General features: G+C 44.2%; 4 protein-coding genes across 9 annotated transcripts; 3 read left to right on the top strand and 1 right to left on the bottom strand.

Annotated features, from left to right (window-relative positions):
* The first annotated feature begins 2989 nt into the window (after positions 1-2989).
* Positions 2990-31020, top strand: SYNM (synemin). 3 transcript variants are annotated; one of them, XM_080914232.1, is made up of 5 exons: positions 2990-3907; positions 10273-10397; positions 21596-21666; positions 24235-26681; positions 27585-31002. In XM_080914232.1, exons 1-5 carry the CDS (start codon positions 3098-3100, stop codon positions 27906-27908), a joined length of 3777 nt encoding a protein of 1258 aa, XP_080770358.1. In that variant the 5' UTR covers positions 2990-3097; the 3' UTR covers positions 27909-31002. The 3 variants fall into 3 exon arrangements, with proteins under 3 accessions (XP_080770358.1, XP_080770357.1, XP_080770359.1); XM_080914231.1 differs by having other exon boundaries at positions 24235-31020; XM_080914233.1 differs by lacking the exon at positions 24235-26681 and having other exon boundaries at positions 27585-27832.
* A 3929-nt stretch (positions 31021-34949) lies between these two features.
* Positions 34950-115478, bottom strand: TTC23 (tetratricopeptide repeat domain 23). 2 transcript variants are annotated; one of them, XM_080915061.1, is made up of 11 exons: positions 115071-115478; positions 98582-98781; positions 95339-95462; positions 92888-93038; positions 92587-92712; positions 83442-83619; positions 63864-63969; positions 52655-52782; positions 48748-48897; positions 36284-36366; positions 34950-35491 (listed from the first exon to the last, which is right to left on the bottom strand). In XM_080915061.1, exons 2-11 carry the CDS (start codon positions 98759-98761, stop codon positions 35377-35379), a joined length of 1341 nt encoding a protein of 446 aa, XP_080771187.1. In that variant the 5' UTR covers positions 98762-98781; positions 115071-115478; the 3' UTR covers positions 34950-35376. The 2 variants fall into 2 exon arrangements, with proteins under 2 accessions (XP_080771187.1, XP_080771188.1); XM_080915062.1 differs by lacking the exon at positions 115071-115478 and adding an exon at positions 106936-107044.
* A 2399-nt stretch (positions 115479-117877) lies between these two features.
* Positions 117878-242371, top strand: LRRC28 (leucine rich repeat containing 28). 3 transcript variants are annotated; one of them, XM_080914949.1, is made up of 10 exons: positions 117878-117931; positions 121340-121567; positions 139872-139912; positions 148814-148851; positions 149693-149830; positions 197011-197217; positions 209973-210075; positions 222346-222521; positions 224442-224601; positions 240776-242371. In XM_080914949.1, exons 2-10 carry the CDS (start codon positions 121400-121402, stop codon positions 240846-240848), a joined length of 1104 nt encoding a protein of 367 aa, XP_080771075.1. In that variant the 5' UTR covers positions 117878-117931; positions 121340-121399; the 3' UTR covers positions 240849-242371. The 3 variants fall into 3 exon arrangements, with proteins under 3 accessions (XP_080771075.1, XP_080771077.1, XP_080771076.1); XM_080914950.1 differs by lacking the exon at positions 117878-117931 and adding an exon at positions 118048-118096; XM_080914951.1 differs by lacking the exon at positions 197011-197217.
* LOC308419190 (chromobox protein homolog 1-like) lies at positions 232730-233185 on the top strand (the record flags this gene model as incomplete). Its single annotated transcript, XM_080914811.1, has 1 exon — positions 232730-233185. One exon carries the CDS (start codon positions 232730-232732, stop codon positions 233183-233185), a length of 456 nt encoding a protein of 151 aa, XP_080770937.1.
* Positions 242372-244447: the final 2076 nt, after the last annotated feature.

Genomic DNA, 244447 nt, shown 5'->3' with positions numbered 1-244447 from the left:
GAACTCACAGAGATCAACCTGCCTCTGCTTTCCCAGTGCTGGGACTTAAAGGTGTGCACTGCTGCAGCCACCACCTGGCTAGCCTGCAGTCTTAACAGATGTACACAAAAGGTAAGACTTAGGCTAGACACTCCAACAAAGCAAGGTCCCAGCCAAAGATAATAAATCACTGATTTCTAGAGTGCAAATATTCAACACCCCAACATAATGTTGAGTGCACTCAAATGCAGTTGAGTGATTAGAACTTGTTAAACTTTGTGTATTTATCTTCCTCTTGTTGCATTGTGAATTATGAACTCGTATAGTTACTTTACACAGTAGTTGTGTTGACCCCAGGATTCAAATGTAACAGTCCCACACAGCAGGAGACCTTTCCCATACACCACTGCCAGGCTTTAGCAAAAAAGCTGAAAAGAGAGGGTAGGCTCTCCTTCTCCGTTCTAGGGCATATTCTGCAACTCTCCTCAGTCCAGAGGCCATCTCCCAGAACTCCAGGCTCACCCAGTCCTCCTAAAGACTCTCAGTTTGCTACTCCATAAACCACTGGTGCATCTCCACTCTCACAGTCCTTTGCAAATAGCCCTCTCCTTCCTCCCACTTGGTTATTCTCCTGTTTGAATGTGAGCAGGCTTTGCCTGCTCTGGATGGCTTTCTGGTCACCTCTTTTATTCTTGCTTCTCCCCACACTTTACAGTCACGTACTAAGGACATTAGCCCTTTCCTCTGAATCTCTGATCTGAGGACTGGGTCTGATCAGTGGGATATTGTTTCGCAATATTAATCAGTTTTTGTTTTCTTCTGCTGAGCTATGCCCCAGGGTAGTCATTTCCCTAGAGATGGGTTTACAGCAGAATTAAGGAGAAGTTTTGAGCTTTATAATCCAATACTCTGGGGGAATGGGGCAAGAAAAACCTAAGGAGTCAGAGCAAAACTTATGGCCACTGATATGGGATGGCTCCCGACCCTCAGCCAGAACTCCTGAAAGTGTGGACATTCCAGCTGAGTCCATGTGGTTCTACAGCTGCCCCTCGAGGGTCTGCCATTGTGGTGGCGTGGCCAAGAACAGGATGCTCAGAATGGGTGAGCAGGAAGGTCTAGTGATGATTATCAAAGATCAGTGTTGAGGTGCCCCCGTGAATGGGAGAACAGATAAGAACAGGGGTCCAGGGCTCCCAGCCCAATGTCTTGGTGCTGAGTAACCCTCCTCCACTTAGCGTCAGCAGAAGAAGAGAGGGAATTCAGACCTGGGTAACGCATACGTGTGGCACATTTATTTCTATCTCTTGAAGAATGGCACCTTGGAAACGGAGAAGTAAAGGCCCTCAGATTTTTGATGACAGACTCTTGTCATTTACAAGGAGAGCCCAAAAGCTCCAAGTGACCTTGAAACTTCTACCTTCCCAAGCCCCTGCAAATACCACTGACAGGTGGCCTTGCTGAGAAGAGTTTTGTGGCCATTGGGTGACTTCTCCAGACCTCCTCAGTGCTCTTGTCCCATGCAGCCACAGGGCCAGCTGACGTATCCCTCGGCTCGGCAATGCTATTGACTCTGGTTACTGTCCTTTGTAACTTAAATAACTGTCATGTAATGCAATGAAATGCAATTATGCAAACACACACACACACACACACACACACACACAGAGAGAGAGAGAAAGAGAGAGAGAGAGAGAGAGAGAGAGAGAGAGAGAGAGAGAGAGAGAGGAGGGCAAGCAGCCCCTTTTATAGTGTCAGGTAACTGGGGTAGAGCATACCTGGCTGTTGACAGGTAACTGTGGGGTGGGGTTTACAGAATCCCACACTGTTGAAAGAAAAGACAGCGCCCCCTCCTAGGCTGTCACAATGGGGGTATGTATAAAGCACTTGCAAAAGTCTAGGTGTCTAGAATTTTCTGTGCTTAGAGTACTTCAAAGTCTTTCTAGGTTCTTTCTCTACCAGAATAATGCTGATATTGCAAAAGCATGATGTAGATTGTCCTGAAGCCGTTCCTATTTTAATGCTAATTCCACTTCCCCAAGAAGTGCTGCCTAGTCACTTACTCAGGACTACATCAGAACCTTCCTGTTTTAATCAGTAAAATAAAGGTGAGAGCCGGCGATTGGGCAGAGAAGGGAGGTGGAGAGAGGGACAGAGGTCAGAGGACCGGAGAGGACCTCGAGAGGGTTCCAAGATGGAGGTCGAGAAAGATAAATTGGATCCAGGTGGGCTTAATTGGCGTTAAATAGCTATGAACATTTAAGGATTTTGTAGGTCTTTTATCTCATACAGAAGGGCAGTTTGTATCTTTGTCTATTTAATGTAATCTTGTTGAGTAGAGGGTTTGTGGATTGAGAGTTTGCTATATAAACTTGTATGAAAAGCTATCAGGCCTTAGAGTTGTGTTTGTGTTGGGATTTCGGGTAAAGAAACACCCCAGTACGGAGTCAGTAGGGCAGGCAGTATAAACCACCAGGGAAGGATGGAGTGAGACGGTGGGGGCGGCTCAGACCAAGCGACAGAGTCTGTGCGCACGGCTCCGTACTAGAAGCGGCGCCCGCCGAGTGAGACTGCGGGGCAGTTAAAGAGATAAGTACTTACATTTTAAAATATTTACTGCAACAGCATACACTCCCTCCACCCCCATCTCTAGAGCAACCAATTAGAAGCATCCTCTGTGTAAAGAATCTCTCACTTAATGGCAACTTATCTTTCATTAAGGAAAGCTGGGACTAATGGGTGCCTTAGATGCGCCCTAGGAGTAGCAACAGGGTGCCTCATAAAGTGTCCCAGATAGCCAGCACGCAGTAACCCACGTGGGATTACCCTGGGCCACCAGGGGGCCAGTGCTGGGCAGCCTCGTCATGCCGCGATCTTTCCGGCAGGGGGCGCTGTCCGGCCGTAGTGGCCGAGCGGGCCGCGTCCTGATTGGCTGGAGGCGGTGGCCCAAGTCCACGGCCGCGCGACCGGGCCACTAAGTGGGGAAGCTCGCCAGTCGGTGCGCCAGTCCGAGGGCGAGGGCTTCCGAGGCAGCGGTGTGGCGGGCGCGGCGGGGCGGAGGGGACAAGATCAGGGCAGGAGGCAAGCGGTTAATAGAAAGCGGCCCCGCACACCCAGCAAGATGCTGTCCTGGCGGCTGCAGACGGGCTCGGAAAAGGCCGAGCTCCAGGAGCTCAATGACCGACTTTACGACTACGTGTGCCGGGTACGAGAGCTGGAGCGCGAGAACCTGCTGCTGGAGGAGGAGTTGCGCAGCCGGCTGAGCCGGGAAGACCGCTGGGCCGAGGACCAGGCGCTCTATGCCGAGGAGGCGCGCAGCCTGCGACAGCAGCTGGACGAACTGAGCTGGTCCACAGCCCTGGCGGAGGGCGAGCGCGACGCGCTGCGGAGGGAGTTGCTGGAGCTGCAGCGGGAGGGTGTGGAAGCCGGCGCTGCCCGCAGCCGCCTGGATGCCGAGCTGGGAGCGCAGCGGCGGGAACTGGAGGAGGCGCTGGGCGCCCGCGCCGCCCTCGAGGCGCTGCTGGGCCGGCTGGAGGCTGAGCGCCGCGACCTGGACGCGGCCCACGAGCGCCAAGTGCGGGATCTCCGCGCCCGTGCCACCAGCCTCACTATGCACTTCCGAGCCCGCGCCACCGGCCCCGCCGCGCCCCCGCCGCGCCTGCGGGACGTGCACGACAGCTACGCCCTGCTGGTGGCCGAGTCGTGGAGGGAGAGCGTGCAGCTGTACGAGGACGAGGTGCGTGAGCTGGAGCAGGCGCTGCGCCGGGGACAAGAGAGCCGGCTCCAGGCCGAGGACGAGGCGCGGCTGTGCGCGCGGGAGGCGGACGCTCTGCGGAACCAGGCGCTGGAGTTGGAGCAGCTGCGCGCGCGGCTGGAGGATGAGCTGCTGCGGATGCGCGAGGAGTACGGGATGCAGGCGGAGGAGCGACAGGTCCGTGGCCAGGGACCGCGCCCCTTCCCTATAGGCTGTTCTTGCACCCCTGCGCACCCAGTGGGCGAGCGGCGGGGGGTTCCCGGGACACGCAGCCGGCTCAACCCCACCCAGGGAAGAGTATGCTGTCAGCAGCTTTGCTATTTATGAGGCCACGGGATTCTGGCGTATAGCTAGTCTAAGAATAAGGGGTTGGGGCTGACACCATGTGACAAGTCCCGGTGCCCATCATCTAGTTAGTGTCACCTTTAGATCCAGACATGCCTAAGCACATCCCGATCAACGATCTGGCTAGTTCTGTTTTTTGCTCTCTCTGTTTCTCTGTCTCTCTATCTCTCTGTCTCTCTTTCCCCCCTCCCTCCCTGCCTGCTTCCCTCCCTCTCTCTCCCTCCCTCCCTCTTTTTCTCTAACTTCTCTCCTCCCCTCCCTTCCACTTCCCTCCCCTTCCCTCCTCTTCCCTCCCCTCCTCTTTTTCCTGAGCTTTGCAGAGTTGGTAGCTTGAAATCCAAAACTCAGCCCAGACTTTAGTCCCAGATAGGCAACAAATTGGGAGGTTGTAAGGCACAGCCAAGTCCTTACCTGGAGGCCGGCCATCCTTAAATAGGGCTCCAAGCATCGTTTTTTATTTTGCCAGAATTATTTCCCACCTGGAGGCAGCTGCTTGTAGCTCTTCGGGCAGCTGTCATATTTTTCTGGGGTTTTTTTTTTTTTTTTTTTTTTGTTTGTTCCCTTGGGAGGACTAAGTAACTGTCATACAGCAAAAGGGTCAGAGCTGTTTCGCTCACAGTATGAGCAGAGGGCAGAACTCTGGGTTGTGTCAAAACCAGGTCCCCGTGGTGAGATGTTATTACAACTACAGACTAATACAAACGGTTCTTATTTCAGAGCAGCTGAGCTCTAACCCTCTGATGATGCATGCGTAGACCTGTGGCTGATTTATTGTCTGTACAACCCAGGTTAGCCCTAGTGTTTGGCTCCCAACTTAGCCCAGCCCCAGCCAGAACCGCAAGTGCTCCCAAATCACACTATTAGGGCTTCTCAGGAAGTTGGTTTGCAGTAAGACCAGCACGACTTCAGAAATATTTTAGGAAAAAAGTTCGAAGCTAGGAGCTGAAGGTTGGAGATGTTGTGACATCACTTTCTTAAAAGTCAAAAGTGACCATGAGATCCATGGGATGGGTGATGGGGTTGATGGGACAGGTATCAGGAAATCACCATCTCTTGATTTCTTCTGGGTCCTCAGCGATGGGCTAGGATTTTGGTAGCCTAAGCGCTGGAGAATGCGTGGGAGATTGTGGACCTCAAAGTTCTGGTTTCAAGATTCTTATAACAGCCCAATCCTTTCCCACTAATAAGATGTTCAGGGGCAAACCTGAGGCAGGCAGAAGCAAAGTTCCCCAAATGGAGGAAAGACTGGGAATAGGAAGCGGGTATAAAATCACCGTCCAGCCCTTCCACAAGGACTCCAGCCCGCTAGTGAAGTCACACCAGGGGCCACATCTGACTTGAAATAGGACCCCACCCTGAAATCTCTCTGCTTCAGAATTGGCTTCCCCACCCCCAACCCCACTGGGCCATGTTTCTTTTCTTCTGTCGGTTTTATTTCAGAGAAACCTTTAACTCTGTGTAGGTGGAGTAATAAGGGCCAGCCCAGAGGTAGCCTGCCATCATGGACCCCAAGGATGCTTTCAGACTTTTCTTTTTGGTGTATTCTAACTCCCCCTCACCCCCCTCTGGCTTTTATCTGTATCCTGGTGGTAGGGGATATTAGAAGACCTGCAAGGGGTCTTACCCTAGAAATACTGATTTTTTTTTTTTCTGTGATAAGGACTCTTTGCTGCCAGCTCCAACTGTTTGTGAAAAATTCCAAAATACAAGAGACATTCCTTTTGAAAAGAAAGGCAGACAGGATTAGCTGTGTAGTTAAGGCTCAGTGGTCTTGTAGTCTTCCTGTTTGGGGCTGGATTCTGACTCTATCTCAGATGATAAGATTTCCTCAAGATTAGGTTCATTAGTCCTTGTGTGGTCCTGTTTCCTCCTCTGTAAACATGAAAAGCAGCTCACAGGTTGCTATCAGTTCGCTGTCTGTAATTGATTTATCCAGCTAATGGTGGTTGGGCTCTCAGGTGCCAGTGTCCTTTGTAGCTAGGGATGAAGCAGTGAAAAATAACAAAAAGAAATAGGGCAAGCCATGAAGTCTTGACTTGGCACAGGTGAGTGCCACTCTCATATGCCACTCCTTGAGAATCTGGGAAGCCAGTAGACTAGGACAGTGAAGCAGAGGGTGACTGTTTTTGTTTGTTTGTTTGTTTGCTTATTAAGTACATTGTTGCTGTCATCAGACACACCAGAACAGGGCATCAGATCTTATTACAGATGTTTGTGAGCCACCCTGTGGTTGCTGAGAACTGAACTCAGGACCTCCGGAAGAGCAGTCATTGCTCTTAACCTCTGAGCCACCTCTGTAGCCCCAAGGCACTCTTTTTAAATATAAGTTCCACTGACTGCCACCAGGGAGTCCTGAGCAGGGTGAACGGGGTAATGGGCCATTCTTTGCTGTGTTGAGCTTGGTCTTCGTTGGACCAATGTAGGATCCGTGCTACAACAATGAGGCCACGGGAGGCTTGGCCAGGGTGCCGAATGGTAAATTGAGGGAGGGCTCTTCTTTCAAGTTAAAGCTATATCAAGGTTGGCTCTCAGGTTGGATAGTAGTAAGGGGCACAGGGTAGGCTTGGGGCAGCGTGTCAGAGTTGACACCAGGGCTGTGAGTGAGCAACCAGAGGGAGGGCACTCCTTGCAGAAGGGATGTCTGAGTCCAGTTTACACATAGTCAGTTTGCGACGCCTCTGAAACACCCTGGAGTGTGCTGTGCTGCCTGGTACAGCTGTAAACACACAGAGGGCACACAGTTCCTGCTGCTGCTCCTCCTCCTCTTCATCCTCCTCCTCTTCCATTTCCTCCTCCTTCTCCCCCTTGTTTTACGATAAAGTCTCTCTGGTCTATATAGTCCTGGCTGTCCTAGAACTTATTATGTAGACCAGCCTGGCCTTGAACTTACAAAGATCCTTCTACCTCTGCCTTCCAGTTGCCAGGAGGAAAGGTACACACTACCACGCCCGACTCGATTCATGCTTCTTCTTAGTATTTTTAATGTGGGGTGTGAATCCCTTGAGCTCTAGGCCATGAGCAAGCTCTGCCCATTCTGTCTGATATGCTCAGCCAGGGAGGGCTCAAGCCCCTTCAAGAGAGAGCAGCAGCTCACTGCTCCTGACGTAGAGCTAGAGCTTAGCATTGCCGATGTGGCTGGAACCTGCTCTGCATAGCAGCTAAGAGGCTGGGCTTTCCCCTGCGTTTTTTACAGCCTTGGATAAAACTGCTTCTGTGTGGGTTGGATGTACTGCCCTGTGTGGGAGGCTCCAGCACTCCTGGCCTGGCCCATGGCATGAAAAATTTTGGCAAGGCAGGGCAGAGCAGAACAGAGCCGGGAGTCTGAAGTTATCTCCCATTGGCAGGCTTGGTTGTTATTTCTTTCCTGCCTCTAAAAGTCAACGGCTTTTCCTTTCACCATTTGGGGAGAATTGACTCACATGGAAATTTGCTTGGAACTATATTTGTTTGGACTCAAGAGCAGTTTTATTTTCCTGTTCATATTCTCTGGGGTGGGGTACAGAAACCTTAGTATGGGGGGGGGGAGCGTCTTCCTGGACAGTGTGGTGGCGCACCTCCACAGATCTGAACTGTGCGTGGACAATGAGTTTATCTGGTACTTTTTTCTCAGCAGTTTAACATCTTTAAACTTCTTTGTGAAGCATAACTGATAAATCCCCAAGTTTTAATAACGACTGGGTCAAACTTCTTGCAGTAGAAGGTATGGTAGAGTGCATCTGCAATGCCCACACTCTGGAGGCAGAGAGTTGTGAGTTACAGATTACCCCAGGCTGTAGTGAGACTCTCTCTTAAAAAGGTTCAACATGTGCATGCGGGTGTGTGTGCATGTGTGCATGAAGTCTCTCTCTCTCTCTCTCTCTCTATCTATCTCTATCTATCTATCTATCTATCTATCTATCTATCTATCTATCTTTCTTTCTTTCTTTCTCTCTATCTATCTATCTATCTATCTATCTTTCTCTCTCTATCTTTCTTTCTCTCTCTCTCTCTATCTATCTTTCTCTCTGTCTCTCTCTGTCTCTCTGTCTCTGTCTCTGTCTCTCTCTCTCTCTCTCTCTCTCTCTCTCTCTCTCTCTCTCTCTCTCACACACACACACACACACACACACTCATAGGGAGAGAGAGAGAGCATTTTAGATTCTGACTTTGCATCTGAATTTCTATTCCCTCTAAAGCAGGGGAACAGAGGTCTTTAACAGGGAGACTTAACTCTGAAAGGAATACATATTATTGCCAAATCTTAAGACTGGCAGGTGGCCTGCCTTGGTGAACTGCTTTATCTGCCTGTAATGGCAGCTTTGGACTCTGTTACTGTGACACGCACTGGGATGTTACTGGTTCTTTCTTAAAACTGTTTTAATTTATGTACTTATGTGCCAGATGTTTGCTTCTCAGAGGTCAGAAAGGGCCATTGGAACCCCTGGAACTAGAATTACAGATGTTGTGAGCCACCAAGTAGGTGCTGGGAATAGCACCGAAGTCCTCTGCAGAAGATCAGATGCGCTTACCTCTGAACCATCTTCCTAGCCCCCACATTAATGTTTCTTAAACATATTTCTTTGCTTTCAAACAAAATCAATTTTGCTTTAAAATTATTTTTAACTGAGAAAGGAGGCTGGCTCACAGGTTAAGTGTGTGTACTGCTCTTACGGAGGTTGTGAGTTCAGTTCTCAGGACCCATGTCAGTAACTCATTTCCGGCCTCTGTGAGCACTTGCACTCTCATGTGCACACACACACACACACACACGAACGCATAATTTAAAATAAAATAAATCTTTTAGAAAAAAATGTAAAAACTTGGCACCCTTTGTAAACAGAAAACTTAACCATTGGCTTTATCTGCATAATAATCTTTTAAAAAATGATTAATCCAGCTGGACATGGTGCACACCTTCAATCCCAGCACTCAAGAGACAGAGGCAGGGGATCTCTATGAATCTGAGGTCAGCCTGGTCTACATATAGAGTTCCAAGACAGTCAGGGCTACATAGGAAGACCCTGTCTCAGATAAAATAATTGTAAAACATATATTAATTAAAAGATAGTATTGGCTTGAAATGGACATTCTGAAGAGGGTAAAGTTGTCTTGATCATTAAATTCAGTTTACCTGTATGTATCATGTGACTGGTCTGTGTCGGTTTCTGGTCAAGAGCCTGACTGCAGGGTTAACATGTCTCCCTATTTGAGAAACATAGATCCAGTGGAGGGAACCAAGCAGGTGTGCGGAGGCTTATTAACTACAGTCCAAAAGGAATATTTATATATGGGTCTGTGTTGGGAACTGGTTCTAATGCCAATGACTGGGCAGGAAGCAAGGGACTGAAGGATGGGATGGGTGGGGGATGGGGGAGAGGAAGAAGAAAAAGAATTGCCATACCTGGGAAGCAGAAAGATGAAATTTATAGGCCCATCACCATGTAAGAATCTGGGATCATGGCCCTAGGGGTCACTTCTTAATTGGGTCTGGGGAAGCAGAGATGAAATACAGATTTTAAAAAGATGTTAACCCAGGAATACCGGAGGTGGTGTTTGCTAGCTTCAGGGTGGTTTAAAAGTGCCCAGTCATTGAGCTAGTAGTCAAGGCATATCAAAATCAGCTGGTGTGCACGTGTGTGTGTATGCATTGTGTGATTCTCGAATCCAAAACTCTTGGGCAGATGTAGCAATGAGTGTGACCCACCCAGGAGCCAAAGTGGTTTAACTAATTGCCTGCTACATATCTGAGTTTGTTCATTTATGCCTGGAATATATTTCTTCCCAGATTATTTTGAAATATCATTCCTAGGTAAAATAAAGGTATCTCTGTTCACCTGTCTGCTGCTATTGGAACAATGAAGAGTTTAGGAGACATTGTAGTTCACATGAGAGTGACTTCTGTTTTAAGTATTATAAAAGATTTCTTGCCATGGCTACCATTTAAATAGCATCTGAGTTACCTGGTTGGATGTCTTTGGCTCTCCTATGTGTCCTGACATCTGATTTTAGTAAACTGTGCCTTCATTTTGTGAGAAACTCTAAAGAGAAAAGCAGCTGTTCTATAAAAATCCTCCACATGCAGTTAAGGAAGGACCTTCTACCTGCAAGAGATTCATTATTTGAAACCGTCCTTACCCAGGTTACATCTGTTTTTAAGCCCCACCACTGTTGGTGTGTTTAGTTCTGCTAATGCAGCTAAGGTTCTCTGTTCTCTTCAGAGACAGATTGACAGCCTGGAGGATGAGAAGGAAGCCCTTACCTTGGCCATGGCCCACAGGCTTCGGGACTACCAGGAGCTCCTGCAGGTGAAGACCGGCCTCAGCTTGGAGGTAGCCACCTACAGGTGAGAATCTGTCTCCATGAAGCCAGTGAGGTAAGGTTTCTGTGGCCTTTGAGGAACCCTGTGGCTCTGTGACAAGGAGAGAACAGCCCCTGGCATGGTGGAGGGAGGGAGGGAGGGAGGGAGCGAGGACTACAGAGTCAAAGGGAAGAGGGGGGAAGGGAGAAGTCAGGCTTGCCCGAGGTCCCCGGTGACTGCAGGTAGCTGTGCCACTGTATCCTGGACGTAGTTTAAGGACTTGGCCTAAATCTACTTTGGTCCCGGGAATTAGGTGTTCTGCTTACAGAAGAGCAAGCTAAGATCAAAAAAGTTAAAAGTAGATGCTAGGCGTCTTGACCCACCCACACGGTTGCTTCGAAATCTCAGGGAACTGACCTTCTGGGACTCTTGGGTTTGGTCTTGAAAAACAGCATCTGCGTTCTGAGAGCAGCATGAGACTCCAGGGCAGGTTTTTCTTTACTAAGATGTCACCTGTACATGACCAATCCAGACATAAAGGGCATGGTGTATTTGGGGGTAGGCTGTTGGGCAGCTCAGGTGTAGAAGGTTGCTAAGAGACAGTCTTCCCAGGGGTATGGCTGCCCTTGGAAGAACCTGAGCTGAAATGAGGCTACATCTTGGGGCTATACCTTTCTACCCTCCATGCAGAGGGTACCTACATCCAGTGCTCAGAGATGGGGATGGTAGGGCACCTCCACCCCATTCCTCCCCTAGGCCCTCCTCTGGCATTCTTGAAACTTTCATGGAATTAGCAGTTGCAAAATTAAGCTGGCTGGGGTATTCACATGGATGCTGTTCGAGAGTTCTGAGTTTCACTGGTAAGGGGAGGTATCAAGGGGTGGGTTCTGCTGGGAAGAAAGAGAATATTAACGCAGAATGTTCTTCAGGTGTGAGAGATAGGCACCCTTCTTCAGACCCGTTTGAGTCAAAGAAGGAACACGTTACTTGTACAACTTCCAGCCTCGTGCTCCTGAGCCAGACCTCTGGTTTTGTGAGTTTCTTAGCCAGGGGAGTATGCTCCAGAGTGGGGTGGGGCCAGCCTCTGGTGAGGTATGTAAACTGGGGCTGGGCCTTTGGAGGAAGGAGCCCAAACTAGGCACTGTTATAAGACACATGCCAGGTAGCCCCCCGAATCTGACTCCTTAGCTCTCACCTGATGGGGGTGGGGCAGGCAGACCTTCCTGTTTCATGTCCATATTAGTTCATAGAAGGAAGCTTCACTTTCATGGGTTGCTTCTCTGGGATTTTGAGTCTCTTTCTCCTTTGCTTGCCGTGCCTCTGCTTCACAGCTGCCAAAAGGGCGCTCGTGAACAGGCAGGCAGTGTGCCCAAGCCTCCGGAGTCTGCCTCTCGGCTACAGTGTTCCCGGTTTCACTTTGCCGAGCACAGTGATTATGAGCCATTTCTGCTTCAGCAGCCCGACCATCAACAGGGACAAAACTAAAGTGCCTCTAAACCCATTATGGGTAAACCTGGCCATCTCTTAGACGCTTGAAAGCCTCAGGCCTTCCAGGGAGTGGGTGACTGACGGGTTTCACTGGACCCCTTTCTGCTGTCCAAGTTTGCCCAGGGGAAATCAGAAGCCTAGGCTGCCTCGCTCTGCCCAGCAGTGGTTGGCTGGCCTGGGTGGTCAAGCATGGCTGCACTTCCCACATTCCCCATCTAGGTTTAGTCTAGTAGAGACCCATGGACATTAAAGACACACAGACTGCTAACACAACCATTTCTTCATGTAAGTCAAAAGCCTGGGGTTTTTTTTTTTACTTCCCTTTCTTTTCTTTATTAGCAATGTGGACTGAAGCAAGTTCATACCCTGCACTCAGATCTTTCCCAGGAAGCTATGTGGGGCAGGCGCCAGTGTCCTGTGCCTGTTAGCACCTTGCCATCTGCTGACCTGGGCCCTTTGTTGCACCCCATGACCTTTACAAACCCATCTGCCTGCTGACACAGAGTGGACTCTTCAGCTGCCCTCCTTTCTGAAGGCTATGGGATAGAACCTTTGGCCCCATGGGGTAGGAGGGTGACAGTATCTGACACTGAGACAAGAATTACCCCCCTTCTGGGACCCATGTGACCTGTCACAAGCTTTCCCTGAGGGGGCCATTGCTCCCAACCACTCACTGATTGTCTTTGTCCTGGGTTCCTCTGACTGCACAGGTTACAGGGAAGGGAAGGACCTGAGCCTCTTTCAAGCTCCAGGCACATTTCCCTGCAGTTTATCTGCTGACCAAAGCCAGCTCTCCCAGGGCCCTGAGTACTTTCTAAGATATTTAGCCCCCTTCTGGAGCCCTCACGGGTGAAGGAGCAATGGAAGTGATCACAAAGTAGGGTTGCATGTTTACAGACTGCCCCAAGTGCTGGCTCATTTATACAGACTCTGCTTTAAAAGTGTTTTAAAAGTAAATGAAAGATAGCTTCTTGTGAGAAGAAGGCCTCAGGCACTAGAGGATAGTCAACCCTGGCCTCCTGCAGTGCAGTTTGCTGTTGACAGTGGCTATAGGCCTGGGCTTCTCTGTGGATACAGGAGAAGGGACAAGGCTCACACAAACTAGGGCTGGGCTGGAGTCTGCCTCTGGGGCTGGGAGGGTTTATTACTCTGCTTCACCAGCACCAGATTTTCCCAGCAGCCAAGTGCAGAAAGGAAGGATGATTGGATGCAGAACAGAAAAATCCTCCAGAGCTCCTGGAGGCCCCAGGGGTCCTAACCCCAGAGAGTCTGGTAAACCTGCAAATCGCAAGATCATCCAATTAAAGCAAGCTTTATTAAATCCTGGCCAGGAAGATGGACACGGGCCCAGTCTGTGCCCAGGATTTCCAGGAAAAGGCACTAAATTGGGTTAGTCAGATGTTTATAAAGACAGAACCCACAGGGCTATGGTACTTTCCACCTCCGTCCAGTAGGGGCAAGCATATACCCTGATGTATTTCCTGCTTATATTCCTCCTACCTATGTCTGATCAAGTGCACCCTGTGTAGTTGGTGCAGCCAACCTTCATCACTGAACAGCCCCCAGCCTTTCAGGGAGTTGCCTGTCCTTGGGCCTGTTGAAGCTTACAGGTTAACTTTAAACTTACAGTTCCACTGGATCGGCACAGGGTGCGACCAGGTGTGGTGGCTTTAACCTCTGTCCAGGTGATTGTCAGGTGCCACCAGCATGGAGAACTTTTGGCCCAGGACATCTTGGGGTATGCACCCAGCAGCTCCTTTAGCACAGAACATCACAAGCTCATTGGAAATGTGGAATCTCAGGCCTGTACCCAACCTTACTACATCTAAGTGGCCTTGTATTAAGATCCAAGGCAATTTGTGTGCTCACTGAGCTTAGAAGCAGCCAAGCATCACTGTCTGGCTTACGGCTGCCTGGGCAGTAGCAGCATGGAGGAGAGCCCAAGGATAGAGCATTATACACCAGAGGGTCAGTAGGATGTTTTTGCAGACTCTTACTTGGTCCTGTTCACCAGCCTGGACAGTTTGAGCTGATGTGGCCGTCTCCGTGAGGCCAGAGTGGATCTGTGTGAGGTCACAGAGCCCTGTGGACCCTCCTGGTAGAGACCCGATTTGGATGGGATGTGAAGCTATGGACATTTTGGATGAACAATGTAACACATCTTCGGAAGCCTTACTTTTGCAGATTTGGGTTTCATCTTCTCCACCGTGTGTCATAAAGATTTCAAACAGAAAGTTAACATAATTGCTAGTTCTCTTGTGTGCCTCGTAGGTATATTTGCTAAATTAACTTGCTCCGTCTTTTGATTGGCTCCCCGTCTGCCCATGTATCATCATACATTCCTTTTTTAAAGCATCCTTAAGCAACCTGCTTGGCCTTCTGATGGACAACGCATGACAGGTTGTGAGAGCTGCCTCCTGTTTTTAGTATTTACCACCTTCTGAGTGCTGAGTCACAGTATCCCCAAGTTCATACGAAAGAGGTATATGTTGATGAAACTCAAGTTCAGGGGGAGCAATTGTTTAAAACATCACATTGTTACTAAGTTGGGAGCCCAAGATTTGAACTTCGGGACTTTTTGTCTGTGGAACTGGGAATTGGGATGCCATGGGCAGTAGATGGAGAGGGATTTCTGGAGGTGTCGTCCTTGAGTCTTGTGGGAAGGGGAGGGAGGTCCAAGCAGAATGAGTGGCTGGCATTATGACAGAGGCCACTGACATTTGTGACAATGCCAGTCACTGGAGGACCTCACCTGGAGAACAGCAGGTCAGTTATACATGAGCCAGACCTCACCTGTGGGGCTGTGTCTTGTGATGGAGGGTCTGTGCCTTCAGTCCTCCCCAGAGACACTGGCACATAGTGTGCCATACTCAGAGACACTGGCACATAGTATGCCATGCTCAGAGACACTGGCACATAGTGTGCCATGCTCAGAGACACTGGCACATAGTGTGCCATGCTCAGGGTGGCCTCCATGTTAGGGAATGCAAGCTGTAGTTAAGGTGGCATAAACCCTGGTAGCCTTCTTCATGGTAAGAAAGAAGATGTCCTAGAAGTTCAAGTGTAAGGTTTCTGGAGCTCATAGCTGAAGTGTGTGTGTGTGTGTGTGTGTGTGTGTGTGTGTGTACACAAAGGATTCAGAAGGAAATGAGATTGGTCAGAATCTGGGAAGGTAGGAGCATTTGAACAGACATTTTGGGACCTGGACTGCAGGAGAAGTCTGAGGTGATGGACACAGCATTTTATTGTTACAAAATGCAGTGTTTGGAGAAAATGCTTGAGATGGCTTGCTGCCAGTTGACAAGTAGCAGGGGTCGGGGAGAGGCTTTCGAAGGTACAGGCATTGAGCATAGTCCTGCTGGTGTGTATGTGGGGCTAAGAGGCAGACCATCAGAGAGGGACCGGGAAGGCACTCCGAGTGTGTGGAAGGAGAAAAGGTGGAGATGAGTGAGCAGGGCTCTGGAAAGAACTCTTCTCCAAGTTGCCTCCCCTAGGCTCTGCACCCTAGCACCTCCCCAAACTCCCCCAAAACCACATGCAGTTATGTCAGAACTGCATACAAATGGTTGGAATGAGCTGCTAGAATCTCAAGCGAGGGTCCAGGGACCTTCCAACCCCACTGTCTTAGGGTTTTTATTGCTGCGTAGTGATACCATGACCAAGGCAACTCTTATATAAAGGCAAGCCTTTCACTGGGGCTGGCTTACAGTTTCAGAGACTCAGTCCATTATAATCATGACATGAAACATGGCAGCCTGCAGGCATACATGGTGCTGGAGAGTTCAACGCCTTGATCTGTGGGCAGCCAAAGGGGACTGTGTTCCACAGGCAGCCAGGAAGAGGTTCTCATTCTACACTGGGCAGACCTTCCGCATAGGAGGCCTCAAAGCCTGCCTACACAGTATGTACTTAAGGCCACACCTACTCCAATGAGGCCACACCTCCTAAGTGCCATTCCCTATGGCCAAGCATTGAAACACAGGAATCCATGAGGGCCAAACCTAGTATTAACAGCCAACTAACTAGCCTACATCTGATGGATGCTTGCAAGTGGCAGAGCTTATCTGATAGTGATAGCTGCTGTTCTGTGTGGAGGATGGTTTTCTGTACACATGGGATTCTGGTCCAGCCGCTGTGGATGGAGAACGAGTAGGAAGCACAATTGTAAAATGAGTCTCCTCTTCACAGAACAGCAACATAGCTGTCACAGCCACAATCTGCTAGAAAGGACAGTGGGGGAAAGGAGTCTGAAATCCATCATGGGAGGAAGGCTCAGCTTGTCAGCCTGATTATTCTGATCAGAATGACCACTCGTGTAGCCTGGGTCCAAATTCAAAAGGGGACTTTGCTTTCTATGTTCTGGGCATGTGATGGTTTGCATGTGAATGACCCCAATTGGCTCTTGTGGTAGGCTACTTGGTTCCCATTTGGTGAAATGGTTTAAGATGGATCAGGGGGTGTGGCCTTGTTGGAAGAGGTGTGTCACCAGGGATGGACTTTGAGTTTTCAGAAACCCTCACAAATCCCAGTTAGTTCTCTCTCTGCCTGGTGCTATGAGGGGTGAAGGATTTACGGTGGTTCTGTGTCTCATCTGGGTTGTGGTGTGGAAGGATGACCAAGAAGGCTCAGGTGTTTATAAAGGTATGGTTGTCTGCCAGCTGGTAGCTTCTGGAAGTGATTGGTTCCTTGGGGCTCTGACCCCATCTGTGGATTAACCCACCAGGCTTACAGTAGACAGCACTATTGGGAGGTGGGACCTGGAAGGAGGAAGGAGGCTGCTTTTGTCCCTGGTCCCCTCTCCACTCTTCCTCTTGCTTTGCCCCACCATGGTCTTTCAGCCTCAAGGCAGTTGCATAGAAACAGGGTGAACAGAAATTCGTGAAACTTAGCCACAAAGAAACTTTTCTCCCCCTGTAAACCATTCCTCTCACAGTGAACACAATCCAGGAAAATAGCAATGGCTCATCTCCCTAGCTGCAGTTACATAATAACATGGAAGTGGACTGGCCAGTCTTTGGAGCAAACGTCCTTTGACAAGGTAAAGTTAGGGCTGGTGAGGGTGTCTCACTGGGTAAATGTGCTTGCTCTCAATCCTGAGTTTGATTTCCTGGAACCAATATAGTAATAGGAAAGAAGTGACTCCCAGAGGCTGTCTGATCACACACATGATGTGGCACATGTATGTTCACATGCATGTGCAAAAAATAAAAATAAAAACAACAAACCAACCATCTAGAAGAGACAATTTGGAAATAGTCACATTTGGGCTGGGAAGATGGCCCAGTAGGTCAGAGAGAACTTGGCATGCAAACATGAGGGTGTGAGTTCTTATCCCAGGAGCTACATAAAAATCTATGCAACCAGTGTTGTGCGGGAGTGTTCAGAGACTGGAGGGTCATGGGAACGTGCTGGCTTAGCTTTAGTTTCAGTGAGAGATCCCAATTCAAGGGAAAATAGCACAGTCTGGCTTCTATGCAGGCACATACCTGTACACACGTGTGTACAACTGCCCCACCCCCACACTAAACAAACAAACCCCCAGTCATATAATAATGGCTGACAAAAGTTCCCCGTTTGTACTTTTTGATGACAATGGATGAAGGCAAGGCTTTTTTTTTTTTTTTTTTTTTTTTTTTTTTTAAGTGGAGAATGAGAGGGTGTGGTCTCTAGCCTGCTAATGAAGCACTCCTGGTGGTTACTGCCTCATGAGAACGGTATTTCTGGTCGTTCTTTTGCTTTTCAGGACACCTGTACCTTGTCACATGTATTCAAAGAAAATATTTCTCAGCACTTTTATAGGATTCCAGCAAAGTACATTTCGCTTGTTTTTAAAGTTAAACCCTACCTTTGGGGAGTGAACTTCAGGAATCTGTATTTCATGCTAAGAGTTGGTTACTAGGCAAAATGAATGGACAGAATCTTGCCATTTCAGAGTAAATAGTTTAGAAGAGCTGGGTATGTGCCTGTAATCCTAGTGCTTGGAGAACTAAAGCCAGAGGGTCTCAAGTTCAAAGCTACCCTGAGCTACATTGTGAGGCTCCTTCAGGGAAACAAAGCAGAGGGGGCGAATATACAACAATCCTCCCCCCCTCCCCTTGACTGACTTCATTAGTTGAAGATCCCTTTGCTTCAAGGCCATAGGAGGAGGAGGAGGTGACGGTGACTGCCAGGATAATATTTATCAAGCATTTAGTGACAGCCATTCTTCTACAAACGATCTACTGCTTACTTAACTGCCACCGCAAACCTAAGCGTTCTTCCCACTTCACAAGTGGGGACAGTAAGTCACACCTGGTCACGATGGCCTCTGGGGGCTTATGGAACTCCGTAGTGTCATGCCCAGGGTTTGAGTCAAGGCCACCTGCCTCCAGCACTGTCAGTGGCCCTGTTCTGTTCTATCAGCAGCCTTTGCTTGATTGCTAATTATAGCACCTTTTTTTTTTTTTTTTTCTTTCAGTCTCTGGTATTGGTCTCAAGTTGGCCTTTGGGATACAATTTAGAAGTGGTCATGAGAAGAATGACCTCAGGAGGCTAGCACTGTCTCTTCCCCGTTACCTTCACCCCCTTTCCACATCCCAGACTCGTACATTTGTGTAACAATGTGCCTCCTGTGAGCCTGGCTATGAATCAGTGTGCGGGGACCCATGTTGCCCTCCCGTGGAGCTCAGCTCCGTTCCATAGACCGGAAGGAGCATCTTAGAGGGTCTGTGGCTCTGCTTTCTTCTTTCCGAGTTCCACACCTGCTTGGAAGCACACAATGTGACCCACCCAAAGGTCATGGCAGGTTCTTCCCAGGTGTCACTCCTGGAAGTGTCCCCTTCCTTCCCCGTCCCTAAGTCTTGTCTTTGGTTATAGAAAATGCACTGTTCATCAGCATTGTGCTCGAAGTGCTGAGCATTAGTGGATACGTCCCGAAGGTCCATTTGCATCATCGATCCCAGACAGGCACCCCCATCTCTGGCTGCTTGGAATGCTGGGTGGCCCATTAGAGCCTGGAGTGGGGCCAGGGACCACGTTACAGCTCGCTCCCACGTCATGGAGTTGTGTGAAGCTCCTAATGAGGCCAGGGACTGGTCTCCCTCTTGTTTGCCTATTTTCCTGTTAGAGAGCTGGATGAAGTGCTCTCTAATAGCCAGTGACTCAGTGGGTTGGCATTTCCACAGTCTTGGTGGCCTGGAGGCAGCTTTTCTACCCTGCTCTTAAAATAACCAGGTTTGGTGGAAGCCTCAAAGAGCTTGCTCTCTGTTTCTTAAAGCTGTACAGCCTTGTCCTTCAAGCTGCTCTTTGAAGGGGGCACAGGAAATCTCTTTAGCAGTTTAGTCGCCTCCTCTGCCACATTAGTCCCCGGAACTGTGACAGGGCGGGGCTCAGTGCTGTCACTGAAGGGCTTATGCTCTAATGGCATGAATTGAGAACCCTGGGGTCAGCTCTCCACCTCAGGCCCTGTGTTAGGTGCTCAGGTTGTGCAAGATGGCGTGTGCCCCTGCCTTCTAGGATCCAGCCAGTGCCTGGGGCACAGATGAGGAATTCCTACAGGAGGGCACAAATGGGGGAAGTTGGGATGAAACTACTCAGGTTGAATTCGCTTTCATGTATATTACATAGAGACCCTCGTGTGTGTTCTGACATTTGCATGTAATGTCACCATCCCTGTCTCATGGGGAAGCCTAGTGACTGGACAGTGAGGGTCTGACAGAGGGCCATTTGGGTTCGGGGTTCTGTCTTTGGGTATTCTGTGGGCTTCTTACTGAGACCCCGTTTTCACCCTGGCCTGTGCCGTGCTCTGGGCCACATGAGTAAGTGGTTACAGGAGGCGAAACTGTTGTGTTCTGTGCTGGCCTGACTACAGGAAAACTGAATAAGGTTTTGGCTTTCCCCTGGAAGAGAGACAAAACCATTTTCCTTTGAGGGGTGGAGAAAGGCATAGGTTTTTTTTTTCCCCAGTCATTGGTCCCCTGGGCCCATCCACAACATTTTCTGCTGACCTGAACTCCCAAAGGTTCCTTCTGTCCTGAGTCCGGCCGCCTGAGTCTAAGTCCGGCCCTATGGCATGCAAGGTCTAAACTTGGCCTTATCCCCAGGCCTGCTCTGGCTCTCAGCTTTAGAACGCTGCTCTGTTTCACAAACTCCGGGGATAGACCTGAAGTCTATTTGCTCCGGCACATTCCCCAGGGCTTTTTTTTTTTTTTTTTTTTTTTTTGATGATGGAAGCTGTTTGTGTTCCTGGAAGCTAAACTGCTTGGTCATGAGGGTGTGGGATTAATGGATTGGTGTCCTGTTTCCTGGCCTTCAGCTCTGGCCTTGGTCTTCTTGTATCTCCATGCATGTGTATTTCAGTGGCTGCTTCTGTGGCCGGGCCACCAGTGTGTGCCTGGGCCGAGTCACTTGTGCACCCTTTATTTCCTTCCTGTTGACAGAGGGCTCGCATTGCCGCATTTAACCGAGCGGACATGAGCCTTACTGTAGTTCCCCCAAACTGCCAAGCCCAGCTTGGGACCTGCACTCCCTGCTCTGTTTCCCTGCTGGCCCAAGGTCCTGACATCAGCAATTCCAAGTGGCCTATAGTTCTCATCAGCCTTTGCCATGTATGCTGTCTCTCTGGGAGTTGGGGTTAGTGACTTCACATGTTGCTCTAGCAACCACACAACTGTTACATCTGCAGTCTCTAGTAGTCCTGTAAGTCTTTGGAAGTGACCAGCTGATTGGCACTTCACTGATAACCCTTACCCCCAGCATGTTGTTCTGTTCCCCCCCCCCAGTGCCTGTCTGAAGTAGCAGATGCAAGTGACAACTTAATGAAGATGACAATTTTAGAAATTTGGAGCTAAACCTAGCAGAGTGCTTTCCACCCTCCCTGTGCTAGTAAGAGGGCAAAGGATGCCATCTAGGTGAAGTGGTATGCCCTCAAGGGTGCTGGCCATCATGCTCGCCTTCATCTCTGAGAAGTTCACATAGGTCTGCAGACATATCTGTGACAAAGAAGTCACCTGGCATACACATGACCCTAGGTTTGATCCTCAACATTATATATCTATATCTATATCTCTATATCTATATCATCTATATCTATCTATATCTATATTTCTATCTCTATATCTATATCTATCTATATCATCTATATCTATATCTATATCTCTATCTCTATATTTATATCTATCTATATCATCTATATCTATATCTATCTATCTATATCTATATCTATATCATCTATATCTATATCTATCTATATATCTAGTAGATATAGATAGAAATTAGAGACAGAGACAGAAAGATACTGGGGCCCTATAGCTTGAGTGAAATACTGGCCCAGGCCTCTCTCTGCTGCCCAAGAAGCTAGGTCCTGACCAGCCTTTCTCTGCCAAACTCCCCAATATTACTTGGTGTGTGCCCCTTTCTGCCCAAGACAGGAAAGGTTTTCTTTTTTTTTATGGGGTATGGGGGACTCCCTAGAAAGGCTTAACTCCGGTACTCCTAAAGCCTGGCCCACACATTTTCTTCACTCATCTGGTATCACTTGAGCGCCTGTCATGTAGCAGATGCTATGCTGGGTATCAGGGGCACGGCAGTGAGCAGAACTGTGGACCATCCTGGTATAGCCCCAACCCGAGCCACATCTCCAGGGGCGCAGGTCTTAAAATGCACGGCCCTGTGATGGTGTGGTCACTGACAAAATGTCACCCAGCATAGTTGATGAGAAGCACTCTCCCCCCTTTCATACTATAATAAACTCTTTTTAAAAAAAATAACTTTCACAGGGCCTTGCTGGAAGGAGAAAGCAATCCGGAGATATTGATCTGGACCGAGAACATTGAAAACATGCCACAAGGTAAATACAAGAGCTTGTACTTAAAATTGTATTGCTAAAACGCTTTCTTTCGGAGCTGCCCACTCCACAGACAGAGGAGGGCGCAACTTATCTGGAAGGACAGGGTTTGGCCATGCCCCACCCACAGATGATAATAGTTTGTCTTTCTTTCAACTACCAAATAGATCTTAGTTAAATGGGATGGAAGTTAAATTACGGTGTAAATCAGAATGACCCCAGAAGTCTTCAATGGACTGGTTTGCCCGTGGAGATGGTATTTTGAGGTAGATTCTACCTGAGGAGCAGCCATTACTGCCAGGCCTTCTGAAGGGTGGTATGGATCTGCACTTGCTCATTCCATCCTTTAGAGGGACACAGTTTCTTTTCCCAAACCAAACAGTCATGGCTGTAGCTAACAGACAACATTATTGATTTGGTCAAGAAGCACTCAGCACTCCAGAAACCGTAGTCCTACCGGACAATGACGCTACCATGCCACCTTAAGTTGGGGTGGCAAGTCAGGAAGGTGGAGCCAGGTGCCCTATCTTAGTTTGGGCCCACAGCTTCAGAGCAGGGCTTTCCTTCCCACAGCCATACATAGACACAAAAGAGCTTAATATGCTCATTTGGAAGACCCTAAAAAAAATCTATAAGATAACTTAAATATATTTAAACCTGCTGAATCTTAAAAGAGATTCTGGCTAAGCAATGTCAGCCTCAAAGACATATGGTGTGTTCAGCATAAAGTCTTCCTTGGTGTCTGAGGGAGACCGTCCCCCAGGACATTGATTCATACCCACGTCTGCAGGTTCTCAAGCGACTTATCGAAAATGTTATAGGATTTGCACATCCTTGTACAGACTCCAAATCCTCTCTAGATTACTTATACTTATACTAGAACAAGCCCACTATGTACCTTCCTCAGCGTGAGCAATGAATGTATGCCTTCATTGCTCCCGTTGGTCACCTCTCAGACTTGGCATGATGCTGGGTTCAGCCTCAGAACTTTGGTTCTAATCATTTATGACTGGAAGGATTTTGTCCTTATACCTAGCAAGTTTGTACCCTCAATTTGAGAGTAAATCTGAAAAAGAGAAAGATTCATGCAAGTAGGTGTTGACTGGCCTACCTGATATCATTAGCATCTGATATCTAGAAAACAAGAGTTGTTCACCCACCCGGGAGACCAGACTCCTGGGAGAAGTGGCCTTTCGGGTGCGAGACTTGCTAATGATTTACTAGCTCATAAATTTAGTCAGGAAGAAGGCAGGTAGCTGTCTCAGTTAGTTTGATTTACTCACCCACTGTTCTTTAAGATTCCTAAACAACATATGTGCTTCACATTTATAAACTAAATGTATTTTAACACATAGGTATTAGGGCAAAGGTGACTGGTTGCAAGTTGGCTTTTATTTGTCTTAAGTTTCCTGCACAGTATAAATGCCCATTAACTATTTACGGAATAAACCTGAAGATGATTTCCTAGTAAATGGATCAGTATGGATTGGTGCTCTTCCTTGCCTTTTACAATTTGCACAGACATGATGTTGGATGCTTCCTGTGGTAAAAGAGACCTAAAGGTAGTCTATAACCTTCCCTGTTTCTTACTGACCTCGGGGGTTCATCTTCTGGGGTTTCCAGGTTAGGATCAGTGTTTTAACCTGAAAATGAAATCTTTGTTAAAAAAAAATATATATATATATAAGAATTTCTGCCTGATCTCTCTTCCTGTGTCCTGGGGACCTGTCTCAGTGAGACTTCTAGCTTCTATTGCCACGAGGGAGGAGTAGATAGGTGCCCAGCAGATGGGGTATGGTGAACACTATAAATGATCTCAGAGCAGATGCTGTGGTCATGTTCTAACTCAGTTTCCATTCCAAAGAGCGCTTACCCTGCTGGAGTTTTTGAACCTGTAGAGTGGCTCTCTCAGGGCCATCCTGAGGAAAGCCAGAAGCCCTAAGACTGCTTCTTGACTCCAGGTGGATGCCATTAAGATAGAGGCAGCTCTGACAACTGGCTCGTTTGTGAAACCATGAATTGTCAAGTATAAACATACAAGGAAGCTTAGAAAATCTCAAGATTTTAATAGCTACGGTTCAACACAGGGACTGATAAACCAGGTCCTTAAGATAGAGAGATGTGCTGTCTGGAATCCAGTAATTATACACTTGGGCTCTTCTCTGCTAAAATAAGCAAACCTATCTCAACAAAGCCAAAAAGAAAGATTCTGAAATACCATAATACCGTGAAAATTTAACCAGGAAATCCAGTGCCTCTGACCTCTGTGGCATGCTCTGCACCCTTTACCTCAGACCCTTGACAGTTCTCTGGAGGGAGGGAAGAGTCTGAGATCAGCAGCTTGAGATGAGGACTAGGCTAAGGTGTTTTTGGGGCAGTATTTCACCATGACAGGAGTTCTAAAGCAACCGAAAGCTAATGTGCAGAACAACAGTAGTCTCTCAAAACGATACTTTCTGTCATAACAGTATATTTTATACTAATATGGGATTTGACCTACAGCAGTGCTCTTATGATGGGGAAAAATATGATGGCTGTCACCTAAATGAACTGTTTGTTCCGTTTCTACAGAGTCCAGAAACACATCCTATCGCTATATCAACTCAGAATTGCAGAGGAAAAATGAGAAAAATCTCTTTCCGCAGCGAAAAATACCTTGGACAGCCACAAATCACAGCTCGGCTTTGTTTTCTAAGGGGCCAGGGCGCCTTGACTCACAGACAACCACAGCCATTGGAAGGGCTGCCAGAACAGGGTACCTGACCTCCTGCTATTCTTCCTCAGCTACAACCTCTCAGCAAAAGCCCCTGGAGAAAACCATCAGCAGTCAAACCAGTTTAAGACCGGTCACGACAACCCATGGCTTTCTAAGAAACACTGACGTTCAAGTGAAAACATTCCCCCATAGATCCAAAGTTGAAGGCACGGGGGATACCCCCACACAGCGGGCCACAGAGTCCATTATTGCCAGAGAGTCGTACAGAAGTCATCGGAGCAATGTGGCGGCAGGTGCTGGGAACAGCACTCAGTCAAACGACAGTACCGTCATTCTGGGGAAAAAAATAGAAGTACAAGGCACTAAAGAGCAAGAAAGGGACAGGTCAGGGGTCATCAAATTAAAGCCAGAGGGGAAAATGTTTGATTCTAAAGAGAAGGCTTCCGAGGAGAGAAACTTGAGGTGGGAAGAGCTGACCAAGTTAGATAGAGATGCTAGAAACAGAGAAAGCCAGCATCTGAGGGACGAGGCCAAAGAGAAGGAAGCATGGGAGGAGAGAGGTGTGAAGGGAAGGGACGTGCCTATCCGTTTAGAAGTATCCCGGGGCAGCAGACCAGAGGTGTCCACAGTACACTTGCTATCGCCTGGAAGGAAGGGTGATGGCAATGGTCGGGGAAGAGAGGCAGGGACCAAAGAGACAGAGCTCCAGTTGGACACCCAGGAAACTGCCAGCTCTCTGCAACGTGACTCTATGACAGAGACCATAGCAGAAAACATTGTCACCACCATTCTTCAGCAGTTTACCCAGTCCCCAGGTGCCGAAGAGAATGTCACTACCTTCCCGGACACCAAGGTCACTTATGTGGACAGGAAAGAGTTTCCCGGTGATAGGAGAACCAAGACAGAAATCGTTGTGGAGTCGAAGCTGACAGACGACGTTGATATTTCCAGTGAAGCTGGCCTGGACTACCTTCTAAGCAAGGATGTCAAGGAAGTAGGACTGAAGGCGAAGTCAACGGAGACAATGATAGGAGAGATGATCAACCTCGGTCTGAAAGGAAGGGAGGGGAGAGCCAAAGTGGTAAATGTGGAGATCGTGGAAGAGCCCATGAGCTACGTAGATGGTGGGAAAATAGAGTTTTCTACCCCCTTCCGGGTGGAAGAAGTCGATGATGTGTCTCCCAGCCGCAAGGGGTTTGTGGAGGAAGAGGATGGTGAAGGAGAGACCCACATGACATTCTCAGTGCGTCAACGTCAGAGGACCAACCAGCCCCAGGGGAATGTCCCTCACGTGGAAGAAGTAACAGAGGCGGGCGACTCGGAGGGGGAGCAGAGTTATTTTGTGTCTACCCCAGATGAGTACCCTGCGGGGCACGACAGGGAAGATGATGGCTCGGTGTATGGGCAGATCCACATCGAGGAAGAGTCCACCATCCGCTACTCGTGGCAAGACGAGATTGCGCAGGGGACTTGGAGAAGGAAAGCAAGAGGTGACACGGGGGAAGAGAAGCACATGAAGGTCCTGGAGGTCCCAGCACCTTCCCTGGGCGGTGCCGTTGGTTCTGCTCACTTGAAAGAAGAGGCTAGTGGCGAACTCCACGCCGAACCCACAGTCATTGAGAAAGAGATCAAAATACCGCATGAGTTCCACACCTCCATAAAGGGCGTCTTCTCCAGTGAGCCCCGGCATCAGCTGGCGGAGGTCATCGGGCAGCTAGAGGAAACTCTGCCTGAGCGCATGAAGGAGGAGCTGTCTGCCCTGACCAGACAGAGTCAGGGAGAGCCAGGGAGTGTCTCAGTGGATGTAAAGAAAGTTCAGAGCTCTGTTGGAGGTTCTGTGACCTTAACGGCTGAAGTCAACCTCTCTCAGACTGTAGATGCTGATCGGTTAGACCTGGAGGAGTTGAGTAGGGATGAAGCTGGGGAAATAGAGAGGGCTGTGGAGTCGGTGGTAAGACAGAGCTTGTCCAAGCGCTCCAGCCCAATGCCTAGAAGCCCAGACGGGGAAGATGGAGAGGAGGTGCCTGCCGGTGGCGCTCTCTTCAAACGCTGGGCCACCAGGGAGCTGTATAGCCCGTCTGGTGAGAGGGATGATGCTGGCCAGGTCTCTCACAGCTCGGGCCAGCGTGTTACCCAGGGGCCTGTGTCAGCCACTGTGGAAGTGACCAGCCCAACGGGTTTTGTTCAGTCTCATGTGCTGGAAGATGTAAGCCAGTCCATAAGGCATGTTAAACTAGGTCCCACTGAAATGTGGGGGACAGAACAGGTGTCCTACGGAGGACCCACCGGGCAGGTGGTGGAGGTAAGTGACGACTTCAGCACGGCAGTCACCTCTGAGGGAACCAGCCGCTCTGTGAGGCACATTACACTAGGTCCCCATCAAAACCAAGTGTCCACAGAAGTCATTTTCCGAGGTTCTGTACCTACCTGGGAAACGGGAGACACAGAAGGGCCTGGCCCAGGGGCACTGTCTGTGGAAGGGGACATCTCGGGGAGCAGCAAGACACCTGGCTCTCGGCAGTCTTTCTCTGAAAGGGAAATTCATTTTCAGGGTCCTATTTCTGGGGCAGCCCAGGTTGGTAGTCACTTTGCAATGGAAGAGTTAGCAGGTACCCGGACTTTTGTTAGGCATGTCCAGTTAGGTCCCCAAAAAGGGCTCAGAGAAGAAATCCAGTTCATAGCTCCCATGCTAGACAGTGGAGAATGGGGAGAAGAGGGTTCTGAGCATAATAGAGTGTCTCTAGGGAGGAGCACATCCATCCAGCACATTGACATCATGCCTCAGAGGCCCCAAGCTTCCAAGCTGATGTCTCCACAGACATTGGAATTTAGGGTCTCAGAAGGCATGGTCCTGGTGGAGGGCTCAGCAGATATGACTGAGGCCACTCAGCATTTCACCTCAGATAGAGAAATCCTCAACGACAAAGAGAAAACATTCCGGAGGGTCATTTCTGGGTCTCCTCCAGACAGTGTGGGCGACACAGGAGCAGAGGTGACAGCTAACATCAGCAGATCCTTTAGGCACATTCAAATGGGTTCCATAGAGGAGGAACCGTCCGAATACATTGTCACTGGTGGACCCATGTCTAAAACATTTGTTCTCGATGGTTCTGTGGCATCCCCTGGGCTGGGTGGGGAAGCAGACGGTGGTAGCACGCCATGTCGCATTGCACCGGGGCCCAAAGAAACTTCATTTACTTTTCAGATGGATCTGAGCGGCACAAGAGCGATCCGCAGCTGGACCCGAGACACAGGGTCAGAAGTGGAAGCTCACAGTGTCTCTCACCATGGTGGCTGGAGAATTGCTCACGGTAGCGATGAGCAAGTTGCCAGCACCAGCTCTCAGGCCTCCGCTGGGGATGCACGCCAGACCCGTGGAGAGAGAGACATGGAGCAGGCTGGATTTGACAAGACGGTGCAGCTGCAGAGAATGGTAGACCAAAGGTCGGTGGCTTCAGACGAGAAGAAAGTGGCCCTTCTCTATCTAGACAATGAGGAGGAGGAGGAGGAGGGTGAGGGATGGTTTTGATGAGCGGTCTTGTCCTGAAAGGCACTCTGGAAACATATCAATGTGCAAAGCCTTTAAAACACCCACATACAAGCCCTTCACTAAGTGTAAGGAGGAGGGGGAGGCTGGTCATCAATACCTTTATTTAAAGAGGCCTCAGGCTGAGTTGGTTTGCTTTAGAATTCATCTGGAAAGGTTAGGGATTTTTCATCTGAGTTGGAACTTTCTCAGACTCTTTTCATCTTTTTAGTCTTAAAAAGTTCTTGTCTCTAAACTCTCTCCACGTGTGGAGAAAGTTTATACAAGTTTGCACCAGGCCACAGGTGTGGCTTACATCTGTTCTACTGTTTATTTATAGGCAAGACACTTTAACATTAACCAGATTAAAATGCTATATTTAAGGTAGGTTTTGTTTGCATGCGCTAATATCAAACAGTAAACTTAACATCGGGAAGGAAAATAGTTGGATTTTTCTCTTTCCTAAGTCTTATTAAGAAAGAAATTATATGGGGCTGGAGAGGTGGCTCAGCGGTTAAGAGCACTGACTGCTCTTCCAGAGGTCCTGAGTTCAAATCCCAGCACCCACATGGTGGCTCACAACCATCTGTCATGGGATCTGATGTCCTTTATGGTGTGTCTGAAGACAGCTATGATGTACTTAAATAAATCAATCATTTTAAAAAAAAAAGAAAGAAATTATAGACAGTAAGCAAGACTATGTTTGAAAAAAAAAAAGTCTACTAGGTGACTTTTTCTTTAAGAAAAAGTTACTTATTAGAGATTTAAAATTATTTTCAAATTGAATGAATTGCTTTCTATGTGCAGAACTTTAAAAAAGAGAGGGCTCAAAATTATTTGTGGGAAGACAGCTGCGGTCTGTTGTTGTTGCTTCAGATTCATGTGTCTGTCCTGATCGTTCAGATTTGCTGGCCCTGGCCACAGGCACAGGCAACCAACAGTGAGAGCCGCTCACAGCATCATTTCAAGTCTATAGGAGGCTGCGAGGCAGCAGACACCTTTTTGTCCTGCTCTAAGCTGGAGTATTTAGCCTCCTGCCAAAGCAGTGGTTCTCAACCTGTGGGTTGAAACCCTCTCACAGACATCACCCAAGAAGCACCATCAGAAAATCACCAATCTTCACATTACCACTCATAACAGTGTCAACATGGCTGGGGTCACAACTTGAGAAACTATATCGAAGGGTCGAAGCCATTGGAGGGTTAAGAACAGCTGCTCTAGAAGAATGCCAGAACTCCTAACTACTGAACCATTTCTCCACTCCATACAGACTTCCTTCGTAGGATTTTCTGAACTCCTAGAATTAAGGCCAAAAACAAACAAACAAACGAACAAAGCAATAGCAGTATACAAACCTCACAAACACCTTTTGCACTTTGGATAGAAATGATGGTGGGGGGTGGGGGTATTTAAGTCGAATATGGGTAGTATTTAGAGGGGGAACCAGGTGCTTCCCATGAACCCTGCATCTAGGCCCCCGGGGCCGACTGACAGATGACAAAGGCCCCACCCCTGTGGGCCACAGACAAGGACCTAAAGCTGCGTGCCACGGAACTTAATGGGTGTGCTCATTTGGAATACTCCTTCTACACATGGACATTGTTTTTAAAGCTCCCGTCTCTGAAGATTTGGCATCACATAAGAAGAAAAAAGGCCCCCACCCACAGCGCAGAATAGTAGCTTTCGTGGGTCAGAGCTGTGCTTTTGAACACAGGCCACAAATCTGCCTGTGGGATACTGAAGAAGAAGGATCCTAGGTGAGGTCATCTTCAGGTAGGGGAGGAACATGGTACAGGAGGGCCTTCCTCCCCATGTGTTTCACAGGGCACATCTCCCCCTGTGGCTTCAGCAGGTGGGTGGAGAGCGAGATATTTTTTTGTTGCTAAGTAAAAGAGAAATGCAGAAGGGTTTAAGGCTTTTTAGAAGCCTTGCATCAGGGTACACAAAGGAAGCAGATTTGAATAGAAAGCCCTTGTTACCCAGATGCCAACTGAACTCAGGGTTGTCAGACTGAGAGGGGAGTTACTGCTGCAGCTTGTCCTCTAAAGCCTTCAGAGATGCACTGGTTTATTTTTACCATAAACAGACCTGAGTGATTGGTTAGAATGTGGCCAAGGTGGTACAGCCTTGGTGAAGTAATGCAAGACACAGTGACAATGTTGTGTCTAGTAGGAGTCTAAGAGGGCTTAGCTGGATGCCATTGTCGTAGTTCCTGAACTTGTTTGTGGGTTCTGGTGTGAGCAGGTTGTAAATATCTTGGCACTTTTTCCTTGAAAAATAAATGTCTTAGAGTGAAACATTAATTTTCATTTCTAAGTTGGAATCACCATCAAGGCAATTCCCCAGAAGGAGGTCCTCAGCTGTCACTGGTTACTATGTCTCTAGGTCACTAAGGGTAGGGCTTTTACCCTGACATTGTAGCAGCTCCTTGAGGTTTGTGAAATCAGTCACTCTGGAGTCAAATCAACACTGTGGTAGGGCAGGGAGGGTGGGGGCACACCCAGTCTCTCCCAGTTTGTTATTGTTGAGACTACAAGATACTGAATGTTTCTTAGCTTTCCACTGGTTGTTTTGATAGTTTGCTTTAAAGTGTTTATTTAGAATTATTGAAGAAGCTTATTTTGCTAACCTTCTGTTCCCTACAAAGGGAGCTGCCACTAGGATGTGTAGAAATAAAGATCTGAGGGAAAAGAAAAAAAAAGACTGTATTGTTCTTAAAGAGAATATTTTCTGGCCGGTTTCTGTGTGGTTCCTTCTGACGCTAATGAAAGCAAGCCTGGGTTTCTGTCCGTGTTTTGATGGTAGCCATGAGTTACTGGACGGGTCACAAACATTTCCCAATTCCTCCTGAGATCAGAACTTCACACTATAGGTACATATTAGAAAGCAGGCACAAACGAGCTTATATCCAAGTGGGTAACAGTTGGTGGTAAATGTCATCACAGCCTAGAAGACTGTGACCAGCAGGATGAGACAGCCATTCATTCTTGGCCAAGATGGAGGGGACCAAGGGACAGTTATTCAATGCTGAAACCAGCAGTGTCTTGGGCTGGAATTGGACAACTGGTTACTCAAGGCACAGTTTGTAAGGTTACTCATAACCATATTTCTCTCTCTCTCTTAGATAGAGATAGAGATTTATATGCATGCTTGAAACAAGGAGTGGGTGACTATGGTCTGTCCATAATCTGGCCTTTTAGCAACAAAAATAAAAACATGAAGTGTTGTATTTCTTCTCACTTGTGGGAGTTAACAGCACCAGTAGAAGATATTAATAAGACTCATTGCATTTGTTACTTTTCTGTGGCTGTGATTTAAACAATGACCAAACGGGACCTGTGAGGAAAAGGTTTATTTGGCTTTGCACACAGATCATAATGCATCTCCAAGGGAAGTCAAGGCAGGAACTCAAGCAAGGCAGGAACCTGGCGACAGGAACTGAAGCAGAGACCTGTGCAGGAGTGCAGCTCACCAGCTTGTTCTCTGGCTCCTGTTCAGCTGCCTTCCTTATACCTTCCAGGAAATTCCTTATGGCAAGCTGGGGTGGCACTGCCCACATTAATTATTAATCAAGGAAGTTTTCCTAGAGACATTTGTGCAGATCAACTGACATTTTTCTCAACCGAGAGCCCTTCCTCCAGATAACCCTTCCCTATGCTGAGTTGACAAAAACACAACAAAGCCCAAACTATCCATCGCACCCACTCTGTATGCTGGTCAACTCACTCTTCCTGGGGCAGGAGCTAACGTTTAAAGAGTTTATTTTCTGTGATTCTAAACTTTATTCCCAGAAACTTGAGTGTCTTGGCGTGTGGCAACACAGGTTTATTTCTGGGGTCTGGAGGTCAGAGAATACAAGCCAAGGATGCTTCCAGATTTGCTCCTGGTATGCTTATAGCCAGCCACCTTACTGCTGTTTTCATGGAGTAAAGAGAGATGTTTTCTCTAGGTTCTCTCTATAAGGACACTGATCCCACCGACCAGTGCTCTCCACCCCTGTTCCTGCCTTGTGATCTAATCATCCTTCAAAGAATCTATCTCTATATGTCTTTGGGAGCTGAGGCTTCAGATATAAGATCTCAGAGATGAGGAAGCCTCTGGAAGCTTTGTTTAAGATTTGTTTCCCTCTAGGGATGTTGAGACATGTCTTCAGTTAGACAGCATACTCTACAGTAGGCCACAGGTAATTGTGTACTTTGCTGCCACCCTACAGTCCTGAGTTTGGGAGAAGAGGCATAAGCAAAGATGGCTTGCCTACTGAGCTGCCACACTCTTGGGGAGACAGAGAGCCCTGCCATCACCCTATCATGCTTACTTTCTCCTTCAGTTCTTAGAGGGTCACTCTGAACAAAAAGGTTTTATTGCAGCCCCATGTGCTCTCTGCAATGGTCTGTAGCCTCATTGGCATGAGCCATGGGATAAGAGAAAGGGGAAGAAGGAACAGCCCTGCCTGGACCAGCAGCCACTGCCCAGTGGGTGCTCTATGCATCTTGTCTCTAACACCGATCTCTCTACTGTAGCCAGGAAAAAGAACCCAGGCTTACTGCTTAGCGTTGTCACCCTCGCCCAACTGTGGCGTTCCCTGAGAAAAATGAAGGCCACTCTGGATGTGGCAGTAGAGGGTATGCAGGCTCTAGTAGCAGCTGCCCGTCCTGTCTAGGATAGCAACCACGAGAGACGAAGTGGTGAGCCAGTGTCCCCCCAATCATCTGGTGATGCACTGGAGTACACACACGAGAAGATGGTTATGTGTGGCATTTGCTGCGTCAGCCTCAGTCTAGCTACACAGGCCCAATACTAGGTGCTCAGAAAAATGTAACTGAGTACATTAACAAGAGAGTTGCACCTTCACCAACACACCCTTTCGGGCTCCAGGTCACCCTTGGGGTGGTCTTCGTTTTGTTTGCAGTTCTGGAGGTCAAACTGAGGGATCGAATTAGTCACTTTTTTTGTGGTTGTGATCAAATTTCCTGACAAGAAAGAAGGGCTTGTTCTGGCTCACGGTTTGAGGGGACACAGCCCATCATGGCAGTGAGGGCAGATCCACAGCCATTTGAGGTGTCTGGTCACACTGCTCTGCAGTCAGGGAGCAAAGCACAGATGGGATGTGGGGTGGGACAATGAAACCTCTAGGCCCGCCCACACTGACCCACTTCCTCTAGCTGGGCCTCACTTCAAGGCCCACTCTAACCTGGGACAAAATATCCAAACACACAACTGTGTAGGCAACATTTCACAGTCAAACTGCAGCCTTTTGTCCCTGTCTCCAAAGGCCGGTGGCCATTTCATAATGCAACATGAATTCATTCCAAGGAGGAATTTAGACCTCCAACATCAGGAGCAGAGAGTGAGTGTCCACCCCCAACCCCTGCCCAGTTCCAAAAGAGAGGAACCCGGCCAAAATAAGGGAAAGCCAGACGAAAGTAAGATCAAAATTCAGCAGGGCAATATCAAACCCTTCAAACCCTTCACTTCAGTTCATGTACCCGAGGCACACAATGGGACCATCTGGGCTCTGAAGAACTTGGGTATTTCTATCCTTACAAGTTCTGCAGCCTGAAGTGCACAGTCTCTCATAGAACAGCATGAGTCTGCGGGAGGGACCCTTCAGCTGACGCCTCATGTGTGGTCCTGGTGTCTCCAGCATCCTGAGGTCTCTATCACAACTCAGGCTTCCCCATTACAGCATCACATAATGGCGTCAGTGTCTTTCAGAACCCTGGGGCCAACTTCCATGAGCCACGCCCCCCCCCATGAGTTTTGCATGTTTGCACAATCAGTGCCACATGGATAATGCCTTGTCCCAATGCCACCTTGAGATATAATCTGGCCCACTTGGATCACAGACACGGCTCTCTGTTCCCTGGTATTCCTTTCCAAGCAGGGACCCCTCCATTCTCAGTCCAGGCTCAGCTAATGACTTTCAAGTACATTTGCACTGTCTGGAACTGGAGCCTTCAGTGGTTGGGGTTCTGTCCTCAGGACAGCTCTCCTTTGTCCCAGCGAGGAAGCTAAACTTCTCTTTAACAGCTTTAGGGAGCAGGCTGCTTTTGTACCTACCCTATCTTTTTATTCCTATGATAAGAAAAATAATGCTGGTTGCTCACAGGAGGAAACACAGAGGCAAAGTTTGAAACAGAGACTGAAGCAAAGGCCATCCAGAGACTGCCCCACCTGGGGATACATCTCATATACAGCCACCAAACTCAGACAATATTGCTGATGCCAAGAAGTGCTTGCTGACAGGAGCCTGATGTAGCTGTCTCCTGAGAGGCTCTCCCAGATCATGACAAATACAGAGGTGGATGCTCACAGCCAACCATTCAACTGAGAATGGGGTCCCCAGTGGAGGAATTAGAGAAAGGATTGAAGGAGTTGACTGGGTTTGCAACGCCATAAGAACAATACCAACCGACTAGAGTTCCCAGGGATGAAACCACTATCCAAAGAGTACAAATGGATAGAACATGGCTCCAGCTACACATGTAGCAGAGGATGGCCTTGCTGGGAATCAATGGGAGGAGAAGCCCTTGGTCCTGCCAAGGCTCAATACCCCAGTGTAGGAGAATGTCAGGGCGGGGAGGTGGCAAGGGGGTATGGGATAGGGGGATTGTGGAGGGGAAATAGGGAAAGGGGATAACAAGAAGCAAAGGGTTTATTTTGGCTTTTAGATGGAAGGCAGCGGTGTGTGTGTGTATTTACATACATACACAGATACACACACATACACATAATGGTGGGGAAGGCAGGTGGCAGAGGCACCAGGCAGCTAGTCACACTGAGTCTGCCATCAGGAGGCAGAGAGTAGATAGAAAATGGGACTAAGGCTAAGAAACCTCAAGGCTTACCTCCAGTGACCCAGTTCGTTCGACTGGACTCCTATCTCAAGACCTCTCAGCAATGGGAACCACGTGTTCAAATACATGAGCCTATGAGGGACATTTCACATTTAAACCATAACAGGCTTCATGGAGCCCAGGCAAGCACTCTGTCATAGCGAGTTCCAGTCTTCATTTTAAACACACAGACTGATAGTAGCACAAGTTTTTCTTTATTGGTATGTTCTTCTCAGTTACTATTACCTTTCTATAAGGGGGCTTTGTGCAGAGACTCACTGCCCCAGATATGGCTATGGATGGAACGAGAGCCCTGCCTATCATCAGGTGGGTCTCCCTTCCTGTTAGAGAAGCTCCAACTCCGGAAGAGTGTATCAGCCACAGCAGAGACGATAGAGAAAGTTTGCCTTGGTGAAAGAAAAGAACCAAAGCACCATATCACCCGGAAGGCATTCCCAATTGGGATGTGGAAGAGTCAAGGTACTGCTGCTGCATTCTGAAGCAAACAGCCTTAAAAATCTGCAGTGACTGCGAACTCCGCCGTCTAGCTGGAGAGAGGTTTGGTGAGCATCCTAAAAGCAATGCCAAGTCTTTCTCAGAGCTTATTTGGGGGGGTGGGTCGGTGCATGGGGGCATCAGTCTGCTACATTGTGCCTGGCCTTCCCCGGCATTGAGTACTGGGGAACAGTGGTGCAGAATGCTACTTTGGCTTTCGTCGACTGCTTTGACTTCACGGCAGCCTCGGAGATCCTGTAGACAGAAAGGAGATGGGTGAGTGTGACCCTCTCAGATCATCCCAGTTCCCATCAGCCTTTGCTGCTGGGAAGAAGCCTCAGGAGGGGATGCAGCTGAGAGAAGAACCCTAGTACAGGAACATCAAACACAAGGTACGTGTCTTCTCTTTTAATGCCCCGCAGTCATGCTCACCCAGCTGAGGCAAATCAGGTCTTAGGTAGGTCATCGGTGGGATGAGAGTGGAGAAGACTGTCAGGTTCTGAGGAAGGCTTTGTTGGCCCACCCACGCTGCCCTAAAAAGGTTTAGTACCCTCTCTGGTGGGTCTGTGCCTCCGGTGAAAGCCACTGCTGTAATTTCCTGACCTGGACTTGACCCTCAGTCCATAGGTTCTCAGGGGTTACCCACTCGGTGAAATGGGGGCCCTCCCCAGGTAGTGCCAGGCTTTCTGCTGAGGAAAGACATTAGGGCCAGTCTTCAAGGTACAGTTGTGACACTGACACCCACACACAAGAGGAAAGCCCAAGGCAGAAGCTCTAGGGACAAGGGCTTCTTTCTCCAGCAAGTCTGTTAACCTGCAGGGGATGGTCTATAGGAAGATAAAATAATATTTCAACATTATTAAAGAATAAATACCTCTCTAACACCAGGCCAAGGGCTGTTTATGGCTGGCTTCTCAGAGGACCTATTCTTACATGTAACTATATAAGTTATGGGGCGACTCCCACAGAACCTTTTAATACCAGCCTCAGGTTCAGAACGGTGGAGGGATATGGCATCCAGAGAAAACACAAGGGAAGCTGACTCACTTGGACAGTGTGTCTATGGTGTGCTGGGTGGCCAGGGTCTTCTTGTCCTGTGATCCATACAAGAATGTCTCAATCTGGACACACTGTGGAATACCAATGAATCATCATGAGGTTACAGAAATGTCACAGGCAAACAAACTCTCCTTTGAAGCAGAGACAGAGTGCCTCATTCTTAGAGCCAGGCTGTGCTGGCATCTGTGCCCTCAGGGGTTCTCTAGGGACACTCTGACCTTTAAGTTGAACGTTCTTAGGGATCCAGGACACAAATGTACAATTTGAACACAAGTTCATAAACCCTCTGTGTGCAGGCATGTGTTTAAAAGTAGTGTTTTTAAAAAGTAAAACAAGTGTATTTTTGGCTTTTGCTTACATTTTGGCATTTTATTGTCTATTCCCAGTTAGGACAAAGTTGAGGGAAGGATAAAGATGGAAGAAATATCTAAAATGGGAAAGTAAGTCTAATGAATGAAGAGGAGGATTCTGCTTTGGTGACCATCACCACAGTGATGAAGACAGTGCATCTTTTATCTTGGGGTGTCAAGTCGACCAATGGGAAAGGCAGGGACGCCAGTCGTTGGTTGCCAATGGACTTCCTCGGAGGGCCAGTGATACCCTGCCCAACAGATGGCATTAGGACCACACTTTTGCAAATGAGAGAGGATGGAATTTAGTTCATACAAAACAGAATAAATTAATCCCAAGACACTTGAGGAATTAAATGTGAAACGTAGAACTTGGGGCTCTCCTATGAAAATGTCCCACAACCAGACTGCTGAAGAAATGTAACCAGCTGCGTGAAAGTGACCAACGGCTTGGTAGTGAGGTTTAACCATAAGCAGAGAACACAGAGCGAGGGGAGGCATCTGGGGTGAGAGTTACCACTCAGAGCACATTGTGAACGCTCCAGAGGTAATGAAAAGCTATGGCATCGGCCTCCAGCCTCCAGGAACAAGAGTAGTCAAAAGCAGACAGTCATTCAAAGAGCTGGAAGAAAACTGGTCAGTGAGAGGCTCTGCCTCACCAGTAACAGGAGATGCAAAGACCAAAGAGCACAACCTTGTAAAGCAATGGGAAAATTCTCCTCCGACGCTATTAAGATTATGCCAAAAAGGGAATAAAAACCATTATAGAGTTTCGTCCATTGATGGTGGGTATTTAAGTTGGTGTGAGTCTCTGTAGACACTTCAGCGATATTTAATGAAGCTTAAGTAAGAGTTAGAAGTGATATGCCTGTTTTCTAAAGAGAGGCAGAAAGGGGGTGGATCGGATGTGCGAGGAGGTGGGGGAAACCGGGAGGAATAGGGGAAGAGAAACGTGCAATCAAGATGTATTATGTGAGGGGAAAAATCTAATTTTAATAAAAAGAAAAACTAAAAATAATATTTCTATATACATAGTAAAATAACAAATACACTAAAGTAGAATAACAAAGTATAATTTAAAGAGTTAAAAAATTGCATAAATGCACGATCCTCGGGAGCTTCACGTGAAGCTTGAAATGTGGAAAGCCAAATGTAAGCATGGGGCAACGAGAACTCCAGACGGTTGGAGAGACTTCACCTGTGCGGCTCATCTTCTGTCTCTGATGTTGAATAACGACTTCTAAAGCATTTGTTTCTCGTTACAAACATCTTCCTGCATAGCCGAACTATTTCATATATTTTAAAGCCTGACGTTTTCTCTCTGGTTACGCTGCCTGAGTCAGATTAATGTGTGCCTGGGGCGGGACACACATCATTTGCATCTGCCAACCACTTCTAGGTCGTCAAGAAAATCAAGATGCACACAGCCCACATACTTTGTCTTTAGGAGCCATGGGAGATCTCAGGGCTGCCCAAGTAGGAACTGAGGATGTGACCCTGGTCTTGTGGAGGACAGAAATGATCAGCAAGAGTGTGATGGGATTTTAGTTTTTAAACAACGGAAGCTACTCCCTGTGTCTTGGTTGAATTAACTGCATCAAGAAGTAGCAGGCGCTCTCTCCTACTTCCTTCAGTCCATAATTCAATTCTGCTAACTCAAGGACCTCATCTCCTTCATGCAACAGGCCTTGGCCTTTCTACATCCGCACGAGGGCCTCAGCCTGGCCTTGGCAAGACTTTCTTATCCCAGAGACTTTTCCAGGGTCACTCTAACCCACAGATACACCACATGACCTTACAGCTTCAGAACTTTGAGGAAGAGCCACTGTTTTGAGGGAAGGGATGGGACATGCTCTTGACAGTTGTGATAACAAACACTCTCCCAGTCCTCCGTGTGGTGGGAGGCAGCATACAGAAGACTAAACTGGTCTCAGCCTGCTTACTCCACCCAGCAGGGCACAGAGAGGAAGAGGCAGCGTGCGAGCCAAGGGGGCAAGCATGCCAGACAGCCAGAGGTCTCTCTCCCTTACCATCCCAATCTTCCTACCAAAACCTACTTTCTTTTTCTCCTTCATGAACAGCAGGTCTAATTTTGAACCCACCCAAACTGCCCTGGGCACATACTGATGAGTGAGTGGCCCAATGCATCGCATTTTGACACCAGCTGAAGTCAGCACGGATTGGGGTTAATACATTCGCTGCAGCACTAAAATTTTTCTGACAATATAATGTCTTTGAGGCAGTCTGATGAGGTCTCGGTTCACTCTGCTCAACAGACGGTTTCTAGAAGCCACACAACACGGGCGAGATTTCCATCCTACCTCTTTGGTGACTGAAGTGTCTTCTCCCTGGCCCCTAATTCCCTAGGGAAGAGACAATTGGGTAAATAGTTGCCAATTCCCAGGAAGAATGAGGAGGTAAGTGATAAGATTTAGGCAGATTTCCCCAGGCCCTACTGTGGCCCCTTCCTGCTAGGCTTAGCTCATTTTCTCTGGCAGCATTAAGTTAGTGGGGGGAGGAGAAGTGGGGGAGGTGTGACTCTGTCCAACAAACATGTCCTATAGGTCCCCCCGCCCCGCCCAAGATGCTTCTCTTGTTGATAGAGATGGAAGCTCTCATCCTCACAAAAGACATTTGCTTACAATCCCAGCTGAAGAGATGCAAAGGAGCTGGAACTGGGTGGTGGCTCCGTAGCCTCTGCCTGACCTTAGTGATGGTTCCAGTGCTCAGAGAGGGAGGGCACAAGTCCAGGCAGGAAAAGCTGGTTCATCAATACTCAGATAGTTTTCCTATTTTTAACATCCTAGATTTAACATCCTCTGAATCCTCTCGGTAGAGAGGATGGCCTCGAAAGTCTCACCAGCGTGGATTGGTGACACAGCTCGGCTGGTAGAGTTCTTGCCTGCCATGTATCTAGCCCCCAGGTTCAAGCCTCAGCACCACGTGAACTGAGTGTAGTGGTACTCACCTGCAATCCCAGAACTGCAGGACAACTAGAAATCAGGGTCATCCTTGGCTACACACAAGGTTTGAGGCCAGCCTGGGCTATATGAGGCCACTTCAGAAATAAAAAAGTAAAACGCTACTGAAACAAAATGACCTGACGCATTTGAAAAGAAATAAAAGCATTAATAGAAGAGTAGAGACTGTATTTTTCTTTAAAAAGAATCCATACTTTATATATAGCAGTATAATTTATATATTAAAAAGCATTACAATAGAATTTAAAATAGTTTTAAGTTGAAGAAAAATGGAGAAGCTTCCAGGTTTTCTTCTTATTGTTTTCTATTTTCCAAGTTTTCCCTAATTATAATCTTTTAAAGATTAAAAATCCCCTTTAAATTATATGAGTTCTGAGGTCACAGGGTGGCCCCCACATCCACCTTATGTGGGGATGACAGGCAAGTGTACTAATTGAGCCACATCCCCACTGACAGTCTTAGAGCTGCTGTTAAAGAAGTAAAAAAAAAAAAGAAAGAAAAAATGAAAAGAAAAAGGAAGTGACAGCTCATAGCTCGGGGCGGAGCCCACTGGGGTGACAGGCAGGGGCTTTTTAGAAGAGCGGAGTAACCTATTACTGCTTCTACTAGCAACTGCTTTAATAGCTGTATGTTTGGCTAAGGAATATCAATTGAATTATTCAATGTTCTGCCTCACTTATCGGAATTTGCTTAAACACTGAGAGAGAGAGAGAGAGAGAGAGAGAGAGAGAGAGAGAGAGAGAGAGAGAGAGAACTCAGTGTGGTGTTTTGATTCTTTTGTTAGAAACAGACCCAGTGACAGAGTCAGAGTCAATAAATGTTAACTGAACTGCTGGGAGCACTGGAGACAGCTGGCTGAGCTTCGAAGAGGGCCTTCAAGCCCCAGTCTTAATTCTCCACCAGAATAAAGGTACCCTGTGCTCTACTGTAGCAAGAGAGCAATGGACCCCTCTATAAACCAGCCACCGGAGGCAGTTCTCAGGTTTTAAAGAGTAAGCTGATATTGCAAGTTTCCTGTGGAATTCGAAAGCCGTTGTGTCTCTGCTCTTCTCTAATTTTTCAACGCATGGATAGCAGTTCTTCCTGAAATAATAGCAGATGGAGCTCTTCTTCCCTGGCCAGATGCAGGGAATGCCTGCTTCCCCTACCTATAGCGGTCTCCAAAGGGGCCAAGGCTGTGTTGCTCACCTGCTCATATCGGTCTCTGGCATGCAAGTAAACGAATGGATGACCAAACAACCGAATGAGCAGACAAGTTAGAGAAAGTTCTTAGATGGAGCTCATGTGCATGTATGTGTGCATGCACAAGAGGGTAAAACTATGGGTGTGTAAGTGCATATGTGCACACGTATGAAACACACAGGTTGATGTCACGTGCCTTTCTCTGTCATGCTGAATCACACATTTTTTGAGCCAGGGTCTAGAATATCAGCAAGTTGCAGGATACTCCTGTCTCTGCCTCCTTGGGGCTGGCATCACGGGTGAATACCATCACACCTAGTTTCACATGACTGCTAGGGATCTGGCCTCGGGCTCTCATGCTTACAGAGCAAGCCCTTCACCAACCCAGCCAGCTCTCCTGTCCTTGCTTAAAGAGGTGGTTGGCTCTAGTGACCTGCAGGCGCTGAACCCTTTGCTTAGGAGGAGCTGCAGCTTCCCAGGTGAGTTCAGGGGTAGGACTATGCTTCTCCCAGGAGTGACTCACAGAGAAGAGATAATCTCATGCTTGGACGCTGGCTTTTCTGAGAGCCCAGGAAGCTAATAGATGGAGCCATCAGCCTGTTGCCTGTGTATCTATACCCCAACCTCTGTGATTTTACACTAACACCCTTTCCAGTGAGGACAGGAGGTAGCTTATGGGTATCTGTGATGTAGTGGCTAGCTGATCTACATGCTGGAAAACAAACAGACAAACAAAACCCCTCACATAAGCAAATTCACACACACATACACACACACACACACACACATCTATTTGGGAAGAATCTGCAAACAGGCACATTCTTGCCCCAGTGATGCTGCTGCAGAGGTAGACTGGACAGCCAGCATCCCTGATGTCTCCCATCACCCCTTGCCCTCTGGCGAAGGGTCTGGGAATGACATCATCATTTCTATGGGGAAGTTCAGATAATGAAAGTGCTGATGGAACATGGCCTCTCTATTAACAGAGGCAGAACAGCCAAGGCTCTGACTAAGGAGTCATTTAAATGACAAGTTACATGACCCATCACAGAAAATTGAGAAAGAAAAATCTGTCACTCCTGGCAATGGTCCAAGCCAAGCTTGTCATGCAATTAGCAGTATTTTCCTTGTATGAAAGGAAAAACAGAGTCAGAGTGAAATGTTTTAAACCACTCTAATGCTGAGGACCTGTGGTCACTGTTCCTCATCCTGCATGTATACTATACATGTTTTTTTGTGTGAATGATGGGGTGCACATGTGTTGCATATATGTGTGGAGACCAAATTTCAATGTTGGGTATCTTCCTCAATAGTGGTCCACTTACTTTTTGAGATAGCTTTCTCTCCCAGAATCTGAAGACTGTCTAGAATTGCTGGTTAGAGAGCCCCAAGGGACTCTTAGTTATGGTTTCTAAGGCTATGATAAATACTGAGCAATGTGGGGAGAAAAGGGCTTATCTTATTTTATAGTTTACAGGGAAGTCAGGGCATGAACATGGAGGCAGGAGCTGATGCAGAGGCCATGGAGGAGTGCTGCTTACTGGCTTGCTCACCATGGCTTGCTCAGCCTGCTGTCTTATAGCACCCAGAGTGCTTTTACATGGGTGCTAGGGTCTGACCTCAGCACCCCATGCCCAGACAGGAAGTACTTCACTTTAGAAGTGCGTTTTCCAGTCTGAGCCTAAACAAATACACATTTTATACACATTATCTGATGCCAGATTATCACTTCTATAGAGGATAAATGACTCAAAAACTCAGGAGTTGTACCTGTTTTTATGTCAACACCTAAGCTTAATATATTTAGAGAAAATATTTTAGAAACCTGAATGTGCACAGATATGAAGTGTACTACATGCTTAAAGATAACAGCAACCGATGTTCATTTACAAACGGTTGCCAGGCGGGGAGAAAGATGAACTTGGGAAGTTGGAAACATCAGGAACAGGGTCAGGGATGGGCCTGGTTTTCCTGAGTCAGTCAGAAGCCAGCCTTATCCTGCCTGAACCCACGACTTCCTCCACATCCGATCCTTCCGACAGCCACTGTTTGCAGTACAACAACCCTGTGCCAGCCTCAGAGACAGGGCAGGTTTGAGTAATGCTTTCAGAGCTTCCAGAGACACTGGGAAACCAAACATTAACAAACAGAGGCTGGAGAGATGGTCCAGCAGTTAGGAGCACTTGCTACTCTTGCAGAGATGAGGACTAAGGCTGATTTCCCACCACCCATATGGCAGTTCACAGCTGTCTGTAACTCCATCCAGTTCCAGGGACAGCAGTCTCTTCTGGCCTCAGTGAATATCAGGCATGCAAGAGGTTCACACGTATGCATGCAGGCAAAATACTCACATACAGAAAATAAAGCAACTTAAAAATACAAACACATCATATAATTTAAAAATATACAAACAAACGTGTCTTAATAATTTTCAATATGAACAAAAAAAGAGGAGGAAGAAGTGAAGGAGGGAGAGGGAGAGGAAGGGGAGGAGAAAGGAGAAGGGGAGGGGAAGAGAAAGAACTAGCAGTCCAAGCAGCAGCAACACGGAGCCATGAGAAAGAGTAAGTGTGTGGTGGTGGTGGTGGTTGGGGGGTATATGGCAGAAGGTCTTTGTGCAGAGGTGACAGGATCTGAGGACTGCTGGATGCTGAGACAGCCAGATGAAGGCCACGGGGAAGTGGTCTCAGCGAGAAGGACGCCAGGTGTCTGGGGAAACACGTCCAGTAGTAGTCAGTCCCTTGTCCCTATACATCTGCAGGTCCCACACCACAGAGGCACACAGGCCCACAACCTGAGGACAGCACCCTGATGAGTGGGCAGAGGGCCTGCAGTGGGAACAGCACAGGCAGAGTCAACGGGGGGAAGCTGGGCTGCAGAGAGAAATGGGGATGAAGAAGGCTGGGAGGGAGGAAGCCATCTCTGGTGCTAGCCACAGTGTGGATGCTATCCTTGTTGACAACTCTGGGTTGTCAAGTGCTGTGGGTTCAATGTCTTTGTTGACATCCCTTGACTCCCCCATGACTTTGCTCCACCCCCTGGCCACTCTCTTGGAGATAGCTCCCATCAACTTTCTCCAGGACAACTGTGACACAGATATTTGGACAATACAGTATCAGAAAGACTCACTGCTTGTGTAGATTCAGCTGCAAACCACGCCCCCTACACGTAGGTCAACTGTGTCCAGTTCCAACGTGGAGAGCCAGGCCATGTACACTACTGAGCCTGTGAGCTTTTTTGTTTCTTTCCTGCTGATGTGTGACTCAGAAATCTTGGTGGGTCCTTCTGGACCTTGTGCCATCGGCGTCTGCCACTCCCAGCAACTGCCCTCTCAGCAATTGTCACCCTGTTCAAGGTGACACTCAGTTTGCACGGCTGTGTCTGCTCATCACCTATAAAGCCTAATGTCAATGGAGGGACTGAGGCACTGCACATCTGTGGAGCTGCAGTGAGAGTCCCAGTATCTAGGGAAGGAATGCAGGTAGGTGTGCAGGCAGGCTGGGTCCAGTACATTCTGATTTCTAGGAGACAACAAACACAGAGGCTGGGCTGCCAGGGGTCTGAGGCAGAGTTCTCTCCTGCAGACCTGGAGTTCTCACCTCCTTGAGTCTCCCATAGGCAAAGAGACGCCGTGTTTTGGCCACAGCAAGTTTAGAATGAATGACCTCTATCCCTTAGAACATCAGTTCCTGTTTTCCTTCAAAGAGCTTGTGCTTAAAGGCTCATTCCACATCCATCCTCCACTGGGAGTGGAGCTGAAGGAGAATCAACACCATTATGACCTCCCTCTCTCTTTAAAAGAATTGTGTGTGTGTGTGTGTGTGTGTGTGTGTGTGTGTGTAGAGGGGTGTGTGGGTCTGTGTGTGCACATGCCTAGTGAGTGCAGGCATGAGTGTGCCAGGGTATGTGTGCATAGGTTAGAGACAAACTAAGGAGCTGATTCTCATCCTCCACTGTTTGGAGGCAGAGTCTCTTGCTTATTATGTTTTATGCTCCAGGCTGGCTGACTCAGGAGCCCCCAGGTACTTTCCTATCCCTGACTTCCATCTCCCACAGGAGAGATGGAATTATGTATTCTCAGGCCCAGGTTTACATTAGTTTGGAGATCTGAACTCTGATCCTCCTGCTTTGGGGCAAGCATTTTACCCCTGGGCTATTCTCCCTAACTCAGACCCTCCTCTCTTTATACAAGGTTCACAGCCACATCCCAACAATGACTGAGACAGACACTCAGCAAAGCCAGGAGTACAGAAAAACAGGATCTACACATGGAAATGAGATTTCTGATGTGGAGGCCCCTTGGGAACTCTAAATTTGGTTCTGCATTTCCTGGCACATCCGAGGGCAAGAACGAGAACAAGAAATCCAAATAGCATAAAGGGAAACTAAATTCTGTGGGCCACTGAGGAGCAAACACAGGCAGATCTGTGTAGTGTGGGCACACACGCTGCTCATGAAACAGCATCTAGGAAGGTCTGAGTATCTCTGTCTGTCTGCAGGAAGCCCAGGGACAGCCTGGCTTGCCCTCCGGTGTTGGTGTAGGGCCGTGGGAGACCCTGTGAGCATTGACCTGTCTGTAGCTTATAAAACAAACTATGCTCCAGCTTGTTTCTTAAAAAGACTCATTATATAGTGGGTTTGGGGACTGTTACTATTTTACAAAAATGTTTAAGGCTGACAGCTATGACACAGTGAAATAACCCTCTCAGGGATAGTCCCTAAAAAGGTCAGATTAAGGCTGGACCTCAAGTGAACTTCTTTCTCTACTCAGGCCTGATACGGTCCCAAGATCTTGCTGACCTAGGAGACAGCCATCAGGAACTTTCTGCAGCCTTTCCTCTTGGTAGAGTGTGAGTAATGGCTCTGTTCTAGATCAAAACAGGTCTCTATGCTTTAAGGGCGTGAGCTTGTGCTGTGGAAATTTCCATCTGAAGTCCAGAGTTCTTCAACCTTCCCCTGCAGGCAGAGATGCCTTTAAAAGATCAATAACTTGGTTTTCTTTTTCCAAAATGCAACGGGTTGTCTGCTTTGTTTCCAAAGCCTTCCTGTTTAGCATGACCTTGGGTCCACACCTGGACCATTTAACCTAGGAGGGTACATCTGGAAAAGCCACACTTGTTGGTGTCCATAAGGCTCCTGTGATAAAAACAAGACAAACAGGTAGCTAATCACTCTTAGATAGCTGCTGGCTTCCAAAGCCCAGTGAGAAACTCCAGGTAGCAGACAAGAAAGGCATGCTTAGAGAGCCTGTCTGTGTCCTGCTGTCAACAGGGCAGCCAGTCCTGTCCTCAGATGAAGCAATTGTGGAATGAGAACTGCCCCTACCATAGCATGCACAGCATCCACTCAAGTCCTCACTTGTTTCAGATGCTGGCAGATGGCCAGAGAGCTTCAGCACATCAGAGCTGCTGCTGTCAGGACTGACAGTTAATGAGTCCAAACCAGAGGCAGAAAAAGTCACCTTCCACTCTGTGTTTTGGGATGATGTGACCTGAAATTTTTTTTGAAGCTAAGCTGCAGTGTCAGCCGGGGCGGGACCTGAGGAAAGCACAGACAGATCTCCAGGCCCTGGTCCCACTGCAGAAACGACAAGACAGTGACCACAGTGTAAAAGCATCAAGACCTGTACCTGCCCATCACTGGCACAGAAGAAAGAGCTGAGCTTTGCTGAACAGCAGAGTGTTCTGACACAAGTGACCTAACACTCCAGAGCCTGGGCCTGCCCTGTGGACAATGTAATCTGCAAGTCTGCCAGGAAGACAAGAAATAGCTCATCCAAACCTGGCCACAATAAACTGTCCCAAACCTATGGTGCAAGACAACTACCAAAAATGGAAACTCAAAAAAAAAAAAATTCATGAGGTTATTTTGCAAACTTTATACAAATAAGTAAAAATGTTTAAATCAAGTAGTTAATTACTTAGAAAGTACTATTTTCCAAAATGTTTCAATTACCAATAGAAAGCTTTAATTGCCCACCTTCTGTAGAATAGAGAAGAATTTAAAAGAAAATTTTCTACAACAAAAGTACCAGCCCAAATGGTTTCCGAAGAGATATAAACTTTTAGACACCATGCATTTTAATATATGAAAAATAGAGATAAATTTCCTAATTTTTGAAGCAAATGCAACATTGATGCTTAAATATAACATACAAATGTCAGTGCCAAAACTCTGAAATAAATAATAGCCAATAGATCTAATTGCTACTATGACTTGAGAATCTCCCTTGAGAAGCAACCTATAGAAATTTTAATCCCCAGAGCAACAGGGTTCAGTGCTATTATTTTGGGAGTAAGTTCATTGAAAAGACTGAATTCAGTCTGCATTAGTTTTTCTTTTCCCTTCCTTTCTTCACCTCCTGTGTTTTGCCTTTGAATGAATGAAACAATCAGGCCACCATCAGATGTAAGCCTCTTGACTTTGGATTTCCCAAAGGTCTGAGAAAAGAAATTTCTATTTTTATAAATTCCTCTCTTTCTGGATTCTATTATAATAGTAAAAGTTAGAAAATGACATCTGCGAAAAACAAACAAACAAACAAACAAAAATCCAATGTGATTAAGGGGAGGATTTATTCCAGCAATGCAAGGATAGTTCAGTGACTGTACAACATCCCATATGATGTGACTCTGAGGACTACGTGACCATCCCACTAATGCTGAAAACAAAATCTTTGATGAAAATTGAAGTCTATTTCTAACTCAAAAAGACTCATGAAACCAGAAACCTTAGCGTGATAAAAGTATATAAACCTCAGTATTAAAGTCAGTGTCTCTTGTTTGTTTGTTTCTAGTAAGACTGGGAAGAAGGCAAGGGACCCCATCACCTCTACTGCTCTTCTGTATTGTGCTACACATGTGAGCCAAAACAACTGGATAAAGGAATTGGTCATAGAAATGAGACTATAAGGTAAGATTAAGTCTATTTGCAGATTATGAATAGTATATCTAGAAAAACGAGAGACTCAATGTTCAAATTAACCCAAGCAATAAAAATCTAAGCTAGTTAGAGATTATAAAAGCAGAAATCCCAATAGTCCTTAGACACACAAAAATAAGTAAAAGTACATACCAATGAATAAATCTACACTTACAAAAGTAATAATAAAATGCACAGAAGTACACACAAGTTAGAGATGGAACGCTTTTCGGTGTGTATTAGGAGACATGAGCCCACAGGATGGCTGCCCTTGTCCATGAGTAGAAATACTCAACATCACCAGGATTGTCAGTTTTCCCAGAATTCACTTATAAATACTTTAATAAAAACAACCAAGTATCCAGGAAACCCTGATGTTTCAGGGGAAAAGCCCTGAGAGTTGTCTTGTATTACCTCACATGAAATCATTCAACAGAATCCCTGTAACTGAAAATGTGATACTTTAACACCTAAATAAACAGAGATTAGCAGAATAGAACAGAAGTCCAGTAACAAACTCAAGAGCATGTGGGGATGTAGCATATGACATCTTAAGCCTGTGTCTGGGGCAGTGATGGGCTCTTTGATGAAATCATCCCCAGTCAAGCCTGTGCTCAGTGCATCTCTCTTACAGGTAGGAACTTGGGGAAAAGATAACGTGAGACCTCATACCATCTATGTAAAATAAACTCCAGGTTCATAAGAAGAGCAGAAGAAAACAAGCACAAAAGAATTCCTCTATGAACCGGGCATGCAGGAAGACCACAGTAACAAGTAAGGCTTTGCAAGGCACACTATGAAAAAATTTAAAATATTTGCATGATCAAACATGACTGATAATTCACCTTTTGAACATATTTTAGAGGAACTCTTTTGTCTCCCAAAATGTTAGCTTAATCTAGCACAAAAGTAATTCCATGTTGCCTAAATAAGCCATTATAAATTTTCATAGAAAAGTGTGGGGAGGGAAGAGCGGGGGAGCTGTGCTTCATGTCGGTGCTGGCCAGACTCGACTTACCTTCTTGAGCTTTGTGTACGCTCCGCTGTTGTTTCCCTGTGCCAGGTCTGCCCTGCCCAGGACCCGGTACGTTTCTGCCACCTCAGGACTGAAATCACCAAATGCTCCAACTTTGGCTTCCAGGGACTCTTTCAGGATCATGGTCGCTCTCTGAGAAGAGGACAGAATGCAGTGTGGTTGAAAGTTCAAAGGCTTGCTCAGGGCTTTAGGGCACTTGCTCCTGTTGCCGAGGACTCAGGTTCAGCACCTATACGGTAGCTCACAACCTCTGGAACTCCAGTTCTAGGGGACCCATTGCCCTGCTTGGGCCTCTGCGAGCATCAGGCATGCAAGTGATACACAGATATCCATGAGGCAAAACACTCATCCACATACAAAGATAGCAATAAGGGACTGGAGAGATGGCTCAGCAGTTAAGAGCACTGGCTGCTCTTCTAGGGGACGGGGGTTCAGTTTCCAACCCCTACATGGCAGCTCACAATTGTCTATATTTTCATTCTACGGGATCTGACACCTTCACATAGACTTACATGCAGGCAAAACACTAATGTACACAGAATAAAAATAAATTATTAAAGAAAGAAAGCAATGTTTGTAAAAGTTCAGGGACCGAGGAAGATCTGTACCCCTCTCAAGAAAAGTCGTGAAGCTGACACACATTTAACATTTTAGAGAACGGTTTTCTTAAGACCTGGCCACTGTCCTCTGGTTAGATGGGAGGTAGTAAACAACATACCTGGGGAGAGAAAGTACAAGATATGAAGGAAGGAAGCAGCAAGGACACCATGACAGCTTTCACTAGAACCGGTTCCGCTGAGTGGCAAGAGCAGATCTGGCCTGCGTGGAACCCTTATGTGTCCAGAGCTCACATGTGTGATCTGACTTGTTCTTTAGATACCTACAGCCTTCATCTTCTGACCCAGGAGGAGGCCAAGGTATAGAGCAGCAGTGGACACCCTCCCTGTTCCCGCAGGCCTCATCAACAGTGGGGCTGGGATCTGCTTCCCCCGCCTTTTTAGGTGCATGCGTCTCCTTCTGCATTGTCATTCTCAGATAAGAGAAAACGAGGCTGCAGCTTGTGGGTTATGCTTCTGGACTTTCTGTTCTCGAAGAGAAGGCTTAGGAAGCCAAAAAGTAAACACTCCTCGGGGCATGATAAACCATTTTGTTTACTTTGTCCTATTTATTTATGCCAACATGGAATAGAAAAAAGAATATGTTGGTCACAAAATAGTATTTCCTGATATTAATTTTTGCAAATACCAAGACACACAGCGGGGTAGTCTGTCAACTTCCAACAGATCCTGAAATTTTCCCCAGATCTTGCACATGAAAAGTCTCTAAAGACAAGACAAAACCCCACCACCAACAACATAATTATGATTGTGCAACACTAATGCTGAGTTCAATAGCCAAATTAAGCCTGGACCACAGAAAGGGCTTTCCATAGCATAGCCCAGGGGGCACGTGCTGACCCTGTGCCACTGACAGGCAGAGGTGTGAAGGAAGAACATTGCTCCATTTGTTGGTAGGAATGTGAGTCAGGAACTGAGGCTAGCCCGTTAAATGTGGCAATGAGTGGAAATCAATTTCTGAGGTAAAACAATGGTGTAACTGGCCAAGTATGGCCCGTGAGGGCACATGAGGAACTGGGGTCTCCATACAGACCTGCCTGTGCCCCCCACTCCTGACCCCTTTGTGCAAGGCCTTAGATGGGAGCAGGAGTTGGGGGAGGTGGCATTCCCAAGGGATATGACTGTGGGGCTTTGGGAACCCAGTCAGTGGCAGTGGGAAGGGCTCAAGATTCTTTCCCTGAATGAAGCCTCAGGGCTGTTCCATTCTGACTAGGGAAATTCGAGATGGCTGTGTATCAGAAGGCACGTTCTGATGACAGTGGAAGACAGACAGGAAAAACTTAATGGAGAGAAGTAAGAACTATTAAGACTTAGAAGATAAGAGAGCATGGGCTCAGGAGAGCCCAAGAGAGCCCAGGAGAGCCCAGGAGAAGCACACAGCCTATGTAGGGCTATTGATAAGACAGCAAGGCATGCTGGGAAGAAGAGGGAGACAAGGTTGGTTAGCTTCTGTCTGGAACAAATGTCTGAGTCTTCTCCCAGAATATCTCAGCTTTCAGTAGAATGGCCTTTACTTACTGTTTATTATAAAAACAATTTTCTTCTAGAGGCTACCTGGCTGCTGGTGCGAGCTAGCATATGGATAGGCAGTTATCTCGTCTGGGATGGTTTAGGTGCAACCCCTGCTCATCTGTGTCAGGCTCCTTGGGACCAGCTCTTGTTAGACACTCCTGCAGGCAAGGGTGAGGAGCATGAGGTGATCATGCATGACTGGGCAGTCTGTGCCACTACAGGGGTACCCAACAGGAGGAGAGCTGAACCCCAAGTAATGCTGTGTTCTCTCAGCAAGGTACCGGGGCTTAGCTGCATGCACCTAAGGAAGGGGCAGCCTCTGTATCCTTGCAAGGACACATAAGGGCTGGAAATAATTTTGGAATGAAGGAGTCAGTTTGCTACAGTTTCCAAGGGCAGTCTGAGACAGTGAGGCACATCTTTTAATAGAGACTCCTGATTTGTGTGACTTGGGTAAAGTCAGTGAGGCATGTTATCAATGACAGTGGATATCAGTTGCCTCTAAAGTATGACAGGAGGGATGGGAGCTCATGAGTACGGGAGTTGTGGAAGTCAGAGTCAGCTGGCCAACAACCAAGCATCTGTTCCCAATCTGTTCACTAACTATCATGAGCAGGAAGGTCTTTGCTCTCTCGGAACTTGGTCCTACATTAAGTATCCATATTAATTTACACTACAAATACCTTACTCCATCAATGGGATTCTGTAAGAGAGACTCAGAGTCCAATGCAGGCAAGGGAGGGAAAGCAGAGACTTGAAGGAGAGATTGCACTAGCCTTGAATGAATCATGGATAGCCTCCAGGAGGAAATGCAAGAAGAGACCAGCTGTAAAGATGCCTGTGTGTGTGCGTGTGCGTGTGTGTGTGTTTTAGAAACAGTCAGTATGGGCTGGAGAGATGGCTCAGTCTTTAAAAGTACCTTCAAGCAAAGGGCCTGAGTTTAGCCCCTAGAACCCACATAAACTGTGGGTGTGGCGGCATGCACTTGTAATCGCAGGACTGGGAGGCACAGACTAAAGGATCAGGGGCTTGGTGGTCAGCCAGTCTCACCTCCTTGGCGAGTTGCAAGTCAATAAGATACCCTGTCTTGAAGAATGTGGATGACCTTCACACACACACTCTCTCTCTCTCTCTCTCTCTCTCTCTCTCTCTCTCTCTCTCTCTCTCTCTCTCTCTCTCTCTCTCTCTCCAAACCTCTGAGGCATCTATTGTCTCTTTCTGGAACTGTTTCGGTTTAAGGGGAGCATGCTCCTTGGAGTTACAGTTATGGTGGAGACGAGCTCCGACGAGTGTCTCTAAGCGACGCTGAGCACGCCTTTACAGACCAGCAGTGGAGGGTGAGCCGAAACCAATGAGCTGCGTAGTTTTCATTAGATGTGAAAATCCCACTCAGTGCTCAAAATGAGAAAAGCCGGCTGCACTGAGTGCCGCACGGTGTGCCAGCCGGAAGCACTACAGGCTGTATCGAGGAAGGTTCTGCCCACTGGGCGCTCGTGGTTTTTAAGCCTTGGTAATCGTTTAGGGTTGGATGGGCCTTTTGCTTTCTCACAGTTTCGTTTCTAAGAGAAAGTATCTGGTCGGTGCCCAAGCAGCTCCTTCATTTACTTGGATCCCTCCAAGGCTAGGACATGCCCCGTATACAGTAGGTGCTAGGACATGCCCCGTATACAGTAGGTGCTCAGTAGATGCTGTGGTGGAGTGAGGAAGTCTTTGGCATGACATGTGAATAGCACTGACAGTCGTAACCTAAACGCACTTACTTCTCTTTGTCCAGTGGTTTGCAGAAAACTGCAAAACTCATCTTGAATGGAAAGGAACTTGGCTCTTTCTGCTCCTTCGGAATCCTTGATATAGGTCATGCTTTCCTGAAAATACTTCTCGGCCACATCTGAGAAGAATGGACAACAACAATGTTGAAAATAGCTTAGAGATCTGAGCAGAGATGGAGAAAAGTATGCTGTCAGTGACAGTGAGGCGTTTAAAGGACGAGCATTTGGACAAGAGACCCCAGTTCAGGGGACTCTGCTGTGCCCGCTGACCTGTCTGCGGTAGAAGACATCGTTTAAGTCTCAGAAGGACACTGCGTACTTGCTTTCCTCATTTTTCAGACATTTTAGTGCTCTTAGTGATATTCAAAGCAAAACTAGTGGGCTGAGGAAGGAGGAGGTGCTTGGTCTGAGCACATCAGGGTACTGTCCTGTTGACGGAGAGTACATCGTCTGCATAGGCACCGGTCACTCCTCACAGCTCACGCAGTCTCGTGGACTCTAACTGTAATCTTCTATAGATTTCTACAACACACACACACACTCACACTAAACAAAACAGAACAACAACAACAACAAAAAGGTCTGGTTGATGAGCTACTGAAGAAGAACCCCAACCATTCTAAAACCTTAACCACACTGATTACTAAAACAAAGATGGTGTCAAGTAAACGACAATCATAAAAGCAAGACAGGGAAGACCCCAGGCATGGAAAATGGAAATGAAATTACAAACCGGAACTGTGACTATATCTCTATATACAGCTCTCTTGCTATACCTGAGCTAAAGCAACTTCAAGTGAGGAAGGTCAAGTCCTGCTCACATTGTCAGAGGTGCCGGTCTATGACTCAGTGGCTCTGGGGCTTCTGCCCTGCTGAGGCCAAGGGAGCTGTAATGAGGTGGCAGAGCAGGTCGTGGTAACTAAAAGTGAGGAGGATCAGGAAGGAGCCGGGTTCCCAGCATCCCTGCCTAGAGGTTCTGCGACTGGTCCACAGTAGCACAGGCTGAGGACCAAGCCTTTACTATAGGGGCCTCAGGGGGGCATGCAGCCAAACAAGGGGTAGTGGGTTAGCACTCCAGAGACCTATTGGAAAACAGTGTATCCACTCAGCACTGGGGTTTCCCAGGCCTGATCAGGACAGGGGATGGGCCTGAGTGGTAGGAAGCTGGGTGAAGCTCCCTGGAAGAAGCCAGCATGGTGCTTCAAAGACGACTCCACTGCTACTCGTCCCTGAGGCTCTGGGCCTGAGTATGCTGTGAGATCACAGGTCTCTGTTGGCCTTTAGAAAGTGACATCATCTCTTGGGCCCAACTGAATCACATTGAATTTTTTTTTTTTTTTTTTTTTTTTTTTTTTTTTTTTGAGACAGGGTTTTTCTATGTAGCCCTGGCTGTCCTTGAACTCACAGAGATCAACCTGCCTCTTCATTCTAGAGTGCTGGGATTAAAGGTGTGCACCACTATACCAGACAGCTAGGGGTTTTTTGAACATAGAGGGTTACTCCAGCTCATGATAGAAAAAGTCAGAAACATCAGGAGGTGCTGCAATTTGGGTCTGGATTGTCTCCCATAAGCTAAAGGCTTGGTTTCCAGACTGTGGAGCTATTAGAAGGTAGTGGGACCTTTAAGAGATGGAGTCTAACTGAAGGAAACTACTAAGGGTGTGCACTTGAAGGTAATAATATTGGGACGCCAGCTCCCATCTTTTCTCTCTCTTTTCTTTCTGGCTGCTATGAGGTAAGTAGATTTCTCTGCTATGTGCTTCTGCCGCTGGTATTCAGCCTCCCCCCAGGCCTAAAGCAACACAAATGGAGACTTCTGAACCATGAGCTATAGAATCTCTTGAGTACTATATGGAAGCATCATCTGTCAATACAAAGCTGATGGCCCATTAGGTGAGGAAGGATATAGGAGATGCGGATTCAAGTAGGGAGAGGGGAACTCTGAGGAGACAGACACATGCATGAAGCTGATGAGAGGCAGCCAGCCATGTGGCATTCATGGGACAGGCAGGTTGATTAGGGCACGAGCCCGTCAGGGAGCAAGCCCAAGCGTATGGCTTCGGTGTTTGTAAATAATAAAAGGTCTCAGAGTCATTATTTTGGGAACTGGAGTGTGGGTGGAAAAGCCCACAGTTACAATGAGTCAAATAAACCTTTCCTACCATTAATCTGTTCTCAGGAATTTCTCCCAGAGGAAGACTGACTATCATGGAAGCATCAGAGGTGGAGGTGGAATGACAGAAGGAAGCTCTCCGTTGACAGTACGAACAAGGACCCGAGCAGAGTCACTGACCAACAAGAAAACAAGGGCCTCAGCCCCGTTGCTGTAACACCGGAGCTCTACATGACAGTAGAGCTGGCCGGCTGCTGTGTGCAGCCTAAGCAGAGAAATCAGCCAGGCTGTACCAGACACCGAATCTACAGAACCAGGAGCTGATGAACAGCCCCCTAAATGTCTAGAACAGTTTTGTGTTTATGTGCATGTGTTGTGCACACACGGAGGTATGCACACTCATGTGTACACTGAGGGCAGAGGCTGACACTGGGGTGTCATTATCATTGTTTGCTTTATTGTCACTATGATATCACTATTGTCATTAGGATCCTGCTTGGGTTACAGTTGAAGGCTGCTCCCAGCTCTTATGTCGGTGCTGGAGCGCTCAACCTGGTTGCGTATGCTTCCCAGTGAGCACCTCATCCTCTGCGCGCTCTCTCGTCCCACAGCTATAATTTGTACATAACAACAACAATAAAAAAAACTAATGTGGAAAATATAACTTTTAAGGTTTATAGTGTTTGGATACATATTTTATAATAGTTTGGAATTAAAAAAAATAATCAAGAGAAAATAAAGACAGCCAGAATTATAGTCTAAATAGTGGGCCCCCCCTTAAATTCATGCTCAAACTCTCACCCCAAGGTGATAGTCTTTTAGAGGTAACTGTGTCATGAGGATGGACCCCCCCTGATCAGAAATTGTACTCCTGTGACTGGGGCCCTGGGCAGCTGCCTTGACATGCTCCTATGTGAAGCTGATTATGGGCCAGGAAGCCTGAGACATCGGAACCTGCTCATCTCCAGGGTTTTGAAAAAGAAGCTATCACCTCATTTAATCTATGGTGCTTCCTTGTGGCAGCTCGAGCAGATCACAGAAGTGGAGACGCTCTACAACTAGAGATGAACACACGTGCACACATCTGAGCCCAGGCCTTGGGTCTGTCCACCCACAGACACGGGCTCGCCGAGGTTACGAACAGTGCCACCAAAATGAAGAGTTTCCCTTTATTATGCACTGCATGCCCATCTTCACAGTTGTAGACATGGGCTCCTCTCATGATGGCCAGAACCGGAAACATCAGAATTAGCTGGCAGCCAAGATGGACACTGAGCAGACAGAAGCGCAGTGAAAAACGGGCAGAGTGACCCAAAGACCACGAAGCCCCAGATTGTTTGCTAATAAGCAATCCTGCAAAAGAGCTTCGAGAGCTTGGCTGGAATTCTCAGCAAGAGTCCTGGGTAAGAAGTGATCCAAGCACATGCCTTCCTTCCAGGAGATCTTTAGGAAGGGAAGACATAAACGCACAGGAAAGTGTCTTCCTAATCCGCACGACTGAGGAAAACCCAGGTCGGGGAACAAGTGCTGTTCCTGTGCGAGGTTCCCTCCTGAGCATCTGTGCAGGAGCAGGATTCTTGGCACTTTGTGTCCTGGGCATGTCTCCAGCCCAGGATCTTAAGCTGAATCAATACTAATTGAACTGGATACCCCTCACGCTCTCCCAGACCAGCGGGCACATGTCAATGGTATTATGGTATTACCCACCTTTTATGGAAGCAAGTTCTCATATGGAAACTGTTATATATCTTTACTCATTGCTGAACTGTCAAAACCAAGTACCAACTCTGATTTACTTTGACGGTCTGATGACAGTGTTGGAGGTAGTGTGGCACATATTTTATGGATAAAAGCATAATGTGAACATCAAAGTCTAATATGACTGAGGTATTCTGGAGTGGAGGGTACCTGATATTTTAATTTTCTAGCTAACTGGGAACCAACAAGAGAGTGTGCCCTGGTCCTGGGAGAGCAAAGCGGAACCGGCTGGATCAGGCCAGGTGGTGTGTGACAGTGACCCCAGCACTTCCTGTCTGTTCCCAGAAGACCTCTAGCCAAAGGAGAACAGTGAGGCTAGGGAGCAGAAGTCCCTGATGGTAGGCATCACAGGCAAGCTGACTGTATCTTTAATGTCACATCAGGGACCTTGCCTCACAGAATGTCCTGAATCATAGGAATGGGAGAGAAGGGCCTGAGGTATCAACAGTGGTGTTTTCCCTCTCTGTAAACCTAAAGTAATTTTATCTGTAGCTGAAAAAAAAAATCCTTTTATCACCAGACCCTGAATTCTTTCCCCTCACCTCTCCAGTCCCTAAATGAACTGTGATGGTTGTATGGCAGGTCTCTGTGGAGAGAGCCAAGTGTGTGTGTGCTAGTCCACAACAGAGGAGTCATGTCTGAGAGAGATTGTTTTCTGGGCCTCGGAGAGGTTTTAGGGCTGTGTGTGTGAGGGAGGTTTAGGGTTGGGGGGTTAGTTTTGGCAGCCTAGACTCATTCAGAACAAAGGACAAGAGAATTTGCAGAGTTGGGAAGCCACGGCCTCTGGATAGGAATCATGTCCTGGCATATTCCTATGTTCTGAAGCTGGGTATGAATTCACAGAGCCAGCAAGCAGTTCAGTGTTCTTGCACATGGCTGCCCTCAACTTTAAAAAGCACTTCTAGAATTCTCTGCAACCTGATTCTGATAGCCTGGGCAAAGATGAAGTCATCTCTGAAACGTGGGAGTGTGACTCAGCTGGTAAATCTGAGCCCTGGTGGCAGAGGTAAGCCAGGCCCATAAATCTCTTCCCATCCCTACAGCAGCAGGGAGTTAAGTTGTCTATGGTTCCAGTAGGGGGAGGAAGGGAGTTATCCTGTGGTCAGGTACTTTAACCATCTCTGCAGATGGCTCCAACTGGGGACTTGAAGCCAGATAGATTTGCATGAATAGCTTCATACACAGGCAAAGGAAGCAAAGCTTCATTCAAACAGCTAGAGTAGGGGGCTGCAGGAGCCTCCTGGATGTCAGGAAGCTTAAAAACCCTTCTCCCACCCCGTGTGTGTGTGTGTGTGTGTGTGTGTGTGTGTGTGTGTGCGTGCGTGCTGTGTATCTGTGACAGGAAAGCTTGTAAGAGTTAGTTCTGCCCTTCCACCATTTAGGTCCTTGAGGTCAAACTCAGATAATAAGGCTTGGTGGGAAGCACTCTTACCTTCTGAGCCATCTCTCTGGTCCAGGTCAGGAAGCTTCCAGCTCAAATAAATACTAGTTAACCTGGGGTTCATTTTCCTGAGGCTGTTCTGAGACAGGAGGAGGAATGGTAAAGGACAGCTCCATTACGTGGGAGGGCTCCAAGCACAATGTGATAATCATCCTTTCTAACGGTCTCAAAAATAGTCTTTATACTAACTGCAGATGTTTTAAGGACTCCAGGAAATTTAAAGACAGGAAGTCTCTACTCTAACTTAACCCTCACTGAGCAAAGGCTGAGCCACTGAGACTATGGGTGGGTGCTGCTGTAAGGGCCTTGGGGGAGGACTGGGGGCTCACCCCTTACTTTTCCCACACGCCTGACTCCACACAGTAGGTGGCTGAGCTGTTAAACTTGCTGTAAAATCTGAGGAAGTTCATATGTGTTTCTGAGGGCAGGCATGTAACAGAAAGCATAGTGGCTAAATTGAGCATGAGGCCAGAAGAAGCTTGCAGGGTATAAAGGTGCTGAGCATTCTCATGGGACTTGACAAGGGGCTCAGACACCATGAGATCTGCCCGCCTTGGCATCCTCACTCCCGAGAGCTGTCCAGATTCTCCACTCACACCTCTCTGTTGCTTAGAGTCCCATGCAGGGCCACACGGGCAAAAGATAGGCATCTTGCAACCTTAGCCCTGTAGTCCCCTAGGTTAGCGAAGTACTTATGTTCTCCAAAGAGCTGCCTTAAAAAACCCTTTTCAAACGCATCAGGTATAAATAGCATAGCCTTTCTCAGCAGTTCTGAACACAAATCTTACATGCTGGCATCTAAATAGACAGCCCAGCCCGAGCCTTGTGAAAGTGGCCATCACAGGCTGTTCAATTCATCCTGCCCAGAAATGGCACAAAGGACACACAGGAAAGGCAGCAACTGGCCAGGTAGGGTTCCTGAGGCTACTGCTGTGCCCTGGGTCATTCCCTAGGAAGAGGATCCAGTCACCCAAGCTTTGGTTCTTCTGCTGGCCCCAAGAGCTGCCAAGTGAGCAACTTCTACTTGTGTTCCGGGCTTGTAACTTATGCCACTAGGGATATGACATCCATGGTATGACCATCTTTCTGGGTGGAGGGTACAGGCAGGAGGCAGTTTGTGGTTTCCATTCTAAGGCCTGTGCTGTTTTATTTGCTGAATGACCTTGCACTTCAGTTCCCTAGATGTGAGGACAACTTCCAGAAGTTTCTGAGAGGGTATGATTCTGGTGCTGGCAGAAACAAAATGAACCTCCCTTTCCATCTCACGACCTCGCCCATTTCTCCCTTGCTTCCCAAGGGGCTCAGAGCAGGTGTGGAGAGACATCTGCTGGGGTCCCTCCCAGGTAGGCAGTGCAGGCTAGTGAGGCATTCATATACACAGTGAGTCCTGAGTAGAGGGGTAGGGATGAAGAAGGGTCTCTCAGCACAGGGCACCAGGACATGGGAAGGCTGAGGAGGGAAAGGAGATCAAGAGAGGCAACATGAGGATGGAGGGGCACAGACTGGGTACACCCAGGGATGGTGTGTCTACCAGCAGGCCTATACCTCACCCCAGATCCACCATGGAGGCCACAGGGAAGGAGGAAAGAAAGGGGCAGCTGAGGAAGACCACAGGAAGGTGAGGCTATGGTCAACGAGTGCTCCGGGGTGCCATCTTACCAGCCAGGAGACCCCAGGCTGTAACAGTTATGGCAGCCTGGAGCTGCGTGACTGCTAGTCTTTCAGGACACTAGGGATCTTAGGGGCATTATAACACCACATAGCCACTGTGTGGAGGAGGGGTGGGTGTGGCCAGGCAAACAGAGCTAACAGGGCACAGGGGAAAGGGTTGAGAAAAGGAAGGATTGTGGAAAGTCACGGAGACCAACCCAGACAATTACTTTAAAAAAAAAAGTCTCATAAACATTTTCCACTGTGCCTATGCAAAATATAGGAGAGGCTAGGACTAGTGGGTGCTGGAAAATAGATGTATGTGTGCATATGCAGTTATCTGCTGGGAAACCCAGGTACTGGGAAATCCCTGTTGGGGCCTAGGCTCCAACAGGGAGGCAAATGCATTCCTGCTGCTGTCTTGGGACCCAGAAGACCTCCTTGGTCTGCTGGCACTCAGGACCACATAGGGCCACTTCCAAACAAGGCTGCCTGCTCTGAACGAGCCCTGTAGCACAAAGGTTTACACTGTAATGTACTTGGCTTTGGACCATTTCATTTTAATATCCTTAAGGAGAAGCACTATAAACACAAGGCTGAGGCCCTGACACTTAACAGGGCTGGGAGAGTTGTTAATACCAAGTTTGTCTATGGCTGCTCCGGGAAGCTGGCCAGGCCCAGGTTAGTGACATTCCATGAGCCTGAATTGGGAATCTTCAGGCAAGCACAAGCCTCCCAGACTTCTAGGGAGTTTCGTCTGCATGAGGAATGCAGGACGGCACAGTGCAAAGGCACCAGCTTTAGTGTGGGGCCAGAAGCTCGTCAGGGCCAGCAGCATTACTTGCAGGCAATGCCATCAATGGACATCCAGCAAGGGAACAGGAGCAGACCGGCAACAGAAAAATCCTCACATGGGAACTTACGCTTTTTACAGATTCTATTGTTTTGCTTTGCTTTTTCCACCCCAACCAAAAAACAAAGCCAAAAATCTGTTAGGTACAGACAGGTTTAAACATAAAAGAGCAAAGTTCAGATTGCCCCTTGATACTCTGAAAGACAGGCAGGTTTGCTTCTGGGGGATCTTGGGACGAGAAGTGACTGTAGTCCAGGTCAGAAAGCCATGGGTAGTGACAGCAGGGGTTGGGGTGGGGTGGGGATGCTATCTCCCAGACTCCCCAGTCGTCCTCTTTTCCCTGCAGGGGGCAGTAGAGGCCTGGGTAGGCCTCAGTCCTGGCTGGGTCTCTCACAGCCTTGCCCTGGCTGTTTCTCTGGGTAAACAGAGAGATGGTAGAAAAGATGGGGGAGGTGCTTGCTTGGTCTCCAGCGTTGCCCCTGCCTGGGCGGTTGTCTCCTGCTCCTGCTTCCAGAGGGAAGGTGAATCCCAGCCTCAGCCTGCTCCTGCTCTTCCTGCTCTGCCCACCCCACCCAGCACAGCAGGTACAAGCTGGGACACGTGGGACACATGCTGGCCAGGCCAGCTTACTTTCCAGCCTTGCCTTCACCTGCCACTGGGGGAGCAAGGACTCTGACAACAGGAGCTTTCTTTGGCTGGGATAATTGGGAGCTTCTCCACACGGGCTCTCATTTCTGATTTGCTTGGGCTGTGGGGTGAGGGTTTGTGTGCTTTGCACGGCTGTTCTGGGGTCCACATTACTACTGGACAACTAGCATGGCACATCTTTCTTCCTTATGGGCATCTCTGCCACCATCCTCACTTCGAATGTCCTTACCTAGGCTTCAGTAGCTACAATAAAGTTCCCATCAAATTACCACGATTATTACCAAGGTGAGAGGATATTGTCCTCTGATTGGCAGGTGCTGAATAAGAGAGGCCAATCAAAGAGCAGCCCTCAGGCTGTATAGAACAAAGAGGAAGCAGAGGGGGAAGAGAGGAAGAGAGGAAGAGAGGGAGGGAGGAAGGGAGAGAGAATGGGAAGAGAGGGAAGAGAGGGAGGGGAAGAACAGAGGGAGGGAGGGAGGAAGGGAGGGAGGGAGGGAGGTAGAAGAAGAGAGGGAGAGAGGAGGAGGAAGGGAGGGAAGGAGGAGGAAGGGAAAGAGGAAGGGAGGGAAGGAGGAGGAAGGGAGAGAGAAAGGAGGGAAAGGGAGAGAGGAAGGAAGGAAAGGGGAGAGAGGGAGGGAGGGAGGGAAGGGGAGAGAGGAAAGGAGGGAGAGGAGCTTCTCTAGACTGACAGAACATTCTGGTAGGAAGAACAGGCTGTGGTGTCTGTAAAACTGGAGGTCATGTTCTGCTTCTGAAGATTGTTAAAGGCACTGAGAACCCAAATACATGTCAGTGATGTTGTCGCTGTCATTGCTATTCCGAGACACCTTCTATCTGTGTCCCGTGACACCTCTCTCCTTCCTAGTCTCCAGCCCCAGCCCTCCTGATGCACCTCAGTTCTGACTGGGACGGAAGCTCGGTCAAGAGATGCTCAACACAGCCATGCTGTTGTGGGGCTGAAGGTGGATCTGAGAACTTGTGCAGGCTGCTGAGCCCTGGTCCTTCCACACCCTTGTCTTTAGGCTGCCCTCACTCACCCAAGGTCCCACACCTGCTCCACACTCCACAGACACTTGCACGGGGGTACGGTAGAAAGGCGGGAGGCTCTGGTATTGCTGCAAACTGCTGTTAGACCTTTAACAATCTGCAGAGTCAGGATGTGCCCTCCAGGTTTACAGAGACAACATAGTCAGCTTTTCCTACCACCTGATAAAAGTCTGCAACTCCTCCAGAAGCTAGCTAGAGACCTGGACTTATGGTGACTCACATCTGTAACCCTAGTACTTGGGAGGCTAAGGCAGGAGGACTGTCCCGACTGAGCTTGAAGCCAATCTGGGCTATAGAGTAAAACTTTGTCATATATATATGACATATATGTGTATGTGTGAATGCGTGTATGTGTGTGTAAAAACTATGAAACCATAAATGTAATAAAGATTGAAAAAGAGATTGAAAAATCAAACAGAAAAGAAAAATCAAATAGAATAAGAGAAGCTCTGAATCTCCAATTCCTGACACTAACGATGAGGAAAACCGTGACCCGTGACAACTACAACTTCCTTTTAGAATCTCAAGGCTCCAGAGCTGTGTTCACACTCATCTCAACTCTAAACGTATCTGAGGTAGTTGCCATTGACCAACTCGCCACTGGCCAACAACTGAAGATTTCACATAAAGATCCCGACAACATAAGCCACCTGTCACATGGGACCATGTTGCTAGAGAAACACAGTGGATACAGTCTTCTCTAGTTTGGCCACAACAAAATCACTAGAGTGTGTGTTTCCTGTCACACACAGGGTAGAGATACCCAAATCTCATAATCCCAACTATCCTGCCAAGAACAGGAAATGTATATTGGGTGGTGGCCTCATCTTGAGATCCTGACACTCAATGACACGTTCACCCGGGGTGAAGGCTCTGCCATGCAAGCCGGAAATTCAGAGCTGTTGAACACCTCAATAGCATAATAGTTGCCTTGGAAATAAGAGATGTCCCTCTTGGCCACGGGTGTTTTGGATGGAGAGTGACATTCTGGAGGGGACGGTTAGAGGCAGAGAGAGGAAAGCGCAGGGAGGCCACTGAGCTCTAGTCCAAAGGACCACATCACAGTCTCACCCACCCCATGACACATACCAAGCTGCTTGTGTGTGTGTGTGTGTGTTGGGATTCTATAAACCCCACCCCTCAGTTACCTGGCAGTAGCTCCACCCCAGTGACCTGACACTATAAAAAGGGCTGCTTGCCCCCTCCTCTCTCTCTTGCCTTTCTAGGCCTCCTGGCTCTCTTGCAGCTGTACCCTCCCTCTCTACCCCTCCTCTTCACTTTCCCTTCCCCCCTCTCCCTCCACGTGCTCATGGCCGGCCTCTACTTCTCTATTCCTCTCTCTCTCTCTCTCTCTCTCTCTCTCTCTCTCTCTCACTCTTAACTTCCCCATGACCTGAATAAACTCTATTCTGTACTATACCATTGTGTGGCTGGTCCCTCAGGGGGAAGGGATTCCCAACATGAGCCCCCAAAGGCATCTTCCTTGTCCCCAGGCCTCACCACACCTCCATGGGCCATATCCCCCCACTCTCTTCATCTTTTCCCTAACCTTGGTGCCGAAACCCGGGACGTCATCTTTTCACAACATTGGTGCCCCGTGACTTTTCCCTTCAGTGACTTTTCCTTTCATTGGTGCCCCGTCATCTTTTCCTTACAGTGTGTGTGTATTGGGGGTGGGGAGTGTGCTCACCACGGTGGTCGTGCGTCCCAGAAGCAGCAGCAGCCCGGGCAATAAAGTGTGCAGAGTCTGCAGCCTCCTCTGGGGAGGGATCTTTACTCAGGATGATGAGGTGTGCCTGTCACCAGAGAGAAGAAACAAGCTGTTTACAGGCTTGGCAGCAGCAAGAGGAAAACTTCCTTCAGAGATAAGCAGGAAGCCAAGGAACTTTCCAGCAAGCTGGGAGGGATGATTGATGAAGAAATGCAATTTCTTCTGGGAATGTGAGAAGCACCGGGTGGAGGCCAGGGCTTAGCCTAGATGTTGCATCAACTGGGCCAGAGGGTGTCGCTGGAGCTAACCTTAAAATAAATCCTTTAAAAGCTTCTGGTCATTTGAGTCAGCAGACTATGGACATGGAGGTTGGAGTTGGGGGAGAGGAGGTTTTAAGAAGTGAAAAGTAGGTAGTGTCAAGGAAGCAGGGGAGCCCAGCTCCTGGCCTACTGCTCAGCCCAGAAGTGGCTCCTGCCCTCAGAGAGGGAGCCTGCCAACCCATCACCCAGCCCACCGGCCTGCAGCCTTCACACCCTGGCCGGCAGGGAGAGCTGCTCAGTTTCTTGGTAATGAAGTTCATTTTAAAACTGCTTAACAAAAATGGTGTTCTACAGGTGAAATAATAAATATCTTCTCAAATGAAATCTAAGCTATAAAACCCTTCAAAGAAAATGTTACTAGCCATCTCCCTGTCAGCGTTTTAAATGGGAGAAAACTGGAGCTAGAGAGGCTCAGCGGTGAAGAACACATGCTGTTCTTGCGGAGGGCCCAAGGTGGGTTCCCAGCACAACTGCCTGAAATACTGTGAGTAGTACGTTTACATCCCTCCAACCATCAAAAAACGGCCTACGGCAGAGTGCACGGTCAAGTGTACGGCCATGGGAAACTGGGCTAAGTGTGGTGAACTGAGATGCTATGCTCACTCAAGACGATGGGCTGTTTGGCATTATTGCCAAAGAGTGTGTCTTCCTCACTTTTCTTATTATTATGAAAAAATACTCGACAAGAAGCAGCTTATTTAGCTCACGCGCGGTGACTCGGTGTTTTTAGTTATGAAGGAGGGTACTGCTGCTGCCTGCTGCTGCTGCTCACTAACCCTTTCCCTCTTTCTGTTCTATCTGGACCCTAGTGCGTGGGAGGGAGCCAACCACACTCAGGCACAGTCATGTCCATGTATCTGTTGTCAACAAGGATAAAACCTCACAGTGGCAGGCAGACTGTGCCCACAGCCATGGAGACTCAAGCTGTGCCTTAGTTCTTTTCCGTCTGTGACGTAACACTTAATTTTGAGAATATTTCCTATGATCTTCAATTTATGTGTGAAAACTGGGAGTGCTGAATGGGTCTGGAATGTTCCCCAGAGGTACATGTGCTAAAGGCCAGCTTGGTGTTCCCGAGGGGTGGTGAAACCTTCAAAGGGGTGGGGCTAGCGGAAGGCTTTAGGTCACTAGAAGCAAGCTCTGAGAGGGAACCATGGGACTCCTGCCTCTTCCTCTTTCTGTTTTTCTGGCCACCATGAACTGAGTGACATGAACTTCAACCTTCAAAATGGTGACCCCAAAACACCTCCCCTCTTCTTCAAATGGACGGTCTCAGGTATGTATCACAATAATGGGCAAATGGTCCAGATACGCCACAGTAGAGGATGGAGATCTGCTCTGAACCTGATGCTCGTTTGTTCTACCGTGTCTAGGATGCTGTTCGTCATCAGTCAGCCAATGGTGAGAAACCAGGCCAACCGATGCCAGCACGGTGCAGGGACCGGGACTTAAGAAAGGGCACGGTAGTGGAGCAGTGGAGGTGCATGGCGTTCCATCCTGGCGCTCGGGAGGCAGAGGCAGGCGGATCTCTGTGAGTTCAAGGCCAGCCTGATCTACATAGTGAATTCCAGGATAGCCAGGGCTATACACAGAAAAGCCCTTTCTCAAACTGTGCCAAGGACTCACTGCTCTGAAGGTGTCTAGGGTTATCATCAAGGCAGGGGCAGTACTGCGCTCTTGACGGTGCCACCCGGGGAAACCCCGGCTGCCAGCACAAGGCTTTCTGCGGTAAGGGGAAGCTTGCACTGCCCAAGCCACCGCTGCACTGGAACACCCAGAATTCTTAAGCAGGAAGGCTTGGATTTCATAAAGCCCTCTTTTCTCACTACTGGAGTTCTTCATAAAGAACTAAACAAGGGAGCTGGGGAAGCCTGAGTCGTCACTACCTTCGCTTTGGCATGAAAAAGCCCAATCTTGAACTCTGGTTTGAAATACTACTGAAGTACTAGGCATTTTTCAAATATGGTCTCGTGGTTGCTCAGACTACAAGGGCCGAAGGACAGAGTCAAGCTGTGGAGTGATCGGTGTGTGCAGGAAGAAAAGGAGGAGTAAAAGAACCCCTGAGAAGACTGTGGGTGTTACCCCTGGTCGTCTACCCGCTGGACCCACTGCTGGAGAGACTGCTGCAGGATGCTCAGGAAGGCTTCCCTGGGCTCTTTACAAAGACTCAACACACCAACACGTGCTGATTCTGACTGAATAATACTCAAATGTAAAGACTTTCTGTTTCTTTTCTACTTGCCATCACAACTCAGAGACAGGTAATAAATCTGCCCATCACAATTATTTTCAGACAAATAATTGCATGTTCTGAAAAGATCAGAAGTTGGGTTTTTTTTCCCCCAGTAACAAAACAAAATACCCACTTACAGTATCAAGAAAATAGGTCCCAAAGGCTTAGAGCAGGGTTCTCAGCAGCCTTCCTCATCCTGCAACCTTTTAGCAAGTTTATCGTATGGTAAACCTGTAAAATGATTTTTATTGTCCTTCCTAACTGTAACTTTGCTACTGTCATAAATCATAATGTAAACATCTGATATGTGTGTGATTATGGGAACGGGACCAAGGATAAGGGGTGAGAGGCAGGTGGTGGAGTCACGTGAAAAATCCTGGGACTCAGACTCTGGAGACCAGCACCAGGGTGCAGATCTGAGTTTATTGCTCAGCACACGTAAACTCGCTTACCATGTCTGAGCCAATCCTGACCCCCTAAATCCTCCCCTAGTCGTATCTTGACACACCGTCATTGTGCCCCAGTGAAAGCCCCACTGATGGGGTTACCCAAAAGAAACAGGGAGGGGGCGTCATCACCTATCAGGACTTCCTTGAAGGCTGGGGAAGCAGCCACTGCCCTGGCCGTGGTTCCTTTTGTGTTCTGGGAGCTATCTTAGATCTAATGCCACACAGGACTCTTAGGAGTAGCAGGAACCTGTGGCGCCTGGCTCTTCATCCCCCTTTTTACTTCCCAAGGTTGACTTCCTCATCCCTCACATAATATCTGAATGCTACCACAGGTTGAGAACCACTGGCCTAGGGGGATCTGAATTTATCACACAATTATCCCGACCTCTGTACGCTCCTATGTAAGACACTAATACCATACATGCAAACACAGACTGTTTGCTTCAGAAACTCAGTTTCTGGTCTAATTTATTATTTAATATTTGAGAAGCTTTCTCAAACCTTGTGCTGGAGGGTGGGAGGCCCAACGAGCAGGGTGTTTAAAATGTATCAAATTAGCATCTCATTTATTCAGTGAAATTCCATTCATTTTGGCTTAGTTTAATTTATTCCGATTTGGCTCAGCGTTGTTTTAATTTTGAAGTGCTTTCCACTTGTCAGATAATGTGCGAACACTACGAGTTCACATGCAAAACTATCAAGCTGATTTCAGTTTTAAAGGAGATTACAGATGAGCCACAAAATATGGGGTGGTTGGATTTGTGTACACATACAGATGCTTCTTACTATGTTTCTGCACTCGGCTAACTTCCTCCCTGCTTTCAACTGTTATAATTTTCAGTGGCTACTGAAGGAAGAAAAGGGTTGGCCAATAGAATGGCCCTATGTACTAATGTCCCACCCCATTAGTGGAAGGTCGAGGAAGTGATGCTCTAAGTACATGGGAAGAGAGGGAGAGGAAGGCACAGTAGCTTTCAGCCACGTCAGTGAGCCACAGGGAGGGCCCTTCAGTGGCCAGGCTGTCAGATAACTCTTTGATCCTGGCCTGCATCAGCCTCCTGGGTGCAGAGCAGGACTAAGCAGCAGAGAGGACCAGGATGAAGTGGAAGGGACTCACTGGACCGTCCTGGCTTTTGACAGCCTTAGTTTCTTCTCTGTGCTGTGCTCAGCTGCCCAGGGTTCTGTTTGGCCCCTTGACGTATGGATCGGGAGCTGTGGCTCCGTGTCATCTAGAGAGCTTCTCATGCTCTGCCCAACTGTCCCCACGTGACCTCCCATCTGCTCCCTTCTCTTCAGAGTACAATGTCCACTGTCTATTGAAAATGGGGTCCATCTAAGTACTAGTAGGAAAGCAAAGGTATCAATTACCATAATTTGTCTATGCAGACATATATTAACCTGGTTACGTTTCAGAAACACAGAAAAGGCAGCTTGCAAAGGGATGAAGACACTGTAGCACCAGGGATTTTTCAACCCTATTTTCTTCAAGGACCTCTTATCCCCAGGAAAACCATCCATGGGTCCCTGGCATCCGGGAAAGAGTGACACTTCCCCCACTGACACTGGTGGAGCACCTTGGAAGCCTGCCCAGCTTGTAGTCACCCACTGGACTGCTGTAGAACGGACTCCATGCAACATGAAGGACTGGTGACAAGGACTGAGAGAGACAGCATTTTCGTCCCAGGGGACACAATGGCAAGGTTGGGGATTTTGCAGTCCTTTGCACGCGGCCACAGCTTTAGAGCAATTCTGAGTGGAGAAGTGATTGCACAACCACGCTCCACGTGGCGGAGAGCACCGGGGGGGGGGGGGGGGGCGGAAGCAGAGAGCACAGGGACCTGTGCAGGCTTCCTCGGAGCTCAGGTATCAGTCCCCATCAGCTCTGCAGCAGCATCTCCTGGGGGCGGGGCTTTCCCTCACAGCCCCCCTTTCTAGTTTTTACTTATTTTTATTTTCCAGAGTCCACAGTGATGTCTCAAGAGCTGTCTGTCATTTTACAGTGGAGGAAGAGCTAACTATCCCCAAATTGGACTTTTTTTTTTTTTTTTTAAAACAATTTGCTACTCTTTATGGTTGACACACGTTTGGGTGTCTTCAAGGAATTTCCAGGTTAAAAGAGCCATCCTAAATGCAGGCTGCAGCACCCCATGGGAAGCCCAGACTGCAGGAAAGCCAGGTAGGCACCAGCAGCCTTTACCCTCTGCTTGACAGCCTCAGTCCCCCACCATGCCTTTGCTAGCGCAGACCACACAGCAGTGGAGCTACTGGTTGCCTCTTAGTCATACGGAGAAAAGAACTAACCAGCCAGGGGTGAGGCAGCCGCTGTTCCGTAAGCATGGGGCTCAGACAAGGAGGCAGAGCAGAGCCCGACTCTCGTATCCTTTGCAGAAGAGCAGGAACATGTCTGGACTCTGGTGTGCTAGCTCAGTCATTTCTTCAGATGACTAGCTCTTGTCCTGATGGAGAGGATTTTTGCCTCAAGTCTCCCTTGCAAACAAGACTAAGTATAGACCTCCTATAGGTCCATCTGAATCCCAACCCAAGGACACCCTGCAGGCTACAGAAAACAACACTTCCTGATCTGGATTAGGCTCAGTATCTCCCTGTTCAAGCTTGGAAACTGGACTTTTAAAAGTCTCGGCTAGGTTAAAAAGTAAGAAAATCATCTATAATTACCTTTCTAACCAAGATCATTTATTGAAAAAGAAAATCTCATTCAAGAGAGTAGCCAGGACCAGTTCCCCCCATCTCTGTCAAACAATAGAGCGGGTGTTTGTTCTAATCTCTCAGGTGCATCCTGGAGAAAACCTTGGGTTCCTCTGCTCCGACCCATCTGCCAGTAGAGGCTCCAGAGCCAGGGCTGGCAGACTCTAATCTAACTGGGCCTGCTGCCTTGCATCTATGAAATGTACAATATTCCTTGAGGAGGAAAATCAGTGGTGAGTTAAAGAGATAATGGTATTTCTACATATGCAGAAACACTTGGTGACAGTGCACCTGGGTGGCTGATTTTCCCCCCTCTACCTTGTAACGATTAAGTAAATCGTGGATTCAGAGAGAAACAGTTATTCTATAGCTGAGTGCAGACTAAGTATACAAGTAGCTCAAGGAACCTTTGTGGACTTTGGCACATTTACCTAGACAATGAAAACACACGTGGGGTCAGAAACCAAGTCTCAATTTAGGAATAAACAGCTAAGGTCACTGTCAAGCAGAGGCTAGCATGGCGGGGGGTGGGGGGGTGGGGGGGGTGGGGTGGGGGGCTACAATGAACATGCACTCGTTTTGCCAAGTATGGTGTTATGCAGATTATACACACTATTTTGTTTAACCCAAAGGTCCAGGGACAGATATTGCCAGTCCATCTCACAATGGAGGAGTGAGACATCAAGGTCACATGGTTGGTCAGCACAGGGCAGAGTCAGCCTAAGGCCTACAATATGCGTTTGCATGCTGTCTTAGCCCAAACTGTTATCAAACTAATCAAGCTCACAGAAAGATGATGTTCTTATCAGTATAATAGAAAACTATTTAAGGGTCAGTAAAGGGGCTACTAAGTGTGGACCCTGCCAAAAACCAGAGTAAACTGGCCAGGGAATGGTGAGGATGCCCAGGTTGCCTCTGAGAACTCTGGAAGCCGCAGTGAAGGTGGGAAGAGAGCAGGGGTGGTGGACACGACAGGTAAACCATCACCAAGTCTTCCTCCTCCTGCGTTAGTTCAAGCTCCTGCCTTCACTTATGGGCTCAGGCCCACAGTCACTGCAAGGCATGAACGTTGCTCGGTTGATTTATAGCTGACCATCTCTCCGTTCCTGCTCTGCCACAGACAGCCATTCCATTACAATGCAAGGTGGCCACTTCCTTCCCTCCCTGTCTCTGTGGAGCAGGGAAGCCTTTTCTGAGGGGCTGAGATGGATGGAGAGGCCAGGCCAAGCAAAGGATGGTCCTGGAAATCCCGGGGGCGGGGGCTAGATGAACGGGAGGTCACACCTAAAAATGAACATCCTGGAAGAGGCCTGTTTTTTTTTAATAGTCACACAGAACCCTTAGTGGCTTCCCTCTGGATGCCAGTTGTATCTCCTCCAAGTGGCTCAGGAGAAGTCCCGTTATCTATAAGAATTAGCACCGTTAGATAGATACCACATAGGTACCACCAAACCATCATGCCAAGGGCTAATGTTCTCTTTTGTTTGCAAGTATCGGCTTTCTTAAAACTTAACTAGATTTTAAATGCATAAAATCTTAAGTGGTCGAAAAGAAGCAAACTAAAGCGAAAGAAAACAAAAACTTCCTCCCCTCTCTTTACATTTCATTCTTCCTCCCACTCTGTACTGGAATTCTGAGTCAATCACTCCAAAGGGCTTCCTGTGCAGAGTTCCAGAAATACTGTTATGTGTACACAAACACATATGCGCACACATATGCACACACATTAGAACATACACACATACCCAGACACAAACACCCACTTGTGTGCACTCACATAGACACACGCCCAGGCAAACACTCGCACAAGTGCACACACACTCGTGCGGACACGTATGCACGCACGGTGCAAGCACACCAAGTGCACTTGGCTTCATTCCCCAGGAGACTCCCGCTAGCAGCGGGAGTCAAACAGCCATTCTTTACCAGCAACTGAGGTGAAGGATTCTAATGGACTTTCCCTTTAGATTGTTCTTGTCTTTTGTCCACGTGTCTCCAAGTTACCTTTTTCATCCGGGTTGTGTAAGACTAGATAGCTTCTTTTGACGGGTTTTAACTTTATAAGCAGTCACCCCGTCACCCTTACATTTCTCATGCCATCAAATATCCCTCCCTTCTAATCTCCTTGTCTTCTCCTTTACTGTCTCCCGGTCGATACCCATCTGCAGAGGCACAAAGGAAGATAGATGCTCAACCAGTGCCAACACTGGGCAACTTGGGACTGAAGATGTCAGTATTCTGAGAATGAAGAGATTCTAAAGAGACAATTGAACCCCTCCCTTTGGCTACCACACTATTGAACCCAAGGAACTGTCCTAAGAATCTCATGCTGAAAGAAAGAAGAGGGTAGAGCTTTGGTGTGAGCCAAAGGAGATCTTTTTCCCTTGGAAAGAGATTTGCAAGTTGCCAGACAACCTTGCAGGAGAGACCAGAGCCAAGCCAGTGATGACCTTGACCAGGGCTGCTCGGTGGTGCAGCGGGCTTTCTTTCCAACTAAACCTGACCCTCACTCAAGTACCTTGAAAATGGGCTTCAGGCAGGGCTGTCACTGGAGCTCTCCTTTGCCATATGTAGTCACACAGAAGTCTCTGTTTGCTGTGCACTGTTACCCTTCACTGCACTATTGAGAGCACAGGGGTGGTTGAGCAGGCTCTCTTGCTTGTTCCTTAAGAGCAACAACAATCATCTTTATGGCACCCAGACTGATGTCAGACTTAGAACTGTCTGCAAAGAATAAAGCCAGGGGCTGGAGAGATGGCTCAGTGGTGAAGAGCACTGACTGCTCTTCCAGAGGTCCTGAGTTCAAATCCCAGCAACCACATGGTGGCTCACAACCATCTGTAATGGGATCTGATGCCCTCTTCTGGTGTGTCTGAAGACAGCTACAGTGTACTCATAAAATAAATAAATAAATAAATAAATAAATAAATCTATCTATCTTTTTTTTTTAAAGAAAGCCTTGTAAGCATTTCAGAGATTTGAAAATTTTAGCACGAACTTTATGCAGATATTTTCTAATAAATGAATTGTGGAGCCGCAGCAGATGCTCGGCTGGTGAGAAGTGCCGCCAGCTGTCAGTGAGTGTCCCTGGCTGGTGGGGACTGCAGCCACCTCTTCTGTTCCTAGCACCTTTTTTTTGTAAGGTAGCCGACAAATGCTCCAATTTCATGAAACTTTGCAAACAGAGGCCCCTACTTATATAGCTGAGCTGCCCTGAAAATTGAACAAGAGAAACGCACCATCCACGTGTCAGAGTGACAAGAGCAAGTCAGCCAGCAGAGCCAGGGTTTCCGTGCTCTGCAAACAGACCACAGCGAGGAAATCCTGTGACTTTTTTAGTTTCGGTGATAAGGCGTGATTACTAATATCTCTCAGTGTGAAGTCTCACAAATGGGACTATTTGCCTGGCTTTCCCACAAGCCTGTCACGGATGGCAGGCGGGCAGACGGCATGCCTTTTAAGTTCTTGGAACTGCAACCTTTTCCTGTACAGTGACTCTGCTGGGCTTCCTTTATTTTTTCCATCTAATAGGCTACTTCTTGAAATACTGTGGAACTTTTCTGCATTCTACTAAACTAAAACATTTTTTTCCTCTTTGTGTGTTTTTCTCACTCCAAAGGAATGAGGAAAGAAAACCAACTGTGAAGATAACAAACCCCCTTTGTGTATATTTAATAAATGCCTGTTACCCGCCGTTTCCTTGGAGACCTGTGGCCGCTCTGTTTCCTTCCATACCTCAGGTAAATCCAAGAAAAGGGAACAGTGATAAGTGTTTAATAATTACTATAAATAAGTAAAGGCAGTTTACCCTGGCAATGGGCCTGGGAGTTCACAAAGCACTTAGTGTTTTGGAACCCGGAGGAGTTCTGCTAAGTGGCAAGCACCGTTGTAGATTTATTGTTGTTAAAGGGGCTGGCTGACTAGCCTATAATCAAAGAACTGCTAAACACAGAGTCTGGACTACGGGCCTGATCTTCTGACTTCAAGTTCAATGTTACTTTTGCTTTGCCAAATCTCTCCTTATTTAAAACACTCTTTAATCTTTATTAGCCTTAAGAATAAATAAAAATAATAGTTAACTATCAAAATTGCCAAGTATTCTAAAAACAAGTGGATTTCTCCATAACCCAGGTAGAAACACTTCTAACTTAAATCCAAAATCTAAAATTCAAAATCTAAGTACACAAAAGATAAAAGAATATACGGAGACGAATGAATAAGAAAAAAAAAAAAAAACTCACCAATGAGCTCAGCAAGGTTACAATACGCAGATAATCATTTAAAAGCATTTTAAAAAATATACTATCAGTGAATACTCAGAAAAAGAAGCTAAGGAAAACTCTTCCTCCTACAATAGCATCAAACACAACAAATATTCTAGAAATATGGCTTAGCACATAAAAGCTTTTGCCAAGCAAGTTTTACTTACAAACTGAGTTTGGTCCCAGAAACCCAGAGGGGAAGAAAAGAACCATTTTTTAAAAGTTGACCATCATGTGTGTGGCTGTGTGCACACACACACACACACACACAGGAGCATGAATAAAAATGTAAAACAGATAACACTTGGGGATGAGTTGTCTAAGTAGGCACAAAGCACTCGATACTCTAAGGGCTAGGGTGATGGCTCAGTAAGCAGAAGTACGTGCAGGAAGAAGCATGAACTCGAGTTCAGAACCCCAGCGGCCATGGCAGAAATTGGGCACGGGTACTAGTGAGAGGCACTGCCTCAAAGACATGTGGTAGAGAGCCAAAGAGTAAGACATTCACATGTACACATACATATATCATACACAACACATCCATACAAAACACACACACCAAAACAATAACCAAACAAAACCAAATGCACTCTTAAAGCTACAAAACACTGAAATGTGGGCAGTGTGGAGGTGCACACAAGTAATCCCAGCACTTGGGAGGCAGAGGCAGGTAGATTTCTGAGTTTGAGGCCAGTCTGGTCTACAAAGCAAGTTCCAGGACAGCCAGGACTACACAGAGAAGCCCTATCTCAAAACACCAAAATCAAACAAAAATAAACATATTGAAATAAACAAGAGAAGACCTAAGTAATGAAGAGATATGTCTGTTTATGGACTGAACAAGCTAACGTAGTCAGAATGACCATACTTCACATCCTAACTGCAAATTTAATGCAATGCTGTTCAAAATCCCAGCAGGATTATCATGGGGAACAGGTGCAGAGATTGACAAGCTGATCCTAAAATTCCTACGAGAACACAAAGGACTCAACAAGAGTTAACAAGAGCTAAAATATTCTTGGAAAAGAATAATGAAGTAAGAAGATGAGTTACTAATTTTAAAACTTAGATCAATAGAATAGAGTTGGTAGTCTAGAAATTAACCTTGTTACTAATGGTCACTTGATGGTGACAATCATGCCGAGGTGATTCCATAGTAAATGTATAAATTTCTCAACAAATGATATGCTGAGATAACCGTATAGCCAAGTGCAAAGACTGATGTTGATCTCTTACAACAGACCACACGTAAAATTCAAAGACCCATGTGTCAGAACTAAAAAAATCTATGAACTCTTTTAATAGATCCCATTCTTTGTGAACTTTGATTATTCTGTGGTTTCTTAAATGTGAAGCTAAAAGAAAAAGAGAAAAGTAGACAAATTAGACTTAGTTAAAAGTAAAAGCTTTTGCCCTTGAGAGGACGCCATTAGGAGGGCGACTGGAGGCAGCTGTTTAACTTTATGTATCTGGTGGGCAGTTAGGCTCTGGAGTCAGGATAGAGAAACAAGTCCAGAGAAGACTAAAGAGACAAAGAACTGTCTAAAATGGGCATCCGATTTGAATCAACGTTTTTCAGTAAATGCATAAAAATGGCCAACAAGCATACAAAGATATACACTATTAATGAAAGAAATTAAAACTTAAAATACATTCAAACATCACATTACTCAATAAACCAGCTACAATTAAAAATACAGACAAGACATGTTGGTGAGGGCACAGAGGAGTCACAACCCTAATGTTGGAACACCTCATTGGTAGGAACATGAAGACTGAGATCACCTGGGGAAGCAGCCCAGTGGCTCCTCAAAGCTTACACAGCTAACCATGTCAGTCAGTGGTTACTCCCAGTCTCACATCCAATTGAAACGAGACTGTCCACAGAAAGCCGGAGTATAAACTCTTATATGGCACTGAGTGTAGCAGCTCCAAAGCAGAAACAACCCGAACGTTTATCAAATGGTAAGCTGATTAAACTCTAATACATCTATATAGAGAAATATAGGAAAAGAGCTGAGATAAAAACAAATCCTTAAACTGTGACTGTATTAAGTGAGATACAATACATTGTACATTGTCAGACCCTGTTTATAGGAAGTGTCCAGATACACAACTCCACACAGACAGCAAACTGACAGTTGCTAGGAGAAGGCTATGGGAAATGACTGCTAATGGCTTCACTGTTTTTCAAAAACAACAGAATTAGATAGCAGTTGCAAAAATTTGAAAATATAAATACCACTAAATCATATATACCTTAAGAGAATAGCTTTAATGCTGTATAAATGATCTCAGTAAAGATGAGCAAAATTCAAAAACAAATAACAATTTTGGTGAAAATATTTACAACATATATCATGGATATCAGGATCAATATTGTAATATATAAGAAACCTTTAACAGCTATGAAAAGCTAGATCAAAAATTCTATTTATAAGTTGGCAAGTGATATGAATAAGTCACACAAAGACAATTCACAGAAAGAATTAGAGTGCCTTTAACATATAAAAAGATGTTCAACTACAACTTTAAAAATAGAAATGCAAATTTAAGCTATATTGAAATGTCATTTCTCACCCATCAGATTGGAACTAACTTAAAAGCTTGACAATACACTTTGTTGAAACAGGCTATGGACAAACTGGTGCTCTTATACACATGAGTAGAAATTATAAACAGTGTGTGTCTCTGAAAGGCAACTCAGAAGCATAGAACAACTAAGAATGAGAGAAAAATAGCAACGCATTTTGCAATAATATAAAACTACAAGCACACTGTATTTTACCCAGCAGTCTCACTCTGTGGTGGTTTGAATGCGAATGGTCCCCACAGGCCCATATATTTGAACAGTTGGTTCCCAGCTGGTGGAACTATTTGGGAAGGAACAGGAGACATGGCCTTGCTGGAAGAAGTGTGTTACTAGGAGTGGTTCTGAAGTTTAAAAAGCCCATGCCAATCCTGGTTAGCTCTCAATGCTTCATCTTGTGTATCATATGTATTTGCTACCTACTTGCTGGGAATGGAATGGGAGCTATTCCCAACAGCAGAATGCCAACTGATTAATGCAGTGGGAATGATAAATTAGAAAGCCAGAATTTTACAACTCTCATGGTTAACAATCTGTAAGGAAAGTGTTATCAATAGATATTAGACTTAGAAATATTTGACAGGGAGCAGACTACAGAATGCACAGTAGAGAAACTATGCAGCATTGTGACAGGGTGATGGACGTAATCATTGTAGCACAGAAGATGTGATACCATCCCCCTTGTACTGTTTTTCCTAGGCACGTGTTACTTAGATCTAGCCACAGAAACATCAGACAAACTCAACTGAGAAGCAGTCTACGAAAAGCTGGCACATATGTGTGTATATTCAGAGTTCAATGTCATAAAAGGCAGTCTAGTGAAAAACGATTCCAGATTAAAGATCAGAGTCATGACACTCAAAGCAATACATGATCCTTTACTGGATCTGTATTGGATGGAAAATCGTGAAGAGCAGTTTAGGGACACTCAACAAAGCAGAAGGTGGCCCATGCCCACAGTGAATGTCTATGCTTCAGACACACACTGAAATATCTGGGTATAAAGGGACGTGAACTTTTCCAAATGCTTTAGAACTTTATTATATTTTGATATAACTGTGTGCATGTATGTACAAGTATATGAACACACACACACCATGTGGAAGTCAGAGAAAAAATTGTGGAGGTGGGTTACAGGTATTGTACTCAGGTCTTCATGCTTGGTGGCAGGCACTTTTACTTGCTGAGCCATTCATTTCCCTGATCCCTCTAAAGTATCCTTTTGGATATATATATATATATATATATATATATATATATATATATATATATATATATATCCAATATTCAATATATATATATATTCAGAGAGAGAGATGTATATTAATATAGGTAGATGGTGAATATGGGTCTTACAACAAGAGGCACAAGCTAATTTGTTTTCCACTCACATATGAGAAATGGGTCTCCTGACAATGAGAAACCCTGACTTGCTGGGAGGTTGTATTCATACGTGACTCTCTTTTCTGGTACTTGCTTTTTCACATGTACATCTCTGTAAGCCAATTGTTCCTGTAGTGTGGCCTGCCTAACTCTAGTGCCCCCACAGACTCCTAGGTTCCCTTCTCAAGCAAAAAAGTACACATTGCCATGTCTACCACACTGTAAGCAATGTAAGTTACTCATATCTGGCTTTTATGTAAGAATACATGCCTTTTCTAGAATGACCCAGCCATTCTGGGGATATTCCGACACACTCTGGATCATGGCTGGGGATGTCTCTCTAAACTGAGCTCAGACCTCTACATGCACAATGGCAACACTAGGTCTTGTAGAAGCCACTTTCATCCCAGTGATGACTCGTGGCCCTTGCCGAATTAATCTAATCATGGCATCACCTGATATATTTCTTCCAAGTTTTAGAAATCGGTAAACAAGGGAAAAATCAAAACTTTATGAGTAGACATAGATTTAGTCATGAAAAAAATTTAAGGAATAGCATTTGAAAAGCAACTTATATGTTCTATAACACAAATATGCAAAGAAGAAATATCACATCACAGCACTGTATCAATCAATACACATGAAAAAGCATTAGACAGAATCCAATGCCCATGATTCATGATTAAAAAGGAAACAAAACTCTAAGTAAAGTGGGAAAGGAAGAAGCTTTACAACAGTTGATGCCACAGTCAATGGTGACCACAGCTCTCCTCCTGAGATCAGGAACAAGGATGGCCCTCACCACTGCTTTTTGAATCTTGAGTCCTGGATAATGCAATAGAACAAGAAAAATGAAATAGACAGAGAGTGAAGAAATAAACTACCTTCATTTGCAGATGATACACTAAAATTCTTAAAGAATTTTTGTTTGTTTCAAAAATCCTGGGTCTGAGAAGTAATTATATCAACGCAAAGGCTGACTGTTTCTACACATCCAGCAACAGACAAACAGGAATTTGAAGTTAAAAAAAAATTCACTGCAAATTAAAATAATACAATTTCATGTAACATCTGATTCTGAACTAAACTCTAGCAAAAAGGTGAAGCATCATCATGTGACAAAACTAGAGACCTACAAGAGCAATATAAGGACAGTCTGAAAGCCACAAGGACATTCTGTGTTCAGACAGCAGGATCAGGAGCTGTGTGGAGACTCTTGCTCACAGACAGCAGGATCAGGAGCTGTGTGAAGACTCTTGCTCACAGACAGCAGGATCAGGAGCTGTGTGGAGACTCTTGCTCACAGACAGCAGGATCAGGAGCTGTGTGGAGACTCTTGCTCACAGACAGCAGGGTAAGTCCTAGAGACTGAGCTCCACCGTAATCAAAACATAGACGAGTTATTTTGTGGTGACTGCCCTAGTAGTTCAGAACTCACATGAAGAGCAACAGTTCACACAGCACTAGCCGAGTGATTAGAGGAGCCTAGCACTTCCTCAGGTGGAGACAGGTCGGTAGAACAGAACACAGAGCTCAGAGTCAGACACATGCATACTGATCTTTGATGCAAGCCCTGGTTGACTCAACAGAGAGCACACAGCCTTTCCTATCTACAGTGTAGGAGTCACTGAGCATTCAAACAAAAGAACATGAATCTCAACACAGATCTCACACTGTTTATAAAAACGAACTTACACTAGATCACAGACTTAGTAAAACACAAAACTGTAGGAATGTGTTGGTGACATTGGGTTTGTGTAATTTTTTAGATGAACCACCAAACATGGAATAGTTTGTAGATATCATTAAAATTGTGATTTCTGGGCCAGTGAGATAGTTCAGTGGGCTAAGATGCTTGATGCCATGGCTGAAAACCAGAGTTCATGTCCAGAGCCGACACCGTAGAAGAGATGAGACTCCAGGAAATTGTCCTCTGACCTTTATCTATACACTGTGCGTCTACACATACAAACGTACAAAACGAAAATCCAATGTAAAACAAGTTCTGTCCTGTTAGAGACATGTCAGGAGAATAAGATGGCAAATCTGGGAGAATAGATGCTTTTGATAAAGACATACTCAAAATATAAAAGAAACTCTTAATACTCAGTGAGAAAACCAGAATTAAAAAATAGCAAAGACCATAATAGACACCTCTCTAAAGAAGATAATGGAGAGTGAGCAAAAAATGAAAGTATCCTCTATATCATATCATCATCAGCACCTACTACAGTGGTCACACCCAAGACAATGACATCTCCAAATGTCATTTTGATTCATAGGTACATCCATTATGAAGACTTTGTAAAGATACAAAAGGAACTACAAGGTACCAAAGCAATCTGCATCTTAACTATTTTAGGGTATTACATGCTAACTTGTATGTAAAAGCAATGTGCATCTTAACTATTTTAGGGTATTACATGCTAACTGGTATGTAAAGTTATGTGGGCATGGTTACAGGTAGCACAGTATTTAAAGAAATCTAGACTTTAAATTTGTTACCATACAGCTAATTTAATCTTCTCATGTAATAAATAGAATGCATGAAGTAGAAATATAGTTCCTCCATCCATGTTTCTGCTTTCTGTTTTTCGGAGATCTAAGAGGATGCAGAGGAACATAGATTCTCACCATGGCTGGCAGGAACATAAAACCATGCAGCTGCTCTCCGAAGGCAATGTGGCGGTTTCTTACAAATGGTTTCTTGCCATATGACCCAGCATGTACCCAAGAGTGTGGGAAGCATGTGTCCTTACAACTACCTGAAGGATTTTATAGCAATATCACACAGAATTGGGAAAGATGGATTAACTAAGATGCCCTTTGGTCACTGAATGGCCAAATAAAATAGTCAATGTTTAAAGGAAAGATGCTCTTAAGCCATGAAAACACAGAGAGAAAACACAGAATGTGTGTTGCAAAGTGAAGCCAGTCTGAACTTGAACTATATAATTTCAACTATGTGGCGTTCTGGAAGAGGCAAAACTGTGACCAGTGGTGGCCAGAGGTTCCTGGAGCAAAGGATGGATCAGAAGGACAGGGAGGTCTGTCACTGCAGGTAGGCTATTCCGTTCGTCTCTACACCGGTGGATACACATCTTCACACGTCTACCAGAGCCACAGACTGAGAAGCAGCAAGTGAGCCCTGCTGTAAGCTGGGGGGCTGGGCTCTAACGTGCTTACAGGGTATCGCTGGCACTAAGATGCTACGCTAATGACTAAACAAATCAAAACAACTCTATGGCAGGATGTCAATATGACTCAAGAATTATAAAATATTCATATCCTTCCTCTCAGCCATTTTACTTCTGAAAGTTGATGGAAGCAAATAGATTTTACATAAGAATATCCAAAATTATTGACACTAACACACACACACACACACACACACACACACACACACACACACACATTTTCAGAGATCGTCAACAGTCAACGAACAATGCCACCCACCACACCGTGAACTAAGCCAGATTGCTGGTAAAACTCGAATCTATCCCTTTTGCTCACCCGCGGGCTTCTGCCACCATGCATCCCAGCACGCATTCCTATTGCTCCCACCTCTCAAGTCTTTTCCATGGCTGTCCATTTTCACATGTCTCCTGAATCCAGGCCGCCGTCCCCTCGCGCCTAGACTGCTGTGGTTGCCTGTGAGCCATCTCTACCTCTAATCCTCCCACTATCCCACAGACTGATAATCTGATGTCAGTCAGAAAACCTCCGACTGCTGTCAGGAGGAAGCTGGGGCTCCTTCCTAGGACTTTCAATGTCTTACCGGAATGATGCCCACCTACTATGCTTAGCATCTCTGTAGCCCTGGGCATTTCATCCTACTTGAGTGGCCAATCTTTCTTCCCTTTCATAAAGGTCTCATAGGATCATCTTCCTCACCCTTCGGTACCTTCAAATCTGGCACTAAGTGAGCAAGACAATCACACATGTCCAGGTGGCTATGTCCCTGGGCTCCTGTCCTCAGTCTCCAACTACCTGGTTTGTCTGCTTCACAGACATGTCAGAACCCACTTTTCCCTGTCACTTGTTTACTCTGCCCTTCCACCAGAAATAGCACACGCATCCCCACAGTGGCCTGTGCTCCTAGAGATCCGAGAATCTCACCATCCCTAGTCACTACGTCCTACCTATGCTGCCTCCCAAACCTGCCTCAAATCATGTACTTCGCTTCATCTCCTCATCTGCATCGTACTTCAAGACCCACCTCAAGTTCTGCTTTTGCTATTCCTGCAGCCTCCCAAGTGGTTTCCTCCCCTCCACGCTCGGCACAACCTCCCCAGTCTGCTTCAGTACCAGGGTTTGAATCTGAGAGATGCCTTTTTGGGGGTATGTACTTCTAGGTGTATCACGCAGCCCCTTCCTTATCTATAAGCTGGAAACAATGTTACCCAGTGGTGTTAAAATGATGAAAAGAGATGGTCTAGCCAAAGGGAGACATCCGTGAGTGAAAGCATGGGTTGTCAGACAGAATTTAAAAGACGTGGTGACGATGCTGCATCTTAGTACCACGTCATTACAGTCTCGTTGAAATAACAAGAACGGGTTAATACGCCTTTCAGCTTGCAGGGGAAATGTCAGAAGGTGCTTCGTGGCGATGGGGTGATACGAAGCCATCTGGCTCCCTGTGGTGGTCAGCCCCGGGTGGCATCAATCTGGCACAGGTGTCTAGTTGCTTGGTCAAACACCAGAAAGATGCTGCAAGACTGTATTTACAGGTACAGTGAACACTGTTAGCTTTAAGTTAAGGAGATCACTGTCAATCATATGAATGGGCCTCAGCCAACCAGTTGACCTGAAGAGCAAACACACTAACTTCCCAGAACAAAGCGGCAGAGAAATCCTGTCCACAGTTACAGCCTTTCTAGACTATCCTGGGGACACCAGGCTTGCTAGTGCCCAAGTCAGTTCTGCCCTCCCACCTCTCCTTCTCCCCCTCCCTCCTTTACTTCTATTTGTAACAATTGTACACATTCTGCTTACTTTGGAGAACCCCCGAGTGCCGAGGACTCTCATAATGACAGATTAGAATAACATCTTTAAAGGTGAGAGACTCCTTTAAAGGTCCTCAGCAATGAGTGTAAAATAAAAGGCCTAGTGGTAAGGCTGAAAAGATGACTCAGCCATTGCCTCTTGCAGAGCACCCAAGGTTGGTCCCAGCACCCGTGTCAGGAGGCTCACAACTGCTTGTAACTCCTGCTCCAGGGGAATGTGACACCTCTGGCTTTTGAGGGCACCAACACACATGAGTGTGCATACACACAGACATATATACACATAATTTAAAATGTAAAAGTACAACTTTTAAAAAAAAGTACTAGTCAGCTTAGTAGCGTAAGCTTTACATAAAGCGATAAAGATCAGGAAGCATCTCCGGGGAAGGTACCCAAGTTCTGCATGTGATGTGAGCAATCCAGAGTTTTGGGCTGCCTGCAGTTAGCGGAAGGAACCAGGGTCCAGCACACGAGTAAGATCTTTGCTGGACATCTGTGCCGACCAAGTGTTTAAGTTATCTTCGGCATGCTCAGAGATGCCATGGCTCTTGTATTTATGAAAGCATTAGGTTGAACGCAGCCTTGGTGGCCAGTCCGATGCCCCTTACCCGTGAGAAGTGACCAATGGCGGCTTCGTAGAGTCCCAGGGCTTGCTCCACACCCGCCAGTTCCCTCAGTACTTGTACAACCTCAAGACTTTTTTCATCTTTGGTGAGCTCAGTATATTCCAAAGCCTTTTGATAGTATGGAAGAGCTTCTTTTGATCTCTTCTGGCCTTGATACAACCTTTAAAAAAAGGCAGAAAAACACAATCAGTTAACTGATTGGCCGAGGTTCATTGATATGATTGTCAGAGATCTTCAGTTAAAGCTGAAGATGTTAACTGTGCTTACAGAACAGTCTTGCAACATTTTTATTTTTAAATGAGTTAAAATTGAAAACCTAGTCTTCCCGACCCTGGTGCTCAGGCCTGTTTCCTTGCAAGCTAAGCTTTTCCTCCAAAAGGAAGCAGGCCATGATGGCCAGGAGGTTAAATTCTAGAGCAACCAGCACACGCTAAATACCAGCTTTGTAATTTATCAGATTCATGACTTTCAATTTTTCCATCACCTGTAAACAGGTTCATTGCCTATAAATTAAGAGTAGTAACAGTACCTGCTTCACTGGGTCATTATAAATAATAAACTAATTCATACTCATGAATATACCTAGTATGTCTCTTGGCGTACAGTCAGACCTGGGTCGGTGTTTTAGTTTAAGGAAGTACAGTGATGATGATCATAAAGGATGCATGATATTCTCATAACCAATCTGTTTAGAAATTGTTCAGCATGGTGCCAGGCATGATGGTGCACACCTTTAATCCCCGCACTAGGAAAGCAGAGACAAGAGGGTCTCTGTGAGTTCAAAGCCAACCTGGTTTACATGGTGAGTTCCAGGACAGACGGGGAATCTATAGAGACCTTGTCTCAAAATCCCAGAAAAAAAAAATTGTTCGGTATGGGTGGAGATATGGCTCAGTGGTAAGGACACTTGCTGTGTAAACATGAGGACTTGAGTTTGGATTCTAGCAGCCACATAAAAAGCCAGATACTGCTGAGCGCACCCGTGACCCCAGAGCTGTGATACAGAAACAGAGTACTAGAGACCCTGTGTCTTGGGAATAAGACAGAGAGTGATGCTGCAGTATCCAAAATCCTCCTCCTCCACACACATGCACACACACACACACACACACACACACAGAGAGAGAGAGATATGCAGTGCTGCTGATGTAGAATATTCTTAGTAACTTGGGGGAGATAACTGAATAAAAGCTCCCTACTAATAAAATTACGCACAAAATGGTTGGACATACACTAACACTGCTGTTATCATAGAAGTTTATCTTGAGGAGATACTCGGGCATGGCATTGAGAAACACACAAGAATGTCTACCTTATTACTGCTTGATGATGATGACAGAAAAGCACAGGGCACTTCACACTCAGCATCAGGGAACTGGCCGCAGATCCAGTGAGAGCATCTTTACTGCTCAGTGCCAAAGGGCCACTCAAGTTAATGCTGAACTTCATCATTTAACCCACACACACACAAAACTCCTCAGTGAAACAGTAGGCTTTAGAGCTACTTTGTGCATCAACCCCTGCACGTGAAATCTTTATAGCTAATCTACATGGGCACAAATGCACAGAGATGTCACAAGAGACACCACCAATGTGTCAGTGATCACACTACATGAGAATTCTGAGTGGCTTACTATTCTTGTTCGTGATTTTCTAAGTTTCCCAATATCTCTTCTATATGATATATATATATATATATAGAATGCTAGCTTGACATTAGAAATAAAGTCTTAGCTTCTTAGGACAATAACTTCTCATATTAAAAAATCCCTATAAATTGCACAGGAGACAGAATGACTCACATTTACAATATCAGTCTTCAATGTATGAAGACTATTAAATATGTTTCTCCTGTAGGATAATTTTAGGTCCGAAGTTCTTAATAAAGAGCAGCAATCCTCTGTGCTGCTCTCCACCCAGCAGCTTTAGGACAGAAGATGCTCCAGCCCCCATGCCACGGGTGAACAGACACAAGCCACTTTCATGTCGACGTTAGTTCTACAACAGTAAACTGCTAGGAAGAATGACACTTTTCAGATCTTCGGTCTCAGTGGTAAGATGGGGGACAGTGGCCCAATGGTTAGGGCCATTTGTGCTGTCAGAGGATGAGTTTCCAGCACCCACATTGGAGGATTCACAGTTCAGTTCAGTTCAGTTTTGGGAGATTTGACAGCCTCTTCTGACCTGGGAGGGCACTAGAGCATTTGTGTGTGCATGCACGAGAATGTGTGTGTTTGTGTATGCATGTGCACACACACTAGACATTAACATTTAACAATCTGGACTGAGTAACTTGTGGAGCTTGGATGTTGTCTATAATTGGGAAGAGGCCTAAACACAGGGAGATCAAGGATAGAAACATGCTTGGATCAAGGCTAGAGCTCAGGGCTACTCTGCCTTGGGGAGTAGAAAGATTAGCAGGCAACCCAACCTAGCTTGACCTTTGCACCCTGATGAACTTGAAATACATGTGTAATCATTATCTTCCCACACCATTCCTTACCTTTGCAGAGAAAGCCCACAGAGAGCCTTGGCAATGACAACAGGGTTAAATACAAATTTTATGGAATCACTTAGTCAAATAATTAGATTTAAAAAAAAAAAAAGGCCAACAAACTGATCAAGTCTGCTCACTTGTAAATGAAGGTTTACTTGCATATCACAACTTTGGAATAACAATGGTAAATCTGAATAGTTGTCATAATGACATCTTTACAGGCTAAATTTGTTCGATTTCTCATTTAAAAGGTAGACAAATATTACACACTTTCTACAAGACTTTAGATCCATTTCTATCCAATCTCCCTAAAGAATTCAGGTAAGGCCATCGATGCCTGAGCAAAGGAAAGACTTCAAGACCATTTTCCTTTCTCACAGTCAAAGATGAGTTTGGCAAGGAATGAAAGTGTCCATCCTCTGCTTCCAAGATTACTGTGAAAATCAGAGGACAGAGAACTGCAGGCAGGCTGGGGAGTGCATCTGAGCCAACACTTCCGAAGGAAGCGAGGTATGTCCTGTCATCCCAGGAGCACTTCTTCCTTCCAGAGACAGGTTTGGAATGACGCCAACCAAACAGCTTGCAATGACCTACCAACAGCACATTACCCGAGTTTAGAAAAAGTCATGACATTTTCCAGCATCCAGAGACTTTCCCTCAGGGAAAATGGTTTGGAAAAAGGATACTGGCTGAGGGCAGAGCATCTGAGCAACTCTGTAGGAGCAGAATGTGCACACTTAGCTGGAGTACCCACAAAGCTCCTCATCTGAACCTGTTCAGCCAGGTTGTGGGGAACACGGGCTATTCCCCTGAAGCCTGACACACATACACACACACACACACACACACACACACACACACACAATTTTGACTGTCCTCCCATCAGACACTTCCCACAGAACCTTGCATATGTGTCTGAAGATAAGATGATGATCATGGAGATGATGCTCATAGTAAAGAAGCTGGGAACAGTTCACCTGTCTACTCCACAAGCATTGGTCTAAACCAGGCAAAAATCACCCAAAATGAAGAGATTAGGACAACAGAAGGGGAGACATCTCAAAAATGAATGGGGTGGGGAGCAGCTAGCTATAGAATGAAATTTAAACAAAGTTTGAAACAGAAAAGTATATACACACACACACACACACACACACACACACACACAAACACATGAGGGAGAGGGGGGACAGGGAGAGAGTAGGCAAGCAATATACACATATAAAATAAAGGAATGAAAAATGCTCAGCTTACTATGGTAATTACCTATTACACAGGGAAGAAAACAGGCAGGACGGGGGTGGGGGGAAATGCTAACAGGTTGTAAGAATTTTTCTGTTTTGCAAGCTTGGTCACAAGCACATGAGAATTTGGATAGCATTATCTACAGTTTCACATACTTTAAAGACCTTGTTAAACAAACAAGGACACCATTCTATTGGACACCATGTCACAGAAGCATTTCCTGTCACCCTCTGACGTTGAAGGTACCTGATGTCACTCAGGGCCTTGCCACGCTGGTATAAGGCACAGAGACTTCTGAAAAAGGCAAAATGGAAGACACATTCTCTCTAGGGCTACATGACAGTTGATAAAAAAGGAAGAGGACACGTGTTATATCGAGGACCAAGTAAGTGACAGTCTTCCCTCTATCCCCAAGTCACCCAAGCACCTGTCAGCCTCAGACTCCAGCAGTCCGTAGGGCAGCAGTGCTTCCTATCTGCTGTGGGGGACGTTTGGAGATTCACCATCTAGTGCGCCTGTGGTAGGTACACTTGGTAGCGTGAGGAAACACCAGACAGAGGAGAAGACCGAGAATTCCAAACAGCAGAATGTGATGGTATGCTTGGCAGGGTCACAACTTACACCGTGACATACTTTATTGAATGAAAATACATCAGCAGCCATTCCGCCCATCACGTGACACCTGATACAGGGATGCAGACTCGGGCTACCTGCATGAAACACAGTAGACCCCTCTAGTGTCCTAGACACTCTGGACTTTGGTGAGAACACTCTGGTCTATTGTTGAATGGGAAGGACCACGCAGGGACGCAGCCAAGGATGGCACTCTGGTGAGAACCAAAACCCCAAAGAGGGCAAGCAGGGTTCCCAAGAGTCAGCATTTGAAGAGACTTGTATCTGTGCCTCTCTCCACACATGGTGAAGCTGTGCCTCTATGTGTTACTCTCCGCTGTGCTCAGCAGCCTGGGCACCGATTTGAAAGAGCAGGCTTTAGGGTGGGAGTGGCGTGTCCGCAGTAACTCAGGAGGTGGAGCATGCAGGTGGATCTCTCTGCCTTCCTGTTCAGCCTGGTCCACCTAGTGAGTTCCAGGACAGCCAGAGTTTTAGGAAGAAGAGGAAAAAGGAGGAGAAGGAAGAAGAAAAAGAAGAAGGAAGAAGAGAGAAAGGGAGGGAGACAGGGATGGGGAGGAGAGGGGGGGAGGGGAGAATGTGCAGGCTCTGTCTACTTCCCCATGGTGCTTTTCAGCCTTAGCTTTATCTGCCACTGGGAGTGTAAGAGTGTGCACCTTGCAGTGAGGACTGGGTGAAGGAATAATGTGTTCAGGAGCCTGCCACAGACAGATGGTGATTAGTGATGAGCAGCCAATGTGGTGTTTCCTCTCCTCCCCCTCCCCCGCCTTCGTTCCCCCATCGCCGGACTCAGCTGCTCTACCCCGTACTCAGTTAGTCCTCACAGCTATGCTCTGAGGCCCTGTCCTATCCATGCTGATTACGGAGGACAGTGGACTCACAGCAAGCAGGGGTTTGCCCACATCCTCCCTCTGGGGAGGTCTGACTGAAGCCCCACTTGACCCCAAGGAGCTGCCTCAACCACAGCGTCTCTCACAACATGTCACAGTGCTTGGAAACACTTGGCAGGCGTCCTCTTGATGCTCGAGGGGAAAAAAAAGTTTGCTCATTCCTGGGCTAGTTCTGCACAGCGGGGTGAGGCCAGGTGCTCATGGGGAAAGCTGGGGATGACTCCAAACATGATGTCATACCATCACAGAGAAAGCTGGGGACAGATCACATGCTGTGGAGCAGCAACAGACCGTCAGCATATCACCATCATCAATAGAACGTTGATATGGTGCATGCATGCATGTACACGTGTGTGTGTGTGTGTGTGTGTGTGTGTGTGTGTGTGTGTGTGTGTGTGTGCATGCGCAGGCACATGAGTATGCACCTGTATATATAAAAACACCCAGCCACCTCTGGCTCTACGTGCAAGCTCCCAGGATAGAACCCAAGGATGAGGACTGGGGGAAAGTTTTCCAATTTTTTTGCTGGTGACAATTTAAGAGAGTCAACTCAGGAACGCTTCGACACCCAGCAAAATTAGTAAGTCACTCCTGAATTCAGTGGTACCGTGACAGAGGAGGCCACGGGACATGGCGGGAAGGATCGCCAGGCTTCAACCTGAGCATGGGTCACCGTGCAGCCCTCACTATCTGCGTCAGACCAGCCTGGTGGGCACCATAAAAGGAGAAGCAGGAGGAGAGGACACACTAAAGATGTCCTTTTATGAGGGGCAGAAATCCAAAGGCTGCCTGAGACCTTCGCCTGGCCTTCCATCCCCAAGACAAAAAAAAAAAAAAAAAAAAAAAAAGTTTAAGTATAACTACAGACACATCCAAAATCCAAGCCTCGTTTCTTTGTAAAGCAAGCCAGTTTGGATTAAATACCCCTATTTCTGTGAAAACACAAAGCAAAGAGATGAGATGGAAACCATTCGCTTTAAACCCGTAAGTTCCGTGGAAAACATCAGAGAGAAGAATCAGAGTGGAAGAACGTGGCAACATTGGAAATAACTCTTTTATACCCGAAAGGATCTCCACAGATGTTTACTGGAACTTTAAATTCTTGAAGGTTATCTGACACAGATGTGGACAAAGTTCGCCACCTGCTGTCCAGGTTTGGTATTGCGATTTGGCGAGCACTCTGAAGGTGGCGCCAGATTCTGTCACAGGATACAGGATGGCACAGGATGTTTGGTAGCAACAGAGCTCAACACTAAGGACTGACCCATCATTCAGGTGTCAACAGATGCAAGCACTATCAGATCTGTCTGCCACCTGCACAATGGGACAGAAAAGCATAGTGTTCTGAGCAGGAAGAGACTCCGGGTTAGCCCTCCAGGTTCACCAAAAACTGGTCTTTCCCCTGCAGTCCTATTTATGGAACCAGGCAGTTTGACTATTTGGGGTCTGGCTTCTCCAACTGAATTCTGTGCTTGTGAGAGTTAGACATGATGTTACGTAACAGGCGGCTTGACAGTTGCCTTTTTATATGAACAGATCACAGATTTTTTTTAGCCTCCCTTTGAAGAGATTTGGGCTGTTCTTAGTCCTTGGCTACTAAATAAGGAGTCTGGGAGCATACTTGGATGTGTGTTCTGGTGAACAAGTACACAGATTCCTGCTCAGTGTTCATTATGATGGTACTGTTGGGTCAAAAGGTGTGAGGATGCTCATATTTAGGAGATGGTGCCAAGTGGTTTTCTAAGGAGTCCTACCCAGTGCACCCAAGCAGCTACGAAGGAGAAGGCATCTCTGTGCACCACAGCCTCGCCAGCGCTTAGCACTATCGGTCTTTTGAAAGGTTTTAGGCCCTTTAGTGGGACTACGTTGTCTTACTACTTTAGCTCCCACTTCCCTGATGAAACTGCACCTCTCAGAATTTTCGGTGTCTGGTACATCCCTGTCTCCTCAGCTCTTGACTGCGGATGTGACAGCTCGGGTTTCTGCTTCAACTTTCATGCTGATGGGTTATAAGCCCTACCTACTCCCTGTTGCTGTTGGTCAGGGTAAACATCATCACAGCAACACAAACAAAATTAGGACAGAGACAAGACAGAGACATACCATGGTGACAGGAATGGAAGAGTACGGAGAGACATTGCTTCAGGCTACCTCAAGCCCCACAGCAAAACAACCTGAGACTATATATCAAGACGGAAAAGCCCCATGTACACAGAACACTGACTGCACTTGGGGGTCTGAATGCACTCATCTAAATGCTAACATAGCAACCTGACAAAAGTTTAGAGATCTGCCTGACATGGTGGGGCAGGTTCTTAAATCCCACCACTCAGGCACAGGCAGGCGATCTCTGAGTTCAAGGCCAGCCTGGTCTACAGAGTGGGTTCCAGGATGGCCGATGCTACACAAAGAAACCCTGTCTCAAAAAGCAAAGAACAGGAAAAAAAATTAAGATGTACGTTTGAATATCAGAAATTAATAAATTCACTATAATACAGACTCGCTAGGTCATTAAACACAGAAAATAAGGAACAGTTTCTTCTGCGCCTTTGGGAACACTCATGAAGGCTGAGAGGGGGGAAGCTCACAGAAGAAGACACAGCAGTCACACAGGCACTTGGGCAGATGTGCTTCCACCCAGGATGCCACAGCTGGAATACCAGTCAACGCTGGAACCGCTCGGAGATCACACACATCCACAGATGAAAACCCCTCGTTAGCACTGGCTCTGGACCAGAGTGGTGGTTCTAAGAACGAAGTCAGTGACAAAGCCATGGTTAACACTTGGAGAGGTGGAGAGTGCACCACTGTTCAACACAGGCCTTGCTCCTGCAGAGGGACACACACCAGGTGGATCACAACCACCTTAACTCCAGCACCAGGGACTGACACACCCTTCTGGCCTCCCCAGGATCTGCGCTCATGTGCACAAACTCACACATATGCACACTTTTTTCTTTGTTTTAAATCTTAAGACATATGAGGTAGAAGGAAATTATGGAGACTCTTTGATATTTGGGCAGTAACCAAAATCCCAAAGCATAAATCCAAAGGGGAAAAAATGAATGGCTCTGATGCTGGTAAAATGAAGAATTCCTATGTTATAAAGAACACTATAGACAAAATAAAGGGCAATAGATAAAAGAAAATATAAGCAACATAATTCACATGCAGAACACATAATCTCAATTATTATTAGGAAAAGCACAGAGAACTCCGAAAGAAGAACAAGACAGAACTTAGCACCCAATTTGTAGAAGAAAAATCCCAAATGGCTCAAGTATGCAGAAGTATTCAATTAATTCAATAAGGAAAGTAAATGGAATTTAAAAATAATTAGGTACATACTTCAGAGCGGCTAATTAGAAAGAGTTATGGTGCCCAATATTGTTGGCCATAACACGATAGGACCCCATTTGTCCTGCAGGAGGCAGCAGCTGTGTAGCAATGGTGAGCTTACAGTGTGCTGCTATCCTGTAACCCATCCCAGGGGTGAAACCTCAGCAAAACTCTCCTTCTATATCCGTGAAGCTTCCTGGGATGCATGGCAGTGATGCTGTGGAAGAGGAGGAGAGGGGAAGGAGAAGGATGAAGGGGCAGCAGGGATGGACAGAGCAGGTAGAAAGTTAGTCAGGGGAATGATGTAAGGGTCTCTGGGGCCATGGTGGTGAGGAGTCGGGGGGGGGCAGGGTCATGAGTGTACTCCACATCAAGTGACAAGTGCCACTGTGTTTGTCTTGGTTGGGGCTGCTCTGATATAACTGTGTTGCTCCTCCTTACCAGACAATGGCCTTGGGAGAAGCCAATGGACACATCCTAAGAGCCTCCAGTCACCATGCATATAAGTTCTAAACTGGAGACTTACTGTGCAAACGACAGCTTGATCCGAGATTGGATTTCTATCCACTCTTCCTTTATAATGTTCCCACACTGCAGCAACTCCTTGGAAAGTCTCTCTGCTTTTAGCAAGTTCTCTGAGGCGTCTTTAAATCTGAAGTAGGTTCAGGAAAAGTCCTGTACTAGTCCTGGTTTTGTTTGTTTGTGTTCTGTTTTTTTCTCACATAATACTTCTTAATATCCCTGAATCACATAGCAACTTTTTATTTGGCTTTGAGAATTAACTATAAGAATCAGTGCTTTCTTTGTGACTAGAAGCAAAAGGATACTTTTGAAGGGAGACCAGGGCTCTCCCCATGGTATAGAAAAGCTCCAGGGAGCACTTGAAGATATCTGTTTTGTTGTGATAGGGACTCTCGATGAAGTTGGACAGGATTTCTTTGGCTTTTTCTGCATGTTGCTTTGCTTGTAGCGACAATCCTGTGGATGGAGAAAAAGAAGTGTCAGCTTCTCTTTAATCACAGCTGAACAGGAACATGAGTATCCCTGGCTGGGAAACCTGGCAAAGTTACCATATGTTGTCCAGTAACACAGATTCAGATATGGGAAGTATGGAATAGCACCATGATGGTAACAACCAGTATATCAAGTCTTATACTTGATACAATACTTTTGTATCAAGTATTCAAGATGAGAAACATTTCCCCAAATGGCCTGTCTAGAAATAAAATCAGCAGAATGAGCTAGAACTGAACAGCTTTGAAATACCTCAGTATCAGATGTAAGACATAAACAATTATGAAAACACAAATGGGATGCAAGAACTACAGCATTCTGGGTAGGAAGAAAAGATATTCAGGAACTGTAATCCTGGCTGGGTGACAGCAATCTAAAGAAAAGACAGAAAATGCTGAGTCTTCCGCTCACCCATTTACAGCTGCAATATGAAGGCGTTCTTTAGCACAACACAAACACCGTCTCTATGAAGGCTCTCAGAAGCACAGCCCGGGAGGTCGTGGACTACTGTGGTGTAACCCTCTTGTTCCTGCACAGCTGCAGACTAACATGAGGCAGAGTGATGCTTGCTATTACTGAGAACGGGTTTTCCCCGTGTGTTCGGGTGTTCTTCTAGGGGTTGATGAACCTGTGGGCGGGGTGACGCTGAGACACACCAGCTAGGGAGCCTAGGGTCTGTACCCTCTTCACACCCCCACAGTCACCCCCTAACACCCACAGTCATGCATTTCAAGCCTTATGTTCTGAATTACACTTAATCGTATCTCAGTTCTCTGCACAACCTGTCAAAATATGAAGTTAATTCCATTCCTGTGTCTATAAAACAGAAATAATATACTTTCTAACGGAGAGAGGCAAGCCTGTGTTCTTCGTGTAAGAGCTCCTTCGGAATTCTGTGTGTCTTACATTTTAAAGGCGCAGCCTTAACTAGGCTGTCAGGAATTTATCAGTGTTGCCTGTATGACCTACCTGCAGTGAGGGACTAGGTACACCCTTAGCACTTGAACTTGCTTTACTGGAGACAGCACAGGTTCAGTTCCAAGAACATGGTCTGAGGTGAGACTCTGAGCAGGAATCCTCTGCTCCATCGCTAAGCTGGCCTCGGCTGCCTTGGCTGTGAAGAGGAGGAACAAGAGAACCCTCCCTCATAGGCAGATGGGAAATCTGAATAGGTCTCGCGTGGTAATTAGCGTGGTGGCTGGGCCTCAGTGAGACCTTGCTCAGTGGTGAATGCTGCTTTAATTTGGAATTGAGAGAGGAAGATCCACACAGAAGGCTACGGAAGGAAGCCAGGATGTCACGTCCCAGACGGCATTCGAACCCTAGGTCAGTCTCAGATCAGCAATGTGATTTTGCTGCAAGCTGTTTTGACTCAGATGTCCCCCTCTCTGATGGCCTTTGGCTAGCAGATAGGAATAGTCAGGTTATAAGGCCACTCTCTGGACTGGGGGAGAGGAGCTTCATATCGCTAGCATCCTAGTTTGCTCTTCAGCTGATAGCCTGAGTGTGGAGGGAACTGAGTCAGCATAGTCAGCACACAGGCAACACCACATTCTGAGTATCGGCTTCTGGTTGCTGTCTTTTTAATCCTTCCTGCATCCATCCCTACCTTCTATTTTCCTTCTATGACGCTCGACCCCTCACATCCTAAGCTGGCCAACCAGCTCCTTTCCCAGTACAGGGAGAACTGAAAGCCTTTACTATTTGCTCTAAAAGTGGTGTCTCCAAATCTTGGGATGTTCTTGGTGGGTGGGATATTCTTTTTAAACAAGTTTCTCCTTGGACTTTTAAGTTGTACATGTGAATGCTAGCTTGCTTTAGCCTTTCAGTTTTTGGTCACATACACTCAAAAGTGACTCTCTCTCTCTCTCTCTCTCTCTCTCTCTCTCTCTCTCTCTCTCTGTCCCCCCCCCCCTTTATTTTTGGTTACTTACACTTGAGTAAGTCTTTTCCACCCCACTCCCCTCTCAAAAAAACTGTGGGATCCACACCCCCTCTAAGTCTCCATTCCATGTGTTGGCTTCTTTCTTACAACTTTTTGATATTTTGACCCAATAGATGATGCTCTAAGGAGTCTAATAAGACCACAAAAAACCCACATCACACTCTTCCCTTCTTCCCGTTGACACCTATACATATATACCTGTTTGATTCTTCCTAAAAGGCAGTTGCTTCTTAGAGCCATGAAAACCTGACCCCTCTGGTGTGAATAAGTTCTGGGACAGGGAGAACAGCCGCCCATCAGCTGATGCCGGGAAGCTCACCTTTCAGCTGGAGGTAACCCTGAGCCAGATTGACATGCGCCTCTGCTAGTTTCCAATGCGAGTCACCATAGCAAATTCTCGTTAGTGCCACACAGCGCACAAGCTCCTGGATGGCCTGCTTATACTGTCAGGAAAAGAAAATGAGTTTACCAGGGGACAGCTTAGACCTACTTGTGCATATATCCACTCACTGAGTACTTACTGAGCACTCACTATGAGCTGAGCACTATGTGCTGAGCACTTGGGAAGTGCCAGAGATGCAAACAATGTAAAGTGTTAATCTGGCTGCATGAAGTAAACAACAATTCATTTAGAAGTTAGTGGTGAAAAATGTAGTGGGGTGGAGGACTGGGCAGGTAGGACAGACACTGACCACCTCTTAGGTTTCCAGCTAGACTGCAGTTAAGAGCCCCTGCAGGGAACAGCCCCTGCAGTAAACAGCTCCTGCAGAGAACAGCCCCTGCAGTGAGCAGCCTGCAGTGAACAGCCCCTGCAGCAAGCAGCCCCTGCAGCAAACAGCTCCTGCAGAGAACAGCCCCTGCAGGGAACAGCCCCTGTAGTGAACAGCCCCTGCAGGGAACAGCCCCTGTAGTGAACAGCACCAGCAGTGAACAGCACCTGCAGTGAACAGCACCTGCAGGGAACAGCCCCTGTAGTAAACAACACCTGCAGTGAACAACACCTGCAGTGAACAGCACCTGCAGTGAACAGCACCTGCAGTGAACAGCACCTGCAGTGAACAACACCTGCAGTGAACAGCACCTGCAGTGAACAGCACCTGTAGTGAACAGCACCTGCAGTGAACAGCCCCTGTAGTGAGCAGCCTGCAGCAGCCCCTGCAGTGAACAGCCCCTGCAGGGAACAGCCCCAACAGTGAACAGTCCCTGCAGTGAATAGCCCCTGCAGGAAACAGCCCCTGTAATGAACAACACCTGCAGTGAACAGCACCTGTAGTGAACAGCTCTTGCAGGGCCAGATGTAGCAAGTGGGAAAGGTAGCTCTCAACTCAAAACTCCTCTGCAGCTCTGATGATTAATGTTGTCACTTTGACAGCTACTAGAGTCATCCAGGAAGCACACTGCTGGTAATGTCTTATTGAGGGTGCTTCTGTGAGGTTTAACTTAGTCTTCCCACATTCAGTCCTAGACTGAATGAATACAAAGGACATGGCAAGCTGAATGCCAGTGTTCATCTCTTATTCCTCTTTTCCTCAGGTTTGGATGCAATATCGCCCTCTTCCCTTTGGGTTGCCTTTGGCACAGAAATGAAGAAGTAACTAACTCCTATGACACTAGCAAAGAGGTCTGTAAGCCTGACAGGCAGGAAGCCAGATGAGAGGAATCTTTGTTTTGTTTCCTCTCTGGAGGCTGGGGGTTCTCAATTTGGCTTTTGACCTGGCTCTGTAGCCCAGGCTAGGCTTAAGTTGTAGGGAGTTCATTTGTAATCAGGGTCAGGACAAAAGTGGGAGCCATGTTTTTCCAACAAGGGCAGCATTCAAGGCAAGAAAAGACACATTCAAGCAAAGCTCTAACATTCGTTTGACACATTCTGATGGAGAGGGGGCCTGTGTCTCCTCTTTAAACCCAGGTTTAAAACCAAGAAATGGTTTGTACCATTCTGGACACAGGAGGGCAGTTCATGCGTTGTGCATGAAATATTAATAATTCTCTTGCGAAGCTTTGGTTGAGAAGCTGGCCAGGAGTTTACTCAGCTCAAGTACTGACCCACAATGGGCACAGAGTAAAAATCAGGCGCACAGTGAATGAACACAGGCTTGTTCACTGCACTCCCAAAGGACGGGCGTGCACCTCCAAAACCCAGGCAGATGGAGTCTAACTCAGACCCCCATGCCCCTCCCCTCCCTGCACCTCACTCTCCTAACTCCTATGCTTCCTCCCATGTCAGTCCCACCAGTTTACATTTCCTTCAAAGGAGCCCAGCATCTCTCCTGCCTCTGCCTTACCTACCTCAATCCCTTACACTTCCTCTTCAAGATTGCTGCAAATATCCCCCTAAGCCAACGACTAGCACTCAGACTTGCTCATGGTCCTTTCCTAATGACAGCCTACCCAGTGCCTTAAGAGAATGTTAAAACTCCTTCTGAGCAGTGAGTCATCACTGGGCTCAGCTTCTATGCACAGTGAAGCTCTTACTTGCTCTGTGACACCAGAGCTCCTTATGATTCCACAGAGACTGTTACTCCCCGGGGTTACTTCTGTCCTGAAGGCTTCTGTCCTCTTGCTCGTCATGAGGACTCCAAAGTGCTGTTTCCCATGCCCTTTCCTGTCCTCCCAACCCAGGAGCTCAGCCTGAACTGCTGCTGCCCTCCTCTCACTTGCACGGACACCGAATGAACCTGCTACAGAACTTATCATAGTGGCTGTCACAATTTGATGGCCCTTCTCTCATCTCAATCCAACCGTAAGTCCCCATAAGATGGAGGCTGTGGTCTTTTCTTATGTGCCTCTGGCACTAGGAAAACCTTAGACATATAACAGCTAATTGTGAAACAGATGAAAAGACAAACGGGGCTCAGCACATAAGGATGAATTCGTGAAGGGGATGGGAAGAAAGGTGCAGAGAGCAGAACAGGCACGGGCCTCAGAAGGAAAAGCTGCACATAAGCAAATGTGTGTGCACCGCCATCTGCTGCGGGCCTGGCATGCACCGACACTCAATAAACTCCAACTTGTTACTCCGACCAAAATGCCTGGCAGAAACAACTGAAAGGAGGTGTTTGCTTTAGCTCAGGGTTCTTGAGGGCTCAGTCTGTCATGATGAAGAGAGAGCGGAGCAGGGCAGCACAGCAGTGAGGAAGCAAAGGGAAATGCTGGTCTTCAACAAGGTTCCTTTCTGATTTCAGCAGGGCCTAAGTGCACAGGGATGTATTACAGGTGCACAGTGGGCATGGGCTTTTAGCCCTCTGTTATTCCTCTCTGGAAATGCCTCCACAGACACACTCAGGTATTGATCCCCCTCCACTGTCCCCCACCCCCATCTCCTAATGATTCTGAATCCAGCAAAACTGACAATGGAGACTAACTATCATACTCAATAAGCATTTGCTGTTGGCATGACAACTGTGCCCACCGTAGGAAGGCCTACACTCATGATAGGAGGCAGTTCTCTCTTGAGGACTCTTGCACCTGAGGTTGGAAATGGAGTCTCGACTCCCCTGCTTCTCTTGCTTGGGATGATAACTCAGTTCTCCAGGGAGCAGGTGTGTGACCCCAGACTCCTTACCTCTCGGCTGCTGGAGTAGGACTTGGCTCTTTCTTCACACAGGTGGAGTTTCTCTCGAGGGGGCTGGAACAGTGCGGTCTGAAGCAGCTTATTTGGGGTCCTGTTTTTAGAAGTAACGCTGACAGCAGCAATGACTTCATCTAGGTGGCTGGACATGTGGGTCACCTGGGACTGTTGCATATTCTCATACACATTGTCCTCTAATTGTCAAGTGGAAAACAAAGGTGGGAAAGGACCATTTTCAGAGTCACTTTTAAAAGTTCACATTTTTTTTTTTCCTCCAGAAGTCTAGGTTAACATCTAGGACAAGGCCAACATTATGCCTATGACTTAAGATTTAAAAAAAAAAATTATCTCAAAAGGGTGGTAAGTTCTTTTGAAAGCTTCAGGCTTATTTCCAGTGATAGCTAAACCAAGCATGTATATCCCAACAGAAATTGTGTGAGGCCGCGCAACTCACAATGAACAATATTGAAATGAATACATATTGAGTCAGTTGAACTCTAATTGACCTTGAGGCAGAAAGTAGATGACTATTGTTAATCTTTCAGTCTGGATGGAATACAGTAATCTACCCTATTGCTTAAAACAACAACAATAACATCAAAACAAAACATAACAACTCTGGAGAGACAAAAACAGAATAAAAAGTAAATTAAAAAAAGGTTTAAAAGATAAGAAGATCCTAGCAACACTTGCTGAGAGATGGAAAAAAGTAAATAAGCCATGACCCAACTGGCTCTGTTTATTACTTTGAGTGTTTCAAGGTCAAAGGGCAAGGAACAAAGAAGTTCCTGGTGGGAGAGAACTGAGAGCCAGGAAGAACAGTGTGCCTGGAGTTTGCAGGACAGTTCTCTGAGGAGAATGCTCCACAGGAATGGTGTGGGAGATTAGAGAGTCCCCTCAGATGTTACTCAGTGTGTAAGAAAGATCCTTCTATAGCATCCATAAGAATGTGTCTATCACCCATTCTGGCACGGTCTCCTGAAATTAAACAAGATAATGAGGCATTGGGAAAAGTACTCAGAAAGATGGTTTTTTCCTCAGTAACAGAGAATAACTAATCCTAAACTAAACTGTGCTTGCTATACCAGAATTTGCCAAATTACTAAACCTGACAAAGTAGAGAGATTCAGGAAGTTAAGGCCCATTTTAGTTGCTTGAAAACATCCAACTGAAAAATTGATGCCAAATTACTGTAGATGTTGAATTAACAGAAAAAAAAAAAAAAAAAACCACCAAAACAGTTAGTATAGTTACATTTCTATGAATTTTGTTCAAAAGACTAAAACTGAACTTTGGAGATATGTAATATGTGAGAGGAAAAAATTCTACGTAGGACTCTACATGGGTAAGAGATTAGACATTGTAGAGGAGAGGTGTGGACTTGCAGGCAGGGAAACAGAAACTATTGGAAATAAAACCTCAGCGGCTGAGCTGTGAGGCATAAGCAACTTGTTCTACATGCATGTAATAATTTGGGTCTCCAAAGGCATATGGATGTGTGTGTGTGTGTGTGTGTGTGTGTGTGTGTGTGTGTGTGTGAACAATTCATGGACAATCTTTTCCAAAACTGAGAAAAGTAAAAAGCCAGAGATCCAGGATGTCCCATGAGCACTAAACGCAAAGTAAATGCAGGGAGGCACATCGTGACCCGAAACTGTGAAAGGAAGAATCCTAAGTAATCAGGAGAAAAGAAACACTATGTAACGCCCCCCAAAAAGAAACACTGTGTACCAAAAATAACATTAGCCAAGTGTGGTGGCACATGCCGGAAAACCCAACACTTGAGAGATGCAGGAGTTCAAGGTCATCCTTAGTTACAAAGTGAATTTAGGGCTCTCCTCTGCTACAAGAGATCCTGTATTAGTTTGCTCTGTTGCTATAAGAAACATCTTGACCAGAAGCAAGTTGGGGAGGAAAGGGTTTATTTGGCTTACAACTCCACATCACCGTCCATCACTGAGGAGAGTCCGGGCAGGAACTCCAGCAGGTACTCAGAGATAGGAAACTAAAGCACAGACATGGAGGAGTGCTGCTTACTGGCTTGTTCTCCATCACTTGCTCAACTTGCTTTCTCATACACTTTCCCAGGACCACTTCGCAGGGGTGGCCCTACCCACAGTTATTTGGCCCTACCATACCAATCATTAAGAAAATGCCCTACAGACTTGCAACAGATCAGTCCTACAGACACATTTTCTCAACTGATGTTCCCTCTTCCCCAGTGATCCCAGCTGTGTCAAGATGACAACAACCAGAGAACTAGTCAGCACAGCTCAGTTAGTAAATGGCAAAGCAAACTCTAGTATAGCTGTGAAAAAACAAAACAAAACGAAACAAAAAACTCAACAATGAAAAGGGATCAACTGTGCTTGTGAGTGAATCTCAAAATAGCTATGCAGAGTTGGGGAGCAGAATACATGCTGTGTGATTGTACCCTATAAAGTTTAAGGAAATCTAAACCAATGGCTAACAACCTGAAGCAGGTCAGTGGTGCCCTTGGACTAGAAAGGGGGGTGGTGTTGGTGAGAGGAAAGGAGAGGGCAGGCAGAGAAAGAGGAAGAGCACACAAGCATGTGTGTGTGTGTGCACGTGCGTGTGATTACACGGCAGTATGAGTAGTGTTTGCTGTGATGGCATGTCCACACTACAGGATGTTGGTGTTGGTTTATGGATGTACACATGTCAAATTTTATCAAATGTATACTTCTGTGCCAGGTAACGAAGGTGCTAAAATCTTACACACAAACCAGGCTTTTAGAGACCCTCCCCCATCCCTGCCGGGATTTGTCAAACTCCGATTCTCTTATTTGCTTCAGACAGCAGATTGTTTCACCCGACTGCCAGTCAATTATCAACCCAACAATCATGTATTGAGTTCTGCTATCATCACTGTTTGTGAAGGACAACAGGAGAACAGGAAGGTGAACTCTGGCAGGTAAAAAGACCATGGAGGCCCGGAGGCTGGTCAGACTTCACAGGTGAGAACCACCGCTGTAGGGGGCTTAGCTAGCTTGTAAAGGGTTTTGAGAGGAGACCAGAGAAGAGAAAGCGCTCAAGTAAAGCGACTGAATCATCAGCAAACGTTGGGAGCGAAATGCAAGATGAACACACACGCGGCCAGCTGCTGGCTGGTGGATGTTCAGTGAGAGGTGAACTTGGATCGGATCGTGAGCAGCAGTGGTGCAGAGCCACAGATATTAATGTGCCTTCTACCCGGGGGGCCTCTCAACAAATCTGAAGAAAAGAGTTAGCCAACAGAAATACTGGTTCCACAAACAGAAGACTCTCCAGTCAGATAAACGGGTAGACAGGAAAGAGCCTTTTACTTAGGGCCTCTCTAAGCCTTGGATGTGGTGTAGCACTCACCCATAACTTTCCCACGCTTTTGTCCCACCCCACTCCCTTACATAAATCTAAGTAATAAGCACTTTATAAACAAGGTGCCCCTGTGCCCCATCCCCTACACCACATTTTATAGAAGCAAAGTTGGATGCTTGGTTTCAGGCTGAAAAGGCACTGGCGTCAAGCTAAAGATGCAACTGACTTTATTAGGCAGAACTGGTGGGACATCCTGATAACTTCGGCATATCTGTATTCAGTCCATATTCACATCGGTTAACTTTTTCTTTAAATCTATGTGCTTTAAAAAGCCAAACCCCCGTGGCTGGAGAGATGGCTCAGAGGTAAAGAACACTAGTTGTTCTTCCAAAGGTCCTGAGTTCAATTCCCAGCAACCACATGGTAATTCATAGCCCTCTGTCAGATCTGGTGCCCCCTTTTAGGCATACATGTGGGCAGAACGCTGTATACATAATAAATAAATAAAACCAAAATGCCCACTTTAGATCCAAAACAAATGGTACTGTAGTTTCAGTGTGCTAGCTGCATTCCCACCACACACATTAAAATACCAATAATAATATTTTAGAAGGGTGCCAATGTCTCACCTAAGAACAAAAGTGTAATTACTACATGCATCTGGAAATTCTAAATTCCAAACTGGAGTTTATAGTCAGAGTGACATTTTCTATAAAAACTGATTTATATGGGATAGGTATATAGATACAAAGTGCTAGTCTTGCAAATATGAGGGATTTAGTTTGATTCCCAGAAATCATATAAAAAAATAGGCATGGAGCTGTCAGTTTGTAATCCCACTGTGCAGGAGGCAGGGACAGGTGGATCTCTGAGACTCGATGTCAGTTAGCCTATCCTAAATATCAAATATCAAATCCCAGTGAGAAATCCCATCTCAAAAATATTAAGGTGGATGGCTCCTGAGGAAAGACACCAAGGTATCTGACCTCCATACATGTGCACTCTCATGCACAAACATAATAAAATAAAATAAAATAAAATAAATTGATAATGCTGTTAATACATTTTAAAACTTATCCCAAGAAAGTTTCATATGTTCTTCAGCAAATGCACGTGATCCAACAATCACCTCCTTAACTGAGGCTAACAAAAGTTACTGAATATACGAGTGTGATTAAACAGAAGTAAGCTACTACACGGTAGTAGTTGGAAGGGAGGTGAGGGTGACAGAAGCCACTATGTGTGTGTGTGTGTGTGTAAATGTATGTGTATGTATGTGTGTGTATATGTGTAAGTGTGTGTGTATATGTGTGTGTGTGTGTTACTGAATGGAATTCCCACTGTAACCCTGCTTAGATATAAAACATAAGGAAGATCGTGAGGACAGACCCCAACATGTTCATTCTGGGACTCTATGATTGGTATTCAATTACTCTGAGCCAAATCTTGTAGCTGGTTTATAAGTTTTATTGGAAAATGGCCATGTTCATAGTTCATAATGTCTAAGGCTGCTTCTGTGCTATAACAGAGTCTCTTTATTTATTACATCACCCCTCCCAGAAAAAACACAGGAAGGCCATGAATAGAAGCATCAGGATACACCAGAGAGGCTAGTATAATAAGACGATCCATTTACATTCTGTTGAACTGAATTTGAGGTGGTGGGTGAAATTTACATTAAAATGTTAGAAGTAGATCACTCCTGAGTGATTTTATTTTCTGGTACCAGGGATGGAGCCTTCCTTTTACTAAGGGCATCCTGCTGTCATACTTACTTTTGAACTCAAGACTGGCCAGAGGGCAACTGAAACAGGCTGGAGAAAGTACACTGACTCCTTGATGTTCTAAAACCAAGATCTGGGGCTGGAGAGACAGCTCAAGCTCAAGCACCTCTCAGGCCAGCGTCAGGGATCCCACGCCCTCTTCTGCTCTCAGGAGGCATCTGCACTCACGTACATACCCATGCACCTAGTTCAATTTTTAAAAATCCTCTTAAAAATAAAAATAGAGATTTACATGCACCAGAAAAGATATCACCTAAGGGGAGGTTTTCTTTCCCTCTGCAACAATATGGAATGGAACTGTCACTCAGAGACGGAGAAAGTTCCTAAGGTCCTGTAGATTTATGTTAAGGTGATACATGATTGGACAGGAGAGAGATAGGTGGGGGAAAGGCTGAGGGGCAGAAGTGGAAGGGAGATTCCAAGAGAATCAAGATGGAGCTTGAGAAGGAGGATCTAGATCCAGGTGGCTGTAATTGGTGATGGGTAAATATGAATATTTTTAAGGGTTTCTGTAGACTATTTTATCTCATTAGAAGGGCCATTGTGCAGCTGTGAGAAAGCTGCAGAGGGCAGCCCCTGCAGATATACTATCCAAACTGTACCTAAGCTCCACTATACCAACTCAGGACTATTTTATATCCCAAGTCCTTGGCTGACATTTAAAAACCATCTTTTTGCCTAATACTTCCTCATCCATCCAGCCCCATGTTGGTTAATGAGATGGTTGTTTTAATAGGTGTCATGGTCTAAAGGAACAGCACTGGGAAGCTGAGATTCAAGAACTTGCACCGCCCTGCCTGCCTACGTGATTTGGGCGACACTGACAACCGATACAGTGCAGGAAAGCTTTGTGTTTTCCATCTTTGTCACACAGGTTCTTTTAACTTCTTTATGAGTGTCACACCATACAATCCTATCGTTGAGACTCCTATTTTACTAACGTGGGAAATGAAGCTAGGTAAGCTGGTACTTGAAGAATACAACCCGGCTAGAACCAGGACTCCAAACTTGTAACAATTTGTTGAAATTCTGTATCCTATTGGCTTGCTCTGACCACAATCTACAGCTGTAGGAAGCAAACGCTGCTGCTTTGAAGACCACAGCAGGCATCTTATAAGTAAGCATCAGTTTTTGTGAGCAGGAAAGACAATACCTTAAACAGATTGGAACCTTAAACAGATTGGAACACAGTTTCTCGTTTTTGTGTTGGAAGGGAGACAGGAAAAGAATGTTTGAAATGATTTAAATAACATGTTGCAAATATTTGTAATTTTGGACCTATGAGTCTAAGGTTAAACTTTGAAATAGCTTTCTTTTTGTTTCCTTGATTAAAAGAAAACGTTTTGTTTCATGCTGCCTTGTAGCCTGTCTTTGGCTACTCTGACTTTCCACTCTTCTTCACCTTTCAACCCCCTAACACTACACAGGGGAGAAAAAAGGATAAAGGGGAAGGGGGTGAAGTTATCACTAGACTACTTCCTGCTGATTAGGGGCATCGACTTCCTTGGGGCAAGTTTGATCTTCACCACCAGGATACCTATTTTCTTCTTATTTCTTCTTTGTGCATTACTTAACCAACATCGACCAACCAACACCCCACTCACTCCTTGGGACCCTAGGATTTATATACTCTCAAAAAAAGTCTCCAGAATTCTAAACATCACACAATTGCAGACACTATCTGCAGCTGGCAAAACTGTGTATCTGCATGAGGCAAATCATAGTCAGATGCTGTGGACAACCTGAAGCAGCTCCATCCTCACACCTGGGATGAAAACAAATGCACATTCCTTCTTCTGTGTATTTTAAAGGGACAAAGTGTCTCACTACACTTTCTCTCAATACTGTATCCCATATATATATATATATATATACACACACACACACACACACAAATAAATAAATATTCAATACAGAGTGTTCATGGGTTGTATCTAACATGGATTTTTTTTTTTACTAAAATAATTTTGTCAAAAAGTGAGCCATTATTTTAAGATTAGAAGGCTCTCAAACATCTAAAAACAGAGCTACCATATGAACCAGCCACACAACTCCTAGGCAGGCATATATCCCAAAGGCTCTACATTCTATTTGCAAAAGTGTTTGGACATCCACAATTACTGTTGCTCTGTTCAAAATGGCAAGGGTTGTAAAGGGAATCAGCCTACCTGTGAATCAAAAGATAAATGGATAATTAAAATTTAGTACATATACACTGTGGAATTTTATTCATCCACGAACAAAACTGAAATTATGAAACTTTCAGGAGTATGGGTGGAACTGGAAAATATATTAACTGGGGTAACCTTTGAGGATCCTAGCTTTCAATGGTTAAATACCTATATCTAGAAGTTGGCAAAGCTGGGGGTGGGGAAGAATCTTTGAGGCAGAGAGGAAGGAAGGGAAATAGAACATATGTGATATAAGCTGAATAACGGGGTGAGAGGGTACCTGGTGGGGGAGGGAGATGGGTGTAAGGAGGAATCAACCAAACGTGAGAATGTTTTCGAGGAAACCTGTTACTTCATAAGCTAACTCAAACAAGCAAGCAAACAGAAATTTCACATGAAGATCTAGATTTCTGGGGTTTCTGTCTTCTTTGAAACCTCAGAACATCTATCAACTTTATGGTAAATGGGGTGTGAAGTAGCAGTGTCCCGTAGCCATGCCTGCCTTAGAGGAAACTTTGGAACTGAGTAGCCTGGGTCAGGAAATTCCCATCCCTCTGCCCACTCCATCCCTCTCACTTGGGAAGAGAGAGAAATACAGAAATCCACTCTCACACAGGAAGAAAAACTACCGCACAGGTGACTGCTCTGAGATACCCAGGAGCCAACGGTCTCCAGAGAGTTTGCTCCCTGGCTTGCTGGGAACGCTGCCTCTCTACCCTGCCTGACTATGGCGTGTATTTTCATCTCAGAGCTGTCTAACTGCCGAAGGAAACGTGTGTTTAGGAATGGTGCTACCTGTCTGACTTCCGAAAGGATGTGAACCGCGACCTTGCTCTAAGAGCACACTTTCAGCGTGTGTTCACACCATATAGAAGCACTTTTCCTTTGAAGACTTCTTCTTCAGTTCACTTACTTGGAGCTACACGCTTCTCATCGGCTGCTTTCCTTTTCTTTGTAACAGCCATAGCTGAGGTTTGTCAGAATTTCATGAGAAATCAGCCCACCACACACCACCTCCTCCTTGCTAGCTTCGAAGGCCTCTCAGTCTGCACTCACAACTGCCAGTCAGACTTACCTAATCAATGGATGCTATTCCTTCTTCCAGGCCTGCCTAGTAGAGTGCCGAAAAACATGATGGGCCTTGGCTCACAGTGAAGAGGTCTGAGGTAGAAGACTGTGGTGATATTCACATTTAATAGCTGGAAGATCACAGGGTCCATTTACCTGCTTGCCAAGTAACTATGCAAGAGCAGGGATCTGAAGGTCCCCAGTGTTTCAGCTGGTAGCTTTCTAGTTGACTTGTAGGAAGGCTTAGCAGGCCTAAGGGAAAAGTGCAGACACCCTCAGGCAATGGCTCTTAGGAAATATTGTGATGGTGTCAGAGTATATTAGCTAAATAACCTGGCCCAGATAAAGAGAGGGCATTGGGAAATGCCAGAGAAAATCAGGGAGGACGGAGGCTAAGGATTTGTAATCAAAACCACAATAACTCCAGAAACTAATCTAACAATTTAGAAGATTTACACAAACTTGGGTTTCAGGTCTAGAGCGACTCCAGTGGTGAAGTCTACCAAGACATAAAGAAACAAACAGGAAGCAAAATCAGCTCTACACACTGCAGAGAGCACAAATGGGAGCCGTTTGGAAAGAACTGTGTGAAACCAGTCAGACGCATGAGACACAGCAAATTATTGTTTTTCCGTCAGGATTTACTAGACTCGGATGTAGCAACATAGAGTCAAGGCTATGTACTGCGGCCACAAAGGTCTAGAGAATGGGAAGCTGGGCTGACATATGAGCTATGCAGAGTCACAGAGAAGAAAACCACCTCATCTTGATAGATGCAGGAAAGATATTTCTCTCTCTTTTTTTTAATTCACCTTTATCTATTTAAAAAAAAAAATGTGTGTGTCCATGTGTGTATCTGGCGTCTTCCTGAGTCACTCCCCACCTTAATTTTTGAGACGGGATCTCTCACTGACCTCAGACCTGAGCAGCTGGACCAGCTGATCAATGTTCTCTGGATCGTGTGAGGAACTATCTTGGCCTAGATTCCCTACAGGTGCTGGGGATCCAAGCTCGGAGTCTCTCTCTCTCTCTCTCTCTCTCTCTCTCTCTCTCTCTCTCTCTCTCTCTCTCTCTCTCCTCCCTCCCTTCCCCCCCCCTCTGTCTCTCTCTCTGCCCCACCCTTGATCTTATTCTATAGAGCCCAGTGTGGCCTCAGCAACGTTCAAGCACTTAGCACACAGGCATCTGCCACCACACCTGACAAGCTGATGGTAACCGGCTTGAATGCGTTCCTCTTGTGACAGAAAACAAGAAGAGGGTGCTTCCTCTCAGCACCTGCATCCAAGGTTGCATTCCAAACGGAGTGAGTGGGCATGAGGAATAAAAGCAGAAGGACTGAAAAGGAAGAGAGGAAACTTAACTGTGGCATGATCCTGTATGTAGCATCCTAGGGAGTTCTGGGAGGGAGAATAATAAAACTCCTTCTAGCCCTGAAAAACACGTCCAGTAAGTCCAAAAGGCTATATCAGAAATAAGATGCAGTCCTTCTCTCTCCTGTTCTTTCTATTCTTACTTTTCCTTACTTGGATCATCTGTTTGTTTAAGACATCTCACTACACATCCCTGGCCAGGCTGTCGTGAAGTCCTGTCAGCCAGTCTGAGCTTGAACTCGTATTGCTCCTCGTATCTGCCTCCCAGGCGCTGGACCACCACGCCACTGGCCTGCTTCTGTCCCTTTCTCCATCTTACATGGGGTATGAGCAGCTCTGTGCGCTCCTGGAGCCTAGAGGCCAACCCCAGGCATCACTGTTCAGAGTTATTCACATTGCTTTTCATTGTTTGCTTCGAGACGGGGGTCTTCTCACTGGGAACCGAGTCTTGCCTCAGGTTTCCGAGCCCTATAGGTATGCCCCCCATAATGCCTGGCTTCAGAATTATATTTTATATATGCTAACAATGAATAACCTGAAAATGAGATTAAGGAAATATGGTTACTAACAATAGAAAAACAAACAACCTTTTGGGTAAATGTAGTAGGTGCAAATATTTTTACAAGTATAAGAATATCAGGGGTTGAATCTAAAACGACTTCCATGGGCTCATATTTGAATGCTAGGTCTCCAGGCTATGGAACTATTTTGAAGACTGGAGCTTTCATAAGGTGGGCTGTGGGTGGTGGAAGTGGGCCACCAAGGGGTGGGACTTTAAGGACAACCACCCTGGATTCCAGCCTTTCATCTCTGCTTCCTGTCTGCTGCCACGTGAGGAGTCCCTTCCTGTTCCTGCTTCCTCTGCTACAGTGAGCCCAGCAAATAGACTTCTCTGGTCTTCTTAGTTCTGCCGGGTGTTTAGCTGTTGCCGTGAAAGTAGCTAATACAGGCATGCACTGACTATTAAGGAAGTTAAAGCTTAGGTACATGGAGAAACATCTGTGGATCAGAGGTGTCACAGTATCCTCACAGGGATCAGCATGTCTAAAGGATTCCTACCAAAATATGAATGGTCTTTTTGTCTAGGCAGAAACGGAACATTCTGTGCTTCACTAGGTTAAGCAATCCTTAAATAGGAAGGAAGCTGGGTGATTCATAGTTTGAAATTTTAAAAGTTGCCTTTAACATAAAAAAATCTATAAAAAGTCAGCCAGGCGTGGTATAGCACAAGTCTGTAATAGCAAAACTTGGAAAACTAAGTCAGGAGGACCTAGAGTCCATGCTTGGTCTGACCTTAAAAAAAAAAAAAAAAAAAAAAAAATCCTGCCCCCTAACAGGCAAGCAAACTGACCAGAAAAACCCAAAATAAAACAAAGGAGGCCCTAACCAACACACAGTAATCAGACACTGTTGGAGAAGCAAAATGCCATTTCCAAGTTCTCAAGCCGTCAGAGCCAGCATGGCGACTGCAGAAAGAAACTGCCCTAGATTCCTAGCATTTGCCTGCGTATTGGATCCTGTTATGTTCATATCAGGTAAACAGTGTATAATTATGTCAGATGATTATGTGGGTTGCCCTGACCGTGGTAATCATTACGTAACCTGCACGAACAACAAAACAATTTGTTAAGGAGGACACCAATAAACACGCCAAACTGGAAGGCACCAGTCCCTCTCACAGAACTCAGAAAAGCTGGGAGCAGGACTGCGACGCCTCCACCACAGAGCAAGCACTACAATTGGTGGTCCAGGGCCAGTCAGCCCTGAAAACATATAAATGAGTAACGTATGGACTCAACAGGCTGTATTTAGAAGTGTGTGTGTGTTGTATGTGTGTGTGTGGTGTTTGTATGTATATACATACATATAAGCATTGTGAAAACCATTGATGGAAAAAAAGCCATGCGTCTGAAGGAGAGCAGTGAGGGGTATATGGGAAAGTTTTGGGGGAGGAAAGGCAAGGGAGAAATATTGCAATAAATACAATCTCAAAAAGAAACAACAGAAATTTCTAAAAAGAAAAATACCTTGCACAACTTGTAGGACTTTAGTTTGTCAAACACAGCGCAGTTAAAGGTGGAATAAAACAGAACAAAATGGGGAGGCACTGGTGGACAGGACAAGAAAAGACGTCAGAAAGTAACTGTGACATACTCGGCCACTCTTTTTTTCCTTAGTGTCAATGATCAAATCCAGGACCTTATGTGTCCCCCAGCCCCCAAAGGCGCTAAGATACTTAGACCGCAGAAAGAAGAGTCTTTCCGTGGATGTCAGAAAGCCACACACAAACCTCAAGTCACACCTAAAAATTAACCTCAAGCTGAGCAGAGACCGAAATGTGAGAGCTCAAAGTACAAAGCCCAAACACTGGAGTAAACCCTCATGAGCCTTGATTCCTTGGAAACGGTTCCAAAGTACCAGTGACAGGGAAAGGTGAGTTAACTGGACTTTCCCAACATCAAGTCCTCGGTGCATCAAAGTTAAACGCAAAGTTAAATTTAAAAGACAGCCTAAAGGATGGGGGAATATGTAAAGAGTATCTGCAATTCAATGACAATATGTTAACCCAAATGAAAATTAGACCACTATCTAAATAGATTTTTTTAGGTATTCATTTACTTTATGTGCATTGGTACTTTGCCTGCATGTGTGTCTATATGAGAATGTCAGATCTTGGAGTTACAGACAGTTGTGAGGTACCATGTAGATGCTGGGATTTGAACCGAGTCCTTGGGAAGAGTTCCCTTAACTGCTGAGTCACCTCTCCAGCCCCTAGACAATTTATTTTTTTAAGACAAGGAAAATATATGGATAGCCAAAAAACCATATGGCTAATATCATTAGTATCAATATCACATACTAATTCATGTTCACCAAATTTGGACAACGATAGTAATAACAGCAATAAACCCAAATACAGGAAGCAGTGTTGCGGATGTGGAGAAGCCGGAATTCTCACATGCTCCTGGTGAGTGTGAAGTGGTGCTGAGCTTGCCTTGGAAAACAGCTGTGCTGCTTCCTCAGAGATTGACAGAGTCTGTACATGAGCCATTCATCTGCTGACAGGCAAATACTGAAGAAGCTTAACTAAACACAAACCTGTACATATCCACCCAGTGGTGTTAGCTGAATACTGAAGCATTCTCAATGTCTGTGAGATCTCAAATGGATAAAAAGAATTTCCATATCATGGAGCATCCTGACGGATACAGACTTTTGGAGAGAGAGAGAGAGAGAGAGAGAGAGAGAGTAGGATGGTCCACAGACCTCAAAGTTCACAGATTACACTGTAAATGAGATCTCATGTCGTTTATCCTCTTCTTTGGATATCTATCATCTCATTCTTCGTGAAATGGGAATCAAATGATACATTCAGTAAAAATCGTATCTATAAATTTTGATGCGGAAATACAAATAGTAGAAATGTTGCCATAGCAATTAAACTGCTACTAGGAAATGAAACAAAGGACCTTGTGCATGCTACCACTAAGTAACAATTCTCGCACCTAAAATTGCATTTCGCTTAAAAGCCAAACTTATTGCATAAGTTCCCTTTCATTACTTTTCTCATTTTGCACACACAGAGTGCCAAGATCCTCAGGGGAACAGCTGTGAACAGCTAGAGGAAGCCAGGACCAGGAAGGCCTGAACACCGTAACAAGCAACTCCTTTGGTGCAGATTCACTCGGCTTAAAGCATGAAGCAGATGGGTTGAGATGCCCGCTCCATAGAGGCAAAGGCTGCATATCACAGGAATCAAGGCAGACTCTGAGAAAGCATGAGTGAGCCTTTAACTGTCACTGCCCACAGGTGGCACAAGTCACATTTATTTTGTCACATTTCTTTTGCTTCTCTAACTTCTTGAGGGCTGTACTATTTAAGGGACTTACGAATTGCTAATACTTGGTAAGTATTGGAGACAGTCATGTGAGAAGGGGCCTTGTCTCAGAGCTGTTTCTTTTTCTTTTTCTTTTTTTTATTATGTACTTTAAAAAAAGATTTATTTTATGTTGGTGTGTGCAAGAATGTACAGATACCCGGAAAAGTCAGAAGAGGGTACCAGGTGTCCCAAGCTAAGTTAGAGGCGGCTGTGAGCTGCATGAAGGTGACGTTAGGAACCAAATTCAGGTCCTCTTCAAAAGCAGAAAATGCTCTTTTTTTTAACTTCTGAGCAATCTTTATAGCCCCAATGAGTACGTGTGTGTGTGTGTGTGTGTGTGTGTGTGTGTGTGTGTGTGTTTTACAGAGGGGGGGAGGAGGAGCTTTCATTAATTTGGAAGACAAGAGGGTAGAAATTTGTTTCCTTATTCCTCTTATGTCCAGGATCAAACTCTGTATAGCAAGTGTCCTTACCCACTGAGACATCCTGTAGACCCTACCGCATTCTTTAATTAATTAATTTGCAAAACTTAGGCTTGGTGGCAGGAGCCATCTCACTAGCCCAGGATTTATGTATTTTTCCCCCAACTCCCAATGTTGCATGTAATTATAAAAACGCGCTTGCTCCTTTACCGGAGCAGCGATCTTGGCTTAGCTCAAGAAATCATACTGCCACCAGCCCGAGCTACCTCCTTCCCTAACCTGTGCTCCGACCTCTCCAAGACAGGCTGCTGCCAGCCTCATTTCCAATTTGCCTGTTCCTCCCAGTTAGCTTTGCCAAGCTGCCAACAACCACCCCAGCTGCTCTCTTTTTCCTCCTGCCCACCTTAGCTCCGTGGATGGAAAACACTAGTCAGTTTTCATATTTTAAAACTAGCCAAATAGCACAATTGCTGGGCTTTTATTAGAAGATAACCTATTTCATCCAACTGCCGGTGGCTGAGGCCGATGTTTCCAGACACCCAGATCTTATAGGGTTGTACGTGTCTCCCATTCCAAAACCTGGCCGAAAAGCCCTTCTCTTTCCCTCCATTCTTTCTCCTTCTCCTGGGACCTCAGAGCTGTTTCTAACAGCTAGGGATTTCTCCTTCTTCTCCTTTTGAAATCACAGATGATATGTCAGCTTACCACGGAGACAACCACCATGTACACCAAAGCTGTTGGGCTACAAGAGCCAGGAGGCAGCAAAGGTGTCCATCAAAGTGGACCAATAAGTAAGTGTATGTGTATACAACACAGGTATATTTGGCTATAAAGAATAAAAGTTTTTTTTTCCAATTGCAGGAAAATGGACGGAAACAAAGAACATGCCAAGAGAAGTAACCCAGTCTCAGAAAGGCAAATGTGGAATGTTTTGTCTTCTGTTTAGAAACCAGGAGAGACAGAAGCATGAAAATAAACAAGGAGTTTAGCTATCTGGAGAAGAAAGGGGGTGGGAGGAGCAAACAAGAAAGAGGGGTGAAAATGATCACAGCGTACTATTAGCCTCTGTGGAGATGTAAGGGAATCTCCCTTTAAATGTTTTCTTTTTAATTAAAAGAAAGAAAGAATGGCCTATGGACACTGTAGGATGTGTGAGCTTCAGACTTCAGAGTACGTGTTGGTATAAGGATAAAGATAATGTCCCTGAAGCACTTTGTCTGACTGCAGGAGATGGTTCTTCAGTCTCTTCGCTTTCTCAAGGCTTAGCAGAGATTCTGGGGTGAGCATGTGAAGTACTGAGTTTTGTCCCAGACACAGCTCATGCGGTACTCCATGGAGTGGATCTTCGTGGTTTGGGGTTTGAAATTCCTTTACATCAGCCAAGTGTGATCGTAAAAAAAAAAAAAAAAAAACACACCCAAGGAAAGAACCAATCCAGTGGAAAGGAAAATCACCCTCACTGCTGTAATTCTGCCGCAACCACCACTCCTGACATTATACACTCACAATGCTGAGTTAGGACTGCTTGTCAAAGACCACATGGAAACACATCCGGATTTATGTAAACCAACAATGGTAAATAAAGATACTTAATCAAAATGTCTCAAGAGACTTGGCTCCACATCTGTCCACCAATTCAGATTAAGGGGCTCTGGCCTTTGCCCTTGGCAGAATCCTAAACTACAATGCCAGTTCCCATATTGAAAACCCACAGCGGAACTCCTTAATTCTCCTGACTGGCTCTTCATGGAAATTCCTGTGCCTTATAAACAATGATTTAAGTAAAGCATTATTATCGTTTTAACCGAGGTTCTCAATGACCCTCTTGCTGCAATCAGGAGCAGCCCTGCGGAATGTTATTTCCTTCTCTCCTGCCTACTGCAGATTCAGGGCTCTGAGCTCCGGATGCACTTAGAGCATCTGTCCCAGACACCTACACATCGGAATTATGTAGACTCGTCCATGGAAAATCTCTGAGCCCCATTCGTCCAGAGCCTTAGTATTAACTTTTAGAGTTTTGCTGTTTTTATTTCCTTATAGGTAAACTAAGTGTGACAATGTAAGAGACAGTTGTTCTAATAGATTCCTGAACTTCGTATTTTAATTGAATTAAAATACCTCTTACTGAGAATATGAATATCGGATTTCATTTTTGGGGGAGAATTTATCCACTTGCTGTTTCTGATATAGTATATGCCAAAATTAGGTTTTGCTTGGTCATAGGAAAATAGGTTCCTTAATTTTCAACTTTACAAATATTTGTGCAATTTGAGTTTGAAGTCAACTGTTGTTTTTCTTCTCTACATAGATGGCTTGCATATTAGGTCTGTTCTCATAGTGCGCAGACACGACTAATCCATTTGATTAACGAAACCAATAATATTAAAAGTCTAAATCCACATTAAAGCAAGAAATAACCGCAAAGCACATTTTTTAAAGCAAAATATGATCCACAATTAAGCTTACTTACCTTGCAAAATTCCACCGATAACCTAGGAATTGCGTTTCCAACTTCATTCTAAAGACAAAGGAACTCTGGGGGCTCTTCCCCCAAACACGCTCAGCACGTGTTTCTGTTTACTCCCCGTTTCTTTGGACATTCCTTTAAAACTAGCAAAACGAAACAAAAGAGAACACCTGGAAAGTTTCTTTAACAATCAGTATCTGCAACTTTTTCCTAAAATCCTTTGTGAATTTACCGGGTCGACAGAGAGAGACTCGGTTTCCTTATCACAGTTCTCTTGAAAATCTCAGTTGCCAATTTGGCTCCCTCTGTATCAAGTTAATGATTCTACAGCCTGACAACCACAGACAAATCTAAACAGTGCAGTCTCACCCTAAAAGAGAACCGCACTTTTCGGTAAAGCGACCCGTACTTAACAAAACCCCAGGCCAAAGAATGAATGATGGCGCCTTCACCAATAGCGAGTGGAGAAGAGAAGTTTGCCCAACTTTGTAATCCAATCCCTGGAAGCCAGAGGTGGGAATTTTAGATCGGGGTGGGGGTGGAGTGGGGTAGGGGGTCAGCCTTTTTGGAAGTTTCTTAAAGTGGTATTGCTGACTTGTTGAAGTTAAAAGTAAATACATTTAGAGTTTCCCCGTCTGTTTTAAGACTGATAAGTAAATGGATCCTCCACAAAACAAGTGGATTTCTAACAACGATCATACGATCAATATAGGAATTTCAACATCCATCTGAAGAGGGAGTAAAAGCGATTTTAACATGACTCAGTTTTCATGAGCAAAGTTTGGATGTTAATGTGCCAAAAATGTCGTTTTAAAAAATGAAAGACAAGAAAAAATTAAGAAGCTGACATTACTTCAGAAATGTTTTCTATTATTACTTTTTGTGATTTTGTGATTGTTAATTATTAATAATATATATATTGAAATTATAATTACATCATTTCCCTTTTCTTTTCTTATGACCCAATTTCCTATGTACCCCTCCCTTGCTCTTTTTCACATTCATGACTTTTTTCTTTGTTGTTGTTGTTCTGTGTGTGTGTGTGTGTGTGTGTGAGAGAGAGAGAGAGAGAGAGAGAGAGAGAGAGAGAGAGAGAGAGATAGAGTTTTCAGGGCTGACCATTTGGTATTGGACAATCAGTCGTCGGTGTGCTCACCCTGGGGAATACTGTTTCTCCCAATCCCAGCATTCTTTAGTTGCCTGTGGTGTCATATTATTTTTACTTATAGGTAGATAGATAAAATTAAGGCCGCTTAACAAGAAGCCCCTATGCAAATTAAGACATCATTTTGTTGTTTGTTTCTTTTGTTGAGATGGGGTTTCTTCCCGAAGCCCTGGATGTCCTGAAACTTACTCTGTAGACCAGGCTGGCCTCGAACTCTAGAGATCTGCCTGTCTCTGCCTCTGAGTGCTATGATTAAAGGTGTGGGCTAGGACTGCCCAACTCATTTTTTTTTAAGGACAAAGAATAAGGGTTTTTTTGTCGTTGTTTATTTAAGATTTATTATTTTATGTATGTGAGTACACTGTTGCTCTCTTCAGACGCACCAGAAGGCATTGGATTCCATTACAGATAGTTTTGAGCCACCAAGTGGTTTCTGGGAACTGAACTCAGTACCTCTGGAAGAGCAGCCAGTGCTCTTAACCCCTCAGCCATCTCTCCAGTTCCCAAAGAATAAGTTTTAATGGGGGGGATAAATTTGTTCGGAACACTTCATGTACATATGAGTTTCATCAAACAAGTCTTAGAGGAAACTTTAAAGATAAAAAGTTGTTCCATCAATGTGCACGACATTAAAAAAATTACTTTTCTTCTTCCCTGGTACTGGGTTTTGAACCTAGTGCCTCTACCGAGCTACATACCCTGTCCTCTTTCCTTTTTAAATACTTTTGAGATAGGGTTTCATTAGCTCTCCAGATTGTCCTTCAACTTGTGATCATACTGCCTCAGCCTTAAAGAAGCAGAGGCTGCAAGCTTGCTCCACCAGAACAATCAGTGTTTTAGTCTTAAGAAGGTATTCATCGACTGTCTACTTGGCCACATAGGAACTAACTGCCAGATTATTTCACTAAATTGTGATTACCCTCGGTTATTTCTCACACTAGAGCCTGTGTTTCTTTTTAAATTTTTATTTATGAGACAGTGTCTCATGTAGCTGAGGTGGGCCTTTAACTCCTGTCTCAGGCGTGCACCACTATGCCTAGGTTACTTGTGCCTGAAGCGTAGGCAATATCTTTGGCACCTATCAGTGAGTATTTGGAGACATTAAATCCAGTGCTTAAGTTCTGTTTGTTGACTCCATTTATCCACGTTGCTTGAGCCCGATGGCTTCTGTTTAAAAGTCAGACTGGAGGTGTACCCGTAGTTGCTGTTCGAGCAGATGCAAGACTGTACATAGATCGATTTAATCGCTCGACGTCGAGTTTTATTGCTGTCGGCAGAATGAATATATGACTAACAGAACTGGCTAGTTACTGGCGTCCCTGAGGCTAGCGCCAGCTAAGCAACCCACCAAAACACTAAAGCTTAAGAACACCCAATTTCCTCGACACCCATCTCCAAGCCGGAGCCGGAAGCCAGGACAGAGCTACGTCTGGGACGCTAGAGGAAGTCGCACTCTCAGCCAATAAGCGTCTGGTTCTGAAAACGCATCTCTCATTCCACCTATCGTGAGACAGCGAGAATCGAGACGAACTATCGCGAGGTTTCGTCCTTCTGGGCCCCTTCTTTTCCCCGAACCTTACTCCCGTTAGTCAGGCCCGCCTCTCCGCAGGCTCCGCCCCCGTAGCCCCGCCCTCCCTCTGTTTCTGTACTGCCTTGCAGCGCAGCCTGAGCCACTGAGAGCTGGTCAGCAGGCGCTGAGGTGAGTGTCCAGTTTCCAGGCTCGCAGGTCGAAGCCGCTTGCTCGGCTTCCGGTGGGGACGCTTATCCTGGTCGCCACAGAAGATCCAGGGCCTCTGGGAGAGAGACACTTGGGTTGTCCGGCCTTGGATCCCCACCGCTGCTGCCGTGTCCTCCATGGCCCCTGGTATCAGAGTATCCCGGTATCATCTTCTGAATCCCTGCCCCCGGGCTCCCTGCTGCCGAATTCTTACGACCTTAGACTCGAACTAACTCAGGCAAAACCAGGACGTCTGGTAGTTTTTCTCATGGAGAAAACAGCCGGTTACAGCCGCTTGTAATACAGTTTGTACGCCTCTTATCTCCAGTGTTAGAAAGACTTGTGTATTCTGTCAAATCACTTGGAAAGTCAGTCCGGGACTATTCTTTCGAATACTTGTGCTTAAAATGGGGATGTACTGGTGAGATTGTTTTGCTTCTCCCGAAGAGACTGGTATTGGACTTTCAGAAAACTGAAGGTGCAGCTGTATCTAGTCAGGGCTGATTACATTATTTACAGTAACTGTGGGCTGGGGGTGAAGTTTTGGAAGGGTCAGGAAAACCAAAAAGGCTGCGTTGCCAATGAGTGCGTGTTGGAAAACCAAGAGTATCGTTGATCTTTGGAAGCTTTTGGATTTCATTTGCACACGCGTCATTTCCCAGTTTGTATGAAGATGCATTTTAGCAGAGCCTAATGATGCTTTTGAAGTAACCAGAACCAGGCAGAACATTCTGAAAGAGCCACCTGGTTACAGTGAATGAAGGCTTTGGATATGGTTTTTACTTTGCAAAAAGGAAGCCTTCCATATGTGTAATCTTTGACCGTCTCATAAGGATGACATACTGGCTACATTCTACATTTGTAAAAGGCTGCCTTATAGGAAAGGTGATGCCCAGACTTTGGAGTTAGGACCACCTGCATTTCTAGTGTGGCAAAGTACCTCATCTGTAAAGTGGATTAATTAATGTCTGCTGTGCTGCCTGGCTGTGACGATAAAGATATTTATGGCAGATAGCAAGTTTAAATTGTCTGAGTGATCTCAATGGGTAGATTAAAAAAAAAATCAACCTTGGAACAGCTGCTCTCTGATTTCATCCACTTACTAGCTGTTTGAAAGCCAAAGTATTTTAGATTCTGTATTATGCAGGCATGCAGATATGAAGAAAGCAACATCTCTCTGGACTTAGGGCTTTACAGACTCTTGTCTAAAGTGTCAGTAAACAGGTGTACATCTATCTATCTGTCATCTAAAACAAATAGTAAAAACTGTACAAGTAGCTTTCTCTGAAAGAAAGCCAAGGAGATAATTAGTTTGGGATAGGGAGGCGAGTTTTTATGTTGAAACCTGCAAGGGGAAAGAGGCATTTCTGGGGTCAGAGGAGAGCAGCAACAGCCTGGAGTTTGGTAGCTCCCAGGATTGAGAGGTCAGGAACTTGGTGAATGTTGCAGAGGAGGCAGGACAGGCTGGTTGGGCCCGATGGCCAAGGTCTCAGGAAGCTCTGTAAGACTGCTTTTCTCAATAAGGAGTTGCTAAAGAGTTTGTTTAGTAAGACGTGCCTGAGAGGAAGAGCTGCAATTATGAGTGCATTTTCTGAGGCCCATTGCTGTGATTGACACGCTGGGGGTGATAAAAGTGGACACATGGAGGCCAGGAGGCCAGTTGGCCAAGGCAGGAGATGGCAGTGGCCAGTGGGTTGGCCGGCTGGAGAGAGATGGCTGGAACTGAGATGTGTTTGGAAAGGAAACACTAGCCTTGATTGGAGAAGCTGTGGAGAGGGTGGGACCCTTCCTGACTCCCAGCTGAGCTGCTGCGTGGATAGATGGGTGCTTCCCCTGCATAAGCTGAGACAGGAAAACCTGGGAGGGGATGACATCAGAGATGCTGTAAGACATCTAAACCACCCCCGCTCAGTCAGTGAGCTTCTCTAGCTTTGTCTTCCATACAGAAGTATGGGTGCTGTCAGTGCTAAAGACACGTAAGATGTCCAAAGATCAGGTGCCAGGCAGTAAAGCGAGGGAGGAAGTAGCTGGAATAAGTAGGGGGAAGTATTCGATTCTGAGGTTGACCTGGGGCTGTTAACTGAATTCTGCAGAATACTCTTAAGTAAAATGGCAGCTGCTGGCATCTTGAGCTAAGAAATGAGATTGAAAAATGATAGAAATCAACCCCAAGGGTATAAAACTCTGCTCATTGAAAGTCTTCATATGACAATTCAACAAGAATTCTTTTCTTACAATGAATAAAATAACCGAAACTGCTCTCTTTTCTTCTTCTGTTTCAATAAAGAACTAGAAGGGGTGTCTAGGAACATTGACTTCTTGAGCATTTCCATGTCTTCCGGGATCCTGTGCTTCATGATGAAGAACCTACATTAGACCTGGTGTCAAGTTCTTGCTCTTAATTCCTTATAAACCATTCCACCTTTAACAAGGTCTGGAAGCCCTGAGTCTGTTTCCTCCTGCTACTAAAGAAGCTTGTTCATCTGTCTGCCTAGGAAGATGTCAGATGTAGCTCCACTGTCCATTTAACCAACATATTAACTGCTGCATCTACATGAGTTTACCTGAGGCCCAGAGATTTATAATTGAATCATACAGGAATCTTGTTCCTAGTGCAATAGTATTTTGGATTGGTGACTTTTGATCACTTTCTCTGCTATTTCTGTTCATCTGCAAAGATGTTTTTTAAAAAAGGCTAAAAAGATTAAAGGAGCAAAAGTGTGGAATGGTTGGCACCATTTAGATAGTAGGAAGTAAAGGGATTGAGCTGTTAGTGATGATGATAATATAAAAACAATATATGTTTGAATGTTGGAGGTAAATAAATACAAAATGAGGCAGCCCAAGATGCAAATGGGGCCTGCTGTACTTGGTTCTTTAACACCCCTTCTTTGGTCATGCTGTGCACCTTGTCTTTGGGGTCTGGGGATGCTGAGCAGTTGGTAGAGTGCTTTCCCAGCATGCACAGAGCCCTGAGTTTGGTCTCAGTGCTGCAAAAGTGTGTCATACAACTATAATCCTAGCACTCTTGGAGACACAGACAGGAGGATCAGAAATTTAGAGCCTTTTTTGGCTATTTAGCAAGTTCTAGGCTACCCGAGGGTATGTGAGAAACCTATCTTAAAAAAAAAAAAGCCAGAAATTGGTCTCTGTTCTTATAAAGAATCCTACCTTAGGAACAAAAAAAAATAAGGTCTATTTCTAGTAAGTAGCAAATACTGCTTAGCCAGAGTACTCTACTAATATCCTAAATATGTGCAAAACTTAGTTGTCACGAAAGAAGGTAGAAAGTATTTTTTTAATGTTGTCTTCTAGCTCTGTAGGATGACAGGTTTATATACAGTGTTTGTAAGAAATCTTAATGACTAAAATTTTTTTTCCTCTTTGTAGAAATGGACCAACTTTGACAAGATGTAGTGTGGAAGCACTCCTGGTTGGACATGTTCAGTCATGGCATCTGAACTCTGTAAGACGATCTCTGTGGCCAGGCTTGAAAAGCACAAGAATTTGTTCTTAAATTACAGGAATCTGCACCATTTTCCACTGGAGTTACTGAAAGATGAGGGGCTGCAGCACCTGGAGAGGCTCTATATGAAAAGGAACTCCCTCACAACCTTGGTAGATATCATATTGCATTAATACCATGTATAAGTGTCCGGATCCAGATATGTATCCTACATCCATGCCATTTAGATGAAGGTGCTACATATGCAGGAGTGGAGATATCTGGGGCCTCTTTCTGTAGTTGCACAGTCAGAGTTGAAGTTCCTGTAGTTAGGCTACAGAACAGATATGCAGGAAAGTGAAATTATTCTGATACACCACTGAGAAGATTAGTTTGTCTTCAGTCAGGAAGCAGACCCCTCTGCCTGTGCTTCTGCTGTGTAAAAGCAGCCCAGGTAAAATGGTAAATAAGGAGGAGGAGTTGTAGGCATTAAAAAGAGAATGATTTGATGGCCAGAGTATTAAGAGATATTTGCAAAGTTTAAAGAAGCCTTTGTGTGTTAATAAAACAAAACTTTCTTTATGATTGCCTTGTAGAAAATTAGTGATCTTGCATTGAGATGTCATATGGGTGCTGAAGCAAGATTTGATTATCTTTATGTTCTAAGAGTAAGCACAAATTCATCATTATAGCCTGTTATATGTAAAATAAACTATTTAAATTTGGGAAGAGAATATTCTATTATTCTAGTAAAGCAGAATTTTATTCCCTCTGCTTATTATAAAATGTCCCCATCTTAAGTAAATTGACTTATATGGCTTTCTGTGGTTATCATTTTTACTGGGTTGGCATTTCATGCTTGAATTTGTGACTTATGTTAGCCTGCTCTTTCTTTGTAAACAAACCTTTCTATATTTTAAACTTTCCTAAGAATCTGGAAAGTTTGTCATACTAGTTTTATTATTTATGGCATGTGTTCTTGGGCAATCTGAAACGGGTAGGGGTAGAATGCATTGGAAAGTGCGTATTTGCTTTATCAGGGAACAAATGGTTTGCATCTTTTTAGTGTTTAATATTTTGATACCCATGTGAGGTTGAATACTTAGGTTTTTTTTTTTCTTTTTTTCCTATCTATGTTTTTAACCTCAAAAATGTCTTATCTTTTCTTTCATTAGTCTTTTAAGAGTATATACATGCTACTGTGTGATGTGAGATCATACTTAACCTTAAGTTTTCTAGCCCTTAGGAAGAAGGGGTATAAGAGATATTTTATTAAGGATGACAGCTTCAATTTGCTCCCTTGTATAAAAGAATGTACAGAAGTATCCAGGAGCAGATTACTGCCATTACTGCCTATCAACAGTAGCCTGATAGAACAGACGTTTCAGGGAGATGAACCTTCACTTACAGAAGTTAAGCTGTTGGTCTTCTGTAAATTTCTGTCTGTTTTCAACTTAGAAACTACTTTGGTATCAACTATGTAGGTGGCTCATTGCACATGCCTAGTTGGAAATTGTTTTTAGTTGGTGTACAGAGTAATATATTTCATTAGGACATGTCCATTGCGTATCACAGCCTTGTTCATATTCCTCTCCCTCTTTCCTCCTCTCTGTAGTCCTTTCCACTCCCACCCCCGTCTCCATCCACTGTTCCATAGCATACATTCCACATTCATGTTCTGCCACCCCCTTAGTCGGTGAAGATTAAGTTTTTGCAGGTGTTTGTAGTCAAAGTCGCATCTTGTTTTCTCTTAGCAATTAATGTTTGGTGTGTATCAAATACCTTTATGAGGTTGGTAGTCACCTCTAGTCCCTGGGGTTTAAGTCGGTGGAAGTCGATCAGCAGCCACAAAGCTGCTGTGCTGATGGCCAGCACCGTCGGCCATGGAGGCTGACAAGCACATTACGAATTCATTGGCCTTTTGTCACTTGGAGACCTGCCAGCCATTTGTTTGTGTTTCCTTCTTTCCTGGTACAATTCTTTTCTTTTCATTTTTCTTTTTCCATTGTGTTAAATGTCCTTTTCTACCCTTTTCTACTCCCTCCCCTCACCATGAGAAGCTGCTTCCTGAGAAGTAGTGACCCGTGTGCAACCCCTACCTTTATCCCTGTGTGCCTCCTGTTACTGATTCAGCACAGCGGCTTACAATAGGATGGTAGTGTGTCATGTCTTCAGAATTTGGGGGATGCCAATTTCCTGAATTATTTAATAGGAAAAAGCCTGTGAACTTCATGCAATAGACCTTTTCACTTAAAACCTTTTATTTGCATTTATTTTATGTTGAATTTATTCCTCTGTGCCATACATTCCTTCTGTGGGATGTCTTTCTCTGTGCAGCCTCCCACTCCAGCTTTGGAACAATGCTTTCCTGTTCATTGAGGACCATCTCAGTGAGACAGGGCAGTGGGGGGTGGGGGAGTCCTGTGTGTGTGTGTGTGTGTGTGTGTGTGTGTGTGTTAGAATGGCTTACAGGCTGTGATCCAAATAATTTAACAACTTCTATCTCCCAGGGGAGTCTTAAGACCTGCCAGTTTTCAGTCCATGTTGGATTTTGAAGAAATAGTCTCTACTACCATAGAAGGAATGGCTCAGGGTGGTGGTTCTCAGGCAAGTGAGAGCCAGGGCAAGCAGACAGAAAACACAAGCTTCCTAATGTTCTTTTATGTGGGCTGTCCCCAGAAAGTGTGGCCCAGATTTAGGCTAGATCTTCTGACTTAAATTGAATTGGATTTAGGGTGGGTCTCCCACCTCAAGTAATCCAACCAAGAAAAATCCCTTGTAAGTGCACCTAACTGCTTTTGGTTTTAAACATTTTCAAATGTAGTCAGGTTGACAGCTAAGACTAGCCATCATACATGGGTTAACCTGACCATGAGTTCTGTAAATTTGCAGTGTGTCTTGGGTACGTTGCATCTCTGGATATGTGACTGGATAGTCTACATTTAGCCTTGAATTTCATGTTACTGTCTCCGTTGCTACAAAACTTAAGCACTGTTTTTGGGCCTTTAGCCCTGCATCCATCCCACTGCTTGGGTTGGACACACCTGTAGACTCACCACTGTACCCCAGTGGGGCACACATTCCTATTTTGAAGTGACATCTTTCAGTTACTTGGTGGGTCTTTGCATAATATTGATGACCTGGTCAATTTGAGTGTTCATAAAGTGAACACAAGGATTTGAACCTCTGGATTTGCATGACTTTTGTAGGGTTTTCTGAGATGAGTAGATTGTTAGATGGCCATGGACCACATGCCTCTCTGCCACTGCCTGGTCCTGCTGCTCCATGGACACGCCTCTCGTTGATCGTAGCTGATAGTGGCCTGTCTGGCTTGGGGATCCAGGTTGTAAGTGTTGCCGTGTCCATCTGCACAGGACACTAATATCTCTGGTAAGAACCAGTGACCCTGGAGTGCAGATCCCAGGGCCTGGGTGTACACATTTCTAAGGCCGATGTACCTTATGCAGGCAACGATGGAGAACTGTGTTCTTCAGTTTCCCACCCCTACTCCTCAGAAGCTTGGCCAACTTCTTAATGTCAAATATGATAGCTGGAATGGAGTTAGAAACATTAAGAGACTACTGCTCATGCTCTTAAATATGAAGTCCAGGGTCAAGGTGCTGTGGTGAGGGCCAGCTTGCTTCTGTGTAGATGGTGCCTTCTTACAGTTTCCTCATATAGATGGATGATGAGGGATCATTCTTGGACCTCTTCTAATAAGTGTACTTATTCCATTCATGCTGGCTTTGCTTTCATAACACATCACTTCCCAAAGGCCCTAGGTCATAGTACCATACATGATCTTAGGACTTGAGCAGGATTTTAGATTAGATGCAACATTCAGACTGCAACACTTTCCACTCCCTTGCTTATATTTCTATAACTCTACTGACATTGTTTTTCCTTTTTAAATAATAAAACAGACTCATATTCTACTATTTTGGTTCAAATTCCTTTTTGTTTATAATATCTCTAGGTTAGTAGATAGAAATGTCTTTGTGTATGTATACACTTATGTTTAGGAGGTTCTCAAAGGGATAAAGGGATGAATTCTGGGTCAAAAGGTAGATAATTTTATTTTAAAATGCTTTTTCATTATATAGTACTACCTTTATTTGTATAACTAGGAAATTGCCCAACTTTTTTTTAATGTAATATGACCTACTTTATGTAGGAACCCAATTATGTAATTAAGGAGTGAATACAAGAATAGTTATGGGTGATCATATTAGTACTGTAATATCATTACTTGGGAGGCTGAAGTAGGAGGGTCCAGGCTATATAGAAAGTCCTATTTCAAACGAAACCAATTCAAACCAGACTAAAACCAGAACCATAAAAGACAAAAATAGGTAGGAAACATTATGATACTGGGCCCTAAAATTTACTTTTTAGAAAATATTTTTAAAAACTTTTCTGTAAATGCCATAGTTTCTGGCATTAGAATTCCTGGTCTCCAGTTGGTGGCCCTGGTTGGGAGAGACTTAGGAAGTGGGGCCTTGAGGACTGGGGAAATGTCAGTCAGGACAGTACTTGTTGGACAAGCATGAAGGCCTGAGTTCCTATTGCCAGCACTGATGTAAAAGGTATGGGTTTGTAATTCCAACACTCTGGGGAGGTAATGATCCAGGGCTGCAGGCAACTGCCTGTGCCCTAGACCGTCCCTGACCCTACTTGCCCTTGGGGGTTGGAGGTGAGGTGACATAGGGTCAATGGCACAGACTCTGGGAGCAGGTGAGGAAGCCTCTGACCTCTACACATGTGAGCACACGTGCCACACATGAACATGTATACACATACATATCACACACACAAAAGATTTTTATTATCTCTTTTTAGAGACTGAGAAGAGCTGTAACTCACTATTGGAGTGGAAATTAACTTGACCTTATTTTTGGTGTTGTACCCCCTTCTAGTAAAACCGTATACCCAATAGGAAAAAACCATCAGAAACAAGGATATTCATTACAACGTGGTAATGTGACGAACACTAGTTTTCATAAATGTCCGTTAATATGTTGGTCAAAAGTTAGTTAACTTCTTTTAAGTCTTTACCAAGGCATTTGCCTGACAACAAACGCCAAGCATTGTTCTAAGCAATTTGCATGTGTTATTAGATCCAGAAAACAATGCTTTGATGCAGGCACTGCCATTATCCCACACTTACAGATAGGTAAAGGCACTGAAAAGGACTCTAGTTGTACATGACTGGAGAGAGTGAAGGAGTGGGCGGGAGCTGAACAAAGTTCTCAGGTATTAATAGTGGGAAAGACGGACTAGTATATCTGATTATTATATTTTCTTTTTAAATACTCTAAACGGTAAAGATAGTTGGCATATAGGTTTTAAATATTTTGATTTATAATAGCAGTGACTATACTTATGTACTATTGATGTAAGTGGCTCCTTTGTAGCTGGTTACTAGATTAGGGTGAGAAAAGTCACACTCATTTCTCCTTGTCCCTCACAGGTCATATATTCTTCATCCAAACGCTTGAAACCAGAAGTTTTAGATTTTAGGTATTTTTCCTCAGATTGTGTGTGTGTGTGTGTGTGTGTGTGTGTGTGTGTGTGTGTATAGGTAAGTTTTGGGGTGAGACGTATGTCTAGTTGCATCATTTGTTTGTATTTCACACATCCCTTATGCACCATAGCCTAAAGTTAGTTGTATGCTACGTGCATAGAGTACCCGAGTTTTTACTGTATCCCATCAGAGAGGGCAGCTGTGACTTTCCCACTTGTGGCTTTGTGTTGGCGCTCAAAGGTATTAGGTCAGAGGACTTTTTGGATTAGATGCTCTACCTAGAGTGGAAGTTATGTCAACAGATGTGAGACAGGAGAAATGGGAGAAGAGGAGTTCTTGTGACTCTTCAACCTGTTGGACCCACAAGACTTTACCTGCTGCTCTAGTGCAGGCTCTGTGGCCACCCTGATTATACTGTGTTTGCTCTAGCTGTCTATAAAACCATCTTCATGATTTGGGGGCTGAATGGATGGAAGTAGGTAAGTCAATCACATAGTCAAGTTTTTCAGTGATCTGTTTGTTTTTGAAACAGGATCTTGAAATGTAGTGCAGGCTGGCTTTGAACTTGTACTTTCTTCTTGCTCCAGACTCCCAAGTGCCGGGATTATAGACATTAAGTTGCCACGCACAACCATCTGCTTGCACTTTAGTTTTTATGTAGTATCATAGAAATCAGTCTGTAGAAATGTAAGCAAGGGTACAGTGAGACCACTGAACTGGACTCTGCCCCATGGATGGAAGGAAGGTTTATTTTTAAATGTAAAAGTGCTTCATGGCTGTTTCTCAGGTGGTGGAGATGAATGGCCAGAGGCTTTTGGGAGTGCAAATCTGCCATGGCTACCTGTTAGGGACAGAGAGAATAGCCAAAAAGACAGGAAAAGCCTTACTAGTTATAAAGAGCAGGTTACTTCAGAGCAGAGGAAGCGATAAGCTGGAACAGCCTGGTGTGTGTGTGTGTGTGTGTGTGTGTGTGTGTGTGTGTACCATGCACACATGCAACCCCCCCCCATATTTGTGTAAGACATAGACACATTCACTAGTGTCTAGGTTGTGGAGATTGGCTTGAGCAATTGGGCACACATTTCCAGTAACACAACATCCACCATGCAACAAGGGCAGTCTTATTTGATTAAAGTTCAGTTCTGGTCAGAGGTGCCTCATAAGGCTGCAGCTGTGTGCTGAAGTCAGATCATGGCATCCATGGTTACCAGTTTGTTTATTTTTAATTAAAAACAATATTTTTGAGACAGGGTTTTTCTGCATAGCCCTGACTGTTCTAGAACTCACTCTGTAGATCAGGTTGGTCTTGAACTCAGAATCTGCCTGCCTCTGCCTCCTGAGTGCTGAGATTAATAGTGTGTACCACCACTGCTCAACCTGTGTTAATTTTTAATGTAAGTTTTTTGAGAATTTAAATATGTGTTGTAGAAAATTAATCAGGGGTTTCTTCCCCATCTTGGATCATATAGTTCTCAGATTAAAAGACACAAAACCTTTATATTTATAATAATCCTTAATATCAATAGAGCTAGGAAGATATCGACCCTCTAAGCTACTTTGTTTACTTCCCTGTCAATAACCCCAAGATATGACTTGCCATGTTCCACCTGGGCCTCTCTTACTTAGTTTAGACTGGCCAACCCTCATGGCCAGTTCTCATAGTCTCTTAACCCCATGGTGTCTTTGCTCTCTTCACTCTCTCCTCCTCTTTGTCTCTGCTTCAGACCACAAGCCCTGGGAACCAAAGCCCCACCTACCTCTTTTCTGCCCAGCTAAAGGCTGTAGGTGAGTCTATTTGAAGTTCCCATGAATGAGACTAGAGATCAGGGATCGATGCAAAGGCAAGAGGTTTATCAGGCCTGTGCCCCAGGGTGGCCTACATCCAGAGGAGAGGCAACCCCGAGCACTTAGTATAGTTTTTATACACTTAATAGCTGGTGGGCCACAGCAATGGTGACTAGGCATGCAAGCATTGGTGGTTTTGTTGACTTTTAAATCGATTGGCTGCTGCCAACGTGGGTTGCATCTCAGGACCTATGCCTTCCATTCCAGGGCTGCCCAGATAAGCTTGAAGCACTCCTTCCTGGAGGGTGTGGGACCGCAAAACCCTTAGTGGAGGGGGAAGCGGTAAGGGTGTGGGACTGTAAAAGCCCTTAGGGTCTCTCATTCCCCCCCCCCCCTTTTTGGACAAGATCTAATCTTGGAACTACACTCAGGGGTCTCTGATAACTAACTCATATTTTTCAGGGTCTCATATTGCTAGCACAGCACCATCAGTTGTACTGTAGCTATTTTCTCTTTTATGAAGGCTATAAGCTTGTTCAATATGTAGGGACCAAAGGTCAACAATAACAGAACAGTTAAGGGTCCTAACGTGATGGATATGGGGGAGGTTAGCCAAGGGAAGGGATTAAACCAAGACACACTCTCTCTCTCTCTCTCTCTCTCTCTCTCTCTCTCTCTCCCTCCCTCCCTCCCTCCCTCCCTCCTTCCCTCCCTCCCTCTCTCTCTCTCTCTCTCCTCCCCCCCCCCACCCCCGTCTCACCTTGGTCATCATATCACAATTTGTACAATCTGAGTCCCCAAGTTTTTCTTTTTAGCCATCTTATTGCTTCTTTTGTCTGAGTGAATCTGATTACTATGGGGTTACCAGAGGCGTTCCCAAAGGGGGTGTCCCAAGAGTCAAGTCCTGCCACCAGCTGGTACAGGTCAAAAGTTAGGTCGAGCCACCAGGTGTTGAGGGGTTTGGAGGGCTTCAGGGAGGCGACCTCATCTCCAGTTCCAGTGGAAACCACAGTCCAGGGTTGACAGATTGACACATGAGGGCAGCTGGGGTCCCTGGTGAGTGGGGTGTTTGCAGGTTTCACATGGGACAAGTGTACCCAGGCCACAATACTATCCAACTTGAGGGGTGTATGAGTGGTTAACAGCACCAGGAATTCCCTTTCCACCATCGGACTGTGTCCAATGCCTCCGGACTTAGACCTAGTCAGCAGTCTGGAAACAGGAGTTCCTGGAGAACACAAGGCCAAATCTCATGTTATATTTGCTGAAAGGCTTGGAGCCTCAAGAAGAGATTTCTATTAGTGAGTTGGAATACCTCCAGGGACGGTCCAGTGGACACCGAGGGAGTTGGGGTACCAAATAGGATCTTATAAGGGGTCAGGTTAAAATGGTAGGGGGTGTTCCAGGAGGTTAGGAACAGGGACAGGGGAAGGACCACCACCCAGTCAGCACCAGTCTCCAAGGTGTCTTAGTCAGGGTTTCTATTCCTGCACAAACATCATGACCAAGAAGCAAGTTAGGGAGAAAAGGGTTTATTCAACTTACACTTCCATATTGCTGTTCATCACCAAAGGAAGTCAGGACTGGAACTCAAGCAGGTCAGGAAGCAGGAGCTGATGCAGAGACCATGGAAGGATGTTACTTACTGGCTTGCTCCCCATGGCTTGCTCAGCTTGCTTTCTTATAGAACCCAGATCTACCAGCCCAGGGATGGCACCACCCACAATGGGCTGGGCCCTCCTTGATCACTAGTTGAGAAAATGCCTTACAGCTGGATCTTGTGGAGGCATTTCCTCAACTGAGGCTCTTTTCTCTGTGATAACTCCAGCTTGTGACAAGTTGACACAAAACCAGCCAGTACATCAAGGTCAATTTAGTTAAGGTCTCTTTTTTGGTTTTCTTTACCTACCCTGAGCTCTGGGGATGGTATGCACAATGGAGCTTCCAATTAGTTCCCAATATCTTTGCCAATTCCTGACTTACCTTAGAAACAAAAGCAGGACCATTGTCTGATCTAATTACCTTTGGCCCCCTGAACCTCAGGAAAGTTTCTTTTATTATCTTTTTGGCTACCATAGTAGCTGTGTCGTGCTTGGTGGGGAAAGACTCAATCCAACCATAGAAGGTAGCTACAAACACTAGGAGGTTTTGTAACCATATTTTCCTGACTTGACTTCTGTGAAATTATCCTCCCAATATACCCCAGGTCTCTTGCCCTGTTTGCTCTTGGCTTCATAAGCATTTACTTGTTGACACACCTTACACTGTTCCACTGTCTCTGGCTAAATTCCCAAGGTCCTTTCCATACCCTAGATCCCTTGACTGCTTGGATGAGCTTCTTATCCCCTAAATGAGTTCATTTGTGCATGTCTCTTTATGGGTGTGGGCTGTGGCAAAGGCATATCTGCTATCCGTGCAGATGTTCTTGCTGGCCCCAAGTTCCAAGGCTCTGGTGAAGGAAATCAGCTCTGTGCTGACATGCTGGGGTTTAGAGGTTCAGCCCAGATGATATCTGTGCAATCCACCATGACAGCATCTCTGACCTTCATAGAGAAGAGTGCTTCTGTCTGTAACCAGGTAGTCTCAGTTCCTGGCAAGAGTCGGTTGGAGAGGTCTTTCCTCTATCCATAGGCTTCTGCCAGTATTGACATTTATGCTGTGGTGGCTCGAGGTCAGGATCGGGCAGCAAAGTGGCTAGATTGAGCCCAACCAGTGCAGGATCTATTAAGTCCTGGACTAAGCAATAATTGTCAGTGCTTGGTGGCTTCTTAACTGGCAGGATCAGTGTGTTCCAGCCCTAATGGCACTAAGCAACACCCCAAGCTGGAGGAGCCTGGAGATGTGTGGCTTAATCCCTTCTCATGCCTCCCCTGACATCGGGTACAGGTGCACCAGGCTAGGATCAACCTGGGTCTTAAGTTCCACACGCACAGGGGCCTGCAGACATGCATGACCTAGCCCTGCAGTTTCAGCCGAGCAAGAGGAAACGTTTCCAGCCACTAAGCAATATCCTCCGTCTTTTGGGTGTTGGTCTCAAGCAATTTGTATTTGTGCTCCAGCCTAATAGTAAGGACCAGGACAGGTTCTCCAGCAGGCCCTCTCAACTGAGGGCCCTCAGGAAGGAAGTAGTTCTGAGCCCCCATCTTGGAGAGCAAATCTCGCCCCAATGGAGTGTAGGGACAGTCTGGGATGGCCATATATGATTGGGATACTTGGCCCATTCTTAGGCCCACTGTTCTTTGGGTAATCCATGAATATATTTGGTGTCAGTGGCTCCAAACAGGGCCATCAGCTTGAAGGAAGACCAAGTGTTGAGCCCCTGTGCCCACCAAGAACTGGGTGGGTTTTGTCTCCACTCTCAGAGTTACCCTGTGTTGGTCTGCACCCATTCTCTCTAGCCATTGTCTTCCCCCAGGGCTAACACCTTCCCATTTGGGCTTTTCCCAAGGCCTGGGATTTTCTGCCCCTAGCTTTTATTTGTTAGGGCACTCTTGGGCCCAGTGTCCCCTCTCCTTGCAAAATTCGGACTGGTCCTTTTCAAGGGGTTTTCTGTCTTTGGTTGGAGTCTCTCTTCTCCGCTTTTCCTAACTACTGCAGTCAAGATTCTCTGTAAATTCCTGTCACCTTTCTTTTTAAATTTCTTTTCATCTCTTTCTTTCTCCTTTTCTGCTCCTTCTCCTCTGTCTTCCTGTTATGGTATACTTTCTCAGCAACCTGCACTAAATCTCTCAGCGACTTATCCTGTAGTCCCTCTGGTCTCTGAAGCTTTTTTTTTTTTTTTTTTTTTTTTTTTTTTTTTTTTTTTTTTTTCTGGTATTTTTACTAGCCTGGTCTATAAGGGTCATAGTCACAGTAGCTTTGTGCTCCTTGCTCTTGGGGTCATAGGGAGGAATGCCTCCATGAGCCTCTCTAGAAAGGCTGAGGGCGACTCCTCTGGTCCCTCCTGAGATCCTCTTGAGACTTGCCAATGGTGCCTGGTGTAGACTTCAGGTGCTCCTTACCTTCTGCCGAATTGAAGTCCCAGCCAGGTCTAGTCAGGGGAATCTCGTTGTATTAATAATTACCAGACTTCTGACAAGATTGAGGGGCAGAGAATTGGTTACAGAGCATATCATAACTTAATGATAGTAGCAAAAATCATTATTGAAAGTCTCAAAACGTTGACAGGTTTTTTAAGTAGAGGAGATATGAATAAAGTGAATTAAAAAGCTGTGCTGTAATTTTAGCTTTCTCTCCAGTGCTGCCCCACCCCTCAGTGGGGGGTGGGGGCGGTGCCTGGGAGCAGCTGTAGCTTGCAGATTCCTGGACAGAGAGCTAGCATTTGTGGGATGGGAGGGAGAATGGTCCCACAGAGTCCCTAACAGGAGGCAGGGGGCGTGGCCAGACTAGCTCTTCCCTTGGTCAAGAGAGAGCCCTGGGAATGTGATAGGCACGGGGGCGCAAGCGTGGGCGGAGCCTTCCCCCAGCAGCCGGAAGCCCTGGACCAGCAACGCTGGCCCTGGGCCGGCGCTGCCCCGCCTTTCAGTGGGCGGGGGAAGCACTGGAATCCTCATTCTAAGAGTGGTTCTGTAGTAGACCACAACCGAAGGCAGCAGTGTACCTGGGGTTTCTTTTCCTTCTTTTAAAGCAAGCAGGGCCAAAGCTGCTCTTCCCCAGAGCTGAGCTGAGAAAGCAGACTGGGCCCAGAGTGCATATGTATGAAAGCAAGTCTTACAGACAGAGCCCTCAGGCCAGACCCACTCCTTACACTGCGAACCAGGCTGGGGGTTGTGGCAATGAGGGAAGAAGTAGCAGTAGGAGGAGGGAATGAGCCTACACTACAAGGGAGTGCCAGTTTAGTGACCATATAGTCTACCACTGACAAGTTTTCTCCTCTTTCCCTAACTTTCCCCTAGTGGTTAACTAGGATGTTTAACAGGGTAGACTCAGTCTGTCTCGTGTCCAAAAATAACGTTAAGTCCAAGAACACAGACAAAGACAAACAGCAAACAAACTGGGAGAGCCACCCAGATTACAGATGAACCAGATAATCAAGCAACTCGACCAACTCAGGTTAATATGGAGTCTAACCAAAAGGGGCAGGGGGCTGAATCGTCCCACAGACTCCCTGTGGTCATGACCTTAAAACACATCTGTCAGGCATATTTTGACCACACCAGACCAAAGGCTCTTCAAGCCTTACAGATGCTCATGAGCTACCCAAAACCGAGAACAAGAAAAAGACAGCACAAAACAATCACAGTATTCTGACCTTCAGGCCTGTCTCCTCTCTTCACTGGCTTCACATCTCTTCAGAGAGTCTCACTTCCCACAATGCACCAAATTTAAGGCCCAAATTGAGTCTTATCTAATTGAGGCTCCCATGAATGAGATGAGAAATTGGGGATCGATGCAAAAGCAAGAGGTTTAATAGACCAGTGCACTGGAGTGGCCTACATCCAGAGGAGAGGCAACCCTGAGCCCTTCATCAGTATAGTTTTTATACACTTAGTAACGGGTAGTGATTAGACATGCAAGCATTGGTGGGTTTAGTTGACTTTTCGATTGGCTGCTGCCAATGTGGGTTGCATCTCAGGACCTATGCCCTACATTCCGGGGCTGCCCTGATAAGACACTTCTCCCGGGAAGAAGTACTGCTTGGTACCTGCCTGGGTTAGCATTTGATATTTTCTATTTTGTTGTCAGCATAAGTGTCCTAGTAGTTATGAAGCGATATTTCATTGTGTTTGATTTGCACTTACCGGAGGCTGAAGACATTAAGCAACATTTAGCTAGTGTGTTTGTTGGCTTTCTATTGTTATAACAAAGTCCTGGATAAACAACCTAGAAAAAGTATTTTGGCTTGTGGTTTTAAAGTTCCAGTCCATTATGGGAGTATACCTGTTCCTCTGTGGCCAGGAAGCAACAGTAGAAAGAATGAGAGGAGAGGAAGACAGGGACTCAGATCCCCTCAAATTGACATTCCCTGTGACCTAAAGACTCACTGTCTCCGGATAGCAGCACCCTGGGAGCCAAGCCTTTAAGGAGGTCTGAAATCCATGTCTAGAAGATTGTTTTTAATCATTAGTCCATCTTTCAGTAGCTTTTTAAACTGGGTTACAGTCGTTCTTTTATGTTCTGAGTGCTGGATCCTTATCTGCTGTGTGTTTCGTAAGTATTTCTCTCAGTCTGTACATTGTCTTTTATTTACGATGTCCTTTTATGTACAAAAGATCTTAATTATGAATTTCAACTTACATACGTTTCCCCTGTTGTAGCATTGCTTTTGTATACCATCTATGAAATTCACTGCCAAGTAAGGAGATTTATTCCTTTTCTTTTAAATAATTTGTTTTCATTTTATGCATGTGGGTGTTTTGTCCACTGCTATGTCTCTACACCACATGCATGCAGTGCCTATGGAGGCCTGAAGAGGGCATTGGAGCCCATGAGACAGGAGTCACAGATGGTTGTGAGCCAGCATGCGGGCACCGGGAATTAAACCTGGTCCTCTGGAGAGCAGTCAGTGTGCTCTGTTGCCAGCCATCTCTCTGACACCATCTTAATGTTTTGTATCAGTGATGATTTTAGCTCCTAAACGAAAAGTTCTTAAAATGAGCTAATTCTTGTGTAGTGTGAAATAAGGATACAGACCATTCTTTTTTCTATAACTGCTCTAAGAGCCAAAACTTGTGACTTCCATGAGACGTGTTATTAGATGTTGTAGCAGGTGCTGAACCTTGAGTCCTAGTAGTTTATAGGCACACAGGTATTTCTTATTCCTGATGGATGCAAACAGTTGCAGATTGTTTGAGTACTCGGGCTTGAGTTTTCCCTCAGGAGTGAACCCTAACAAAGCTGTTACCATCTTGAAGTCACTGTGGAGCAGGCAAGATTTTTTTTTTTTTTTTTTTTTTTTGAGAGACTAGGAGTTAGACTTTTGGGAAGTAGACAGAAAAGGAGAGTGAGGGGCCATGGTTAAGGAGACAGGTTTCTGAGATGGCCAGCTTTTCTTTACCTTCCTGGTTTAAGAAAAGAGCCAACAGCTTCAAACACAGCCTTGACTGGCTGAAGACCTGATCAGGTCAAGCTATACAACAGTTGTTGCTAATCATCCACCCTATCTTTCTTCAAACTGACCAACCCTAAGGGAAGAAAATTCTTCAAAGACTTAAACCCCAACCCTTAAAAACAAACTGGTTCTTTGTTTGTTTGTTTGTTTGTTTGTTTTGTTTTGGCTTTGCAAATGCTCTGTCCACTTTCTAGGGGCCTTTTTATCTGTGTGTCTGCTGGAAGCCTGTGTTTCTCCTCATCCTCATTAAATGCCTTTCTTCGACTGCTAATTCTGTCTGCTCCTGTTTGCAGTGTTTGAGATGATTCTACCTGGATCAAGATTTTTCCTGCCATTTAATTCTTTGACAGGAAACAAACAAACACCAAACATTGAGCCTGATGAAAACCCCTAGACTGTATCACGTTTGCCTTAGTTTCTGGAGGAGAGGAGTAGGAAGGCCAGTCTTACTACAGAATCACAGATCTGTTGTGGTTTATAAGTACATGAGATACTTGTCCCAAGTTATAAACATTTAAACGTCTTCACATTTAAGGGGAGTTTGAAAGCAGCATTTCATGCCAGCTATACACGTTCAAAGTTTACTTTTTCATTGGAGATGGAAAAAATTTATTGATGTAAATGTTAATGGAATTTTTATTTTCCATGTACTGAAAATGTGGGATTAGAAAGGAGTGAGTGATACCACAGAACACCAGTAGGGGTCAGTCATGGCCTGCTCAACAGGCACTATTTCCTAGGCTGTTTGAGAGATGGATTTACTTATTTTGTTTTTTCAAAAGGCAGTATTCTCATGGACTGGAGTCTTCTCAAAGTTAGAATATTTAGTTTTAAATATAAATACAATGTATTTAACTTGTCAGTAAGCTCACAGTGATGCCTGTCAGTAGCAGAAGTATGGTTTTGGTGATTTGTATGTAGCTGTAATTCAAAAAGCAAAACAAAAAGCAAAGCAGCTAATCATGGAATGCTGTCTGATAGTCAAGTAAGCAGAGAGTCCTGTAAGCCAGCCAGAAACAATGTTGATACTCCAGCAGATGAAACTCAATTAGGGTCTGAGCATTTCTTCCCTGCCCCGGTCTTTTCTTTAATGGGGGCATTGCTGATTGAGCCCTCTGCCTGCAGGTCTCTGGTTTTGCTAGGTATGACCATAAATGGAAGTGTGTGTTGTTACTAGGAAAGATACCAATACTAAAAGACCATTGCAGGAATTTGGTCAGATCCACTTGTGACATCTGAGAAGTAAGTTTGGACGTATACTCATAGCTCGTACCACTCAGATGTGTAAGTGGTTCTGTCAACAGTTAGCACTCCGAAGTCAGTTGTTTCACCTTGTTCAGTGATTCAGTGATGACAAAGGGCATGGCTGTGTGTGTACAAGCAGTTGGATCTGTGTGCACGTATGAAACTTACTTTCTTATGTAAAATAAAGTCAGTGGATTTCCATTATGTTTAGGGTTTTAAAAAAATCTATGCCTGAGAATAAAATATAAGCCCATGTATTAGTCAGGTCTCTCTTCATGGTGGCCCATCTTTCCCACTTCCCAAACTAGGCCTTGTTTCCTGAGGCTGTACAATCTTCCCTAAAGAGCACCACTATCCAGTTTAAGTATGGGACTGTAGTAATGTTTTACATTAAAACCTAACAGTCCTTGCCATTTTGTGCAAAATCATATCTTTTTAAAAGATTTATTTAATGTATATGAGTACACTGTAGCTGTATTCAGACACACTAGAAAAGGGCATCAGATCTCATTACAGGTGGTTATGAGCCACCATGTGGTTCCTGTGATTTGAACTCAGGACCTCTGGAAGAGCAGTTGGTGCTCTTAACCACCGAGTCACCTCTCCAGCCCTGCAAAATTATCTTTATACTTGATTTTTTAATTGGTTTAGTTTTTAAATTTATGTATACTTGGGGGAGTAAGTATACGTTTGTGTACAGATGTCCAAGGAGTCCAGAAGAGGGCGTCAGAGTTCCTGGAGCTAGAGTTTCAGGTGGCTGTGAGCTGCCAGACATAGGTTCAAGAGCAGAATATGTTTCGTATTTCTGTTGCTGTGATGAGACAGCTGCTGGAGCAGCAGCTGAAGACTCACATCTTGAGCTGCAAGAACCAAGTAGGAATGACAAATGGCTTTGAAACTTTAGCTTTGCCTCCTGTGACATACTTCCTCCAGCAAGGCCTAAACCTACCCAAATAGTGGCACCAACTGTGGAGGAACATCTCATTCAAACCATCACACATTCTTATATAAAACCTAATATGTCCTTAGGACTAATAGTAAGGCATTACTGGCCAATAGATAATTTTCTAAACACACTCTTCCCTTCCCCGGTCACACATGTTACTTCCTATAGTGGTAAATGTTTAACAAAAGTGATTGGTTCCAGGTACCACACCATGCTACCCCTGCTACTCTGTCCACAGTGCAACTCTCTGCCCCTGGTGGTCTCCACTGTGGACCCTGCTCACATTCCCAGTATCCGCCCTCTATGGTTGTCACAGTTCCCAGTAACCTGACAAAATCAAAACTCTTGAAACTTGTAACTTATCAATCAGATTTATATCAATACATTCCCACCCCACAAAACGTCCACACAATAAACTCAGAGCCAATTGATATTGGTATAAACTGCCCACCTAGATAAGACAAACTGTCCTATAATAACCCATTCCTTATAAGATAGATATTCATAGCTACCTGTGGCTATTTAAAGTCATGTGGAGGTATATTGTCATCTTCCTCCTCCATCTTGGCTTCTTCTCTCCTCCCCTATCTCTTCTCTCTTTTCAAAACACTCTCCCCACCTTATATTTTCACTGTCCAGTCACAGGCCTTGCCTTATCTTGTGCCAGTCCTCACCTAGATATCAACCACAACAACTTCCTGTGCCCAGAAGGTGAATCACTACTACACCCCCTTCCACCTCATGCTAATCTCATATTTGTCTTTAAGAATCCATGCCAGACATGTTTTGTTTCTGAAAGCCATTCCTGGTTCTGCTATTGAAGCTAGCTTACCTTTTGGTGTTTGGGGGATATGGAATGAAAAAACATAGCTATGTGTTCCTTCAGTTTTCATAGTGTACCTCTTCATGTATTTGTACATCTGAACCATGTCTGTAGATATATACACAATTACGTACAGGAACAACGCTCCCACAACCCCATTCTTTTCCACCAGTGAGTAGAATTGTATAAGTTTCCTTTTGGAAAAGGGTGCCCCCCACCCCTCACCCCCCACCCCCCACTGCTGCTGCCCATCTCATCTATTTCATCGGTCTGCCATCCCCTCTAAGATGCCACCACAGGTCTGAAAGTGCTTGATCACAGTTCTTGTTTCTATTCATTCTCAACCTTCTCCGGTCTCTACCTGGAAACCCCAGAGATCTGCCTTTCTCTAGCAGCAGGGAGTTAGGGGGATTGGGAGATCGAGGGCAGTCACTGTGAGGCCATCGTAACAAAGCAGTTCCAAAAGCACTACATTGCTCACACTTTGGAGGCAGGCATCCAAAGTTAGGGTGTGGTCATCAGGGTGGGAGTCCCCTTTTGGGGACTGTACAGTCTTTTGTGGGTCCTTCTCCCTGTGTAGGCTGCTGACAGTCCCTGGCATTCTTTGTCCACAGTTACCTCTTTAGCCTCTCAGCCATGGCCACCTTCCTTCTGTCTCCTGAGAGACGCCTGCTTTCTCTAAGGAAGCAGTTCTCAACCTGTAGGTAACAACCCCTTTGGGGTTGAACAACCTTTTCACAGGGGTGACCTAAGACTGTTGGAAAACAGATATTTATGTTTTCATTCATAACAGTAGCAAAATAAGTTATGAAATAGCAACAAAAATAATGTAATTGGTTGGGGGTTCACCACAGTGTGAGGAACTACAGGGTCACAGCATTAAAAAGGTTGAGGACAAATGTCAATAGGGATGCTGATTTTAACTGTTTGACTACACTAAGTGTCTTGTGGTCAGTGTGAGAATGAATCCCAAACATGCTGAGTTCTTATCTTCACATTCTCAAAATTTATATCCCAAGAAGATACTCTGTTATACTTAAGGTCATTAAAAATGTTAATTCTTTTTAAAAGATAAAATTTAATTCTGAGTTTTTGATTTTCAGCCAGAAAACCTTGCTCAGAAGCTTCCAAACCTTGTGGAACTGTGAGTGTGTTTATTTATTTTTTTAAAAAATAAGAATGGGAACTTTAATTTGAAATAGTAGGACATATAATTTTAATATATAAGTTTGTTACTTTGGGTGTGGTTGTGGGTAGATTGGAGGCTTTGCTAACCCCTGTGGTGTGTTAGAGCCTTTAATATGTTGAAATAGCTCAGCTCAGACAATGAAGATGCTCTGGGTACAGCATGTTTGTGTTCTTCTGGGAAGTGCATGCTCCTGGAAGAATCCCTGCCCTTGTTGTTTCTATGTCAAACTGGACATAGGCTCCCTGAGGTCACAGAGTGATGCCTGAAAGCCTCAGCCCATTTCCTTTGTCTCACTAGTTTCAGTCTTTTTGAAGATCACCTTCATACTACAAAACTTACCTTTTGTTTGTTTTTTAAGGTGTTGTGAGCCTTCTGTGTGCATGACAGGGAGAGCAGTGCTTCCCCCTGAGATGCATTCAAGACCTCTCCATGCTTTGTCTATTACTTTCAATGTTTTATGCTTGAGTTTGTACATATGTTTGTAGTGGTGCATATCTAAAAGTCTGCTCTATGCTCTTGGTGAGTGTGCCCATGGCTCTGCACCCACCCAAGGGCTCTGGATTCGTGAATGAAAGACACGCACACCCAACCTTTATTTTCTAATATGCCTTATTTAGCTAAATGGTTGGGCACTTCAACCCTCCTCACGGATAGTGTGCACACCCCTCCAGTATTCCTGAGTTAACACTTTCTAAATCTATATTTTGTCTTTGCTGCCCTATTTCCTTCTGGGTAGTCCTCCCATGGGGCTGTTTTCCCCTTGCACCTGCATTTTGGCTGTCTCACCCCACTGCTCCTACACAATATGGTCCATCCTACACCCCTGTCATGGCGCACTCATTTTCCCTCTCTTGCATTTCTTGCCTAGAAATCTAAAAGTTCTGCCTGTCTCTCTACCCAGCCATTGACCTTTAGCAACTTCATTTTCCAGTCAGAGCCAACTGGGGGCAGGCTTCCATTAGCCTATGTTCAGGACACTGCACCCAGGTTTTGGGGCAACATAATTAGCATGAGAAAACAAGCCACTATGTGGCAGAGTCTTCCCCTAATGAATTGGTTTCAACGGACCAATCACTGGGCAAGAAGGAGGCAGGCTTTCTGGGTCTGAGAGAGGAAGAAGGGAGGCAGGAGGATGGGAGAGAGCATGGAGGCACAATGTAGTTAGTAGAGGCCTGGGTTAGGTGGAGGATCACTTCCAGAGGATTTATAACTTAGAATGGCTTACAAAATTAGGATGCTAATTTCTGTGCCCAGTGATTGTGTTACCTGTTGATTCTAAACTAAGATTGTGTGGTGTTTTCCTTTACTCAGTGACTTAACTGGGTTCCAGAAAAAGGCGCGGTGGCAGGGCACCTGGGCCAGCCTTGGGAATTTGGAAGTGTGAGGCATGTGTGGCAAAGCCCGCCATGGGAACTTCAAGAGTCTGGTGGAGAGATTTCAGAGCTCTGAGTCAGAGAATCTGCCAGGCTGAGAACAAGTCAGCCTGTCTGCTTTGTAGATCAGGATGGCCTCAAACTCAAGAGATCCGCTTGCTTCTGCCTCCTGGGTACTGGGATTAAAGACACTGGCCACCATCACCACAGGCTGGCCACTTTCATTTTTTAATGTGTGGTCTTTTGATTAAGAATGGCTACTATAAGCTCCCATATTTGAATGCTTAACCACCAGGGATTGGCATTATTTGAAAAGATTAGAAGGATCAGGAGTTGGAGCCTTATTGAAGGAAGTGTGTCATGGTGTCATCTTCACAGCAGTAGAATAGCTACTGAGACATAATGATTCATGTATTTGTGTTTAATTTGCCTTCATGGAATATAAAAACTTAGATGGCATATATTTTTCTGTACTGACTTCATAGTATGGAAAAAAACTGTATTTGATTTCATTTTAGAAAGACGTTTATTTCTGTTCCTTGCTCTGTATGTTATTTGGTTTGAGTGTTGGGGAGATAAAGGAAAAGCAAACATCCTGCATCCATCCATCGTTACACTGAGCCTCAGTCACTGTTATTTGTCCCATCCTGTTCTTCTGAAACTCTTCAAACTAACCAAAGATAAAAACAGTGAACACCCACAACCTATCACCAAAATGTAACCACACTGCCGCTGGAGTTTCCTTGTTCTTTTTCCTGATGTGTATTGTGTGCTGAGTGACAGGAAAGTATTGCAGGCTGCTGCCTCTTCCACACCAGGACACAGTCAATCCAGTGCTATCTATCTGATGATTTCCCTCTTATTGAACGGATCTCTGTTTAATTAGAGGAGTCTGAGCCTAGCCTGAATCTCTGTGTGGGTGTTGAGACACATGTTGGCCTCTCCACTGTCAGCCCTATGACTCTGCTCTAGCCTTCACTTCTTGCCTGTATAGGATTTGAGCTCAGCAAGTGTGAGAGCCCAAGGCCTTCTCAAATCTTAAGTTGCTCTTGTCTTGTTAGGGTTTTACTGCTGTGAACAGACACCATGACCAAGTCAACCCCTATAAAGGACAACATTTAATTGGGGTTGGCTTATAGGTTCAGAGGTTCAGTAAATTATCTTCAAGGTAGGAGCATGACAGCATCTAGGCAGGTGTGGTACAGGAATAGCTGAGAGTTGTACATCTTCCTCTGAAGGCTGCTAGCAGAAAACTGGTTTCCAGGCAGTTAGGGTAAGAGTCTTAAAGCACATACCCACAGTGACACACCTACTCCAACGGGGCCACACCTCCTAATAGTGCCAGTCCCTAGGCCGAGTATATATAAACCATCACATTTATTCTCTCAGCTCTGAACCTGCATACATCCTACATGTGCCTGTAGTCTACTGGGTTGCTAAAGCCCCATGGGCACTCCCCACCAGCTTTTCCTTCAGGCTTTCTGCTCTGTGAATTATTTGTTATAGTTGTTTTCTACTGTTTGACAAAGCTGTGAAATTAAACAGTTGTAATTTGTTTCAGTTTAGCACTGGAGATAGGTTTTTTCTTTTTTCTTTTTCTTTTTTCTTTCTTAATTTATACTAGGAATGTTGGACTTAACATTGTCTATCTTATTTGTCTGTGCGTGTGTGTGTGCATGCGTGTCTACACAGGATGTTGGGGGAGGGACAGCTCTGCCAGTAAAGTGTTCCAGTCAGCTCTAGAGCAGGTGGGATGAACTCTGGGAATGTGGCTTGGAAAGCCTGCCTTCTCACCTGCTTTCTTCCAGGTCCTGGCTCTTCAGTTTGGTTGTGTTCCTTAACTCTGAAGAGCCAAGCAGTGGGATATGGGACTAGCAAAGTGAAAACACAGAGCCATGCCCACCTTCTGACAGTCACCAGAGTTCTTCCTTAGAGATCTTCCCTTATCACTGCAGGCCTTGGGCCAGTTTCCATAGTTTTACGTATGCTGCTTCTGAAAAGTTTTTACAGTATTCTCAATGAGTTTTTGGAAAAGAGATTATTATTTTACACGTCCCTGGTGTATTATAATTCTCTCTCTACAACAGGAACTCAAGAAAGCCAAACCTGGCCTCAGACCTGGTGTGCAAGCAAGAATGATCTTCAACTCCTAAACCTCCTGCCTCTACCTGCCAAGTGTTGTGATTACAGGCTTGTACCACCACACACACAGCTTATTAGTTATTGTTGATGCTGCTGTGACGAAGTGCCAGGCAGGAGCAACTTAGGGCTTGGTTCTCAACCTTCCTGATGCTGGCATGGCTCCTTAATACAGTTTCTTGTGTTATGGTGACCCCATCCATAAAATTGTTTTTGTTGCTGCTTTATAACTATATTTTGCTACTGTTAATGACTCCTAGTGTAAATATTTTTGGAGATTTGCCAAGTAGTCATTTGTAATGTAGATATTTTGGAGGTTTGTCAGTGGGGTCGTGACCCACAGGTTGAGAACCACTGACTGAGGGGCAGAGAGACTTACTTTGGTTTCCAGTTTCAGAGGGATTTCAGTGAGCAACTGGGAAGGTGGGAAGGCTAGCTCTGCACTGGAGTAAGTCAAGGCAGCTCGCACAGGGTGCAGGCAGGAGGCAGAGAAAGGGACTACTTACTGCCTTTGTCCAGGCCCCACCCATGAGATGGTGCCGCTCATGCAGGGCCTATCTTTCCCTACAGTTAATTCCTGTTGGAATGCACTCACAGGCACATCAGGAGGCATGCTGCAGTGTCTAGGGATTCTTAGTCCAGTGAAACTGACCTGAAAATTAGCCATCTCACCCAGCGGTGCTTCCCGTGACCATGTGACCATGGTCTCTCAGTGTCTTATGTCAGTCTTTCTACGTAGGTCTTAATGGTTCCCGATGTAGTCTACAGTCTTCCTGTCTGGTGTTACATATACTTCTAGGACACAGCTCATCTCTTCATCCTTGTTCTTCACAGTAAAATTGTCTACTTTGAGGGACTCTAGTGCATCCATTTGCTTTTATGTATGATGCTTTGATCTCATGTAGAAGCCTGAGACTCTGGTTTTCTTTTCCTTCCCTGAAAGTAATGCTTCTGTTGTCTTAGTCCCTCCTACATGCTTGGTGCTTTTCTTCCCGGATTAGGGATCTTGGTTGTCCGTAGCCTGCCTTTCAGCATTTGCAGGTATTCATTCCCTCTGGCCTGCAGTCCATCAGGACTCGTTTCTCCCTCTCCCATTTATTTCTTCATATGTATGGTGAATTTTTTTTGTCCTTTTGATCTAGTTGAGGAGTTTCCTTTTAAAGTTAGCTTATTTTTGTGAGGATGGTCCTGGGGTGGCACTCAGGACTCTGTGCTGAGTGAGTGTCGGCCTTCCATAGAGCTGCTGCTCAGCCCAGGAGCCTCCAGCTTCTTACTCCATTTGTAGGAATTCCAACTCTGGTCTCTTGTTTTCTTGAGCTCTTTCTTTGAGCTTCTGGGGTTAGTTTTTTCTTTGAATAGCCCCGGACATTGTTGCAGCACATGTTTTTATCCTTCTGCTTGGTCTTTGGCCCTGACTTGTGACACTCTTGCCTGCTCATCAGACTGTCCAGTGTGTCCCATAATGGGCGGGGCAGTTCTTTTTCAGTGTCTGTCTTGTTGTGCTTCAGTTCTGAGAAACTGTATCTTCTTCCCTTGAGGTCACTTACTATGTTAATTCCATCAGTGATTTTATATATTGTATATTTTCATTTTATATATAGGTATCTTTGATCTCTAGACATTTTATTTTTCTTTAAATTTTATATTTCTTACAGTGTTCATAATTTTCATCTAATTACCTGACTATGATCATTATAATTATTTAAATGTCCTTATTTGCTAATCATTTGCTTAGTGGGCTTATTTGTATGGATTTTTTTTCTTTCAGTTTGGGGTTGTTTTCCTCATGGGATGGTGAGTTTAATTGAAGCTTCCATAGTAATGTTTTTCCTTTTTTTTTTTTTTTTTTTTTTTTTTGGTTTTGCGGTTTGCTGGCATTTGTGTTTGGTTCTTGTGTGGCTTGCTTAGAATAAGAGGATCTAAGGATAGGTTAGCTCTCTTGCAAAGGCCTCAGCTGTCTAGGGTCTCTGTGGATGCCATGGATAAGAGCAGGGCTTGGCTGTGTGCTTGAATATATGCCTCTCAGTCCAGAGAGCTTTGTATGCTGTTCAGTGGATAGCGTTTCTCCTACTGATTGCTGTTGTTGCTCACAGTTTCTCTACGCATGCGCGTTAGCAAAGAGTTACCAGATCTTTTTAAGTTTTGGAGCTGTTTCCCTGTTGGTGGAGGGGGCGAGTGGGTGGGGTAGTTCCATTGTCTTTTGAAGTCTTTCTCCTTAGCAGCTAGCTGCCTTCGTCCTGATAGAGGCTCTATACCTTAGGAATTCCCCCCTATCCTGTAGTTCCGAATCTCCCTACAGACAGGGGATGCTGTGGTTTGCCTCACTAGTTCCATTTTTTAGGAAACACAGTCCTCGTCACCTGCTGTCACTGTCTGAAAATAGCTGTTTCATAGATCCCATCTGGCTTTCCCTTGTTTGTAGCAGGAAGGTCAGTCTGGTCCTTGTTACTCATTATGTCTAGAAGTGGAAGTCCTGTTCCTTCAATTAAGAAGATAACTGTTCACCATAGAATGTTTCATAGTTACAGGGAAGTTGTAAAGATAGCACAGAATGTTCTGGTATACCCCTCCCCCAGCTCCCCTGTGGTTAGCATGAGTTCCATGGGACATTTGTCAACACTAGAAAATTGACATTAACATATTGAGTAAAACTTTTTCCAGTTTATCAAAAACAAGACAGAAAGACCAAGCCATTTGCCAAAGTGACTGTGCCCTTAAGTGGTATTTGTACTAGTGTGAATTTAATTTCCTGTAGTATTTCAACAAGGTGATGAAAACTAGCTATCTTGAAGCATCAAGATTTCAGTTACTCTGAAATTTAAAAAAAAAAAAAACTTGACTGAAGATCTCGCCTGTGGTCACAGTACCCCATAGCTCCCCAACAGCAGGCATATTCACTGACCTCTCACCACGTCCCCATTACACCGTCTGAGAACTCCACACCATCCGTCCTCTAGTCCCCAGACACAGGCCAACATGCTCTTTTGTGACTATAAATTAGGAGACCGAGGGTGTTGGTAATGCTCTCGTGGTCACGTGACTTTGAAGGTGCAGTGAAGACAGGTAGACCTATCACCCGGTTATCAAGGAGGGACTTGCTGCCGTACCAGGTGGATCCTCACTTGGTTGTGTCCTAAAATTATTTGTGGAATTGGGATTGTGTTGTACTTAGTGTACAAATGGATGATCCTTTGGAAGACTCTGCTAGTTCCAATGTATAGTTAGGATCAGGAGCACTGTAGTGCTATATAGCATCTTTATTATAATACAGATACATTAGTATATTGAAATGTGTTAAGTTTCAGTCATAATAGTGGGTACTCCAGTACTTATTTTGACTTGGACATTTTCGTAGGTAAAACTCCAGACAAGTATTTTATTGAAGTAGTTTTTAAAACTCAGCTCTGCTTTTATTTTTATGTGATGGCATCTGGTTTTTCTGTACACTAAATACCTATTTACATATTGAGTGAGTGTGCCTGCACGTTTATTTACAGTCTCTTGGCACAAATGACCTTTGTCAAGAATGCTTCCCAAAGTATTGAGTTCAAACTATGTTATCAATTCATATATCCAAAGTGAAAAATGAGGTCTGTTTTAGAGTGCACACATGGTTAAATTGTGTCACACAGTTATCAAGTAAAGGCTTGCTGCCTAGGCATCGACTTTTGCCAAAAGAGAAGGATTTGTTGCTCGACTGACCGGCAAAAAGACCAGGAGCTCTAGGTTCAGGTCTCTCTTTGGTCAGTGTTGATGTAGGCACATGGAAGGAAGGAGAGGAAATGCTTGTTGGCCATTATTGGCCAAATGGCCTGGCAAGGGTGCTTGTTTCTCTTCCCTGTTGTGGATGTAACTGTGTTCTCCTGAGGATTTGAACATGTGATCTGGTCAGATAACCTGCTCGGTTCTCTTCACAGCAACCTTAGAAAAACTGGCTTCAAACCTTAGAGTCATTCGTGAAAAGCCCTTAGGTATTTCCTGGAGGAAAGAGTTTCCCATCCGAGTGTGTCTGGTCCTAGCTGATTTCAGAACCACAGGCTAATGTCCTCTGTGCACAACACTGGTTTAATTTGGCGTAGAAAAGGCTTCACAAATCTGTTGTTTTATCATTCTGTACTTACTGACATTTTAACATTCACTAAAGATGCAAAATGCAAAAGAAACCTTCTAAGTTATATTTTAAAATGCTTGGGGATTTATTTTTAACTTACAATAAATTGGCTGGTTTGAAAATCAAGTGTTCTAAAATTGAGTTGTCTTACCTCACAAGAAAATAAGTTCTATTACTGATTTTATTTTTACGGTAGGATCTCTGGCAGACATGACATTTGGCTCTGAATACATGGTTTCAGATGGTACCGGAAGTCTCCACCAGAGGGTGCCAAAGATGCTTTGGTGGGAAAATGTTGATGACTTAGACTAGCCTGGACTTGCAGGTCTTTTTAAAGAAGACTTCTAATGCTGAGAAGTCAAATTTCTGTACCATGTTGGAATCTGAGTATTTCTACAGATATGTTGATAAACATTTAATTTCTATTCTTGGGTTACAGTAAATATGCCAACTTAGAGATAGCTTTAAGAATTTTTTTTTCTTTTTAAAGATTTTGTCTGAGTATTTTCCCTGCAAGTCTGTATGTACTCTATGCATACCTAGTGCCTGGGGAGTGAAGAAAAGAGTGTTTGCTCCTTGCCACTGGGATTACGGATGATTAGGAGCCACCAAGTGGGTGCTGAGACTCTGTAAGAACAAGTTCTCTTAATGGCTGGCTGAGCCAGTTAGAGCTATCTTTGTTGTACTTTTACCCTTTAGAACTGCTATCTCCTTTTTATACAATAGGATTGATTTTTCCTTACACAGTAAATGAATTTCTGAAAACCTAAATAATTTAAATGAACTATAAGTACAGGTAATTTTTAAAAAATTTATTTACTGTGTATACAGTGTTCTGCCTACATGTATGCCTGTACACCAAAAGAGGGCCCTAAATCTAATTAAAGATGGTTATGAGACATCACATGGTGTTGCTGGGAATTGAACTAGGGACCTCTGGAAAAGCAGCCTATGTTCTTAACCTCTGAGCCAACTCTCCAGGCCATAGAACTAGTAATTTTTTAATGAGGGTAAATACCTTATGATTTGTATATATTAATGATTTAAAAATGACTAAATCAGAAGATAGATTTAACATATTACTCTTTATCAGCTGTTAGATATCTGTGTGTTTTGGGTTAGCATTAAGGTATGAAAGGTAGTTTTGCTTATATTTGATAAGTTTTCAAACAGAGCTTATATTAGCTGGTTATATTGAGTAACAACAGCACCTTTTCCTCCCTTTTGTTACAGGTACCTTCACTCAAATAACATAGTTGTGGTTCCAGAAGGTAAGCACACTTAGATTTCTGAGATTGAAATATAGGATAGCGCTGGACCCTTGTCTCTGTATCTGTAGCTCCTTAAACCTATTTTTGGTTGATGAGTTAGGGAATTTTAATCTAATGGATTTTCAGTTTATTTGTTTTAAAATGTAAGTTCAAGTTAAGAAAGAGTAAATGGGGAAGTTTAAAGCCAATAAATGGCCAGAAAAATTACTAGACAAACTGCAATTGGAAAACAGTGAAATAAGTACTAAGTGCAATTAACTAAGGATTTAGTTACATGTAAAATAATATATTCTTTACAGTTTTGTGGGGGTGGGGAGGGAGTGTGTAGGGAGAGGGTGGCAAAGGACTGCAGAGAACCACTTTGTAACTTGTTTCTCAGATGTCTTTTGAGGGAAATCTCCCCTGGGTCTGGAACTTACCAAGTCGGTCAGCCGCAGACCCTGACTCTGCGTCTCTAGCTCCTGGTTACAAGCATGTCCTGCTAGAGCGTTTTAAACCTGGGGTTCTGGGGACTGAGCTCAGGCTTCCTTGCTGGCAAGACAAGCACTTAAACAGCTGAGCCACTTCGCAGGCCCAGCTCTCAGACAGGCTCCTGTGTCTCCCTGCTTGCCTCAGCCTCCCAGGACCAGCCGGGTTAACCTTTGAATTCTTTCTTTACTCACACATTCCCCCATCGCTTTAACATTTTTTACTTAAGTTAATTTTATCTCAAGGTAGAAATACTTTCCACTTTCACAACGTTGTTTTCAAGGCCTGTGCGTGAGACAGAGTCAAGAGTGAAGCTGTCACCTCGGGACACTGAGTCACACTCATTCTGCTTCTCCTCCTTTTCTCTCTGAAGCCATTGGGTCCCTTGTGAAACTGCAGTGTCTGGATCTCAGCGACAATGCCTTAGAGATCGTTTGCCCAGAAATTGGTCGTCTGAGAGCTTTGCGTCATCTTCGATTAGCTAATAACCAGCTACAGTTCCTACCTCCAGGTAACCCCTGTTTGTATAGTTTCTTGTGTGTCAGGAATCCGTTTTTAGCACCGTGTGCACCAGCAGTGGGTGTGTGAATGTATTTACAAGTACCTATTTGTTTAAGGATGAAACAGAGGACTGTAGTTGAAACCTTCTCCTGATGTAAATGTGTCTCAGTTTTGGGGCACATTATGATGGGAGTCCTCTCTCTTGTTACTGCTGGGCAAGGTGTTTGTGTGAAGAGCTGTTAGTTCTGAATTTCTCATCAAAGAATGTGAGTAAATTTGGATCCTTAAGGTGTCTTTTGTGAAAATAGTATTAATTAAGAGGTTAAATAATATTTAACCTCATATAATGAGTCTCTGCTTCCAACTACATTCAATGCAGAAACTTTCAAATCAGTGATGAACACGATTTTCAGGGTTTATCATGTGACTGCCTTTGTGATGTTTGATCATTCCAGCTTTCAAGTTTCTCTTTGTAAACGGCCAGGGAGTTGGGTGCTCTTTGAAGATGTAGCAACCGGGATAGAGGTTTTCATGTTTGATGATAACACATGTGTAATACGATGCTGGGAATGTAGGTCAGTTGGTAGAGTGCTTGCCTAGCATGTATGAAGCCCTGATTTAGTCTCTAGCACTGTACAAACCAAACATGGTAATTCAGGAGGATCAGAAGTTCAAGGTTGGCCTCGGCTACTTACTGGCTAGCCTAAGATATGAGACCCTGTATCAAAATTCAGAACAAAAGAGTGAAATGCATGAATGTAATGCACTGACTGCAGACCCTGCGTACATGCACTTGTGTTCCACATGGGCGTTCTGCTCTTTGTTCTTGGCTGTGTATGACATTTTGTGGTGGAATGTGGTCATTTCCGTCCGGTGCATTCCCAGAAGTTAATGGTGTTTTTTCTAACATCATTTGCCTGCCTCTTAATAACCACTGAAGGTATTTATTTCCTGACTGCTTTCATATAATTTGTTTTATCTCCACGTCTGTTCCCCAACTTTGTTTCTGTTGCATGTACTTGGCTGTCCTTGTTTTGAGTGATATTTTATTCTGTAGCAACTGTGTGTCTTGAATAGGAGCTTTTAGGTGAACCATGTGAGTAGGTTGTTTTATTTTGATTTGAGACAGGGTCTCACTCACTGTGTAGCCCTGGATTTCCTGAAACTCCCATAGCTCTGCCTGTCTCTGCCTCCCCAGCATCGAGAAGACAGGTATGCACCACCAAACCTGGCCAAGAGTAGGTGTCTTTCTCCCTAGACAGCCTGTGTGGCGGACAGGCCCTCTGCTTCCTTCCTTCACATGTCTACATCTCATTGTGAGGTCATTTCAAATATTTGATTGTGTTGGGGACAAGTCTAAACATCACCCTGATGTTTGGCTGTGTTTTGAGACAGTAAAAAGAAAAGAAGGGGAGGGTCCCTAGACACTAGCTGATATGTGCTGATAGCCCCTCCTACGTAGTCTATCCTGTTATATAGCTGATTTGTATGCTGTATTCCATCAAAAGGCTACTCATTTTACTGTGGTGGTTTGTCTTCTTGTGTGTGTAAGCATATGGGCTGCTATGTGCTTGGGTGCCTACGTGTGTGTGTGTGTGTGTGTGTGTGTGTGTGTGTGTGCGCGCGCGGGTGTGTATGCGGGTGCGCACCCCCATGCCCATGCTTCAAAAACCTTTGATAACAACGTCATAGCCATTAATTGAAAAATGAAAAGTATTCAGGATGTAAAATAACACAGGACACATATAAAATACTGCAATAAGGATGGCCAGAGCTCTCAAGGACCGCTGTTAAGAGTGTACACAGTTCATCTTTGCATGTCTAGATTGCTGTGAGGCCCAGTGTTCTATTCGTTCTGAAACTTACCCATGGCTTACAAGATAACTGGAAGGTGGTCTAAGAACTCTTTCTGCCTCTGTTGGATTGCAGAGCACTGCTGTTCTCTGCTATGTGCCTTTGGCCTTTTCTCAACATTCGGCTGCTCCAGTTGCCAGTGCCTGGCAGAAGCAGGAGCAATGTTTTCCTAGGACGTTTGGAAGAGATGGGACAGGAGGGGAAATTGTGAAGGTTGATTTGCCATATTTTCTGGATCATTGCACTGTATTTCGATATCTTCTCAGTTGTTAGGTCAGACAGGGAAGTTAGAGTAAAAGAAAAGGGAACATTAAGCATCCAGTAGGTTGAGGCGTCTTGCTCTCCTTCAGCATCCTGCCTCCTGGCTCTGTCTTGAGTGTCGTAGGCTTTCCACTTGAGCTAAGTTCTAGCTGGGTGGTGTCTGTGAGCTGCAGCCAACTGCTGCACAGTGCCAGTGCCTCCGAGGCTCAGGCTGCTGTGTGAGGTGTCGGAGCTGGAGCCCACTGGTCTGTCACTCAGCTCTGCAGCCTGTTGTGCACCACACTGCCCTGTGTGAGTGGCTGGGGAGTCAGTGATAGCTTATTGCTAGGTCCCTGTAGGGTCTGGGGCATTTTTGTCACCTCTTCACCATTTATAAGATGCCTGCTGCTCCTCTGTGTGATGTCTTTTTGGTCCCACTTGACAGGGTACAGAGCATACCAGACAGACGGCATGAAGGCGCATGAAGGAACTGTGCAAGTCCTCTGGGGCTTACCTGACTATTACTGTACATATGCATATTTCTATGGGTGAAGTCTATTTAAATATTTCATTATTCTTATGTGAGAATATGATATTTGGGTATGTGGAGTGTGCCATGGTGCATGTGTGGAAGTTGGGGCAACTTTGTGGAGTTGGTTCTGTCTGACCTCTTATCTGTTTTGCAGGGATAGACTCCAGGCACCAGGCTTTTTCGGCAACCACTCTCGGTGCTGAGCCATCTCATCAGCCCTATTGCTGTACACTAATTACACAAAACAGTAGACTTTGTTGTGATTTGTTTTTTCTTTTTTTTAGTCAGCCACAGGTTTGATGAAGCATTTTCTTCATATAGATCATATTATTTTCATTGCCCCCACCCTCTGCCTCCCAACTCTGAAAGTTGTTGCTTCACAGGGCAGATGTGTTTAACTTTATAAGACACTTCCTAGCACCTAGCAGCCGCCAGAGTGACCATCTCAGTTCTCCCCTTGGTCAGCATGTGGGAGGCTCCTGGCCCCACCTCCTAGTGTGCTCCTGTCTGCTTCTCCTGCTTAGTTTTAGCAGTGCTACTGGGTATAAAAATAGTCCCTTTATTTTGAATTTAGTTTGTATTTTCCTCTTGCCTGAGAGAGACAAGTACCTTTCTGTGTGCACAGGTAGTGAGAACCTCCCCTTTGGTTCGCAGGAGACTGCTTCCTGTTTTACATGCTGCTGACTGGCTTTTCAGTTGCTGAGAGATTTCCATTACCAGTGCTGCCCCTGGCCACTATCCCATGAGACTTCTTCCTGCCATCCTATGGTGGCCTTATTTGCTTCTCTGTACTCAAAGATTTCTTGCCTCTCAGAAATTTATCTTGGCTTTCTTCTTATCTCCACCCCCCCACCCCCCCCCCCAGTTTTCCCTAGCTGCATGCCTCGAGTACCTTGGGAAAATTGCATCAGCCCATGTTCCCACACACACGTGTGTGCGTGCATGTCTCTCATGGCTGGACTGATTCCTCATTAGCTTTTGTCTAGGGCAGATTTCTTTTCTTCCCTTTCTTTCAGTCAGCACATAGCAACTGGGGATCTCTTTTCTTTTAAAGTATGTTTGTCACTTGCTGAAGTCGTCTTAGGATAGATAATTGTGACCTTGGCCAATGTGTCTCAGAACTATGATCATGTTGAACTATATCTAGCTGTGTTGGTTGTAAAAGGAGAATGATCTCTTATGACTTTAATTTTAAAATCTTTTTTCTTTTTATTACTTTATAAATTCATGTGCATGGGTGTTTTGCCTCCATGTATGTCTATGCACCACAAATATGTCATGACTGCGGAAACCATAAGAAAGCACGGAATCTCCTAGGACTGGAATGATGGCCCTGAGCTTCGATGTGGGTGCTGAGGGTAGAATGCAGGTCCTTTGACGAGCAGCCAGTGAGCATAACTGCTGAGCCATCGCTCCACCCCTTCCTAATTCTGTTTTGCAGTTCAGTGTGCATGTGTGTCTTCGTGTGGGTGTGACCATATGATTGCAGGTACCAATGGAGTCAGAATCCAGAGTCCCTGGTGCTAGAGCTATATAGGTGATTGCATAAGTGTAAACTATAAACATAGTTATGCATGGCAGGAATTGAACTTGGATCTTTGTAAGATCACTACGTGCCTTTAGTTGCTGAGCCATCTCTCTAACTCAAATTTTAAAATTTCTAATTCTCCTTCTCTCGGTGGTCATTAGTTGCCTATAGTTCCTTGTCTGTGGTGAGACCTCATGAACTTTGCCCCATGAACATGTACATCAATATTGCCTTTGTTCAAATCTTGTCTATGCAGCCATTTCTAGGAGAAACTGTTTCACAGCTGACTTTGTGGTATTATGGTTCTTGCAATATTTTTGCTCCCTCTTAGATGCAGCAGTTGTTATGTAGATGCATCTGTTGGGGCTGGAATCCCCATGATCTGCTGATCTCACCAAGGCTGGGATCCCCATGATCTGCTGATCTCACCAAGGCTGGGATCCCCATGATCTGCTGATCTCACCAAGGCTGGGATCCCCATGATCTGCTGATCTCACCAAGGCTGGGATCCCCATGATCTGCTGATCTCACCAAGGCTGGGATCCCCATGATCTGCTGATCTCACCAAGGCATCTGCTTGTGGCTTTCTACTTGCTATAAAGAGAAGCTTCTTTGATAGCAATGTAAGGGTCCACCATTTGCAGAAGAATGATACCCCAGACTCAACTAGTATGTCATGCGAAGAGTGCTTTATTCTGCAGAAGTCCAGGATGCTGGGGTCTCCCATTACCAAGACAGATAACCAAGTGAAGCTTGATTTAAAGCACATTAGGGGACTTCATGGGTAGATGAGCTTTATCTCACTCTATCTCTAGGCATTCAAGAACCATTATTGGGGCATAAAGGCTGGAGCCTCTCTTATTTTATTTTTTTCTAATAGTAATTGACGTGCCTGGGCTTGCCCGACCTTGCCCAGTTCTTAGGCCTGGTCTCCTTATCTGCCAATTTGAAGTCTGTCATGGCATCAGCCAAGCTATACCTACCTGTGGGTATAAGGTCAAGACTTGGGATGTAGTGTACAGGATTATGATAGTCTCACAAAGTGGTGGTAGTAGAGTCTTTCCTAAGGTCCATGACCTCACTAGCTCTGAGAAGCTGACATGATTTCTCTCCTGTCGAATGGGCCTTAGGTCTAGTCAGATAGCCATTGGATGCCACTTTTAAAAAACAAAACAAAAAAAGCCCTCGTAAAAATGGGTGGCCTGTATCAGCCCATCTTTTACTGACTGCTCTCCACAGCCTGCTGCTGTGCATCTCTCCTGTCCATGGAGATGCTAGAGGGAAAACTGCCGTGCTTGATAAGCAGCAAGTTTGTCTCTTGTGACTCTGGAGGCTGTGGAGTCTAAAATCCAAGTGCCACAGATTCAGTGTCTGGGGAAGGCTGCTTCCGAGTCTACAGGCAGAATGGCATCTTCTCAGCACCTTCTCTTGATTGAAGAGCAAGGGTCTCTGAGGTCTGACCCCAGCATGAGGCCCTCGTCCTCCAAAGCTAGGGTCTTCCTAAGGCTCCCTTTCTGGTGCCATTGGTGAATAGGTTTTGACAGGAAATTTGACAGACATGAGCATTGAGACCATGGTCCATTTTCACCTTTTTTTGCAGGTTTTCTTCTTAGACTCCCTTTTCTGCATTTTCCAGGAGTTTTGTTTGTCTGGACTCTGCTCTCTGCCTCTTCAGCTTTGATTCTTGGCTCTTTGTGTTTCACTTGTTCCATGACCTAGAACATGCTTCTTGGGAGAAAGTTGGGCCCACCATGACCTCAGCGCTCCTTTCCGTTGTTTTGGGGATTGTAGTTTAGTGGTACATGGTTTTTGCTTCAAAACAGCTGTTCCCATGGATGCCTTTTGATTGGTCGTATTGATTTTGTTTTTGTGGGAAGTGAGTTCCTTTTCAGTTTCTCCACATAGCTGCCATCAAAATTTCTGCTTGATATTGTTCGATTTCTCATGTTTGCTTACCTTCAATCATGTATTCTTAAGTGAGCAACACTTTAAAAACTATCACTTTTCTATGATCACTGCATCAAAACTGTAACATTACTTTCTTTCTAACAAATCTAAACTAATATCCTCTCGGTGTTTTTTTCTAACTTGATGATACAAAGTCATATATATTATGAAGAGAAATACTACACAACTACAACGAAGAGCCTCCATCAGCGCAGGTGCACTTGGCAGATACTTTATTGTGTAAAGACCACAAAGGCCAATGATATTGGACAAAGAGAAACTAGCTAACCCTCCAGGCAAACATGGTGCGCTACTGTTGTGACCATCGGTTCCCTAGAACTCCCATGGGAGAAGGTTGTAGTGACAAATAACATACAGTGACCAGGAGCCTGAAAAGATGTTGCTCACATCTGGTTTATAAATCAGGCTTTTTTTAATGCTTTAATCCTTGAAAAGCAGTTTTGCAGACCAAAAAAGGAAGGGCTTTTTGGATCAAAGTAAAACCGTGAACGGATTGTACTTTAGTGGCTAAAAGCATATACTAGCACAGAGCTGTGCCCTTCGTGTAACCAGCACACACACAGCCAGCACACACAGCTATGGTTGTCATGTAACCACCATACACAGAGCTGTGTTCCTTATGTAACTGCACACAGCTATGTTTTTCCTTGTAACCAGCACACAGCTGTGCCCTTCAGGTAACCGGTGGAATTTTTTTTTTCTCAAAGTCATCCTTCAAATGTGATTTTTTTTTTTCCCTTAAAGTTATTTTTTTCCAGTTGCTCCGTTGCTTCACAGGGCTGAGGCTTAGTACCACTTCCTAGGGTGATCATGTTGGTACCCAAGCAGCTTCAAACTCTGCTCACTAAGTCTCTGTGGAGGGAGAGGATCAGCCTTTTGCAGAAGGCCTGGTGCTCAACCCTCTGGGCTCCCTGTTGCTTGGTACTCTGTTGAATTTTACTGACTGTGGCACAGGCTGACAGATTGGAGCAAGAGCTGCATTGATTCTTTAGAGGTCTGGTTTCCATCCTGTAGTTGTAGCCCTGGTTGCATGGGCTCTGATTCCCTGCATTAACTTTTCTAAGATTGTTAGGTGGCTGAGGAATGGAACACTGGGTTCCTTCATTACCTATCTCATTGAGCTCACCTTTCAGCTTCTTAGCAATCAACTCAAAGGCAGCTTCTTGAAATCTCGAAACACTGAAGTACTGTATTATGCCTGCTGTGCCCAGTGATCTAGTCTCTCTACCCCATACTACTCTCCCTGTAAAGTACTCCTCCAGTGTCACCAGTACTGTATGTGAGGCTCTCTGTTTCTGTTGCTTGACCAGACATGCGCATTAGATCAGCCCTGCTAGGGAAAGTGGGTGTGACCGCGAAGAATGGAATCTGGACTCGGGCTTAGAGGAGACTGGTAGACAGGAGAGAGGGAATTGGGTATATTAGGATAGCTAGTTGTTATCACAGAGAGTTGGGGAAAAGTTGCTGATTTCGAGGATAGCAGGAGAAGGGGCCAGAGTGACCACCTAACAAGGTGCCTGCCTTAGGTCACACTGAGAGCTTGTGCTTTGAGCGGCCATTATAGACTGACAGTGTGTGGTAGTCAGTACTTCAATAGCAAATACCTCCTATTATAATTGGATAGAAGTAGCTTTTTGCAAATATTTTATTTAGGTGTTTATATAAAATTATCTTAGCATACTGGATTAAATGAAGCGCATAACTTTCTCAGAAAAGCACAAAACTGCAGCTTTTAAATTTATTTATATACTTTTATAAACTTTGACAATTTGGCCAATAGCAGAGGATAAAATGTCCATTAAAATTCTTCTAAGGGAAGAAAAAATGTTTTATTTTCTGGATGGTGATTCTTTCTCAGTGTGGAATACAGAAAAATTTCCTTTTTAGGAAAGGTGTAAAGGAGAATGGAAAACTTGCCAAATGTCTGAACAACAAAAGTTCATTGTATTTTCTTAAATAATTTCAAAACCAAGAGAAGTAAAGCTGCGGCCTGAGACCTGCTGCTGGCCAAGGGACAGAGTTCATGCTCCCTGACCACCTCTGTGAGGTGTCAGGACAGCTAGTGTCATGGAGACATGGACTAAGTGTCACAAGCAGTGCACAAGCAGTTGTTACACCAGACCTTCCCCAGCCTTGACGCTGTGTGGTGAGGGTCAGGGAAGGGAGGTGAAGTCAGGTCCAGTCTCAGGGACCATGCTGGCGGTGTGTGAGTGGTTTGCAGGAGCAGCCCGCCTCCTAGTGTGCACCAGGCAGTGCTTCAGGAGTCCCTCAGACTTGAGGTGTCCTTCATAAAACTGTAAGAGATTGGTTTGCTGTGGTACACATCTGCCCTGGGTTTATAACCATTTTTTAATCTTGAAAACCAACAAGTCAGTATTTTTTAGCAGCCTGATGAATATAGATATGTTCTTAATCTTCTGGGGTGAGCTTTCCTGAGGACTAAGAAAATGTGTTTTCTTAGGTACAGCCTGTTGAAGAGCCCTCAGGCAGGGAATCCTGAGTGTCTGAAATCAGCTTTCAGTATTTCAGAGGTAGTGTGCAGCAGTGTCTACCAGTCTGTTGATGTTTTGGCAGAACTTGTATCATTTTTATTATCATGAACTTTCAGGTATTAAAACAGTTTTTCTGTTAGTATTTATTAACCAAGCTCTGAGAACAAAGCTCATTTTGACGTATAAGCAAGGATTATATTTTCGTATTGTGATAGTTTGTCAACTTGACACAGTCTGCATTACCTTGGAAGGCATTCTTCTTGATTATCTAGATTAAGGTGGTGTGTGGGGCTTATCTTGATCACATTAACGGAGGAGAGAAGCCCCACCCACCGTGACAGTGAGCAGCACTAGCAACAGGCATGCATTGCTGCATTGCTGTTGGGCCTTGACGGCGGATGGAAGGGACTCACTGCTTCAAGTTCCTGCCGCCTTGGCTTCCTGCATTGGTGCACTCTAACTTGGAATTGTGAGCCGGATAAGCCCTTTTCTCTTCACTTACTTTATTTTATCAACAAGGACTAAAACCATCTTCATCAATATTCTTCTGTTAGTGACATCATCAGAAACTGAGAGTTTTGTGTTAATCGTTAGAACTGAAGAACACAGAACTGGTAGCGTGTATGTTAAGTGCAAAATATATCTCTAGAAGAAATGTTTAGTATGTAAAACAATAAGCTTTGTGTTTCATCTGTTTGTCCATATTATTTGAAGCATACGTGTTGCTTTATTTCATCTGCAAATTGGGTCTTAACCTTATTAAAAGTTTTAATTGAAATCTGATTATCTCTTCTGTAAGTGATTTTATGGTTAATGATTGTTTTAATGAATGAAAACCCTTCCCATTTGCCAAGGAGTCGATGTAATGAGAAGCAGTTACAGGAATGCAGTTTGCCATTGCTTGTTAACAGCCTTCCCCACGTGTGTAACAGTTGGTGCTGCCGGTCTCTGTTTAGTCTTTTAGTCACCATTGCCTCCAATGCTTGGGTTTTACAGCAGACTCAGTTTTCTCTGTTCGTTTGCTTGTAGATTAAAAAAATAGCAAAACCCCCAGAAATCATCGGTGAGGAGAGGCTGCAGAGATGAGTGTCCTTCTGTGCAGATGACAGATATGACTTAGTTATGCATTTTCTCTCCTTGCCTGGGTCTGCTGACACCCCTGCTTTTAATATAATTTGGAGAGCGTTAAAGCGACATCTTGCTGTAGTTTGGGTTTGGAATGTTTCCCACAGTTTCATGGGTTGAGGATTTGGCCTTCAGCTGGTGGTATTCTTGGGAGGCAGTAGAAACCTGAGGAGACCTGGCCTACTTGGAGGAAGTAAGTTAGTGAAGACCCGTCTTTGAAGGGTGTATCTTGTCCCCAGCCCCATACCCTCTCTCGTTCGCAGCTGCCATAGGGAATGCTTGGCTGGCCATGGCACAATGCCCATGGATGGAGTAAAGCTTCTAACATGGTGGCTTGAATAAAATAAGTCTGTCTCCTTCATATTGCTTTTCTCCAATGTTATTTCAACAGTGAATGACACAGACCTCTTTTGGTGACATTTTTCTGTGGCTTGAGGAGAGGAGGAGGGCTTGCTCAGGTAGACTGCTGTTCTTCACTGTGAGTGATGGGATTCTGTGCTTTATGAAAGCTATAGTTTACATAGGTTAACTCTTTCAATTATCAACTATCTAGGAATCAGAGATAATAGATAGAAATCTGACTAGCACATATGAAAGGATAGCCTGAGTTCAGTCTCCAGGATCACATTGTACAAAGACAGAACTGGTGCCCTTAAATTGACCTCTGACTGCTGAATGTATGGATGTATGCTGTGGAACATGTACCTACACATATACTCATAGAGAAATACACTTTAAAAAGTTTAAAAGAACCAATACCAAGTGTGTGTGTGTGTGTGTGTGTGTGTGTGTGTGTGTTGGGTAGTAGTTGGTATATGTACCTATAATAGATATATATGGTACTTAGTGAGACGTTAAATATAGACTATAGAGTACTGATTTTATGTGAAAAGAAAAAATGATGTTTTAACCTTTCTTTTGTTCTGTGGCTCTTACTATAAATAAGGCAGTTTCAGGAATCAGTGCTTACTAGTGCTTTTATCTTTCCCGAGTTTAGGATTCTCTGCTAGGTGTCATGGTTGTATTGCTTCATCTGCTGTTGTTGGTTTGCACTGGATCAATGGTTGCATTGTTTTTGAGTTTTATCCACAGAGCTATTTAAGTTTCCCATACTTGGAATTCCATGGAACTTTACTCGAAATGTTAAATAAAATAAATGACCATAAAATTAATGTGACTTGGGGCTGGAAGTGTAGAATGTTGTTTGTCTAGCATGTGGGTTAATTCCTGGCACTTTCCCTCCCTCTGAATTAATGTTTTTTTTTTTCATTTCTGATTTTATTTTTCCTATGTGGTGGGGAGATTTTTAACTCCCACTACAATTCAAAATCCATGACATAAAATGAAATTTGAAAACTTGCTTGTGTTCCTAAAAGATACCATAAGGTATGGTTAAATAAGTTTGTTTCCTGTTCATATTTTAAATTTGAATTACTTCTAAATTAAAAATCACTTTTATTGTAAGTAGCACAACAAGAAATAAAATCCTGATTTTCTATTCTTAGCACAAGATCCATAGCTAATTTAGTCATCTGTACAATTCTTTTCTCTGTACAAGACATTGAATAGTCTTTTTAGTAATATGTTGGTAAACTTTATGACAATACCAGTAATTTTATTCTTTCATGGGTTAGTAATTAAAAATTTTCCTACTTATTTAAAGAATTTGAAGTGTCGTTTATATACTATAAAACACACCATTTTAAACAAGCAGTTGATAAGTTTTTAAAAATATACACAGACTAGGAATTCTCCCCACAGTCCAGTTAAAACATTTCCATCAGTTCCAAGTTCCATAGTGCTTGCTGCCAGGCCCTCTTGCCAGCCGGAGTGGCCACTGGTCATGCATTTTGTCCCTGGAGTTTTGGCTGTTTCACAATTTCACCTGGATGGAGCCATGTGACATTTCTGGGATGCTGATTGACTCTGGACAGTGTTCTTGTGTGTGCACCATCATGAAACCTGAGTTTTACTAGTTTGTTACTGTCTTAGTCAGGGTTTCTATTCCTACACAAACATAATGACCAAGAAGCAAGTTAGGGAGAATAGGGTTTATTCAGCTTACACTTCCCTATTGATGTTCACCACCGAAGGAAGTCAGGACTGGAACCCAAGCAGGTCAGGAAGCAGGAGCTGATGCAGAGGCCAGGAATGGCGCCACCCACAATGGGCTGCCCCCCCCAACGACCAGACCCCACCCCATTGCTAGTTGGGAAAATGCCTTACAGCTGGATCTCCTGGAGGCACTTCCTCAACTGAGGCTTCTTTCTCTGTGATTAACTCCAGCTTGTGTCAAGTTGACACACAACCAGCCAGTACAGTTACCTTTTACTTCAGAGTCTTATTTTTATAGTATGGACAGGCCCTGTTTTGTTTATCCATAAGTTGATTGGTAACTAGATGGTTTCCACTTGGGGCTGTTAGGAATATTGTTGCTGTGAACATTTGTAAACAGGTTTTGTGGACATCTATTTTCTTTTCTCTCCCACAAATACCAGATTAGACTTGCTTGGTTATGTGGCAAATGGACTTTTAACTAGAGGAAAATTCTGAACTATATTTTCAAACTGGCTATGCCATTTGCATGCCTGATAGCAGTGTGGAAGGTTCTGGTTCTGTCTTGTCCTTGTTAACATTTCGTACACTCAGTCTTTTTTATTGTAGTTCCACTGGCCATGTAGTAGCATCTTTTTAAAGCTTTGATTTGCATTTTATTACCTAAAGGTTAATATAGTTTATATGTTTATTTATTTGGTAAAGTATTTCAGATGTTTAACCATACATTGCTTTTTAAAAATATTTTTTCTTCTTTATGTGCATGTGGAGTCTTAATTTTGATATTAGAAGTATTCCTCAGTCATTCTGTCTTATTCTTTGAGGAATAGTCTCTCAGTCAAACCCAGAGCTGGTTGCTGTGGCCAGTCTCACTAGCCAGCTTGCTCCAGATATCTGTCTGCTTAGGATGGCATTGCAAGTGAGGTACCGCGCCCATCTGCATGCATGCCAGCCCTTTATCTGCTGAGCCAGCTCATGGTCCCTAGTTGTTTGTGGTCTTGAGTATTGCATTGTCTTTTTTTTTTTTTTTTTTTTTTTTTTTTGGTGTATTCTGAATGGCTCTATATTCATTTGGGTTTTAGAACATCCTTTTTAGAAAAAAAAAAAGCTAAGCTTGTGGTTCTCACATAGCAAAGGCTTTAAATGTGATGAAACTTTTATTTAACTCATTGACAAGGAAATTGGTAAGATGTAAGTATTTCAAAGGAAAATCCACAAAGTGGGTGAACTACAGATGAATAATATTAAAACAGGTATAAAGCACCAGAGCTGGCTCTCTCCTCAGGACTAAAGGGCCACTTTTCCAGAGGCAACATACATACATGCCTGTAAACAAAGAAGATTGTATATTGTTGTCAGCTAACTGCAGTGTGAAGTTGTAAAATGGCTTTCATAGAATCTAAACAGCCTGGAGGATGAGACCAAATCTGAACTTGTAAGTAAAGTTTTGCTGGAACACAGCCACAGCCGTTCTTATACATACTGTCAGCTGTGTCTGTCTGTGTGCTGAGATACAGTTGTTATGTAGTTTGCAAAAAACTAAAATGCTTATTAAAGAGCCTTTAAGTACGCTGGCCTGTATTTTTGCCTTTGTCAGATGACCTGGAGATGGTTTTTTTTTTTAGTCTGTTGTGGTTTTTGTTTATATTTTAATGATTTTTTTTTAAAGAGCAGACATTTAAAAATGTAATGATGCCAAATTTACCAAGTTTCTATTTTGTAGATTATATTTTTGATGTTATAGTTATATATTTGCCACACTCTGGATCACAAAAGATGATGATACCCTGTAAGTCCTGATGTAGTTTTGCCCCTTAGCCTATGTCTGTGATCCATTTCAAATTAACCACTGTGCATGCTGTAGGTAAAGGTTGAGTTTTTTGGTCTTTGTTTTTCCATATTAATGGCTTTAGCTATTTCAGCTCAATCTGTTGAAAGGGAAGTTGCTCCATTACTCTTTGGTGCCTCGTGCCCTGATGATTATAGCTTTAAAGTAGGGTTTTAAGTGAGGCAGTGAAAGAGTCCAACTTTTTTCTTTTTTGGATTTCTTTTGACATCCTGGACTCTTCTTAGGATTTATTTCTATTTTATGTGTATGAGTGTTTGCTTGTATGTCTGTAGTACACATGTGTGTGCCTGGTCCCTCAGAAGCCAAGAAGGCTTTGGATCTCCTGGAAGATGAATTACAGATGATTGTGAACCAAAACCCTGTCCTCTGGAGGAGCAGCAAATGCTCTTAGCTATTGAGCTGTTTCTGGTCTCACATTTTTCCTTTCCTGACACTGAATTCATTCACTTGGCTCTTCGTGTGCATATGAGTACTCTGAAAGATGAGGCTTAGGACCTATAGGACCTTTGATCAAAGTGGTTAACGGAGACCACTGCACTCTCCCCTGTGATTTTAATATGTAGTCAACTTTTGGTTTTTAGTTACCTAAACATTGGATCCAGTTTCTCTTATTTTCTTGTGCCTGCACAACAGCACAGCTCTCCTCATGAGCACAGGGACACGAGTGGAGTATAGGGGAGGTGACTCAGTCTTACACCTCTAGACTGAGGACAGAACAAATGTGAGATGGAATGGCCCAGCCCCTTCCCATGGGCCTGCCTTGCTTTTTATGCATGGACAGATCGAAGGCCTGGTAGCCGAGTGATGGAACAAGAGGCCCTGGGTTTGGGCGCACGCCGGGTCACCCCAGTCCATTTTGAAGTTCTGTAGATATCATGCTAAAATCAGGCATTGCTGTAGGACTGGCTTTGTGCTAGAAGATGGCTATAAAGTGTTCACAGTGACTAGTCTTCCAGGGCATCTTACCACTTTCAGATCTTGTCGGGCTTCCATAATTTCTAAATCAAGTGTTTACATACATAAACCATGAAAAATGGACTACATAGCAAATACACGCTTGACTTTTTTTTATTTCACAGAACTAAAGTCATAATAAACAGGGCTCTGAAATTTATGAATGTTTAACAGTGTTTATATATATTAAGGGAAATGTTTTTTGGATGTTCTTAGAACTAAAATTCTCCCCAACACCTTCAGAAGTCAGGCATTAGCTTTTGAGAAAATAATATGGGTGACTTTAAAATAGTTTAGGGAATGCTAATTAGCTATGTTCCTTTTTAAAACCTTGTGATACACTGATTAGATCAGTCAGTAAAGGTTGGGATGAGGAAAATTTTATATCTTCCCTTCATATTTTTGTCATAAAGTAACTATTTTCTTGAAATTATTCTGTGTGTTTTTTTAAGCTTCCCTGGCTGAGCGTGTGCGAGCCGTGTGCACGTGCACACACACACACACACACACACACACACACACCTGTCTTTGTAAAGCTGTGATGAGCCTCACCTGTCTCTTCACTGCTTTGGAAACACACTTTAACATCCGCCATTGAGTCTTTGAACCTCTAGTGCTGGTTTATTTCCAACACAGGGATGAAGGTTGTTTCCAAAGAACTCTGTTAAATGCTTGGATGTCTCTCTCTCTCTCTCTCTCTCTCTCTCTCTCTCTCTCTCTATCTATCTATCTATCTATCTATCTTTCTCCCTCTCTCTTTCATTTAATTATTTCTTGTATTGTTCCTTATTAGGCTAAATTACTTTGGTATCTCTAATTAAAAATTAAATATCTTCTAATGATCTGGCTTTTAAGGAGACTTGCAGGCTAATGATGCTGAGCCTTTTTAGTTTGTTGTTGGCCCAGACATTGCCTACTTTAGTTTCCTAATTTAGTAACAGAACTAAAACTATTCAAGACCTGGCAGGTTTGGTATGCGGGCACCCAGCCAGAAAGCGTGGGTTTCTTAAGCAAATGGACGCTTGGGGATTTGAGGAAAACATAGCTTAAGGTACATGAGCTCTGCAGTTCACAAATCCCTGACTATTTAAAGGAACTCAGCTAAGCTGCTACCACACAACCCAAGTCTGTTTTGTTAGAACACATACAAATGATAGTTTCCTTTTCCAAAGTTGTCTTTTGTACTTGGATTTTTTTTAAGTTCTCATAAATAATACAGGGACATTAGTTGTTAGTTTTACTCAGTGGTTGTTGTTGTGTGGTTCTTTAAGACAGGTTTCTCCAAGTATCCCTGGCTGTCCCGGAACTCACTCTGTAGACCAGGCTAGCCTTGAGCTCAGATATCTGCCTGCCTCTGCCTTCAGAGTGCTGGGATTTAAAGGAGTCAATCACCATGTCTCCACAGTGATTAATTCTCATGTCTGATGCCTCTCACAGAGGTTGGGTGATTTTGTATCTATGGTCTGACCTGTACCAGGAATATCACTGGGTTCTAATCATTAACACTTTACTCTAGATGCGTGGTCTTGCTATTCATACTTAGAAGACAGAGGCAGGCTAACCAGGTCTGCATAGTGGGACCTGGGTGGATCTACAGCAGTCAGTTGCCTCTGAGTTTGTGAAAAATCTGAGTTTTGACTTGCTGCTCTTCTCCATTCTGTTCTATTCTTTCTTGTTCTGTGTTAGGGGGCCAGCTGTCTATCTGTTTGTAAACGCCGGAGTTGGATTGTTATAAAGTAAATTTCATAAATGAAGAATTCATCTCGTATAAGGCAGCATTGGTCTCAGTGGGAAATGAATGAAAAAATAATAACAAACGTCTCCTAGGTATGGTGGAGGAGGGAGTTTATTATAGATATGTTTGAGAGCATAGACAGAGGCAGGGACGTCTGGGAGGTGCAGTATAGACATGACCAGACTGAGCTGAGCATGTGTGGAGAGGGGGAGAAGAAGGGAGAAAGGGGAGTGAGGGGAATGAGGTACAGCAGCCAGGATACAAAGGTACCAAAGGCCCACATAACCAAAATGGCTGTAGCATCTGGTGGAAGGGCAGCCCAGCTCCTGCGCTGGAGAGTGGGGGTGGGGTAGAGGGCAGGTATGACAGCTATACCCAGTAACTGGTAGAAACTGAATGATGCAGGGAGAACCTGGAGGCCAGGCCTGCTTTGGTAAGTTAAATAGGTACCTCAAATGTTTGTCATGGGTTTGAAGTAACAGGGAACACAACTGATTTTAATGCATGTTTGATTGGTAGTCACATTCCATCTGCCCCAGGATGGAATTCTTCAATGAAATTCCTCATCCAAAAGAGTAAATAACAATACTAAAAACTGCCATGGCTTTTTTTTTTTTTTTTGAACAACTTTATTTTAAAAACAAAAAACAAAGATAAATGTACAAATTTTAAGCATCTTTGCATAAAAGTATACGAATACATTTTTGTCAGTGCTTGGCTTTTTTTTTTTTTAAGGTTTGATAGTATGCATTAAGATCTTACTAGTTACAATTAGCATAAAGTACATGTAAAACAGGATGTAATCCGGAATTAGTCAAAGTTGTGTAAGGATTAAGCATAATGTTTTTTTCTTTTTTTCTTTTTTTTTTCTTCTTTTCTTGAACTTCACACAGTCTGTGAGTTGTTTCTGGAGTGTTCAGAGCTTTCTGGGGTTAGTATCCAATTATCAGTGACTGTATATTATGTCTATTCTTTTGTGACTGGGTTATCTCACTCAGGATGATATTCTCTAGATCCATCCATTTTCTTAAGAATTTCATAAAGTCATTGTTTCTGATAGCTGAGTAGTACTCCATTGTGTAAATATACCACAATTTTTGTATCCATTCATCTACTGAAGGACATCTGGGTTCTTTCCAACTTCTGGCTATTATAAATAGAGCTGCTATGAACATTGTGGTGCATGTGTCTTTGTTGTATATTGGAGCGTCTCTAAGGTATATGCCCAGAAGTGGAATAGCTGGATCTTCAGGTAGTACTATGTCCAATTTTCTGAGGAATTGCCAGACTGATTTCCAGAGTGGTTGTACCAGTTTACAACCCCACCAACAGTGGAGAAGTGTTCCTCTTTCTCCACATCCTCGCTAGCATCTGCTGTCATCTGAATTTTTGATCTTGGCCAATCTGACTGGTGTGAGGTGGAATCTCAGGGTTGTTTTAATTTGCATTTCCCTGATGGCTAATGGTGTCGAGCACTTCCTTAGAGGCTTCTCAGCCATTCGATATTCCTCAATTGAGAACTTTTTGTTTAGCTCTGTACCCCATTTTTTTAATAGGGTTGTTCCTTTGATTCTCTGGTGTCTAGCTTCTTGAGTTCTTTGTATACCTTGGATATCAGGCCTCTATCTGATGTGGGGTTGGTAAAGATCTTTTCCCACTCTGTTGGCTGCTGTTTTGTTTTCTTGACAGTGTCCTTAGCCTTACAGAAACTTTGCAATCTCATTAAGTTCCATTTGTCAATCTTTGACCTTAAAGCACGAGCCATTGGTGTTCTATTCAGGAAATTTTCTCCTGTGCCTATGTGTTCTAAGGTTTTCCCTACTTTCTCTTCTAATAGTTTCAATGTACCTGGCTTAATGTGGAGATCTTTGATCTACTTGCACTTGAGCTTTGTACAAGGAGATAAGAAAGGGTCTATTTTCATTCTTCTGTATGCTGAGTGCCAGTTGGACCAACACCATTTGTTGAATAGGCTGTCCATTTTCCATTGAATGTTTACAGCTCCTTTGTCAAAAATCAGGTGACCATATATGTGAGGACTCATTTCTGGATCTTCTATTCCATTCTATTGATCCACATGCCTATTTCTGTACCAGTACCATGCAGTTTTTAGCACAATTGCCTTGTAATATAGCTTGAGGTCAGGGATAGTGATTCCCGCAGATGTTTTCTTGTTGTTGAGGATGGATTTCGCTATTCTAGGTCTTTTGATAGTCCAGATGAAATTGCACATTGCTCTTTCCAACTCAATGAAGAATTGGGTTGGTATTTTGATGGGGATTGCATTGAATCTGTAGATTGCTTTTGGTAAGATGGCCATTTTTACAGTGTTGATCCTTCTAATTCATGAGCATGGGAGATCTTTCCATTTTCTGAGGTCTTCCTCGATTTCCTTCTTTAGAGTTTTGAAGTTCTTGTCATACAGGTCCTTCACTTGCTTAGTTAGAGTCACACCAAGGTATTTCATAGTTTTTGTGACTATTGTGATGGGTATCTTTTCCCTAATTTCTTTCCTGCCATGGCTTTCTTAAATTTTTAACTTATTTGTTGATTAATTTTGGAGGGAATGTCACCCGCTTGCCATGGAGCATGCTTGGAAGTCAGAGAACAACTTGGATCCTCTGCCTTTGTGAAAAGTTAAACCAGCTTTGATGGGCCCAACATCACAAATTTCTTGACCAAAATTGCTCAGTTTACTAATTTTCAAAAGAAGAGTCAGTTTGGGGCCAGTGTGTGTGTGGTCAGAAGGACAAAACTAAGTCCTGAGAGTTTTCCTCTGACATCAACTAGTGTGCCATGGAGTTTGTGTCCCCATGTCTATGAATCATACAGATACACACATGGTCTAATGAATAAGTGACATAAACAAGTCAAATGGTTTCAAAGATGCTCTACTTTCCAGCTTTTGTGAACATCTGAATAAGGCAGGTAGATGCTGAAGGGTCACACTGGTAACATCTGCAGGCAGTTAGGAGCTGAGAAGCTCCAGGCTGTCCACACACCAATCTCCATTGGGCTTTATTATGACAAGATTGCAGGGAACAGACTTCCAGATGGAATCTTGTACCCCGCAAAACTTCAGGCTCCGTGGGCTTTGGCAGTCTACACTTAACGCAGAAAGACTGCTGCACTTTGTTGTTCTAATTAAAAGACAGTCTTCATCTGCTGAGGTCAGTCTCTTGTTTCCACGCTGTATTCATCAGCCCCTCTAACAGATGCCCGCCCAGTCGTAGTTCGGGATCAAAACTATGGTTAAACCATGGCAGGGGTTCAGGTCCATGTGAAGACTTGGATGTCTTTCCTTTGGTGCTGCTCTTATTTATTCAGACAGGTTTTCTGTGGCATAGAGTTTACCTTGTAGGCTAAGTTGGCTGGCCAGTCACTCCATCTTCCATTCCTCTGTTTCCTGCACAAGGGCTTTACACAAGTGCTGGAGCTTCAAGCTTAGGTCCCCAGGCTTGTGCAGCAAGCCCTTTACTGGCTGAGATGTCCCCTCTGTTGCACAGAAAAGAGTAAGAAATAAAAGTGTATACTCAGTAAAGTTACCATTTTCCTTACTACATTTTTCTGCCTCCTGGTTTATTCCTGTGCTCCTAAGATCTATTCAGAGGCTGGCTCCTGGTTGCTCTGATACTAACCTTCCCTGCACTTTTCTGAAAGAGGATCCTGCTTCTCTAAGAAGTGATCAGAAAATAAACACCATATCCAAAATAACCAGCAAAAAAGAGATAACACAACTGAAGAGCTGTAAGGTACAATGCTCTGTTCTTATTAATAAGAAAGTCTTAATATATGTGATGTTGGTCATTATAGACTAGATGCAATGGGAAGCCACTGGAGGAATTTTAGCTTGGAACATGATCTCATAAGGTTCAGAAGTAACCACTAAGGCAGCTGTTGTAAAATAGGACCCAAGATGGAACACTGCTGACGACTTAGCAGTCCATAGCACTCACCCTGCCGAGAGATGTTCTTGCCTCCTGCTAGAGCCGAGCAGAATTGCTTTATTTGATTTGATGTTTTAGAATCTTCATGAATCTCCTCATTTTCTCTATCCCAGTGGGAGGCTTTATCCTTGATTATGTGTAATGAATCTCCAGCACTGAGAAGCTGTAAACCTTACATGGGGTGACTCAGATAGAATCAAGAACAAGATCTTCCAATTCTCAGTCCAGGGCCTTCTCCAGACACATGTAGTCTTTGAAAACTGTTTGATATGAGTAGTTTTATAGTATGAAAAGAGTGTTGTACCAGTTTTTAATATTCCCTTAGTTATTGTTTGTGAGTGGTTAAAGACAATAACACAGTTTATTATCTTAGGTCTTGAGGGCATGCAGCCCAAGCACAACTTAACGAGTCTTCTTAGAAGTCTCACAAGGCTGCACTTGAGGGTAGGGTGGCTAGGACTGTGGATCCAACTGAGGCTCAGCTGCAGAAGGAACCAGTATTTATTGTAGATTCTTTAACACTGTGTCTTGTACTTGAGAATGTAACAAAAATAGTTGAACTTATAGAGGGAGCTTGAATATGTTTAACCATGTAATAAAGGAATTTTTGTCTGGTTTTTGCTAATCAGCCATTCTTTTGTTAAAAAATAATGCTCATATCATTTTTTTGAGGTTTGGGAGATGTGGTTCTAAATATTTTTCATCCCATTTTATGCCAATTTGGGGTCCCAGAGGATGTACTGGATGCTGTCATTCCTTAGCTCTCCCAGATCTACATCTTAGTAACCATCTTCCAACCCACTTGCTTGTCTACTATACAGGACCATGCTGGTCTTCTGTAGATCCTTTGCTTGCTGAATTATAAAAATGAATCGTAGAAGGTTCAGAAAACACAGCCACCCTCAGTGGGGCTCCGAATCTGTCCTCATGGTTTTCTAGATTGTTTTCCAGCTTTGTTCATTATTCTGAAGTAATTTTTTTTTTTTTTTTTTTTTTTTTTTGTGATGCTGTAAGGAAGGGCCCATGATTCACTGACAAATGATACGTGGACTCAAATCGTGTGTAAATGCAAAGAGAATCTTACTCTGCGGAAGTCCAACATGCTGGGGTCTCCCATTACCCATGCAGACAAGTGAGGTCAAAGGCCTGACTTAAAGCACATCAGGGGAACTCTGGGGTAGGTAGGCGTTGTCTTACTCTATCTCTAAGGACATTCCATTACTGGGCTGGTGGCTGAAAACTGTTGCAGAGGAATCACCAGTAGGGGTGGGTGGGCTTTTTCTTACTATGCCTAAGGACAATATTCCATTAAGGGGGCTGGCTGGAAACTGCAGACCCTTTCTCCTTGCTTTAGGCTAGGTGGGGGGGGGGGGCTTCTGACTAGCTGCTGGAAGCCTGGACTTTTACTGCCCATTTGAAGCCTGTTATGGAGTCAGCCTGTCTCATCAATGCAACAACTGAAGGAATATGTCTTTGAAAACATTGGGGTTCTCTTCTTCTCCATTCTTTTTCTTATTTGAGAACTTTGTGTTGAGACAGAGGAAAGAGCACTGCTCTTACGGAAGACTCCAGTGTGACTTCCAGTGTTGAGACTGGAGTTAGGAGCCCTGCTCTTACAGAAGGATCCAGTGTGACTTCCAGTGTTGAGACTGGAGTTAGGAGCCCTGCTCTTACAGAAGGATCCAGTGTGACTTCCAGTGTTGAGACTGGAGTTATGAACACTGCTCTTACAGAAGGATCCAGTGTGACTTCCAGTGTTGAGACTGGAGTTATGAACACTGCTCTTACAGAAGGATCCAGTGTGACTTCCAGTGTTGAAACTGGAGTTATGAACACTGCTCTTACAGAAGGATCCAGTGTGACTTCCAGTGTTGAGACTGGAGTTAGGAGCCCTGCTCTTACAGAAGGATCCAGTGTGACTTCCAGAACCTGGTTCAAACTGCTCACTACCACCTGTAACTCCAGATTCAGCTGAATCTGATGTGTCTGACTCCAAGGCCATATGCACATACACATAGCACACATAAACTGCACACATGCAAGCAATTAAAAATGATAAAAACCAGACTTAGTGTCATACACCTTTATTCTCAGCACTTGGGAGACAGAGGCAGTTGGATCTCTTGAGTTCAAGGCCAGCATAGTCTACATAGTAATTCCAGAGCAGTCAGTCCTACACAGAGAAACCTGTCTCAAAAAACCAATCTACTAAAGTAGTTCTGCAAGTGCAGTCATTGGTGAAGGAGTGGGAAGTGGTCCTGACCAATGAGAGTGCAGAGCCCATCAGCAGGGCAGCCATCAGCAGCTGCAGTCGAGATGGTTTATGCTTCCAAGACTTGAACATGAGCAGGCGCATGTCTCTCTGGGAGAGTACAGCTCATGTCTCCACTGTTTACCCAACAGAATACTAACATACTATAGAAAGAAATAGATTCTTTTCAAGCACATAGAACACTTACCAAAATCCACCAAGAAATGAAATTATACTGTCTTCTTTCTACAAGTCAGGTAAGTTGGAGTTAATTTTTCCAAATAGTGCAAATAAGTTTCTTTAGACTTTGGAGTAAGGGAGAAGCGTCTTAAATAGGACACAGTGCACAGATGCAGAAGATTAAGAACATGAACATTAATATTTAGGAAACATGTTTGCTGTAGATCCCCACTTTATAAATGGCAAGGTAGTGCAGGCAACATGGTTATATCGTCGTGGCATGAACTCATGGACAATACAATATATTCTCATAACACTTTCTGAAACTGGTGGTCCAGTTTTGGCACAATGGCTATAGTTGTGGGTTGAGAACTAAATAATGGAAGGTTAAGGATCTCTCTGGGAGAAGATACTTACAATAGGTGTAATTGACAAAGCACTTTATTTATGATGAAATATTACAAATAAAAAGGAGAAAGACCAGCAATTTAGCTTATAAAAAAATAAACAGAGCCCCCAAAAAACAGTCAATAGACTTGGGGAAGCACTTTACCAAAGGGGAAACCCAGATGCCAGTAAGCATATGCTAATATATTGAGCCTCCTTAGTCACCAAGGACATGCAAATGAAAGCCACAATAAGATTCCACTGAGTAACAACAGGGATGACTCACAAGTGTTGGCCAAACAAGACCTGATGAGCCACAGAGCTTGTATCATGGATGGTGACGCTGCCTACACTTGTGACCAAGAGCTTTGCTTCCTTAATGGAATGAAGACTGATTGTGTCCATAAGTTCTTCAAACTAGAAATAAGTATTTTTTTATATTAAAATGGATGGAGTGGTCAATTCATGCATTATGATAGTGGATAGTAACAGGAAACTGAACTGGCAGCTACATTGAGCTACATTTGACTCCCAAGAGACTAGATGGTTCTGACCAAAGGAAGCCAATCACAATGGATACAGAGTATGTGTGGGTGTGAAAGTTCCAAGCCAAGCAAGATCAGCCAGTCTTCACAGGGTGGCAAAAGCAAGGCAGAGAGACAAAGAGGGCGGGACTGGGGGAGGAGACAGACATACAGAGAAAGAATTGTAGAATTCATCTATTAAATGTGTACTTCACATTACCCATCTGTAAATAGTTTATATTACTAAATCACCTTAAACTCTGAGAGTTCCTCTGTCTCTGGTGATATAGTGGGGGTTCAACAATTTCATTTATATTATCTGTTGTATATTTCTTGATATATTTTACTTTTGAAGCCTTTAAAAATATATAGGGCTTGAGAAACTCATCCCTACAACTATAGATTTAGCAGTCTCAAATGAATATTGATTTTCATGTAGAAAGGAGAGTTACTCATCTGGCAGGACAAGTTTATGGGAATCCGACCTATGGATGTACACAGCTAGTATTTCAGGTGTTGTGGAAGCTTAAGTAGAAACATCTGCAGCTGAGAAATGGAGCGTTTTCCAGTTCCATCGGCTTCTGGTAATAGGACGTCTTCATGGCTGAACACCATCCAGTGCCATAGATGTGCCGTGTGCTCCTGTCTGCTCACCTGTTGGTGGATGTCCAGGCCAGTCCCACGTCCTAGCTATTGTGAGTAGTGGAGTTGTACATATGCGTGGACATGTCTCTGTGGGATCCTGACTTTGAGCCTTTGGGCAAGTGGTCGAACTATGTCATGTGGTAGTTCTTTTAAAGAAATTGTACATTGTAGTGTCTTTGTGCAGAGAAAGAGGACAGTGTGTGGAGTCTTTTCCTTCCATAGTATAGATCTTGGGAATTTAATTCAGGTCACTGGGCTTGGCAGCCCTTGATCCACTGAGCTATCCCTCTCAATCTCCTGTGATAGTACCATTTTTAGGTTTTAGGTTTTTGGGGGTTTTTTTTGTTTTTTTTTTTTTTTTTTTTTTTTAGAAATTTAAACCCATTTTCATAGTATTTTAAGAAATGACAAAATACTTAAAGACAAAAATGTTAGGGGGAAAGAACAATCTATAAGATATGTTAGGAAGATGTATCAATTATTAATGTATATGTACTATCAAGATAGGCCCTGTTATGATGGTGAGGTGGTTCCTGGTGGGCCTATGCCAGGGTATGTCCCTGACTAATTATGCCCTGCCACAGATCAGGTATGGAGGGGCTTTACTGGGCGGAGAGAGGGGAGTGGGGACCTGGAGAAGGGGTAGAGGCAGACGGGTGGACATGGACACACAGGTGACAGAGAGGAGCAGAGCCATGAGGGCAGAGGAGGACAGAAAGGGGGTGGGAGAAACTGGCCAGGAACACAGAGAGAGCTGCGGTGTTGGGTAGTCCTTTTCTACACAGTCCACACCTGGTGCACACGTCAGGTCGGCAGGTGATGACATAAGCAATTGCTAGGTCCCCAAGGCCAGGCCAGCAGAAACGCCTGTATGCTAACAGGCCCAGAATATAGGAGGCTGAACATCACGGAACTGAAAGAACTCAGTTATAAATGGAGACTTCGACCCTTCTGTGTTGGCATGACAGATACAGAAAATGTGAATGACATTGTTGTCCACCCTTAACCAATCCTTCACCTCAACAGAAGTAGAACACAAACTATTCAGAATATACATTGTACACCAGTCCATAAGGTAGGGCACAACATACTTTCCCGTTGTTCTGCGTTTTAGCGCTCAGCTACCATGACTTTCAGTCCCTTTAACATCTCTATTTAAAAAAGGACTTCACTCATTTCACTTAGTATGCAGCTGGAGGTCAAAGAAGAACTAGAGTGAGTTCTGCCTACCGTGTGGGACCTGGCGATGGAGTTTGGGTTGGCAGGCTTCATAGTGCCTGCACCCACGGAGCCATCTCACATGCCCCTCGGTATTGGTGGACATAGAATTCCTACTTGACATTTTCTCTTCCTATAAGGTTTGCCACTCTAGCTGGCACAACTGTAGAGCTGTATCTCTGACCAAATGGTGAGGAGTGCCCTCTCTGACAGCTAGCTTTGGCTGCCCAGCGTCCTGTAGAGGAGCTCCTCAAACTGAAATGAGCCAATACTGCTTTCCTTCATGGAGCTTTGCAGGTGCTTAAGCAAACATTCTGCCACTCCCAGCTCCACCTCACCCCTGGGACAGGGTTTCTCTGTGTACCCTTGGCTGTCCTGGAACCCCCTGTCAACCAAGCTGGAGCAGCAACGGGTAAGTCCCTCTCACGGAGTTGCCTTGGCTCAAGTCAGATATTGGTGACTCTTGTGAGCTTTTTTTCCACTGTCCCAGCAGCACATGTTGGCTGGAGGGTCCCTCCTATAGATTCAAGCGGTTGTGGCTGGGTTGGTGTTTTTCTTTCTCCGTTGGAAGTGTACAGAATATCTTCTAGTTCCATGAATACTAGTACATAGGGGTGAAAACTCTAGATAGGCTCCAGCTTTATTTCTCCAGTTTTCAATGAGTTCTGAGTGTCGCCTTCAGCAGTAGGACCTTAGCCTTAGTTTATGGAGAGCCACCAATAGCCTTGGCAATAGTCTGGGTTTGGGGTTCCCACTGAGATTTCTTTGGAAAACAGTTTGATTAGATATGATCCAATCCTGGCTCTGCAAACTTTATTTGGTTATGAGAGAAGTCTAGGTGGGAGACTGTTCCCCTGTTATAAATGGGGAGACACTTCATCTAGTGCATGCATGTGTATTATATATATGTGTATGTATATGTATGTATATAAGTATATGTGTGTATGTATTTTTATAGGAAGGCTCTACTGTATTTATTAGGTTTTCATACAGCCCTCCAAATGGCCCTTAGGTGTTCCTCCATATATTTTCCCCCTTTTTCCTTCCCCTCCCTGTTCATCTATAACGACCTATTCTATTTCTGCTTCCTAAGGGGATCCATACCTGCTCCCAGTCCCTTCTGTCTTCCTAAATTCTGTGGTTATATGAATTATAGCTGTTTATCAATGACATAACAGGTAACATTTCTATATAAGCAAAACCATACCACATTTGTCTTTCTGGATCTGAGTTACTTCAGGATGATTTTTTTTTCTAGTTTTATTATGTTGTTGTTGTTATCCTGTTTTGATTTGGTCTTTTCAAGACAGGATTTCTGTGTGTAGCTCTTGCTCTCCTGATACTTGCTCTATAAGAGCAGGCTAGCCTCACCTGCCTCTGCTTTCTGAGTGCTGGGATTAAAGATGTGGACTACCACTGCCCAGCTTTGATTTTGTTCTGTTTTAATGGCTTAGTAATATTGTATAAATGTACCACATTTTTTAAAATTTATCCATTGACAGGCATCTAGGTGGTTTTCAGCATCTGTAACAGCGTAAATATGGTTGAGCAAGTGTCTTTGTACTCGGATGAAGCATTCTTTGGGCTTAAAAGTGGTGTAACTAGTTCTTGAGGTAGATTGGTAGATTGAGTCCCGTCTTCCTGAGGAGCTACCACACTGATTTCCGTAGTGGCTGTATGGTCTGCAGGCCTCCTAGCAGTGAGGGCTGTTTCCTTACTCCATGTTCTTACCACCATGAGCTTTCCATATTGTTATTGATCTTAACATTCTGAATGTGTAAGATGAAATAGTAGTTAATAAGTAGTTAGGACTTGCATTTCCCTAATGGCTAAGGATATTGAACATTTCTTAAAGTGCTTTCCAACTGTGAGTTTCCTCTGTTGAAAATTCTCTATTATTAGCTGTATTCCATTTTTAATTGGGTTGTTTTCTTGATGTCCAGTTTTTTTGAGTTCTTCATATATTTTGGATATTAGCTCTCGTTCAGAAGTGTGGTTAGTCAGTAAACATCCTTTCCTGTTCTGGAGGCTGTCTCTTTCCGAAAGTTGATGTCCTGTGCCTTGCAGAAGCTTTTCAGTTCCTGAGGTTTACTTAGCAGTAGGTTTTTAGCTTTAGTGACTGTGTCATCAGTGTTTAATCTGAAAGTTTTCTCCTGTGCTAATGCAATCAAAGCTATTTCCCATGTTCTCTTCTAGCAGTCTGTGTGTCTGGCCTGTGTTAAGGTCTTTAATCATTTGGAGTTTCATGCAAGCTGTGAGTCTGTGTGCATTCTCCTCCATGTACTCATCTAGTTTGACCAGCACTATTTGCTGAGGATGTTGTCTTTTTTCTTTCCCAGTGTGTATTTCCAGCTTCTTTATTCAAGCTCAGGGGTGCACAGGTGTGTGGACCAATTTCTGTGTCTTTAATTTGATTCCATTGCTCAGTGTCAATATCATGTTGTTTTATTATAGCTCTGTAGTACAATTTGAAATTAAGCATGGTGATGCCTCCTACAGTTCTGTATTATTCAGGAGTATTTTATGTATCCCAGACCTTTTGTGTTTCTGTGTGAAACCGAAAATGGTCCTTTCAAGTTCTGTGAAGAATTGCGTTGGGAGTTTGATGGAGATTCTGTTGAATCTGTAGATTGCTTTTGGTTGGGTTATCATTTTACTATGTTCATCTTACCAATCTATGATCGTGGAATTTTTTTTTTCATTTTCTGGTATCTTCTTCAGTTTCTTTTGTCAATGTCTTAAAGTTTTTGTCATACAAGCCTTTCACTTGCTTGCTTAGAGTTACTCCAAGATATTTCATAATTTTTAAGCTATTGTGAAAGGTATTGTTCCCCTGATTGCTTTTTCAGTTTGTCATTTTAGGGCAGGCTACTGATTTTTGTGAGTTAATTTTTTATCCAGCTACTTTGAAGGTGTTTATCAGGTGTAGGAGTTCCCCAGTGGAATATTTAGAGGCACTTATGTATACTATCATATCATCTGCAATTAAAGATACTTTGACTCCATATTTGACAAATTTGTGTTGCCTTCGTCTCCTTTGGTTTTCTCATTGCTCTAGCTAAGACGTCAAGTGCTATATTGACTAGATATGGACAGTGGGCAACCTCGTCTTGTTCCTGATTTTAGTGGAATGGCTTTGAGTTTCTCTCCTTTTAAGTTGATGTTGGCTATGAGCTTGCTATAAATTGCTTTTGTTATATTGAGGTGTGTCGTTTTGTTGTTGTAGTTAGGGTTTCATTGCTGTGAAGAAACACCATGACTAAGGCTTACAGTTTCAGAGATATTGAGTCCGTTATCTTCCTAGTGGGAAGCATAGCAGTGTACAGGCGGACATGGTACTGGAGAAGGAACTGAGAGTTTCACTGGCCATCGTGTGAGCATAGAAGATCTCAAAGTTAGCTCCCACAGCGAAGCACTTTCTTCAAGGCCACGCGCCCTAATAGTGCCATGGCCAAGCATTCAAACACATGTCTATGGTGCCAAACCACCACACCCTTGTGTTTCTACTCTCTAGAGCTTTTATTATGAAGGGGTGCTGGATTTTTGTCAAAGGTCTTTTTTGAATCTAATGAGCCAGTCATGTGGCTTTTATCCTTCAGATTGTTTATACGGTGGGTTACAGTTATCAACATATACAGTTGTATATGTTGAACTATCCCTGCATCTCTGGGATGAAGCCACTTTGATGCGTTCTTGGATGCAGTTTGCAAATATTTTCTTGAAACTTTTGCATTTTTGTTCAAAAAGGAAACAAGTCTGTGATTCTCTTTCCTTGTTAAGTCATTATGTGGTTTAGGTATCAGGGTGACTATAGTCTCATACAAGGAATTGGGCAATAGTAATTTTGTTTCTATTTTGTGGGATAATTGAGGAGTATTGACATTAACTCTTCTTTGAAAGTCTGGTAGAATTCTGCACTGAAACCATGTAGCTCTGAACTCTGGTTGGGAGACTTTTAATTACAGTTTTTATTTTACAAGGAGTTACAGGTCTTCATTTGATCTTGATTTGACTTTGATAGGTCTCTATTGAGAAGATTATTCATTTCTCTTAGATTTTCTGATTTGGTGGACTACAGGTTTTCAGAGTATGTCCGCATGAGTCTCCCTTTGGTCTGATTTGTGGTTTGGGATCTTCTCTCTCTGCCGTTAGGTGATTTGGCTAAGGGTTTGTTGGTTCTCAAAGAACCAGCTCTTTGTTTCACTGATCCTTTGTGTTTTGTTTGTGTCCATTTTATTACTATCAGGCCGGAGCTTAATTATTTCTTGCTATCTATTTTTTTGGGGTGTTATTCTTTTTGTTCTGGAGCTGTGCTATTAAATCACTAATATCAGATCTCTCCAATTTTTCCATGTAGGCACTTAGCGCTATGAACTTGCCTCTTAAAGAACCATCTTCACCGTGTCCTATAAGTTTGGGTATGTTGTGTCTTCATTCTCATTTAACTCTAGAAAGTTTTAATAATCTTGCTTAACTTCATTCTTGATCAATTTTTTTCACTCAGTGAGTTGCTCAGTTTCTGTGAATTTGTGAGCTTTCTGTTATTATTTTGTTGTTGACCCAGTTGTAACCCGCCGTGGTAGTTGGGTAGGATGCAGGTGTTACCGCAGTTTTCTTGTATCTCTCTTGGCTTTTCTCTGTGTCCAAGTTCCCGGTCAATTTTGGAGAAGGTCCTATGAATTGCCGAGAAGAAGGAATATTCTTTTGTATTTGAATAAAAAGTTTTGTAAGTATCTGTTGGTTCCTTTGAATTATAATGCTGGTTAGCCCCTGCATTTCTGGTTAGTTTTTGTCTGGACAATCTGTCTGTTGGTGAGATTGGGGTATTGAAGTCACCTGCTATAACTGTGTGAGGGTTAATGTGTATGTGGTTTAAGCTGTGCAGTTTGTTTTGATTTTGAACTTGGGTGCCCTTGTGTTCAAACAGATATTTCTAAGTTGTTGTCTGTGGTGGGTTGCTTTCCATGGGTTCGGTGGTGAGGTCGTTTGTATTGTTTTTAATTACTTGTCCAGTGTTTTATGCTTGCTTTCGGTGCAGAAGGCACATTGAGTTCCTCGTGTACTAGGCTGCTAGTCTTGTAAAATATCCCCGAGCTGTTTGTTTAAGCAGTTATTTAGAACATCTAAGGAGTTTGTGGAGCTGCACAAACTAGTTTTTGTCCTTGTTCCCGTGCTGACAGGCTCCCGTGTTCACAGGGACTGGCAGGCTCTTGCCCGTGTTTCATACTCCGTCAGTATGGAAGCAGCTTCTCTTCGCCTAGGCTTTCTCTGCAGTTTTCCACTGTCTGCTTTTAGAGAATTCGAGGCAAGCTTTCTGCTTGTCACTCATTAACCAGCTATTCTCAACACAGCTTCAGCAAGTGTTTTTATAAAATATCTGGAAATTTTTCCAAAATGTGGCTCCTTCAGGACAGTTGAGTTTTTCTAAACATATAATTAAAGTAAAATGTAAACCTTTTTCCCTAGAAAACAATGATATGTGTGCAACTTTACATTTTGAGTTTTCTTTTCTTAGGACTCCAATATCAGTTTTTATTTTATTTAATGCAAAGGAATAAAATACTAAAAGTTAAGATGATATATATATATATATATATATATATATATATATATATATATATATATATATATATATATTCAACTTAGAAAATGAAAATAATAGACTTTGTAATAGGATATTTATTCACACTAGTGAGCATTCAATTATTGTAACAATTGCCAGGAGAACGTGGTAATTTCGGTGCTGGTTAGTTATTGGCAGTATAAGGGAGAGGACCAGTATACTGGCAAACTGCTCCAACATTCACTATGTTTTCTTACACTTCGAGCTGCTCTTCTGCATCCTTTGTGTGTCTGATGTTGAGTGTCTGGAACTTTGAATCACTAAGCCTAGTGGGTATTGTTGCTTGTGAACTGTAAGCTTGATGACTTCCAGTCCCCTAAACAAGTCTAACATTGTTTAGTGGGAACAGATCCCAGGAGCACATGCCTGGCCTGCTGCTGGCACCCTGTGGATCTTTTGACAATTAATTTTTAATTTTCAGATAATTGTAGATTTACATGCAGATATAATCCATATGCTTTAAATCAATCATATCATTTAAAATTTCCCAACAATTAACACAGAATAGCTGTTGCTACCTGGTGATTAATGAAAGAAACATGTAGAAAGGTTTGAACCATCTAAAGCCTGTGGCAGAAATTTGTTAAGTACCAACTATGATCGTGCTCATGAATAAGAAACCACCATCCCTAGCCCTGACCACACCGAAAGCTTGCCCGGAACACCGCCTTTCCTTCTGCCAATCTCTCTTAGCCACCACTGAGACTCCTCATTTGAAAATGTTAATTTGCAACAAATAGTACACAAGTAAAAACTCAAGATTTACAAGAAAAATTAGCAACTTCTCTACAGAACTACTTAGTTTTCCATAAACCATAACACATTTGAATTCTACTTTTGTCTTATCCAGCAGGCTTTTTTAAATTTCAAATGTAGTCATATTGATATGTTTCTAAACTTAAGGGTATACAAAAGTAAACTCATACATGGTGTGGTTGTACACACCTATAATCCCAGCAGTTTAGTAGTTTAAGTAGTTTTATAGGTTAAGGCCTGAGTAGGACAGTCTGGGCCAGCCTGGGCTACATACAGGTCTAAAACATACCAGGACAAATACTATTTGTTACACTTATAGTTACTCAGAAGGACATCTGCCGTGTGTATTGTTTTGCCTATTTTAAATGTGGATACAGGGGAAGTATTAGAATTGTTTTGACAACGGTTGTACATGTTTGTGTCGAGTCTTTTCAAACCAGAGTGTCCTTTTCTTTAGTTTTGTTGACTGTGACTGTGGTTTGCATTAGGAAGAGTTTTTGTGGTACAAACCCTTGTCTGGAAATATAAAAGTCATATTTTTTTAAGGAAGGATTTAAAGGGGTTTATGAACATGTCTTATTCTGTATGTTGAGTAAACTTTTTAACTACTACTACTGTTGCTTTGGAAATAAGAGCCAGAGGAGACTGAATGGTACTTGCTTAGAGGGAGACAGTGAATTTGCAATGGGAGTTAGGGATGCAGATTTGAGGTTAAGATATAATTGCAAAGCTCTTTGAACATCCTTTGGAAGAATAAAACAAAAATACCGGCAAAATGATATTGAAAGGACTGTGTGGGTAGATGCAGTTTGGCTACCAAGAAAGCTTTCGGTTTCTTGAAGCTCACAGTAAGACAGTAACCCAGGCCTCACAGACGACATGTGCGCCGGGATTTGGTGACAGTGAAGCACAAATAAACCCAAGGGCAGCGTCCCATCCTCGTTTGCTTTGAGCGAAGTCCAGAAAGCTTGTTTGTCTTAGACGAAGAGCAGATTAGAAGGGCTGGGTGGAGTCCCTGCCCAAGTGTTGGGTTCACAGCCATCTGTAACCCCAGATCCAGGGCATCTGATGTTCTCTTGATCTCTGAGGGCACCAAGCATGCACAGACATACATGTATGTAAAATGCATACCCATAAAATAAAATAAATGTCTTTAAAAAGAATTTTAGAAAGAAAGAAGAATATGAAACACTTGTTTAGAATGTTAAGCTCATAAGGAACAGATAGAGGAGTCTCTTAAAATGTTGATTGTCAGCATTTTCTAAAACCTCTTAGGAGCCTGCTAGGTGTTTGACCTGGTAACTTCCCTTCGATGTGCAAGTTAGACAGGTAGCATGTTGTACTTCTCCCAAACCCTTCAGAACCTTAGACCTTGACCTAGATGGTATGGGTGAGGCTGTCCTCACATACCACCTCATGAACTCCACGGTGCCTGTCTCGCCAGCTTTTGATAAAATTAGAGCAGCAACTCTACATTAGCATGTTTGAGTTCTCTTTACTAGATTGCTTTTTGAATGCTGTTTTGACTTGTCATTGTTTGTTCTGTTTGTTTGTTTGTTTTTTAAAGAGACAGGGTTTCTCTGTGTATCCCTGGCTGTCCTGGAACTCACTCTGAAGAGCAGGCTGGACTCCTCAAATTTAGAGATTGCTTGCCTCTGCTCCCAAGTGCTGGGATTAAAGCATGCACCACTGCCCAGCTTTGACTTGACTTATGTTCTACTCTTAGCTCACATGATAGGATGGGTCAGCACAAGGTAAACGTGGGAAGTGAGTACCTGTGTGGGACTCTTCACCAGCCCCTCTGGACAGTTCCTTTGTCACTCTATCCCACCGTCCTTACCTCCTAGTATTTAGGTTTTGAAAGCTGTTGATATAGTACAGAGCAAAGAATTGCAGACCACAATAAAAGACTGAACTCTGGTATATAGGGACTAGGGTTTTGTTTTTGTTTTTATTGTTGTTGTTGTTGTTGTTTTTATATAGTTCCATGAAGGAATTTTCTAATGGGTAGGAATTAAATAGAAATCAAAATAAATGCATTTTTATGAGTTCTCATTAGATTCACAATACAGATTTCTGTGATACATTTGACAGAAACTATATAAACTTAGAATTTCTTTATTTTTTAATGACAGAACTTTTAAGACTCTCAGAAATATGAGTTTGAATCAACTAAATAAATAAAATAAGTACACACACGGATTAAATTGCTTAATCTTTGTTAGATTGAATTTTAATGAGTTGAACTATTAAAAAATCCAGTTCTTGGAGTTGTAATAAATTTCTGTGTGATCATCCTTAGGTAAAGTAAATGAAGCCTGTTTTAAAAATATAGTATAACAGATGTTTAGCATTTTTTCTGCCTTTCTTGGAATCTCAAAATGTGTGAGGTGCTGCCATGACATAATTAATTGGGGGTGAAGAGATTGCTCAGTGGTTAGAGCACTGACTGCTTTTCTAGAGGTCCTGAGTTCAGTTCCCAGCAAACAACATGGTGCCTTATGAAGAGATGGCTCAGTGGTTAGAGCACTGACTGCTCTTCTAGAGGTCCGGAGTTCAGTTCCCAGCAAACAACATGGTGCCTTATGAAGAGATGGCTCAGTGGTTAGAGCACTGACTGCTCTTCTAGAGGTCCGGAGTTCAGTTCCCAGCAAACAACATGGTGCCTCACAATCATCTGTAGTAGGATCTGATGCCCTCTTCTGGTCTGAAGATAGCAACAGTACACTCATAAATACATTAAATAAATCCTTAAAAAATAATTAATCTTTATTTTAAATGTCCTCATAAGCTTAGAAGTAAAAATTGAAGCAGGATAGAAAAGTTTAAATGTTTACATCTCTCCACAGTATTCCATCACACCTTTGGTGTCATTGTGGAGTATGTATTTCTTCTGCAGTGTTAATACTAAGCACTAGCCCCAAAAGTAGAGCCATGAGGCTTTTGAATGAAAACCCATAACCCCAACATGCAAACCTAGAAGCTGTAGTTTTCATGCGCATTCTGCTAACATTAAGTTTCCCGTTGAGTCTTTACAAAGAGTTTGCATTTAGAAATCAGTTATCTGTGCCTTTATCTAGACTGCGTGTGTGTGTGTGTGTGTGTGTGTGTGTGTGTGTGTGTGTGTGTAATAGTTGAAGTCCATACATGAGGTTGGGGAATGGCATCTTGTTTGTGTCACTTTCCACTTGACTGCCTTGAGTCAGGGTCTCACTTAACCTGGGATGAGTCAGGTGGTCTGCAAGCCGCAGTGATCCTCCTGTCTGCCCTGCATAGCATTGGCTACAGGGGACACATACCCAGCATAGCATGGGCTATAGGGGACACATACCCAGCATAGCATGGGCTATAGGGGACACATACCCAGCATAGCATGGGCTATAGGGGACACATACCCAGCATAGCATGGGCTATAGGGGACACATACCCTGCATAGCATGGGCTATAGGGGACACATACCCAGCATAGCATGGGCTATAGGGGACACATACCCAGCATAGCATTGGCTATAGGGGACACATACCCAGCATAGCATGGGCTATAGGGGACACATACCCAGCATAGCATTGGCTATAGGGGACACATACCCAGCCACAGCCACACCTTTTTGGGGGGGGTATGGGTGTTATGGATTTGACTCGGGATGTCATGTCTGAGCAGCAAACACTTACCCACAATATCCCCTAGAGACTTTGGAAGCCAGTATTTTTCAAGTGGTTTGTAATCAGTGGTGACTATCAATTCCTCTATTTTTCAAAGTAGTTACTTATGGAAACTTCAAAGAAATAAAACTAAATCACTCAATTCGGTAATGTTGTATATGCACTACTTTCTCTTAAACCATCTTCCTGGTTTATGAAAGTAAGATAAAAGTAGTAACATCGTAATATTCTTTTCAGAGGGCAGAATATGGGTTGCTTTAGTTCGAGTCTGTAAAGTAGTGAAATAAAGAAGTATTCTTGTCTGTGATGCTGTGCTGTGTCTTGAGACAGATTATAATGGTTTTGTGCCAACAATGGGCACCTAGTGTTTCCTGCAAGTCAAAGCCTGGATGTTCCTTTGTGTTACCCCCATACAGAGGAGAAAGTCAGGCTAGAAGAAATCTGCAACAGACAATGCTGAAATAAAACCCAAAGAGCCCTGGAATGTGGTCTCTGTTTGTCCTGAAGAATAGAGAACTTTTTCGACCAGGTGTCCATGTACTGATACAAAGTAATAATAAGGAAACCAAGTTTTGGAATAAATGCTTTTAAAATTCAAAGAGAATGTATTTGAGAAAGAGAGTTAGTTGAGCAGTCTCTCTGTTGTAACTACCATTAAAAGCAATTCCGATTTTTGCGGGTTTTGTTGTTTTGTTTTTTTCCTGCAACATTCTCAGTGGCATTTTGTCAGGTACCTCAAATACCAAATTATTTGGCTAGATACTCAACATCTGAAAAGTAACTTATTTTTAAGAATCCTCAGTAGGATTCTAGTGAGTAGTCATATACAAAGTACCAGGGAAATGTCAAAACAGGTGATTTTTCTTGTTTGTTTGTTTGCATTCTAAATGGTACCTAAAAGAAGAGAGATGTCTGGTTGTGAGGAAATCTAATCTCCTCACCTGGGGCACCAATGATGTGTATATAAAAGGAAAGGATGATATCCCGGGTTTCCGTACCAGTGTTAGTTAAAAGATAAAGGAGGGCAAGGGTATGGCCCACGGAGGTGTGGCAAGACCTGGGGTCTAGGGAGATGCTTCTGGGGGGCCCATGTTGGGAATCCCTTCTCCATGGGGGGGGACCAGCCACACGACCGTATAGAATAGAGTTTATTCAGGTTATGGGGAGGGGAGTTAAGAGGGTGGTGGAGGAAGAGAAGAGGAAAAGAGTGGAGTAGAGTCCAGCCGTGAGCAAGTGGAGAGTGAGGAGGGAAGGGAAGGGGGAGAGGAGGGGCAAGAGGAGGGAAGAGCAAGAGATAAAGGGGGGGGGGGGGACAAGCAGCCCATTTTATAGTGTCAGGCAACTGGGGTAGAGCATACCTGGCTATTGCCAGGTAACTGTGGGGTGGGGTACACTTGGCTGTTGCCAGGTAACTGAGGGATAGGGTTTACAGAATCCCAACAGTGCCCCCCTTCATGATCCTCCCCTAATAGAGTTCCTCCTCCCATTCTCCCTTCCCTTCATCTCTGAGAGGTCAGCTCCACCCCCCTCCCTGGGCATCAAGTCTCTGCAGGATTAGGCCCATTGTCTCCCACTGAGGCCAGACAAGGCAATTTTCTGCTACATATGTGCAGGGGTGGGGGAGCCTTGACCCAGCCAATGTATGCTCTTTGCTTGTTAACTCAGTCTCTGGAATCTCCCAAGGGTCTAAGTTACTTGACACTGTTGGTTTTCCTGAGGGGTTGCCATCTTGAGGGCCTTCAATCCTTCCCCTAACTCCACAGGGGCCCCCGACCTCTGTCCAATGTTTGTCTGTGGGTATCTGCTGCTGAGTAGAGCCTGTCAGAGGCTCCTGTCTCAGGTGCACAGGAGATTTTTCTTAATTTTAAAGTAATATCTTTTAACCTAAACATTTTAATTGGTAATTTATTGATAAGCTTGACATTTAGGCAGAATTGAGTCAAATTGTTCTTATGCTTCTCAGATTTCACATATATAGGTATATTTGTTTTTAAGACAGCCCTGTAAATTACTATCTTTCATAAATATAATACTTTTAACAAATATTAACATAGGTCTTTTTAATTGCTAACTTTTTAAAATGTGTGTGTGTGTACGTGTGTCTATATATGTATGTACTGCATGTATGCATGTATATATTTTTTGCCAGGAAAGGGTATTGTATCCTCTGGAAGTAGAGTTTTATTGTATTAGGAACTGAACCTAGATCATCAACAGCAGCAAGTGCTCTTAACTGCTGAGCCATTTCTTCAGTTCCACTGATTTGACTTTTACTTTAAAGTTGTTCATCACTGTATTTGTACAACACATAAGTGATAGATTCTTCATTGTGCTTTCTGATGTTAATTCTCAGTGATGACAAACCTGTGCATTCTAAAGCTGTGGTGTACAAGCTCCATGTGACTGTGTGCAGTGGCCTCCAGCCTGTTGTAGCAGGCCCTACATTTGCATGACTAAGTAGTCAGTGTTCAGTCTATCTGGGACTTGTCCTAGTGACTTATTTTTTCAGCCTCTGACTGTGGGCCATATTGGTCTGGTTTTTATTGTATGTCTAGTTTTCATTCGTTTAGGGAATTTTGCTCTTTCTGGGTTTTTGTTGTCTGGCTTTGACATTAAGTGCTGTTTAAATAGCCAACACTGTAGAGGTACATCTGGGGCCTCTAGGTTAGTTTGTGTTCCTCCCCAGCACATTGACACTGCTTCTTCCCTGCTGCTCAGTTATGCCTGCTCACCTCAGCTTGGTAAGGATAGAAGTTGCATTACGTGAGTCTTCTTGTGGTTACACTGAATCTTTTTTTAAAGGTAACTACTTTTATGAAAATCGAGTCTTGGAATCCAGTAGTGTTTTTATATTGTTTTAAGTCTTGTTTAAGTCTTTAAACTCATAATGTGACTACCTGTCTAATTTGGATATTCTTCAGCTTTTCTTACTGTATGCTTCTGGTCCACAGTTAAGTATATAATTGCTACCCAATTGCATGTGAAAATCCTGGGGGTACTTCCAACTTTAAATCAGCAGGATTTAACTGCTTCCTCAGTCCCTCCTCATAGCTGCCTCTGGCTTTGTTAGGATGAGTGGAAATGAGGTCTTATCGTGGGGCGTGGTTCTTAGGGTGAGGCTTTCTCTAGTGTTCAGGTTTGATATCAGGGTGATGAACAAGGTCTCTGCTCTGGCTGAACCAAAACTGTAGTGTGTTTGCCGCTGCTCCAGCTGCAGCACCTGTGTTCTCCGGCCAGCACTGTAGCAGTGCTTGCTGGTAGCACCTGGCTCTTCCCACCTCACCCAAGCCTAGAATTTTCCAGAGTTCCCCAAACGGATTTGTGTCTCCTCACTTTCCCAGTGCAGGTTCCCGCTGCTCCTAAGCTTCCCTTTCTGATGTGCTGCTGACCTCCACAGTGAAAGATGTCTCCATCTTGTATTAGACCAGTTCTTAATAGTTTGCCAAGACTCCTCAGCATCTTTCTCATGTCCTAGGGAACTTTTTTCTATAGAGAACACACCTTTTAAAAATAGTTTCACCCATTTGAAAATAATTGGAATCACTTTGCAGCCAATTAAGCTGACCAAGTCCCTCTCCCCATGGGGCTTGGTGTGTGGTGATAGCCAGCTGCAGCTACCTGGGGAGGCTGCACAGAGGGACCTTGGAGACAACCTTCTGGTAGTTTTCCAAGTCTCTGCTCTCAGTGCTGTCCCAGCCGAGGCTCCAGACAAGAAGCCCGGGCATCGTGTCCTTCTGAACGAGCTGTGGAATAGGAGCATGTGGTCGAGGCTCTGCACAGACATGTTTACGTTCCCTGGCTGCCAGAAGATCTGCATCTCGAAAGAGTGAGGCTTCACAAAGTCTAATGCAGAGGGAACAGTGATCACAGGAAGCAGCTCATTCCTGATGACTACGGGGTCACAGTCCCCTCGACATGGGCAGCCCTGTATTTCTGAAGGCTTCACAGTGCTCTCTTGTGCTCTGCCAGACCGTCAGTAATGAATTTCACATCCACTCCAAAAATCATTGGAATCCATGCATATTAATTTTAGAAGAGTTACTCTTTTTATTTGACTTTTGCTGTCCAAAAATGTTGTTTTTGAGATTTTGTTCAAAGTTTTCAGTAAGATTTTATGAATTTGTCAATATGAAGCTTGAGTTTTTTGGTAATGTGAGTTGGAATTTTGTTTCCAAGAAGTCACTGTGTTAGTGAGATAAATATTGTTAGGTATTTCTCATGTCTAAGATGTGTTAAATGACGCCTTTTCTAGGTTCTGGTGTAGATATACAGTTACATTGCTGTTGTGTAGAGACAATGCAGTCTTACCAAACACACAGTCCATCCCATTGCATTTTACTTTTGTGCATTAGGTGGATCCCTCAGACAGCAGATCACCCTTACTGTTGATGGTTTATTTTATCTTTATTAGTTTTGAGGTACTGTAAGAATTGATTATGTTAAATAACTGTTTTAGTATCTTTCTATTTGCTTATGAATTTCCTTACGTAATTGTCACTGCCTCATTGGTTTGCCTTGTTTGTAATTCTAGTAGAATTTCGGTTTCTGTATTTTTGAAATTGGTTGGGAGCTTTATTTCCTTTCCTGCCCTTCTGTAGTGATTAAAAACAACTCGACAGAGCTAGCAAGATGGCGCACACTGTTCTAGAGGTTCACTTCTCAGTGCCGTGTCAGACAGCCCACAATTACTTGTAACTCTAGCACGTGGAAAGTGATGCCTCCATGGGCACCTGTACTCACAGGCACATAGCTACATATAGACACACATGTACAGCTTATACACATAATTAAAAATAATGAAAATAAGTCTTTAAATGGATAGGTAATATGTGTTTGTTCAGACATTAAGTAGCCACTTTCTCTGTTAAACACATATAATGTGTTTGTAGTTCTTTCCATAATTAGACATCAGCCATAAAATCACAAAATTGATTATATGCAGAGTACCCATTAAGAATATTTTATAGTATGATGACCTAGAAATTAGAAATGCTTCTTTTTCTGCCATGTGTTGCTGAATTTAATTATATGGTACATTTTATATAGCTAATTAATTGATCTCTTGAGGAAAGGGTTATTCTCTTTTTTAAATAGGTATTTGATTATTTACAGCAAATTAAAGGTATAGATAATTAAGTAAATAGCCCAAAGTTTTATGGCTGATAATACATAACAGCTAACAAGCAGTTTTGCCTGTTCGTATCTAAATAGCCAAGGAATACCTTTTAAAACCATATCATAAGATGTGAATGAATGAGAGAGAGACGTATTGTGTGGAGAAGGAACCTGGCATTGAAATGTTGGCTTGTATTTCTCTGCATGTTCTCTCCTTAGCCCAGAATGCAGTCAGGGCTTACATTCAAGCTGTTTTTAGTGGCACCGGAAACAGCCAGACTTCAAAATAGCAAGCCTGGTTATTGACTCTGTGTGGCCACCAGGATGGCCTGGAGTGGGTGGCTTCCTTCCCATTCCATTTAAAGTCTAGGTTAGGTCAGTGTTCATCCATGAATGACTATTTAAAGGGGACTTGATGTTTTCCTTTGAAATTGGCACCAGATGTTATTTCTATGCTTGGTCTCAGTAATGACTGTGGCAGCAGCAAAGTTGTCTTCAAGATACTAGTGGTGGAAAAGTTTGAAGGAATTGCATATTTAGCATAAAAGTAAACAGTGACTAACAGTTGTGAAGTTAGGATTGTTAAGAGACATTAAGGAAATGGGTTTACAGAGTGGTGGTTACTTGAAGGGAAGGGGTGGAGGAGAGCCAAAGAAGTGTGGTCAGAAGACCCAGCTGAAAAGGGGAGGAGTCGGTCAGCATCCCCAGAGGAGCATGTTGTAACTGAGTAGTAGTCCTGTGTTGATTTTTGGGGGGGGGGGGGGGGGAGAGGCATCACAATAAATAACTTTAAAGTTGTTAAAAATACTAAAGGTATTAGTTTAAATCACTTTTATTATAAACATTTTGAGTATCAAAAATGATAAAGCAGGAACTTGGGGGCTGGCTTACCCAGTTAAGGGTTTCCTATATAAGCATGAAGCCCTGAGTTCAAATCTCAGCTCTCTCATGAAAAGACAAGGATGGCAGCGTCCATCTGCAGCCCACGTGGGGTGTTGGAGACAGGAGCTCCACCTCCTTGAGACTGAATGGCTAGCCAGTCTGCGGAGCCTGTGAGCCCCAGATTCAGTGAGAGCCCTTGCCTCAAAGAATAAAAGCCACTGAGGAACACACCCAGCATGACCTGGCCTCCATGTGCTTGAGCTTGAGTATATTCCAAACACATGTGAATATGTATACATACACAACACATGAAGACATATCAAAATGACTTTTTTAAAAGTAACATTCGTTTAGAAATAGAAATTACCAGTATTTTTAATTGAAATTAAAAATAGCTAACTAAATTTAAATTTACACTCAGAATCACTATTGTACTGATTTAAAATGTTCAGAAAAACCAGTGTATGAATTTTTAAAATTTTGCTTTAATAAGCATGTTATTTGCATAACAGTTGTAATATAACTTCAGAAAGAAGACTAAGATAATTCTTGGGATTTGTTTATTTTTCAATATACAGGAAAAGCCTATCTTCGAGGATCCAGTCGTGTGTATGAGATTTTAAATGCCACCCCCCCCCCCCCCCCAGAATCTTTTTATATTCCTTGTATTCCAGCCTTCAGGCTCTGTCCATCAGTCCCCAGTCTGTTTTCTAGCTTAGGAGTTTAAAACTTTCCCAAGTAATGACAACTGTGAGCATGAAGTGTGTGCTCTTGGGTCACATGAGATTCATCGGGGCTCTGTGTCACTGTCACTGTCCTGTTTTATTTCTGGGTAGCAGTAGACTGTATGCACATGCCAGAGCTTGTTCACCTACTGAAGGGACTTGTTCTGTGCCATCTTTTGTCCCATGTCAGCAGTTTGTGCCCCCTCTTTCCCCTCCCCATGCCCCACCCCCGCCAAAGCTTTGTGAGTTTTTAAGATCTGAGTTTTGTTTCTGTTGACTTTCTGGATTTGAGACTTCTACTTAATTATTGTAGCTTTAGTTTTCCCTCTGAGCATAGTCCATGGTTACTGTTCACTTCTTTTCCTCCTTCTCATGTTGGAAGCTTCTGGAGCTCATCTGGAGCTTTCCTAGTGAGAGTGGCCAAGCCTCAGCTGCCACCCACCACACCCCGCCATCTGCCATCCACCACACCCTGCCCTCCCATCACTCCGGCATTTTGTCTCAATTGTTTTCTTTTGCTCAAAGTTTTTCTAATTTTCTTTTCAATTTCTTTTACTTGTTGGTTATTTAGAAGTATGTTGCTTAATTCTCAAGTATTTGGGAATTAATCCCAAATTCCCAGATTTCTTTCTCCTGTTATACCATTTGGTCAGAGTGCCTCCTCTGATTGATTTTAGTCCTTTTAGATATGAGACATACTTAATGGTGTAGCATATGGCTCACCCTGGATAATGCACCATGTGCTCAAAATGTGTTTTCTGGTGCGGTTAGGGTGTCAAAAGAGCCAGCTTGTTTGATGGCAAAACTTGAGTCGACTGTGTCCCTGCCATTCTCATGTGCTGTGGCTCTGTGGGTTGGTGACAGTGACGTGTCACAGTGCTTCCTTGTCATTTTGTCCCTTCATTTTGAGCCTTCGTTATGTATCTTTATACTTGCACTGACTGCTTCTTCCTGAATTACTGACCATTTCACCAGTGTGAACTGTTTCTGTCTCTTACAGTAGCACATGCCTCCTGTCTGCGAGAGAAAATTACCCTGGTTTCTCTGAGGTTGTTGCTGCTGTGCTTTTTCCTCCTTTGATGCAAAGTGTAGCTGTGCCTTTGAATCTAAAGTGTGTCTCTTCCAGATACCATGTCTTGTTTTACAGGTAGTCTATAGCCTTATACATTTGATTGGCTTATTTAATTTCCTTTTTCATTCTTGTTTTTCAAAACAGAGTCTTTCTGTGTAGCCCGGGCTGTTGTAGAATTTGCTCTGTAGACCAGGCTAGCCTCAAACTCAGAAGTCCACCTGCCTCTGCCTCCATTGTGCAGGGATTAAAAGTGAATGGCAATACACCTGGCTCAGTTTACCCTTAACATAGTTATTTATATAGTTGTGTTTATATCTGCCTTTTTGCCATTTATAGGCCACGTAAGTAATACATACTCTTGTTCCTTTGTTCTGTTTTTAGGTTAATTTTCTAATTCCTGATGGGGCAGGGGAGAGAGACAGAGATAGTGCGTGGTGTGCTTGTGGGCTGAGCTGAGATTGGACTCGGGCTCTCCAGCTTGCTTAGCCAGTGCTAGTTCCCGTAAGCCGGCTCCCCAGCCCTCACCCCACGTATGTTTAGTGCAAAATTTGAGTTTTGTTGGCTTTTAGGTTTCATGATTTTAGAGTGTAGATATCATGAACCTGAAAAGTCTGATTCTAACAGTGTTGTTCATGCAGGCATTTCTCTGTGTTTGTGATCTTTATTGAGTGTTTTTGGATCTTTAGATTAAAATTTAACCACTATTTTGAATTGTTTCTCTGCCCCCTTTTCCTGATTTTCTTCTTATTGTGGTATCACATGTTTTTGCAGTTGCGTTCTGTCCTACAGGTGTCTGTCCTTCTGTTGATGTGTGTTTTCTGTTGCTCTTTGGTTCTGCAGTCTTCCCTCTCAGGCCTCCTGTGGAGCACTTGTGCCTTTAGCCTCCTTTGATCTTTGCACAGTTTTAATCTTGTGGAATGAGAGGCCTGCTTAATGTTACAGCTCTGGTTGGCTGTGCACCATGAGTATGAAAAACAACGTGCCTTTTGCTCTAGCTTTTGAGGTATCACATGAGATCAGCTTGATTCATTTTTAATAATTTCTGTGAATATGCACTTTTCTAGAAAAACAAAACTTTGGGTTTGCATCCCCATATTTTGAATAATGATCTGGAGCCGTAATTCTCAGACTGTGGCCATGAGCCTTTTGGGGATCACTTACCAGATGGCCTGAATATCGGCTGTTTACACAACCAGTCATAACAATAGCAAAATTACAGTTATGAAGTAGTAGTAAAATGTCATGGTTGGGGGTCACTACCATGTGAGGAACTGTGTCAGAAGGTTGAGAACCACTGATGTAGAAGGTAGTAGAAGCCTGAGCTTGTTTCTGACACTCTCTGATTTGTTGTTTACCGTATCCAGTCAACTTTGTCTGCTTTTCTTTAAATGTCCCTGGATTTTTCCTTCGGTTCCTTCATACTTTCTCTTGTGCAGTGACAAACATCCTGTCAGCTCAGGCTGTCTTTGACTGCAGTGCTTTCTGCATATTTACTTGGAGGCTGCAGAGGCCTTCCTATCCATACTCTCAAGTACAGGCCTCTTGGTGATTATTGTCCTCTGTGCCTCCAGCAGGCCCAGGGCCCTGGCTTCTTCTCCACTCCTCCCATTGTGGATGGGTGCCTGCTGGGCATGGGCACACTGGGTTTAGTGTTTCCACGCCTGTGCCCTGCCACATGCTTCCTATTGCGCCCCACACCCTGCTGGGAACGCAATTTCCTCTCCTTTTCCCTTTCCAGACTTCATTCCCTGGACCTTTCCCAAAAGCCTGACTCTTCCTGTGACTTCCCCTTGTTTTCTGCATGTGCCTTGGTTCTGAGGGCATTGCCTACTGTGACATTCTCTTGTCACCTGGCCCACGTGGATGTCCAGTCACTCCTATAGTCACTGCTAAAGTTAGGTCAAAAGTTTCTTTCCTATTTTTTTTTTTCTTTGTCGTTTTCTATTTGATTTTGAAACATCGAAGCACTAGCTCCCTCTTCGTCACAACCCACATGTTTAGTGATTTGATTTTGTGAATAGATATGAAAATGGACTTTATCGGCTACGTCACTTCCAAGGACGAACACAAGAGTGAATTTAGCTCCTTGTACTACAGATCAGTTCAGATGGAACAAAACTGCCATCGAGAGTCATATGCCACATACGGAATCATGCCTACTGGTTTTCAAATGAGTATTTTACTCAGTTTTTGGAGAAATTAGTAAATAATGAGTATCATAATACAAGTTTGCCAGTTTTAGAAAAATAACTTGAAGTCAATATATTTTGACCCCACATTCCCTTTATATAAAAAAAGTTATCTGTTAAGAATGTTCCTAGGGCCAGAGAGATGATTCAGGGGGCAAATGCACTTGTTGCTAGGGCCTAATGATGGGGGCTGGATAGCCTGGAACCTACGTGGTGGCAGAGAGAATTAACTCTCAGAAGTAGTTGCTCTCTGACTTCTGTGTACAAGTATGTGTATACATAGCTATAATAATAATAACAATAATAAATGTAATACAAAATTTAAAGGATGTTTCTAATAACAATTCTATAGCAAAGACAGAAAACTTTTTCTGTAAATGTCCTGATTATAAACATATTTAAACTTTGTAGAACACATATGATCTTTCTTTGGATGTTGTGATTTTACTATTTTTTTAAATAATTTATCTTTATTTTTATGTGCATTAGTATTTTACCAGAATTATGTCTGTCTGAGGGTAGCAGATCTTGGAGTTACAGTTGTAAGCTGTCATGTGGGCACTGGGAATTGAACCCTGGTCCTCTGGAAAAGCAGCCAGTGCCCCCCAACCACTGAGCCTTCTCTCCAACCCCTGTGGCTTACTATTTTTAAAGTGTAAGCACCAGTTTGATCGCTGAATTGTAGTGTGGCCATCTCCTGGTCAATAACAAACAGTAAGAGAAGCTCGTGTGTAGGCAAAAGACTTCACTATCTATCGGAGGTGGTGTTCCTCATCCACGTCCTGAACAACTCGTGTGTCCAGGCTGGTGCCACAAGTCCTAACGTAAGAGGAACGGCTGGAGAAAGAGTTAGGAAAGGCGGTGTCAGGCCGCAGCATCACAGCACTCTTTACACCAAGTATGGGGGAAGAAGCAGGCTTGGCCTGACCCGTGCTGCAGTGGAGCCGTGGAGTAGAGGAATCATTCTGTGCTTAACCTGGTGCCTACACTAGTAATTCCCCATGGTCTGCTTGGGAGGACAGCTGTGCCGTTATGGAAGCCGCTACCTTGAAGTAACCATTTCTTCTCACCCGACCAAGAACTTGGGTTCATCAGTGTCGGGCTTCTGGCTCAGACTAATGACTCTGTGCCTCACCCTTTAAGCCAACACTTTTCAGTGTTTAGGAAACGCTGGCACCTGCTGGGGAGATGGCTCAGTAAGTTAATGCTTGGCATCAAAGCATTAAGACCTGAATTCAGATCCCCATAAACCACATAAAAGCCAGGTACCTGGTGCATATCTGTAACCCTAATTGATAGAAAGGGGTAAAGGCATAACCTGGGGCTCCCTGGCCAGCCAGAGTAGCTGAAACAGCAGGTCAACGAGAGACCCCATTGAAGATCTGTGGAAAAGATGGATGATGTTGGCTTTTGATCTCCATGAATGCACTCATGGCTGAGCACAGCTGTGTACACAGATGTGCACATGTGTGGTCCCTCTCCCCAAATCTGGCGGGCTAAGAGAAACATGCTTACCAAGGCTGGACAGTTTGCAGTCTAGCCCCAAGTTCTATACTTTAGCATCATATCCGTGGACATAACTAATTTCATTTACTTGAACTGTAGTAGTATTGATTCTTTTTATTTTATTCTTTGGAGTTAAATCAGAATGCGATTTATATTAATTTTGATTTTGGTTGTAGAGGTTGGCGATTTGAAGGAGCTGCAGACACTAGACATTTCTACCAATCGTTTGCTAGCTTTACCCGAGAGGCTTCACCTGTGCCTTTCTCTGCAGTACCTCACTGTGGACCGCAATCGGCTATGGTGTGTGCCGCGTCATCTCTGCCAGCTGCCCAGCCTCAATGAGCTCTCCATGGCTGGAAACCATCTCGCATCTTTGCCAGTTGGTAAGTGTTATGGTTATGTGATAACTAGACTAGCCAACACATAAATACAACATATTTCTTTAACTAAAATGGATTAGTTTCTCTCTGTTTATCGTCGTGATTCCTCTAAGTCCGTTTTTGACATGACAGCAGCATTATCGCCAGATGACAAGTGAAGGTATTTTAGGGCGGATGATGTCATTGCTTGCATTGCCAGGCAGGGTCTCCCTGTATGGCCGGCCGCACTGTTCTGGAACCTTCACTTTCCTGCCTTGGCCTCCCATGTGCCACCATGCCTAGCTCAGGAGTTCCATATTTACAAAGTCAGCTGTGCCATCACAGACTATACCAGCTATGAGAAAGTACCCTAAGAAGGCAGGGAAAGCGTGTGTGGCTGTGGTCTGACAGAGAGCCTTGAGCAGTTATGAACAGATGACTCCCCGTACAAGCACACCTGCTAATTCCTACTTCCTCTTCTCTCTCAGTCCTGTAGATTTAACCAGGCTCACACATGCTAGGCAAGCTCTCTGCCACTAACCGTGTACCCCAAACCCAAAATCTGTCTTTTAGATTAGAAGTCAATATCTGTATTGGCTTCTGCCATGGAAAGTTATTTTTGAGTATTGTTATAAGTACCAATGTCAGAAACTCTACTTTCAAGACTTTAAAATTGACTAAATTGTCTACTGAACCAGAAATGCGGCCTTGGTGAATCAAATCTTATCCTCTGTAGATTTCTATAGTTGGTTCATTTTGACATGCGTGTTACGTGTCAGCACATAGGTCTTTAATAATAAGGTACGTTTATTTCACATAGAACTGAACTATTTTTTCAACTTCTAAGAAATGCAAGTGCCAGTTTAAAAAAAAAATGAAGTCACATAGGACCCTAAACTATTACATTTTCACTCATAAAAGCATCTTAATAGTAATAATTTATCTCTGAGGACAATGAAGTAAATAGCTCGCCAGTCCCCGAAAGGAAGTGTTTGTATATATAATTCATTTTATGTATTTTTCATATAAAGTTTCTTCATGAAATCTTTAAAATAATAGAAATAATAGAATCAATAATAAAAGCTGCCAAATTTAAGGAAATTAATTTTGCACATATATTCCACAATTATAAATTAACAAATTAACATAAATATTTAAAAAAACAAGCTATACTTCTAAAAACCCTGAGCTTTTGAGTGAGAATGTCAAATGTATGTAGTTAAAGAGTGAACGCGCCTGCTGGACTGACAGGAGAGCACAGAGAACAGCGCAGAGGCCAGCATCGGGACGAGCTGTAGCACTTCAGTGTGTGAGCGTCACTGTTGGTGTCTGGAGGAGGTAACGGTCTCTGTCCTGCAAAGTTCATGGACGAGAGTTTTAAGAAGTGCACAGGTGTGAGGAGGTGCTCCTGTAGAGTGCATACCCAACAATGCTGCTGCTGCTGCTGGTCCTCTTCCCCATTGGAAACTAATTTTACAGATGAAGAGATTGATGTATGGAGTATTTGTGTAACCTGCCTAGAGTTGCAGCTAGTAACAGAACTCAACTGCAGACTTCAGTTCTAACCCTGGGCATTCCTCCCACCTTGACATGTTCTCTTTATATCCCAGAATTGGTCCATATGAGGGGACTCCATACTGAAGGTGACCATCTCTAGTATCTGGATCACTCTGCCATTTTGGCCCCATTTGGGCCATCTTTCCAATTCTTGGCAGAGTCTGTTGCCACACGCTAAGTCTTGGGTTTGTTACTTCTTCTGTCTCAACCCAACTTTTCCCACAACTGCACTTGTTCATCCCTGCCCTGCAGTAATGCCGTAGCCCTGGCTCCTGCCCCCTCATCATTTGCTGCCCATTCCTACCTTTGTTTCAGTAGAGACAGCTTTGAGGATCTTCTAAAAGAATGGACTTTGCCTAATGCTGGTGTTCCTCAGAAAGCTGAAACAGTAGGATTGCTGTGTGTTTGAGGCCAGCCTAGACTTTACCGTAAGCCCTAGGCCAACTTGGACCACTATGTGAGACCTTGTCGTGATGGTGGTGGTGGTGGTGGTGGTGGTGGTGTATACATTTAAGTCTTCCTTTGGACTCTTGTGCTAAACCAGCCATCTAATTCTAAGAACTGTTTGAGAAAGGATCAAATGAAACGTGGTAGCTATTAGAGCTTCCTTTTTACAGAACGGAGCAGCAGTCTAGAAATTTGGCAAATATGAGAGCTTCTTAATGGTCGTTCAGACAAACAGACAAATGTTAATACTACTTAATGGTCATACAGAGAGACAGATGGACAGACACATACACACCAAGTTTTTGAGCAATAGAAAGCTTACTTAGAACTTGGCATAGGAACATAAGTCTTGTGGGATGTCTCTGTAAGGGAGGTGGAGCCCATAGTTTGGGGGCCACTTCCTAAATGCAGTCTCTTACCAAAGTTCAGCTGAAGGAGGCCAGTTTTTCTTTCTTTATAATTTTATTATTAATGTTTTTAGGACAGGGTTTCTCTGTGTAACATCCCTGGCTTGGCTGTCCTGGAACTCGCTTTGTAGACCAGGCTAATGTCAGACTCACAGAGATTTGCCTGCCTCTGCCTCCTGAGTGCTGGGATTGAAAGTGTGTACCCCGCACCCAGCTCCATTTTTATTTGTGCCTTGGTGTTTTGCCTGTATGTATCTGTGTGAGGATTGTCTGGAACTGTAGTTACAGACAGGTGTGAGCTGCCATGTGGGTGCTGAGAATTGAACACTTGTCCTCTAAAAGAACAGCCAGTGCTCCTAACCATTGAGCCACCTCTCCAGCCCCCTGGAGCTCAGTTTTTATGGGTTTTCTTAAGCAGTTGTCTGATACTAGCTGCTTCAGCTGGCAGCTGCAGAGGCTGCCTATAAGGATGGCTTAGATCGTGTGTGATACTGTCATACCCATTAGCTGCCTTTGAGTATGTGCTGCTTCAGTCACTTGTAATGCTGTCAAACCACTAAGGTTCTTTGACTGTGCTTCCTGAAATGAAAAGATGCATCAGAAAGACGGCTGCTCCTATTAGTACTGTACAGTGACAGTTGGATGACAGATGAGCCTACAGACAGGCTGTGTTCACAGTGGTGACTGTCAGCATAGGAGGAGAAAAGCAGCCGCTTGAGCATGGTGCCACGAAACTTAGCAAAGGCCTCAAAACTTGGCAGTTTTTGCTATGGAGTTGATAGAGCTTGGCTGACTTAATAGCTCACCTTCTGAGAGCTGAGGGGAGTACAGAGAAAAAGCTTTCTCTGGGCGCTCCTGGTTTTCTTTGAATAATTAGTAAGCCTAATTATTTGGGGATGTTTTGCTACTTATTTCATGGATGAGTATTCCAAAGATGCAAGGACTGTGGCTCGCTAGGCACAGGTTGGCTGAAGAAAAACATGTTTTAGCTTCCCAAAAGTGCTGTCACTAAATTCAGTGCCTGTAGCATTTATAGTTGACAAGAAAATAAATGTGCATCTAGTTCAGCAGTTTACGTTTTATTAAATTTTATTTAGAAAAGTATAAATGAGTATCAACAAGATGGCTCAGCTACTAAAAGTGCTTGTCATCCTTCTTGAGTACCTAAATTTGACCCCCACAGCCCACATGGTGGAAGGAAAGGACTGACTCCTACAAATTGTCCTGTGACTTTGCATGTGCATGCATTAAATGATAAAGAAATGTAAAAGGGTTATTTTAAAAATAGTTGTTTGTTTTAAAAGATTTGTTTAAACTTTTTGTGTGTGAAGGTGTTTTGCCTGAATGTATACCATGGGTATGCCTGCTGCTCTTCGGGACCAGGAAAAGGGGAATTAGGTTTCTAGGAACTGGGGTATAGGTGGTTGTGAGCTGCCATGTGGGTCCTGGGAACTGGACATAGGTCCGCTACAAGAACAGGGTGTTCTTAACTGTTGATCCAATGAGTAAATTCTTAAGAGCATTTACAAAATAGTCTGTGCATAAATTATCATGGAGTAAGTCCAGAAGTTAGTAGGGCATAGTGATGAGAAATGATTGGGCTTCTAGACCAGCCTCCGAGTTGTCCCTTAGTCTGGCAGTGACATGTTTTCTTGGGAAGGTTTGAGTGCTAAGGACCAATCCTTAATGATAGATCTTGTACTGTCTCCTACTATGCGGCATAGAGAACACTTTAAACTGTCCACCTGCCACACAGTTGGAGAACACTGGGTGCTACGGAGTGGTTGTCCACTAGCTTTGTAAGAATTGGGTTCTGTACTAGGAAAAATGCATACATGGCAAGTTAGTGTTTGAATCCAGCTCCCAGGATGGTAACCGTGCACTGACGCATGCTCCTTCCCATTGCAAATGAAGAAGGCAAACTACAAGTGTGGTACTTACATGGACCGTATATTGCTTCTTACTTATTCCTACGTCCTCCGTGTTTGCTGAGAAAAATCAGGAATTGCTGCTGTTTACAGAGTTTGTGTTTGTTTGTTTAAATCTACACGGTAAAACTAACCAGACTGCAAATGACTGTTAGAGCTGTATTAAACTAACAACTTCGTTTTAACTTTTAGCTGATACATAAAAAGATTAAAATGTGTATTTGTGAGATAGCCTGTGAAGCTTTGATATATGCATCAGTTAATAGTTTCATGATCCCAGACTTAGATGCCTGTCAGCTCTATTGTAGATGTGTGGATGTAGTTTGAAGAACTATTACCACGAGGCTCTTGTTACTCACCAAGTTTGTGGCCTTAGATAAGTTTGAATGCTAGCAAATTTGTTCTAGTACAGTCTCAAGAGCCAGAGTTAGACTAACATTTGACCTCAAAGTGTAATAACCGCCTTCTAAAGGCAAACCTACACATGAGGCAAAAAATTGTATTCCGTAGGAATAATGTTGGGTAAGTCTGTAAGCAAAGGAGAAATATTAATGAAAAGAAAAACTGAAAAAGAAATCAAGATAATTACAAAGTAGAAATAATGGAAAAGAAAGCCTTGATAATAAAGTCCAAAAATTAGAAGTGGGAAGACATGAGAGGGAATTAATCTACTAATTAAATCCACGAAGGTTTTACTTCAAGTGTGAAGTTTTAATTCTGAAATCCAAATTTCTTCAAGAAAATGAACATTCAAGGCTAAGGATGTAGCTCAGGCTGAGTGCTTGCACTTGAGTTCAAGTCCCAGAACCTTGTGAAAGAGCTGGGTTGCCAGCAGAGACCGTCTCAAACAAACAAGCTGGACAGCATCTGAGGAATAACACCTGAAGTTGACCTCTGGCTCCACACACATGCATCCATGCAGGAGATGAAGGAAAGAGAAGGAGGGCGGAGGAGGAGGAGGGAGAGAGAGAAATGGATAATGGATGTTTGTTGTTCCCTTTTGTAAGTATTTGTGATGTAAGTCATTTTCCCTGTCTGATCCCAGTCTGCTGTTGGCATGGTGGGGCTATATCAGTCTTTGTTAGAAGTCTTTGCTCTGACTTCAGATTTTCTTAGAGAATTAACAAGGATTATTTAATGTGGCTTCTACAAGCATGGATCAGATGTTGACTTGCTGTGCTAGTGTGTAATGAGGAAGATTTTCGGAGCTTTATATGGACAAGTATGTAGTTTTGCTAAGCTTGAGTAGGATTTGATGGGATGGAAGAGACTGAGATGAAAAGCACCAGTTAAAAACAGAGCCAGATGGGGGCACACGGCTGTAATCCCAGCACCTGGGAGTGTACAGGCAGGAGAATTGGGAGTTTAAGGTCATCCTTAGTCACATAATGAGAGAGCATCCTGGACTACATAAAATTCTATCTCAAGTAAACACACAGCCTGTCACCCATTCATAGAAAGATACAGATGTGAAATTTAAAAAACTAAGTGCCACGAGGGCTAAGCCTGGAGCCAGATACTCACTGGCAAAACTTTTATTTTAGACTAGTGACAAGAATGTGCGGTGCTGGCAGCTTCTGGATGCTGTTGTTAATTGACTTAAGAACAAGAGTCTGCAGTCTCCATTAGATAGCATTCTAAAGTCCTTCCATTCAAAGCACACAGGCCTGAATCCAGCCAAGCAGCGGTGCAGGACGCCTTGTAGCAGAGACAGTCTGCTCTTTGGCTGTTGGCCATGGCATTAGACAATGTGTTGTTTGAGTCCTTCAGTCCCTACCATGCTGGGGGGTCATTAGCACGTGTCCCTCCCAAGGATCATTCCTTAAAGGAGATATGTCTGCCTGAAATCCGTGAGGCAGAACTTACCTACTAGTTCCCTGATCTTTTAAAGGAAGCAAAGACATTTGTTCATTGCTCATTTCCTTGGCAATGTCTCTTGCAGATCCAGTTCTGAAATCACACTTGAATGCCTGGGATATGTTTCTTCAATGTGTCTGCCTCCTCTGGGTAGTACCCTACTTATTTTCTGTGTAAGTCCTACTTAAAGGGCTGTCTAGCAAATGTCATGCAGGGACTTACAGCCATAGTTCCAGCTCTGCGGTTTAGCAGCTCTTGTGGACTTGGCCATAAGAGAGGTATTTAATCTAATTATCAGGGTAGTAGGGTAATAGCACATTTGATAGGACTATTGTAAGAATTCTGTAAGATATGTGTAAAATGCATTCCACTCTGTCAATTCTTCATAAATATCCAATCAGTATGAGCTACTTTTATTTTTACATTAGACTGTAAAATAGGGTATGGACTGTGTCTTGATTTTTGTGCCCAAAACATCCTGCAGTCTCTAGCCCATTGCTTCTGGTTTCTGTTCCTTGACCTGTGTAACAGAAGTCGAGCTCCTGGTGTGTGACTCCACCACCCAGTCCTTTGTCTTCAGTTTGTTAACAGTCTTTAAGTTCTACTGAGTAGGGAGTATCTCATTAAATTATAATCCACCGTGAAACCGTTTTTGTTAAATTTATCTCCATGTGTGCATTTACACATGCATGTTTGCATGTTTGCACACATGTTCATAATCCAAGGACAACATGCTGGAGTTGGTGCTCTTTTACTATGTGGGATCCTGGATTGAATCCAGATTATTAGGCTTAGGGGCAACTGCTTTACCCACTGAGCCTGAAATGTTATCTTGTAAAAGTTGAATACGTTAGAATGACTATGGTTGTATAAAAGATGTAATGGAATCTGCTGCAGGGGTCAAGTCTGTCTGTGTTCAGAGAAGTTAGCACCTAAAGGAAATGCATTGTTCTGGAAAAGTGGCTGAAGTCTTGTTGTTTAGGGGCTTATATCGGTGATTAAACTAATTTTGAAAGTCATTTTGGAATGGTCTGTAAATGACTCTGAATTTGTTGTGTGGAACCTCTGTGTTCTTACTGGGCATCCAGCTTACTTAAGTGTGGTGATTGTTTGATGTTGATAGGGCATTTCAAGCAGGCAGTTTTGATGTACTCCAGTGATACTTCACTTAGAGACTTTGTTATGCATCTTCTGATAATTAAATGGATTTTGTACTAGTCAGGATGGAGTAAACACAGATCCTGTTCTGTTCTGGCATGTATCGCTCTGTGCCTGTCCTTCTGCATGGTTAAGAGAGCAATAGCCAGAACACATGGGAGCTTTTTGTTCCTACAGGCATGTGGACTGCACATGTCAGAGCCCTGAAGTTGATAAAGAGGAGAGCTGAGGTTTGTGGAGGACTCCGAGCCTTTGCTGGTTTCTAAGCACCACACTTTGGTCTGTAAGGCTGGAAAAGAAGGAACAGCTGAAGCTGGTAATGATGCATACCTTTAATTTGAGCATTCCAGAGGCAAGAAGCAGGCAAATTTCTGAGTTTCGGGCCAGCCTGGTCTGCAGTTTTGTCTCAAGACAGCCAGGACTACAACAGAGAAACCCTGTCTCCAGAAAACAAAGAAAACAACCACCTGAACAGTAGTCATTGGTGGCTTTAAAATCTGAACAGGCAGACAAATAGCTCTGTGCTTTGTAAGCTTCACATGCTGAGCCTTTTTTTTTTTTTTTTTAACAAGGTTCTTGTTGTCTGTGTGTATGTGTTTGGTTTTAGTTTTTTGAGACAGGGTCTCTTTACATGGTCCTGGCTGTCCAAGAACTCACTATGTTGACCATTCTGGCCTAAAACTCAGAGATCCACCTGCCTCTGCTTCCTGGGTACAAGAAGGTTTTGTTTTTGTTCTTTTGTTTTTTAATGTTCTTTTGTGATCTTTATTTAGCAGAGAGTATTGGTGAAATAATATAAGTAAATAATATTAATCAAAAGAAAATGAACCTTTATTGACTTGTAAGTAAGTTGCCTCTTCCAGGGTCTCTCTTAATGAAGATTTTTCTGGATTAAGAATGTAAGAACTAGGGACCAGAGTAATGATACAATGGTTTAGAGCACTTACTACTCTTGCAGAGGACATGGGTTCAATTCCCAGCACCCACATGGTGGTTCATAACCAACTGTAACTCATAAGCTTATATCCAGGGAATCCAATATCTTCTTCTGATCTCCATAAGAACAGACATGACTTGGTATAAATGCATACATAAACTTCATACACATAAATAATCTAGGAAACAACATTATATATGTAGTGTTATTTCTATGTTCATATATATCCATTTACACTCATACACACACACATACACATATATGAGCCAAGCATAGGGGCTCATGACTATAATCCTAGCAATTGAGGGGCTGAAGCAAGAGAATTGTCATCCACCAACCTTAGCTGCTTAGTGAGTTTCAGGTTATTCTGGGTAAAACAATATAAGAACAGCCTCCAAGCTTTTCCATGCAGCAGATACTCATATTGCAGCCTCATTTATTTAAAATGCTAGTCCTCTGGGCTCTGGAGTCTTGGCAGCAGACTGTACTCTGGCCAGCTAAGAGCTTGCTTTCCTGAGGCAGTCAGAGCACAGCTCTCTCAGCTGGGACCTTGCCAAACATGGAGCTGTCACACCCTCGCCAGCAGGCTGTGCTATATCAGCTAAAACAGCTGTCTGGCTCTCCTCAGAATCTACACTCCTTTTCTGATCTCTACTTTCAGAAGAGGGAGGTAAATGACCAGGATGTGCTGAGCACCAGTTACTGTGCAATCCAGCTTGGCACCATCTACTCCAGTTTCATGGCATCACAAATCCGTGAGCTATTACATTATCATCCTTATTGTACAGCAAAGGAAGTGACTGAATCAGGAGCCTGTTACCAGGTGGGAAGCCAGGACCCAGTCTTAGTTCTGACTCCAAACACACTAAGAACATGTCACTGCTTGCTCTCTCTCCCTTTGTCCTCCTCTCCTCCTCTCTTTCCCGCTTTCTTCCCCCTTCTCCATTCCCTCCCTTCCCAGATTGTGCTACTTAGACATATTAACTGGCATTAATATGTAATAGCTGGTACTAGTTTTGATTCAGCTATAGCACAAGATAAACTATACTGTTAGGGCATACATAATGAATTAGAAAGTGCTCAGGGAGTGCCAGCCAGATCCCTCTGAGATAAATGTAACCGAATAGTATTTCTAAGCCATTAGCTAGTCATCCTTCCCCATAAAGCAAGGAGAGAAGGCTTGTAAGAAGTAGCAAGTGTCAGTGTGTATTTAACTGTGTGGTGTGATGTCTGCATGCCGCCTCATCTAATTTTCACAGAGGCTTTTGTGGCATATTAGAGCAGAGAGGTGCGTCTTCTGTCATGTCCCGTTTTGTGTCCTTGGCTTGAAGGAATGAATCCTCATCTCCAGAGGTTATAGCCTCCAACTTGTTCTGTGCAATTAAAGTATAGAAAAGGGTCAATACCCTTACTTCATGCCAAAGGAAGTTCTCTGTTAATTGGCCACACTTCCCAGTGTGTTACTTACTACTAATAAGGAGAATAATACCTGTCATATACTAGAGAAGGCTCTGTTCCAAGAACCCTGCTTCACACATTTATAAACCTAGCCATTCTTCCCAAACTTAGGAGATAGTTTTCCCCTATTACACAGCTGAGACGCTAAGGCCACATGTCTAGTGTGTGGAAGCATAAGAGTGAAGACTCAACCCCATGCTGTCTGACTCTAATCTCCACTCCTCTTTCCTAATTGTTAGTTTTCTCTGTACCTTACTGCTGCCCCGGTCTAAGCCAGGAACCTCACCTTGGACTTCCTTGAGCCCATGGGGGCTCAGAAAGGCAAATCTGAGACTGTGTTGTGGTGTTTTTGAGACAGGGTCTCACCATGTAGTCTTGGCTGCCCTGGAACTTGCTATATAAACCAGGCTGACCTCAAACTCATAGAAATCCACCTGCCTCTGCCTCCTAAGTGCTAGGAATAAACGCATGTGGCACCTATGGGTAGCTCATTTATTTATTAATGGAGCTTTTATTTTTTAAAGTTTTCTGTCTTTAAACTCCATAAATTTCTATTTGTGTTTAAGAACCTTTTTCAGAGAAATTGTGAGGAAACAGGTACTTTTAGTGGATTTACTGTTAATGGAATGTGGTATTGATCAATTAATATTTTTCTCACCTGTTTTGTAAGAATAAATTATTTTGGTTCAATAAAAGAGCAGTTTTTCAGGTTTTTGGTACATACCTAGTTTATTACTTTAAGTCTATGCCACAGAATGATTTAAACTTGGTTCTTTGCATATATGCTCCTTACACCTGATAAAACCAGGGACCAGGCAGTGTTGTGCCATTTCCCATAGAAGCTTGAGGCACAGGCCCGAGCCACGGTGCTGACCTCATGCCAATGGACTCTGGATTAGTGCTTCACTCTCAGTGTATTTTATGTGTTTGCAGCTTTATTTAGCAGCAGTTAGAAAGTCTGGGATCTGAGCACCTGGTGATAGTTTTTCTCTTGATAATCTTAGAGGTTATTATTATTATCATCATCATTATTATTCATGTGCAGCGTGCTGAGTGCACGTGTCATTGTGGAGGTCAGAGAAAAACTAGCAGGAGTTGGTTCTCTCCTCGTGTGTGGGTCCTGAGGGTGACACTCGGGTTGTGCGACTTGGCAGCATCTTCACCCACAAAGCCATCTCAGACCTTTCTTCTTTCTTTCTGGTATAAACGTTAGCAAAAGATTTTCAGAACCAGAAAAATAAATTACTGGCTAAACATAAATGTTTAATGCTAAAGTATGTTATGCTAGACATGAGAATGGGTTCCAACTGGATCATGAATATAAATACAAAAAGGAAAGAAGATGGGAGGAAGGAGTGGAAAAGAACCCCACAGTGCTGAGGGAGGCAGGTGAGCTGTGCAGAGGCAGGAGGACTGTGCTGAACTTGCATTGACAACTTTAATATTCTGATTTTTCGCATTTTGTTAACTGAGACATGGTCTTGCTGGATGTCCAAGCAGACCTTGAAGTCACTGTGTAGTTTAGTCTTAACCTTCCTAACACAGGGGGAAGGGTGAGAAGTTGGTTTACAATTTTATATGTATTAGAAAACACCAACAAAGTCAAATGACATCTGAGAAACTAAAGAAAGTATTTGTAGTATATATCCGAGACGCGGAGTTTTCCCTTAAAAAAGAAAAAGATAAATTTTGAGAACCTGATTGAACATAGGGAATGGAAATTTTACAGAAATACAAATGTTAATTGTTTGCATACACACATTTAGAAAATTACTATGTAAATCCTGATATTCAGTATCATAGCCATAATAAGCGAAGATTCAAAACTTTGATGTGAATGGCTTCCCGTGGGTGAAGCTGCTCTCGCAGCACTGGTGGGACTTGAGACTGACATACTGTCTGAAGGACCTTGGCAGTGCCGCAGAGTCTGAGCTCACGGGCTCACTCCTCAGAGCAACTGAGCATCTCCAGCAACTGACGTGTGTCTGCGAGGGTCAGTGTACATGCATACTTCCCAGACCCCAGATCTCCGCGGGATCTCTCACCTGGCTCGTAGACAGGATTCTTCATGCAAAAGAAGTAGGACACCTTGGAGAAGTGGTAGACGTCAGAGCTTTGGCAGAGACTGTGAGCTAAGCCTGCAGTGCAGTGCGATGCCAGATAGACTTGAGATGGTCAGGAAAGCCCGAGGGCTGGTTAAAAGAACTTAGAGCAAGCGCACAGTCATTCCTAATTGCCAAGACTGGAGCATTTGTGCAACCGGGCCAAATAAAAGTAGTATTGGGCCTTCGTTCTTTACAGTAGAGAGGCCTGTGAATGTATGCTAGTATAAAAGTATGTTAAAAGGATGACTCTTCTTACAGAGGAATTCCACTTAGTAATGTGGCCAGAAAAAAAAATGGTAGAAAAGTCACCATTACAGTCATAACTATGGCATGCTTGCTAACAAGATCCATGGTGAGATTATGGGCAATGTTAAAATTATTAGGCAAAACTTTGTGTCTCTGTGTAGCTCTGGCTGTCCTGGAACTCACTCTGTAGAACAGGCTGGCCTCAAGAGATCCTCCTGCCTCTGCCTCCTGAGTGCTGGGATTAAAGGCTGCACCACCACTGGCTTGTATAAAATCAAGTTGTAAGGTGTGGGGACAAAGTATGTATAGGCTGACCTGTCACCTTACTTTATAATATTTTCTGTGGGTCAGAAGGGGAAAATGAGGGCCCTATAACATGACAACTGAAATTGTCTGTAAAATGTCAAGGAAGTTATATGTATGAAGAAATTATTCTATTCCTGGCTATTTCATCTACCAGTTTAAAAATTAAAAAGTTTGGGTTAAGTTTTCTATACCATGTTTCCCAACACAAAGCCAGTATTTCAACTGCTGTAAGTTTACACTCAGAATCATGCATTTGTTTTTTTCTTTTAAAATAGAAATTGGGGGTTATTTATGATGTTATACATTACATTTGCACCTCATATTATAATAGTTAATCCCTAAAGGAATCACAGCACCATTCTCTGTAATCCAGATTTAGGTCGCTCTCGAGAACTGCAGTACGTGTATGTGGATAACAACGTCAACCTGAAAGGCCTGCCCTCATACCTCTACAACAAAGTCATTGGCTGCAACGGGTAAGCCTGGCTTCAGTGTGCACGCACAAACAGATGAACCAGGTTGGAGAATTCTACTTGAGTTTGTCTTTGGCCAAATATCTTTATGAACTAAGAATATGAGGCAAACAATTTAGAAGATTGTATGGTGGTTTCAGCTAGTAAGCCATGGCAGTCCATGAGTTATTACTTTCCACCCAGTCTAAAGAAAAAGAGTTCTTGCACATTTTTCCTTTTCCTGCTATAGAAATAGCTCTACTTTTGTCTTTATTGACAAATTGTGTATATTTAAGTCTAGAGCATGAGGATTTAATGTGTATCTACCTTGCCTCATGTCTTACTCAAGGTTTCTATTCCTGCACAAGACTTTATGACCAAGAAGCAAGTTAGGAAGGAAAGGATTTGTTCAGCTTACACTTCCACATTGCTGTTCACCACCAAAGGAAGTCAGGACAGGAAGTCACACTTGGAGGCAGGAATAGATGCAGAGACCATGGAGGGATGTCACTTACTGGCTTGCTTCCCCTGGCTTGCTCAGCCTGCTTTCTTATAGAACCCAGGTCTCCCAGCCCAGGGATGGCACCACCCACAATGGGCTGGGCCCTCCCCCCTTGATCACTAGTTGAGAAAATGCCTTACAGCTGGATCTCATGGAGGCATTTCCTCAACTGAGGCTCCTTTCTCTGTGATAACTTCAGCCTGTGTCAAGTTGACACAAACCCAGCTAGTACACCACACATAACATTACAAACTCTAGAAAGTAGAGGAATTGACTTTAAGCTAAAAGGTTTTCTTCCTTGGAACATGATTGCAAGGACAGTTTGCTGCAGTAACTGCCTCTTAGCTAAGATATTTACCTATTTTAAGTATTTAGAATTCCACGGGGGTGGGGTTGGAGAGATGGCCCAGTGGTTAAGAGCATTGACTGCTCTTTCAGAGGTCCTGAGTTCAGTCCCAGCAACCACATGGTGGCTCACAACCATCTGTAATGAGATCTGATGCCCTCTTCTGGTGTGTCTGAAGACAGCAGCAACAGTGTACTCACATACATGAAATAAGTAAATCTTTAAAAAAAGAAAATGAATAGAATTCCAGAGCAGACATTGTCCCTTTTTGTGGACTAAACCAAGCAAATGCTTCAGTCAGAGTGAAAGGGATCTCCTTCTCATCAGCTCCACCTCCCTCTAACAGGATGAGCACAAGCACCTGACATGAAGTGTCTCCAGGGGGCCACATGAGATGGAGGGACTGACACACACTAGCTTACTTTCCCCAACGCATCTGACTTGTTTTCTCACGCCCAGCAGGCTGTCCAGTCTGACTCACCCGTGTAGCCTAGAAGGTAGTAGCAGTTTCTGGGTTGGAGCTGAGCCTTTCTCTTAGAAGAGGGCTCACTTGTTAGCTCGGGAAGCCGAGGTGAGCTCCGCCCATGCAGGCGGATGAAATCTAAAACCTTCTTGAAGCAGGAATAATAGATGGTTTACAGGTTTTAGCCAAGTGGCTTTTCTAAATCTGACTTTGTCACAAATGTGACATGGCATAGTCATACCCCAGTGACCTCTTAAAGGGTTTTTTAATAGCCTAGCTCTTCACGTGGTTAAACAGAAGAATCTCAGTTGTTGTCATACAAAAAACGTGAGCAAGCTCCAACACTGACCTGATCCTCAGGCTGAGCTGCAAGGTCAGTTCAGCCTCTACAACAGTTAGGAAATAGCTCGTGTGCAGACATGGGTGTTGCAGACTGCCAGAATGCTTTATTTGCGCCGAGTAGAGAAAGCAGTGTTGGTAGGTTTTAGGAAAATGCTAAACCTTTGGAAAAATAGGAAAAAGTTAAATGAAGTGTTAGTTAATAGCCTGTGTTTTCCTCATGTTGTTATGAGCTTATTTCATTGATAGTAATAGGCATGTACATCCAGTTTTATAATATTAGTATTGGGATCTGTTCAGTCTAACTTACAAATAGACTGTGCTCCATTTCAGTCTGCTGGCTTAACATAGAATTTTGAATGTTCTTGTCATTAGATTTCTAAGCCATTCATCCTTAGGTCGTTTAGCCTAATTTATGCCGAAAATGATACTTGTTTGTATAGTTTTTAAATGGCAAAACAGTCTCAACATTCTAGGGGATGTTGAAGAGGCGTCCCACATTTTTCCTCTTTTTTTTTTCCTACGGATACAGCAAATCAAAGTCGGGGCCCCGATTCCCAGTCAGGGTCTAGGTGGCTTCTGCTTTTCTGTAGAAGAGGAGAGGAAAGACACAGAGGAGGTCCTGACAGAGAGAATGGTGTTTGTGTCAGGTTGAGCAAGGGAGCTCATTTGAACTGAAATGTGGGTAGCCTGTTCATTTGTAGGATGTTTAGTGATCAGTTTCCCTGTTTGGTCCCCACAAAGCATATGCCGTGATGAGCAAAGTGACAGGTGCCAGCCCTCGTGGCTCTTATGTGCAGCTGGGGATGGGGAAGAACTGTAAGGGCCTGTACACTGATGTACGCGCTGACAAGCAGGCTCCGTTCACCCGGCTCTTCACTCTTGCACATGCTGCTTCTAGCTGCCTCGTGGGCTAGATATTAAAGGACAGCAGCTCTGCTCGGCCCGGCTTGAGCATCCCGGACACCAGAGCACCAGCAGTGTAGAATGACACAGCTTTAGTGATCAGTAGAACATAATGTAAAAGTGTGATCTATGGTACATGTATATACATATAGACCACCTTAGATAGTGCATGTGCGCGCGCACACACACACACACACACACACACAAAACACAACTCTGGGGGAGATTAGAGAATGGAGTATAAAATATACAAAAAGCATAAAAGTATAAACAAACCTATTCACAAACGCTTCAGAAGTCTCATGAACTTAACTTTATAGAAATGTGAACAAAGTTAGCCCCTCCTCATTGAGTTTGTTTTTCAAATACTGAACATTAATAAGCACGTCAGGACTATGCTAGACAGCTAGAGAATGTGGGTGCTTGTGTGGTATAACTAAGAGCGCAGGGATAACTGCCCTGCAGCACGCCTGACTCAGAGGCGTCATTAAGTCCTGCTGACCAAATGGGTCAGCCATTATCACGGTGAAAGGACCTGCAGGGGAAGCCACAGCTCGGAGGGAAGAGTCCTGGAGAGCTGAGTAGAGGCTGGCTGCTACCACACTCACGCTCTGTGCCAGCTTCATGAGTGCTATCTTCTCTGGGATTGTCTGTCTCTTCCTACAGGAGTATGTGCCTCGGGTCCATCCACACTATGCCCAGCAAGAGTACAGGTTAGGGTTTTAGCGGAGGGAATGTGGCACGTTTGAGTGTGCAGGACCACTTAGTGGTAAAAGTGGCTTCGCACGGGGTATTTCTCCTGAAACCTGGTTGTGTGAGAAAATGGAAGCAAACGTTTGTGCATGGACATTTCCAGGTCTATCTGGAAGCAGTTTCTTTAAGCGACCTAATGGTTCGTTATGAGGCACTGAAGGTCATAGAATTATTCAACTGATTTGAACCAATGGACTAAAACTTTTTTGGTATCAGACAAGTTTTAGGTTTTTTTTTTTTTTCCAGTCAGTGGAAGCTGTTTATTAATAGATCATGAATAGACTTACTAAGCTATAGTATATTGGGAAATTATTTATTTTAAATCAGCATACAAAGAATTATATTTCAAGCATAGTTTATTTTTGTTTCTCCTCTTCTTTCTCCCCCGTTCCCTATTCCACTGTGAAATCACGTGTGCTCCTCAACTCGTCTTCCCTCTCTAGTTTTACAGTCTAGCATGTGTACATGCACACAGACATTAAAAGCTCGGATCCACGCAAGACAGAATGAGTGATATTTGTCTTTCTGAGTCTGGGTTTCTTAGGTTAATATAACTTTCAGATCCTCCTTATGAAAATTTTATAGTTTTCATTATCCATTTATCTGTTGATAGAATCTAGGCTGGTTCCATTTCCTAGCTATTGTAACTAGAATAGCAGTAAACATGGCTGTGCAAGTGTGCCTGTGGTAGTGTACAAGTGTGCCTATGGTAGGTATAGTCTTTCGGGTGTGTTACCCAGGAATATTGTATTGGAGGCATGAGGCAGTTGTGTTTTATAAGTTTTTGAGAAACCGCCATACTTGAACAGTGACTGTGCTGGTTACACTGGCACTGGCAGTGAGTGAAGAGGCCTCTTCTCACACCCTCATTAATAGTTCTTGCCATTGGCTTCCTTGATGATAGCCATTCTGATTGGTACGAAATAGAATCACAAAGCAGCTTTAATTTGCATTTCCCTAACAGCCAGGGATGTTAAATGCTTTTTAAAATATTTATTGACCACTTCTATATTTCTTGACTATATATATTTCTTCTTTCTCTTTTAAGACTTGTCTGTTCAGTCATTATTTTTGAAACACATACTCCTTATATACCCCTGGCTGGGCTGGAATTCACTATGTAGGCCAGGCTATCCTTGAGCTCATAAAGATCAGCCTGCTTCTGCCTCTCTAAGTGTAAAGCCCTGGACTACCATATCCAGCTAGCCCATTTATTGACTGGCAGTGTTGTGTGTGTAGGGGGGTTGGTTGTATTTAGTGTTGCAGTTCCTTATACATTCTGGATGTTAAGTCCCTCTTAAGTACAACTAGCTGCACTCTCTTACTCTGTAGGCTGTGTGTTCTGCTGATAGCGTCCTTTGTTTGTAGACCGTTTTTATTGTAAGGGCTCCCTATACTCAAAACAATATTGAGTATCCAAATCACACCTCCTTGAGGCAGGCCCAGAGCAGCCCAGCTGCATCTAACAAAAGTGTTGCTTGAGCTGTTGTCTCTCAAGACACGGTTTGCATTTTGACTTCTGCAAAGTAAATGACTTGGTCAGACAGAAATGCTAGTGCTTCCCTTGACCATTGGAGGCCTATAACAGAACCTAGAGTCTTCTCCAGTCAAGTGTTAACGTCCAGGCTGTGGTTCAGATTCTGTGGCACGTAAAGAACTGAAGGAATGTGGCCCATTCCCAAGAACAAAGATGTTTAGAGACCAACCTGAAGTGACCTGAAACGTTGGGATGGAAAAATAGAGATTCTAAAATAATCTTGTAACTTTTATCAGTAAGCAAAGAGTAGGCTCATCATGAATGAAAAGACCAGAAAAACAGGACTAACACCAAAAAGAGAAATGTAACAAGATTTTAGAATAAAAAATAAAGTACCTGTGAGAAAACCTTTGCTTGATGGCTCCCTGTGGCAGACTAGACAAAGCAACAGAAAGGAGTGGAGCTGGAGGCAGATGGAGCGGAGGAGACCCAGCCCATGTGAACCTGCATGCCCTGTTCCAGTGTCAGGAGGGAACGGGGTGGCGGCAGCAGGTGCAGCAGTGTGAACACAGCTCTGTGCCTACTAACATGGCTCAGTCAGAGCTGGGGAGGGAACTGGGAAAGCAGCTGAAGAGAAACAAGGAGGCCTTCTAAAGAACTCATCCGAAACACAGTGCGCAGGGTCTGCAGGGAGGAGGACAGGTCAGGACAAAGGCGTCCTGTCTAGGTAGCAGCTTCTTTCCTTCTCTAAAATGAAAGCATGTTTCTGCCACAAGGGAGGGCAAGTCTGTAGTACCTCTGTGACGGCAGATGGGTGTTGTGTGGATACTTTCTGAAGGATGAAAATTCTTAATGCCTTCTCACTCCTGTGTGTGTGTGTGTGTGTGTGTGTGTGTCTGTCTGTCTGTCTGTCTGGGGGGAGTGTGTGGTGCCTGGGGGCGTGGGTGTTGGAGGTGGTTACACAGGCTCCATAGCATGCTTATTGTCAGAAAACAACTCCGGTGTCTGTCCTTGCCTCCTGCAGCATTTGAAGCAAGTTGTCTTTGCCACTGTGGACGCTAGGCTGCCTGACCCACAGCTCCCGAATAGTCTGTTGTCTCCACCCCCAGCCCTTCTACATTTGTTCTGAGGGTTTGCACACAGGTTCTCATGGTTGCAAAGCAAGTGCTTCATACATTGAGCCATCTTTCCAGCCCTAATTTTGTGTTTGACATACTGTTAGATGGAATAATGAAAGCAAAAATGGATATGAACCAATTTACTACATTATATATTTTGGGACAAATATGTAGCAAAATCTCAGTGGCAAGGTGACATTGCTATTCAGTGAACCTGCTTAAGCTAAATGATGAGTGACAGCTATGACAGTATTGAATTAAAGGGAAATGCCCAATTATTGCTGTAATTACTAAACCAGAGGTACTAACATTCAAGATTTTAATAAGTTACTTAAGGATTCAATGTACACATATTTTTGTAACCTGGACATTTAGTGTAAAATGTTTTAAACTGCATGAATTTTAAATCAAAACTACCAGTGTTTAATAATTACTGGATAATAATCAGGTTTATTGTGAAGCATTTTGTGTCCTTCATCCTTCCTATTGAGAGTTTGCTTCATTGTTACTTCCTTTTTTCTTATTTTGTTTTGGTTTGTTTTTTGAGGCAGGTTTCTCTCTGTGTGCATAGCCCCGGCTGTCTAGGAGCTCACTCTATAGATAGGGCTGGCCTTCAACTAAGACGCCGGCCTGCCTCTGCCCCCGAGTGCTGGGACTGAGGTGTGGACCAGTGCCCAGCCTCACTTCCACTTGAGATCTGTGCTGTTCACATCTCAAGGCAGTGCTTTCTAGCCTCTTCCCTGTACCAGAGCTGGCCGGTTGGAACTGTGGGTAATGCCATGTGCCCTGTGCTCTGCTCATTAAGTGGCTAAGACCCAGTTCATGTTTTTGTCCTCTGTTGACTGCCACAACTCTAATATTACTCTGAGGCAGCAATGATAGCAGTTGGTAATAAAAAGAAGCCTTAAGTGGACATGTGAGTTGGAAGTGCTGGGTAGCGGACAGCGTGCTCTTGGTTCATTTGTGTCATTGCACAATATCCTCCCAACACACCTTGTGAGTGTCCCTGTTTTAGAGATGAAGGGGGTTGTCTAAGAATCTCGGTAGCAGCCATGCCATCGTCTGATCTCAGCCTGTGCGGTGACCATATTGCCGCCACCGCCTTGTCTCCCCTTTGCCTGGGCTCACACCTACGTGGGCTGGGACTCCTGCTGACTCCTCCAGAGTCAAGTCCTTTGGAAGCAGCTCAGGGAAGGCAGGCTACAGAATGGCTGACTCAGTTCTTCCATCCTTGCTGCAGCTGGCTATTGAGGGTGAATCATAGAAGCCGCGAATAGATGGAGCTTCAATTTAATTAGCTTCTTAATACCTAGTGGTGAAGAGCAGGGGTGTCTGCTAAAAGAATAGCCAAAGAATTTTATTTCTATAAAATGAGGGTGCACTTGTTCAGTGTGAGCATCTTCAGTATAATCTGTGATTGTATTTACAGGGTCAGAAAGAGCCTTAAAGCTTGGCTTTCAGTGTTCTCCCCGTTTGTTGTTAATGGGTGTGGGCTTAATCCATTAACAACACCCAGGATGGGGCTGGGAAGCAGCAGCAGTCACAGCAGCAGTGATGTGAGGTACATTCATGACTGATGTACTATAATCCCAGCATTCAGGAGATCAACAGGAGGTAGGGGTGTCCTAAGCTGGAAGCCAATATCTTAATATACTTTCTACTCCATATTTTGTATTTTTGCTCAGGATTCTCAGTCTTCAGTGCAGAGATAAAGTCTGGAAACACACCCTCAAGCCATCTTCAAGTCAGGGCTCTCTTATGCTGTGTAAAAAATGGACCTATGGTGGCCATTCATGATATGAGTCTCTGAGGTGATCCACAAGGCCACAAAGAATGCTCTCAGAGAAACTCACAAATGCCTGTCCTGCTAAAATACAAAACAAAAAATAAAGTTTAGAAAGGGGAACATTATCTTACTGCATATTTTCTGTATTTGTCTGGGTTCAGGTCCCACAGACATGGAGGCTGGCAAGCCCAGGATCTGTGGGAGGAGTGGAGGTCCTCTGTTGTGGTTGATGCTTCGTCTGTGTTCTTTCGGCCCTCACTAAGCACATGAGTTCTACTGACATGCCAGAGGGTGATGTGCTTTACTATTATAAATGCTAATCCTATCTAAAAATACCTTCACAAGGACACCTAGTCTGGTGTTTGACTCAATACCTGGGCACTCTGCCCTTGCCGGGTTGCCACAAAAAAATAAGACATTTGCCAAAATTCCACTTGACAGATGGCTGTTATTTTCCTAAGTCTCTGTTTTCTTACATGCGGCATCCTCTTCCTGTTGGGTCACCCACAAAATATCAAGTACTCAGACCTCTTAACTCGTTATCCCAAGAACTGTGGGCCCCACAGTTCCCCAACAGTTGCAGGCTTTTGTGTCATTTCCTTTTTCCTTCAAACTCCTTGTTTCTTCTACACTCTGCGTCAGGTTTGGTTTCTTTGAGGTTTTTTACTGGTGTTTGATGACAGACTACCTGAGTAGAAGTAGCTGAAGGGAGAAAGGCTTGTTTGGCTAACCGTTTGAGAGTATACAGTCCACCACTGCAGGGGAGCCACGCTGCAGGTGCATGAGACAGCGGAGCAGTCAGGAAGCAGGGAGAGATGGATGCTGGTGCTCAGCTTGCTCTCCCTTTCGTTAAGCCTTTACCCTAGCCCATAGAATGCTGCTCCCACATATAGCGTCTTCCCACCTCACCCTTAGACATCCCTAGAGGTGTGTCCCTAGAGTGACTTTAGATCTGTGAAGTTGGCAGTCAGTATCAACCATTACAGCTCTTTTTATAGTTAATAGCCTTTCCACTGGTTATTATTTTTAAGAGTTTCCCCTGTTTGTTTTGTTTTGATTTGATTTTTTATTTTTCTGACTCCTTGTTGGACCCTTATAGGTACAGTGATCTTCTGGCAGGGTGTGGTCACTAACAGCCATCATGCATCTTGGGATGAGTTGAAATGAGGTTTCAGTTTCTAGCATGGCCACAATATTGTATTCCTACTTGCTGTGAAGGAAAAGGAAGACAACAGGTATTCTAATTCAAACAGGAATACTTGTCAGCAAACTGGGTGGCAGCGGGGAAGTGGGTGTCTTTAGCTGATAAAATAGATCTTTGAAAACCAAGGCTCAGTGTTATACTTCATGTTAAAAGAACTGAATTCCGGGGAAGTTTGGGTGATGTCCAGATAAAACTAGTGTAAAGTTCAAAGTGAATAATATAAGCAACTGAGAGTTGTAAGAAAAAGACTTTAAGGAGGAGGACGCTGCAGTCAGACATCAACCGACAGGATCTTCTTCTGTAAGGCAGGGCCGTCCGAGCCCTGTCAGACTGACGAATGTAGCACCGACACGATAGGAAAATCCTCAAGTGATTGAAAAGTGTTTGCTCGGGAGGCTAACACGGTGAAGATGGCACTTTAATTCAGAGGTGAACACATTGTGTTTGATCTGTTTTATAACGTTGTCAAAAAACCGAGACAACATCTACACGTGAAATGATAGAGTAACTAGAAGAAACTTGAGGACAGCCCTCCTAACAATCAGGAAGTCGGATGTTGTGAATGGAAGGGTGGTGCTTGTGACAGCATGGGGACTAAGTGGGGAAAGGGTCTGAAAGGAGTGCTCACCTCAGGTGTGAAAAGGGCGTCTAAGAAGTGATTTCTGATTCAATTGAACGTTAAGCGTAAGTGTGAATGGTAGGTCACAGAAGATGAGATGTGAATGACCAGTAAACATCCCCAAAAGTGATAAACTCAGACAGCATGCTGTGGATTTCCATCAGTCAGACTGGCCGACTGCAGTAACTGATAACTCACTGGTGACTGACGGACAGTACAGGCCACAACCTCTCTGAAATTTCTGTACATGAGGATGTATTGCTTTTATTGTAACGTTGAATGATCTCATTTGATTAAGGGGAAAGAATAAAAATAGGGGTCTATCTCTGTTTTCCCTCCTTTCTTTCTTTCTTATGACTGTAGAAAGTAAAAAACACCAAAATAGCATTGGCACTAAGAGGCTGGAGGTAGGGTTTGAAGGTGAGAAGCCTAGAAAAAAATCATTCTTCCATTTTTTTTATACTGCTTAACTCATGGGAATAAGTTAGCTACTCCTACCACTTAAATTTACAATAATAAATCATTTGGAAATAACACTTTTAAAAAGACTCCTGGCTAAAGTACCAAGCTCATGTGATCAGATAAACTAAAGCAGCTCTTTTGAGAAGGAAATCGCTAAGTGAAATTAGTCCATCTCATGTTTCCCCGCTTCTGAAGTGTAATGACACTGCTTAGAACACATCAGACCCCGAAGCATCAGTCGTTATAAAGTACGAATTATTTGCTTTCACAACTTTCGGAGAAGGCCACTAGCTGGTACCCAACTCTGCGTGCTGCATCTCCTCTTCCCCACTCTGTCCAGACCCTCCTGACTCCCGCAGTCCTCTTTCCCTCTGTGTCATCGAGTCTCTCGCTGTCCCTGTGGCCACAGTGTGGAAAGCGACATCTAGTAGTCCTCCTCACCATGAATTAAAGCTTCCCGACTTGAGCTAACATCCGTGGCCCACCCTCCCCCACACAACCCGAGTCCCGTTTCCCATCCCCTGGAACGTGTTCACGGCCTTTGTCTTCAGTCCCCGGCCACTGCTCATGGGACCTGCTGTTTATTCTGTGCTGCACTTTGGTCCAAACTAGAGAGCTCTCAAGTCACATGAGCCCAAGACTCTTTCAGGTCCTCCTCTGCCTCCCTCTCGGCCCCAAGGATTTCAGTGGATCTCCTGTGGAATTGTTTCCCAGTGAGACGAAGGGAGGGACACAGGAATGAATCTGTAATGAGCTAAGGAGTCCAGGGCTTCTCTGCCTTCCAGCCCTGTACCCTGTGTCTTTGCCTTTTCTGGTCAAAGTAAAAATATATATATATATATATCATCTTAGTCCTGGTTTGTTTTTCTGTCGCTTTGATAAAACACTATGACGAAAAGCAACTTGGGAGAAAAGGGTTTATTTGTCTTCACACCCACCCCTCTGATCATGTTCCATCATAAAGGGAAGTCAGAACAGAAACGGAAGCAGAGATTGTGGAGGAGCACTGGTTTGCTCAGCTAGACTTCCTACACAGCCCAGGACCACCTGCTTAGGAAGTGAGCTGCAGACAGTGGGCTAGACCCTCCCACTACACTCACCAATTAAGACAGTCTCTTGCAGACCTGGCCACAGGCCACTCTGACCTGGACTGTTCTTTGGTTCTTCCCTTAGATGACTCTAGGCTGTATCAAGTTGACAGCTAAAACTCAGTGCTCAGAGAAGGCCTTTGTTAAAGCCTTTAGCCATTGGAGGAAAAAAAAGGAATGCAGGCTTTCCAGTACCTAATGACCTCAGCTGTGGGTATGGTCAGAGCAGCAGAAAGAGCAGGAAATAGAGCTTGGCTTGGCCTATTCAGGAATTAAAAGAAAGGACCCAGGTTGTGGGAGAGTGAGCCATGACTTAAAACCATCAACCTCAAGGTTACACTCCTGGCCAATCTATTATATGGGAAGACCCACTACAGTTACTGTCAGGCACTTTAAATGTATGCCTGCGGGCTTAGATTTTTCTACACACACACACACACACACACACACACACACACACGTTAAAAACTTTAAAGTAGAATATTCTATCTCAACAGAGTACCAGACTCCCCACCCACCACCCACGCCTGCTGTGGGGGATGGTGGTACATACCATGACTTTATGAGTGGAGGTCTGAGGGCAGCTTCAAACGTCACCTGCCACCTTGTTTGAGATAAACCAGTCTTGTTCACTGATTCATAGCCATGCTGGCTGGCCTGTAATCTTCTGGCAACTCTCCTGTCCCCATCTCCTCCCATCCTCTGTAGGCCACACTTGGATCACTGATGTTTCTGTGTCTCTGTCTGGCTTTTCTAGGGAAGCTGGGGGCTGCAGCCTGGGTGGTCACTGTAAGCTGCTTTACCTACTTCAACATCTCCCCAGTTCTTTCTTACTCCTAAAACATAAGCCCAGCATGGAATTGTACCCTGTAACCCCAGCACTTAGGAGGCAGACTTAGAAGGATCCCTGCAAGTTCAAAGCCAACCTCATCTTTAAATTCTTTATACAGTGAAACTCTGTCTTAAGAAAAAAAAATTAATTTGGAAATTTCCAGCTCTTGCGAGGGAGGACCACTACAGAGGCAGCCATGCTGTAAGTGGTGTGGTGTACTCCGGCTGCTTCTGTGTCTCTGGCCAGGACTGGGTGAAGAGCCCGGATCAGCATCAACTCAGTTTGAAAGGAGGCTGGCAGCTCAGCCCCCGTGAACTGCAGTTCTGCCTTTCGAATGCCTTGTAACCTGCCCAGAGTCTGACCTCACGGCTGATGTCCCTGTACTGTGTCTTTATGCAGCTGTGGCGTCCCTATCCAATTGTCAGAGGTGAGGCTGCTGACCTTCTCATCTGGGCAGCTGACCGTGTTTCTCCCAGCAGAGGTGAAGGCGATAGGCACAGAGAATGACCATGTCCTGCCTCTGCAAGAACTGACCATGCGGAGTCTCTACCGCACCTACCACAGGCTCTGGAAAGGTGAGTACGTGGTCCTCTCTGCTGCCTCAGTTGGGGAACAAATACTTGGCTTTATCCTGTCACTTTGGATTCTCATCTTTTTTATTTTTCATTTTCATCACAACAGCATACACATTTCACACTGAATTTGCCATCTTAACCAGGTGTCAAGTTTCTTGGTATTGAGTATGTCAGTGGTCTTCCTGTCTCAGCCCCCCCCCCCCCCCCCCCCCGTGAACCTTGTCCTGTGGTCATATGCCTCTGTGCAGGGCTTGGGGCTTTTAAGTTTTCATATTTTCAACACTGGTTCCTTTGGCAAATCCTGCAGACACACAGAAGCATTTACTAAAATGTGGTTTTTATTGTGAAGGACAGCAGTTCCCAGAGAAACTCTAAATTAGACAACCTGGTGTGGTAGTGTGTGTGGTTGAAGTGAAAGGCTGACAGTGGGGAAAGAGCTGGGGTTGACCTCTCTGTCTCCGGGGATCCAGCAACTATAAGAAGTCCCAAAAGCATTTGTCAGCATTCTCACGCAGGCCAAAGCTTGTTTGGAAAGGGTCTAGATTGTACAGACATTGTTCAGCATATTAAAAGGAAGCACGTCAAGAAAGCACTGGCTGGGGCTGGGGCTCAGCAGTAGAGCATGTATATGGCCAGAGACCAATCCCAGTGCCAAAGGAAAGGGCAGGAGAAAAGGAAGAATGAATATGCATCCAACTGACCCAATATTGTAAAAATCTGTATTGATGTGTTGTGTGTATGTATATGTTTGGAGGGTCGGGTACCCCTAGAGGCCAGAAGAAGGCATTATATTCCCAACCACTTTGCCATGTGTGCTGGATCTCATATTTATCAAGTGAGTGCTCTTAACTACTGAACCATACTTAAGGCTGCTAAATGCTTTGTCTTTGTGTTTGGAAAGGGGCCATGGAGTTCAGCTAAAACAAAACCAACTTAACTTTCTAGGAATATCTAGTTAGTCCAAAGTTTAGCTGTTTTTAAAAATGCCCTCCATTAATTCTCTTTTTAAAATAGATGGGGAGTGAGCTCTCCCACCATGAGTGTCCAGAGATCAAACTCAGATCTCCAGTTTGATGACAATCACCCTTACCTCCTAGGCCATATTACTGGCCTGTAGACTGGTTTTTGTTTATACAGAACAGAAAAAAATGTTTAGTTATTTACTAATATACAAATTCCATTTTTCTAGGTAGATAATGGTTATCTGGAAAGTCCTAAAAGACAGTTTTTGTGTCCTTGTCAGGATTAGCTTGTAAACTCGAGACTTCGCCCCAGTTTGAACATTCCTTTCCTGCATGGCTAGCATAAGGGTAGAAACTTGTCAGATCTGTCAAGATTGCCCGGGTGGCTGCAGTGGCTCACTCTAGGTGTGTCCTTTGCGTGGCTCAGTCTGGGCTCTAAAGACTGTTTCCTACCTGTGTTCATGAGAATAAACAAGGCAAACCTGGGTTTCTTACTTCCCTCCCATCCTTGGACTTCCAGCATCTGATACGTTCAGTATAGCCTTTTCCTCCCCGGGCTCTCGTCGGTGTTTAACTGGGGAGAACTTAAGTAAGGCGGCTGCTGTGGGTCTCCAGACCTCACCCCCTAGTTCTCTGACTTAGGAAAGCCTGCTCTTCTTTCTGATCCTTGTTCCTAAAGACTGTTTGATCTAATTCTTTCCTCGCCTCTGCCTCTGGACAGCTTCTGGCTGCTCATAAAAGAGTGGATTTTCATTTTCCTTTAGTATCAAAAATATAAAAAACATCTTTCATTTCCTAATAATGTTGGATTTTTATTGTATGTCTATCAGATAAGAGAATTTTCAACATGATGTACTTTTAACTATTTGAACTTACTTGGTAACAAAGAAATTTCAAACATCTAGTTTAAGGAAATAGGATTTTTCACTCATGTGCCTGATTTTTCTCTTTGTTTCAGATCGGAACTTTTTGTCTCCAATCTCATTACCCAAAAGTCTCCTGGAGCTGCTGCACTGCCCCCTGGGGCACTGTCACCGGTGTAGTGAGCCCATGTTTACCTTTGTCTATCCTAAGCTCTTCCCCTTGAGAGAGACACCGATGGCAGGCCTGCACCAGAGGTGATGAAGCCTACGTGGGCACTAGGGTTTAACTTGGGCCAGCTGTGTGGCATGGGAGTGAGGGGTCATACAGAGAGGAGGCTGAGTCTACAGCTTACAGATGCTGAATCCATGGTTCTCAGCCTATGGGTTTAGACCCCGTGGGGTTTCAAAATACCCTCTTTCACAGGGGTCATCTAAGACCATCAAACACAGTTTATATCCTGGTTCACAATAATAGCAAAATTACAGTTATGGAGTAGCAATGAAAGTATTTTTGTGGTGGTGGGTGTCAGTACATCAGGAGGAATTGTACTAAAGAGTTGCAGCAATAAGAAGGTTGAAAACCACTGGGTTAAATGAAACCTGCTCCCTTTCACTACTACGAGAAAGCCTGGTTGCCCTCCTTAGTTTGGGCTTTGGGGCATGTAGAAGGTCATGTACAGAGCACACGTGCACAGCTGTGTGTGCATGCTCATTCTTTCTAATTCCACCCCACATGCAGGGAGGGGGTGTCTGTATAAAGAGAGCTCATTGCTTGTGTTCACCTGGCACAACTTGAAGTGTGCAGTCACACTCTGCACAAGCACCCAGTTCTGTTCTGAATCCATCTCTTCCGACGGCATTCCCATTCCACTCTGTATTTCTTGGCAGAGTGCTTTGCATTCATGGTGAATGTTCACTAAGTAAAACCCAGAGCCAATACTGTTACTGAGAGCAAGAATGCCAGACGGTGAAAAGCAGGACACTGGAAAAGGAGTGGGCCTGGAGTTGGAATATGGATTTTCGTGGTTTTTTGTTTTTGTCTCCTCCTCCCTTTGAAACAGAGTCTGAAATTAGCTGTGAGCAGAGGATGGTCTCATCCTCCTACCTCTGCTCCCAAGATGCTGGGATTGCAGACATGCACCACCATATCTAGCTTAAGTTTGAGTACCTTCCAGCTAAGACAGAAAACAGTACGCTCTCACTTGTCTCTGGAGTTGGGTTGGAGAACTTTCCAAACGTGGGAGCTTCTCACTCCTTGTCAGTGCCAGCCCGAGTCTCATTGTGATCATTTTTCTGAGAGATGGAATCTTGTTATGTAACAGCTGAGGTTGGCCTCAAACACAGGAACTTTGTGCCTCGGCCTCCTGAGAAATGGTGCTAACGGGTGTGCCCACAGCAGCCTTGGGGTCATTTCATGGAACCTGTCCCCTACTCTTGCCCTCTCCTCCTCTTCTCTTGTTTTCTTTCCCTTCTTTTCTCCCGAGGCTGGGAACAGAGCCCATGGCCTTGTGGCACGGCGTATACCCCCAGCCCTGTTTCTTTTTCTTAATCTAAGTGGGATAGGAGATAGGAGGCAAAGACTGCACTGAGAATGTGGGCCACCTGCCAAGCTTCCCTGAGCCTCAAAATGGGGACAGAACAGTGTGCATTGTTGGCCATAGCAGTGAGTAACAGATGAGGAAGGCAAACATGGTGGCCATTCAGCAAATGGAGCCGCCTTTTCTTGTCTCTGCCTGCTCCTCTTCCAAGCTATACGTATTCCTCTTGCCCTGAGTAATCCTATTAGATACGCTGTAGGTTCCAATTTCAGCAGTTTTGTGTTTTTTAATGTTGTCTGTGTACAGAAGCTCTACTCTGAACCTTTTAGTTTGATGCTTGTTCTTGGGAAAAACAAACACACCAATTCAAATTTGTGTTGTTTGTTCTACTGTATGCACAATATAGTGTTCAAGGGTTTCCACATACAGGACACTAGTTATATGACACTGTCTTCCAGGACATGGTAGCAGATCCCACAACCTGAGGCTCAGACCCCAAGGTTGTCCTTCTCATCTGGAAAACACTCAGAAGCCTCAGCTAGATCGACCCATGCCTCTAACTAGTGGGTACAGCCTGGGCTCCCAGAGTCCATTTTTTGGGTTCAGTTCATTTATTTGAGCAACTCACAGAACCCAGGAAAATATTTAAGCCATCTTATTGTAAAGAACATCACAAGAGAACATAACAGAGATGCTCAGAAGAGACCTGGGGGAGAGGTGTGATGTACCCTCCCTTAGTGTGTCAGCCTCCCAGAACTCCCATGCGTTCACCTGTCTGAGAGCTCCTGAACCTTTGTCTTCGGGTTTTTATGGAAGCTTCGTTGTGTGATGTGATTGCTATAGACTGGGTGTGTATCTCAACATGCTTCTTGGCCTGTGTATGCACGTGTTATTCCCTTTGGATATGTGTTGGACCCCTCTGCAATGAGGAGGGTCTTAAGAACCATTCTGAAATACTAGGGGCTGAGAGGACTTATAAGGAATTTGGGCGAGATAAACCTCTACCCATAATGATCTCTAGTACATTTGAGAGAGGACAAACCAGCAAAAAGCCACCCTGGGAACTTTACCTTTTTTTAATAAACTTTTTAAACTTATTATTCTACAATTGCATGTGTGTGTATGTGTGTATATGTTATACATTGATAACATATTCTTCCTTTGTCTTAACACCTTCCCTCTACTTCTAACACCTTTATCTCCCCAAATCTTCCTATGGTAATGTTGTGTGTGTGTATGTATGTGTGTTTGTGTGTGCAAGAGACAGACAGACAGACAGACAGAAGACAGAGAGATCTTACTGCATTCAATTAGGATTCCTTGTACAGACATGGGTGGGAGATTATTTCCTTGAAGAGGGGCAACTTAACTGATGATTCCTCCATCACCCTGAACTATGACCTCCTTCTCTCCCAGTAAGTGAGATCACTCCTCAGGGAGGTGTGGGGTTCCGTAAGCCCCTTCCTATTTGTGATGGAATGTTGTTGGGCTCAGCCCTATGCAGGTTTAACCACCACTGCTGTGAGTTCATGAGTGTAACCACTTAGTGTTTGATAGCAGTCTTTCCTGTCCTCTGGCTCTTACAGTCTTTCCACAACGTCCCGTACTCCATTTAGGGCTTGACACCCGGAGTCTTACTCTCAATGCCTTGACCAACTATAAGGCTCTGATAACCATTTCCTACTGGAAACAGAAGCTTCTCTGACCAAGGCTAAAAGCAACAGTGATCTATGGATATAAACCTATTTAGAGATAGTTTGACAACATGTCACCTTCTCCGTGGGTTCAGTTCTTCTAGAATGGCTCGCAGCTCTGAGAAGCACTTCACTTATGTGTATCTGCTATTACAGAGACTCCTGATGAGCAGGGGGAAGCATTGCTGAGGGCAGGGCTTGTGGGAAGTGCACTGAACCACCATGTCCTCTGAGGTGCACTGCCCTCTAGCACCGCATCGTCCACTGTCTGGAAACTCCCCAAACCCAGACCTTTCCATTTCTAATGTACTTCATAGACGTAAGCGATGAAGTCACTGGCCACTGGGAACCAACTCAGCTCAGCACTTAGGCTCTCCCAGATGACAGGTAATGGGGTGGGGCTAAAAGTGGAAACCGTGTAATTGTTAACTGAGGAGCCAGTCCCATTATCAGCATGCATGGAATTCCAAAGGATTTAGGATCATTATCAAAAAAGGAACTTGAAGACCACATGTAGTTCCAGCATGTTACCCCCAAACACACATTCCATGCCTTGCTCAGAAAACAATTCCATTCCAATGTGTGTAACAGTTTTTGTTTCCTGTAAACCTGGCTGGTCTCCATAGTCCTAGGATCACAGACATGAGCTAACATGTCCACCTAGACCCAGCCCACACACCTAAAGACACATGATTTTTGAAAGAGAAGTCAAAAATAGGTACTAGAGAAAAGATAGCATCTTCAACAAATGGTCCTGGTCAAACTATGTGACTACATGTAGTCAAATGTAAATAGATCCATATTTATCACTCTGCACAACTCAACTCTAAATGGATCAAGGATCTTAACATAGGGCTGCATACCCTGTATCTGATAGAAGACAGTGATGAATAGCCTTGAATTCGTTGGCTCAGGAGCAGACACTAAGAACAATAGAGGAGATTTCATGTCTGTATAACAAAGAACCCATCATTCGGGTGGTGGCAGGCTACAGAATTGGAAAAGAGCTGAGAAACATTTAAACATTAAACACCTTTAGCATCAACTCTTACATGTGTACATTCTTATCTTAAATATTGTTTAAATTAACTATGAGCAAAAGTTAGTATATTACTCTTTCTAGGCAGAACTCCACCTGCAAACTGTCTCCACTCCTACTGTGTGATATGGGGCAGGTAGAGGCAACATAGCATCATTTGAGATGCTCCTGTCAGCAAGCACTTCTTGACATCTATAATATTGTCTGGTTTAAGTGACTGTATATAGGGTGGATTCTGGATCCATCTGGAAGGGTCATCTCTGGATTGCCTTTCCTTCAGTCTCTGCTCCACACTTTGTATTTTCTCCTGTGAATATTTTGTTCCCCCTTTTGAGAAGGACTAAAGCATCCACTCTTTGGTCTTTCATCTTCTTGAGCTTCATGTGGTCTGTAGATTGCATCTTGGGTATTCTGAGCTTTGGGGCTAATATCCACTTATCAGTAAGTACATACCCTGTTACCTCACTCTGGGTGATATTTTCTAGTTCCATCCATTTGCCTAAGAATTTTATGAAGTCATTGTTTTTAGTATCTGAGTAGTACTCCATTGTGTAAATGTACCACATTTTCTGTATCCATTTCTCTGTTGAAGGACATCTGGGATCTTTCCAGCTTCTGGCTATTAGAAATAAGGCTGCTATGAACATGGTAGAGCATGTTTCCCTGTTAGATGTTGGAGTATCTTTTGGGTATATGCCCAGGAGTGGTATAGCTGGATCCTCAGGTAGTACTATGTCCAATTTTCTGAGGAACTGCCAGACTGATTTCCAGAGTGGTTGTACCAGCTTACAACCCCACCGACAGTGGAGGAGTGTTCCTCTTTCTCCTCATCCTTGCCAACATCTGCTGTCATCTGAATTTTTGATCTTAGCCATTCTAACTGATGTGAGTAAAATCTCAGGGTTGTTTTAATTTGCATTTCCCTGATGACTAAGGATGTTGAGCATTTCTTTAGGTGCTTCTCAGCCATTTGATATTCTTCAGTTGAGAATTCTTTGTTTAGCTCTGTCCCCCAATTTTTATAGAGTTACTTGATTCTCTGGAGTCTTAACTTTCTGAGTTTTTGTATATATTAGATATTAGCCCTGTGTCAGATGTAGGATTGGTAAAGGTCTTTCTTGGCTGCCATTCTGTACTATTGACAGTGTCCTTTGCCTTACAGAGGCTTTGCAATTTCATGAGGTCCCATTTGTCAATTCTTCATCTTAGAGCACTAGCTACTGGTGTTCTGTTCAGGAAATTTTTTCCTGTGCCTATGTGTTCAAGCTCTTCCCCACTTTCTCTTCTATTAGTTTCAGTGTACTTGGTTTTATGTGGAGGTCTTTGACCTACTTGCACTTGAGTGTTGTACAAGGAGATAAGAATGGATCAATTTGCATTCTTCTACATGCTGACCTCCAGTTGAACCAGCACCATTTGTTGAAAATGCTGTCTTTTTTCTACTGGATGGTTTTAGCTCCTTTGTCAAAGATCAAATTAGCATAGGTGTTTGGGTTCATTTCTGGGCCTTCAATTCTATTCCATTGATCTACCTGCCTGTCTCTGTACCAATACCATACAGTTTTTATGACTATTGCTCTGTAATACAGCTTGAGGTTGGGGATAGTGATTCCCCCAGAAGTTCTTTTATTGTTGAGAATTGTTTTTGATATCCTGGGTTTTCTGTTAATTCCAAATGAATTTGCAAAGTTGACTGATTTCAAGGGCAATTGTGAGGCCCACTACTCAGAACTACAAGGTGGGACTTGGTGCTTCAGGGTAGCATCCCAAGGTCAGATAGGGTTTCTGTGTCTTGGGGAGAATGTCTTGTATAGCTTTGCTCTTAAGATTAGTTGGAAGAGGCTCACCTATTGTATGGAAAGGAGTGATCTGCTTAACTCAAAGTCTATTAATTTAAATATTAATCACATCTTTAAAAAATGACCACAGTAACGTTGAGACTGATTTGGCTGAACAGTAGGGTCCGTAGCCTAAGCAACTTGCCATAAACGCAACCATCACGGGCTATAAACGGTCTCACTTAAATCACCAGTGTATTTAGAAACAACTGCCTATATGGTTTTTCCATAAATCCTGGGTTAAGTTTTGCATAGCAGACAATACAAAGTACATTTGGGTTGGGTGGTTAACAGCTCTTCTTTTGTGCAGTTGAGCCCTGAGAGTGCAGTGGAAAGGCCTAGAGCGAGGAGCTCCAGCTTTGGAGGTGAACGATAGCCCACAATACATTTCTTCACACTTTGTGACAGTCTCAGGTGCCTCCTTGTTCAGCTGTTGCCAAGCTGACTCATATGCCTCAGCACTTCCACGTGCTGCAGTCTGTCTGAACCCTCATTTTACTAGAGCAGAGTCTCACGGTTGAGCTGGGATTTGAACCCTAGCAATCGGCTCCATCCCTGCATTTCAGTCACTGTATTGTAGACTGAGAATATTGTTGAAATGGCATTTGAATATACAAAACTAATATTCCCTAATAGTCCGAGCAAGTTATGTTTGAAATACATATGAATAGCCAGAGCCCGGCGTGATGGGGGTGGTACATGCCTTTAGTCCCAGCACTGGGGAGACAGAGGCAGATCTCTGAGTTCAAGGGTAGCCTCAACTACAGAGTAAACTCCAGAATAACCAGGGCTGAAACACAGAGAAACCCTTTCTTGGAGAAAAGAAACCCACATTTGAATATCTGTGCATTCACATGCATATTTGATTTCAGCATACACACTGACAAGCCTGGAAAGATGTCAGTTCAACCATTATTCCGAGAGACTTGGAAGGAGGAATTGAGAATTACAAAGTCTACGGTGCCTAACACTGTTCTATCTTCCTTCAAAAAATACCAGAGGCAGAGTGTTCTACCAAGAAATAAGTTTTATTCTGCTCATAGCTAAAGGGACTCAAGAGCATGGATCTAGCATCTGGTCAGCTGTGGTGGCACCTCAGAGACACAAGGATGTGGTGAGACAAGAGAAGCGAGGTGGAAGGTGTGGCAGGGCCGGCTCGCCCCACCAGGCTCATCCCCATGCAGTGGGTGTTGTCTCACTCAGCATTCTGTAGCTGGGAAGACAGTAAAGGAAAACATTTAATTTGGGCACGATTCACTTTGAGTTTCAGTCCTTTATGGCAGAAGTGTGGAAGCACTCAAGCAGACATGGTACTGGAGAGGTAGCTGAGAGTTCTATATTAGGATCTGCAGGCAGTAGGAAGAGACAGTGGGCCTGGCTTGAGCATTTGAAACCCCACTTCCTTGACACACTCTAGCAAGGCCACACCTCTTAATTCCTATCTAGTAGTGCCACTCTCTAAGACCAGGTGTTCAAGTATATGAGCCAATGGGGGCTATTAATACTCGGCAAGTGTCATCCACTATGACATTGAAGCTTCAGGGCCCTACTTCTCATGATAGCCCCATTTCTTAAAGATTCTGCCAAACATGACATGCTGGCAACCATGCTGCCAGCAATTAACTTCTGGGTACAAGCTACAGCCAGAACGTGGTTGGTACACTCGCTTTTTTAATTTTCAACCCTATATGGACAGGGTATTGTTTTTACAGTTCTAAAAAACCCAAAATGTATGTGTGTATGTAAATATGGGGATTCACATGTGCCAAACATGTATGTGAAAGGCCAGGCACAATTTTGTGAAGTTGGTTCCCCCATCTTTACATGGGCTGCAGGGATCAAACTCAGGTCTGGAGTCAGGCATAGCAAGTGCCTTTATCTGCTGGGCTGTCTTGCTAGCCCTAGCAAAAAATTCCTAATTAACCAGAATGTTTTAAGACGTGTTTCCTAACCGTATAATGTCGACTGATGCCTGTTAATGTAAGCATGAACATTTGTGTTTATGGGCATGTATATACATGTACAGTATTACATATAAGCAACAGGCAGGAAGCAGGCCGGGCAGAGTGAGACGCTCTTTTGTTCGGCTGTTGGCGGGGCCTGTGGTATGCCAATTCAGCCGGACTTGAGGCCACTTGGCTTTTTGCTCCTCTGGGCGCTACTTCCTCGGACCGCCCGACGCAACGCTCGAGTACCACGGCCCTGACTCTTCCTGGACTCTTGGGCGCTGCTACAAGCAGTGTCACCCTTAACACCAGAAAGCTGGTGGGCACTATGGGGAAAAAACAAAACAAGAAGAAAATGGAGGAGGTACTAGAAGAAGAGGAAGAGGAATATATGGTGGAAAAAGTTGTCAAGGGCAAGGTGGAATATCTTCTAAAGTGGAAGGGTTTCTCAGATGAGGACAACACTTGGGAGCCAGAAGAGAGTCTGGATTGCCCTAACCTTATTGCTGAGTTTCTACAGTCACAGAAAACTGCTGATTCTGATTCTGAAGATAAAGGAGAGGAAAGCAAACCAAAAAAGAAGAAAGAAGAGTCAGAAAAGCCACGAGGCTTTGCCCGGGGTTTGGAGCCAGAGCAGATTATTGGAGCTACTGACTCCAGTGGAGAGCTCATGTTCCTGATGAAATGGAAAAACTCTGATGAGGCTGACCTGGTCCCTGCCAAGGAAGCCAATGTCAAGTGCCCACAGGTTGTCATATCCTTCTATGAGGAAAGGCTAACATGACATTCCTACCCCTCAGAGGATGATGACAAAAACGACAAGAATTAGCCCTGTTGAGTACCAGCCCCTGTCACCTCTAACTGTGGGTTTCAGGGGGAGGGAAGGAGTTGTTCTTGTTTGACACCATAGAGGTAGCTTGAGAAGATGTCCTTTGAAGAGCCAGCATAGTTTTTGTGTCCTGCAGCAGCCCACGTGCTTTCAATTGTTCACGCTGTATAGTTTGCACACCCATCCCAGGGGAGGAGAAAGGGTAAGTGTTTCAAGGCAGCCCTTTCTGTGTTTTACTAAGGAAGCAACTGACCTTCCATGAAGGACAAATCCTGCAGAATTGGGGTGTGGGAAGATACTGTCGATCTTCAAAGAGCATCTCCACAACCCACAGCCTTCTTCCCAATAGTGTTAACTGCATTTTTACAGCCTAGTATGTGTGTAGTTTTTTGGCTATTACTGGTATATTAATTGGGGAAGGGAGGGGTTGGGACAGTGAGGAAGGGAGATGGGTAGAATCATTTTGGTTAAAATTTGGGGCCTGATTAGAGAAATGGTGAAACAGTAGAACAGCTAACTAATAAATTGGTTCTATGTCCAGAATATTTTGCCTTTTCAAAAAATTGTCATTGGCACCATAAATAAGGACTATGAAAGACTGTTTTAAAAAAAAAGTCTGTTAATCCTAAAACCTACAGCCAAGGTGTTCCCAACCTGAGCTCAAAGTGGCCCACAAAGGACAAAGCCAGTTCTGAGTTACCAAAGCTGCCATTTGATGATGCAAACTGACTGGAGAGGGAAATTTATGGAGATCTATAGAGGCAGGACACACTGCCTAGAGGTGCTAATTCTTGAAATTGGAGAGAGAAAAAAAGCTTTTTCCAATTACAAAGTTATAACTATCAGTTTGTCCATAGAAGCCATTGGCTCAAGTATTGCAGGAGGGCCTATGGGAGGTGGAGGAGGAGAGCCTCTGCTCTTAGGGTGGAAACTCTTGGAGCCCCTCTCGTTTTTCTTTTTTCTTTTCCTTTCTGGTTTGTTTGTTTGTTTGTTTCAGCTTTGAACCCTGAAACTGCTTGTGGCAGGTTCAGTTACTGACAGCACAAATTCCATTGAGTCAGTTCAAGGTTTGACTGACTTCACAAGCCCCGGTCTCAGGATATTAACTTTCATATTGGGGTAGTGGTTCACTTGAGAATACAAAATCTTCAGATTAACTGATGTCTAAAATACTGTCTTGAATCATGAGATCCATCAATTTTTAGTATTGTCTATACCTGCAGATAGAATTACATTGTAAAATTTTTTTCAGCATGTGTTAAGATGTATGTGAAAATTTTTGTTTAAATATAAACTTCATACCATACTGTCAGGTTTTGTCTTAATAAAATTATAGATTTCTGGAAAAAAAAACATATAAGCAACTGCATATTTGTAGAAAAGCCTTGTCATGGTTTATCAAAGAAAATAGAATTTTATATAAAAAATTGATAATCAATTTAGAAATTGAACCTTAATTGCTAAAACATTAGTAGGCCACTGATTGTAAGGAATACTTCAGTGCTCTGGGCATCTCAAAGCACCTGCTTGCATGTATTGACTTGTGCACACGGGGCCTGTGGAAGAGGCAGGCAGTGACTATTCAGGCTGCCGTCAGTCTTGGAGTGACACTCTGGTTCTTGAAGGAAGTCTTAGTCTTTGCTATGGAGTGATTACACGAGCACTGTGGGTATGAGGTCATTGCACCTTGGGACCAGGACCCATTGGTTAGAAGGTGTACAGAACACTGCCACGCTCCCTCCTTCCTCTTGACAGTGGTTTACTTTTTAAATATCTCTTCCAGATAGTTCTTTCCTGTTGTGGTCTCCTGTGAGATGTTTCACTTCCTTGCCCTTTCTTTTCATATTCATAACACTTCCTTCTAGAAACCGAGTCCTATCCGTAATACATTATGTGCATGGATGCTTGGGTTTTTTTTTTTTTTTCCCTCTGAGAAGCCTATTTATTGAACCTTTAAGGTAACTTATGCTATGTCCCATAAGAAAAATACTCTCCAAAAGACATATGTTTATTTGGTTTTTATTTTCCCATAGTATAGGAATGGAACCCAGAACCTCCCATGTGCTAGGCAAGTATTGGACGCTGAGCTCTATACCCCTACCTTCCTTTCATGTCATGGTTTGAGGCCAGGACTCATACGTTGCCCAAACTGGCCTTGAACTTGCTATTCATCTGCCTAGGTCTCCTGGGTATCTGGGAACAAAGGCCTGTGTCACTGCCTGACTGGTGCTCTTTTTGTTTCTTTCCCATTGCCTTACTCAAAAATTACGGATAGACCACCTACTGTGTGCTGTGCTTTGCACTGGGAATTTACCATAACTACATCATCTAATTCTTCTTGCTCCCAGAGTCTGGGGCAGCCTCTGGTTCGTCACCGGGACTTTCTCATGAGAAAATTTCTGTGGCATAAATGTGGCAGTGTAAGATGTACTGTTAGGTGATTCTTCCAAAGTTATGTGCGTGGGACTTCATTCTATCAGCTCATGTAAATATTATTCTTCTTTTGGCTTGAATTTCTGTAGTGAGTCAAAGATATGCTTTTTATTTTTAATCAGCAAACACATTACCAGAGAAAACCCCACATTTCTCACGATGCTTGTGGGCTCTCCTCTGTGCCCGCAGCGCTGTGACTCGTCTTGTAGGGAGTCGTAGTTCTGTATTTTAAAACTAACTCGGTGCTCTTTCTTCTGCTTCAGCTGTAAACACACAGACTCTAAGTATGCGTCATGCCTTGTGGTCTCTGTAGAACTTGGCAGCAGCCTTCCCTAACTGGAGCTGTTGCTTGGTTCACTTTCTCCTCTAAAACCGTCGAGCCTCTGGGGCCAAGGTGAGCACACACTCAGTATTTACGACAACACAACCATCCATACAGTGCACAGACACAGCCAGTTGCCACAGGAGCCTCTCAGAAACAGAAAAGTGTGCAGCCTTGCCGTGTCCTTGGAGCTCAGATACAACGCCTCCAGCCACTCATCCTGCCAGCAGGTCTTCACGGACTTCCCTTCTTTTACTTAGAGGCTTAACTGTTAGAGTCAACGTTAAGGATAGTAAGTGTCCTTGCCGTGAAGGAGTCGGCTTCTTGTGATTATCGTTAAAACCAAGACCAAGGGCTAGGGCACTGCCCCGGCAGTTGTGTGTGCTCCAGAGGCATCTAGTCCCTTGGCTTCTGAGGGCACCTACACTCAGATGTACACACCACACACAGACAAGTAAAGCTAAAAGAAATCGTAAGAGGGAGAGTCCACTTTTGTCAGCTAATTCTCCAAACTGCATTATACACTTAAGCTCCTTTGTGTCAAAAGCCATTTTACTTGTGACTTATACACATGTATAGATCCCAATGTCAAATAAAAACAATTACAGCTTGAGTTCTGACTTTAATAAGAGGGGTAGAAACATAGCTCAGCATCAGAGTGCTTGCTAGCGTGAGTCCCTGGGTTCTACCCCAGCACTATCAAAAAGATTACATGCAGTGGAAACTATCTAACAGAAGCTTCTATCATTTCCTGCATTAAGAAAACCAGTTTCAGCCAGGTGTGGTGTTTCAGGACCAGGGAGTAGCTGAGGCAGAGGATTGCAAGTCCAGCATCTTCCTGGGCTGTTGAGTGAGTTCAAGGCCAGCCTGGAAAACATAGTAAGAAATAAAAGACCATGTATCACAGTGAAAAGTAAAAGGGGAAACACAGATTGTTGGCAGAGCATATACTTGCCTAGCATGTGCCAAATTCAGCTCCTGAGACCATGGAAGGTGAGCCCAGCAAAGTGGAGTTTCTTTACTGTCCTCTTTTTAAAAAGACAGGTATGTTTAATTTAGTTGATTTTGTTTTGTCTTTTGAGATTAAGTCTCTGTGTGTGTGTGTCTGTCTGTCTTCCTGTCTCTGTCTCTCGATTTCTCAAGACAGGATTTCTCTATGTAGCCTTGGCTGTCCTGGAACTCACTTCATAGACCAGACTGGCCTTGAACTGCCTTCCTGTGCCTCTAGAGTACTGGTATTAAAGGTAGCCCATGCTAACCTAAAACTTACCATGTAGCCCAGGCTAGCACTGAAATTGTAATGGTGCTATCTGCCCTTTCACTGAGATCTTCTACGTCAATTAATTTAATGTAGAAAATCTCTGACATGCCCAGGGGTTTGTTTCCATGATGGTTCTAATTCCTGCTGATCAACTGTCAAGATCGGCATCTCTGCTCCAAGTACACCCATGAAGCTCTTCTAGGGTTCTGGTTCCTTCCGTTGGTCTGCTCTCAACCAGGACTGAACTCAGCTGTAAGAGGCTTAACATAAGTAGAGTTGGCAGCTTATTGCATGCTTCTCTTGGAAGTTGTTTTAGGTCATTATTGGGTCTAAGTTTTTTATTTTAGTTTTTGATTTTTAGCTTATTCTTGGGTCTGGTTGGTTGGTTGGTTGGTTTTGTCTTCAAAACCCCTTTTTAGGTTTTCTGTGAGAATTACATTTAGCCCATAGATCAGTTTGCTCAGGACTGATGTCTGCAGTACTGGCTTTACTGATGACTGTGGTGTGTCTCCACTGACTAAGGCTTTCTTTTATTTCTTTTATCAGCATCTGATTATAGCACACAGATGCAAAATGCTTTGTTTATGTCCAGAGACTAGGCTTTCTCTTTGTAGTCATAAATGGTATTTTTACTTCATTGTTAATGTGTTCATTGTTAGTATAAAGAAATACAATTTGTTTTTGCAATTGTCTTATTGCTGTTGCTTACTAGGGTTTTTTGGAGTATTTTTTGTAGATTATGTGGGATTTTTCTGCATAGATAATATGTCTTGCCATATGCCAATAAATATCTTCCCTCTTGTTTGCTTTTTTTTTTTTTTTTTTTTTTTTTTTTTTTTTTTTTTTTTCTTGTTCTGTTGCAGAGGTTAGAATTTCTCTCACTGTGCTGTGGTTTGAGAATAACTCCCTGCATTTCTCATTTGTCATCTTAAGGAAGCACCACTTGCTCTCTCATTGCTAAGGAGAATGGTAATAGCATTTAGGGTGAAAAGTGTATTTTGTCAAATACTTTGTCTCCCTGTCTCCTTCCCTCCCCTCTCTCCTCTCTCTCCCTTCCCCTCTCCCCTCTTCTCCCCCTCGCTCCCCTCAATTCCTTCATCCCCTCCCTTCTACTCCATTTCTCTCTTCCTCTCCCTCTATTTCTCTCTTCTTCTCTTCCTCCCCTCCTTCCTTCCCTTCTCTCCATTCCTTTCTCTCTCCCCTCCCTTCATCTTTATTTATTTTATTTTGTGTGTTACTGCCTGTATATATGTGTATACACCATATACATGCCTGTTGGATCCTTTAGAACTGGGGTCACAGATCGTTGTGAACCACCATGTAGGTGCTGGGAATTAAAACTAGGTCTTCTGCAAGAACAACAGTGTTCTTAACCTCTGAGCCATCTCTCTTGTCCTTTCTTTAGAGGTACAGGTCTTATTCTGTAACCCTGGCTGGCCTAGAACTCACTATGTAGTCCAAGCTAGCCTTTCATGATGGTTGTCCTGTCATATCCTCTCAGTTCTAGGCTTCTCATCATGAACCACTACTCCCAGCTTCAATGCTTTCTATAAGTACTGTTAAGATTATATGATTCTTCATATTTAGCTTGTTGACACATTGATAGATTCAAATATACAGCCACCTTACCTGCCCAAAGTGGCTCTCACTTGATCTCTGTGTATAGTTTTCTTTTATCCTTTTGATGTTACTTGTTGAGTACATTTTAATCTATTCTCTTGAGAGATATTAGTCTGTTGTATTCTGGGGCTCAGATTTTGTTTGGTTTCTGTTTGATTCGGGAGTCAAGCAAATACAATCCTCATTAGTTGGGATCTCTTCTTTTCTGTAAAGGAGATTTTGTTAAAGCCATATTGGTCCTAAGCTGTTAGGATTTAACTGTTAGGGTCTAGAAAACCCATCTGGTAATGGAATATCTTTTAAATTACAAATCTGTTCTCTTTGGTGGTCATAAGTTCCATGGGCTGTCTACTTCATCTTGGAAGAGTTGAACTTTGGTCATTTGTGTACTTTAAGACAATGATCCTTCTAGGCTGACAAGCTTATGTATTGAAAAATGTTCATATTGTCCCTTAGGCCTCTTTGTGGCACTATGAGCCTTGAGTGTTGGTGTTGATGGGCCTCAGTAGATAGACTAGGAACTTCCTTTTCAGGCAGTCACCCTACATAAGTCTTTTTTATGTAAGAAAACATTAATGTTCTTAGGAGATAGATTGGTTTCCAGCGTGAAGCAATCTCTAGATGCTCGAGATTCTTCAATTGGTTCTGCTCAAAGCCTTAAGTTCCGATCTTCATGAACCCAAACCTTTGCCTTACCTAAAGATCTTTACATAGACATGTTTCCCAGAGCTGAGCTAATTGATATACAGGTATATCAGCTGGAGTTGGGATGCCCGGCACCAACAACTCTCTTGGTTCAATTGAGGAACCCCTGCCTCAGTATACAAGAAGGGAGCATCTGGCTCACATTTATGCACACACGTGCGCATATAAGTAGGCACCCATGCTACACACACCTACACATAGGAAAAATCAAAAAGCCTTTATCTGGTATATGATTTGCTATCCTCTGTATTTGGGCTTCAAGCATGTCTTTCAGCTCATGAGAAAATGGTTCATTAAGGGTCACCATAGAAATTGTCTCACCGTGTCTGGAACTGAGATTGGAAGTTCCATATATATATCTGAGTTTGGGTTAGTTAGTTTGGTTTTTAATTCTGTTCAGTTAGAATTGGCCATCTCACCCCCAAACTGATCAGCAGTGCGGCTTCAAAGGAGAAAGACAGAGTTAGGATTAAGTGTGGAGCAGTCAGCACAGGCAGTCCTGTGAAAACAGTAAACCGCACTCCCCACACCAGAGGGTGGCTCTCGGGGTGAGAAGAGGAGCCTATAAGAGCCTTTGCTGTCCAGAGCACCTGAGGACCCCAGGGAACTCGTGACTCTCTGTGCAAAAGTGCCCAAGCTGGAGAAGAGCTTCTCCATTATGTAAGGCCTTTGAGTCACATAGCATTCTGAAATTATCCTGTGAGCACTCTGTGTGAATGTATTAGGATAAATTCCTTCAGATGGTAGGTAGTACTTTAGCTCTGCAGTGTGTATGTTTTATAGCTAAATTGGTGGTGCTTTTTATTTTTATGTTGTTGTTCTGAGACAGGGTCTGACTCTGGAACTCACAGCAATCCTCCTGCCTCAGCCTCCATGTACTGGAAATACAGATGTGAAAAATTATACTTAGCTGTGACTTTTACAAAGTACCTTATATTCTTTGATTGCCCTTTAGAAGATGAAAAAGCTTAGCAGTTAACAGGGATGGTTCCATCCAGTACCCACTAATGGAGGGAGCACACATACACATGTACCTTACCTGCAGCCTGGGCTGAGATTGAAAATGGCATCTTACGTTTCTACAATGCAATCTGCTATTTATGCCTAGTCAGTTCTAACAAAGAAGTGTCTCCGGTGGGGAAGAACCATAGGCTTCACTCCTGAATAACAGTGCTCCTGTCTCCCTCGTCTCCCCCACCCCTAGGAGAACGAGTATCGGCTTCGTGGCTTACTGTTGCTCCACCCAGTGTCTGCGGACTTTTAACCTGCTGAGCTGATAACACAGAGAGCCTTAGGAGCACTGCCAGCTCAGCCACTGCAACTGCCTGCCATCGGAGGAGTCGGCCAGGCAGGACAGACCTTTCCATCCTCCCCGAACTGTCCAGAAGAGGAAATGTCCTGATTGGCCTTCACCTTTTCCTCAAGTTGGAATATAGCCTCCCAAATGAAGGACGTGTTGTCTTCTGTGTTTTTCTTTTTATGTGAGTGTGTCTCATATATGAACTTAGTCAGATGAGCTTCCCCACATCTGACTTAAAGCAAACTGCAGTTCCCTGAACTCTTAATTTGATAATAGAACCAAATTAACTGTTAGATGACATACCTTTGGTGATGATCTTCTGTCTTTCCCCAGAGGATGATTTCCCCTGAGATTATTCTCTGTGGCTTCTCCATTGGAAACTTGTCAGTTTCTAGAGTCTCTGCAGCCCCTATGACCCAGCAGAGCAGTTAGGCTCCTGAAGAGGCACAACCGGCCTCAGAGTGCACGCCCTCTGGAAAGTTCCTGCCTTGTTCCTAAGTTTTGCAACCTATGAAGACATTTTTTTGAGAGGGTTTTAAAAACAAAAATGTAGACACTGATTAAATATAAACTACTACAGAAAAAGATGTTTTGAAATGTTTGGGGTTTTTGCTAAGATTTTCTTAGCAAAATTGGGAAGGTTGAGACCTCTGATCCTCTGCCGTGGATTAGTAGTATTTACTGCAACGTGAAATTGCCTTCATTTTCCTCTGACTTCTCCCTAGGGAAACAGAAGGAATGAACAGGTCCACATTCCACCTTTGCAAAGCCCATGAGCTTTCCCTTGTCAGAGAGATGAGCCCTCTGGGGGAACAACTGATTTGCTGCTGCTTTGAAAGGGTGCCACAGTAATCTGCTTTACTTTCAGGTGTTCGCTTGGTTGCTGTGGCGTGTTGCTTTGGGGGGTAAAAGTTCTGTTTACTGGTATAATTTCCTAACACAAGACTGAAAGGAGAATCAAGAAGGGTGGCTTGGTGGAAAAACGATTTCCCAAAACTTTGGCGACATTTTGTTAGCCAGCCTAACTGTAACTTTAGGCTCTAACCGTGCCAAAAATCCTACATAGTTACTGACAGGTGTGTGATCTCTTTGCAGCCACACCACCTGCTGCCCGAAAAGCAGACTCTCCAAGTAATGGCAGAGGCAGAAAGCGGCCATGCATGCCATGTGCTGCCACTGTCTCTACTTCCTCCCGTCCCTTTCACAACTCGCTCTGTTCGGCCTTCATATTTCAAAGGCCTACAGTATAATAGGAACTGAGCACCTGGATCAAACGTCCCTCTGCTTTCATCCTTCTGAATAATGGAAGTTTCAGCACAATCCCTACATGTACATAAGCCGGAGGCAGGAAAAGGTGACCTGACACTTCACATATGTGCTTGGCTTAAGTGAATGACAGCGAAATACAGGGCTGCATCTTTGGTTTGACCTTGATCATCTTATGTCTTAGGTGGAGCAATGAAATGTCACCCTAAAACTCAGGAATTCTCATTGAGAGAAGGTGTGGGATACTTTTATTCTAACTTGTTTAAATTCTTAATAAAGGTATTTACGCTCCAAGTGTCTCTCTCCTCCCATTACTGCAGTGCATTGGACACCAGCAGGGCCTGGGCACACAACCTCTAGGCTGTCCTTCTCAACTTTGGGTACAGCACCTTGGCTTAATTGATGAGTAGTAGAACTTACAAGGTGGTTTCTCTGGTGCTCGTCCTCTTGGAAACTGCTGGACTCTCTGACATCACTGGTAACCTTTGCTATTTAAAAAGCTGCTATCAGCTGGGGGATCCTGCCAGTATGCTGTGCACTCCAGTTGTGTCCAAAGCTTTGGGGAAAAGTGAGACTTACTTTGTATCCTCTTCCCTCCCTCCCCTTGTCCTTCTCTTCACCCCTCTTCCCTGTCCAGAGTGCTGCATATGCTAGGTAAGTACCCTATTGCTGAACTATACCTCCAGCCCTGTATGCTGTTTTTTTCTGATCAGGTAGACAGATGTCTTATACAACAGCAACAGCAACAATAAAGCAAATGGGCTGCTTAGAAAATGTGATCTGATCAGATAAATTTTCATCTTCAGCTCATGTGTGGTTGATTAGTGCCACATTAAAAGCTAAGCTAGCCTTTGAGGACAGGCCTTTCTATGATGTAGAATAGAACCAAAGAGTCCTTTTTAGTTAATTTCCCACTGGTACTCTTCAGTATAATTGTTACCATAGCAAAAAAGTCCTGATTACATTAACATTGTGCAAGTAAAAAAATGTATCGTCAACATATATATATAAATACATACTTCATATATGTAATTTAAATGTATGTATATACATATTGCATATACGTAATTGAAATGTTTTGTTGTTTGACATTTTCATGCATTTATATAGTGACTTTTAGTTGTTGGCACCCCAAATTCTCCTTTCTCATTCCCTTCCCTGTCTGGATGGAGCCTCCTTTACACCAAGTGCTCCCTACTTTCCTGTTTTTTGGGCATGGCCTACTGAGTAGGGAGGGAGTTAATCGCTGGAGCAAGGGTAACTCCTCAATGGCTAGACCCCCCCCCCCATAACCTTTACCTGTTGTATCCCTTGGGGAGGAATCCCTTGGTTGGCCTCCTGCGTCCATAATGAAGCACTCAGAATCCCGGCTGTATAAATGAAGAACATTCCACTCAGACAGAGCAGAGTGGTACACTGTGCTTGTTCTCTGGTCCTCTTCTAGAAACATCTTTTGGTCATCAACACTCACTACAGCCTTTCACACACAACTCACTGTTTAACAAGCATCTCACATTTTGTCTCACACTGAGTGTGATGAGTTAAAATACAGTCTAAGAAAAATGCCTTCACCGCTTTACAGGCTCCATGTGCAAGTTTCTTGAAATATATACATGTACTTTATAATTTCACGGGGGCTTTCAAACCAGCTGTAAAATTATTAGTGAAACTAAATTTCTCAAGTTGAAAACTCAGACCTTATTTTGACTGTAGAAAGCTCAGATGTGATAACTGCTTCGGTGGAAATTAAAACTTTATAAAGTTATGAACACAGATTGCAAATGGACAAAACACCATGTAACCTCCAGTGACTAGATACTGAGACACAACACTTTATATTTGTGTACTTTAATAGAACTCTGGGCCATCACATAATTTTATTTTCTTTGTGATTTCCATCTATGTCTCAGTGAACCTCTGCTGTTTCCCCAGGAACTCTGAACATCCTGTCGTGTCTTTAAGCAGAGAGGATTTAACAAACTCATATCCCTAAAAATAGCCCCATGTTTAAACCCAAGTCTGACTGTTCCCATCCAGGAAGTACCTCCCAGTGACATCAGCTAGTAGATCTAAGGGATGCAGGTGTCTGTGGGAAAGGCATCGAGCATATCCCAGTGACTGTCATACTTGGGGAACGACACTGATTCTCAGGCTAAGATGCCCTTTGAAGCACGCATAGCTGCATGGTCCTTTCTACTTCAGAGACAGCAAAGTGCTGGCAGCCACAGTGAAGGTGGGACAGAGGGTGGAGCCTTTGGAGGCTGTTTTTACTTGTAATTAAGACACAAGGGTTGCTGGATTTGATTTGGC

The sequence above is a fragment of the Micromys minutus genome (assembly GCF_963924665.1).
Source record: "Micromys minutus genome assembly, chromosome: 3".
Lineage (NCBI taxonomy): Eukaryota > Metazoa > Chordata > Mammalia > Rodentia > Muridae > Micromys > Micromys minutus.
This window is presented reverse-complemented; position numbering and strand designations above follow the sequence as displayed.

Excerpts from the sequence above, each read along its gene's own strand:
- TTC23 (XM_080915061.1), bottom strand. The coding sequence starts at position 98,761 with ATGCAACAGTCCCAGGTGACCCACATGTCCAGCCACCTAGATGAAGTC. Across the intron at positions 48,898-52,654 it reads AAACCACTGGACAAAGAGAA|AGAGCGACCATGATCCTGAA; the intron begins GTAAGTGCGTTT and ends TCCTCTTCTCAG. Across the intron at positions 36,367-48,747 it reads CGTACACAAAGCTCAAGAAG|TGTGTCCAGATTGAGACATT; the intron begins GTAAGTCGAGTC and ends GGTATTCCACAG.
- SYNM (XM_080914231.1), top strand. The coding sequence starts at position 3,098 with ATGCTGTCCTGGCGGCTGCAGACGGGCTCGGAAAAGGCCGAGCTCCAG. Across the intron at positions 3,908-10,272 it reads TGCAGGCGGAGGAGCGACAG|AGACAGATTGACAGCCTGGA; the intron begins GTCCGTGGCCAG and ends TGTTCTCTTCAG. Across the intron at positions 10,398-21,595 it reads TTGGAGGTAGCCACCTACAG|GGCCTTGCTGGAAGGAGAAA; the intron begins GTGAGAATCTGT and ends TAACTTTCACAG.
- LRRC28 (XM_080914949.1), top strand. The coding sequence starts at position 121,400 with ATGGCATCTGAACTCTGTAAGACGATCTCTGTGGCCAGGCTTGAAAAG. Across the intron at positions 197,218-209,972 it reads TCTCGCATCTTTGCCAGTTG|ATTTAGGTCGCTCTCGAGAA; the intron begins GTAAGTGTTATG and ends TCTGTAATCCAG. Across the intron at positions 222,522-224,441 it reads CTACCACAGGCTCTGGAAAG|ATCGGAACTTTTTGTCTCCA; the intron begins GTGAGTACGTGG and ends TCTTTGTTTCAG.